Source organism: Lampetra fluviatilis, chromosome 1 (genome assembly GCF_964198595.1).
Source record: "Lampetra fluviatilis chromosome 1, kcLamFluv1.1, whole genome shotgun sequence".
NCBI lineage: Eukaryota > Metazoa > Chordata > Hyperoartia > Petromyzontiformes > Petromyzontidae > Lampetra > Lampetra fluviatilis.
This window is the reverse complement of record NC_136275.1, coordinates 33714954-33935870: the sequence shown is the minus strand read 5'-3', so window position 1 is coordinate 33935870 and position 220917 is coordinate 33714954. Positions and strand designations below refer to the sequence as shown.

The window sequence follows — 220917 nt, the reverse complement described above, 5'->3', positions numbered from 1 at the left end:
GTTTATTAAACACCGCACCGAAAGAACCAAAGAGTATGGATCCTTGCAGTCACGAAAATTTATTATAAGGTTAAGTCGACCTAGAAGGAGGCGCGGGATAGGTTCTGAAATAGCGCGCTGCTGATGTGAGCCGTCATCGGGAATCGAACTTAGGTGGCCGGATTGGTAACCACTGCGCCACCGCTCCCCACGAGTAGATGAGTCTTACAAAGACAAACAACAAATCCCCCGTATAGCCTGGACAGACTGTCGGGGCAAGTGCTGTTAGCGAGCACCTATGAAGGCCGGCACTGTGGCACACGAGGGGGTGGGTGGCCAGCACCAAGTCCGCGCCGGCGGTGATGTCCACACACAGCACCAGGTACTCATTTGAGGCTGAGTCTCTCTAGGAGAGGCCCAAGACCGGTTCAGATAATCGTCACCGGTGTTGATAATCGCGAGCGAGATTCGAACTCCAGACCACGGGTTCGTATCGCAGCGCGCTGACCGCTACACTGCTGCTCCCCACACACACTCAGCCAGACACAAAGATATACATACAGTACTCAGAGACAGACACACACTCTTACAAGATATACACTCACAGCCATTCATATACATACCAAACTATATATTCGCAGACATACACAAACAAATATAAACGCATACACACATACAAAGAGACATACTCAGAGACGCTCACACATAGAAAAAAAAATATAAGCTCTTCCACATACTCAACAGTCACACACAGCAACACTACTCACAAGTCCATTCACCCGCAATGGCATTGCTTTGCTCTGAGCACGTATAATGCCCGTGTCTCTGCTCTTGCGTGCAGTTAGTTCACTTAGTACCCGAGCTGAACACAAAAAGTGTTCTTTTTGTAGCATGGAATGCTCACACGTCCAGCACACACACACACACACTTGTATACCCTACCCTGCCCATTGGTGTGGACATCACTGGGTTTCAAATGCAGCAGCGTCTATGTGGTCATGCCTCAATATAAGCTATCAAGGTACCGTCTCATTTAAATCATTGCACGTCAGTCAGACAATCCGCTTATCAACTCCTGGAATGCGTTCAAAGGGAGTCAACCGCTGACGACTCGCTGCACTGCAATTAAACTTGTTATTTTATTACCCTGTTATTTCCTCGTGTGAGTAGCATATTCCCCATGTCATTTATCACTCCTACTGACCAGTGTGGTGAAGTATGATCACATATCACCCCTCCCCACCCCTTCCAATGGTAGTGCAGCCTAAAGCTCAAATCAAGTCCTTAGTCGCTTGCAATCAGGGAATTCATATCAGCCGGATGGGTCTGTTCGGGTCGGTGATCCCTAAACTATTCCCGCACCCGGCACACCACTTCCAGAGCACATCTCGATATGACTGTGGCCACCCGGCATGTGCCACCGACCAAAGTCTAGCTGCGACCTGGACAAATAATGCTGTGACGACTTCAAGTCATGCTGACAACTGTGGCGGGATTGCTTCATTTGCAGGCGCTGCGAGGATTATTGCGTCACCGGATTGTGAGCGATATCTGCTGGATTTTTTTTTTGGGGGGGGGGGGGTGGACGCGTGTCCTTCAATGATTCATGCCTCAATATTTGCACCCGGACGTTCTTTAATTGTAAGCGCCCCTGCCTTGCGTGCCTTCCTGCACGTGCTGCCGCAGTGGCGCATTCAAGTCCAACGGTGCGGAACACCCAGCTCTGTGGGGCTGGACGTGTCACGGCTGTTTCACAACAGACATGCTCCAGGGACAGCGGTGGGGAAACATGCGGACCGAGGGCCAGGGTCGGCCAAAGGCTTCATTTCATACGGCCTGAGGCCAACATGAGGTCTTCTACTTCGAACCGGCCAGCAAATGATATCAATCCGTCATTGAAAACATCTTAGCCGCACGAACGGGGAACTAGAGGGGGCGGGGGGTCATTTTCGACCCGCTAACAACAAAGTGTTTAATTTTCGATTTAAAGCTTTCGTGACTGCAGGGATTAATCTTCTTGGATCTTTCGGTAAAGTCACGTAGAAGGGAAATAATAAAATAATACAAATAAAACATAATAAAATTATTCTCACGACGTTTCGGCCACAACGCAAGCAGCCGTCCTCAGGTGAAGAACAGGTCTGTCGGAAAGACAGCGTCTGAATGAACACCACCAGGCTTGGCAGCGTATATTTATTATGTTTTATTTTTATTATTTTATTATTTCCCTTCTACGTGTCTTTACCGAAAGAACCAAGAAGAGTGTTTAATGTGTACTCTTAGGTTTTTTTTCGTTTAAGTCACGTAGGTAAAAATAAAAATAAATAATACAATCTTTGAAATAATAATAATAGTAGAAATAAAATAAAAAAAATCACGACGTTTCGGAGGCAACACAAGCTTCCTTCATCAGGTGTAAAAAAGGCACAGCAAAATAACTGTAGTGCATGGGAGTTATTTGTGATGGGGCATTACTATATAGGGTAAGAGGAGGGTGGGAGGAGCCAGTCACTCACGTCACTGCAAGGGTCTCTTTGTTCTCGGTGGACGCGCACGTTCTGTCTTTGCGTTATCATTGGATAGCAGATGCTGCCGCAGTGTAACGATGGTTACGCACACTGCACCTGCAATCAAAATGTTCGGGTTCAATTTTCTTGCGCAGCAGCAAAAGGACATCAAGAAGGGGGTGGGGTGGGGGGTGAACACAAACTGAAATAGAGGAATGGGAATAAAATGTGAGAAAGCGGGGGTAGAGAAAGAATCGTGAGTACAGGCACGCACAGAGACACACGCATTGAGACACGGACACATTGACAAAGATCCCCCGTATAGCCTTTAACCTTTGAAAGCCGGCACGGCACACGAGGGGGTGGGTGGCCAACACCACCCCCCAGTCGCTTTTGTCTAATGTTTACACACCACAGGACCGGTTCAAATACACACCACTATTAGCGGTCGTGAACAGGAATTGAACTCAGATGTTCGGGTTCGTAGCGCAGTGCGCTTACCACACTACCGCCCAACACAGATACACGAAATCCCTGCACCGCTGCTCCCCAATATACAAAGACAAATATCCCCCCGATAGCCTTAACAGACTGTTGGGAAAGTGTTGTTAGGGAGCACGATGGTTGTGAGTGGTCAGCACCACACCCAGCCGCCTTTGTCTCCCCAGTGGCGATGTTTACAAACCGCAAATTCGCCACAATGTGGCGGTGACGTCACCACGGTGCTTGTGCCTGGCTAGGTGTACTTCGAGACCATGTGAAGCGGTGACGGTTCGCTGACAGGAGGCCACTGGACAGACTCAGGTGCCATAGGTTGACTTACTGAGATGACTGGCAGATGCACCACCTGTGCCCCCCTACTGTGCCAGCTTGCTGAATTTTAATCGCCCGGCACCACGCTCGTTGTTGTGAGCGTCGCTTCTCTGCCCCCCGCTGTTGTGGGAGGGTGACTGCCTCCAACTACCCAGGAAGGTTCTTCACGAGCCCGCCGGAGGACCTCACCGATAGGAATGTGTCCAGATATTTCAAGGATTTGTCAGCTCCTAACACAATCCAGCCTGGTTAAGCCAGGATGGATAATAGGCAGGCAAGCCTGAATGTTTCAAACTGTCGCAGATGTTCCATAAGAAGGGTCCACCTTCGCAAGCAAAGAGAAGGAAGGGCATTACTGTGGCCGAGAAGGCCCAGAGCTTAGTGTGGAGCGACAGACCAGGTAGCTTCCACACAGCATCACGCAGCTGATGAAAAGATAATGCCGCTCGGCTGATTCGGAGTGAGCCATCTGCTGCCAAAGCGGAGTTGGCCATAAGCACACTGCCCAGGTACGGAAACTTCTCCACTCTCTCCACAACTGCCCCACCCACCACTCGTGGGGTAGTTGAGGGGGTGGAATATTTGATTATGCAAAAATTCCCAGGCAGGGGTGCTTAGTTTTGGTGGGGCTGATAGCGAGAGCCCATCACTTAGTGGCACGCTCCAGGTTCAGTAGCAGAACCTCCAACTCCATCTCAGAGTGTGTAGCAACCACCAGATCATCAGCGTGCATTATACAATAGGGAGCCATCCCTTGACCGAAAACGGGCATCGATCAGCCTTCCATTGTATATGTACCAGATAGGAATTCCTCTGGTACAACCATGGAACGCTTATCGAACTACGTGGCCGAAGATGATGTTAAATAATGTGGGAGCCAGAGGACACCCCTGTCGCACACTATACATAGACACCGGCAGAAACTCACACGAAACAGTTTCGTAGAAATATATGTTCAAGTTTGCTTTCAATTGTAATAACATTCGTATTCTACAATTATGTGACTTGTATTAATCATTCACACCACAAGTGAAGGTCAAAAGGCCCTGGCGACCAATGCTGGTACATCCTATAGGGCTATTACTGAAGGCGGCCCAGAATCAGACTACATCCGTAAGAACAGGTTGGAGCGCTTTTGGAAAGCTGAACTTACAATTGAAAGGGGAAAAAACCCAAATACTCGTTAATAACCCCGCATTAATGTGTTTTGACAATTGTGTTGTGTAATGAACGAATGTGTTGAGTTATTTTTGTTTACATCTTCGGCGCTTGTGTACCACGACCAAGGCAGCAGGATCGCCAAATAATTTGAAGAATGAAAAGCAACAGATCAGCGTGCCTCAAGAAGACAGCTGTCGACCAACACGGCACATCGTTTTGCATGTCATTTGCGTAAATCGCAAATCACTTTCTCACGCGCGCCATTCGATTCGTTGTTATTACGAGCGGATGAATGGAGATCTAAAGCGATGCATCTGTAAATGAGAGCCGACACAAGATTGCAGGGGTCTCGTCCTTTAATCATTTTCTTCCATCCACACCTGTCCCCAGCCGTCCCAATATCGTTCCCGCCAAAGGCCCCCTCTTCCCGCCCGTTCTCTCCTTATATCTCCTCGATCACCCCTCCCACTAACCCCCCTATTGGTGGGAATCCTTCCCCTGACACCCCTACACATCAATGCATCATCGTCCCAAAGCCTCGTATTGATCACAGACACAGATGCTACGTTAACCAGCAGAGGGCAACAGCGCACAGTGGAAGGGAGACCGGGCAGGTGCTATTTATATTCTTAGGTTTGGTCGGTAAAGTCACGTAGGTAAAAAATCTAAATTAATAAAAGTAAAATAAAAATCACGACGTTTCGGAGGCAACACAAGCTTCCGTCTTCTGTGTTGCCTCCGAAACGTCGTGATTTTTATTTTATTTTTATTTTACTTTTATTAATTTTTATTTTTTACCTACGTGACTTTACCGAAAAACCTAAGAATATGAATACTTGCAGTCACGAAAGCTTCAAATCTAGGTGCTATTTAACACATTCCTGCGGAGGGAGCTGATAGGAACGTTGGATTGCTCGGTCAATGGCCAGGGTCAACGGCGGCGTGGTGTATTCCGAAAATATGCCCGACTGTGAGGGCGGGCACAAGCCGGCGTGAGTAGGTTAAACGTTGAGTTTTATAAGGGCACCACGGGGTGACCAGCCCCTCCCCACCCAGCCCCACCCCTCCCACCCCCCACCCAGCCCCACCCTCCCCACCCAGTCCCTTCCCACCCTCCCCTCCCCACCCAGCCCCACCCTCCCCACCCAGCCCCTCCCCACCCTCCCCACCCAGCCCCTCCCCACCCTCCCCACCCAGCCCCTCCCTCCCCACCCAGCCCCTCCCTGCACGACGGACGGACACAATAATCCCCTGTGGGCTGGTGTAACCAGGAGGTTCCTACCAGTAAGATTACGCTTGTTTTTGCGCAGGAAAGCCCGGATATCAGAGCTCTTCTTCAAGAGGGTCCTGCCAAAAATGTCGCAGGAGGGAACGAGGTTGCAACTGCAAAATTCTCTTTTTTTTCGGCCCTCCTGCCCCTCCTGCATTCACTTTTCCCCAACAACAGATGCAAAATGCCTCAGCCAGGATCATATCTTAACCTCCCCCACGAATCCCACACTTCTGCACCACTTTCTCAACTCCACTGGCTCCCTGCCTACTATCGCTGTCTGTTTAAAGTGCCTTACTCTCGTCCACAAATTCCTCCATGGTCCTGTTCCCACCTTATCTTGCTTCTCTCATATCTCACTACGATGTCCCGTTCCGTCATCTACCCTCCCAGTCTCTACCGTGCCTGTCGGTGCCTCCCCTCGACCTGTTCCCAGTCTCGCTTTCGTTCGTTTTTGCTCCCCTTCACTGTAATGAACTCTCACTGGCACATGCAACAATCATCTTCGCTAACACAACCTGCTTCCTTCTTAATTTGGGAGCTTTCGTGACTGCAGGAATTATTCTTTGGTTCTTTTCGGTTAAGTCACGTCTAAAAATAAAATAATAAATCAAAATAAAACAACACATTACGACGTTTCGATTGCAACACAAGCAATCATCATCAGGCATAAAAGAAATAGCAACAAAAATGTCTAGTTAGATTTTTGTTGCTATTTCTTTTATGCCTGATGATGATTGCTTGTGTTGCAATCGAAACGTCGTAATGTGTTGTTTTATTTTGATTTATTATTTTATTTTTAGACGTGACTTAACCGAAAAGAACCAAAGAACAACCTGCTTCCGTGCCCCCATCTCTTCTCCAGTAGCCCATCCTGCTGCTACTCCCTGACCCCAGCTACGACCAGACATTCCTCAACCCCTACCACTAACCCGATCACTACCCCTCAACCACTACCCCCAAAATAATTAACCATTACCCCTGTCACTACCCCAACCTCTATTACTCCCCCTACCCTCCTTAACCACTACCACATGTTCTCCTGTCGCAATAACTACACCACCACTTTTAATAATCCCACTCTTGATATGAACCACTATCATCTTATGTACAATTGTTGTAAAGCGTCTTGGATTAAGGCGCTAGATAAATGTATATCAGATGCGTAATTCCAAATGAGTAATTTGTATTTTGATTGAAAGCTTTCGTGACTGCAGGGATTCATATTCTTGGTTCTTTCGGTATAGTCACGTAGAAGGGAAACAATAAAATAATAAAAATATAAAACAAGAAAAAATATAAAACACAAGCAATCGTCATCAGTGGTTTTCACACCTGATGATGATTGCTTGTGTTGCAGTCGAAACGTCGTGAGAATTTTATTGTTTTATATTTTTAATATTTTATTGTTTCCCTTCTACGTGACTTTACCGAAAAAAACAAGAATGAGTAATGTGTACGTAATGTTTTGGCCAATGCCAGTTACATCACGTGGGAACTTATGATTTTCAAGTCTCCCCCCCCCCAACCCATTCGTCAATAACAGTGCCCTGAAATGAAAAGTACGTGATGGTTTGGGAAAATGGTCATTCTTCATAGCAGAAACGCTACGATGAAAAGCCATTCCCAATAAACAACGCCTTCTATATTTGTATTCCTTAAAGTGCAGTGCTATTGTTCAATTGTGTTATGTTCATTCGTGCCTCGCTGTCAAAAAATAATCACAATTATTTTCGTTGCTTAATTTTGAAAGATACAAGCAGATTCACGGCACCACGCACAACTGCCTGTGTAGAGAAGCTCCCGACGGGTGCACTCGGAGACGGAGGTAAGTTAAGGGCTTTCGCCAGGGTTTATTAAAGCTGTTACAATATTACACAGCAGGGTCCACAACTCCCAGGGGCTAGGGGTCCTACTCTGGGTCCGGGTCCCTGCCGGCTAGCTCCAGTCTCTCTCTCTCGTGTCGGATCGTGGACTCTGCCGACTCCACCGAGCGGAGAGAGAAGCACCTCTACGGCTACCACCGGCTTCTCCCCAGACTCACCACTCGATCCCTCTCTCTACCCCTGGTTCCCTCTTCACCCTGCTTACTCTACCCGTTCCCACAGTGACCCCGCTTACGTCACGGGGTATCCCTTAAGTACCCTAGGAGACGTGACGTCATCGCACTGAAAGGCACACCTGACGTCACGTCCCCATTTTACTCCTCTACACCTGCACACAAACTCGTGCTGGTCAGGGCCCATGAGTAATATACCGTACACACACGACACATCGACGAGCCAGTTGACAACACTTAATTAACTTGACTGTTTATTCGCCAAACATTTGGCGTCATCTCAAAAAATAATGTAAAATATTACTGTAATAAAGCCTTATCTTGTAATTAAAGAACGTACCAAACCGTATTCATTCTTAAAACATTGTAATGAGTTTTTAAAGCTTAAACATAAAAAACCCACGAAACCGTTTGTGTGAAACTTACAGGGATGTACAGTAAATATACAAGTTATGTCAGAGATAATTATTGACTGGCATGAAGAAACGCTTTCTGAACAATAACAACACAGCTTAATGCTGCCCATGTACATCCTCTAAAGATCAGATGTTCGAATTCTGTAATCCTTGTGCACGCACAACCAGCACAGACATTAAATATAAGGCTGTTGTTTTAAGTTTTTGATATACCTTTCATCAGTGAAAGTTATCTACTGTAAGTTGACGATGTATCTAACACCACTGTAAATGTTTTGGGTTTATTTCCTCATGATGAAAACTAAATATCAAATGAGGTGTGAAACCTCTTCCAAACAACATTTGTGAAAAATGTAAAGTACTCGGTAGGCAGAGTATGACCCGTATTTCTACGAGTGTAAAAATCAGATATATATTTTATGCAATGACAGGGTTTCAAAATACGAAATCTACACCCAATAAAACAAGACTTTGTAGCAGCAGTTTTCTTTCACCGGTAGTATGTACACTTGTTGTAATGAGCATGCCTCCTCTTACAAAAAAAAACACCACATAAATGTTTAATTATTGAATTGCAAGACCCAGATAGATGCAGTTTATTCCATTTTTATTACAGGCATTTATTTACTACTCTGCAATGACATTCATCCCATATTAGCCGATGCATTTATTTTAAAAGGCTGTTTGAGTATTTTAATCTCAGCAAGAAAGTTAATTTAGCAATTTATTTAAGCCCAAATGGAAACTATCACTGCATAAAATGACACTCGCAGTCCATTTTATGCCTATGGGAAATTACATTGTGGTGAGTTTGCAGGCAGATGTAAAACATTTAACCTAATCCAACATCTCCTTAAAAAAAGACACGTTTGTTTAACAAGATGATTTTTTGTGTTAATATAAACTACAATATACAAACATGTAGGAACAGTCTCGGAATCAGTTTGCATTGCAGAAATACTTTTTAAGTTTATGTGCGCACTACCAAATCATACACATAAGGTTGTCCTGTTATACAAAATTCAACATGCCATTGTGATATTTTAATACATTGACAAAGTATTTCACACCACTGTCAGTGTTTGGCTGTGATGATCAAAACGCAATCAGGTTTACGTAGAGTTTTGCCGTTGTGTTCTCTCCTGATGTGTTTTGGGGATGTACCGCGTGTTGTTCAGCATGTCCGACGTTTCGCTCCACGTGCTGGGGTGTTTTAGGAACTCAATTTGAAGCACCTGGAGGGAAACGTCATTCATGTCAGGCCATACAAAATGTGAACTCCAACACACCTCGTTCAGAAGCTTGCATAAAGTTGGACTGTCAACTTCTACAGCCGCATGAACAAGATCTGTGGGAGAATTTGCAAGAGTGCATTTCTGCAAGCAAATATGGACAGTGAGGTAATCTTCAAGAGTATGTAATTGCAAGCCAGAGCTCAAATTATGTGAAAATATCCACAAATCACGAGGGATTATACCCACTGAGAAACGCATGCATTAAAATAGACCATCACGGTTTAATTTAATGCATTTTAATGTCTGAACTCACCGTGTTTTAGATATTAGCAAGTGGCCATTACGTTTTAATGCTAGTGCACTGCAGATTAAATCTTATTTGTGGGAACCAGCTAAAGATTAGTGGGTATATGAAGATGGTAACACAAAGTAATTTACCAGATAAGACAAAATTTTGCTTTACAACACAGAAGAAAAAAAGGCAAGAGTATGGTATCTATTTATTACATTCCAAGTGGGTGTTTATAAAGGGCCAAGTACTGTAAATACTTTTCAAAATTACATGTATTTTGTGCTACAGATAGTTTGCCAGAACTGGAGTATATTGTTGGAACTAAGACCAAATTAAGTGTTAATTTTGCCTTATATGCAAGGGGGGGTAAATATTATATATGCATTATGCTGATTCAACTAAAAAATTCAACATGACACTCAAAACCTACCAGCATGTGTATCCTGTCACAACACCGGCAGAGTTGGCTCGTATAAAAAAAAAAGTGGCACTACAATAACCGACTTTTGCCCACAGCGCTCCAAAGGATACCGTCATCAATATAAAGATTAGGGCAGAGTGTCTATATTGAAGAAACACAAATAATCCATCTGCCATTACAACCAAAGGCGAGTTTGATCAATGGCATGTGAAGCTCAGCCAAATGCTGAAATTAAAACTTACCAGAGAATTGCACACCACATTCTTGTAAATGGTTTAAATGTAATGCAGCATCGAGCGAGAATCAATTATTGTGTAAGTGCGAAACTGCGACTGACACTAAACCACCAAATTATTGACCTTTGAAAGCTATTTATTTGTATTGACAAGAGTAAAAAATACCACTTTGTAGCAAGTGTAACATAGCAGTTGGAAAAATATGACTTGCATTTAATATCAAAACAATCCTAACAATATATTTAATATGCAATGTTATACAAAAATTATTGAAAAATGTGTTTGGCTATGCATGCCTACAACAAAACAAATGGAGAGGCAGTGTAAACAGCAAAAAGTCAACAACCAACTCCTGACCGGTAGTTTGACATGGTACCGAACTGGCCACGTATTTCATATCTGCATGCAAAGCCAGTTTCATTCAGTCGTAACAAAAAAAGTCTTATTATTTTCAACAAGCAATTTTTTTTATAAGTCTTCTTCACCATGTTGGTGGTGTTTACATACATATATTTAAACGTATGCATGTTATATGTATTTCACATTCATGTTGAACACCGTTAAATAAATGTGAAATCTATTCAAACAATAAACCAAAACACAAACGAATGACTGTACAACTGTCAAACTGAACCGACATAAATGTCCATAAAACATTTCAGCTCGTGTTTGTATGCATACTATAAAAATGTGAAACAGTTTTACAAATACAAGTGTACATGAATAGTTACAAATAATAAATATTAAATTTTCCATAAATTTGGGTGTGAAAAACAGCCTCCCATTAAACGTCTTAGAAACACTGCAATGAACCAACCTGCTTGTTTGCCACCTTTGGACATGTAAATAAACGCATTACTCTCTCCAGCATTGCTTCATAATACATTGTTTGGGTCAGATGGTATGAATAACATGTGTTGTAAACCCTCCTCCACCCAACACGGTCAATTGATAGAGTTATCACGTGAACAAAAGTGCCAACGTATTACTGCTTCAGCACACCAATGTGTTGGAGAGCAATCTCACAACATTTAAGTGGGTGTGAAATTTTGCCGCCTGATGATGATGGTTTTAAGTATCAGCAAAAAGTCATATCCATTTAAATGTCTTGAGATTGCTATAAAACACCCCGGTGGCGCTGAAACAGTAATAATTAACATTTGTTCACGTGACAACTTTCTCAATTGGCGTTGACGGGTGGAGAACGATTTACAGCACATTTTAGTTATGAGATCGGACTCAAAATATGAATTTTGCATTATATCTGGTTGCGAAAGCCTACGCGCGTGAAATGTCTCCAGCCGAGTTTGCCATCTCAGAATCAAAGTTTGATTTAAATGGGAAGCATTAGTTGCCAAACAAACGCAGAACTTTTGTTGATATACAGTTTGTGATTGTCAAAGGACAAGATAAGTCTATGTAAAATGCAAATGCAACAACAAATAAATTGAGGACATAAATCTTATTTATATATTAATGGGATAAATTATACATTGTAATGTTTGCCAGTTGACCTATATTGTTCGGTGTATAGAATACACAGTGACGTCAACATGCAGGTATGAAAACAGACATTGTTGCAATGAAACTAAATTAAACTCTGGGTGTCGTAAAAAAACTAGTTTGGAAATCTAAGTGGTCGGTTCACTCCCCAGAGCCAATTTGTATGAATTGACAGTCGAGTACTGTGGTTGCCTCAATCTTAAGTATTTTGTTCAAAACTAATATTGTGTGACAATTTATAACTTAAACCTCAAACCATCATATTAACAACTTTAACATTTATCAAAACAAAACACTGTTGCAATGTAATTGAAAAATATAATCTTGATTCATAAAAAAATATCGTGTTGGACTATCATCTGGTCGAATTAGGCCAAAAATGTATTTATGTGAAATATCATTTGGGACCATGCAGAGGCCCGTGCCTACTAATGGTCATCATTGATGAGACTAAGTTGGTGTAATGGAGACGAAATGAATGGTAAAATTTAAGTAAACCGACATTCTGACAGTAATAAAGCAAGTGTGCTGGTTTGTAAAGACAATTACATAAGCAAAAATCAAGTGCCATCTGTTGACTGTGCAACAGCTGCACTTGTCAAACCCTAAACCCCCTATACTTATAATGATGCCTTGTGTTAACATGGCTGTGTGGGTCAGTAGGTTGAACCGATGCCAGTGTCAAGGCACTGTGCTAAACACTGTTGAATTCTTCTAAGGTATGAGGATGGGCGACTCAATATAGAAAAACTTCTCGTGATAAGAAGAGAGCTTGATGTTCTCAGCGTGGACACCAGCACATGTTTTCACACGAGAGGAACTTCACATAGCAATGTTGGCAAAAGCGATATCCCAAACGTTATGTCCGAATCAATATCAAATGGGGATTAAAGCGACTGAAAAAGTAATGGTTGTACACAAAAAACCCAAATAAAAACAGTTTGTGATAAGATAAAAAATATATTTACCGAATTAACCACCGAAATGCACAAAGAAAAGGAAGTTGTCTCGAGTCGTGAAAGTGTCGCTTTCGGGGTAATTCTTAAATGTGTCGTGAGGCACTGATGGCAATCGGGATTCCCAATTGACTTAACTACATCGCTGTGTGCCTTGGTACCAATTACACATTTGGGTTATAAACATGAGCAATCTGAAATGTATTACAAATTTTGTAATTATTTTCTGTTCGACTTTAAATTGTCACTTTCCACTTGTTCCTTGTGAAAACTTGGAATTAAAATTCCACACGTCCTAAACCGTCACACCTATATCTATTGCTGCAAGCAAATTGTACGAGTGTTGTAAAATAATCTCCGCAAGTGCACTCAAATTTACATGACACAGGCTGGAGTATGATGAAAATGGGACCAAAACTAAGTGAACAATTATATCCTGCTATAAAAAAATGCATATATATTAGTCAAGCAAGCTTCCTATACAATTGATCAACATGCTATTGCCATTTCATTTGCTCTGCTCACTATGCCTAAACTTTGTAATAAAGTGCACATTAGTTTACATAACAAAGGGACAAAGTGTGCTTCAAGAAAGGGACTAACAAAACCTGTTTGCAGCGTACTTGGCTAAACCACTAAACTGAAAATGCTTCAAAACCAAACACAAAGGGCAGTGTTATTGATTCTGAGCACAACCCCCCAAATTAGTATTAATTTAAGTTAAAGTGCAAGACAGATGGTTACCACATCTGTAGAACTAATGATACCTTATAATACAATGGGGGAACATATTCATGTTTGTTGGAGGTACTGAGAGAGGTATGTGACATAATAAACTCACAGACTCGATGACGTTGTAAATAAAGCCTTTTTATATTGGTTGTCGGCACCTGAGGATTACAGAAGAATGTTGGTAACTTGAATCTTTAAGGGGCTGCCGCAGGCGCCAACACAGATGGAGTCAGGAGATTCCAAAAAACCAGAGTCAAGTATTGATCTTCCACGGGACCTATCAAAAGCTGCTCTCAACGTGAGGGCATTTGGTGGGATGGAAAGCCATTTAAGATTAATGTAAATTTGGCCAACAGTTGAAAGTGTACTTTTTAATTAAGTGCCAGGGATTTAACAACAACAACAGGTTAAAGAGATTGTTTAACTTTTAGCAATCGCCTCAAAATGTGTTATCTCCTACACAGAACCACGACTTTCATTCTCCCATAGAACGAACTCTGTCTACTCAAGACATCAGCTCAGAGAACAATATAAATGATAAAATGTTGCCAACATTTTACCCATATATACAAATTCATACATGTGGACACAAACAGAACAATAAGTGCCATAGCACAGTAATAAATAGGTATGCACAAATGAACCTGGAAACTTCCAAGTCACCACTTAGCGATGAAAACTCATATCCTGCAAGTCCAAGCGGTCATCAGCACAGTGGCAGTCAAGACGTACAATTCCCAGTGTTGCGTCCCCAACTAGTTTTACAACTCGTAAGACACCCATTTCCCATCATCTTCTTTCCTCAGTGTCCAACTCTGGTCATTCAGAATAGACCACAGACTATAGGACTCAATTCACAAAACACAAAGGAGGCATCACAGCGATAAACTCCGCTACTCCTGAAGTGGTTGTCTAGCTCGGGCCAGCTTGGTATAGAATTGTATTTGTTGCACTAGTTCCTTAGCTTCTTTTCTCTAGCCTTCTTCATTGAGATCATTCATAAGGATCTCTGGATTGAAATTGCAGATATAACAGGAGTTCAGCTTCATTCACCAGTGAACCAACATGAGTGGTCAGGTGGTGGATGGATCACTGGAGGTAAGAATGGGATATATACACTCGCATATTTGTTAAATGGTTAAGGCACTAACTGTTGCTGTCTTCCGTCTCAGAGTATGAATTTGTATATTATATAATTTTGACACACTATTTGTTCCGTAGGATTTTACTGATAGTGTGTGAGAGCAGCAGCATTTCATTATATGGGAGTGCAAGTGCCATTCAGACAGTAAAAACATCACTGCAGATAGCCTGGTCATAGCCAGGGTGGCACAAGAATATCTATAATGTATGTGATAAAGATCATGCTCGGGAAGACTCAGAAGAAGTTGCTTTGAGACAACGAAGGAGAAAATTAAGGTCAGTGTCAGCATGGAGTAGGTACTTGACAGAACATTTCAGAAACAATGGACAAGAGTTGTCACGACCCCAACTAATGCGCCAAGGGATACCCAGAAACGTTCACATCAATAACAAGTTTGATGACAAAAATCTCAAACAGCCACCAGTGGGATGCACAATACTTAAATGAAATATGAATGTCATAGGCGACGATTCTGAGCATCCAATTACGGCATCACGCACCTGGTGATTGTAATCCCAACATATTTATAGCATCGTTCACTTTTCACTTAGCACCGTGTATACCTTTTCCCCCCATCTTCAAATATCTGTATACATTCATACTGAGAACCAAAAGCCCTGAATATGTCAGGGAAGCAAGTTTCTCATTGAATCCTGGACGACCACGACCTGGTGTAGCATTTCATACGAGCACAAGCTTGGTTGCAATGTTTTCAACATGTGCAGTGTAACTTTCATTGACATGGCACAGATACTGGGGTCAATCATAACATTCGACGGATTTGGCCACTTTGTTAAGTCAAAGAGAACAGTCAACAAACTTCCACTACACAAGAAACATTCATTTTAACCAGGTAAATTCTTACTGGAAATCATCACCTCCTGTGACCTGGTATTCATTGTTACGTGAATATTTCCCACAACTATTTACAGCTAGTTTTCAAATTATTTAAATCTATGCTTACACCAGCACAGTGGCCTTCTTTTGCAAACAATGTCACAGCATGGCCTAATTTTTCACATGCCGCAAAATATTATATTTTTCACTTTTCATCATAACATGTGCTTGGGCAACTTCTATAATTAACAAAAGGCAGTTCAAACCAAACAATCTAGTGCACTGAATTCTACCAAACACATGTTGAAACAAAAAAATTAAAATCACATTAAGCAGCACGGTTCCCTCCGCTGAACACCTTTTGCAGAGAAATAACGTGATGCTAGCCATGTGACAGGACAACTTTATGGGTTGAGTGGCCGTGTTTTTGTTTTGTCCTCTGTAGGAGGCGACTACCGCTGCAGGAAGCTACCTGTTCAGAATACTCACACCTACGTACGCAGGCGCCGACATTGAAAAATTAAAAACATCAACGATTTTTTTTAATCCAACCTGGTCTATTGCACAGGTAATTAAAAGTGCCACACAGCCATTAAATTAGGCGAAACAAATTTTGCCATGCACACGTGGGGGAAAATCCTACACTGGGAGCCAGTTGTTAATGAAATGTATATTCAATTCAGCGGATGCAATCAACTTGTGATAGGAGAAAAATATATTATCATGCTAGTTGTATTCTTCTTGATGCTGTATGCAGTGTGAATTATTTTGTCTGACCAAATCATCCAGAATTCGGCTGATTTAGTGATTTGTTGGGTCATTCAGATCTCAAACTAATCAGCGTTGAGCCTGGATAGTGCTTGGATGAGCGACCACCATGCACGCTAGGTTATCATAGGCAGCTGGGGGGCTGTGCTACATGGTGTTCAGCATAGTTGTACTGTAATTCTATGCAGCAAAATAAGTTGTACTGTAATTCTATGTTCCTATGTCCATGCTCTCCGCCATCAACTCACACCGATCAGCATGGTGATGTATGGTCATGAAACCCCCATGAGCCAATTTCTAAAAGGCTTGTTCTCATCCTGCAGTTTACTGAGAAAAGACCTGTCCATGCCCTTCGTTATACGTGCTTCTTTAACACATTTTTCGCTCACTTAAAGCCTGGTGCTGTGACCTATTGGCATGAGGTATGCACAAATAATTATTATAACTCGGGTATATTTGTCCCCCCCTCCCCCACCAAGTATCCATCAATTTGCACCATTTCACAAGTGTGAAGAGATAGGAAACAGTCTAGGCGATTGTGTTGCCTGGTGCAGCGTGATTGTTCCGAAATGCCCATGTTCGGAGGCACAGGGGGCATTTTTAAAAGCTCCTAGGTCCCCCGTTAAACAGCAACCACATACAAGGACCCTGAGCACAATGTAACATGTTGGAAGTTGAAAAGTAATGCAAACAAATACATATTATTTGCACAACCTTTGGTAAGTGTAGCGATGAATCCTGCAGTTTCAGGGGATATGACGATTGTAAAAAGATAATAAGTCACGATAACAAAGACTTTTAAATTAGTTGAATCAGGTGCTTCTAGTCTGCACCAATTAAAAATGCCATTGGCCAAAATGAAATGGAAAAATCAGTGCCATACATGGCTGTCTCCCGAGCACCTACAGTGGTGTTTTGAACGACACCACTCAAGGTAATCAAAGCAAGTCAAGTCAGCTGTGCAGTGCGGTAGAGGGGGAATCGAAGTGACTTGCACAAGCTGCTTGTGCATGACATTGACATCCTCAACTAAACATAGACATATAACTTTGGAAATAATACAATGCATTTGTATAAACATACGGAAAAATCATTATAGTGTCGAGTTGTTAGGAACATTGCTCTTTCCACCTTACGAAAGATAACCGATTTTAAACCGAGTATAACACTGGAGTTTATATAAAAACAATTTAAACTTTGTCAATATAGACAACTCCCTTTTAAGGGAGGTTTACAACATTCTTGTAACACTGCATCCTATCAAAAGATTAAAAAAAAAATTGTTTTAGAGTTTACATGCCTTAACATTCATGCTACTGAAAAGTGACAAAACCTTTACAAATATCATCCAAAAAACACTCAAAACTTGTATCAAAAGCTCCAATAACATTTCCCCTCCACATGCCATTTGTAAAGCCCTCATGCTCTGACCCTGTGCTGTAGTTGCTCAAACGAGCATAATCTATTATGTATCAGTACCAACTGCTGCCAACGAGGGGCGAAGATCAGGCATGCCATTTCCTATCCTGTAGAGAAGCCGTGACCACCCACCTACCTGGGCACAACGCTTAAGCCAAATAAGGCCAAACCTGTCCCGTCCTCGGCTCGAAAGGGGCTTCTTGCAATGCCACTGCACAGCCCACCAGCCATGAGCAATGGGCGCGCCTCCTCCGTCTTCATACGCGCCGCCTCTTGCCGTCATGCAGGGGGCTTCCCTCATCCGAGCTGCTGCCCGAGTGAGCGAATGGATCGCCCCTTTTGGGGCGACTGCCCGGAGCTGCTCGGTGCCCACTCTTGCGCTGCGCCGCTCGGCGGTTCTCCTCCTTGTCCATCTCGAGCATGCGGGGCCTGCGAGAGGCACGGCGACGCTGAGTGAACCACGTGAGAGCAGAGCGACCGCACACATCTACAAGCAAACACGTGCTGCAGATCCAAGGGGCTTGCAGGGTACAAATTTCGCCACACGCTACTGTGGGCATCTTCAGGAGTTCAAGTGAGGAATCTCACCTCAACCTTCAATGTTGTCTGAATGGTTCCAATTAGCCTGCTGGCCCCAGGATTCCCATAATTGGATAGTGACTGGCTAGTCACTACCGCTATTCTGCTTGGTTCTTTGTCCTTCCAATTCCTGATGATGCAAAAGCTTCAGAGAATCAACGCTCAATATGCGGCCTCATCTGGAAGACCACACTTGCATTACAAGTGGCTCTAAAAACCTATGTGCTAATTGTAACCTTAAACGTGCTCTAACCTCCTGAAACGGAAGCACGTGTGGTCGCATCTGAGTGCAGGGCTGCCAAAATGTTTTTGGACGCCTAGAAAAGGATGCAAAGTGAGACTCCCTCTTAGGCCCCCTTGGCCGTTTCTGAAGCGGCCTTTGGATCTGAGGCCCAAGGCAAACTGCCCATCTGCTCCTTTTTTCTCCAGCCCAGACTGTATGCAAGCATAACTCTATAAAGGAGCAACTAGAAGACGATTAATATTAGCCTCCCTTCACCTCCTTTACCAGAAATACCCACGATAGACATTCTGGGGCCTCCAAGACTATCACTCGGTGACGGTGAGGCTGCCAAAGGCCAAAACCTCGCCGATCATCCAATTGCGCCTGGCACGTCTGCTGAGGAATCACTTTTCCGAGCACGGTACCCTGCATGTCATGGTTTGAATCTAGTCAAGGGGCATGTCTCTCACATAGGTTCTGTCAGATGTAGCACAATGCTATATACAACGCATAACTAGACGAGGAGAGGCCAAGGACAGTTAATCTACAAATTGCATAACGCGCACATGGATAATCAGGGTAACTGCAAATTAAATTATGTGTCCATCGTATGAGTAACAGAAAACAAGTTAATTGTGCATAAAATTAATTGTGCATGCGTGCCGACGTACTGCAGGAATGAACTCAACTATTTAAACTAAATTAATTTTATTTTACCAGGTAAGGCCCACTGATATATATAGCTGTTTTTCAGAAGTGACCTTGCCACATATGATATCTCAAGGAAGTGGTTTATCATGTGAACATTTATAGCAGTCAAATCATCTCAAAACATGTGGATTTTAAATGTGGATGGAAAAACCGGAAGAACTGGAGAAAAATCCACACAACCAGGGAAAACATGCAAACTCCAAATATACAGGCATCAGGGTCAGGATAGAACCCATGACCTCCTGCATACCAGGCGAGGGAGTTAACACCTTGCCACTGCGGCAAGGGTCTAAGGTTTCATTTCCAGTTCTGCACGCACTATGGGTTGACATTTTTTGGAGACATCTTTGAAAATCCGACTCATGGATTGCCATTGCATGTCTGTAGCTTCCACTGAGTTTATATTCTGTATAATGTACCACAGCAGCGAAGCCAAGCTGTGTACGGTAGCATCTGGTTAGTTGGCCGTACAGAAGTGTGCAGTGTTATATCTGGGCATTATTACATGCGAAGATTACGCAAGTTATTGCTGCAGATGAAAACTGCAAGTAGTTACCAGTGTGCCTCATGTGGCGCCGCTTTCCGACGCGATGTCTTGCGCTTGCGGGGCTCAGCCTGGTGATGGGGGTGGCGTGTGTGGGGTTGCTGGGCTGGCAGTGGGTGTGCGGGATGGTTGGCCAGGGAGTCCATCCGTGGCGCATCATCCCTAGTTCTGGGAGGCAACATGCACGAACAAAAAGATTGCACAAGGCGTAAAAAAGTAGACAAAAATACAATAGCACATAACTACCTGGTGGTTTTTGACATGTCCAGTTATTAGGTCAAAGGTAATTTTACAAAGCCTCAGAGATGAAGCTTGCAGAACCACCTGAGTAAATGTTGTGGGGTAAGATTTATTGTGCACAATGAATAAAATCTTGTTTTGACTAATTATAGTACATAGGATACCCGCAAAGTGTGTCAGAACTAAGTTGATTCACAGATTGCAGTACATAGGTAAGTACTACCCCTAGTAGGGACTTTAGATATACATTTTAGACCAGTTAAAGCATCAGAACAACTGGGCACAAACTGTATTTCATGAGCAAGAATATTTCATTACTGCACTCGGAAAGCATTTTCATTTAAATGAAGACATGGCTCAAACCGATGAAAGTGAAGGAAATCATTATCAAACACGATCTATCAACTGCTGGATGAAGGCTTGCAAAAGTTGTTGCCAACCCTCAATTCATCTAGCTCCAAAATAGGAGCTCATCTCATGAGCATCTCGTGCCTGTATCCCCATTTGTCCATCACTCCATTGTTAGTCTCGATCATCATCCCTTCAGGTGACAGTGTCCTACCCAAGCCCACTTTCTTAAGTCAATGATAGCTCTAATTTGCATTTGTTCTCCGACTGATGTGTTCCTCTTCACGTCACTCAGTCTAATGCCACACATCCACTTCTCCATACTCCCTTGCACACTTTTTAGCTTTTGTTCCATTTTCTATGCAGTGTACATGTTTATGATCCCTACGTCATAAGTCAGGTCATATGCCATCGTTATTATAATATCGAATGCAAATTAGAATGAATCCATGCAGAAATGTGCAAAGAAAGCGTCAAAGGTGGATCTCCAGATAATTGTAAGTAAAACAAAGTTACGTGCAACAAGTTTGCTAAGCAAATTAAAAAAGTGTTAGGACAACTGTTAAAACACATGAGTATATGTATGCATATATACCTCCAGCAATTAGTGATGTAAGAGGGATCAAATTGCTGAAATGAGGTGAGCAGAAGCGGATTTGGAGTGCTTTTGTAAAACTAAATTTTATAAATCAAAAACAAAACACCAAAGTGCTTATAAAGTTTTAAATCGGTGAAAATATCCGATGATATGTACAAAAAAAGACCTCTTATGTACAACCTTTTCGTCAATCCACAACCAACCCCATGGTCCACTTTCTCAAATTACCTCAGCTACAGAAGCTTTGCGCAAGACTGGTATTAATGGTGTTACGGCTGAGATAATCAAAACACAGAGTTCTGGCCAAATAAGAATACCAAAGAAGATGGGCGAGTCCAACACAGAGACCTGGGGGATGTTCAACAAGGAAATTGGACCGCACCAACTGTGTTCATCTCGCACTCACCGCACACATGGGTGTTGGCTATACACGTGTATCTATAATAAACAGTGAATAACAATGGCTCCTTCAAGGCGTCTTGGCGTGGGTGGCGGGGACATGGTGGGGAAAACTTAATACATTTGAAGCGTTGTGTTTTCAATGGTCATGAGATCTGATGAAACCGGACCATGTGACAATGAGGAAGCAATTGTTATCCTGTATATTTAATTAAAAAAAATATTTAAATCGTTAAAGAAACACATCTTGCAGAAGTTTTTTTTAAGAGTTATTTTTACAAGGTATCTGGGCACATTTGGCCTAGATGCAGGCAAAAACTATTTTGAAAATGTCATCACTTACAGCGTATGAATATGCATCCAATTGTTTGTTCGGTGTACTACAGTGATGGGTGCCACAATGTAATGAAAACTGTGCAGAAGGAAAAAAGGAGTAATCAAGCAAATTCAGTCGGCTTGTGTCATGTTTCTCCGAGGCTCTCCGGCGTAGTTATTCTATGCGTTCAGCAAACCTGACCTTGCCCACCAGCAGATTCTCAGACATTTGTTGCACATTTCAAACATCCACTCACTTGCGCAAGATAATGACAGCTCTCCTCTGCTTGATGTCTTGAGGACGTATGCAGTGCGTGATTTCATCCGCAGCATACCCACTGAAACGAGATAAGGCACAGAGAGCCCACATATAAGCCTCTCCCCTCCCCAAGGCCGGTTAAAAGCTGTCCAATTTTGTCTCTCACTGTCTACAGTCCTATACAGTACATGTGAAAATGGTGAACTACGTTTAATTTATGCATCCTGTCGATTCAGTGAACCTTTGCACTGCTATGAAACCTCAACAAGCCTGCCACACAGGTACTGCAATGTGTTACCACAACTTTGCACCAAATGGCGGCTGCTGCTGCTTATGCACGGAAGGGAAAATGAATGCACGAATTAAATCACTAAAGGTAGATGAGTATGTAATGATGGGAAAGCTCAGTGAAATTTACTCTCCTATTCAAAACAACGAGAGACTATTTTGCAGGGTCCTTTCCTTGCGTTTAAAGCACAAGGGTTTGCCATATTAAAAGTGCATTTAAATTAAGCACAAGGTTTTACCATATTAAGAGTGAAATAGTATTTTACATGACAGTTAATTAGTTACGCAAATAAAGTCTTAAATACCACAGACATGCAGGATATTTTTAATACATTGAAGGGTGGATTTCTAAAATGACTACCACACAATGTTCGACTTTACTGAGTGACAGGAGTTTAACATCCACTTTAGAGCAGACGGCAAGCACCCCATGACAAATTTTTCACACTAATTACCAAATGAGAATGTGAATTAAAATCATTACCTCCACAGAAATAGACTCCGTGACAAGAGCAATTACACATTTACTTCCCGGACAGCCTAATGGAATCATGAAAAGCAACCTCACTTATTGGTTGTTGGCATTTATGGCTTAACCTGCTGTTCTCTGAATAAACAAATTCCAAAGAAGCTGTATGCCACCAAAAAAAACCACTGGCTTTTGGCAAGCATGAGCAGGGATTTTTTTTATGCGTTTTCATTTACAGCCGGCAAACTTGTCAATTCAGGTCAATTCATCAAGAACAAATTGCAATACTGCAACTCATTGTTGGTGTTCGTCGATTACTCGGGGACATAAAAAATTAACCCGTAAAAACAAAGTTTTTCACTATAAATCCTTTATATGCGTGGCAGCTAGAGTCCTCTCGTCCTCTGGCTTGAGATGGCTGCCACCTATGGGTCAGATGATTGTCTGCCAGTATTAAGCAATTGGTAATTAAATAATAATTTTTTTTCCCTAAATAGTGTCAAATTTTGGATTTTTTTCACGAAAATGTATTGTCTCGCACAACGAGTCTGTGTGCAAAATGTCAGCTCGATTGGATCACGGAAAGTGGGTTAAAAAACGACCGAAAGATTTGCACGGTCCTAAGCAAGCAAGCAAGCGAACTTAATATAAAGGATTTAAAAAATGACGGCTGTTCCAACACCTGCCACGCTCATCATGACATGGCTTTACATTTTGACATTTGCGTGGATGCCCTTAATGGGTCGTATTCCCTTGCAGACCCCAAGTAGTCTTCTTCTGCTCATGTGGACCCATCACCAAAACGACAACTATTTCAAACGAAAAAAAGACTCCCCCCACCCCACCCTTACTAGCAGGAGCAGTTCGTTCATTAGGGCCGTTGGGGGGAGCCGCCCCACCAAGCAGCTGGAGATGAGAAATAATTTTTCTAATAAAAAATACTTTGCTATAGTTTTGTTGTTTAATTTTTGTTTTCATATATATGCTTCTTTTAACGTGAATTGCCTAACGAAGATAACATTTTAAGTTGTTCATATCAGAAACCGCTGCAACACCAGTCTGATATGTGCCTTGGGGAGGTCTCGGGGCGGCTGTGAAGGTGTCCGAGTGAGAGATTTCCCTTCGTTCATTGCGATCGTATTTTAGCCACGCGGTTGAGACCCATTGAGGCGGCGAAAAGGCGCCCATGGCTGTACTGACGATGTCACAACGCTAGGTTGCACTGTGCAAATATAGCAGGTCACGGGCCTCCACGTGGGTGGGTGTACGACGGCATGTGACCGCTATTGTACAGGACACGGTGTCTTGGTTGCCTTGGCTAATTTGTTGAGTCGTGTCAGCTGATATTTAATTGTTCTTTAGGCTTTTGGCAGTGTGTGTAGTGTGGACTTGAGGGTCTTGAGGACAGTATTTGAGTGCTGTTTTGTTTCGTATAGTTTATAAATGCCTACCGTTGGTAGATAAGGGTTCTATCACTTTCACGGGAAGGCCAATAACATGACTCACAACAGCCCTACCGACGTCACGAGCTCCCACTGCTTACTAAGACATCCCAGACAACTGGGACCGCAGATTTCTTGACTAAATATTCCAGTCCAGCAAAATTATTGTTAGTTTCTCCTGCAGGGAGGTACTTACATATCGATTTCAGTGTATGTATATACCTCATGTTGCCTGTTCAATACTGTGGTTCAGCCCAATGCACCTAAAACCACCTTATGATCCCTATCACTCCTCTTAGCAAGAACTCCAAAATGTCCCACCTATCCCTAACTATACCAGAAATGTGTATTTACAACTCACACCAACTGTCCATGAGAGAAGACAAACACTAATCCTCAACATCTTAGCAGTTTTAAGCATGGTGAGTGAGGCGTGACGCAAATGTGCAGGCCAAACACACCACATTAGCGGAAACTTAAACAAACGGTAGTAAGTAACATACTTTATACATCACATGATGTAAATGGGCTACATTCGGTCTTTGTGGAAATGTAGTTTTGGAAAGAAAATTGATGAACTGGGGCACCCTATCCTAGAATACGCCCAGTATTGAGGGCCCTGTATACCATTTAGTTACAGGAAATGTTACAAACTGACAACAGCAAACACATGGGTACATTCAATTCACACGTCTAGCATGCAGGCCACTTTGGCAATCTCTTGCATAAAAAAGTGTCCAATGACGGAAATCAATATTACGAACTGACCACAATGAAATCCGGCCACTTTGCTTGCTTACATTTTTTTCTCATGTATTTATAAATTTGTATCAATATTTGAATGACACTACATATGTCAAGCGACTAAACCCCATCCTTGCTCGCTTTCCGTCCATTAACATCACATCACCAACAGCCGCAGACATCTCTGGAATATGCTTCTCTTAAGAAACCACGTTGTGCAGGGTGGTTCACTATCTCAGGAAATGTGTGCAGTATTGACACATTTAAGCATGCAATTATGGGGCAGATTAAAGTGACTTTACTCATGTTGCGCTGCCATGTGTAAAGCTATGAACTTGCTACACACAATAACTGGGTCTAATCTGTGATTGACCAGGATTTAAATAGAGTGTATACAATCTCACCAGTGCTGGCTCTGCATTAGCTCCGACCCATTCAGGATGGCCTTAATCGGTGGATTACCTTTGAAACGTTGGTAAAAGCATAATGCTTGCCCCTTCCAATGTTTAAACTAAAATATTATCTGCTTTGCAGACACACCACTGAGGCATTGCATGCACACAGCTTGCTATCCTTGGTGCATCAAGACGTCCTCTTTCACCATTGGAACCTCATTTGCCAGTGGCAAAATATGATAGTTGGTTTTTTACCCTTTTATCTGGCAACAAAAAAACAATTATCATATTTTGCAACGGTCAAATGAGGTTCCAATGGTGTAAATGCTTACCCCTGAGCTCTCATACTCTGATGGTGCATTGTCTTTGAGTTGTGCGCCTTTTGGCGTCATCTGGTCCAACACCATGTGAGAGACGAGGCTCAAAGGAAAGCTGTCTCGGGTATGGACCAATCAACTTCAAGGACAGTGCATACATTATCAGTTGTGTTTTTTGTTTGCATTCCGACAGCAGGTTTTGTGGTCAATGCAAACATGACTCCTCGTAAAAAAGGTGTCAGTTTTGTTGCCAGATAAAAGGGTAAAAAAAACAATTATCACGTCCTCTTTCAGCATAAGTTGGAATTACAGCGTGAACACAATAACAGTCTGTCGAGGTGGCATTGTGGTCAAAGCATCATCCTACAACACCCCCCCCCGCCCAGGTCCCGCACTCGCCTGAGCACGGTGATACAGCCGCGGGCCACGGGCACGGACAGCACGGGCTTGGACACGCGTATCGGCTTGAAGCGAAACTTGCAGCCGAAGCAGAGCGCCGAGTCGCTAAAGAAAGACACCGACACGATGGGCCGCTCGAAGATGTGAATGGGGTCCACGTGCGACACGATGCACCCGCCGGGCAGGTAATCGTTGATGACGGCCGAGTTGACGAAGCCCGCGGGCAACACGCCGCGTCGCTCCAGGGGCGCGATCACGAGGTCCCGTACCCAGCGAGGGATCTCGTCCACCGAGCCCCGAGGCAGCAGCCGCTCCTGACCGGGGCCACGGCGTTCGAGCTGCGCGCCGTACGAGTAGCCCTCGCCGAAGAAGTACTTGACGCGCAGAGGCGCGCGGTCCACGGTGCCGGTGCGGAGCGCGCCAGCCTCGCCGCGTCGCACCACCTCATCGATGCGGCCCTCGATGCGCGCCACCTCGGCGGCGGAGAAGGCGATCACCTGCCGCACGCCCGTACGCACGAGTTTGGCTATCTCGTCGTCGCCGTCCTCGTCGTCGTCCATCGACACGTCCACGGCCTTGCACTCCTCCTCCTGCTCCGCGTCGTGCTCGATCACCTCCTTCTCCATCTTCACCGCAGGCTCATCCTCCTGCTGCTGCTGCTTGTCCGCGCCGCGCGGTGCCTCTCGAGCCCGGGCCGCCGCCACCGCCGTCGTCGCCGTCGTCACCGCCGCCGCCGCAGCAGCAGCAGTAGGAGCCTCCTTCTCGTCGCGGCCGTGCTTGAGGCCGCGCTCGCCCAGCTCTGTGGCGGCTGTCTCGTGCTGTTTGTTACGCTGCTGCTGCTCGTGCTGCTCGTCAGTCTCGTCGCGCTCGCCCCTGTGCTGTTGTTGCTGCTGCTGCTGTTGTTGTTGTTGCTGTTTGTGACGGAGTTTGTCGCGAAGGTCCCCGAACACGCGCGCCTCCGCCGCCATCGTTCCCGCGTGCTGCGTCCTCCCCCCCCTTGCCCCGCCCCGACGCCTCTTTACATTTCCCACAGCGCTCGCGCGTCCCATTGGCCAAGCCATTGGACGAGCGCCTCCACGTGCCGGCGGCGCAGGAGCCAATCACGGGCCGCGCACCGTCCATGCGATCTACGAAATACAACCGACGGGCGGGGTTTATTTGGGCTCCTCCCACGTTTGCACGTTTCGCGCATTCTCATTGGTCCGCCAGCGCGCACGTGGGCTCGCGCGCAGCCAATCGCGGCGGCGCGAGATTGCGGTAAGTCGTTCCGCAGCGTTTACCGTGGCAGCGAAGCGTGGCGATTCGATTCCGATTGGGTTATTGGGGAAAACTCGATTCTAGACCCAACAGCGGAAGGAATCGAACACCGACCGATTAATGACCAATTTCGATTCCCTCCCCCTCAACTTGTGCCACGGAACGATTCGACTCCAACTAGCACGATGTCGTGTCCATTATCGATTCCCAGTTTTCTTAAATTACATGTCGTCACTAACAGTTACAACAACAATAAACCATCGTGAAACGTATTTTTCGCAGTGTTTGTGAGGGCTGTGTTTATTATTTTCGTCCGGTTGGGGTCTATCCGATTTTTTGTTTCTTTTTTGAGTGTGGCCGTATCTGAACGTGACTTGAACTCTGAACCCCGTCACGGCTCTGGAGGCGATCGGGTTTTCCCACTTTAGAAGCCGAGCCGTGCCGCTGACGTCACACGCAACGCATAATTTTAGCCCTGCTTGGCCCCGAGCCAGGATCACATTGTCATGTGAGGCCAGCCGTAGCACGTTTTCATAGCTGTCAACCTAGGATCAGATTGTTCTGAGGCCAGAGTAGCACGTTTTCAAAGCTGTCAACCCAGGATCAGATTGTCTTGTGAGGCCAGAGTAGCGTGTTTTCATATCTGTCAACCCAGGATCACATTGTCATGTGAGGCCAACGTAGCACGGTTTCATAGTTGTCAACCCAGGATCAGATTGTCATGTGAGGCCAACGTAGCACGGTTTCATAGCTGTCAACCCAGAATCAGATGTTTTGTGAGGCCAACGTAGCACGGTTTCATAGCTGTCAACCCAGAATCAGATTGTTCTGTGAGGCCAACGTAGCACGGTTTCATAGCTGTCAACCCAGGATCACATTGTCATGTGAGGCCAACGTAGCACGGTTTCATAGCTGTCAACCCAAGATCACATTGTCATGTGAGGCCAACGTAGCACGATTTCAAAGCTGTCAACCCAGGATCAGATTGTCATGTGAGGCCAACGTAGCACGGTTTCATAGCTGTCAACCCAGGATCACATTGTCATGTGAGGCCAACGTAGCACGGTTTCATAGCTATCAACCCAGGATCAGATTGTCATGTGAGGCCAGAGTAGCACGTTTTCATAGCTGTCAACCCATATGGTTTACCCGTATTCTTGTACAGGAAAATGTAGGTTTCAGGTCTATGCGGTGTACAGCTGTTTCAATACGGGCAAAAACAATAGCCTATTTGTGTTTCTCCCTTGTGGTGGGACTTTGTAGGATGAACGTTGATATCTATAAGGGCACGGGGTGACCAATAAGGTCTGAATTGGTCTGTGTTAAGGTAGGAACTAATAAGGGGTTGAGTGGTTCTGGCTCAGCACGGTAATTGGCCAGTGGAAACCACCCGTACCATGAGGGCCCCGTGCTGGCTCGGCTCGTATAACAATGTCGTGTAGGTCATGCGTCGTGCCTAAACAGCACAACGCACACAATGATGCAATTAGTCTGCACAAGCAGACGATGCAGATCACATCATCACAGCAGACGACAGATACCAACCGAGCACTATCCAGGCTCAAACTGCTTAGCTTTCTGAAATGGGATGCATTTAGTCATTGTCGTGCTGTACAGTCGTGTATATTAATTCTGAACACGCATCATTTACTTTGTATATGTACTGTATATTGTAAATAATTCCCAATTTATTGTTTTATTATTTTTTGTTTTCTGACTTTACCGAAAGAACCAAGAATATGAATAAAAACTACAAGTAATGCTCTTTTGAACGCAATTGGTTTGAGAGAGTCGGCCCCTTAACACAAATAATTTTAGAGTAAAACAAATATATGTGATGTTTAGGTTAAATGTAGGGCGACTTGCTTGATTGTAACAGTAGGACATTTGGCAGTTATGAATTTAACAGCCACTTCGCCGCCTGCAATCTCGCTCCACCATGTGGACTTGTGTGTTGCTGAAATCGAGGCACACCATGTGTGGATTTGATCACGTTCTGAGGCCACCAAACGCTTGCTAAAAATGCAGCAGCTGCCGTTTTCACAGATACACGTTTATTTTCATATAAGGGAGAACAGCCTGAGATGTAACTGCACATACAGCAGAACCTCATTACAACACGAAGCATAAACGTGGTTAATGGGAATTACCAGCTGATATAAACTACAGTAGTTCAGTCACTATACTGTGCTTGATCAGCTAATTAAATACAGTGTTGTTAAAAATACAATTTAAGACAGTTTTTACTAAATACAGTTAAACACCGCTAACATTACATTAAGCTGTTTTTGGCCTCTTCCTTCTTTTTTCTCTACTCGTGTGCCACACACAATGCAACATTGTAACAGTGGTGATGTCATTGCAAAAGAAACGAATGAATAGCATTCTAGTCATACTACATTTCCATACATTCTTAGCCAACTAAAGTTAGCTATACCTGCATCCTGCAGCTTATTAATAATATTGTATTGTTTTCATGGACATATTTACATAAAAAATAACTTCCGATAATAAAAACTCTAAAAAAACACACACACCTCCGACGAGTGTATGAAATAAAATAATTGTTATTTAAAACTTTATTTTAGTGAGGTTCCACTGTATACAAAAAAACTATACATGTCTAGTGACTGTGGCTGAAAGGTGACGTGTTTATTACTCATGTTAACTGCACCTACACTACGAAATACATGACAGTATCGTGTAATGTGAATTTTAAAACCCCGTCTACCTGTAAATATATTATACAATATTAATATTATATTATTCATGAATATTACTAACTTATTGCACTCACGGTTACAGGACTGTACTTTAATAGTTGCTGATACAGTATATTTATTTGTTGCCTATAAGCTGCATGCATTCTTAAGTCGCTAAAAAGTAATGTCAATCAAGTAAAAAATGTAAAAACGCAAGTTTACATATTTACTCCGCATGCTAGTGTACATCTTTATTCTATATTGTAAACACATGCAGCAAAATGCATTCCGTGAATTCGTGTTATTAAATACAGCGTCATCCATGCAAACTGCATCTCACAACGCTATGCAATCCGCAAACACGAACGGTGCATATATATTGAGATGTTTTCAACCAATTAACGAGTGTTTATATATATATCCTATGGGATCTGTGTGGGGAATATAAAATCCCATTTAGTTGCCAATCATGACAGCCACATTCCTAGGAACAGTCACACAAAGACGGTCTCACACAATGCACACAACCAATATAAATTATCAGGTCATGTGGCTACATTTGTGCCTAAACGCATGTTTACCTTCTTCATGCTATCATTTTTTTAATATTTTAAAGCTGCATTTTGCAACCTTTGAATCTGTTTAAATTAACGACTACCTGTAGAAGTTCTAAATAATGTATTTGGCATGCCACGAAACATGCTCATAACTGTCTGCCAGCAAACTAGTCTCGGTGCATATTGCTTGCTATGTAGCAGATAAACATTTTCATCAAGCACAAATATAGCCCAATTTCCATTCAGCACACGCAACCATTTAACACATATGTTTACAGGGCTGAACGTAAACCAATCCAAGTGTTGTTTTCTGGGTTGAGCTGCATTTCTTCTCTCAAGCGTTCACCCACATTGCAGCGGGCACCTTCAGCTCCTGAAGGGCCAACAATGGGCACCCCCTTGATCAATTGAGTAAAGAGCTTCTTTCACTTGACTTAGTCGGCAAATGCCACTCTAAAAGGGTCTCTTGCATTTAGTGACAAATCTCAAAGCTCTCGTCAACCAGTCCATCTTTGTTGAGAAAATAAATGGCGCATTGGGATCTAGGAATTTGCCTTACAAATGAAAATTATTGTCATTATTACATGTAACCCAATCCGGAAAACCACACTTGAATGTACTAATCACTGTTCAATTATAACTTTTAAACACATTTGAAAACAAAGACAAGACTCAGTATAAATACAATATATTATGCTCACCATTCATTGCAGATTCCTGGCAGCTAGAAAAAAGATGTATTCAAGGCACAACATAAAGTATTCGAGTACACTCAAATGTCTCAGATGTGAAGAGTTTGTTGCAATAAATCATGGGAAAAACCCCAATACCTTCTAGCTGACAGCTAGGTAAGGCCGTAAGGATGCTGTATAAATCCTGTAAATACGCTTTGGTTAGTTTTACAAGGTAACACAGATATTTCCTCATATCCCATAATGACAGAATTATTTTAATAGATGAAATATAGCAAAGAGCTGTTTACTTTATGAATATAGCAAGTAAATGTAAATGATATTTGCATGAAATCATGAAAATGCATTTATGTTAAAACAGATCTTCACACTAGTCATTCCCTTTGTAGTGAAAAAAATATCCAAGGTTTGCACAACAAAGCATGCAACACACTTTCATACTTTACTTTAAGCTTGACGTTCATAGTATACAGGCAAAATGGCATAGCCATGAAAATTAAGTGACACTCAGTGACACAGCATCCACAAGTTGGTGAAGGCATGGCACAGTCGTCTGCAGCAATCAAAACCTATTATACAGGGCATGCTGGAAATAGCAGCCTACATCAGGTGGCTGGATAGCCGTTTGGTCAGCATGCATGCCACTGAGACAGTTTACATGGATTAAGTTTCGATTTAAAGCTTTCGTGACTGCAGGGATTCATCTTCTTGGTTCTTTCGGTAAAGTCACGTAGAAGGGAAGTAATAAAATAATAAAAATAAAACATAATAAAACAATTCTCACGACGTTTCGGCCACAACGCAAGCAGCCGTCCTCAGGAGAATTGTTTTATTATGTTTTATTTGTATTATTTTATTACTTCCCTTCTACGTGACTTTACCGAAAGAACCAAGAAGATGGATTAAGTTATCATCTTGTGGGGAATTACAGTAAAGAACTAAATTACCAAAGCACGTATCTACTACACAGAGGACGATAATATGATAAAAGGTCACCGACAGTAAGCCATTTTGTTCCAGTATGAAAGCATTTCTTTCAATATGTGTTAAATTAATAACTTTTCAGATATAAAACAGTAATTCAGGAAAGCCTTGGAAATTATTGTATTGAAAGACAATGAATCAGCAAAATTAGAATCATAAAGAGGTTGTATATTGTGTATTTCAAGAAGCGAATGAACTAGTCACTGAGCGAGACCATGGCCATATTTCGAATTGGCCCACTCATCGGCCCCAAACCAGATTTTCTGAAATTAAATACATTTATGTTTCCATGGAGGTGAACATCATTGTGGTGTTTTAAACGCATAATGGGAATTATGCATTCAGCATTTAATTCCTGTGGGATTGTTTAAGATAACTATCAACGACTGTTTTGATTAAACGGGCAGCAGATTCCCACAGCAATTATTGAATGTAGGACTAATTAAGAGCTTTAGAAATTATGTTCTCTGATTAAACCGACAAACGCATTCCCTGCTGCATAGCCTACCATTTAACAGTCCTAATACACCACTAATATAACATTTAAAAGACGACATTGTGAACCTCGAACCCCAGAGGAAGTCAACATGGTTTTAAATGAGCAAGCGTATTAAATACTTGCACCATTGTAACAAGGCTTGATTTGAATATTATACAATTTACAAGTGCACTGAGTTAGGGGATTAGTCATGGAAACTGTGAAAGTAATTTTTGTTTAAAATCTTAAAAACTCTTTAAAATCTTTATACTCTGACCTTATTCAAATTATCTGCTGACAAAATTGCTTCAAATTCTAGTATTCTGCCCATACAAGTTGATGTAGTTTTATTATGGCAATCTAAAATCCTGATTTAAAGCTTTTGTGACTGCAGGAAGACGATTGCTTGTGTTGCGATCGAAACGTCGCGATCTATTATTTTCTATTTACGTGACTTGAACGAAAGACCCAAAGAGTATAATCTAAAATCCTGTTGCATTACCTTATATCATTTGTGCACGCATCCAATTTACACCACTCTTGGTCAATGACAGGGTACTAGAATGACACAAGTTTTCGCAAAATAAACACATATCATAGACCAAGGGTCAAGTGCCAACCCTACTTGTGATTAATACATATTATCGGCATCAAGGCATGAGGCCCAGCAATGCCACTGCAAGGCACATAACTCCCCAATCACAGCTCTGTGCTGAATGTTATGGTGGAATAGCCCTGGAAGAGACAAAGTATATTTACTGTACTTTCCTTCGCTACAACTTTCGTGCTTCAATAGACCCCCTTACCAGCACCCACTGGATATTTAAGTAGACAAATTGTGTGCTTCCTGTCTGTATACCTATGTCTATATTTAAGTTGGGTCATACCAAATTGAGTGCAACTTCAAATGTACATGATGGTTAAAGTGCACAGCTATAACTGACCAGGCTGATGTTCATCAAACTCACGATATATATGCGCCAATCTGGTCTGATTGCACCTAAAAAGCTCAGGGTTCTAACAGAATATCTCAGTGATGCAGACTCTATACACGATAAGGCCATAGCATAAGCTGAGACAACCAGCCATTACATTATCAATTTCAATGTAGTTGAAAGGTGACTTTGAGGTTCCACTAACAGTTCTTTGTGGGAAACACCAACACAACCTATACATCTGGAAATTCACCAGCATTAATTCAAGCAGTCCTGACTCTCCTGATAAAACACTGAATGTTGAATCCGGTCCGCCATTTGTATGTACTGAACAATGCTGCTGCAATTTTGCACTCCCAGAAATCTGTTGGATTGAAGGGTTGTATTAGATATACTTTTATTTTTAATTAGAAGAGACAGATAATAAGAAGGATAAATATTGTCTGCGTATATCTATTTTGTTCCTTATATTTTCCATAATGATGCGAATGGTTATTTTGGGCTAGAATGCTCATAGTTGCAGTAATGTGCCAGGGTTGTGAATTCTCAGGCCGAGTTTACATCATCTGAGGGTATCCAGACTAAACCAGACGGGTAACCAGACGGGTAACCAAACCACCCCGGCCAGCATAACCTCCCATCTACAAAGTCAGCAGTCCAAAGAATGCTGTGCACAGGTAGTGATGCATGGGTGGCATTGTAAGTCCAAATGAGTACTTGGATGATTATTTTATTTTTGGTGTTTCATTACTCATTTTATTATACCGCACAGTATATTTTGTAATTATTTTATTGTGTCGGTTGGTTTTATTTTATACGATTTTGTTATACGTTATCGTATTTGTGGTGTGTTGTCTAATTATGTTCGTCACGTGTTGGATGACTCCCACACCAATAACACCAGCAGCAGCCCCAGAGTTCTCTGCAGCTGCCATTTTCTTTTCCTTTCATCAGCCGCCCAAACTCCCACCTCAGCCTGCCCCACGTGGTCGTCTCACATCACAGACCTCGCCAGCCAATTAAGGGTCTCTGTCCTCCGATTCGAGTGCACAGGCGACTGCTCGCATGGCCTGGTGGCATTGCTAAGCAGGTGTGAGTCTCCGTGGTTGTTCCGGATGCAAGTGAGTAGTGTGAAGGCAGCTTTAGAGAATGGTGATGTCACTGGGCGGGAGGCTGTGTCGCTTCTCCCGAGCAGCAAGGAGGATCTCCTGGTGCATGGCGATCACCCGGCACAGCTCCATGCCCTACACGGTGACAACAAAGACAAAGATCGCTCGTATAGCTGAAACAAACTGTTGGGGCTGGCATGACGCACAAGGTAGTGATGTGGCCAACACCAGTACTGATGCTCACACACTGCCACGGACACTCTTTTAATGCTGAGTCACCCTCGGGGAGGCCCAGGACTGAAGCAGATATCGCCACAGAGATGTTAACCGTGGGCAGGATATGAACTCGGTTGGCCAGGTTCTCAGCATGGCAGACTAACCACTATGCTACTGCTTCCCTACAGCAACAACACCACCATCAACATGCACAGCATTGATGAGAGCAGCATATGCCATTCACCAGCAAGGGTCTCAAAACATTACACTGCCTTTACAAGCCAACGTGTTCACTGTATGCTTTTTTATACGAGACAGATTATTTTTATTCCCCGAATAAAACCAAATAATGGCAATTAATTGAATCGTGGAGTAGGTGAATGATTACATTGCCAATGGAGAAGTAGAGTGCATCGTTGCATATCTGTCACATATCCGCCCTGAACAATTAACCGCCCCCACCCAGTACATGACTTGTGCATGCCGTACCTGTAATAGATGTCTTTCATTTTCATACACAGTAATGTGTTAATACCATATGCGGTTACTGCAAAAATCCGGTAATGCATTTTCCATAAAATGTGCTTTATTTTGTATTAATGTGTGAATGATATAACTGTAATTTTCAATTGATGTTCACATATCCGACCTTTACACATATTCACCTCAATCTCAGTCAGTCCCCAGCGAGTTTGATAGGTGAAGTTCTACTGTGTATAAATGTTACATTACATTTAATTTTACTTTCCCAGGAAAGTCTCACTGAGTATCATGACTCTTTTGATGAGGGTCCTGTTATAACTGCTATGCAGGAGGAAAATTGTAATTGAGAAGTTTGCAGGTAGTTTTTTTCCCCTTTAAATATTGCACAATTGGAACCATGACAACAGGACACAATGGCATACTCTTGCGAATGGCGTCACGGGATCTCTAACGTTCACCACGAAGCGGACGATGGGTATTATTACGGCTAATCCACACACAGTATTAATTAGGGTGGCCACTAGATTCGGACTGTGAACCTCTGTGACAAGCGGCAAATGTGCTATTGCTAGGCTATGTCACCACCCATAGATTACGCACAATGACGCGTGTGCACTGTTGATGCTGCTGGTGGCGGGATCGCTCCCTGCCGTGTGCCCTGTGTACCTGCTGCAGCTGCAGCTGCATGATGCGTTGCGACATGAGGTTGCCCAGCATGATCTCCACGTAGGGGATGGTCTCGCCCTGTGTGGGACGCTGCGTGCGCGTCGACTGCACCTCCTGCATGGGGAAGCTCACCAGCACCTCCTGCAGGATAGGGAACACGAGGTCTGGCGTTACCGCAGCGCATGGGCAGGGGAGTGAATTATCGTACTTTTTTTTCAACAGCACAATCAAAGCTGCACCAGGGGGTTTGCTGAGTCGGCCCGGCGCAACTCAGGCAGGCGCCAGGTTGTTTATCCACTGCACAAGCTGAGCCACATTGCCCATGTCACGGGCAATGAACAAGTCGAGATGTGTGTAGATGACATGTGACACCAGGTCCTCACAGTGTACTGATTAACATCACATGCAATTAACGCATCATTAGCCCTACTCTGTTGCTGATTAGCCCCAAGCCAGATTCATTTAACTTGTGAATCCCACACATTTTGGTTCTAATATAGCACGGCAAATAGCCAGTGGAAAACCATCTGTGCCTTGAAGGTGCTGCCCTGGCTTGGCTCGGATATGCCAGTGGAAAGGGGTATATATGCCTCAGAACAGCTCAGGTTATTGCGTTATCATGAATGGTAAAATATTCAATGGCTGGTGAAAGCAGCCGATTGTAAATCCACTGCTGTATAAAAGCCTCCCTCCGCTGTGTGAGTCGTAGGCGCCATTTGACTATACTTTGCCACACTGGTAAGAGTGGGTTGTCAATTGTAAAAGTGGGCTAAATCCCAGTTCCGAAAAAATAGTCCAATGCATTCCCATAGATTAAAAGTCAACAAAGTGTATTCCCATCGAACCTGTAGCATTGCCGAGCTGGTCAAAACAGCTTTTACAACTTGGCCCAGGCAAATTTCCAATCATACCTATGCTTGGACAAATTCCAGAAGCATGGAAGCTGAGATGAATGTAATTTCAATTCACTCTCATTCACCTTTCCTAGAAACGGTCTGACATCCCCTGTTTTGGTGGCTCTAGGCTGTACAGGCTATGAGAAAAAAAGTGGCAGCCCTGACCCAGACCCATTAACTTGGCGCTTAAAGTTGAGATCAAACATATCAAGGCTTGATAATTGTTTTTTTACCCTTTTATCTGGCAACAAAACTCACACCTTTTTTTACAAGGAGTCATGTTTGCATAGACCACAATACCTGCAGTCATAATGCAAACAAAAAACATAACTCTGATAATGTATCCACTGTCCTTGAAGTTGATTGGTCCACACCCGAGACAGCTTTCCTTAGAGCCTAGCCTCACATCGTTTTGGACCAGATGACGCCAAAAGGCGTTATGTTTTTTTTTAGCATTATGACTGCAGGTTTTGTGGTCTATGCAAACATGACTCCTTGTAAAAAAGGTGTCAGTTTTGTTGCCAGATAAAAGGGTAAAAAAACAATTATCATATTTTTCCTTCTGGCAAATGAGGTTCCAATGGTGTAAATATCAAGGCTTCTCATGATGCTACTGGATCCTACTGAACTCAGACTCGCACGCGGAAATACGAACTCTTGAAAGACTGGGACTAGGAAGCCCTGTGTCTAGCCCTGGCTTTGGTGCGCCCTTTACGTGAGTGATGCTGTTGAGGAAGCTCAGCCCCTGCTGGTTAACGGCCAAGATGCACGGGGTGGTGATGGCCGTGTTGCTGCTGCTCTGGACGAAGAAGAATGCCGACCCGAAGAGAGGGAGGGCACTTGCCAGTCCTGCATGCGGTGCATGGAAAACGGACACATGCGTCACTCATCCGTGGCGAAGCACCAATAAAGGGTTTGCGTCATTTACTTTGCCAAAATCAGTACAGCATTTTCTACATACATACATACATTCTACAAAAGCGTTTCCAGACTCGAATGTAACCGTAATACATATTGTGGTGTGTACACATCAGCACTGGAGATATACAGACATTTAAGCGTGGTGCTGGCCATACCATCTCCTTTACACCATGCCAGCCTTAATAGGTGCTCGCTATGTCTATGTGTGAGTTTGTTCGTGTGAGTCAGCATCCAAAAGTTTGTGTCTGCGTGAGCACCATTTGGTGTGTAGAAGTACCTGTGTGTGTGTGTGCGCGAATGTGCGAGTCAGTGTGCAGGGTTATGCGTGTGCACCCTTGCATCCGTGTGTAAGTTCATATGCAGGAGCATGTGCAGTGTGTGTACGTGCGCTCATGCACAAGTGTATGTGTGAGTTGGGGTGCAGAGGCACTTATGTATGTGCGAGTCAGTGTGCAAGGTTATGCGTGTACTCGTGTGCGCATGAGTTTGTGCAGCAGCAGCACCTGCGAGTGTGCGAGTGTGCATATGCGAGCGTGTATGCTCATGTCCACATTCAAGCGCGCTGCTCACCCATGAACTGCGCTCGAGCTTGATGTGCAGACAACGCCTGCACCTGTGCCGAGTGCTGCAGCACCACACCAAGCCATGACTGAGGCCGCTGCATTCGCAGCACCTGAGCCGGGATGTATTCCCCGACCTCACGCCTGCACCCCGCAGAACAGACACCGAGTTAACGCTACCGTGGCATGCCACCCTGTGATGCAAACATGGAAATCTCTTGTATCTCTTTCACACTGTCGAACTCAGCCGCACCGGACGAGGTACCAAGACATCCTGACGCATCTCTGGAGGCGCCAAGTTATTTTTCAACTGCAGAAGCCTGAGCTGAGCTGTGCCACTGATGTAACACAATTATTCGGTCAAAGAAAAAAACAGGCAGTCTTTGTATATCAACATTATGCAGCTCACATGATGTGCGCTGAAACCAACCTAACCTGGCCCATTCCAATTAACCAGAGGTCGCAAACGGGTTTTGATTCCTTACCCGTACCCGGCCGCACCAGGGTCGCAAACGGGTACCCGTACCCGTACCCTACACCCGTACCTGGCAGGGTACGGGTATCGGGTACCTGATTGCGACCTCTGGGATGAAGCCATGTTGCAGGCGCGGGTGGGTTGATTCTAGGTATTTGAATTGTGAGAAGAGACAAGACGTTGGGAAATGAGTGACAAACAGTTACTCACCAGTGACTCACGGCCTACCCGTACCCGTACCCGGCCGCACCAGGGTCGCAAACGGGTACCCGTACCCGGCCGGGTACGGGTAGCCGGGTATCGGGTAGGGTACGGGTATCGGGTACCCGGTTGCGACCTCTGCAATGAACCCAACCCTGGGCCAGCCCAGCCACTCCCAGTGCGCCTGGCACTGGCTACTCACTGCGTGGGCTGGTAGTCGCTGCCTTTGATGCGGTGCTGCAGGGCCGCCAGCTTGGCCACCTGCTGCGTGAGCTGATCGTCGATGCGGCCCGCGGTCAGCACCAGGAACAGACCATTCATGTACTCGGGCAGGATCTGTCAACGTTAGCGGTCGGAGGAGACAGAGCATCTCTCAGAGGGAATGGTTTGTATCGGTCATCATCATTATCATTGTTTACGGCAAAAGGCCATGCCTCCCACCTCAGATTGCCACCTCTGCGGTACAAAAACACCAGGACGAACCATGGGAAGAGCATCTCAGAAGATCAGAAGAAGGGAGCACTACATATTATTGTATGATAATTGGTTTTTTACCCTTTTATCTGCCAACAAAACTGACACCTTTTTTACGAGGAGTCATGTTTGCATAGACCACAATACCTGCAGTCATAATGCAAAAAAAAACATAACTCTGATAATGTATGCACTGTCCTTGAAGTTGATTGGTCCACACCCGAGACAGCTCTCCTTAGAGCCGAGTCTCACATGGGTTGGACCAGATGACGCCAAAAGGCGCACAACTCAAAGACAATGCACCATCAGAGTATGAGAGCTCGGGGTAAGCATTGGGAATATTATTGTAATTCTTATGCAATTAACAAAAACATTGTCAAGACAGCTACCTCAAACAGAGGAATCAATACTGAAAAAACGAGCACAGGTGACAACCCTACCTCCTACCACCAGGCAGCCTCCCATGCTGCGATGTGCACACACTCGGTTGTCGGGATGACAGCGAAGCCCACCTGGTTGAAGTGCATGCTGATGTAGAGCTCATTGTCGAACTTCAGCGGCCGCACCCACACGATGCGGCGGAACCAGAACCGGTGCATTTCGTCCACCTTCTCGGCCTCGGACGAAACATCCAGGATGTATTCCTTCTTCTGGAGAGGTCGCACCGACTCCCCTGCACACAGTGCAGCCATTAGAACTCTGCTGCTGCTACAGCAGACACAAAGGCAGGGATTCTCAAACTCCAATTCGTGTGGCTCACCATGGTACGTCTTTCCAAGGGGGTGGTTTATGTTTTTTCATGACAGTATAACGAATATTCCCTCTGTGATTCTAGATGTGTTAAAAAAATGTCCAAAACGTTGTTGCAAATGAGACCATGGTTATGAATTTAAATAAAATTGGAGATTGAGATTTCACATGTGGTGTCAACATGAGCTCCCCTGCACGCCTTTTCTAATGTGAAGGCCTCGTGGCGTAATGGATAAAGGCACTGACCTCCTAAGCCAGGGATTGTGGGTCCAAGTGCCACCTGGGGTAGAGCAATTTCAGTGATTGTACATACTCTTTGGTTCTTTCGGTAAAGTCACGTAGGTGTAAAATAAAATAAATCACGACGTTTCGATCGCAACACAAGCGGTCGTCCTCAGGCGGAAAAAATATAATCCAGCAGTGGAACTGCTGATCATACATGTTCATTTAATGAGAGATGGTTTCTGATTTTGTTTTCAAATAAATGCAGACATACATTTAATATGCAGTGCAACTATGTTAAATTACTTAAACAAATCTATAACTATTTTTCAAAGAACGTAGTGCCGACTCACTCGCCACTACGCCCAGGTTACTCCTCTTCATATGCAGCACTTTGTGAATTCCGTCTATTGATTTGCTGTATAACGATGACTGTACTTAGCTCTCTTTAACAATGATGGCCATCTCTACATCGTGATAGGAAGCCCTTTCTGCAAGCCATGCCCAGCAGATGATGCCGATGACATCTCCCATTCCAGTACCACGTATTAAACAAAATTAATGCTAAATACAGTCCTGTTTTAGAATATAGAAACATAGCTTTATGAAACATCACGGCACCCTGACTAACATGGGTGTACAATACGGTATTTCATCCCAATTATCGAATTAGCATATGTTCCAATTTTTTTTATTTAAAAAAACGCTAATTCTGGTCTAGAAATAAATTTGTTCCGAATTCGTGATGGTGTGGCGCAAAAAAATTTAGAGGTATTAAATTTGAATAAATACATATCCGAAACGGCAAAAAAACTAAAACCGGCAAAAAATTCCAATAATCCCATGTTTTACAAATATTTAATCCGAAATGTATTGCCGATATACCGTGTGGCTGATGGGATGTGAAAAACAAATGTAATATTGTCGACTTATATAATTAGTTATTAAATCCTTTATATTAAGTTCACTTGCTTGCATGCTTGCGCGCTTACGACCGTGCAAATCTTTCGGTCGTTTTTTAACCCACTTCCCGTGATCCAATCGAGCTGACATTTTGCACACAGACTCGTTGTGCGTGACAATTTATTTTCGTGAAAAATTTTTTCCAAAATTTTCCACTTTTTAGGAAAAAAAAATTTCATATTTAATTTAAAATACCAATGTGATAAAAATGAAACTCTTACTCAAGAAAAACAGAAATGAATAATAAAATAAAACCGATGCCACGCATATAAAGGATTTATAGTGAAAAACTTTGTTTTTACGGGTTAATTTTTTTTATATTATCCATAGCGACATTGATGTGCCCTGTTGTGAATGATAATGGCCCATAGGTGGCATCATTCTCCACGGTATCGACGCCACATTCGTAGTGGAGATGATGCCCCCTAGGGGCTCGGGGCTATTTTCAGGTGGCACAAAGACATTCAGAGATCGCATCGTTCGCTTCACGCAGCCTCTCGCAAAAATCGACGCACCAAACTCGGCAGGTGGAAATGTCGCTGACAAAATAAGAATTTGGCTTTGGGTAGTATTTGGAACGCGTTGTGAGCTGCAGTAAAAAGGTGTGTGTTATAGACGCTGTCACAGTTTTAAGATACGAGGCTCTTCAAGACATTTCACATTTGTGTTGAAAACAATGCGATGTGAACGAGAAAATGCGCACAAGTTGAAATGCCACGAAATCACGATGTTGCTAACGTCCACGTGGTATGTATATAAGGCCCACTGAACGAACTCCTTGCATGTGCAGCCCCAGTGGCCTAATGGATAAGGCACTGGCCTCCTAAGCCAGGGATTGTGGGTTCGAGTCCCACCTGGGGTAATGGATATTTTTATTTAATAATTTCTTTTTAAAACAACATTTTATGTTACAGATGACTTAAATGTCATATTGTACAAAATATAAAAAGTTGTCGATGTTCTAAATCTATTTGGAGAACATTTCAGGTGATTTAGTTTGCATTGGTTGTGGGCGGCCAATACTGACACCTAGCGCTTGGCTTTAGCAACTACAGGACAATTTTACACTAAGATCCTGCTCCACCATGGTAATTGCATGCGCTACATCCGCGGGAATGTTTGAGAGAACTGATTGCAAATGCTCTATGATAAAAAAAAATTCACAATACTATATAAATTTTCACGATATTACGATATCAATTTTGTGTAACTTTGTAATAATCGATTACACGGAAGAAAAACCCGCCACAATTACATGGGCACAACACTCATCTCTCAGCTTCTTCAGGTATCTGAAGGCATCTAAAAAAGCTGCTATCTTAGCATTTCGAAGTCCACGGCAATTTCCGATTCCACTACCTGACGAATTTCATTGCAGTTTGAGTGATATGTCGAATATGCCACCAGTTATGAGCTTTATTACTAATATAAAAAAATATATGTCTTTGTAAACGTGACAATCTTGTCAGATGGTTGACAGATAATGACAATACTTTCACCATTAAAACACGAAGTGGTCTTACCCAAAAACTAATACGGATCATCTCACATAATTTCTCAGCCCACCTATGAGCATGAGTAAATTCAGCACTATTTCAATCCTGTGTGAGGTAGCATTGATCACTAACCCTGAGGGGAGGAAAGGCTGATAATCGGGAAACATTGTGGTATATATTTTTCTCAAATTGACCTTGTTATTTGGTCTGCGGGGCTGGCACCGTGAACCTCTGTAACAACTATCAAATGGTCAACTGGCTCGGCCATAATCTGCTAACCTCCTGATGACATCACTAAAACAAATATCACTTTGATCAGAAAAATATATCTTCTAAACTGTAGTTACAACTTCTAGATTTGAAGCTTTCATGACTGCAAGGATTCATATTCTTAGGTTTTTTCGGTAAAGTCACGTAGGTAAAAAATTAAAATTAATAAAAGTAAAATAAAATTAAAAATAAAATTAAAATCACGACGTTTCGGAGGCAACACAAGCTTCCATCTTCAGGTGGAACCGTCACAGCACGCTTGCTGTATCAAGTAAAAAAAAAGCGTGCTGTGACGGTTCCACCTGAAGAAGGAAGCTTGTGTTGCCTCCGAAACGTCGTGATTTTTACTTTATTTTACTTTTATTAATTTAATTTTTTTACCTACGTGACTTTACCGAAAAAACCTAAGAATATGTAGTTACAACCTTTGAAACAGTATAAATTGGCAAAGGCCCTAACTCGGCTCCGTTTATGCCTCAAGAAGATGGGATAGGACCCAGTCTCACTCACCTCTGTTGGTGACAAGGAAGATGGCAAACTCCTCCTGGGCCTCCTGCCTGTGGAGCCCCATCTCCTGGCAGATCTCCTCAATCACATCCTGCACAGTCTGCACATGCAAAATCGTCATACGACCCATCAACAGGGAGGAGATGCAGTGTGATTTTCAGTGTAACGGGATCAGAATGAATGTGTTTTTCCTTACAATCATGTGTAGCCCCAGTGGCCTAATGGATAAGGCACTGGCCTCCTAAGCCAGGGATTGTGGGTTCGAGTCCCACCTGGGGTTGCTGAGAAAAAGCTGTTCATTTTGAAACATCAAGATGTCAAGTTTACGAATCTGATAATGAAAAGCCAAAATGGCGCTGTGCCTATAGAAGAGAGTTTAAAATCAGTCGACGTTGGTGACAATTATCAACATTTATGAAACAGACAGGACGAAAGGGGGAAATACATATCAATTTTAATAATTATTGTCAGGTTTTGATTGAAAGCTTTCGTGACTGCAGGGATTCATATTCTTGGTTCTTTCGGTAAAAGTCACGTAGAAGGGAGATAATAAAATAATATAAATTTGTATTGTTTTATATTTATATTATTTTATTATCTCCCTTCTACGTGACTTTACCGAAAGAACCAAGAATATTGTCAGGTTATTTAAGAAGTCTTTACATAAGCCAGGTTTTCATCATGCAGCATATAGCCCCCGTGGCTTAATGGATAAGCCACTGGCATGCGAAGCCAGGGATTGTGATTGTGAGTGTGAGTCCCACCTGCGGTAGCTGAGAAAAAACTGTTCATTTCGAAACATCAAGATGTCAAATTTCCAACGATAATGATGATGAAAAGCCAATATTACACTGTACCTATAGAAGACAGTTGTTAACAGTGTACTTTGGTAACAATGATAAAGCAGAGGGGACGAAAGGGGAAATACATATCCATTTTAACAATTATTGTCAGGTTGTTTAATAAGTCTGTACATCAGCCAAGTTTTCATCATTTATATATAGCCCCAGTGGCCTAATGGAAAAGGCACTGGCCTCCTAAGCCAGTGACTGTGGGTTTGAGCCCTACCTGGGGTAACTGAGCAACGAATGTACATTTTGTAAGGTGAAGATTTATTCAATATGTGGTTATTGCACTAACTTCATGATTCTAATCATGTAAAACATCATTCCACTGTGCCTTCACAAGAGAAATTTAAATTAGTGTACTTTGGTGACAATTAGCAACATTGATAAAGCAGAGGACGAAAGGGGAAATGCATACCCATTTTAATAATTATTGTCAGGTTGTTTGAGAAGTCTGTACATAAGCCAGGTTTTCATCATGCTACATGTAGCCCCAGTGGCCTAAAGGATGAGACACTGGCCTCCTAAGCCAGGGAGTGTGGGTTCGAGTCCCACCTGGGGTTGCTGAGAAAAAGCTTTTCATTTTGTAAAATAAAGATGTCAAGTTTACGAATCTTATAATGAAAAGCCAAAATGGCGCTGTGCCTATAGAAGAGAGTTTTAAAACAGTGTTCAATTATACTCTTTGGTTCTTTCGGTAAAGTCACGTCGGTATAGTGTCCATCATCAGATGATGATGATGGATGCTTGTGTTGATAATAGACGCTTCTGTTGCGCCCGAAACGTCGTGATTTATTTTATTTTATACCTACGTGAATTTACCGAAAGAACCAAAGAGTATGGATTCCTGAAGTCACGAAAGCTTCAAATCAAGAGAGTTGTAAAGAGTGTACTTTGGTGACAATTATCAACATTGATAAAGCAGAGAATAAAAGGGGAAAATACATATCAATTTATATTATTATTGCGAGTTTATTTAAGAAGTCTGTACATGAGCCATATTTTCATCATGCTACATGTAGCCCCAGTGGCCTAATGGATAAGGCACTGGCCTCCTAAGCCAGGGATTGTGGGTTCGAGTCCCATCTTAATTTTTGGAGCTTTCGTGACTGCAGGAATTATTCTTTGGTTCTTTCGGTTAAGTCACGTCTAAAGATAAAATAATAAATTAAAATAATAGCGACGTTTCGATTGCAACACAAGCAATCATCATCAGGCATAAGAGAAATAGCAACAAAAATCTAACTAGAAAACTATAGACAGACATACAAGCAGACAGACATCACAAGGACACACATTTTATAATATCAAAATGTCAAGTTTATGAATCTGACGATGAGAAGCGAAGGTGGTATTGTACCTATAGAAGAGAGTTTGAAATCAGTGTACTTTGGTGACAGTTATCAACATTGATAAAGCAGAGGGGACGAAAGGGGGAAATACATATCCATTTTAAAAATTATTGACATGCTGTTTAAGAAGTCTGTACATAAGCCAGATTATCATCATGTTACTTGTAGCCCCAGTGGCCTAATGGATAAGGCACTGGCCTCCTAAGCCAGGGATTGTGGGTTCGAGTCCCACCTGGGGTAACTGAGCAGGTAAGGTGCATTTTGTATTTTCCCCTTTTGTCCTCTATACTTTATAAATGTTGTGCATTTTGTAAGGTGAATATTTATTCAACATGTGGTCATTGCACTAGGTTTATGAATCTGAGAATGTAAAACATCATGCCACTGTGCCTTTAGAAGATAGTTTTTAAATCAGTGGACGTTGGTGACAATTATCAACATTGATAAAGCAGAGGACGAAAGGGGAAAATACATATCCATTTTGATAATTATTGTGAGTTCATTGAAAATGTCTGCACATGAGCAAGATTTTCATCACACAGCATATAGCCCCAGTGGCCTAATGGATAAGGCACTGGCCTCCTAAGCCAGGGATTGTGGTTTCGAGTCCCACCTGGGGCAGATGAATAGGAAATGCTGATCTTTTTTTTTACGTAAATATTCTTTCAACACGTGGTCATTACACGAACTTAACAAATCTGATAATGAAAAGCGTAATTTCACTGTGACGACACAAGAGCGCTTGAAATCAGTGCCCTGTGGTGACAATTATCAACCTAAAAAAGGGGAAGAGGAGTAACGATTTACATCATGATTGTGAGTTCATTTAAGAAGTCTGCACATGCGCAAGGTTTACATCGTGCTACATGTAGCCCCAGTGGCCTAATGGATAAGGCACTGGCCTCCTAAGCCAGGGATTGTGGGTTCGAGTCCCACCTGGGGTAGCTGAGAAAAAGCTGTTCATTTTGTAACATCAAGATGTCAAGTTTACGAATCTGATAATGAACATCCAAAATGGCACTGTGCCAAAATAAGATAGTTTTAAATCAGTGGACGTTGGTGCCAATTCCTTCGGAGTGGGCAGGTAGGAACTTGGTTGGAGACAGCGCATTCGTGCACGACAGACAAATATGCACGACAGACAAATATGCACGACAGACAAATAATCCCTGGTGGGCTTTGTGGAACCTGTTGTTCCTACCTGTATTATGCATTGTCATATAATACTCCGTAAAGTGTTTTTTTATGGGGAGGGAGGGTTAATTTATATGCTTCATGTTAACCTAGAAATGCATTAATTTATTTGATCTTTTACAAGGAATACGTTCGCTTTTTTGAACAGACGGAATCACCTTAAGGCTGGGAATTTTGAAAGAAACACGAGGCAAAAAGATCCGCTTTATTATTTTCAAGGCTTCCATTTTATGAATGGAGCCACCCTCCCCAAGTTCCATTTTGTGAATGAAACATCGCCCGTCTCCTCATTGGCCCGAGTCGCGGCGGTGCCCCCCCCCCCACCACGAACCCCCCCCCCCCTCTACCAACCCCAACCCACCGCTCCCATTGGTCGGCGCTCCCGAGCCAATGGGAGGGCTCTGGTGGGGCGGGGCCATGCACGACAGACAGACAAATAATCCCTGGTGGGCCGTGTGGAACTGTTGGTTCTACCTGTATCAACATTTATAAAGTATAGAGGACAAAAGGGGAAAATACATATTCATTTTTATAATTATTGTCCGGTTGTTTAAGAAATCTGTACATAAGCCAAATTTTCATTGTGCAACATGTAGCCTCAGTGGCCTAATAGATAAGGTACTGGCCTCCTAAGCCAGGGATTGTGAATTCGAGTCCCACCTGGGGTGGCTGAGATAGAGTTGCTCTTTTTATAACATCAAGATGTCAAGTGTATGAATCTGACAATGAGAAGCGAATGTGGCACTGTGCCTGCAGAAGAGAGTTTTAAAAAACACATTCCTGCGGAGGGAGCTGATAGGAACGTTGGGTTGCTCGGTCAATGGCCAGGGTCAACGGCGGCGTGGTGTATTCCGCAAATATGCCCGACTGTGAGGGCGGGCACAAGCCGGCTTGAGTAGGTTAAACGTTGAGTTTTATAAGGGCACCACGGGGTGACCAGCTCCACCCCTCCCGCCCCTCCCCACCCACCCTCCCTCCCCACCCTCCCCTCCCCTCCCCACCCAGCCCCTCCCCAGCCCCTCCATCCCCACCCAGCCCCTCCTTGCACGACGGACGGACAGACACAATAATCCCCTGTGGGCTGGTGTAACCAGGAGGTTCCTACCAGTATCAATATTGATAAAGCAGAGGATGAAACTGGAAAAAATGTATCCATTTGTATAATAATTGTGAGTATATTTAATAAGTCTGTACATGAGCAAGATTTTCATCACGCAGCATGTAGCCCCAGTGGCCTAATGGATAAGGCACTGGCACTCCTAAGCCAGGGAGCGTGGGTGTGAGTCTCACCTGGGGTAGCTGAGCAGCTAATGTGCATTTTGTAAGGTGAATATTTATACCACATGTGGTCAATCCACTAAGTTTACGAATCTGATAATGGAAAACATCATGCCACTGTGCCTTCAGAAGAGAGTTTTAAATCAGAATACTTTGGTGACAATTATCAACATTGATAAAGCGGAGGGGATGAAAGGGGAAAATACATATCCATTTTTAAAATTATTGACATGCTGTTTAAGAATTCTGTACATAAGCCAGATTTTTATCATGCTAAATGTAGCCCCAGTGGCCTAATGGATAAGGCACTGGCCTCCTAAGCCAGGGATTGTGGGTTCGAGTCCCACCTGGGGTAGCTGAGAAAAAGCTGTTCATTTTGTAAAATAAAGATGTAAAGTTTACGAATCTGATACAGGCAGGAACAACAGTTCCACACTGCCCACAAGGGATTATTTGTCTGTCTGTCTGCCGTCCATAGCCATGCCCTCGATTTGGTGAATTGCCCGATGATGCTGGATGCAATTACCAGCGAAACGTCGTACTCAAAAATTGTGAATGTTGTGGTTTCACGCTTCAACACACTGGTTGGCTAAAGCAGTAAATTATTTGTCTTTTGTCAACGTGACACTTTTTTGCTGATTGGCCGTGTCGGGTGGTGGAGGGTTACGACACATTTATAAATAACGCGATCTAACCCAAAAACGTTGATTATGAAAAATGATTATTATTATTATTATTATGACTGATGCAATGTACACTGTGGCACACCTTTGGGATGAGTGGACATTTAAACACCTTCCCTTGTAGGAGTCATTTATCATTTTTCACTAAATTCATGTGCACCAACCACTGCAATGCACTCTGCATTTTAGCACAAATCTCAATATTGTTTTTCTTCTACAAAACAAAATGTTATTTGACAAGACGATGATCACAGTTCAAGTTTTGATCTTAACTAGACAACTTTCTAATCTCTTTACCTTACCACATCCTCTGATTCAAGTGTGTAATTGTGAAAAGTGCGACTCACTCTTTACCCATAACACAAACCAGAGTCAAACAAGCTTGAATACATGTACTAATCAATGTTAATATTATGGGATTTTTTGAATAAACATCGATGACTTGGTTGCAGTCCATAAAATGCTTTACACTTGAGACCCTGATTTTTCTTTTAGCTTAGGTCAGAGCTACGATTTCATCCCAGGATCTCAGCATAGATGCCTTCGTGTTGTGCTTTGGTTATAATATGTATGTATTGCTGCGCCAATGAACATGTCTTTGGCTATCACTCATTAGGGAAGTTTTTTTCCCACCTTCAACGATATTTACGCCGTGATGAACTAACATATTAAAAGCAACGCAAGTGAGAGTGAACAACTTCTGTTTATGCCCTTTAGTTCTTAAGTTATTAAATACAGTGATCTTCCTAGTCATTACGTTATTAAAGCCAGGTTGTATTCTTTAGTTAATAAGCTATCATATCCAGACTATTCCTTAGTTATTACTTCATTCTAGCCATAATGCATTCCTTAAACCAACGGCAATTAATGAAACCGGTACCTGCTTACACAAATGCTGCTGGTTAATATTGGTCTGAAAAGCCAATCGGCCGATAAGCCCCAAACATTGTATTTATATGTGGAGATAGGGAACTATTTTTTATGTGGATGATGTAGAATTGTGAGACTCCAATCACCGATAGACTGGTAGCGAGGAGGTGGCAGTACAACACGTGGGATAGTCGTGTGGACCTATGAGTGTCATTCCCTTTCGTGTGCACATCTCCCCCAGCTACTCTGGTTTATTTCCACGCACAAAACGCTTTTTAAAATTGAATAATCAGACATCCCAATGCATTGCAAATTCACAGATATTTTGTTCATCCACTTCTGGATGAGGGCCCCCCTACGCCGTACATGTTGCGGGAGACAATTAACTGCTAGGTGTGGAATGCTGAAGGCGGTGAACATAGACATTGGAGCATAACAGGCCAGTATAACAATGTATTTTTAAATCCTTTATATTAAGTTCACTTGCTTGCTTGCTTGCGCGCTTACGACCGTGCAAATCTTTCGGTCGTTTTTTAACCCACTTCCCGTGATCCAATCGAGCTGACATTTTGCACACAGACTCGTTGTGCGTGACAATTTATTTTCGTGAAATTTTTTTTCCAAAATTTAGGAAAAAATTAATTATATTTAATTACCAATTGCTTAATGGTGGCAGGCAATCATCTGACCCATAGGTGGCAGCCATCTCAAGCCAGAGGACGAGAGGACTCTAGCCGCCACGCATATAAAGGATTTATGGTGAAAACCTTTGTTTTTACGGGTTAATTTTTCTGCACTGCCTTCTACTGCCCACCACGTAAACATGGCAGTAGCCTACAAAAACCCCATATGCCCATCCACACACAGATCAATACTTCCATAATAGAGATCAATACTGTTTCGCTTCTGAGATCTACTGAGATTAGGTGAATTTCAGGTGACTGGTCAGTGAGGCTTTCCTGGATAGATAAATAAATGATATCACAAATGTTATCTCTATAATGGGGGTATCTCATGCTGTAGTTGTGTGTGTTCTTGTTGCTCCTGTTTCCCCATGGTGATGGTGCCACACACTCACCGAATTGGTCTTGATTTTCACGTGGCGCTCAATGGCTCCTGGGAGGAGGATGAGCTGCCGCTTGGAGTTTCTCCCGGCCTGAACACATACACACATACAGGGTGAGGCGTGGCAGCGACTGGGTGCCACCACCACACCATGCAAGGCACCAAGACAGGACAAATATCATAAACAAAACCATGCATTGTTGAGAGCATTATGGGTACAAATCATATTTTAGCAAAACTCCATTCTGTCTCCACATTTCAATAAAATATGTGTTAGGATAGCAGCCTATTAGCTTCCCAGACTAATACAATTCGACAGCATTTGATTGAGCAAGCAAACTGGACAGTAGGTCGATGATGGGAATAAAAAAGAATTGTATTTATTTGTGGAGAATGAGAATGAATGTAGATCAAGTCATTAAGGAGTATCTCTATCAGCTGGGATCAGTGGAGACACTACATGCTTATTTTTTGTATACGTTCACATTATTAACAAATATATTTTCCCCAACTTGATCTTCATGGTGATATTAGTGTCATGTCAAGAGACAAATAATCTATTCAAATATTCTGCAGAGCAGAGAGCCCAACGAGGCCAATATTACATCAGTACTTCTAAGATCCTTTCAAGTGAACTCTGGTCCACACGCTTTCCCACTCACCCTGCTAGTGAGAGTAACATTCATTGCCTGGCAGTAATACCGATATTTTAACATCACACGTGAGCAATTTTTCCAAGCAATGTGCAAAATCAACTTTAATCATTACATATATATCGTAATTGGTGAACATGCTGAGCCCATCCACGCACTACACTTGAAAATCTTAATTATCACACGCACCGACGCCGAATTGAGCCCAAGCTCCCAGCTGTGCCAACTCAGTGCTCTGATCTCTGATCCATCTGGCAAGCTCAGTTTGCATGCTCTTTCATTAATCATAACCATTAATGCACAGAAATACGTGTTTTTTTTCTTAATCTGCATCTGCCTTTTGACATAATAGTTGTACATCATATCGTGGCATGCCAAGGAAGTCACATGAAAGACCATTCATTGCCTGATATTCTTCAAAGGTATACCTAACACAACCAGTCTATTCAGTTCAGTGGCGTAGCATGTTTGGCATGAGACCTGGTGCAAGAATGACATGAAATGGGGCCCCCTGTCAAATTCCCCCCCCCCCCCCCATCATAGCCCAGTGTCTTGGGCACCTCCAAGCCGTGCGCGACAGTGCAGTTGCACGCCCTGCACAATTGATAGCTACGCGATTGCTTGCATCAGCTGTGCAAGTGAGTGGTTTGCTCCCTTACTCAATCATTCACTCACTCACTCACTCGCACGCTGCACGCCCTTCTTCTTGTGTGTGCAAGGGTGTCTGATCGTTACCACCAAGGCCTTGAGCTCCATGCTGGACGGCAGGTGAGTGCGCCCGCCCATCTGCAGCGTGCGCCGCAGGTGCTGCTCGCACACTCGCGCCATCCCTGCCGAGACAGCAGCAATGCATACACGGTGCGCACGTGAGGCCAGGTCGGAGGGGAAGCCACCACTCTAAAGGCAACATGCATACCTGGTTTTCCACTGTAAAACAGAGCTGTACTGGGAACGTGCCAAGCCAACTTAGCATGACTCATGAGGCACCAGATTGTTCTTCGACCACGGATGCTGAGCCATGCCACGGAATATCAGGTGATATGCGTAGATGATACCGTGTCCTCATAGCGTACTGATCTACCGAGCACATCAATAGCCCCACCCCTGGACCTGCATGGCCCAGAGCCAGTTTCAGATGCCTTGAGAGGCCAGCGTCTCATGGTTTGGTTCCGGCTCGTTACAGCAAATAGGCAGTGGAATATCACCTGTAACGTGAGGGTCCTGTGCTGGCTCAGTTTTGGTGTGCCAGGGGAAAATGGGTAATAATTGTTGCCATACACAAACAGAGACAGTTTAACACATAGGTTTTCGTGAACAATATTATCCATAAAAGAGGTTTTTGGGTTAGATCGCGTAAATTTAAATGTCGCGTTAAACCCGCCACCACCCGCCACATTTATATTTATGCGATTTAATCTAAAAACCTCTATTATGGACAACGAGAGACAGTTACCATACCACCAGACTACTCACCGGGAAACACTAAACAATTATCTTGACCTATGGGAGGAAACCAGAGGACCCAGATGAAACCCATGCACAACAGAGAGAGAACATTCACCCCACACAGACAGGTGCCCGAGTTGGGAATTGAACCAAAGCCCTCTTTTCTGTGGTGTGGCCTGAGTGTTACCACTGCTTCACCCTGCGACCCAATATTAACCAACATACCCACTATTGTAAAACTACCATTGACTACATTTTGAATAGTAACTTAGCTATGGTTATCTAAGTCTTCCATGATAAAGAGATCATGTTTTGAATGGGCTATTTTCTGGTTAAATATAGAATACCTAATCAGCTAATAACATGAACTGGAGGCAGTGATATCAACACATGGAAAGCTTCCTCCAATTGTAGATTGTACACTGTGATGTTTCTGACAATAATATATACATATTTGATGATGATTTCATTGTGATGCTTGCAATGATGTTTTTAGCAGGAATACATTTATTGTATCCATATTAAACCAAATTCGTCAATGATGAAAAAAAATGTTATAATAATTTAAAGTACAAACGCCAATTGATAGTACGCAGGTCAACTGGCCTGTCACCACAAATATAAGGAAGAAAGTTACAGAAGAATGCCCTTTTCATTGTAAGCATGATAACATTATCATTAGACTGCACTGACTGGCGAAGACAACCATGTACACATTAACGGCGATAATGATTGTTAAAGTTAAGTGACCGAGCCGGTTTGCTCCTCTCGCTGCATTCACCCTGGAAGCTGGCCTTGCTGTCGTTGGCCACCTCGCGGAGGTAACGCAGCAAGTACGGCTTCAGGTTGTCGGAGCACTTGCTGTACGCCGTCACAATGTACAGCAGCCTCCAGCCCCGATGGCAGCTGTCCCTGCACACGGACCAGAGGGGAAGAGCGAAGCAATGTTAAAACCGATACGAATATGTCACAGAGGTCGCAACCGGGTAACCGATACCCGTACCCTACCCGATACCCGGCTACCCGTACCCACCCGTACCCAGCCGGGTACGGGTAGCCGTTTGCGACCCTGGTGCGGCCGGGTACAGGTACGGGTACGGGTAGGCCGTGAGTCACTGGTGAGTAACCGTTTGTCACTCATTTCGGGTAGGGTACGGGTACGGGTAGGGTACGGGTACCCATTTGCGACCCTGGTGCGGCCGGGTACGGGTACGGGTAAGGAATCAAAACCCGTTTGCGACCTCTGATATGTCAGCATGGAAGGTGCTCCGGTGGGTGGCGACGTGGCCAAGCGGGTTGAACATTTGGGGCTTGTTTCAGAGGTAAGACAGTTCGAGACTGGCAGCCGTGCCGGTAAATACTACAGGTAACATTCCGTAAGCCATTTCGAGATGTCGTCGCAGACACTTTACATTGTGTTCATGCCCTTTGGGGAAGCTTGCCGGGCAATGCATTTTAATCTCCCAAACATGGATATATTTAAACGGAACAATTTTCAGTGTAAACAGATACGTTAATTTATTAGCCAATCCTGCTATCAGGTACATTGTAAAATATGCTTAAATCAGACATGCCAGGATAATGTAACTTATACACCAGGACTGTTTGCATGAAACACCGTAAGTTGAACTTTCTGCTTATTCTGACAATAAAATGGTGCAAGGTAAGAGAGAAATCACCAAACATGGTTAAAGCAGTTAGCCACAGATGCCTTTATACAAAACGTTGCATTGTGGTAGAAATATTTGGCTTTTATTCGCCGATGAAAGATGATAATGTCGTCATGTTATGGTGTCACGTACGGCTTGGGACTCTTGTTGCTGGTGATCTGCTTCACGATGTGGCAGTAAATCTCATCGCGCATCTCCGGCTGATTCTCACTGAACTGGAAACATACGGCACAGCACAGGGCTTGATATCACCAGACCAGGCCCTCATTTGAGCCTCAAACAAGACAGCTACGGCCTGTAGATTTGGTGAGATCACCATGGCTTCGGCTTATGAAAAGGCAAACACATATGACGTCACACACTGCTAAAACTGTACATTTGTATTTTATTTATACCAGCTGTCCTCAAAAACACTGGCTAGCTAGCCCCATTGGTCAGGTCTGAAGTTCAAGCGAATTTTCCAGTGACCAACCAAACAATTCATGTACATTTGTGTGACATAGTTTCAGGATAATTGTGAGCATTGTGCTTGCAATCACAAGAGCATACGTTAAAATCCACATCACATTTAATTCAGTTCATTATCACGAAATGGGTAAAGTACAAACGACTTATTAAGATGCACCACTCAGAAGATTTCAAATATTTTTGCCTGAGACAAACTGCTCCCTGACATAGGAATATGGAATGGATACCACAGTTACAGGATTGATAATGTTTGATAGAGCAAATGCTTGAAAGGCATTGGCTGACTGTATGTAAGACTGTAGATAAGTGTTAAAATACAACTAAGGTAGATTGGGATGGAAGAAATTTACCAAAATGGTGGAGGATATGGTGACCATAAATCCCACTTTATTAAAAAACTAACCTGCTCCTGATGGCCTCAAATGAAAATGGTTAAATTTCAAATTAAAGCTTTCGTGACTGCAGGGATTCATATTCTTGGTTCTTTCGGGAAAGTCACGCAGAATGGAAATAATAAAATAATATTATTTATCGGTAAAGTCACGTAGAAGGGAAATAATAAAATAAAATAATTTTTATTTTTATAAATAATAAAATAAAATAAATTTTATTTTTATTTTATTTTATTATTTCCCTTCTACGTGACTTTACCGAAAGAACCAAGAATATGAAAAGGGTTAAGTTGAACAAAACAATACTTCCACAACCAAGAGGAATGATCACAGCACTTGGAAAGGATAATGAAGACCAGAAACCCATGGCATGTCCAACACCTTAAAACCATCTTGTTTAATTCACTCAATAAATTTGTATAAATCATTGTCAATTTGGTTCTTGCCAAGAGAGCTGCTATCACCGTGTGACACTTTGCTCACTGGATGCTGTGAAAACGCCAAGCTCATCTGCGTCATGCATCTCACCTTGAGTAGGGAGAAGACACTGTCCACCTCCCCCTGGCCCTTCAGTGGGTAGTCACCCATGAACTTCATCACAGCTGGGGTGGAAATGAGTGGAGAATGAGACACAGACACACATTTATCATTACCACAGTTTGGCACCATAAACATGAGTTGGCCATATGGAACATGGGGGTTTCCTCATCTTGTAAGTCTTATTCATAATTTTATAATTGTAAATTTAGGCCAAACCCACTCCACAATATTCACAGGGAAAAAAGGGGTTCCAATAACTTGTGTGTGTGCTCTGTATGTCATTAGGTGCATATGCATAGTTATCCAGATCTCCACGACAAAATGGATAATTTTTCTCAATTTTAAATAAACGTCTGTGACTAAACTACAAATTCTTGCGTCTTTCGGTGAAGTCACGTAAATCGAAAACATCTAAAATGTAAATAAACGAAAAATAAAAGATAAACAAATATATAATAAAAATAATAAATAGAAAAAAATAAAAGCAAAAAACCCACGACGTTTCGATCGCAACACAAGCGGTCTTCATCAGGCGGAGAGAAAAAAGGGGGCAAGCCTCCAGATGTATCTGCTTATGAGGGTTCCAAAGTGAGTGGGTGGGGGGGGAAGAGCTGCCCAAGCAACACGAGCTTCAGGAGCAACACAAAGGGGGTGGAGGTGAGCTTGTGCAGCGCAAACAGCGTGGGCGGGGCAGCTAGTCAGACAATGGGGGGGAGGAATGTGGCAGAGACAGGGGGAGAGAGAGGGGGTGGGGCAGAGATGAGGGGGGGGGTAGAGATGGGAGGGGGGGAATTGCACCTCGCTACACCCATCCACACTGCTGACGGTAGAGGTTGACAAGGAAACACAAATTGAAGTCATGACCCAAAGTGGTTGATGGCATCTTTCCAATTTCATCTGAGACGACGGTTTTAAACTCAGCAATCACTGCGCATCCCTTTCACGCGCCCACTCCCTTTGGAACCCTTATAAGCAGCTACATTTGGAGTCTTGCCCCCTCTTTTCTCTCTGCCTGATGAAGACCGCTTGTGTTGCAATCGAAACGTCGTGGGTTTTTTGCTTTTATTATTTTTTTATATTTTAAAATTTTAATCTTATTATTTTTCATTTTATTATCATTTTTTATTTTTTTGTTTTCTATTTACGTGACTTTACCGAAATAACCAACAATATGAATTCCTGCAGTCACAAAAGTTGTAAGTCTAAACTTAACTACAGGTATGTGGTAGGAAGTTCACCTACCAAGGAAGGCCTCCACAGCCAGCTTGTTGAACTTGGGGTCTTGTGAGTGAATCAGGGACTCCTGGATGGGAGACTGGACACAGATAGAAGACACAGATCACTATGACCCTATACTAGCATTCACATGAATATGACTGTGCTCAAAGCCAGCTTCTTTCCTGCAGCTGCAACTCGGCTTCAACCCAACGCAATGACAAAACCTCAGCTTTATATAATGTTTACTCCTTATGCACAACACAGTGATTCTGACACGTTAATAAAGCCAATGTACCCATCACCGTGCAGTCCGACCTCAAGAGAAGCCTAAATATGATTGAGCCCCATGCTGGGATTGGTGAAAATGAAGATGCCAAGTTGCTAAGATTGGCAATGGATTCTCATTATGGGGAATCTTCCCACGTAAGTGTCCAACATTGCATTGATGCCTTGGAGGCAATTCATGGATGTGGTCCGGTCATTCGCACGAGATCCTGGCCTGACTTTCACAATTTGGTTTCCAGTTGATGGGGACGGTTGTCGGCCAGAGAAGGCATGACCTTGTTTAAGAAGCCTCCAGCGTGCCTCATTGTGGAGTCGATGCGGTTTGTAGGGAGGGCAAACCAATGATCGCCACTTTTTAACATTTATTTGGTGGCTAAACCCAGCTGCTGTTAATATACTGTGGACACTTTCTGCTGGGGTTTGTAAGGTAATGTGAGTTTTAACCAATCCCACTTTTTAACGACCATAATATGATATGTTAATAAATACGTGCATTTCAAACTGCTTCTACTTTTAAATAGTGACTTGGATCAAATTAGTAAAACCTGCTGAAGGCATCTCGATTTGAAGTTGTTTGATTGGAGGGGACCTTGTGAATCGATGATGGTCGCCTTACCTTGGTGTACTTGACCATCTCGGAGGGATCCGTGGGAGCCTTTTCTTTCCGCAGTTTTCCACGCGCTCCATTTCTGTGAGCGAATCACAATGTGGCATGTATTTTTTAAGAGTTTGTGTATGACAAAAATAAGTGGAAATCAATAAAACTGCATTGTCAATCAATGCCACATCGAACCAATTAGCATGGCTGATCAAGCTCTGACATGCACATTCAAGGATAAAACAAGACAAAGGATAATCGGACAATATATCTCCTCCATATATCTGTCTCTCCATATGACAAGACCATTCTTTTTTACACTTCCTGTCAACAAAATGGCCTTCTGGGAATACGTAATTTCAGCAGCATTGGTTCAATATAGGAAAACTCTGGACCAATTTCGACATACAGTGCCTCCGCAGAGTCAGGCTTGCTTGAACAAATGTCCGTGATGTTAATATATGGGTCCTAGTTTAATGAAAATTATATAATTCATAACACAATATAATCATAACCAATAAAATTAATGGCTATGTTGTCCAAGGAAGATGTTAAGTCTAAACCAGATGACACAAACAACGCTGTTGTGTTTGAGAATATGATTAAATAACTTTGTGTTCATCTGCAAATGTCAAGTAATGCAGACTAAAGTAAAAAAACACACGAAAAGATAATTCAGTACTTTCTTACAAATCAGAAAAACAGATTCACAACGTTAATGACAGTACTCTCTTGTTTTTTTTTGCACAGTTGCTAATCACAGGCCCCAAATGTCCAAAACGCAGGTGTCCAATGAAATACAGGACTAATGAAGGAGGAATAGATAAGCGTTAATATGTTTGTTGAACAAAGCACGGTTGGGAAAAAAAACTTGGAAAAAAGTTTAGAAGAACTTGATCTTCTAAAACAGTGTGGATGAGATAAAAGAGTCTGGTAGACCAGGTCCTCAACAAGGGTGGAGGAATCAACGAATGACATTCACAGGAACAGTGACCATGGTAGTAGTGGTCTCAACTCAAAGGTCCATTGTTGCAGGAACTGCACTTACTTCTGCTCATGCACGTGTGCATAAAATTGCAAATGCAGTGAACGCAATGTGAAAATGTGGCTTTGGCACTAGCTGCGCCTTGTGTGCACATGCAGCCACGGTGCCATGAGACTGTGTTTTGGAGGTGAGCTTAACCCACACCCACGGAAGCCAACCCAGCCCTACAAGGCCAGTGGTCATCGAGACTGGGCGACGCACTTACTGGTTTGCCTGTGCCTCTCGGAAGAACTTCTTGGCGAAATCGAGCATCGTGTAGCCTCCGTCTTCCGAGGCAACGCTCATGCAGTCATCCAGGCTGTCCGTGTACTCGCTGGCCACTGACGATGTCTGTGCACGTAAAAAATATACCAATTGTTTAGCAATTCATTCTCTGAGCGTTAAGTATTTGCCGGCATCAGTTTGTCGAACAGAGAACTCTCCGTGCTCGTCACGTCAATTTGTCCCACCCAACAAATATATAGTGGCGTGATAAAACTCGGACAACCCAAAACATATCTGAGAGCCACACAGTTCAACTGTGAAAATATACGCAGTATTCATTAATACCGATCACTAATTAGTGCGCAGAATTTAGGCGCACGCCAGTAATCCAGAAACGTGCAGACGGGTTAGTGGACGATGCAGAGATGGAGCCGTTTTGTATTTAACACACCCACCTGCATGACAATATTATGGGGTCTAGGTGGGGATAAAGTGTGGGTACTGCTACCACTTCCAACACGTCTGGCCAGCCTGGAAGAGTAGGCCAACATACCAGATAGAGGAGCTCTATAGATATCTATCTAGTGTAAGCCCTTCCACCAACAGTGGCTTGAGCAAATTATTGCAGGGCTGGACCTTTACCTTACCACCCACTTAGCACCATAGTTTTCTGCCGAGATGGTGTGTGCGTGTGTGAACTTGTGAGTGTCCAGACCTCAGTTCCACGGTCGAGATCGGCCACGTTGCTCCCGGCAGCACTAAGCGCGCCTGTAGGCCGGTCAGACAGATGCTCGTATTCCGGTGGAGCAGCCGGTGTCACGTACTCAGCAGGGAAGAGCCCCGAGCGCCCATTCCTCATGCCAAAGCGCCAGCCTGGATGCCCCGCCACCGGCGAAACGAACGCACACGCAGCGTCAGCAGGAACCATCCGACCTATGACAAGGCGCTGGCGCTAGCTTGGGCTGCTGTGGGTTTAGCATCCAACACATTGTGCAGACAAATGAGTCATCACAATCGGGAACGCCACAGCTAATAATGAGAAGGAAAATATCTCCGGTAGTTTTCTTTGTTATCAAAGCGGTAGCTGGTTTATTTACACATAGACATGGATTCAGTGGATGGTGTATTAATAATGGGAGAGAATGAATGGCTGGTTTGTTAACAATGGCAGGTGGCAACCACTCCAAGTTATTCTTTGGTTCTTTTCGGTTAAGTCACGTCTAAAAATAATAAATTAGACGTGACTTAACCGAAAAGAACCAAAGAATAATTCCTGCAGTCACGAAAGCTCCTAAATTAAGATTGAACCACTCCAAGGTTTGTCTGATTCTAGATTTGAAGCTTTCGTGACTGCAAGGATTCATATTCTTAGGTAAAACATCACAATTAATTTTGATGTTTTACCTACGTGACTTTACCGAAAAAACCTAAGAATATGTTTGTCTGATTGGTTTGTAACTGGCCGAATCAAGCACACCCTGATTAGCTTCTTCGACTTACTGTGACCGTACAGTTTGTTTTCAGGCTACTCATTCTACCTATTCTCTACGAGTTTTCGAAAGAGCCTTTGGAATCACAATAGGGAAGTTGATATCCTGGCAACTGGCAGGCTCTGCCAAAGAGTATAGACATCACGTAACATCTTCTTTTTCCAGATTAACATCGAATAACTAGACCAGCAACACGGGCAGTGAGTCACTGCTTGCATTGCGAGTGGGAGAGTAGGGTGCACGGGGCTTGAAGATTTGGATAAATCTCAAAAGACAACGAAAAAGATAGTTCACAATGCCTTCATAAGGTAGAGACAAAAGCCTCATGCTCACGGTGCAAGTCAGATGGTGAGGAAGGCCGAGACAAGTGTAATCGGTGACCATAAATCAAATCATTAGTCAATTTGATGTTGGCGCAATTATTATAGCGCAAGGTTACAATGAAGACGCTGTGTTTCACCGACAATTATAGTCTGCAGTGGATTTACAATAGGTGCAATGTTGTTACGTGGCTTTACCAAATTCATTTAATTTGTGGTTAATTATTTTCAAATTTGAATCAGAACGCAAGCACACGGCCATTGTTTCGTGAATAACGATATAAAATCTCTTTAATGTTTACTGTTAAGTGAATCAAGCAACACGTGTTCTTCTTTCAAACAGCCGCAGTGTTAACCAGGGCGGCCGCTGGGCTCGAACCACGAACCTCTGCAACATGCGACAAATGCGCTGAGGAAGTGCAGTGAAATCTCCCAGATTGTGTATCATTGACTGCTAATCGAACTATTGGAACCTTTTTAATTTTACAATCGTAGACATTAAAAAAAATCGATAACCGTGTATGATAAAAATAAATCCCGAGCTAGAGATGTTAATTTACTGATTCATGTACCCCAGGAAGACAAAAAATAAAACCTGGTGAGTGAAACCTATAAGCTCATACATCCTCTTATCTGTGTCAAATTTACGACCACAGTTATTGATATAATTACTGTGGTGTATTTGTACATGACCAAATCATCCAGAATGTGCCCAATCTTGTCAGATCTTGTAAATTAAGCAGATTGTAGCCAGAATAGAGCTCGGATGGGTGGTTGAATGTCAAGCAGGTGACACCATTTCATGAACCTCAAACCCCACCTCAAGATTATAGGATGACTAGTGTGTGCCTCCAAAGCTGGTGCAATTATATATATATACAGTATATAGAGCCCTATTGTTAATTCCTTGGTGGATGAGGCCTGCCCACAATATATATATGTTGAACTTCTTTCATAGCGTACGTAGCCAACTGCGCTAATTGGAGGTGCAGGGAAAGGACAACAAACTAAGCACAAAGAGCAGTTCGCAGGAAATGAGTTTTCAATCTAGACCTAGATTTGGGTCGTAGGGATAATTTGGCCATATTTCTCCATGCTGGTCAGTGCAGGTTGATGAAGGCAGAGAACATAGATGTGGGGACATAGCAGTACAGTACAATGAGGTATATTGCTGTATTATCCTCTGATGCGAACCATTTAGTAAAATTGTACTTTTTATTTTAGCATAAATAGTTCCTATGGGACAGCCAACTATGTTTTCTGTAGAAATACACAAAGGTTCAAAAAGATCATTGCATTATGTGAAATGGTCCGTCTACAAACGACGTGAAATTTTCCATAGAACTCCAATTCATGTGGAACCACAGATGCCCACAACCTCCTGACTATGCTCCCCTCTTCCCTAAGAAAGCTTCCTCTTTTCACCTCATAGGCTCTGGGCAATGTTTGTTGCCACCTATTAAAACCAGAAAAGATCACGTAACAGCAGTGGAGCAAGTACCACACATGCCCAGCCACATTCGTCTCCCCAGTGGTCAGTGGCCAAAGCCAGGGCCAGGCTTAGAGACCAAGTGCCTCTGTTTTTTTAATAATTAGGGCGAGAATTGAACTTGGGTTGCTACTCTGCCACTGTAAATTCCACACCACCACCTCAGACTGGCCCATACACACCTACAAACACAGCATATGACTGCACATGTGTGTTAGGGTGTGGGTCAGTGGGAGTCTGTGTGGGGAGCAGCATCACAGAGTTTCACAATTGTTCACAAAGACCAACAAAACAAAGATTGCACTTCAAATTCATGCAGAAAATCATGCTCCAGGAATGGCCAGGGAAGAAAAAAACACAAGGACAGCAACAATAATGACAACAGGATGGAAAACTGTAGGAGGGAACGTCATTGGGTGAGGGGGAGGGAAGGGGGAGGGAAGAGGGAGGGATCTTTCGCATCAGCCAAACCCTGCACACAACACCACCAGCACTCCCATGCCCCCCGCCTCCTCCCCGCCTTCTAACCCACCGAAGTCAGGGGCGTTTCGCTTACATCCCTCCAGCAAAACCACCCTTTTCCTGACAAGGCAGCCGTACCAGACGCCTGCAAGGCAAGGCAGCGGCATGGTGGAAGGCTCAGTAGGTGGGGTCAAAGTACGGGGATCAGGAAGGAATGGTAGAGATTGGTGGCCGTGTAGCTCAGTGGTGGAAAATATCTACGCTATGCTCCTGAACCAGATCTCAAAAAATATGTTTTATTGAACCCCCAGGTTATTCCCTTTCTCCAAAAGGTGACAGGTTAACAAGACAGGCATTGCAGTGGCACCCAGAGGTCGTTGACCAAGAGGAAGACACTATAAGAAATGACCTTGGAGGTCAAGTGTCTACCTTGCCAGATTTGTAAGATTAAGCAGAACAAAACCACTTGTTTTTCAACATTAAACTGTCCACATGTTTTTGTGAAGCACTTACTTGTTATATGGATAACTTGTAATTGACATTTCTCAAAAGCTATCGCTGCTTACTTTGTTGTCTTGCGGAAGAGAATGTTATAGTTGCATGCCATTGATTAGAAAAAAATATCATCTGTGAGCCACATGGACAGACATTGCATATGCTATCTGTAGTCTATATATATAGATGTTCCACAGTTGTAAAATACCCATCGGGATCTGCATTGATGTACAAGCCTGTGCTTGCTAACAAGAGTAAAAACGCAATGACCAACTGTTCAATTGCTTGTGCAAGGCAGCTTATAATCGCCTGTGTGACAACTGACACACACACTGTGCCACTCGCCAGAAAAGTGGACGGAGGAAAGGGAGTGGTGGGGATGGGGCTGGGGTATCAAGGGGTGATTGAGGATCAAAAAAACATCATTCATCTCCAGTTCCCTTAAGCAGCGTCTCCTCTCACAGGATTCAGCTGAACAGAAGATAAATATTGACACACACACACACATTAATAAACAGAGAAAACGGACATACGAAGGTCCACAAAACGTTTAGAGAGCACCAACTTAACAGTGGTTCTGACGGCTCGTAAGATTTCTCGTGAATTTATTAATACCCGATGTCATTCCTCTGCCATTTACTCGGAGTTACGAGTGCTATATCATAGCTTGTTTTGTACTCCAATATATGAGCAGCATGTTAGGAGCCTGTTGTCAGCATGTGACAGACGATCTCTATAATTCCTCCTGTTTAATCGCAGACCTCCATGGATTTGAGGATGGCCATGGAGCAAAATCGTTCTGCAGTGTGAGATAATCTCATCTTATCTTCAAGGAATTCATATAGCGCCTTAATTAAGGCGCTTTACAAAAAATAAATCACAATTTTACATATGAATGTAATGGTGGGGATGAGGTGAATGAAATAGATGAGAGGAAGAAATGGGCAAATTTGCTTTGCGTCAATTCGGTGAAAGCGAAATTGATGATAGTAAACGATGATGAATGGAGTGATAGGTTTTTACCCTTTCAACTGGTACAAAAACTGACACCTTTATACAAGGCATCATGTTTGCAATAACCACAACACAAGCAGTCAAAATGCAAACAAAAAGAAACAACTCTTATAATGATAATGATATGCACTGTCCTTGAAGTAGTGCATATCGTTAGCAGAGTTGTTTCTTTTTGTTCGCATTTTGACTGCTTGTGTTGTGGTTATTGCCAACATGATGCCTTGTATAAAGGTGTCAGTTTTTGTACCAGTTGAAAGGGTAAAAACCTATCACTATATTTTGCCACTGGAAAAGGAGGTCTCATAGTGATGATGAATGGATTTAATGAATGGGGAATGAGTAAAAGCCATATGAGAATATGAGGAGTAAAAAGTAACGGTGGCGTTTATAAGGGGGGGATTAAGGGGTCGTGAGGTGAGCTAGGAAAATAAGTGAGTCTTGGGTGCGGAGCGGAAACTAGTGAACGTAGGTGACTGTTTAATGTGGAGGGGAAGTTTGTTCCAGTTAAGGGTGGCGAGAAGAGAAAAAAGAACACAAAACATAGATTGAGCACAAGGAGAAGGAGGAACAGAGAGAGACGGCAAAGATTGAGAACGAATTGGAAAGTGAAGGACGTCTCTGGGCACCTGGCTGAGTCACAATGCGCATCGTTACCCTGTGTGGCTTGCTTGATGCACGTGCAGAGATAGATCTGCTGCTGTGCAGCAGTATGTGCATCCTATTCTTGGGTTTTCTCGGTAAAGTCACGTAGGTAAAAAATTCAAACTAAAATTAATAAAAGTAAAATAAAAATCACGACGTTTCGGAGGCAACACAAGCTTCCGTCTTCAGGCGGAACCGTCACAGCACGATTGCTGCATCAAGTGAGATCAATTCTGTGACGGTTCCACCTGAAGACGGAAGCTTGTGTTGCCTCCAAAACGTCGTGATTTTTATTTTACTTTAATTAATTTTAGTTTGAAATTTTTACCTACGTGACTTTACCGAAAAAACACAAGAATATGAATGCTTGCAGTCACGAAAGCTTCGAATCTAGAATTATGTGCATCCTGTATTCTGAAGCATACGTGCACTATGTGCAAGGTGGAGTAAGCTCATGCAATCGCAGAGTGACATGCATGGTGTAAGAAGAATAGATATGCACTTGCATATCCGTGCAAGAGCACCTCTGTTACTAATATTGGCAATTAAAATCAATCTTAGACATGATCATGCAACTATGTACACACATTCATGGAGTGTAACACTGAATGGGCATTTACAATAATGCACATAACCGCACACTGGGCTGTCTTCATCCTAAAGGTTATCTTCAAAAAAATCTGCTGACGACCCAAAGGACCGCTTAGTTCCTCTAAAACCCCTCCCGTAGCCTCCGACTAAAAACTCCATTTCCTAAAACTTTGGTAAAGAGGACTACCCGGTTGCTGCTTCCTGTTTCTGGGACACCCTTGTCGCTCAGCTAGAGCTTGGTTCCCTTCCTTAACTCCACCCCTCTTTACTTCCCCATTAAACCAAAAAATTAACCCGTAAAAACAACGTTTTTCACTATAAATCCTTTATATGCGTTGCATCGGTTTTATTTTATTATTCATTTCTGTTTTTCTTGAGTAAGAGTTTCATTTTTATCACATTGGTATTTTTAATTAAATATGAAAAAAAAAATCCTAAAAAGTGGAAAATTTAGGAAAAAAAATTTCACGAAAATAAATTGTCACGCACAACGAGTCTGTGTGCAAAATGTCAGCTCGATTGGATCACGGGAAGTGGGTTAAAAAACGACCTAAAGATTTGCACGGTCGTAAGCGCGCAAGCAAGCAAGCAAGTGAACTTAATATAAAGGATTCAAAAACCACAGCATACTTGCAGCTGTACCTAACTTCTTCTTGGCGGCTCTTCCCCCCACAAATTTGCACTGTAATTTTTTTTAATTTGCACGTGTCTACATCACCATTGCACAAAAATATTGAGTTTCTTTGCACTTGTGCCTGATATTTTCTACTGTATTTTACTTGAGCATGTTTGTTTTTCGAACATTAAATATTTCGCTTGTTAGCTGCGCAACATTCCTTAAGGAGAATGTAATTGTCCTCTGCAATAATGATGGGTTTTTTGTTGTTGCCGTCCTCACGCACCACGGATCTCCCTTGTAAAATCGCCGTGCAATTGGCTAAACGGGATCATTCGTTTTTTTTAACAACATTTATTTAACAAATAAAATTAAACACGCATGTGATGTGACTTAAATGTAACCTGCAAACTGCTATATGTCCATGAAGATTAACACACACATCATCTCTCACAAGAACAGCTATACTGAATATGCATAGCACGTGAAGACAAGCCCAAGCATAAATACAAACACAATTTGAATGGTCTGACACTGAAGAATACGTAGACTTGTCAGCAAAAAAAGGCAGACAACCCAGCAGAAAATCACGAGAGTTACAGATAAATAACAGAGGCAAATCAAAACTATGAACATTTCGAACACAATACTGCAGACGCAAGACAAACAGATTTTGCAATTCGTCAGCAACACAAGCAAACAAAAAAACACAGAGACGACACAAAAAAAACATTGTGCTGACAAGCAAGCTGAGCATGCTGGACTACAAGAGGGCCAGACGTAGACCCAGACAGACCGACAGAACGCGCCGACCCTCACCTGGCTCCAACCCGTCCAGGGGCAGCAGCTTGATGAGGTCTCCCTTGTGGAAACTGAGGAGGCTCCGGTCCTCCGTGGAGTAGCTCCTCACCGCGACCACGTAGTTCGAGTCCTGTGCAGTACAGCGACATCGGTTTTCGCAGTTGTGCTTTACGGCTCTTGTGATTTCTGATTTCTGATTGTGTTTTCGGGTTTTATTGCATTTCTGAGGATTTTCTCCTGGGAGCTTCTCAGTGTTTGCAGAAGCTCCCCTGCACGCTGGACATGGTGCCGAACAACATGCGGTACAACAACAAAACACATTTAAGGGTTCTGCAGTACAACTGGTATTTATAAAGCATCCTCGATACACCGCATCTCAAGGCACCATACAACCGGGCCACTCCAACAGCAAAAATCAGAATCAACAATGAAGCATGTCTGAATGTGCCCGACACTGAATCAACACGCATTCCTAGCAATGCCAGGCTGATATTAAGATTGACACGATCATTGTGAACCAGACAATTTGTGATCATCATTGTGTTTGTAAATGGACAGCGCTTTTGTGAATCTACTGCTGGATGAGGGTCTCCCCACGCCATGCATGACGTGGGGGTTATTCCGATTATACTTCAACACACTGGTTAGTACATATTAGTGAAGGTGGGGAGCACAAGTACAGTACAACAATAAAAAAATGTATGCACTGCCCTTTGCTGCACACCACGTAACCCTGCAGATCTATGATAACCTATTTTGTACAAAGTGGTTACCCTTCCATACACTATCCAGACACAAATCCTGCTAAGCTTCTGAGATCCGTATGTATGTTGAACTTCTTTCGTACCATACGTAGCCAAACGTGTAAATCGGAGGTGCAATTATTGTGGAAGTGTAATGGGCTGATCCCATTACACTTCCACAATAATTGCATATTCCGGGTAATTTGATCACGTATAAGACTTTTTTGATAAACCATTTTGGGTCTTAATTGATTGCGTTCACGCTTACGGTGACTTTCAGACCGCATTCCATTTCTTCTCCCCCCTCCTCTTTTCCCGAACATAGATGGACTCGTCCATCTGGCCAACTGCCAAATCGCTGTCCGTGGTGCTGACGTTAAGAAAAAAACCGCCACTTTTTTCAAATTTTCTTGCTGTGGATTTCACACCTGATGATGATTGCTTGTGTTACAGTCGAAACATCGTGAGAATTTTTATAGTTTAATATTTTGTTATTTTATTATTTCCCTTCTACGTGGCTTTACCGAAAGAACCAAGAATAAGAACACGTGTAAGACGTTTGTTAAAATGCTAGTACATGGTAGCAGGTGGTGCCCAACTTTCTATCAGCCACTCGGAGAGTGAGGAGTGCTGCACCTTCTTGAGCTCGGTGATGAAGTGGTCGACCATGGCCTTGACGTGGGCCGCCTTGGGAGAGAAGAGAAGCAGCTTGTCGCGGGACAGCATGAACTCCAGCGTCTTTGCGTCCAGCAGCGTCACAAACAGCACGTCCGCATAGCTGCACGGGGTACCGGTACTCATTAAAGCTCCAGGCACGGCTCTTACAACAGGTGCTCGCTCACTGATATTGCTGACAATCAAAACAATCACTTCCTTAAATATGATCAAATTAACATTATCACGTTGGATGCTGTTTAACTTGCTAAGGAAAATGTAATTTATGTATATTCTTTTGCACCGTACGTAGCCAACCGTGCTAATCAGAGGTGCGGGGAAAGGACGACTAAACACAAAAAGCAGTTCTAAAGAAATGATTTTGCTAAGATGGGCCAATGCCTGAAATGTCCCCTATTATATATTAGATTTTTTTTAAGGCAATGTCATAGCGTTGAGTTTTGTTAGTTTAAGTGGCCATTAGCTCTCCGATGTGTTTTAAGGTTGTGCCGCTTGTTGTTCTACATCATGTCCGACGTTTCGCCCCATGTGCTTCATCATGCCGAACAGCACACGGCACAACGTGAAAGCACAACGGGAGGGTTGCGCAGCGCAATCGCTCAAGCCTGCGCAGTTGTGAAGTGTTCACTATTCATTGACGCCAATCACTGATCACCTGTAGCTGTGCAGCACACGCAGCTGCGGCGGATCGGAGGGTCGCGCTCGGTGCGGCGCCAGCAACTTCACCCCCTTGTGGGAGACGCCCAGCATCTGTACCTCAGTGCCCGCGCTGCCCTGCACCCCAACACGTACAGACGAAGATTGTCCAGGCTCGCAGTTGAGCCTTAGAGACTGAACTGATAAAGAGGTTTCGATTTAAACTTTTCGTGACTGCAAGGATTCATATTCTTGGTTCTTTCGGTAAAGTCACGTAGAAGGGAAATAATCAATAATAAAAATTAAAAATAACAAAAGGCGCTCTCCTCCTCTCACCCAGCTTAAAATACGCTGCCAAGCTTAGCAGTGTCCATTACGACGCTATCTTTCCGACAGCTCTGTTTCTTCACCTGAGGACGACTGCTTGCGTTGTGGCCGAAACGTCGTGAGAATTTTATTTTATTATGTGAAATTTGTATTATTTTATTATTTCCCTTCTACGTGACTTTACCGAAAGAACCAAGAATAAGATAAAGAGGTGTTCGCGTGTGCCTATCAAGGTTGGCACCGCAAGCGGGCGGGCAAAGTGGCCAGCATCACACATGTCCGCATGTCTGTGTGTCCCCACCCTGGTGCTGCTGTTTACTCACTACACCAGGTACTCATTTAAGGCCGAGTCAATATAAATGACCAGAGCTCGTTCAGATATTCATCACTGATGTTGATAGTATTTGGGCATCGAAATGGGAACACTGGGGTTCAGAGTACAATGCGCTAACCACTACACTACCACTCCCTACAGTGGCAAAGAAAGTGTCACACGCGCACCGTCGCAGGGAAGAGACGAGCGAAGTACGTGGCCCAGTTGTCCCTCGCAGCCATGATGACCCTCTTCTTCAGCAGCTCATCAGCGGAACTGGCATCCGGACCCACACGGCAGTCCGCTACCAAACGGACGCATTCCCAATCAGCAAACTGCGTTACTAACCAAACTCTGGAGGGCAATGGTGTGTGTGGCCTCAGATTAATGGGATTTAAATGGCAAGGTGATGTAACTGGGAGCGTGCTCACTGCAATAGGCAATGATCACACTGAGTCCTGCATATGAGGCAAGGTAGCACAGCAGCCCATGGCAAAGGATGTGGACTCCTATTGTAACCCGGTAATTTGAGTACACACAACACACAGATTGACACTGCTGTACACAAACTGAATAGGCCCGAATCACGTGGGGTTTTTGCCTCATCCATCACTTATTTGGAACAAAAAAACATCCCCATTCCACATTACACATTTCAAAGGACCCACTAGTCAACCCACAATTACACAATTGTCCGAGGTGACCAGGGTTATGGTGGAGATCATCATGAGGAAAAGTTCTGCAATCACATGTATATTGATCGAATAATCACTATTTTTTTTTATAAATACAAGAAAATACACCAGCTATGCACAGGACAAATGTGCAACAAAGCAAAGATCAAGATCAAAATAGTCATAAACATTTACAATGTCAATCATTATAATAAAAATATTAGTCTAATACAAACCAGAAGCCAATTCTTCTGACATCTGCAAATTCAGACCGCTGTGTTAGCACTACCAGAAATTTGAAGCTACGTAATATTTCTGTTAATAAATAAATAAAAACATACACCACGATTAGTGACCCATTATTGCTGTCAGAATGCCCGCCATCAAAACACGCCACACAATGTATTTACCCCTAGCCGATTCAGTGCACCACACAATCCTAACTCTCCAATTTACCGACGAATGTGTGGGAGACTTACCCAGCATGCTCTTCATCTTCTCGCGCTCGCCCGGAGTGATGCGCAAGCACGTCGCGGAGAACGTGTCGTGGACAACCTGGCCACGTACACAGCACGATACACTATCAGCTCAGCCTTTGTAATTGTGTATGAGCATCAACTTCACAAACCTCACAGCGGCATTCAGGGGGGCTTCCTATTACTTAAATAAAAATTAAAGCATCTCTGAATTATCTTTGAAAGAGAACCGTTCTGGTGGTGGTGGGGGGGAGGGGGTGGTGTCCACACCTGTTTGAAGAGGAGATTCACCACCATGGGGTTGTTGAGGCTCTCCTTGGGATAGAACACCTGTAGAACCACAGTGGAGGTGACATTCATTAAAGTGTCGAAAGGGGTAATGCAAAGCCATTACCTACAGCGTAGAGAATAATAAATAAATACAAATCACGAACATATTGGGATATAATTATTGCGGCCAAAAGAAAAAAACTGTAGTCGTTAATCGTTACATTATTACGTGCTTAATGAGCACGCACATGGAAAACGCCTTTTAAAAACCCGCACCTTTAATTATGGTCGTGAACTTTGATTTTTGTTATTTCAGAAATATTTCGTCAGGAGCAATGACAAACACAATATGACGACATCATGCCACACGACTGCATGGTAACATGCCTGTGAGAAAGAGAGACCCCTGAGCACAAACGGCAACAACAACAACAAAAATCAACAAACGTGTCAACAACACTGCCTTAAAAGGACAAATATAGTGCAGATGGTGGGACACATGCCTCCTTGCGAAGGAGGATTTTCCAGGGCACTTTGCTGTAGATGTACGTGTGGTCGGTGGGCAGCTGGTGCAGCTGAGTCTCCACTCGCTCCTCCTCAGGCTCAATGGGACACAATCCTGAATCTTCTTCTAGCACAGGTAGAGATGCAATCCCCATTCAAGGCATTAATGACTTCTAGATTTAAAGCTTTCGTGACTGCAAGGATTCATATTCTTAGGTTTTTTCGGTAAAGTCACGTAGGTAAAACATTAAAATTAATAAAAGTAAAATAAAATAAAAATCACGACGTTTCAAAGGCAACACAAGCTTCCGTCTTCAGGTGGAACCGTCACAGCCACGACAGCTGTGATGGCTGTGACGGTTCCACCTGAAGACGGAAGCTTGTGTTGCCTCCGAAACGTCGTGATTTTATTTTATTTTACTTTTATTAATTTTAATGTTTTACCTACGTGACTTTACCGAAAAAACCTAAGAATATTAATGACTTCATCACGTAGGTGTCCACTGTTGTGCTGTACAGCTCTCTGATTTGTTTTATGGTTGTACTACGTGTTGCTCCTGTTGTCGTTCCTGAAGGAGCTTCCCCACATGTGGAGTGAAACGTCGGACATAATGCCAAACACCACACGATATGACCCGAAAACAAATCATATTAGTTTTACTGTTTGGTGCGGTAAGCTCAGCGCATGAAAAACTATTCACCCGAAAAGTTAAGAAAAAACTGCCATGATTTATTTACCATGATAAACGTTCATAAATCACGTGAAAGGGCTATTACAATTAACTTTAGATCACATAGCACAGTTTTACCAGGTAGGGATGGGATCTAAACCATTTGAAGAGTTAAATTATTGCAGCTGAAAATCAAAGCAAAATAGGCATCAAAAACGTTGCGTATTGAAACAGATGTAAATAATAATTTAGATCCCTTTATCAATCTACTGCTGAATGAAGGCCTCCCAATGCTGCCATGTTTTGACCACGCTATTCAGTTTGGGTTTGTGAAATGGGAGGGTGGCCAGGACTGGTTAAATTACACTGGTCAACAAAAAAAAATCATTTTTTTCTGGCCTGGATTTTTGCAGCTGTTTTAGACTCATTTTAGGGTGCTGATTCCAAATCTGATCTCAGATTTGCTCTATCACATATCATTTTTATGCAATCAGCATACCCCATTTTCTTTGATTTTACCCGAAATTAACTCTGTCACTTATGATTGCAAGTTGCTGCGAGTCAGTGACTGCTTTAGTGTCAAAATATGGTGCTGTATTTTTAAAATAGTGTGTTTATAATATCATTTTATGTAGATATCCACATTTATTTAATATTTTTCTTCTGCAATTTTAATTGAAAATGCAATATTTGATATCTCAAAAACCTGATGTGATAGACAAAAACTGATTTGGAATCAGCACCCCAAAATTACCTTAAATCCGTTGGAATACCTTGTGCCAGAAAAAGCGTGTTGACCAGTGTTATCAATAGCCACTGATGTTGGCCTTGTGCTGGAAATAAAACTCTTGTCGCCAGATTCAAAGAGCTCTGAACTACCGACTGTGCCACCACTGCACCCAAACAATTAATAGTTAAAGCAATAAGAAACCCCGATAGAGCAAGCTTTAACATATGGTAACCATTTTCCGGCAATATTTTCAGAGGTAGATTCATGAACCTGTTATGAACTGTACAATATGTTCCACAACCGCTATCTTTGCATGCCTGTAAAACCCTTATCAGTGCCTACCTCATTACAGACCAATTCAGACCTTATTGGTCACCCTTATAAATCTCAACGTTCATCCTACAAAGTCCCATCATAAGGGAGAAACACAAACGAATAGACACATTTTTGTTGTCCGTATTGGAACGGCCTTATGGGCCGGAAAACTCAATTTCCCTACACAAGAATACGGGGTAAACCGTATGGGTTGACAGGTATGTCTTTGGTTTAGAGTCACCAAAAGATGTGGGCACTGCTGATGCTTGTTTACGCAAGAGGATATTTTAATCCACCCCCTCCCCGTGCCAAGCTCAAAAATATTAATAATGACGATGGTCCCTTTGTTCTCCACTTTCTGGATTGATATCCCACGTGCTGAGCTGGCATAATTCTGTAAAATAATCATTGACATGCAGATAATGACAACATATCAACATGTCAAGAGTAAGTAAACACCATGGAACATCACTGTGTTAGTTACATCCATAATGAAGCACTACACTAATCCACTATTGGCTTCAAAGCAGATTTTTTTTTTAAGGCCAAGCACACAACTGCAGCGATGAGAAAGTTTTCAAACTCTAGGCAAACATGTCACCATGATCTACAGATGGAAAATGGCAAGTAGCTGACAGAGTAGGCATGTTGTACGTAGAAGTTGTAAAATTGTGAAGCTGACTAGGTTGTACCCAGTGACTCCTAGCACCCCCATCTCCTTTACCTTCCCCCAGCCAATGCTATGGCTTGTGGATCCAGAACTTCTTTGGCGTGGGTTTGGGGGCATGTTTTAGATGTGTTTAGGCATGGGGGTTGTTTGAGCCAACGTGACCACACTGGTCATTGTTGCTGAAGGGAACTGCATTTGGCTGTCCTCTTAGTGAGCATCTCACTGATATGGATTCCCCATTCCCTTCTTTACCATACCATGGTAAAGAAGCTCACCATGGTAATGGTAAAGAAGGCTGCTCACGTAATAACATTGCCAACACCGAGTATTTGTGCCGTTTTGTGATGGTGGTGAAATTAGGTAAAACTAAACATATATAATTTGTATTTATTTTATGGCATTATTGTTACTGTTCTTTAAAAAATATGCAAACACTTCCCATTATCAAAACTGGGAGAAAGTTGGTCTCGGCAATAATTGGTATTGAGTGGCTGAGGGAAAAGGAAGTTACTAATTTGCGAGGCTGCTCGTATAACCACACATCTGCACAATCACAGATGCCGTTAAGTTTGGCCCAGTCTCAATTTTAAATTAAAACACAACATGTTTCAACATACATTACAGAATGTGCAACACATACGATCGGTCTCTATACACTGTGCATTGTGCATTTTGAGAGGAAAAGGCTGAAATGATGTCAAGACAACAACACTAGGGGAGAGCACATATGCCTCTGCACACATTAAGAACCCTCCACCAGAAAGTGCAGACAATGGACGATGAGTTTAACACGTAGGCATTCGCGACCAATATCATCCATAATAGAGGTTTTTGGGTTAAATCGCGTAAATATATAAATGTGTCGTTAAAACCCGCCACCACCCGACACAGCCAACTAGTAAGGGTTATTATGTAAACAGAACGTGCCAATTCGTCACTAGTACAGCACACCGGTGTGTTGGTGAGCCAAGCCACAACATTTACAATCTGAGTACGACGTTTCGCCAGTAATTAAATCTAAGGGCTCGCATAATGCACATGCATAATGTACGCTGCCTCAGTAATCCCCCCCACATTGTGCAAGAGCGCAGAAGCGTGGTCACCACATCTACGCCTCTATATTAGGAACGAAACAGGTAGACTTCTCCACAAATCTGGCTGTCGCCTGATGAAGCTGGTTGTAATTACTGGCGAAACGTCGTACTCAGATTGTAATGTTGTGGCTTGGCTCTCCAACACACCAGTGTGCTGTGCTAGTGACGAATTGGCCACGTTCTGTTTACGTGACAACCCTTACTAGTTGGTTGTGTCGGGTGGTGGCGGGTTTTAACGACACATTTATATATTTACGCGATCTAACCCACAAAACCTCTATTACGAATGAACGATGAATGGGCCAGATTGAGAGTCCAGCTTTGGAAGATACAGTCATCTACAAAGGACAATGGTGAGTGCTTAGCACATGCCCTTCCAGGATGGTGCACTCCATTCCAAAGCCAAAGTGCATCATCTCATTAATTAGCACTCATGTCTGCATCATGTTGTGATGAGTTTATAAGGACTGGAAAAGGCAGCATTGATTCCTTTCCAAAGCTGGAGTCTGGGTGCCATCTGATAGCAGGTTACCTCCGTTGATAATGGTCTCAGTTCCAAACCTCACAGAGACGCCGCGCTTTGCTGAGCATGCAAAGGCAATGGAGCGAAACACCGTGGAGTTATCGAAAACAAATTATCAGATAAATTCACGAAAGTAAAAAAGGAACCCGTAAAATAAACCTGTAACTTTAAACACTTTTTTTCAAAATTAACCAATGTTGCGCTTTTCATGTTACATGTATTTATACAAACAAGAAATATTAACAAGGTTTTATTTTTCAAGTATAAAAGTAAAATGACATACACAGTAACATTAATATTGTTGATAATACTTCTGTATTGCTATAATAATTACAGAGGCACAATGACTATTCAATTTCGAGTAACTCACCTGCTAGCGATGGTTTCAGGTTTTATAATGGCTCCAAGTAAGGGCCACTGAATGAGGATTTCAGCAATGAACCACATCTCAGGACTTGATAAGGTTTTAATGAGTCACTCACTTATTGATTGTTATAATTAATCTCATTATGCTTGTTTACCCAGGAACGCCTGACTGAGACTTATGACTCTTATTCAGGAGGGTATAGAGAGTCTGTTGTTGTTTAATCAAACAAACAAAACATGGCCCATGCGAATCAGTATCGCCGAATGAGAACATCAACTTAATCATGGTTATCATAAGAAAGATAATTCAGGATTAGGATGATGTTCTCAGTAGGCGATACTGATTCGCACGGACCTTGCTTTTTGTTTAAATCAACAGACTCTGTGTATCATGGGACCTTTTTTTACGAGTATCAATGTATGAAAAATAAGAATAGTTGTTATTTTTTCTTCCAATAAAACAGCTGTTAAGATGTTCAAACCTCAAATAGAAACCTTTTGCAAGATAAGCCACCCCAAGATATAAATGTTCTGATAGTGCCTTATCTTTGTACTTTTTGCCGGTTGGCATTCTCTAGTCTGACACTGGTGAGACTAGGCCATAAAAAGGGCTGTCTCTAGTGTCGTTAAATCAGTTTCAAAGACAATGCATATATTATTCGAACATGTTTGTTTGTATGTTCACCACAAGTACTTGTGGTTAATGCAGACTTGATTCCTCTAAAAAGGTTTCTATTCGGTGTTTTAACATCTTAATACCTGTTTTGTTGCCAGAAAGGGTCAAACCTATTCTTATTTTTCATACAGACTCTGTGTACTTTGGGGGATGCAGTTACAAGCCTTCTGACAAAAAAACGTTCTCCCATGCATCTTACTGCCATTGCAGATTTGTTCTCGGCAGAACTTAAATTAGTGCACAGGAATTCACGGCCATGCGTGTAGGCGATTAGTGCAGAAAAGCACATGCGTGCTCAATAGGGCATGCTGGGTTGTACGTCACACATGTCGTGTGCAGGACCTGGGGCTTCTTACACCATCGTATCCCAATGTCGCCAGCCACAAATAATTTCTGTCCTCTGACTACAAATTTTAGCATCGTTGAAGAACAGCGGATAACAAGAATGTAATTTCCCAACAATGATTGTAGATATGAGTGTGGGTTTACAAATTGATGGAAGTAAAAAAATTATAAGCTGGGTGTGCATAATAATAATAGAAACAAAAACCAAGACACACGGAGAATTCAGAGGGCCTGCCTCACTTTTCATGGAGCGTCGAGAGTCGCTGAAGGGCGGGGGAGGAGGCTTAAAGGCCGGTGGGTCTTCTCGTGAGCCCAAGGCCGCCCTCGCTTCTGCGATCTGTGACCTCTTCCGCTGCAGAGCATGACCACATCCCTACAAAGACAAAGATCCCCCGTATAGCCTTAACGGACTGTAGGGGCAAGTGCTGTTAGCGAGCATCTATGAAGGCCGGAACGGTACACGAACGAGGGTGTGGGTGGCCAGCACCACGCCCGACCGCCTTTGTCTCCCCAGTGGCGATGTTTACACACCGCACCAGGTACTAATTTAAGGCTGAGTCGACCTAGGGGAGGCCCAGGACTGGTTCAGATAATCGTCACTGGTCTTAGCCGTGAGCGGGAATCGAACCCGGGTCGCCAGGTTCATAGCGCAGCGCGCTAACCGCTACACTACCGATCCCTACATACACACAACCACACACGACCACACACGGCCACTCAACTACACACAACCACAAAACACACCCAACCACACGCAACCACTCAACCACACAATCACAAACCACAAAATCACACACAACCATGAACACAAACACGCACAACAACAGCCATGCACTACTAAGTGGCAGTAATGCCTCCATAGTGCTTGTATCAGGCTGGATGCACAGGTGTTATGGCTTAACTGACTGAGATGACTGGGCGATGCACCACCTGTGTTCCGCACTGTGCCAACTTGCTGTACTCTACTCGTTGTTAAGAGCATTGCCCCTCCACCCTCCTCTGTTGCTGGAGGGCGGCTGGCTCCAACTGCCCAGTAGCATCCTTCATGAACCTCCTCCACAGACATTGCTGGCAACAGTCGTGATCCACTCACCCCAAGGTTCTCCTGCACCACAACAGTCCATCTCTTCTCTAGACCATACTGCCCCTTTTATCCAGCCAAACAGAAGCTGCTTGGGGATGCGGTGGCTGAGGCAGATTCCATTTCCTTCGCAACGTGTGACTGCTACTCATTCTTCCACTGCCAAATCTGCTTCCGAATCTCCTGAGTGGAAACTGGCGTAAGCCTCCTCATTCTTGGGCATAGGATATCACAGATAGTGAGAATGGGACTACTATTGTCTTTCAGCTAGCTGGAACACCTCCTTTATCAGACAAGGTTTTTGTGGAGATCTGGACCAGATACCCAGTGCAGTCCTAGCAACCGCATGAACCACAGTCTTGAAACTTGCCCATTTACCTTCAGAATTAAATGGGGGAAAATGCAAACTCCAGCTTGAAGCGATGATCAAATTCTCCCTTGCTACCTTTGTTTTTGCTACTCTAACAATAAAGGCCTTGGCCCGAAGCACTGGTAATGTTTTCCTAATATGCATATATTAATCGGTGAAACTGGCACAATATAGCACACGATGCTGCCCATACATTATTAATACTGGTAGGAACCACCTGGTTCCACCAGTCCACAGGGGATTATTGTGTCCGTCCGTCCTGCATCCAAAAATGGGAGGGGTGGGGCTGGGTGGAGAGGGTGGGGAGGGGCTGGGTGGGGAGGGGAGAATACCACACACACAACTGGGGCTGTGTGCCTGTAATCAACGTCTAAATGGTGAGTGGATGTTGCTCACATGAATGTCTGGTGCTCGAGGCTTCATCTGTAGGATCGCCATGGCCTCCATATGTGGATCGGGCTTCTTCACAAATGCCTTTCCCGTCCCTCTGCTGCTCCAGAAAAAAATGCATGTGCACAAAAGTGACTTTGAATTGAACGAGTGGACATTTAGAAAGGCGAAAAAAACAATGTAGCTAACTTTCGATTTAAAGCTTTCGTGACTGCAGGGATTCATCTTCTTGGTTCTTTCGGTAAAGTCACGTAGAATGGAAATAATAAAATAATAAAAATAAAACATAATAAAATAATTCTCACGACGTTTCGGCCACAACGCAAGCAGCCGTCCTCAGGTGAAGAACAGGTCTGTCGAGAAGACAGAGTCTGATTGACACACCCCAGGCTTGGAGCGTCTATTTAAGCTGGGATGGAGGGGGAAGAGCGCCTTGACAAAAGAATTCGCATATCAAGAGGAAGTCTTTTATTATTTATTTTATTACTTTATTATGTTTTATTATTTCCATTCTACGTGACTATACCGAAAGAACCAAGAAAATGTAGCTAACGTATCTGTGGAAAAAGTCTGCGCTCCAACCCTCCATTGTAAGATCAAGAATATGCCTGACTGCCTGTATGCAATACATATTCCCACTGTTCATTTACAGATTCTTTCAGATGCAGTCAGATTTACATGCTCTGCAAATGCAAATTGTAATTGTAGAGTTTGCAGCTCAAACTAATGTTAATGAGCTTCACGTTTATTCCACCACTCGGGTCTAACACACTGTGTCATATCATCCAAATGGTTTTCAACCACCACAGCACAATATAAAACACTTAGTATTCTGCATCTTTCCTCAAACTGTTTGACTTTGGAATTGTCTTCCATCTTCTATGTTCCGAAGATGTTCAAAACTTGCTCAATTAAAACAACCTATTATCCCATATGTTACACTTTCAAGAGTGTTGTTGTGCATTGCTGGCCTTTGGGCCTATGCTCAGCAATCAAGATATGATAAAAAAACGTGCAGAGAATCCTCAAGCAGAAATAAACAGCCGGACACCCTAGTTTCCTGTCATGTGCAAAATTACTCAGAAAGTAGTTGTCCCAACACCCCAGGCAGCTGCCAAGCAGCTATTTAGCTAAGCAGGTACCTACCCAGTAAACGTGCATTGTCGGGCCAACATTGGCATGCGTTTGGAACCGTTGGCCCAACGTTCCATTTTTACCGAGTAGCTAGCATTGAAGGGTTCGGGTTAGGGGAACATACCGCGCGAGGCCGGCCTGTGGCTCAGCGGGCGGCGCGAGCGTGGTGGCTGGCTGAGTGTGGAACTCCTTGATGATGTTGCGGATGTTTTGTGTTGGCTCGGGCCGGTAGTCGCGGCTCAGCTGCAGGGGCCGCATTCGCCCCTCCCACTCTCCGTCTGCCGCAACAAACGCACAGGAGTCCTGATATTGGTAACCATTGCATTGTGTAATGTACGACTCTTTGTCAAGCCATCACTAGAACACATTCCTGCGGAGGGAGCTGGTAGGAACGTTGGGTTGCTCGGTCAATGGCCAGGTTCAACGGCGGCGTGGTGTATTCCGCAAATATTGCCGACTGTGAGGCGGGCACAAGCCGGCGTGAGTAGGTTAAACGTTGAGTTTTATAAGGGCACCACGGGGTGACCAGCCCCTCCCCACCCAGCCCCACCCCTCCCACCCGCCACCCATCCCCACCCAGCCCCTTCCCACCTTCCCCACCCAGCCCTCCATACCCTCCCCACCCTCCCCTCTCCACCCAGCCCCACCCCTCCGATTTTTGGATGCACGACGGATGGATACAATAATCCCCTATGGGCTGGTGGAACCAGGTGGTTCCTACCAGTATAATGGTCTCTCCATGCCGTATCAGTTGTTTGATCATACTTCACCACGCTGGGCAGTGTGGGATGAAGAGGAGATCCAAGCACAGGTTTAGATATCACTTGCCACTGATGTTTGCTGTGGTCAGGAATCTAAATACTCGACACATTACTAATGAATGATTTACTAAAGTATTTACCATATAGTGTCATTGTAATCATCAATTTAAACGTGCTGCTTTAGCTGTGGGTTTTACTGTGTCTCTCACTCTTTAAGAGGGGATCAGAGCTACCTTAATACGTGGTTTTGAATCCTATTGGAGGTTATCTACCTGATGAAATAAAATGCATTTACACCAGCGGCTGTGAGGATAGTTTTACTCTGGGAAGATCCAAATTCTACATCAGTCCATGCTGAGCAACAGACATGTCATGTCATGGAGAGTACCCTGAGTGGTTAATCAGATCTCACTCACATTGTAGACACAGACACAAATGCCTTGAGGCTATGGCACAATTTGTAACAAACTCTGAATTACTCTGATATTATTACATACCATCCTGATGCGGGTAGCTTGATTGCTGAAAAAAATACCACACCATATAAGTTAATTTCTGTCCTTTCTTTTAGTTTTCACACACCTATTTGAAATTCACATCCTCTGTTTATATTACATACATGTATACTATGCAACGCAGTTACAGTACATATAGGAAGCGTACTCCATTTGCTTGACATATTACTATAAATAATATGTATTTATAATCGGTTAAGTGAGAATAATTATACGTCTGTTATTTCCCCAAACAATGTAAGTGGGAAAATTCCCACCCATTAACAATAGATCATCGTCTCTCAGATGCGCCGCACTGAGTTTCATGCAGCATCGCTGAATTCCAATTGGTAACCACCTGCACTGGTCACCGGAACTTGAGTGTCTCTCAACTGGGAGACACAAACAGCTGGCGCCCCGCACTGACCTCGGCAACTCCAGCTGCTGCGTTGTTGCCATCGCCTGCTGCCGCGGGGCTGGAGGTCGCAGCATTGGGCTCGGAGCCCGGCTTGTGTTGGTACATCATTTGGAGAGCCATCTGCTGGGCCTGCGGGCGTTGGGGACATGGCGTATGTCACACAATTCTAATGCGATTGTGTTTTGTTTTTGTTGTGCGCTCATATGACCCAGTGGGCCCCGCTTCGGTGTTTAGGTCTAATAGGGTGAAACGCAACCTCAGCGAGCCTGGTAGTTACACCGTTCGTACATAATTATAATCGAGGAAAGGAGATTGAGGTGGCTGAGCGGCACACGTGGCTTCCCCCTTTCCAGAGCACCAGAGGTGAAGTCAAGAGTATGCAAAGGCACAGCGAGAATTTCATCCGAGTAATGTTATTGTTTGCAGTATGCCTGATATACATAGTCATGCAATGTTACAATTATATATGCAAACATATAACCATTTTCCAAATAATGTTGGGCGACAGGGTGGAGCAGTGGTAACAATTGTGCCTTATAGCAAGAAGATCCTGGGCCCGATTTCCTTTGCAGTGGTGCTCATCTTCCATTTACAGCTTGCAGCCCGTGGCGAAAATTCCACATTCCTGGGGTGGGGGGTTAGTTTATCGTTTGCATAGCCATTGTTGACTTTACCACAAGGTATTTAAGTGGTAAAACATCCTGAAAATGAATACACCTCCAATGCTGCCTTTGGGTTGTGTATGTCACCTGCTTAACCACACTTCCCCGAGACAATGGCGCACACAATGAGAGGAGTGTGCCCAACGCCGCTCGCTCGGTGAAGCGCACGGCAGGTGTGTAGCCTGTCTTGTTAGCGGCGTCGCATGCACTGACCAGCAGGTAGGCTTGCTGTTGCAGTAGGGCTTGCTGTTGGGCCATTACGTCAGGAGACATCACCATGGCTGAGGGCGACAACGAAGCAATAAGCGATGCATTGTGAAAAGAATCTGAGCGCCAGCGCAGAATTTGGCCCAAAGGTCCTTACAGCTTGATGCGTCATCTACATCTCTGCATTTCGTGAAGTTTCATCTGCATAATTGCTCTAGAGGAGTTCTACACCCCTAGCTGCCACTGCTATTCAGTGGCCTAAAATAAAATGTTTCGCTCCGGATGATCGCTGCAAAGTATGACCTGTGTTTTGATTTAGTGTGCTGATCTTAAAGGTACATTGAAAATGTTTGATACTCCGACTGATGCTCCTGCTGTTGTGGAGTGACTCATGCAGCCAGCTATGGCTGCAGGGTTTGGAAGTACATGTTGTTTATGTCGTTTATTGTGAAAATTCGGTCACAGTTCCTGTGATCACTGTTTCATTGCTTTTATGGCTTTATTTTGGTGATTTCAAAAACTTTTTTGGATTGGCCATGTTTGTTTGTTGTAGTACAGAGTTAGAATGATGGCCTTAATCTAAGTTTTCTTGTGGTTGTTGTTGTTTGACTTGCATCCCACTGAGATTTGTGCACACAGCGTTCGTTTACGGTGCTTTTTCTGCAATATTTTGCTGTCTTTTCTTGGATTTTCTGTTTGCACATCGTCACTTTAAGATGTTTTCTTGTTCATGATTTAGTTTTTTGTTTGTTGTGGTTGCACCCAATTCAAGAGCTGAATGGCTCACAGGGCTATACCTAATAAAACAAAACTTGAACTTGATCTCAAGTTTCTAGATTGCAATTTAAGTACTCACAGTGAATACATATCTGACTAACATTATTCAGTGTAACGTCCAATATAATGTCCAATATAATGATAATTCCACCAAGGTCTAAAATCCTTGACTCAATGTCAACAGTAAACAAGGACAGACCCTTGGTGTCAATACATCTGTAATTGCAGCCATTGATGTATGTATTATGAATGACAAACCGATCAGTTGATTCGACGAAGGAAATGTGGGCAGCTTCAATGGTTGATGAAGTGGTGGTTGGTGAATGAATGGTTCTAATGTATGGGTCTTACCCTGTATGCCGGGTAGGGAGACCATCTCCCCTGGCATCACCTGCACTACAGAGCCAGCTGCAGGAGACATCGTCAGCACAACAACACCCATCAATTTTAAGAGACTGCTCAAGAAGAACCACGGGCACCTCCTCTCATAACCTGGCCACGTTGGGACCGTGTCACAAAACCCGAAATACTTTCTAGGAAACCCAAGGGTGAGAGGCCCCATGATAATAATATTTTCAACTTGTAATGCGCTGCACAGTATTCAATCACTCTCGAAGAGAGAATAACACAGAGGCACGAACAACGACAAACAAGCAGGAATGTATTTGCACATACCTGCACGTGTACGTGTGAGCACACATGTTTGTGTGTGTGTGTGTGGCTGCGCGACAAATTCAACGACCTGAGTTCAATTCCCGCTCACGGCCAACACCAGTGACGATTATCTGAACCGGTCCTGGGCCTCCCCTAGGTCGACAAATGAGTACCTGGTGCGGTGTGTAAACATCGCCACGAGGGAGACAAAGGCGGCTGGGCGTGGTGCTGGCCAACCACCCCATCGTGTGCCATGTCAGCTTTCACAGGTGCTCGCTAACACCACTTGCCGCAACAGTCTGTTAAGGCTATACGGGGGATATTTGGCTTTGTTTGTGTCTGCACATACCGGGTGTCTGCTGGGGTGGTGGTCCTGCTGCCTGTGGGTTGGGCTGGCTGCTGGCACCTGGACCGACCCTGCCGCCTCCCTTGAGCTGCCGGCTGAGCGCCGCCGCGCGTTCCATGTCCTGCGAGTGGCACGGGGCACGATCAACACAGTCCCTGCGGTCGCCATTTGCCATCACCATGTCATATTACTTGTGTGCTTCCCATGCAGTAAATGTCGAGGTGCCCCGTGGCAGGGGATCCGCGGTGGCAGCTGTCCCTGTGTGGCACAAGGCGGAATGCAGCATCGGCCTGCAAGTGGATAAGAGTCTGCTAGTAGGGGTCGATGCTGCCATGTGTCGTGTTTGAGAGTAATTTATCTAATTTTGACCATAACACCTCACACACGGCTTACTCTTTTCGAATAACATCGTGGGATCTTTAACGTCTACTGTAAAGCAGGCAACATGTGTTTATGGTTTATACACTTGCAGTATTTAACCAGGGCAGCCGCTGGGGCTTGAATCTCTAACCTCGGCAACAAGTGACAATTGCGATACCCCGAGCCATGCAATGCTGAAGCTTAATTTTAAGACCACACATTATTCAAGAGGAGCTTTTGTCTATAACATAGGCTTAATAGCCTACACCTTTCTTCTAGATTTGAAGCTTTCGTGACTGCAAGGATTCATATTCTTAGGTTTTTTCGGTAAAGTCACGTAGGTAAAACATCAAAATTAATAAAAATAAAATAAAATAAAAATCACGACGTTTCGGAGGCAACACAAGTCTCCGACGGTCCCACCTGATGACGGAGACTTGTGTTGCCTCCGAAACGTCGTGATTTTTATTTTATTTTAATTAATTTTGATGTTTTACCTACGTGACTTTACCGAAAAAACCTAAGAATATGAAGCCTACACCTTGTTGTCACAACTAGAAATCCATTGTTCTAAAATCAAAAGACTGAATGGCTATATTTTTAAACAGCTAACCTCCGTCATGGATTTATTTCTTGATCTACCAGTGAGACTATGAAGTGAATGACACAGTCACGTACAGGGCAAGAGGTGTCCAGGTGGCAGTACAGTACAAAGGTACAGTAAGTTACATTTTGACTTAAAACTATCGTCACTGCAGGAATTCATATTCATTGGTTCTTTCGGTAAAGCCACGTAGATATACTTTTTTGCCCTATTTTTTCCCCCTCCACATTTAGGAACATATGTTTAGAGTATTTGGCTGCTATAAATTTCCACATAATAAGCCACTTCGTTGAGCTATCATTTGTGGCCAGGTCGCTTCTGAAATTTAGCTATATAATATTTCAGTAGGCCTTACCTGTTTAAAAAAAAACCCCATACTTTTCTTCAGAGTCAATAGGATATCTATAACTTGCATATGTTCTATAAGCTATGTGTTCATCTTTCTGTTTCTCAGGATGAATCTAAATAGGCACCTGCCAATTAACTATTTGCGGAGTCAGTGGAAATCCCCTCGTCTATGATGCTTTCGTTATATATTTAGAACTTCGCACCACTTACCGCTGCGCCAAATGACAGCACGGGGTCAAAGAGGCTGTCCAGGTACTGGTCCATAGTCTTCTGGGAACGCTGGTCACTGTTTGTCTCGGATTCTGGATAGAAGAAGGAATAGAAATTATGAGAGTCTGGGGTTTGACAGCCACCATCGAGCCATTGATTAATAAGTTGATAGTTTGATTTCAGAATGTGTTCTCCCCTGTATCGTGGATGTTATCAAATCCCTTGTGATGTCATGGCAAGAGTTGGCCCACTCAGAACAACTTTCATAGGCTCAAATACCAAATGCTAAATTACAATATTTACATGTCCATAATGTGCACGAAACAACTGTCCCATCACGAATATAATGTATCGGGTGCCCCATGTAAAATAACAATAAGAACAACTGTTAAATAAATCTACATTTCCTTTGGCGAATTTTCTCAATTTGTTAAATGGGGCAAAACACCACAACACAATGACACACCCTTCAATGAATGACAACAAAGAGTTATTGTCTATTTATAACATGCTTTGCTAATTCCCCACAGTGATTATTTATAAGGCAGCTTCACCCCATCCACTCATTATGCTTCATACAAACTCAACCAGTGGCTATGTGCAGACCGTGAGGCTGCCCAGACAAATGACCTCGCCTCCAATACCAGCGAGCGAAGCCCGAGGCATATAAAAATAAACAGCTTCGCAGCGATTCGACAAATTGTGATCTGGCGGTCGTGATTTGATTCAAGAAAGGCTAGTTCTTTGTTTAGTTTTTACCATCTCATTTGTATTTCTTCTCATTTCTGCCATCTCATCTATTAAATGTTGTCTGCTTCATTGTCCTAAATGTACTATAAGCATAATACGTGTATATGTGTATAAACCGGGAATCCATAATTCTTACGCAATTTGATGCGTCTATCTTCAGCAAAAAAATGGATGTTTAATTGATAAATCGATGCATCATCACATGCCTAACCAGGCCCCATTGGCATCAGTGACCCAGTAGGAGTTGGGAGAGAGCTCACCGGGTGAGTAGGGGCGGGAGAAATATCCATCCGAGTCTGAGAGGCTGGCAGGAGGGTGTGGGGGCGCCTTGGCACGAGGTGGGAAGGGCATGTCCTCGTCGGTCTCGTAGGCACTGCCACCCGACCTGCCGCGGAAACACCACGCCACACGGACGCACGCACATGCACCCATGTCCAACACAGCCTTGCTCTCACATTGCGTCACGTTGTGTCTATTTTTCTTCTATTCGTTCACCTGAACGTAACATTAACGTATAATAATATCCATGGATCGTAAACACTGTTATCTCTTGTAGTAGGTTTTTACCCTTTAAACTGGTACAAAACTGACACCTTTAAACAAGGCATCATGTTTGCAATAACCGCAACACAAGCAGTCAAAATGCAAACAAAAAGAAACAACTTTGATAATGGTAATGATATGCACTATCCTTGAAGTTGATTGGTCCACACCCGAGACAGCTTTCCTTAGAGCCTAGTCTCCATTGGTGTTGGACCAGATGACGCCAAAAGGCGTACAACTGCTTGTGTTGTGGTTATTGCAAACATGATGCCTTGTATAAAGGTGTCAGTTTTGTACCGGTTTAAAGGGTAAAAACCTACTACTATATTTTGCCACAGGTAAAGGAGGTCTCATGGTGTAACTGTGATCTCTTCTTCTATGTTCAATTCCAAGCATGCATAATCCAATCAGTCTTAGTTTGTCTTTTACTGTACGAATTATAAAGTATATTGTTATAGAGAATATTATATGATTATTGTAGACAAAATTTGTATTTTTTACAATCTATTATTATTCATATAAAATCAGATATAAACTGTGCCAGAACAGATTGACTGACCCATTCTGATCGATTCCAAGAAATCGTGAATCATATTGCTTGATTCAGAATCAAATTTTCAAATACAATCCGGGCCACACGATCGTGAAAAATAAAACATGAACCGCAGACCCTTGAAAAGGCACTATTGGTTATTGTTCTTGGTAAGGCTGGCAATGCTGTGGCAATTGAAGGCCAGAAACCTGTGTGCCCATAGAAGATGAGTGACACTCTGGGGTCCACGGTGGGAGGGGGGCGTGGAAGATGGGGGAGGGGGGGGGGATTGGCTCGTACGAGTCCTTGCCGTGACCGCTGTTGTGCTGGGGTGGCAGGAAGCTGCACGTCTGTGTTGGGAAGGAGGGCGGCAGCTCCAGGTGAGAGACGAGGTCGAGCACGTGCTCGTGACCCGGCAGCTCGTTCGTTCGTGCACCCTGCTGCAGGCTCACCGACCAACCCCGGCAGCTCTCGCTCGCGCCCCTAAAACATTCGCGCGAGCAATTAAGAACGTTGAATGTTTGGACTCGCGGCTTTTGGCGAGCCATCAAACAAAGACGGTTACTGCCTCGCGCGCTTTCAGATGCGCTTCTCTGGAGCGATGTACTCTAAAAAATTTAAACGAAAAGTTATCCCTTTAGAACTGCATTTCGTGTTTAGTTTCTTGTCCTTCCCCTGCACCTCCGATTAACACAGTTGGCTCCATAAGATGTGAAAGAGGTTCAACATACATACATATAGACATACATATGGATGAGGACCTCCCAATAACACAACGTGGAGACGCACCTGCGCTGCAGGATGGAGGCTCCGAGCTGCTCCCCGGTCGTCCACGACTCCACAGGGCACAGCAGCGTCTCACCTGATGGAGGACAGCGAGGGAAGAGGTTCCCAGGAGGAGATGAAAGATATTCTATTGTTTATACATGCTTACACCTGCCAGGGTAAAACGCCTGAGATGTTATTATACTATATTCTTGGTTCTTTCGGTAAAGTCACGTAGAAGGAAAATAATAAAATAATACAAATTAAACCTAATAAGATAAAATTCTCACGACGTTTCGGCCACAACGCAAGCAGCCGTCCTCAGGTGAAGAACAGGGCAGTGATCTGTTATTATACTCCTGACTGAGCATTGGCAATAATCGAGGTGGTCAGGTGTTTTCAGTCCATGCAGGAAACATGGAGGTTTAGCAGTGAGTGAGGAATTCTGTAGGTGACAGGAGGTATAAGAGTGGGCATACTGTAGTTTAAGTTTATTTTATTTGTTACACAGATGATCCCTCTTCTTGGTTCTTTCGGTAAAGTCACGCATAATGTAAACAATAAAATAATAAAAATAAAACATAATAAAATAATTCTCACGTTTCAGGGAGAATCTGTAGATCACTGCAGGTAGCAAAATGAGTGAGGATGCTGTAGATCACTGGAGATTTGTACCGTTGTAGCAGGCAACCTCGAGGGCCATGGCGGCGTGGTTCTTTGCGGCCACCCACTCGAGCAGGCAGGGCGGGAAGGTGCGTGATGCTCCGGGCTCCACGGAGTTCGCGGACATTCCCTGCAGCAACTTGTGCTGGCACGTGGCGCGATATCCGTTATACGCGTGGTCCGACACGTACCTACACAAATAAAGATCCCCCACGTGACCTCCATCCATTACCCACTCAAGCAATCACACGCTCAGACGCACGTACTCTGATGTGCACTTACATTCTTACACAAAGACAAAGAACCCCAGTGTAGCCTGCGTAGGCTGTTGGGGAAAGTGTTGTTAACAAGCCACCTATGAAGGGTATCGCTGCACATGACGGGGTGGTGTGGCCAACACCACACCCGACGAACTTTGTCTTCCCAGTGCCGATAATTATAAGCTGCACCAAGTACTTATTTTGGGCTGAATCGACCTCGGGGAGGCCCAGGACCGCTTCATAAATTCCACCAATTCTCATTCCACTCATAGATCAATTGCTCGAGTTGAATTGGAGGGAGGTTAGAGGGGACCAGTTTTGATATCACTTACCACTCATGTTTACAGTGCCTGGGAATTTGACTCAGATTTGTCAGGAACACCACCGCTATGTATGTATGTTGAGCTTCTTTTTCACCATACATAGCCAACCGTACAGGATTTAAGCATCATGTCCAAATATGTACATTTATCAATACAGATTTTACACACCCGTTAGCAGCTGCACACAGAGACAATTGCACGCGTGCAACTCACTTGAGCAGGTATTTCTCAAGTCGGGGCGAGGGCGAGAAGGAGCTGAGGCAGGCGGCCATGAGCAGCCACCCTTGCTCTTCCTCCCTGGGTTGCTCGTTGTGCCACGTCTGATTGGCCAATTGGCACAACAGCTCGTCCCGCAGACGCACGCACGCCAGGCCCCTCTGCACCACGTAGCAGCCGAAGAGGAACTCGTGCAGGGAGTCCAGGTCAGAGCTGCCCATGAACCTCATCACCTGAGCGAGGAGGAAAAACACACGCAGAAGAGCGGAGGTGCCGCACGTCTCTAAGACAATGTTTGTGCAACCCAGGGACACACTCCTCAGAATACAGCCTTCAGAGTCCTCTTCTCTGGAAGTAATGACATGGACACTGCCGTGTAAGATCATCGCGGTTGTGCTGCGTGTTGTTTCGTTCGGCATGATGTCTGACGTTTCACTCCCAGCACGGAACAACTTAAAAACCCATTGGAGGGCAATAACACGACTACATCTTAGCTGAATTTTAAAAGTGTGCTATTTGTATACTGTTTGAAGGGCACAAGGGTAATTAACTGTCACCCCACGTTCAAGGCAGTTATCGCCATTTATAATTCATATAGCGCACACACACCTGTGCAACAGGTCTTGAGACGCTGAAGGGCTTTAGCTTTCAAACCCCACCCATTGGTAACAGACAAATCCAAAACACACCTCACAATAACATAGAATACATAACATTAAAGTATTTTACTCAAGAAAGCGGTACCACAGGATTAGCTTTCATAAATAATGGAAAATTAAGTTATTCAGTAAGCCAGTTTAATCTGGTAACTATATACGCTGTACTGAGCAATGAAAGATGTCAGTCCATCCATCTGATGCATCTTCTTTTCATCAATCTATTTAGGGATGGACACACGGGTTGCACGCTCTAGAATCTTCAAGTGAAGGAAGTTTGAGGTGGAGGGTATGGTAGACATGTAGAAGATATCACCATAAATACAGTGCTAATATAGTCAAATACCATCTACCCATAAAATCTATGTCATCCACGAAAATGGCAGGAGATTAATCCGACAGCACTGTAAAATCTTCTTGGTTCTTTCGGTAAAGTCACGTAGAATGGAAATAATAAAATTAAAACATAATAAAATAATTCTCACGACGTTTCGGCCACAACGAAAGCAGCCGTCCTCAGGTGGAGAACAGGTCTGTCGAGGAGACAGAGTCTGAATGACAAGCCCCAGGCTTGGAGCGACTATTTAAGCTGGGATGGGGGGGCGAAGAGCGCCTTGACAAAATAATTTGCATATCAAGAGGAATTTAGCATATTTATGGGAAATGCAGATATGCGATGAGTACTACTTGTGAAATGCGTCGTGAGAATTATTTTATTATGTTTAATTTTTATTATTTTATTATTTCCATTCTACGTGACTTTACCGAAAGAACCAAGAAGATGAATCCCTGCAGTCACGAAAGCTTTAAATCGAAAGCACTGTAAAAGTGTTGTTTGTATGTTGAACTACGTAGTCAATCGTGGTAATCGTCTCTATTCAGCAAATGGCCTGCTGGCACCATCAGTGACGTGAACTCTCACCAGCTTGAGGAGCTCCACAGCCTCGGATCTCAAGTCCTCCTCCAGCAGGGTGATGGGTGAGCGCGGGGACGACGTCAGCACGCCGAACTGCTGATCCTGACGAACGGCATCGCGGCCAAGTTCATTGATTCAACATTAAGAAATATCACACGGGCATCTTGGATTCAAAGCCAGAACGCAAGTCACCCTTGAAAAAGAGCAAATGTTTACTGTGTATCAATAGGTTTATTTAATCTCCTGGTTAAATACGAGGGGTGGTGGGTCAACGTCTGACAACGGGCATTAACCCCCGTCAGCCGCGTTGTCGGCTCTTCCCGGGAAGGTGCCTGGAGAGACGTGCGCTGCATGAACGCGTGAACTGTTAATCAGAGCAGGTTCGCGTCGCAAAGCTGCCCTTGCCTTGAAGTGAATCCTGGCGAACTTGGAGAAGGGGAAGTTGTTGACGTCGAGCGGAAGAGTGGGCTGCAGGGTCTGGCTGATGGGCGGCTGGCAGGTGATGACCACGTGGCCATCGTGCACGTGCTGCAATTCTGGAGGGTGCGCACGCACGCAATCACGCACACAAATGCTATTTCACTGTATAAAGTGTCTAAATACGAGAGTGACAAAGACTCGCAGACTGTTGGATTTGCTGTTACTTTGTGAGCGCCTATTAAGACCTATTAAGATAGGCAATGGCAAACAGAAGGGTGGTCTGGGCAGCATTGTGCCTCATCGCATTACTTTTTCCAGCGCTAAAGCTGACAATAAAACACCTGATATCAATTGTAGGCTTAAGTCTACCCACATCAAATTGCCTCCAGTTGGCATGGTCAGGAATCAAACCTGGATCACTGGGGTTTTAGCAAAGACAAAGATCTCCCGTAGGTTCTAGATTTGAAGCTTTCGTGACTGCAAGGATTCATACTCTTAGTTTTTTCGGTAAAGTCACGTAGGTAAAAAAATGAAATTAAAATTAATAAAAATAAAATAATAAAAACAGACTGCATCGCTCGAGCTGTTAGCGAGCACCAATGAAGGCCGGCACAGCTCACGAGGAGGTAGGTTGCCAACACCACACCCGGCCGCCTTTGTCTCCCTCGTGGTGATGTTTACATACCACACCAGATACTCTACAAAGCAAGCCACGATCTTGTTGCACTTTGTTACTGAGCCACTCGCCGTGTGCTCGTATGCTTTGCACAATGGGCTGAGTAAAAAAATGGGCCCTTTGACACAACTCACCGCGACTGGCCTGCAGAATGGCCGCAAGCTCGGCTGGTATCTCCAGTTGAGACACATTGACACCCTCTCTCCTGGGCCCTGCCTGAAGCGGATAGCAGGAATTATCAGCCAGGTTATCACAAGCCGCACAAACACATAACCACAGTAAGGGCAATTATGGTTTAGCACGTACATGTTCGCAGTAACTCATAATCCAAATGGCGTTTTCCAGGTTAGGTCACGAGTTGAGCATTTTTTTCTTTCAAGCTTTTGCCACAAACTACTTTATGTACCTTTAGGAGTCGAAGTGAAGACTCACACACATTTAGTGAATGTGCAACACAAAATTGTTATGAAATGGTCATTTTTTTATTTTGCCTCAGTACCGTTATTGTCCACTATGCAACAGTTTGGCCAAGACACTGCATGGTGATGAACAGGTAAAAGTTGATGATCTGTTACAAATTGGGTTCGCAATTTGTAAAAGATCAGAGACATTGAATGATTCTCTGACCGATATGTTGTTAATGTGGAACCCACCTTTCAAGATTTACAAATTGGGTTCGCAATTTGTAAGAGATCAGAGACACTGAATGATCTTCTGACCGATACCTTGTTAATGTGGAACCCACCTTCCAAGATTTACAAATTGGGTTCGCAATTTGTAAGAGATCAGAGACACTGAATGATTCTCTGACCGATATCTTGTTAATGTGGAACCCACCTTCCAAGATTTACAAATTGGGTTCGCAATTTGTAAGACATCAGAGACATTGAATGATTCTCTGACCGATATCTTGTTAATGTAGAACCCACCTTCCAAGATTTACAAATTGGGTTTGCAATTTGTAAGACATCAGAGACACTGAATGATCCTCTGACCGATATCTTGTTAATGTGGAACCCACCTTTCAAGATTTACAAATTGGGTTCGCAATTTGTAAGAGATCAGAGACACTGAATGATCTTCTGACCGATACCTTGTTAATGTGGAACCCACCTTCAAAGATTTACAAATTGGGTTCGCAATTTGTAAGAGATCAGAGACATTGAATGATTCTCTGACCGATATCTTGTTAATGTAGAACCCACCTTCCAAGATTTACAAATTGAGTTCGCAATTTGTAAGACATCAGAGACAGTGAATGATTCTCTGACCGATATCTTGTTAATGTGGAACCCACCTTCCAAGATTTACAAATTGGGTTCGCAATTTGTAAGAGATCAGAGACACTGAATGATTCTCTGACCGATACCTTGTTAATGTGGAACCCACCTTCCAAGATTTACAAATTGGGTTCGCAATTTGTAAGAGATCAGAGACATTGAATGATTCTCTGACCGATATCTTGTTAATGTGGAACCCACCTTCCAAGATTTACAGATTGGGTTCGCAATTTGTAAGACATCAGAGACACTGAATGATTCTCTGACCGATATCTTGTTAATGTGGAACCCACCTTCCAAGATTTACCCTCCATCTCTGCACGTCTCCGATCGTCGTCCCTTGCCTGTAGAGGACAAAATGCAAAAAGAATGAGTTACTGAGATTAAGCAACATTTTATGAAAAACAAATGTTTAAAATACGTGTATATTACATTGTTCCAGTAAATATTATGGCGCCATTTCATGTCGTGTTTTTACAGGAAAGTCGAATTTCGAAGACCGAGGTTAGGACCAGGTTCACAGGCTTCATAACATAGTGAGGCTCCCACGATGAAATCTACAACCTCAGTGTGTCACTCCACGGAGGGTAACTCTTGCATGGACTTGTACTTAATGTTAACAAAACTAGTCGAGAAGCATTTTATCTCATACAACCACAGTTCACATGAAATCCTAGCCTCAAGCAACATTTTCATTTACGACCATAAAGACAACTGACTAAAAGAAAGTAACAAATAATAATAACATGGGTGATAGTTATAAGTTTTTCACAAGTTCTCTGGTATTCAGAGCACTACTTTCTTCCCATGGAGTGGCTGTTTCCCAATATGGAGATAAGCAGTTTCGAGCTGGCCACGTGACTCAGAGGCCAGAGCAAAGGGGTAGCAACCGCTGAGGTCCATGGTTCAAATCCAGGCAGCAGTGTGCGCTTAAACTGGGTCCTCAAGGGTATAGAGTTCATGGTTTCAGCCTGGTCATCAATCAATGTACAACATCAAAAATACAGTCACATTCAATCCGACGATTAAAATGCCAGCTTGACTGTCATGCGACGAAACCTCACTCATATGCGCGGTTGGCGACGTACAGTGCGAAAGAAGTTCAACATCCATACGGAGCGAGAGGTGCTGCTGTCGACAGAGTGTGGGCCAGAGGCCACTTGAAGGTGTCTCGGTAATACTGTATCCACTTCCGTGGGTCGTTGTCCAACACAAAGGGTTGCATACTACTTTGCGAGAGATCCAAATGGTAATCGAGATAAAATTGAGGGAAATTTGCTGAAGTGAAAAAAATGTGGAATTCCCACCACTGCTTCGGGGTATTCAATGAGATGGATAGATATTGTTCTGTGCTTGTGTGAACAGGGACATTTGTTTGTGCATTGAATTTCAACATTTTTGTATTACCACTGGGTAAGAGCACAACTAAAGTCAATGATGGTGATGTATTCTTATTATTACTATGGTTTTTTTTTTACCCAGGAAAGCCTCACTGAGTTTCAAGACTTTTCAGGAGGGTTCTGCAAAGTTTTCACAGTTGAGGGCGATGAGTCTAATCTCAATGGAGTAATGTGTCGGTCTCTGTTTTATATTCATATTATTTTATTATTTCCCTTCTACGTGACTTTACCGAAAGAACCAAGAATATGAATCCCTGCAGTCACGAAAGCTTTAAATCCAAATAAAACACTTGGACGCTTTGCCAATGCCAGTTCCATTTCATTGGAACTGGCATTGGCAAAGCTACGGGAGGAAACCGGAGAAAATGGAGGAGACCTGTGCCAAACAAGAAAACGGACAAACTCCACACAGAAATGCACCCAAGTTGGGAATCAAACCTAACCCCTTCTTGCTGTGAGGCACAAGTGTTACCACGTCGCCACCCTTCCGCCCAACAGCCCTACCTACAGCTTTCACCACCCTATAGAAGAATTCATTCGCAATGACTATCGACTGTACAGTGGCATGCAAAACGATTAGAGACCATTACATTTTTCTGGGTTATTTTTGTAATTATTTAACCACTCCCAGACATGCAACCCTTTTAAAAATCTAGAGAAAAACCCATAAGGCTAAACATAATGTTATTACAGTATTGTCCTTTTCTTTTAGTTTGGCAGAAGAGGCCAAACTGCCTCATCTTAGAACATTTGAAGTCAGCAATAAACAAATGCGTTTATAGTGTTTTTTTAGAACGTGACAGCACTATCAATATAGCGGATTGGATATTTATCCCAGCTTAGTTTACCCAAGTGCATCACACATATTATGGTTTGTGTGGTCAAACTGTGCATTGCATGTTGCTAGACTGATCAATAGATGTACTTTACTTCAATAAATCAGGTGATAATTACTAAGATTCAAGAGCTCTTTCTTAAGAGGCAATAGCTACACCGAAAATGTACCTTGAGGCCAAAGTGTATTGCTGTACAGAGCTGGCGTAACCTCATTCCATCTCGCCATAATGCCACCAAATTAAGCGCAAAATGTTGATAGCAGCATCAGTAACCAGATATCTCAAGCATATCAGGGGACGTCATGTTTAAGCAATGGCTTAACAGTGGCAACAGTATGTGTTCCAGTCTCATGAGCATTAGATTAACAGATGATGTATGTAACACCACCTCCTCCAGTCTCCATTGTAACAGGCAACTTAAACCACTGTCCACGTTGCTCCATTTGCCTCACGTGCACACGTTTTAGTCGCGTTAAGTCAAGTATTTTATATAATTAAAAAAATTACCCTTGTTTAATGAATGTCTCTTTTCCATCGAACAGATTCCACGCCAAATGCTATTTTTTACGTGAAGACTTTTTTTCCAGTTGGGACCCTAATACAGTAGCTGGTTTAAGTCAGATTTACTGAAAAAGCAACAGTCCATTTGTGTATAAGTCACTGGTAACTGGACAAAGACCATAGCCGCACGACTATTCACGACTTGCTTTAATCGTGGGTCTCGGCCCAGGAATGGGTATTAGCCACTTGATCCACCCTGCCACGAGGTTGGTTTATTTCATTCCCATTGAACAAGCTGAACTCCGACATGGCCAGAACAAGATGCATGTCATTGTGTTGAGCAACAACTGCATGATAATTGTTGACCCAAATCTCGTTACGTACTACGATATTTGCATTTCTGTAATAAAATCAAATGCTACCAACTGCCCATTTCGTTTTATATTTTCTTAGACTTGTTTACTCGATAAAACCTCACGTTTTTGCTAATTGTAATCCCAATTGAGTTATTTGCAGGAATATTTTCAGCATTGGGATGTTTTCCCTATACTAGTTATAATGTATGTGTTTTTTAAAGATATGGGAGTAAACCAGAGACTCTCATGCAGAACAGGGAGAGCAAACAAACCGGACACAAAAAGGCGCACGAAATAGGAATTGAAACCAGGGACCACTTACTGTCATGCTTAAGCCTTATCAATGTTCATCGTGTAGGTTTTTACATCCATATTGTGAAGGAAAACTTGCAGCTGCTAAACGTGGCTAGTGTCACTGAGGTCATTGTTAGAAACGTACGAGCAATGGCCAAGACCGAAAAATGTTCTTTGCTACGTATGACAATCATTGCACGAATAAAATGTTCCATGTAGTGAAACATCAGTCTATTCGCACATCGACTATTCAACTTAAGCAATGCTTTCTTTTTTCATAAAATTTTCAAAACACAAGAGTAAAACTACACATCCCCTTGTAGCATATTTGTCATTCACAACACTCTGTATGCATTTCTTTGTTGCATTGCTGTGGTGTAATAGTTAGTACACTGGGGTTACCATACAGAGGTCGCCCACCTCATCCAAGATGTCTGGTCAGTGTGGAAGAGTAGGCCAAGTACCCTCTACGGGGGGCTCTCTTGGGCTTTCTCTAACAGAGGCTCTTCCACTGCCAGTGATGTGAACAAAACAATTGCGGTGCTGCAGATTTATACTTAGACTCTACGCTATTAGAGTACTGCATATACAGCATATAAGTCCAAGTTCATTTAATTGGTATAGCCCTGTGAGCCATTGGGCTCTTGAATCGGGTGCAACCGCAACAAACAAAAAACAAAAATATGAACAAAAAACATCTTAAAGTGAGTACTGTTTACAGGATATGTATAGCAAATACATAAACATGTGCCACATGTCCTGATGTCCAGGTTTGACCCTGACATTGCAGTAACTGTCGCCTGTGCTCAGGTGGCAGGATTTGATTTGTACTGAGATCAGGTAGTATATTGAAATTGGATACTGCAGTCTTGATAGACCTAAGCTGATTGAGATCTTTTTCGAGGATTGGTCTTCGGAAAAGATAGAAACTTTCATATGCTATGCATTCATCATTGTTATCAGTCACTGAATTTAATATTTTGTCTTTAGTGCTGCGTTAGCGTTTATTAGCCAAAACAATTATGTAAATCAACTGCTTAATTTACCATGGCCATGTTGAGCCATCATAATGTGTTGAATGCCAACTCATATACTGTTTTATACGTACTAACATGTTGGACCTTGGGATCATGTGTTTGCGAGTGAGATATGGTACACAGTTGCATATCCTGGATATGTGAAAAGATTGGATACGTGAACATCTGCAGATGTTTGAAGCAAACTGCTTCGATTGTGGGACCGATGCTGTAGAAGTGACTGGTGAGCATCTACAGGAAATGACATGCACAAGTGCTGCACTGGGTGTGGGCGGTTAATTGGTCAAAGCGGGTAAGTGGCGGTCCGATATGTGGCAATGCCCTCCGTAAAGATGGTGACAAAAGTGCAGAGGCGATATGTGGAAGGCAAGCAAGCAGCCTCTAACACAACAAATGCATGCGAGGTTATAAGGAACACATGAGGCTGGAGATATTTCTTTAAGACTCTCACAACCCAAGACAACTTAACCGAATTTGCAACAAATAACCTAAGAAATGCGGTTCATGTACATCAGTCTGTAAATGCCTGCGATGCCTGCACTCGTGAATGATAACACGAGTGGAATATTCTTGCATGGAAGATTTGTACGAGGATTACTGCGAAACAACATACACAAGAGGCAAGTCCCTAAAGACGAAAATGTTTAACGCACACACACACGTGCAAGCCCAGACATGTGCTTACACTCCACTTTTTTTTTACTTCATTCTACCGATCCCACACTAAGCGTGCGGCAAATGTATTCAAGTACAAATCAAACGGAGACTCACCGATGGTCTTATTCTAGAGTATGGCCTTGGAGTAATTTCCCATGCGATGTTGCGAACATTTTCATGCTCCTCTTTCAGTTCCCGATGGCCAACGTCGTTTCACGTCTCCGGCTGTTTCCGAAGGGTCTGAGGTCCTTGATGATGATGATGGAGCGCACGCACGGGAGCGTTGTTGCGATATGCTACCCACTCCACACGTGTCAACGTCTTACACTGCCTCCACCGCTGCCCACTTAAGAATGTGGTCGCCCTGTGTGACGGTACGTCATCGTCGCACCCACATGCTTGTCATGTGCATGGGTTGGGTGTGTGTCACTCTGCCGACCGAAACATTTGCTGCGTGAGCCCCATCACCCGCAGGGCTCAATTTAAAACGAGAAGGGAAATTGCGAACCGTTTGTGCGCCGGAGTTAAGTTAAAAATACAGGTGTGTTATAGTCGACGAAGGCAAACTTCAGCAAATATACACCCTTTAACGTCACGTGTAAACAGCTCTATATATCGTGTAACCGTGTGTCTTTATAAACCGCACTGTTGCATAATTTACAGTTTATTTGAAGTTAAAAAGCCTGAGAACAACAGGCGCAAAGATGATGACAGACTATTTACAGTCCAGCTGCTCACAAAGATCCCCCATCAAGGCTGACAGGCGATTCACATGCAGGAGAAGATACAGCACCGCACTATACAATCCGTGACCTTAGTTAAATTCCTAGCTGCTGCTAACATCATTGTTGTCTGTCCTGAGCCCTCCCCTGCTTCCACTGAGCCTTGAATGGCTGCCTGGTGCTGTGTGTACATTAGCACGGCTGCCAAGTTTAAATACAGCACTTTGGAAACAAGGGGTTTGTGGGTATTGATGGATTGGGGGTTGGTGGACCATCAAATGCACAGCAGCGTCATAATTGTCAAAATCATCATCATCATCATCTTCTTCATGATCATGATCGGTGGGGCAAGCGTGCTGATTTCGGCACACACAGCCCTGATTTTCCCAGGCGTCTTGAGAGGCTTCCAGAGTTCTTTACAGAGTGGGGCTCCACCCACATTACCCAGAGAATTTGACCAAATACTCATACGTGAATTTGGTGGAATTTTGATCTACGGGCAGGATTCCGCGAAAACGCTAAACCACATTACAGAGTCTGGTGTTATGCTTTGCACTGCCGGTAATCGGTAGACTTGTGCATCAGGTGTGGCTTGGCAGCACCTTGTATAACTTAAAACCTTCACATGTCCGCACCTACAGTTAGCACAGTTGGCTATTTATCGTGCGAAAGAAGTTCAACATACATACAGACATGTCTCATCTTATGCTGTAAATGACACTCAAATCAATTGGACAGTGTTATTCGCATCAAAATACGCATCCATCTTAATAAAAAGTATTACTGCATAGAATACTTTAAACATGGCTACATTTGTTTGAACTGAAATATTATTGAGTCCGCATGAACACGAAGGGCAATTGCCCTCTGAAATTCAAATATCCCACGTCTCCAATGGAATGAGCAATCCGCCGGAAACGTCGTTATTATTAGCGCTATGTTTACATTTGCTCAGGTAACAAGAGCTGGCCAAATAAATCTGTACACGTGTTCCCTTTTGGTAGATCCAATCTAAAATTACCTCGATTAGCTCCAGGTGCAATGGGGAACACTGACAATCTGTCCTCGTACATTTCAATCAAAGTGCAGCTCTGGGAGTGGCCCACAGGTAGGGTGTGCCTTGAAAATCAATCAGTTCTGTAACAGTGTGAACGCTCTTTGGTTCTTTCGGTAAAGTCACGTATAAAGATAAAATAATAAATTAAATACTAGCATACGACGTTTCGATTGCAACACAAGCAATCATCATCAGGTATAAATGAAATAGCAACACAAATCTAACCAGAAAACTATAGACAGACATATATATAAGCAGACAGATATCACCAAGATACATAGAAAGAGAGCAACACATAGGCACACAGAGAGAGAACGTCTCTGTCACGAGGCCTTAAATAGAGAGAGGGGGCGGAGGCGGAGAGAGGGAGGGGGTTAGAGAAAAAATTAGCATGTCAATGGGTAGGACGACTGTGTGCCTATGTGTTGCTCTCTCTCTATGTATCTTGGTGATATCTGTCTGCTTATATGTCTGTCTATAGTTTTCTGGTTAGATTTTTGTTGCTATTTCATTTATACCTGATGATGATTGCTTGTGTTGCAATCGAAACGTCGTATGCTATTATTTAATGTATTCTTTTATCTTTACCGAAAGAACCAAAGAGTAATTCCTGCAGTCACGAAAGCTCCAAAATTAAGAGTGTGAACGCTGTGTCACATGGAACTAACTGAGAGAGAGAGACTGCAACAGCTAGATGAACATTTGCATTTTAAAATGTAATACAATCGGTGCCCTTCTCATTCATCTGAGGCTTGCCATAAAGAATGAGATATTTTTAAACAGAGCGACAAGAGACAAATATGCTATGGTGTACAGTATCTTCTCTTTCCAGAAGTTACTGTTTAAAGGAAACATTTATTTTAATAAATAGTACTGCACTGATCAGCATGGTGTTGTATGATCAAACAGCCCTCACAGACTCTTTGGTTCGTTCGGTAAAGTCACGTAGGTATAAAATAAAATAAATTAAATCACGACGTTTCAGGCGCAACACAAGCATCCGTAATCAGGTCTGGCGGAGATATTGGTTCTGCCGTGTTTCAGATCTGACACTGTCTTGTTACAGCAGCCCTTTTACCCACTTCAGCAATTGTTTCTTGCTGTGGTTGTCCCACCTGATGACGGACGCTTGTGTTGCACCCGAAACGTCGTGATTTAATTTATTTTATTTTATACCTACGTGACTTTACCGAAGGAACCAAAGAGTATGGATCCCTGTAGTCACGAAAACTTCAAATCTAGCCCTCACAGACTAGGTAGGCCTTCATCTAGCAGTGGATTGATAAAGAGACAATAATGATAATTCGTTTAACTATACTTGTATTTGGTAGTGGGCATTGACTGTTTTTGTGTCATACTCTTTGAAAACGAAGCTATAAAAATGAGTTATCAAATATCTGATGTAATATTTAAATTCAATACCCTCAAAAGCCTCAAGATGCAAACTTTTGTAGGGCTAGGATCAATTATTTTAAAGATAAAAAAAATTTGGCCCACAAATATTGTGGCACAGCTCAACTTCTGCAATGGAAAACAACCTGCACCTCCTTACACACGACAGCCTTGCCTGGCACAGCCTCAGTACTGCTTGAATGCGCCAATGGAATAGTGGGTATTATGAAACTGGATTAAACATTGTTTATAAAAGTAACACACTCAGCTTACTTAATTATTATTGTATGATTTTAACCATAATTACTTATATAAAACACGTGGTTATTTTATTCGTAGGCCGGCCAGATGCCTTTTCTTGCCTAGACTTTCTAGGCCGTCACTCAGATGAGAGGATAGCATAGGAAAGGCCTCCCAGTTTATACTTAATTATACACATACATGGGCCCTGGTTAAGTTTATTGGCCCAGTTATATGTGACTTTATTCCAAAACAGAAGCAAAGAAATTGCTATAACATGACATGTTGTGCAAGATTTAAAATGCAACCAATTTTGGCCATTTCACTTCAACATTCCACACTTTACATGCCGAGGAAGGCACAATGGGCCCAGATGACCTTTACTGAAATGAACTCATCACCTCAGAGTCATGAGTATGCTGTTTCTCTTCCAAAGAGCTCTCTCTTCAAACCAAGTAAACCGAAACGTAAATAAAGATGTCTGCATGAAGTAACGCAGCTTACAATGAAACCTAGAACTTAACCATGATACTTGTGGCCTTAAGAATGCAGGCATTGAAATGTCAATTGTGCCCTAGGGTGCATGTAAAATAACACTGTAACAACACATTCACAAAGTTAATGTTTCCACTTGAGGTGTGGGTGCAAATGCCCAACAATCAATTGTGGTCAAGTCACCCAACTGTATAAAATTGTCCAAACAACATTTTGTTATAAGAGGAAATTATATCCTCGAACATTGTCAAAAGGAAAAAAAACATACTTAACATTTGTCCTGAGATGTTCTCTCAGTAACAATACCATCACATATAGAAAATGCAAACAGCTGTACAAAGTGAAGATAGAGTTTCGATTTAAAGCTTTCGTGACTGCAGGGATTCATCTTCTTGGTTCTTTCGGTAAAGTCACGTAGAAGGGAAATAATAAAATAATAGAAATAAAACATAATAAAATAAAATTCTCACGACGTTTCGGCCACAACGCAAGCAGCCGTCCTCAGGTGAAGAACAGGGCTGTCGGAAAGACAGCGTCCGAATGAACACCAACATGAGACCTGGGGAAATGTCCTCAAGCCAGCCTCGAGGCCAAGAAATCGTCTCAATGACCCAAGACTGCACAACATGCAGCTTTACAGAAATATTGCTGTAAACATATTTTAACGTGCATATCTAACGTAGAGGTAGGCCCGTGAAATTACTTGCTCAAGCCAATGCTGGTGGAAGGGCCTCCACTCGAGGTATCAACTGTGATGAAGCCATTTATACTGCTGGGTGGCCAGAGGCGGAGAGATATAACTTGAGCCACTGTTTCAACTGCCGTTGCCGGGAGGTTGAACCAGCAATAGCTGAATTGCAAGTTTGGTGTCCTAACCATAACACCGTAGTGGCATCCCTGTCTATAGTATGCATTTATACTGGTAGGAACCTCCTGGTTACACCAGCCCACAGGGGATTATTGTGTCCGTCGTGCAGGGAGGGGCTGGGTGGGGAGGGAGGGGCTGGGCGGGGAGGGGAGGGTGGGGAGGGGCTGGGTGGGGAGGGTGGGGCTGGGTGGGGAGGGGCTGGGTGGGGAGGGTGGGGAGGGGCTGGGTGGGGAGGGTGGGGAGGGGCTGGGTGGGGAGGGTGGGGAGGGGCTGGGTGGGGAGGGGAGGGTGGGGAGGGGCTGGGTGGGGAGGGTGGGGAGGGGCTGGATGGGGAGGGGCTGGTCACCCCGTGGTGCCCTTATAAAACTCAACGTTTAACCTACTCACGCCTGCTTGTGCCCGCCCTCACAGTCGGGCATATTTGCGGAATACACCACGCCGCCTTTGACCCTGGCCATTGACCGAGCAACCAAACGTTCCTACCAGCTCCCTCCGCAAGAATGTGTTAACTTTCATTTTGATAACTGAATTATTTATATTTAGACACGATTTAAGTATGTTACAGAAGTGAGTAGCATCAACACACACACTTCCTCCCATTGTCTACTTTCCCAAGCTCTTATAACCTTGCTCAATACAATAAACGTGCTTACTCTTAGCTCTTACAACTCTAATCGTGCTGTCGGTTGCTGGCTGCTTGACGTGTTGGGCCTTTAGGCCTGTGCTTAAAAAAATGCAATATCGCGACATGGGTAATATGGCTATCCAAACAAGAGGAATGTGTTCAAGCAGGAATTTATATTAATCTTATCGAAAATATGTTTTTTTCGCGACGTGAACCACTGGGTAAATAGTAGGTGTGTAATGATCGTTAGTTAATCGATTACATCGATACTTACACTGACCATGCTTGCTTCGCATGATGCACGTACGAATTGAATAGAATTACAATTCATGCAAATTATGAGCGAATGTAAAATTCAATGAGAGGCCGTTTCCCCGCTCTAAAAATGAATCGGACTCCAATGCTGCGGATAGCCTGAGATGTCATGCGATGACCCTTTGGGATGGTGCGACCGCCACCCAATACTGTTGTAAGTTATCGGATCTCCATTAAAAATGCATAAGGAGACGGCTTGATTAAGACCCTGCAGTGTGTCTTTAAGTATACTTAGCTGAGTAACATTGGGATGTGAGGACCAAAAAACTTCTGGTAGAATATATTAACTGACAAAGTCAACGTGTTTAAAGGTCAAAAACAGACGTTACTTGCTAGATTGTTACTCATGTTTACAAAATGTTCCGTTTTTAGTTAAGGTATAAATACAGTATTTCACCGTTGTGCAGTCAAAATTATTTAAATCGATGAGAATTACATTGTGTGTTTACCGCACTATACACGGCTGTCCAAATTAAATTTCACATGAATGGAAACCCATCTGCCAGCAATGTTATGCCATGACATCACAGTCATTGTCAGGGTCTTGTGTGTGGATTCCTCAAGCATTATGCATTGTCAGTGCTATATAAAGCAACTACAGTACATGAAATATTCACTGTTGCCCACCACCAATAGGTGACTAAAATGATAGATTCACACATTACACTATTACGTGCAATACTGCATTGGTATCACCGTTATTATTAGTAGTTGTGCACAAGCACAAAGAATAAATGAATAAACTTTACACATTACGGTTGCCTACATACGGTGCGAAAGACGTTCAAAATACATATAATAACATTGTGTCCTTAACATAAATAAATAATACGATTGCCGATGTTTCATGCCACAGCCCTTCTTCATAGCGCATACATTTATTAATGACGGGTCTCTTTGAGCGATGCCTCTGGAAGGCTGTGGGGAAAGGTGGGCACATATGAGAAGTCGGAAGCGAGCCTGGGCTACCCTTAGCCTAAAGTAAATACAGAGTGTAATATGTAAACCAAACCCCTGTGGAGATTAGGAGGCCAGCATGGTTATAAGTTAACCTCCTTTGTGTGCGTTTGGGCCTTGACAGGTGCTCGCGAACAACAATTGTTCCCAAAACCTATGAGGCTATGTCGGGGATCTTTGTATTCATAAAAAAATGCATTGTTCTGGCAAAGAGATGCTATTCTTAAGTTAGGTAACTTGACACAATATTCTAGAGGTCATCACGGTCGATGCCAATACCACCATACCTGGCCTCTGCTTCTTTCCTTCTTAAAAATCCCTTAACTGGTGCACAGTCGACGCCCTTTGCACAGCTTCAGGGCTTTGGCCTGGTCTCTGACCTCAGATGCCACTTCAATGGCCGTCTCAGTAACACGTCCTCTCACATCATATCTCATCCATCACAACCTGCTCTGCCTGGTTAATTCTACAATGCTTGCAGGTCACATTGTGTAATCTGAAGATTATATTTGTCATTGTGTTGCTAAAATCCAGCTGTCAACATGACAAACAATAGTCCTGACTCAAAAGACACTCATCTCAAAGGGCTATAAATGTTATTACTATACAGTGTTTTCCTTGTCATCACCACACATCACCAAAAGATAACTTTGCATTTTCGCACGGCCATTTTGTGTGGCATTATACTCTGTCATGCGTCTTATTCGTAGAACCAATGAAGATCAACTATTAGAGATTCACACCTAAGCGATATAGTCATTCAATTGCTTAGTCAGAGAGTTGGTAAATTTCAGACATGCTGCCTCCATTATTATATTGGGGGCAGTGCGAAGTCACGTGGTACATGGTTTGGAGTTCGGAGCAGCAGTTGTAAGCAGGAAAGTGTTAATTTTTTTACTCGGTTATGCTGAAAGGCGCACAACTCGGAGCGCACAACGTGGTGGAGGTTAATCCACAGAGAACCCAGCAGCGGAGTGCTCTCACCGTGAAGTGTGTGCACACATTCACACGATTGCTTCCTGACCTTCAGGTAACGTCTCCGGCAGAGGAACATGAGAACCGTGGCTCGTAGGCGGATGAAGCCCTCGCGGATCATCTTGTAGCGGTACCTGGCAGTAAGGGAAAATGGCTTATTGACCGCAGGGGATACCGTGCATACATACACAAATGTAACCCTCAGAACTGTCTCAACACTTAAGTGGGGTTCTGTTCGGACGGGAGAAGAATAACAATAACCAGGGATCGAGATAGACAGAGACATGGAGAGAGAAATGGTGAGAAAGATACTGCCATGTAGAAAGATACTGCTATTTTCTCAATAAAATTAAACAAATTAGGGCACGCGCACACACACCCCACAGATTATGAAACCCACCACCAACTTTTATTAAAATTTCAGGAAGACAATGCACCTTAATCCGGATTGAAACAATAGCTGCGACGTTTGCTGCACCTCACCTGGCCTGGTAGCCGCGGATGTGCGCCTGCAGGAGGATCACCTTGGACCTCATGCGGTGGTAACGCCTGCGCGCCACAAAGCCACGCACGTAGCGCTGCATGGTGACCGCCGCCCAGTGCAGCACGCGTTCGCGCCTGCTCTCCAGTGCCTGGTGCAGCTTCTCTTTGAGGAAGACCTGCGTGCACCCACACGCACACGCGCACACGCGCACGCGCGCACGCAGTCCAAGGCCGGCACTCAGAAAATAAAAGGAAACGGTGCAGCCCGGAAATTTCTTCCTCGCGCGACTACTAACGGAAGGGCCTCCGCTTCAGGGAGCTCGAGAGAGGCCCTCTTAAACTACTCTTCCATTCGGTTTAGATGTCATGGAACTGGGGAGGGAATACCCACACTTTACCGCACCACACACGACCCGCCGATCGACTGTGGTGCACCCATTTACTGTATTCTGCTAAGTGTACAGATATGGGGGATTTAAAATACTGTCCATTGTTTCCACTGCTGTGCTGGGAGATCGACATGGTGGCCTCTGGGTTGCAAGTCCAGCGAGCTGACTATTACACCAGCTGTTCCCATGTACATAGGTACACAGGATATCTGTCCCAGGCTATCTGACGTGAGTTTTCACGCTTTGTTCATAAGAAGTTCGTATGAGAAAGCAGTATGTTCTGGGGAGTCCTCATTGTGCCCACTGGGGTACGACTGTCATAAATGCTCTACATTAACAAAGTGTTGTTCCAAAAACTCCTGTAGACAAAACTCATCTAAGCAGGAACTAAGAAGAACACACACCCCCAACTCTATACATACTATTACTGCACCATACAATTGCACAGTGAGGCATCTGTGCAGCCTCAACAATAAGCCAAAACATCTTCAATCACTCTTCCTCAACACAACCCCCATACTCAAACACTCAGCCACAGTTTCAAAACTAACTAACACTAACGGATCAATGTTGATTTCGTAACAAAATCAAATATTATCGAATTGTTTTTGGGTTGCATCTCCCTTTCACAACAAGAAAAATATACCTCTGAACTAAAAAATATGAGCAATGTTCAATGTGGCCCATGTAGGCCATGGCATAGGACACAATGAACAGTTATTGTGAACCATGCCACAGAATATTTCATGTCCACATTTCAAGAGACACTTTTGTTAAGCATCTATGCAAGAATGATGGACAGATGTGAGAATTAAACGAGTGGCCACGGTGGTTTCCCTTTCACGCAATGAGGTACAAGAGATGCGTTCCTCTCCACGCACCCGGTTGATGCCTATTTGGTAGGGCTCATCCATGTGCTTCTTGATGCTGATTTTGCTGAGGATGGTGACACAGCCCTCCCGGCCGGACACGACAGCCTCCTTCCTGCCCACCAGCATCTTGTACCTGCCCAACGCCAAGCGCGCGCACACACCACGGTGAGAACCCTGTCAGAGGAGCGCACTGGGCATGGTTATTGCTGCTGGGGTGGCATACTCTTAGGTTTTTTTCGGTAAAGTCACGTAGGTAAAAAATAAAAATAAAAGTTATAAAAAGTAATAATGGAAATAAAATAAAATAATAAATCACGACGTTTCGGAGGCAACACAAGTCTCCGTCATCAGGTGGGACCGTCACAGCTAAAATTACTGCATCAAGTGCTGGGGTGGCATTCAGGTTAAAGCGTGTGAACAGTCTAATGCTTCGCCTACTTGCCTCAGGCTGAAACATGCACACGACTCCCATCGTTTATATCGAGTGCTCTTGGTAATAACGTATGGTATCACAGCAGCATTTGTTTAAGAAGCCTGCTGATGCGACCCAGTACGTTAAAACCGAGCTAGAGTTTGGTCGCTCAAACAAATTCTGCTTGACAATATGTGTCTGGAAAGGATTAAAACATTTTTTTTTTGGAAATACAGGATGAAGTTACGCTAATGTCATTTTTTATTGTATTGTGTGATCCAGAGAAAGTCGCTGCTTTGCTTTACGTGTTCATGCTAATAACAAGTGGGATTTCAATCGTGTTAACGTTTACTGAAATAGTCGTTAATGTTGACTTAAGTAGTCAGCTCTTGATTAATTACACAAATTGGGGAGAGACCCTAGCAAGAAAATTAACTATTTTGGTGAATGAAACGTCAGCAAAATTGATATAGAGTACATATAAAATTGGGAAGATTTAATGACGTGCTTATAGGGGTATCAAGGAGTATGCAGATCAGGTGGTTAGAGTAGGGAGATGTACGTATGCTGAACTTCGTTCGCACTATCCAGTATGTACCAAACCGTGCTAATCAAAGGTGCATTCGATGAGCGGTAACAGTTTCACAACATTGTCAGTTATCTCTGGATCCAGTCACCTACTGTGCATGGGCATTTTTCACAGTTCCAGTTACACGATAACACCTTTAAGGTTTATTTAGAATAGAAACACAATAGATTCTCAAAACTGTGCAAAGGTATTGACAGGAGGGAGGGCAGAAGAAAAGAACAAAACTACAATGCAGTAACCATGACAACAAAACAGAGGATAGATATAAAACCATCTTCTCGGTTCTTTTGGTAAAGTCACGTAGAAGGGAAATAATAAAATAATAAAAATAAAACATAATAAAATACAATTCTCACGACGTTTCGGCCACAACACAAGCAGCCGTCCTCAGGTGAAGATGCTGTCTTTCCGACAGACCTGTTCTTCACCTGAGGACGGCTGCTTGCGTTGTGGCCGAAACGTCGTGAGAATTATTTTATTATGTTTTATTTTTATTATTTTATTATTTCCCTTCTACGTGACTTTACCGAAAGAACCAAGAAGATGAATCCCTGCTGCAGTCACGAAACCTTTAAATCGAGATATAAAACCAGTCATACGTGAAGGAAATAAAGACATGCTTAAGTCTCGACTTGAACACGGGGAGCAAATTATCTGTAGAGGCAGCCAAGAGTTTAGGCAATGTGGGCGCCAGAGAAGAAGTTGTGATGTCTCATTGGGAAGAGTTTGACTGCAGTGGAGAGAGAAAGGTAGGGAGGGTGCGGCAATATGGGATGCGATTGTAGGTAGGGACTTCATCCATATTTGGTCAACTGCACCGGTTAATCAAGTCTCTACAAAAAAACAAGAATTTAAACTTTCCACCGAAAATTGTTGAGTACAACACAGCCGGCAAGACATTTGAAAGGACCAACAAGTGATCTGTGGAGCGGCTGTCGAGTGTTAATCAAGTCTCTACAAAAAAACAAGAATTTAAACTTTCCACCGAAAATTGTTGAGTACAACACAGCCGGCAAGACATTTGAAAGGACCGACAAGTGATCTGTGGAGCGGTTGTCGAGTGTTAATCAAGTCTCTACAAAAAAACAAGAATTTAAACTTTCCACCGAAAATTGTTGAGTACAACACAGCTGGCAAGACATTTGAAAGGACCGACAAGTGATCTGTGGAGCGGTTGTCGAGTGTTAATCAAGTCTCTACAAAAAAACAAGAATTTAAACTTTCCACCGAAAATTGTTGAGTACAACACAGCCGGCAAGACATTTGAAAGGACCGACAAGTGATCTGTGGAGCGGTTGTCGAGTGTTAATCAAGTCTCTACAAAAAAACAAGAATTTAAACTTTCCACCGAAAATTGTTGAGTACAACACAGCCGGCAAGACATTTGAAAGGACCGACAAGTGATCTGTGGAGTGGTTGTCGAGCGTGTGGGCAAGAGAAGGCACCGGGCGGTGAAGGTGTGGAACGCCACCCTGACCGGGTAGCCCTCCTTGCGGATGCGAATGGTCTCCAGGATGCCCAGGTACAGCAGCTGAGCCCCGACCACCTCGGCGTCAAACAGACCGGGCTCCTGGGCAGTGGAGAGGCATGCAGGAAGAGAGGTGGATCACCCAAGGGTGAATGCGGGGGGTGGGGGGAGGAAGGCGGGCAACCAGAGGAGAAAAGTGAGTGTGACAAAGAGAGATGGAGTTCTTTCGGTAAAGTCACGTAGGTGAAAATAATAATATAATAAAATAACAAATTAAAAAGTTAAAACACCTAAATTATTTTCACCTACGTGACTTTACCGAAATAACCAAAGAGTATGGATCCTTGCAGTCACGAAAACTTCAAATCTAAAAAGAGATGGAGTTGACTGGTATTAAGAAGAGGTGTGGTTGTAAGGACAGGGAAAAGAGATGCACATTCATTGGAGAAGGATTGCGGGTTATGAAAGGTTGATATGTAAGGTTCAAATATGTGGTGGAAAAAAATGTGATGTTATGTGGTGATTCATCAATTACATTTTATTTCACAGCCCATGAACAATACACTGCTGGATAAAGGATTGCCGATGAAAGTTTCAGTCATTAGGGTTGTTTTATCATAATTCACCATGCTAGTCCATACCAGCTGGTGGAATGGTGGGGGATCCTTGACTGGTTCAATTTCCACTTGCCACTGATGCTAGCCATGGTTGGCAATATAATTGTTTCCAAGCTCATAGCAGAGTGTGTGAACCACCATGCAGTTCATAATGGGAGCACCACCAAAATGCACGGTTCAAGTCTCACCACTAACAAGACATCTCAAGTGGTATCTTACCTTTCTATGGTTTGGCTTTATACAACGCACAAAAAATGGGTTGCACCTGTGGGCAAAAACACAATTATTTTTTATTTTGTCAATTCCGTATAATTAACCTGTTTTTTTTTTTTACTAAATATAAGCCATGACCTGCTTTTACAAAACTAACTTCACAAGGCCTGTAGAGTCCACTTAAGTGTAAACTAATATATAAGGTATAAATACAAACTGTGGATATGTTACGGCACCGTGTCTTACGACAGCTGAACTTGCACATTCTGCGACTAATTAGTATTAGAACATTAAACTGAAATTAACAATACAGGACAACAAACCTTGTAACCATACAGAAAATGTTGATATTAACAAAAATGTATTTAATTTAAATGTTGAAAATAACACAAATGTTGACATACACCGTAAGTACTGCCCAATGATAAAAAAACGGTCATGGGTATTAGTCATAGGGTACATAATAGTTTGTTTTGGTTAGAACGCATAAATATATAAATGTGTCGTTAAACCCGCCACCACCCGAAACAGCCAACAAGTAAGGGTTGTCACGTAAACAGAACATGCCAATTCGTCACTAGTACAGCACACCGGTGTGGTGGAGAGCCAAGCCACAACATTTACAATCTGAGTATAACATTTCGCTAGTAATTACAACTAGCTTCATCAGACAACAGCCAGATTTGTGGAGCAGTCCACCCGTTTCGTTCCTCATATAGAGGCGCAGATGTGGTGACCACGCTTCTGCGCTCTCCTTGCGCAAAGTGAGTGGGGGGGGTTAATGAGTCAACGTACATGATACATATGCATTATGCGAGCCCATTGATCTTGTTCCTTCTATCCATTGTGAGTACTAAAATAGCCCTACCAACGGTAATCCGTATTTAAGTATGGTGGCCTGTATAGAAACGCATTTAAACAATGTTTTATGTATTATTTATACTCTTTGGTTCTTTCGGTATTATTTGATGATTCGCTTCCATGCAGCACTAAATCGGAAGCTATCCAAATGGTGAAAATGATTTTTGTTTCTTTCAATTTCAATAGATTATCTAATTAGCCTTGGCCAGTAGTAACTAGTTTTGCACAGAACTTCAACATTATCAAAATAAATTGAGTGTCCTTGTTGGCACGCGTGTTCTGCGACTGCTTAAAAGTTGTATTTGGGAATATTTAATATTTATTTGGTGTTCTTTTAGTCTCGTGCTGATCATTCGTCCTGTTTGCCCAACATAACATTTACCACAAGTGCAATTAGTCCAGTACACACCTTCGGTTGATAGCTTCAGTAATGCATCTTTAGTACCAGATATTAATTTGTGTATTTTATGTACCATGTTAAATCTGACTCGGATGTTTTGTTTTTCCAAACATCTGGATAGTTTATCAAATACTCCTGTAATGTACGGTATTTTATTAGCTTTAAGTACTTGGGCAGTTTCAATACTCGTGTTATTTGATTTGGTTGTGGCATTCAATGCCCTGTTGATTTGTGCATCATTGTAACCATTCTATTGCAGCGCTTCTTTAACATGTTTCATTTCACTTCTCAGACTGTCACCATCTGACACTTTATCCAGATGAATGAGCGTCTTGTGCGGGGTGATGGTGTGACTTTGCATTCAGATAGGCGTCAGTGTACGTTTTCTTTTGGTAAACTGCTGTGTATTATTTTACCATTTCGACCCCGTCTGAGCAGAATATCCAAAAATGGTAGAGTTCTGTCAGCTTCCACTTCCATGGTGAACTGGATGGATGGGTTTTGCGAGTTGAGGTGATTTATAAATTCGTTAAGTGTATCTTTGCCGTGTGGCCAGACCACCAATGTGTCATCCACATATCTAAACTAAGCAGAGGGTTTTAGTGTGCTTGAAGCTATTGCTTTTGTTTCAAAATCTTTTTAAAAAATTACACGATCTAACCCAAATAACCTCTATTAGGGACGTGTTAAACAGTCATAGGGTTGCCACCTCTAAAATAAAAAAAAACTCCATACATAATGGGAAGAAAAATATCTCACAATCGTGAAAGAGGGGAGAAATACAAGTAAATGTATTGCTGTGAGATGTCCTTTAATATGCAACTCATAAAAACCCTGGCATTTTTTACGTCCTGCGAAGACCTATATTTCTTGGAACGACTACCTCAAATAGAGGATAATCCTGTGAATACCAAAGCAGGTGGCAATACTAGTCTGCGGTAGTGTCAGGGGTCAGCATTGATTGAGGGTCGTACTTTTCCATCTTCTCTATGAGCTCCATGAGCGACTGCTGGAACTTGGCGGCCACCGTTGGGGCCTGGTATCTGCGGCCCAGGCTGCAGTTCTTGCCCATGCGGCCCTGTGCCACTGACTGGTGCTGCCGGAACTGATCGGACATGAGCTGTTCGGGACACAGGCCAAGATACACAGCAGAGCATGGGAGAGACGTGCAGCAGATGCTAATTGTACCACAACACTCGTATGCATGTACAAGTATATGAAAGAGCAATCATCATTTATTACTGTCAGTGACATTACCATGGCACTTGTACCATGTTTATGGGCGCTTTGACACTATGTGGAATGGCTTGGAGTAGGAGGCCATGGTGCAAATCAAGGCGGCTGCAAGGTAAACGACGAGGGTGACTAGCAAACAGCCAACTTGCTGTTTTTACATACTTCTGTGTCATCACGTAAACACATCCTCTGCACAAATTACTGGCATTGATAGAACTGATTGTATTCAAACTTCATTTGAAGCTTTCGTGACTGCAGGAATTACTCTTTGGTTCTTTCGGTAAAGTCACGTAGAAAGAAAATAAATTAAATAATAGAGTACGACGTTTCGATTGCAACACAGGCAATCGTCATCAGGTAGAACTAAATTTGAGAGAGAGACAAAACACAGACACGGAGACACACAGACAGATACACAAGCAGTGAGAGACAACACAGAGACACACAGAGACCCAATGCCTCTGCATCGAGGCCTTAAATAGAGAGAGAGGGGGGGGCGCAGAGAGATAGGTGGGTCTGTTGTGTTGCATTGCATTACATTTCCCAAACATTTTCTAAGTTTGTTTTCTTAAACGGCCTATTTCTCTCTCAAAATTTTACCAGGCTCTCATACACACATCTCACTGTGTGTCTCTGTTTGTCAAATTTCACACTTAACTTGTAATTATAGCAATCTTTGGAGATCGTAATCAACCAGGCTATGTGTTAACTGTGTGTTAGCCGACTCTCCGTGTTGCATTACATTACATTTGCTAAAGATTTGCTAAATTTTGTTTTCTAAAATTATTTCTCTCTCTAAAATTTACCAGGCTCTCATAGGGCCATTCAATCTTCTTTCCCTCGGTCGCTACGGGTTGGATTCATTGACATGCTAATTTCTCTACTCCTTACTGCCATAATAAAGGGTTTTTGGTTAGATCGCGTAAATATATGAATGTGTCGTTAAAACCCGCCACCACCCAACACAGCCAACTAGTAAGAGTTGTCACATAAACAGAACATTCCAATTCGTCACTAGTACAGCACACCAGTGTGTTGTGGCTTGGTTCTCCAACACACCGGTGTGCTGTACAAGTGATGAATTGGCCACGTTCTGTTTACGTGACAACCCTTACTCGTTGGCTGTGTCAGGTGGTGGCGGGTTTTAACAACACATTTATATATTTACGCGTTCTAACCCAAAAACCTCTATCATGGATGATATTGGTCGCGAAAGCCTACGTGTTAAACTTACACTTACTGCGATAAGCACAGGCACCACATCGTACCTTGCACTTGCTGTGAATGAGCAGCTCCAACACCTCCTGTCGCACTTGGTCAAAGTTTTTATCCAAAAATTTGTGCACCTGGAAATAAAGAATGAGAGAGGAGACAATTACAGAGTCTTGGAAAGAGTTCAATCATTCATTGGTCCCCTCTCTAATTCTGATCCAGGAGAGAACCTAGCAAGATAGAATACATTTTAAAATAAAACTGAGTTATGCAGATGTCACCATCATCATTAGCCCATGGGTAATACCTACTATAATCACCCAGGAATGTCTATCCTTAACGCTCGTGACGTCACTCCACATCGAACAGCCCCCTTCATTAATATTCATGAGCAGGTGACGTCCTCGCAATGGACACCCCCCCATTATAATTACCTACTATAATGAGCCAAGAATGTGTGTATGCAACGCTCGTGACGTCACTCCACGTCGACCAGCCCCCCTCATTAATAATCATGAACAAGTTACGTCCTCCACATGGACAACCCCCCCCCCTTCATAATAATTAGCGGGTGACGTCACTCCACATGGGGGGCCAAGGCGCCTCCTCCCCCTCCTCGGCGTCAACTCACAACCCTCACTACAAAGGCAGAACCCTCACATCACGTGATCTCCGTAACGCTGTTGAGACATCAAAGTAAAAAGGACATCGTGATGAACAAGGGATTATAACCTTCAAATGAAATAGGTCTGTGTCACCGCGCCCTTACAAATTGCACACGCATTGATGCAATCAATATCACGTCGCGGTCTGCTTTTCGCTTGCAAGTTTCAGATTTACTGCAATACACCCGTCCTTGTACGGGCAAAAGACGAGTATTTTAATAAGGGGCTTAGCTAGTAACACTGGTAGACAGTAGCCTAATGCATTAGTAAAGTCAAGTCGAAGCATCCTCCTATGCAAATCAGTTGATTAATCAAGCTATGGAATGGAACTTATCCCTGTTGGTGGATCCCCATTAATTTCAATACCAGGTTATGAATGTTTTTTAATATGACACTAACTCAATTTGCAATTATATGGATGTAATCAGCAACACATCTTGATGGCCTACAATTTTCGATGCGATTGATGATCAGTACAGAAGCACCATGCTTTATTTCAATGTTTATATTTATTTGGACAAAGAGCTTTTTTATTACCATCACGCAGTTCCCAATACTATGCCACTACAGCTGTGTCCAAGTTTTCGATTGACAGATAAACATGTTATCTCATTCTGCTTGTAGATGCTGATAAAGGTTATGATTACTGAATAATGAATGGCGAAGACTATGCGGTGCAGTCAATAACAATGGGGGTGATCGTACGGCTAGTAGATCTGTTAAAATCGCTTGTTGACAAGCATAGTTCACGCTTTACATACAATCAGTTCTGTAGCTAAAAAAGAACTATTGTGCCAAGGACATTGCCACAAGGATTCCCCAGGCAACCCTTTGTGAATGCTACCTGGTACGTGACCTTGCCGGCGTAGTGCTTAATCGTGAACTCAGGCAGGGGCATCTTGGGCTTGGAGTAGAGAGGGTTGTTGCCGTGGTGGTAGTGACATTTTTGAAGGAAGGTCTGGTCCGTGGCCTAAGAAATACAGAGTACAAGGTGGCAAAACCATCACCAGCTGGTAAAAACGAGACGCCAGACAAGGGTAGGAGTGGTCAGATGATTGAGGGCAGCAACGGTCAGGGAAGAAGAACGGGGAAGAAGCACAGGAAGATGAAAGAGCAGGAGAAAGCTGGGCAAGGCAAATGGTAAAACGTGCAACAGGAGGAGCCAGCTGGAGAATGAGAAGTGTCAGGAGGAGGACGACAATGAGATGTGTCACGAGAATGAGAAAGGGAAAATGAGCAAAAGAAAGGAACAAGAGAAAGCAGAGAGATCCAACCAACATGAATCACAATGGAGGAGATAAATGATCCCCTCCACTCACATTGTTGATGCCGGGAAGCTGCACTTGAGACCCCCATTTAATCATGGGCAGCTACCTGGATTCGAAGCCAGAATCTCAGCAGCACCAGCAAAGCACTCGGAGACCTCTCAGTCACCTGGCTACCTTGCAGCATCTGACCCCTTAAAACAGGGGTGGGGAACGTCCGGCCCGCGGGCCGTATGAGGCCCGCGAAATCTTTTAGTCTGGCCCTGCCAAGGCAACCGCAGGCGGGACTCGAAATCCAATAAATCTAGGAGCAAACCAGGAAAAAAAGTTGCTAGTAGCAACATCATCAATACCAGTTAACATCACACGCCTCGCCAAAGAGAAGCAGTTCCAGCCATCACATTAGGGGTGAGTTAATTAAATGTTTGACCAAATATAACAGGCAAATTTTTAAGTTGATAATTTTGTATGGCCCGCGAATGATGTTAAAAATATCCAAATGGCCCTTGGCAGAAAAAAGGTTCCCCAACCCCTGCCTTAAAATAATGCTGCTGGTGTGTTCACAGTCACCCACTGTTATGAAGGACATTCATCTGCTAACAAGGCAATGTACTGCAAACAGCATTGCCATTGATGCAATCTTTTTTAATCTTCCAACCAAAGCATGCAGGATACAGGGGCGGGAGAGGAATGAGTGGAGTGAGTGAGCGAGCGAGCGAGAAAAGGCGCCGGCAGCGAGGGAGGCGGAGACCTGCGGAAACGCGCTCTGGTCATCCAGGATGCGCATGATGCCGTACGGCTTCTGGGAGATGAGGTCCAGGCACGCCTGGTTGTCGTTGAAGGTGATGTGCTTCCAGCTGATGCGCTCCCGATCGTACACCTCCTGCGCCGCACATGGCATGGAAACGCTTTTCAGGGAAACTGTGTCAGATCCGGCTGGGGACCGATTTAGGCAGAGAGATAAACTTGTATTTGGAAGTCATCTCCTTGGTTCTTTCGGTAAAGTCACGTAGAATGGAAATAATAAAATAATGAAAATTAAACATCTTATTTTATTATTTCCATTCTACATGACTTTACCGAAAGAACCAAGAAGATGAATCCCTGCAGTCACGAAAGCTTTAAATCGAAATTGTATTTGGAAGGTCAAAAGTTCAAAATCCAGTCAGGGGTCTATCCATTACACTTTCCCTTTTGTGGTCAAGATATAAGGCAGTGTTATTAAATAAATGATTCACCTGCACTGCAATACCTGTGATGCTCTTCTATAAATAAAAGTGAAATTATATTTTTAAATGTTATAAATCATCAACACTCATACACCATGATTTAAAAAATGGCAATCTATAACTCTCCTAGTCTATAAAGCACCGTGTTATATCATGGGATGGCTCCAAAAAATGACATCATCTCAATAAGCTTCTCAAACCCAGAACTAGCCGGTGCTCCTTGATGTTCTGTAAGGTGGCACTGTAAAGCAAGGCTCGCCAAACCTGATCCTGTGGGCTCAGCAGTGCTCTGACATGAACCTTATGAGCCCCATGAGCCATCTGGCTGTCTTGTGCTCACTCAGATCCTAGGTGAGTCTCTGTGTCCTCCTGTGTCTACACGTGTCTCTCAAAGGATCTTCTGATCCACCCATAAATGATCTGTGCCATTGTCCATCTGATGCCATAATTTTTATTGGACCTCCAACCTCCAATTCATCACTCAACCCCTACACCGATTGGACAAAGCCCTTTCCGTCAAACAGAATCTCTAGAGGCCCCCTCATTTGTCTTCCATACCCTTTCAAACAAGATATCCAAATTTCGATTTAAAGCTTTCGTGACTGCAGGGATTCATATTCTTGGTTCTTTCTGTAAAGTCAGGTAGAAGGAAAATAATAAAAGAATAAAAATGTAACAATAAAATTCTCACGACGTTTCGATTGCAACACAAGCAATCATCATCAGGTGTGAAAACCACAGCAAGAAATTTTGAAAAAATAAATGTTTGAAAAAAAAATTCTTGCTGTGGTTTTCACACCTGATGATGATTACTTGTGTTGCAATCGAAACGTCGTGAGAATTTTATTGTTCAATTTTTATTATTTTATTATTTCCCTTCTACGTGACTTTACCGAAAGAACCAAGAATAAGATCTACAAAGCCAGAGGCTCCTAACCCTATTATTAGTCTTACTTTCTATGACTCTGCCAGCACCTTTTATTCCCACCAACATTTGTATTTTCTGATGCTGTAATGCGGATCACTGCTGCTCTGAATAACAGTTGCTGGATTTTGAATTTGGGCTCACCAGCCACAGAAGCGGGAGTGACATAGCCCTTGTATGGGGGGTAGCGAGGGTTGGGGTTAGAGATAGGTTTACGGTTAGGGGTACTGATTAGCTGCAGCGCTGTTTGTCATGAGCAGTGTTTCCCACAATAGCAGCAATGCACAGTCATATAGTAACCCCCAGTGCGTGACACAAAGAGACACGGATGACAGACTGACAGAGAGACCGATATAGTCAGACAGGCAGATAGAAAGGCAGTCTTGAACTCTTGACGTCTCCTCCACGCACCTGCTCTTGTCTGAAGATGATGCGATTGAAGAAGTATTGCAGGTACTCGTTAGCATAATTAATGCACAGCTGCTCAAAGCTATTCATAGCCAGATCCTGAAAAATATAACAAATAACATTTTAAATAGTTATTTTGCAATGTAAACAGAGATCCCAATTATATCCTGAGCAGACCTGTGAGATAAATTCCATTAATAATAATAATACAATTTGTCCTGTGATAGCCTGTTACAGGATTCTCGAGAATATTTTTAAAAGTGTACTGCTGACATTATTATTTGGACAGAACATTTAAAGTCTGGAGAAAACCCCTATACAGCCATACCTCGGTATACGACCGCTTTGGAATACGTCGAATTTGGTATACGTCGTGTTTTGACGAGAGAAAAAATATCTTGGGATACGTCTTGCTTGGGATACGACGCGCTTGCTAAAACTTGCATGGTCGGGATGAGTCACCGCGTACCCGCGTAGACCCCGTTCACGACTGAAACAAGGCGCCGCTCCTCAGTCTGCCTGTAGATCTCGTTCAGTGCACAACCCTTGCTATAACTCTCGGTGGATTTTCACGTGTTTATTGTCATTTTAACTCCTCTCAGCAAGGTAAAGTGATGTTAAATTGTATTTTTATTAATTTTTTTATTTATTTATGCATTTATTTTAATTTATGTAGGCATTTTAGTAATAAGTGTCTAAATTATTTCATACAACCCCATTCATGTGTAATATGCCATATTAAATATCATTTCTTATACTTTTGAACGGATTATTTCCTTTCCCTTTGTTTCTTATGGGAAAAATTCGTTTGGTACACGGCATTTTCGGTATAAGTCCTACCTTCTGGAACGAATTAACGACGTATACCGAGGTACCACTGTACTGGAGAAATACTGCCTGTTCAGCAACATACTTTCTGTGATGCCTTTTACAAGCACCTGGTTGTCTTAACATTCATCAACACAAGTCCAGTAAATTAGAGGAAGGTTTGTGGATCACGCATTGATGAATCCAACAACGCTGATGAACACATTGATGAATCCACAAAGTGTGAGAAATAGACCAATAGCAGGAAGTAGGTTAATGACAGGAATTTCTTCATTGTAATACTTTAAGTTTTCTCTGGGTACCTTAGGGTCCTCCAACATAATAAACACGACAATAACAACAACATCATGGGACCTCCTTTGCCAGTACCAAAATATGAGAATAGGTTTTCTCCTTTTTTCTGGCAACAAAACAGGTGTTAAGATGTTAAAACACAAAACTGAAACCTTTTACAAGGAATCATGTCTGCATTAACCACAATACTTGTGATCACAATGCAAACAAAACACACACTCTGATAATAAATGTATTGTCTCTAACATCTTAACACCTCTTCTTGGTTCTTTCGGTAAAGTCACGTAGAATGGAAATAATAAAATAATAAAAATAAAACATAATAAAATAATTGTCACGACGTTTCGGCCACAACGCAAGCAGCCGTCCTCAGGTGAAGAACAGGCTGTCTTTCCGACAGACGTCCTCAGGTGAAGAACAGGCTGTCTTTCCGACAGACCTGTTCTTCACCTGAGGACGGCTGCTTGCGTTGTGGCCGAAACGTCGTGAGAATTATTTAATTATGTTTTATTTTTATTATTTTATTATTTCCCTTCTACGTGACTTTACCGAAAGAACCAAGAAGATGAATTCCTGCAGTCACGAAAGCTTTAAATCGAAATCTTAACACCTGTTTTGATGCCAGAAAAAGGGGAAAACCTATTATCAATTACAACAACAACAAAAACAGCAAATGGTCTAATACCCCGAAGCAGGGCCCTGATGAAAATTAGTTATAAGATTCAATGATGGCTTCTTAGGCGAAACAAAACAATGCATAAGAGCAGTGAAGAGGACGGCTGGCAGGGAAAGACAGTGGCCAGATGCTCTCATGCTGAAACCCGACCTCAAAGCCGTAAATGTCGAGCACGGCGATGGACTTGGCATCCTGCCTGGGGGCCACCAGCAGGTTGATGTGGCTGATGAGCCAGACAAAGAGCTGTGCATACAGGATCTTGGCAATGGCATCTCTGTGAAGGGCAGCGGGGAGCAACGGAGAAGTGTTTTTTTTTATCTTGCGCATACCGCTCATCGTAATCACCGTGAAAAAAAGAAAACATGGTTGTAGAATCAAACGCAGTAATACTTCTGAATATAATGTACGTGCGAAAGAGTCTAGCCTGAAAAAGAGGATTCAAATCTGAACTTGTGTCGGAGATTATGGTTGGGTTAGTTTATGCAATGGGATCAACCAAAGTAAATTCACCTTATCAGCTGTTAGCTCAGCTCCATCCTGTTTGAAGGAAATACTTGGGAAAATATTCTTGCATAAGAACATGTATATTTGTTTCTAATTCCATACCTGTCAACCTATACGGTTTACCCGTATTCTTGTGCAGGTAAATTGAGTTTACATTATATTTAAATGTGAGGTATTGCCAGCTCAATGGTTAAAGCCTTAATTACGGTAACAAACTTGGGTTCAAACGCTCGTCGCTTTACAAACAAAAAAATGTCCCCATGATTATAACACTCCATGGTGTGAGCTCCTCGCACACAACTTCCGCACCACACGAGTTTAGGTACCTGGCGTCAATCGCACTTTCCACAGACAATGGCGTGTATATCTTCTCCCGCATGGCCTCCTGCAGTTACACACACCCACACTGTTACCAGTGAGCACCTATTAAGGTTAGTACAGCAGACAATATGATGGTGTGGTTGGAGCAACACAGCATTAGCCACCGTTGACAAAAACATTCCAAACAGACCCCCTTCTATAAAGGCTACAAATTGTTTTTGATAGTTAGTTCTACTCAGACCTGAAGCTCTCAGTCACAACTACGATCATGACATCGGTATGACTCTTCGTCTGCAATATCACCGCGTGTGTGCCATCGTGCCTGACCCCACGCTCACCGTGACCTTGTAGGTGATGGCCTTTTGAAGGCCCTCCTGGGAGATCTGCAGAAGCTCGGAGACTGACTGGAGCTCACGCACACTCACCACCGATGCCACCTCCTGCCCATCGACCTGCGTCATGTACACCAGAATGCCATCCCATCAGCAAAGCACAACCCACATCACAAGTGGAGACGAAATTATTTGAGGTCAGTTCATGCGCTGGAGCGAGATGAATTGTGCCAACACAGGACCGTATTGGAAGACAGTGGGATAGAGAGAACTTCATCCAGTAATGGAGAGACCATGCTTTATTGTTTAATATATATTTCCCTTTAATGGCAGCCCTCCCCCCACCTTGCTAAGCAGACAACCTGGTCACTGGACTCACCTCGTGACAAGCGAAGCAGACGTTACCCAGGTGCAGGATGGAGGAGAGCACCTTGAAGATGGTGGCCTGATCATCAGTGCTGAACGTCAGGATCTCCAGGGCACTCAGCAGTCTTCGGAAGTCCTCCCCATCATGCTTGCCTGGGATCTCACAATTACCACCCTGCAGGACCACCAAACGTCATTTGTCTGTTTGGTCACCTACTAAAAATATATAGGTTCATATTCACCTGCAATTGCTGAATATATGTTATCCGCACCTCCAATTAGCACGGTTGGCTACGTGTGGTGCGAAATAACTTTAACATACATATGTAGAGGAGTAAAATGGGGATGTGACGTAGTGAGTGCCATCCAGTGCGATGATGTCACAGAACGTGACGTCATGCGTGCTGGGCGACTCGATGACGTCATGTCTCCTCTAGTACTTAAGGGGGACCAAGTGACGAAAGCGGGGTCACTGTGGGAACGGGTAAGAGTAGAAGGGTGAAGAGGGAACCAGGGGTAGAGGGATCGAGGAGTGAGTCTGGAGAGAAGCCGGTGGTAGCCGATAGAGGTGCAACTTTCTCCGGTCGGTGGAGTTGGCAGAGTCCCCGATTCGACACGAGAGAGAGCTAGCCGGGCTGGGACCAGGACTCAGTGTAGGACCCCTTGTGTTAAGTTGCAACATCTTTAATAAACCTTTGGCGTAAGCCCTTAACCTTCACGTCATCTCCGAGTCGTCGTCGACTAGTCCTCAACACGTACATTGCCTGTAAAACGTTACACTTCCCATACCCTGAAGAGCTCAGCTTGCCTGGCTGACTCAGAGCATGGAAATGGCCACGAAGAATGTAAATGACCCACCATTGGCACTGAGAACCCTTGGCACTCATCTCTATGGGAGGGTCTGACACAGTGGTTGAAATTACATTCTAATGGCAGGGTCGAGTCACATCACAGGACCACCATTGCTACTGCTGATGATGTGACGATGATGCTGCTGCTGAGTTCCCTCCATCAAATGTCGATCATCTCTGCTCACTTTTATTAATAGTTAATGTGATATTAGTGTGTCTATGTGTGTGTAATTATGTCTGAGGAGCAGTGGTGTGTCAGCGCTCTGCGATACAAATCCGGCAACCCGAATTCGATTCCTGCTCACGGCCAACACCCGTGACAATTATCTGAACTGGTCCTGGGCCTCCCCTAGCTCGACTCAGCCCCAAATGAGTACCTAGTGTCACGTGTAAAACTAAACAATTTACTAAATTATTTTTATTTGACCAGGTAAGGCCCACTAGGGAGACAAAGGCGGCCAGACGGGATGCTGGCCACCCACTCCCTCGTGTACCGTGCCAGCTTTCATCGGTGCTTGCTAACAGCACTTGCCCAAGAAGTATGTTAATGTTATATGGGGGATCTTTATCTTTGTATGTATATATATGTGAGTAGCAGTTCCATAGCCATTTGAGCTACGAACCTGAAAACCTAAGTTCAATCTCCCAGCTGCGGCTAACATCAGTGCAAGAGTACCTGTTACAGGGTAATGTATGTAGTTCATAATATTTATGTTTAAGATGAGTAGATCATTAATGTTCACGAATTTGTTCATGTTCTTGATCCACACGTAGCCCAGCCCCACCGGTCTCCAATAGCAAAGCTGCCCTTACTGGAGTCCAGGATGAGGTTCTGTGTAAATGGTTGAAGAAGCCTCTTGCTTGCAACCCCACTCACCTGGTTGAGGTAGTAGTAGGTCTCAGGGTCTTGCAAGTAGTACCTCTGCCTCTGTTGCGATGGCAATCCTGCCAGCAGCTCGTAGAATATGTGGTAGTTCCTTTCATTTTTGGCCTAGAGAATGAGTAGAGGTCATATAGGTCACATTAATAATAATAATAAGACAGATCTTTACCTCAGAGAGTTTTGTCTTAAGCATTTAGATGTAGTTAACGGCACAGTCCTGCTTAGGATGTATGGTCAATGACGATACCACTTGGACATCTACTTGAGATCTGTGAAAGTTACTGGACATCTATGAAAAAGAGCTTCATAGCTCATCAGATTCCTCCTGGATAAATAAGGATTCTCCGAAATTTCACTCCTCGTCCTGGGAGCTTCTTCAGGAACTGAATGAAGAATTTAAGAGAGGAAACTCACAGCACGTGGAGTGAAACATTGGACATCGTGCCTTAAAGCTTCGTGACTGCAGGAATTCATATTCGTTGGGTCTTTCGGTAAAGTCACGTAAATTGGTTCAAAGAAAATAACAAAAAACTACGACGTTTCGATCGTTTGAGTTGTGATCGCTTGAGTTGTTATCGAAACGTCGTAGCTTTTGGTTCTTTTTTGTAATTTTCTTTGAACCTATTTACGTGACTTCACAGAAAGACCCAAAGAATTGGACATCGTGACAAACAACACACGGTACAACCGGAAAACACACCGAAGAGCTGTACAGGACAATCTTGATTTGAAGCTTTCGTGACTGCAGGAATCCATATTCTTTGGTTCTTTCGGTAAAGTCACGTAGGTCGAAATAAAATATACCAAATCACGACGTTTCGATCGCAACCCAAGCAATCTTCATCAGGTGGGGACGACCACAGCCGACTTCAGCATGTTCTTGCTGCGGTTGTTCCACCTGATGAGGATTGCTTGTGTTGCGATCGAAACGTCGTGATGTGTTTTATTTTATTTTTACCTACGTGACTTTACCGAAAGAACCAACGAGTATTTCTGTACAGCATAATTGCAAATAAACCGACGCAGCGGTAGAATTAGAAAACACATAACACTTAAATTCCACACAGATGCTCTTGTAAAATCATACTTATTATATTGTCTCAAAGAGGCAACGTGTTGCTCCAGCAGACAGATGTCTAATGCGCAGTAATTGCAGGAACCAGCACCGCTACTTTCAAGACACTGCTTTGGTGAAGTGCACAGACACTACTGACGTAATACCTTCACTACAAAATGACTCTTCTACACAATTTTGTAGTCGTTAGTGATATGGGTTCATACATTATTTGGTAATGCTACGTTGGCAGTGGTGTACAAGCAACATTAACAACAAAAAACCTCACCGCACTCGTCAATAAAACTGTCGCCTTAATAGGAAAAATAAATGATATGCGACGTATCACAGCACCTCGCATTTATATGCAATTACAAACGGGAAAAGTCACCAGGTAAATTTTCACATCACACACAAAGCTAACTAGGTTAAATTAAACATCGTTCTAGATTTGAAGCTTTCGTGACTGCAAGGATTCATACTCTTAGGTTTTTTTCGGTAAAGTCACGTAGGTAAAAATAATAAAATTTTAATAATAAAAGTAATAATAAAAATAAAATAATAAATCACGACGTTTCGGAGGCAACACAAGTCTCCGTCATCAGGTGGGACCATCACAGCCAGATTTACTGTGTCAAGTGAGGCATCGTTCTTATTTACGATGAGGCATCGTTCTTATTTACGATGGTGACAAATACCCCTGTCTCTCACATGGGCCTGGCTGTTAGAAGGACTCTGTCTCGGGGCTGTAAGCAGCTGGGATAGAAGGGCAGTGTGCCAATGCAGCAGCGCTTCCAGCTTCACGTGCATACAGACGCGCTTGAATAATGTGATCATCTTAAGTATAGTATGTATGAGATGTATTTTAGCGTAATCGTTCTAGCATTACCTGAAAGACAATTCTTGACTTCTCGAGTAAATACTGAGAAGTTATGGCACCATTGATCACCCCACTGAAACAAAAGATCACGTGAAGATTAGCGAGTCACAAGAGGGGCAGGGCTGGATTCTCATCGGTTTCCACGCACGATGAAACAATAAGCGATGACAATACCCGTGCAAATGATTTTACACGCGAATCTAATTTTAGGAGAGAAAATAAAAACAATACTTTTGGCATGGCTGGTAGGTCTCCTGTTTAGTTTGCTTGCCACTAAAACAAGCAGCGGTTTGGTAGAACGAACCCTTGCCTCCACTTGCTTATTATGGCGGTCATTCTCATCATACCTGATCTCCGATGTGTTTTTCGTGGTGCACCACATGTTGTTTGGCATGCTGTACGGTTAAATCTTGACTTAAAGCTTTCGTGACTGCAGGAATTCCTATTCTTAAGGACTTTCGTTAAAGTCACGTAGATAGGTTGGAATTAATAATAAAAGAAACAAAAAACTACGACGTTTCGATCACAACACAAGCGATCGTCATCAGGATCGTCATCAGGCTGACGATCGCTTGTGTTGTGATCGAAACGTCGTAGTTTTTGGTTTATTTTATTATTCATTTGATCCCATCTACGTGACTTTCCAGAAAGACCCAAGGAATATGCTGTACGGTGTTTCACTCCCAGTAGCAACTGAATAAGCTCCCAGCACATGGAGAGAAACATCGGACATCATACCGAAGAACACGTGATACAACCCGAAAACACATCGGAGATCTGTACAACCATCGCAGGTAGCATGCTACAAGATGTAACGTGAGCCGTAAGGACCATACATATTTAAATGCATCATGAAGTGTTTGCTAAGGAATCTGCTGAGGATATGAGCTGGATGTGTTTAGATGAAACAACTTTTTTAAAACACTATGTCTTGCCTTGTTCTCCAATGCTTATCTCAATTGTGTCATTGGCATCATGAGATGAAGGATACATTCAGAACTCTAGCTGGGCAGCGCATCGCCCCGTGTTGCAGAATGGTTCATGGAATATTTCACAGAACTGCTTCTGAAATGTATTCAAGTGACTCATTTTCCACAATAGGGGTAGCACTTCCTCACCCACCCTGCTACAGAGATAATTATTTGTTACATTTTCAGCGCTGGAATGTATCCATGTTAAGTGCAAAAACAAATTTAACTGTGAAGTGTTTTTGTTACATTAGTCGCTAGGCTGAGGCTATCAACTCACTCCACTTGAGAAACCTGATTAAGTATGGATGGCTGTCCTGATTTGAACCCAGAATCTCTGTGGTATCAGCTCAGCACTCTGACTTATGAGCCAAGTGGCCGCTTGAAGATGAGATGTTTTAGGGATAATATTTCTAAGAACTGTCACCGATCATATCATGAGGGCCTATACAGACATCCAGCATAGAAACAAGCCTGCTCAGAGAGAGACCCCAGATTTACACACTTACTCAGTTCCAAGACCAGTACCAGCAAACATGAAATAATGAATACTGAGACATTTCCAACTTATTCTTACAAAATGTCCCTATAATGGATAGACTCTCTATTCGCTTGAAATAATGTTCTCACAAATTACCATCCAAAACAGACCATGCAACATATTACGACGCAATGTCCGATCCAAAAACCCAAAAGGAGACATCACAGCGATACACTCCGCTGAGCCTGCACGCGGTTATCTGGCTTGTCCACCTGAATGCGAAATTGTAATTGTTGCTCAACATGTATATCAGCCATACGAAAGAAGAAGACCCACAAAACTCCAAAGCTCTGAAACCGCAAGTGCTAGGCCGTGTCACAGTAACACGGCCTAGCATGGCTCCCACCAACCCGAATCTCACTCGAGCCGGAGATATTCTTCTGATGATTCTCATGCTGGAAATCCCCGCGTGCATGCCGTGCATCTTCTACTGTCTTGACATCATGAGATTTTGAGCTTAACTGATGGTCTGTTTATTCCCATTATAAAACACTGTTATTTCAAGCTTTGTTAGTGGGTAGTTATTTAAAGTTAATTGTAATTTTTTTTTCTTCAAGGAAGCACAGATTGATGTTATTTTCTGAATTTTGGTGCCACGTATATTAGTGGTAGACCATGTATAGTTTAGAGATTACTTTTGATTTACACGCATAAATTATATATAGTTGTGACAGCATAAGTACAATCGAGCTGTGCGTGACAATGCATTGTTAATCTTGTACTGCCTGCAAATACAATTACAAGAGAGTAACACGCTGATAACAGGAGAACTGTATCATTCTGAGTTCTCACTCTTCCATGAAGAGCTGGATGTATTTGCCGAAGCGACTGGAGTTGTCATTGCGCATGGTTTTGGCGTTTCCAAATGACTCCAGCAGAGGAGTTGCCTCCAAGATCTGTGAACGTACAAAAGGCAGAGAGCGCCAGCAAGCAAGATGCACTTTTTTTTTAATCCAGTCACAAGGAACACATAGATTAGAGATCATATGCAGGTAAATTACATCATACAAACTGTTGGGGAAAGTAAGTGGGCTTGGAAAGGCACGTCGTAAGAATGGACGATGGTCACGAGTAACGACGGAGAGGTAGCCAAGCAATGAACCGTTCGAGAGCACATCCACAGACAAGGTTTGAGTGACACAATCAGCCGTGTGCAGGTGCTGGTTTGGTTGCTGCATAGCAGCCTTTTGAGATATGGCAATGGCATGGGAAGGCATGAATTCAGCAATGGATTCATCATGGCTGATGATGATGGTATGCAATCAGTCGTGTGAAGGTGCTGGGTTGGTTGCTGCATAGCAGGCTTTTGAGATATGGCGATGGCATGGGAAGGCATGAATTCAGCAATGGATTCATCATGGCTGATGATGATGGTATGCAATCAGTCGTGTGAAGGTGCTGGGTTGGTTGCTGCATAGCAGGCTTTTGAGATATGGCGATGGCATGGGAAGGCATGAATTCAGCAGTGGATTGATCATGGACGATGATGGTGGTGGTATATTGTCTGACACCAGCTGCACCTGCTGGGTGATGTTGTCCTTGCGAGTGTGGTTCAGCGCCGCCACGTAGCGCAGAACCAGCTTGGTGGCCTCCGTCTTGCCCGAGCCGCTTTCTCCGCTGGCGCCCGGATTCACGCGCCGGAACACGATGTTACACTTTAATAACATTGGTCAACAAAAAAAAAATTCTGGCCTAGACTTTTGCAGCTGTTTTAGACTAATTTCAGGGTGCTGATTCCAAATCTGATCTCAGATTTGCTCTATCACATCATTTTTATGCTATCGGCATACCCCATTTTCATTGATTTTACCTGAAATTAACTCTGTCACTTATGATTGCAAGTTGTTGCGAGTCAGTGACTGCTTTAGTGTTAAAATATGGTGCTGTATTTTTAGGATAGTGTGTTTATAATATAATTTTATGTAGATATCCACATTTATTTAATATTTTTCTTCTGCAGTTTTTATTGAAAATGCAATATTTGATATCTAAAAAACCTGATGTGATAGACAAAAACTGATTTGGAATCAGCACCCCAAAATTACCTTAAATCCGTTGGAATACCTTATGCCAGAAAAAGTTTGTTGACCAGTGTAATAATAGTAATAGTCTAGCGCATTTTTATAATTGCACAATTGTTATCATGCGAGGACATCATGAAGGCGCTCATGTTTCACGGACAGAGTCTGCAGTCGTTTCACAGTAGGGAGTGATGTTTAGCTATGTGTAATCCCAAATTGAGTAATTTGGAGGTAATTTTTTCATATTTGCCAAATTTAAACTATGACGCTGGAACACAGTGGCCTGAATTTTTCGAATGACATCATGGGATCTTTTAGAATCCACTGTCAAGCAGATGGTCCGTATTTGATGGTTAATACACCTGCAGTAATAACCAGGGTGGCCTGCAGGAATCAACCCACTTGCCATATTCAAAGCCTTTTGCAACATGCTGCAAACACACTCCCTACTGGGCTATGTGACCGCCCCAGCACGGTTTCGCTGCATTTGTTGGGGTAAAGGTGCTCTGGACAGATGTGTTTGTCAATCTATGGGCCAGATGATACACCATCACAAAAAAGGAAATACAACTGATGTAAAAATAACTAATCCAGAGAAGGGTTTGTCAGACTAACAAGGCCGTCAGCAACCAGTGGTGGTTTCACCCTAAAATGTAAAGAACCCAACCGGAGATAGATAAGTCTGGAAGTTAATTGTCTAAATCTAGATAATAAGATATGTTATCTGTGGTCTATTCATGTGTATCATGTCAAGGGGGGGGGGAGTTAACATCAACTTTATAGAAACCACTGTGGTTTGGCAATTTCACACAGAATTTACTGGGTAGAAGCTAACTATCACAATGATGTGTTTGGAAGAATTCTGCATTTGTAGGGATCGGTATTAGTGTAGACGAAGAAACGGGGATGAAAAGACAACCATCAAAGATATTGTGAACGTTTTCGAACACCAACTTTATGTTATAATCACGGTATTTATGAAATGCATGAGCCATGCAGAGTATTTGAAATTAAAAAAGTCAATCCAATTCAGAAAAAATGATGAAAGCTGACATGCAGTGTGAGTTGAGCTTTCAACGCAAGGTTCACGTAAAGCTGTACTGCAGTGGGACTTTTGTGTTTAATACATGAGCACACCGACCTTATTAAAATGCACTGATTTTCTTTGGCATCAATCATCTTCATGTAGGCTGCATTTGCAATAGAAAAGAGGTGGCTGGAGAGAAAAAAACAGGAATCGTATTACCAGCATTAACATAGTAAACCTATGTGAAAAGGGGACACTGCATTTACATGATTCTAGATTTGAAGTTGTTGTGACTGCAAGGATTCATACTCTTTGGGTTTTTTCGGTAAAGTCACGTAGGTAAAAAATAAAATAAATTGAATCACGACGTTTCGGGTGCAACACAAGCGCCCTTCTTCAGGTGGGGACAACTTAGAGAAAGTACACCGCTTAAGTGGTGTGACACTCTTAAGTGTGTGTCACACCGCTTAAGTGTGTGTCACACTCTTAAGTGTGTGGACACATTTAAGAGTGTGACACCTGAAGAAGGATGCTTGTGTTGCGCCCGAAACGTTGTGATTTAATTTATTTTAATTTCTTACCTACGTGACTTTACCGAAAAAACCAAAGAGTATAAATTTACATGCTTGAGTAATATAAATGTTAAAATTATAATGTGTTTGTCTAAACGTGCATGTAAGGAGTAGCTGAGTGTGGTGTTTGCCAAACCACCCCTTATGCGTTTTTCCAGCCTTAATAGGTGCTCGTTAACAGCACCTGTGCTTTCAGTCCATATGGCTAAAGGGAGACTCCTTTCCGTGTCTGGTTTTGCTTGACCGTGTACTTACCCAACTTTAAAACAAGGCTGAAAATATATTATGCACAGGTCATTGACTAATCTGACATGACACAATCATTTGATATGTCTTTCATACAGATCTCGAGGCATGATGAATTAAATAAAAAATACCATTCATATTGTTTTTGGTCTTTATTGGCCAACCTTTTTAATTTCCAAAAATAAATGTAGATGTTTATCGGTGGGATACAAATGAAGACCATTTATACCTGTGGCAGTTTTTTTTAAGGTGGACTGAGATCAAAATGAAAAGGTACATCGCCTTGTTCCTCCCTGTTATTGAAGTGAGAAAAAAAAATTGACCACTCTATATGTTAAGTGAAGTGACTAAGGATTTGCATTTATAGGCCACTTTAAATAAATGCCTTAGCTACTCAAAGCACCTTAAATCACATCTCATCTCAAGCTTGAGTGCCCTGCTGCAGTCTCACCAAGGGGACCCCGGTGGCAGCCGTCACTGTGAGCCACGAGGTTCATGCAACACCGGCCAGATTGTGGGCCTCAGTCTACCAGTAGGAGGCAATGTTGCTATCCGGCTTCCCAATTAAGTATTTGTTAGTAATCTATCAATAATTTGTCAAATTTTTACAGATAATTCTTGCGAAAAGTTGAAAGGCTTCCCAATTAAGTATTTGTGAGTAATCTATCTAACTTGTCAAATTTTGACAGATAATGCTTGCGAAAAGTTGAAAGGTTTCCCAATTAAGTATTTGTTTGTAATCTATCTAATTTGTCAAATTTTGACAGATAATGCTTGTGAAAAGTTGAAAGGCTTCCCAATTAAGTATTTGTGAGTAATCTATCTAATTTGTCAAATTTTGACAGGTAATGCTTGCGAAAAGTTGAAAGGTTCCCCAATTAAGTATTTGTGAGTAATCTATCTAACTTGTAAAATGTTGATAGATAATGCTTGCGAAAAGTTTAAAGGCTTCCCAATGAAGTATTTGTGAGTAATCTATCTATAATTTGTCAAATTTTGACAGATAATTCTTGCGAAAAGTTGAAAGGCTTCCCAATTAAGTATTTGTGAGTAATCTATCTAACTTGTCAAATTTTGACAGATAATGCTTGCGAAAAGTTTAAAGGCTTCCCAATTAAGTATTTGTGAGTAATCTATCTAAATTTTCGATTTAAAGCTTTTGTGACTGCAGGGATTCATCTTCGTGGTTCTTTCGGTTTCAAACCCCCCGCCCACCTCCTACGCATTTCACAAGTAGTGACTAATCCCATATCTGCATTTCCCATAAATATGCTACATTCCTCTTGATATGCAAATTCCTTTGTCAAGGCGCTCTTATCCCACCAACCCAGCTTAAATATACGCTCCAAGCTTGGTGGTGTTTCATTCTTCACCTGAGGACGGCTGCTTGCGTTGTGGCCAAAACGTCGTGAGAATTATTTTATAATGTTTTATTTTTTATTATTTCATTATTTCATTATTTTCCTTCTACGTGACTTTACCGAAAGAACCACGAAGATAATCTATTTAACTTGTCAAATTTTGACAGATAATGCTTGCGAAAAGTTGAAAGGCAGGCACTAAATTTAAGAACGCCATTACAAGGTACGGAGCCTGGGCATGCGATTCTCACGGCGGATTCTCCCCCATCGCCTTTCCCTCGTACAGCAGCACCACCTCCGAGCTGTAGATGTCGTACATACGGTACGGGTTCAGGGACAGCAGGATGCTCCCAATGTACGTCTGTGGAGGAGGTAAAACGCGCGGGTTACGAGGCTCGTGTCAACAGGCTCATGCTCAGCACCGCTGGGCAATCACCCACGGTGTGACCTGCGGTGACCAATCTCCATCCACCGGATCACGTAGCTACTCCACTGTCCGCTTTTATCGTTTGCTGGCAGCATTTCAGATATTAATTAGGCTACTCCAGAAACCTTCCGCGGGTTCACCCACCAATCTCGACATGAATATATATGAACAACTTCTCACCATGCGTAGAAAGAGCACATTTGTCAATGTGCCAGTTTGCACAGGTTTGACGAAACACCAATCAACATAAATGATAATAATTCCTGTGGCAAAATTGCCAAAACTGCCATCTACTATATATAAATTGATATTCCCACTCAAATACTACACGGTTGTGGCATAATAGATAGTTTGAAATATAACATCAAAACAAATTTAATTAAAACTATTAATCATGATGGCTACCCAAATTTGCCCTCAAACAAAACATGAGTTATCCCCTGGTTACGTGTTCCCCTGGTTAAATACTGTACAGGTTCAAACTTGATTTGAAGCTTTCGTGACTGCAGAAATCCATACTCTTTGGTTCTTTTGGTAAAGTCATGTAGGTAGAAAATAAAATAAATGAATAGCAGACCAAGCTTTTCCACCTGATGACGGACACTTGTGTTGCGCCCGAAACGTCGTGATTTATTTTATTTTATACCTACGTGACTTTACCGAAAGAACCAAAGAGTACACCACATGTTATTTACTGATTGCCTCCTACATAATAAATTAAAGTTTAAATAGTAGAGCATTACGTCAATTTACAACAATAAGAAAAGTCTCATAATCCTACATTGAAGTAATTTGTAACATTAATTGTACTGTATTGGCCCAATTAAAGCACTGATGAATGTGTTGCTTCTTGTGCGTTTTTTTTTGGCAAAAATGTGCGGCTGTCTCCATTACCGAGAATGGGGCAAATAGCCAAAGTGACGAGTGTAATAACAGCAGCACGCAAGCGATGGTGGAACATGCCTGCCTGTAATCCAGCACTTTGCAGGTGAGGTATGTGGTACATTAGGAATGGATCACTCTTTTAAGTATGTCCTTGTGCAGCAAGGGAGTAAAGTGTGGTTCTGTGAAGGTCCTGATGTGCTGTGCAGTGCATCAATGTGTAGTGGTGGTGTTGACGCGCGCCGACAGTGATAGATCACGGGGCGGCGCGGGGTGCGTGGTTGTGCGCGCTGACACAAGGTGGGAAATAGGATCGTGGGCAGCGCGCAGTGATTGGTCAACTGGGGTGGGTGCTCTCAGCGACGTCCGCATGAAGGACTATAAAGGGGGACGCGCGGGAGCACTCGGGGAGTTGATAACCAGTTGAAGATCGAAGACGGAGTTGAAGAGGTAGGGCCCTGAGACCCCTAGTCCCGCTGTCCTTGTAAGGGCCGGGACCCTGTGTGGCTCGGAGGCGAGACTGTGGGACCCGTGGTCTGACGTCCATGTGGGACGAGGCTGTGGGACCCAGAGTCGAGACGGACACCCCAGCCGGGTGGGTTCCGAGAAGCTACGGGGCGTAAGAGCCCGTGTGGGTGTAGCCAGGGGAACCCCGTGGGTTAAGGCTGCAGTTAGCCACCCGTGTAATATAAGTTGGTGTTAATAAAGAGTGTGCTACCCGTAAGGTCGTCTCCCGCCAAGTTACTACATTACAAATGCATGTGTGTACAGCAGCAGGTGATGACTGAGTCGGACCTGTAGGTGGCTGGCAGGGTTAATGAATAACCGCACGTGTAAACCAGCCACATGGTTAATGGCGTCTCGGAAGAGTTGCTGCGTGTAACTTGCGCTGTTGCATTTTACAGAGTGACGGTGCGGTTCTTCACAAAATGAATATTAACTACAATAAATAAATGTGCTTGCCCTCGATTTGGAGCACCTGCCCACGTCCTTCATTTCGAGTGTGCAACAGGTAGATGGATCACGCAGACATCATCGTGGTTACGAGATACCTACCTTCCTGCAGAGCGATGTGATGTATTTGTAGAACCAAGAACGGCAAGTAGGATGCTGACCTACAGCAGCTGTGAAGCTTTTGTGCGCTATTCCCCTCGTAGGCACACATCATTTGTTTGGACGTAAATATTTATATTCCATAAAATCAGAAAAGACAATTATTACGTGCAAAACAGACAATATGATTATCATGGACCTCATATTGCACGATTTATCATAGTATTATCACAACGTGGCTATCCTAGTTTATTCTGGGTGCTACAGTTTCCTCCTATAGACAAAATGCTCATTTGAGAAAACCCCTCCTGAGAAATTCTTGAAACTCAGTGGGAAAAATACGTATTTTGATTTATGATCAAATACCCCGACCTTTCATCCACTGACTGCTTTTCCAGAAATCCATAACTCCTAAACCTTTGGACCTATTAAAATATTGACCCCTCCAACTCACCCAATAGCCTCTTGACATTGAGCTTTCAGACCCACAGAGCTCTAACCTATAACACCAATTTGAACCCCCCCCCCCCCCAATAAATAAATGAAAATGCATAGAAAATCAGCAGAAAAGTAATGGAGATGATTTCATTGTAAATATTCAAAAGCACTCACATAGATGCGCTCGCTGTCGTACCGTTTCTTGAGGTTCAACAGGATCGCTCCTTCGTGCAGGTCGCTGCATCACACACGGAAGTCGTCGGTTGTTCACAAGGATGAGCTACTCCAGTTATTGATTACAGCTCCTGTGTCTGTTATATGTTTTATTAATTGCTCGTGTCGTGTCGTGCCAACGGCCGAGAGAAGACAATCTAAGTTTACTTCCCATTTGGTGTTGACTTATTGATTACACCTGGCATTGGTAATACGGAGGTGTGTTTTACTTCTCTCCTTATTTGACCATGAAAGTCTAGGTGATCAGCTTTAAATAGAGTTTAGTAATCAGCCAATGAGTCTAGCTTCAGGGTAGAAGCAACCTGGACAATTGGATGCTTTGATTTTGGGCCCCAACCTATCGAATTCCCTGGGTTTCATTTCTTTAGACAATGTCTCCTCTAACTTAGCCACTATTTATTACTCTTACTGCATGGCTGAATTAGTCCCGTGCTGAGCCCCCTTTTAACCAACACTCTGCCTCCTGCCACACCCATCCCCACCAACCCATCTTGCTCAGAATTCTGCCTTCATCTTGCCTACCAAAGCCAAAATATGGCATCAACAATGTCTCTACAAACACCGATAATGGCTTGGTTCTGCCTAATATGTCTAAAATGTCATCTGGTACATAAGTCATGGAAATGTAATGCGTTGTAATGCATTTGCCAGTGCTTATTACATGCGAACGTTGCACATTTACATTCTAGGCTGCCTCTGTAATTGTGCGGTCCAATCCATGTGTGCTCACCATGCCTTTGTGCCACCCTAAACAAACCCCAGGTCTGACAAGCACAGGCCCCTACCCCTCTCTCTCTCCACTCTCGCACAGATGACCCAAGCCAAAGAGATCACTTACACAGGTTAGGAAATTTAGGCAAGAGACCATGACCCACTAAAGCCTATCAAGACTGAAAAAAAAGCAATTGTTAGGGCACGAATTGCTCTTAAACATTGTCTACATTGTTTTGCCTTTTCTGGATCATCATCACACACATCATCAAACAGAGCATCATCAGCATCCCTTACTCCAGCTGGGTGAGATCCTCTATTCCCACCTCCCCACCCGGATCCCGTGCTCGCAGGGTGCCTGGGTCCATGATGGAGTAAAGCTGGGGGCAGAAACAGGGGCACACACACAAAGACAAATCCAGCATATGACCGGCAAGAGCGTGGCTCATTGAGCAGTGCAGATTCACAAAGAGATGGACCACCAGAAGGGGATCTACAGCAACAATGAATGGTACAAACACACAATTGACTTACAGTGGATTTACTTTTGGGTATATACTATAGCCATCTTATACATATGAAGCAGGGTGGAAACCAGACAAAACCTTCATTTTGTGGGACATCCTAATTTGGACATGACAACATTTTCCAGTGAACACAGTGCCCAAAGATCAAAACCCACCAAGGCAGAGCAGATAACACATTCCTGCGGAGGGAGCTGGAAGGAACGTTGGGTTGCTCGGTCAATGGCCAGGGTCAACGGCGGCGTGGTGTATTCCGCAAATATGCCCGACTGTGAGGGCGGGCACAAGCCGGCGTGAGTAGGTTAAACGTTGAGTTTTATAAGGGCACCAGGGGGTGACCAGCCCCTCCCCACCCAGCCCCACCCCACCCAGCCCCTCCCTGTACGACGGACGGACGGACACAATAATCCCCTGTGGGCTGGTGTAACCAGGAGGTTCCTACCAGTAAAAAAAAAATGCTATTTTTATTTAGCTTAACACAGTGGTGGGAATTATACATTGGTCATACGAGTAACGTCCTTTCAGACTTCTGTGTTGTTTAGAAATATATTGGTGAAAATTAACTCTATTATACACCATCCCCCAATCCACCAACCCCCGTAATGCTCCGCTAAATCATGCCTCCAAAGCGCACACAACACCAGGCAACCCGAATCACCCTAGGGGAGGCACAGAACAGGAGCTTCTGATGTTTTCAGGTCACAACATTTATAGCACAGTGAGCAAACCACTGCAACCACTACTCCTCACAAAAACAAAGATCCCCCATATAAATTTTGATTTAAAGATTTCGGGACTGCAGGGATTCATATTATTGGTTCTTTCGGTAAAGTCACGTAGAAGGGAAAAAATAAAATAACTTTACCGAAAGAACCAAGAATATGAATCCCCCATATAGCCTGTAACATATTGTTGGGGCAAATGCTGTTAGCGAGCACCACTCCTCACATGCACACACACACAAAGGCATTGGTTTAGCATGTACAACTCTGTCAATCCACTGAAGGATGAAGGCTTCCCTGTGCCCTGTCAGCCATACAGATTACTTTGACCTTGCTTCACCACATTGGTCAGTGCAGGTTGAAGAAGAGAGAGGCCCAAGACTGGATTAGATATCTCTTGCCACCCATGTATGCGATGGCTGGCAATCAAACTCAGGTAGACGGATTCATAGGGGCCGTCCATAAATGACGTCACGCGATTTTAGACGATTTTTGACTCCCCCCCCCCCTTCGTCACACGGCGTAACAAAAAGTCAGATCCTCCCTCAAATATGACGTCACAAAGCTCTGCCCCCCCCCCCCCAAAATAAAACATGCTTCAAATCGCTTTAAACTATTGTCATTGTAGTGCGTATTTAATGTGGCGCTGCACTCTGATGTTGTAAAAGAAAACATGTATTAAAAATTCTAGATTTGAAACTTTCGTGACTGCAAGGATTCATACTCTTAGGTTTTTTCGGTAAAGTCACGTGGGTGACTTTACCGAAAAAAACCTAAGAGTATGTATTAAAAAGTCTACTTAATTAAGTAGAACGTGTTGTCTATATTCATTTAAAGTTGCGCATTTTGATGTGACGTCACATTTCTCAAACCCCCCCCCCCCTCGTCAAACATCGTCACAAATGTCTGACCCCCCCCTAGGTGCGTGACGTCGTTTATGGACGGCCCCATAGTGCAATGTGCTGACCACTATGCCACCGCTCCAAATCCTGCATTTGTATACACATACAAAACTTCCAACACTCACTCAGACCCTTTAACAGGTAACAGCACTAAGGAAGTAAATGCCAAGTATGATGATCGTGCTTTGTGTGTTGCTGGTAATGTGGCATGGAGCAGTCTACCCGTTGACATTAGACTCGCATCAACACTAGAGTATTTCATGAGACAATTAAATACACGCATGTTTACCATCTCTCTTGTGTCATTTTGTATACCACCCTTAAGGTGTAGTTGTCGTGGTATGGTGCCAACCAACTCATCATCATACCCACCACTTATCTGACCATGAACGCCTTTTGGCGTAATCTGGTCCAATACCAATGGAGACTAGGCTCTAAGAAAAGCTGTCTCGGTTGTGGACCAATCAACTTCAAGGACAGTGCATATCATTATCAGAGTTGTTTCTTTTTGTTTGTATTTTGACTGCTTGTGTTGTGGTTATTGCAAACATGATCCCTTGTGATAATTGGGTTTTTACCCTTCTATCTGGCAACAAAACTGACACCTTTTGTTTTACAAGGAGTCATGTTTGCATAGACCACAATACCTGCAGTCATAATTTACTAGCAAATGAGGTTCCAATGATGATCCCTTGTATAAAGGTGTCAGTTTTGTACCAGTTGAAATGGTAAAAACCTATTACTATGGCCATGAAGACTTCGCTGTAGGAATGATCTGTCACTTCAATTCCAATTGGTAACAATACACTGCTGAGTCTGTCGTTTGAGAGCCCCGTCTGGAGGCATGTCACTTCTGGCTGGGTGTCATTGCATGACCGCAAAAGAGATGCCGCTTTGGCATGAGGCCCAGCCAGATGCTTATTGCGTGACACTCGCGTTAGGACCACCTCGGCGTTACATCACATCACAGCCTTGTTCAGGGCATCATGCATGGCTCCCTCAATTATTCAGCATTGACAAGCAGGCCCTATTTTATGGACGAAATGTAATCCGCGGGCCACCGTATTACGGCAAAGCAGGGAAACATGCAACACGGCGAACCCTGCCCTACTCCCCCACCAACCGTGCATCACACTCACACACAAAACGAGCTGTGCAGGCAAACAAAAATTAACTCGTAAAAACAAAGTTTTTCACTATAAATCCTTTATATGCGTGGCAGCTAGAGTCCTCTCGTCCTCTGGCTTAAGATGGCTGCCACCTATGGGTCAGATGAATGGCTGCCACCATTAAGCAATTGGTAATTAAATATTATTTATTTTTTCCTAAAAAGTGTAAAGTTTTGGGAAAAAAATGTCACGAAAATACATTGTCACGCACAACGAGTCTGTGTGCAAAATGTCAGCTCGATTGGATCACGGGAAGTGGGTTAAAAAACGACCGAAAAATTTGCACGGTCATAAGCAAGCAAGTGAACTTAATATAAAGGATTTAAAAACAGATTGATCGTTATTCGTAAATGTTTTAAAGGGGAAATGCCTCGCTTTGAAAGTGTTTATCAAAAATATTGAGTCCTGCACGTTAAAACCTGTGCCGTATTTTAAAAATGGAGGCATCATTTAGAACAACCGTTCCAGGATGTGAATCAGAGCCTACTTGTTACTCGCAGAGTATGGCAGTACTACTATACATCTAAATATGTTTTGTCCATCCTGCTATTGGGCTTTTCATACCAATATTATCCAGCAATGTGTAGTTTGTAGCTGCTATCTAAATTAATCGGTAATTCATGTAAATTGCAATTACACTTCCATCAAAATAAATTGAGCAAATGTGACCAACTGACAGCAGCAGTGATGATAGACAACTGTGAACCGGTTTCATCCTAATTGTCAATTACTCCATCACTGCTGCTGTTAAGAAAGTGGTCTGAGGCAGCAGAAGTTGCTTAAATTTACTGAAACGTCACCTTATATATATTTACCCTTCTGAGGCAACGTTATTGGCGAATAAATTGAGGTTTGTGTGCATTGTGTTTGTGCACCTCTGCTAACACAGCATCACCAAACAATAAAAAAACCCATATCAAGAATGACGACAAAACTGTGTAGAACAGTAATTTTGCATTAATAGCCTGATGTCAGAAGTGCTGGTGCACCTCTGTAAAGCAGTGTCTCAGATGTCGAGGTTTGTGCAAACATGCAGTTTCTTTTGATTTAAAGCTTTCGTGACTGCAGGGATTCATATTCTTGGTTCTTTCGGTAAAGTCACGTAGAAGAGAAATAATAAAATAATAGAAATATAAAACAACAAAAAACTATTAAAACAATATTATTTTATTATTTCCCTTCTACGTGACTTTACCGATAGAACCAAGAATATGCAGTTTCTTGTTATTTGTTCTCCAAGCCTCAGTAGAGATACAAGAGATATAAACGCACCATTATACCTGCTCGATATTTTAGAAGTTACAAGGCAGCGTTCGTTAACGGCAATGGTGTCCTGGTGTTTTTGGCATCCGTTTCTGTACCACTGCCAACACAGTCCCTGGACCACAAAAATATAGGTGAGCGATGTATTCAGAAGAAAGGTAGAAGAGAGAGAGATGTTTTCAAAGAGAGAAGACAGCGAAGAGACGTGTATTTTAGAATGGACTTATGACCAAGACAGGGTTAAAGTTCAATGCAAAATCCAACTACCTCATCAGAGAAGTAGTCCTTCTCTGTGTGCTTCTCTCTCTCCTGGGTAACTCGTCTTCGGCGGCTGGAGGGCCGCTGGATACTCGCCGAGTACGAAGGCTTGCGGTCACGATACACGGTCCACTTAGCCAGGTTATCCGACGTGTTACCCGGCAGCCCCGTGTCCCCATAGTTGCTGTAGCGATCGTCGCCGCTGCCGCTTGCCGGAGCCCGAGCCCAGTGTGTGTGCACGTCCGCACTGATGAGTTCCTGCTGCATTCGGCCACTTTGTCGGGTCCGGTTCGCTCGGGGCATCGCGAAAGAATTCCCGCCACCCCTCGCGTTAAAGCCATCATCGTCCTCCTCCTCCTCAGCGTCATCTCCCTCGCTCCAGCTCTCAACCCATCCGCCGTCTTCATCCTCCTCTCTGAAGCGCTCCATCCTAGAGCTCGTGTGATAGCCACTGTGCTTACTTTGCCCTGGACGGGAGCTCCCTGGGTGAGGCCTTCTCCTTTCTCTTTCACGCTGCGATGTGCCGTATTGCTCCATATCGATCCTCTGTCTTGCAGAGGACACCGATCTGTAACTTCCCTGATGGTGGTGGTGGTACCTCATTCGCTCATCTTCCTCAAAGTCGTCATATGGGTACTCATCATCGAGGTGTTTAGGCATTGTTGAGTGTGACCTGCGGCTACCCGACCTTGTTCTCCTATTGTCCTCCTTGAGATACTCGCCTTGGTCCTGGGAGTAGACGCTTCGCATCATAGAACTCAATACAAACTTCCCAGAATTAGATCTAGATCCACTATCAGGCGCCAAATGTCTACCACTGTCCCTGTGCTTACGTCCAGACCCCAGACACTTCACTCCAGCATAGTTTCTCATCTCTGCCCAGGGCAGGGGGCCCTCGAGCTGTGCCTTGGCTGACTTCTTCCTGAAAATCCCAATTGTTTTAGAAACCTTACCGAGATTCATTTTGCCTTTTTTCTTCGTTGAAACTCTCTTGGTCATTGCTCCCAAAAACTGGCCCATTACAGAGGTTCTATTCATGACCCAGCTCTTCAGCTTACCCTTCTTTGTGCTTGGCTTCTTGCCAATCACCAACATCTGCGCTGTCTTGGCTCTTTTGGCGAATTTGCCAAATTTCTTGTCCGGAGGTTTCTGTGTCTCAGCTGCCGGTTTATTGGAGTTTATAACCATTTTCTGGGCTGTTCTTGTCTGCCGGACTAGCCTACTTAGCCTGCCAAACATCCCAGATCTTTTCTTTTTTTGCTTTAAGGAAGATGTCAACTTCTGTGCAGCTCTGGTTTTCCGTGCAAACAAGCCAAACTTTCCAGAAGTTTTGGTTTTAACTTTATTTGCCTCTCTGCCTTTTGGTGTAGCAAAAGCAAGTTTGGCAGCCTTCGCTTTGGCGGCAAACTGACCTGCAGTTTTTTTCTTTTGACCTGGTTTTGCCGCAGATTCCAAGTTCACTGCTAATCTGGCCTTTGACGCAAATGCACGGTGAGCTGTTGCACCAACCTTCGTTTCCTCCTCATCCTGATCTCTGTTTTTTCCATTGCTCTCCTCTTCGTTGTCATCCTCGCTCTCATCTTCACTGTCATCTTCCGTATTGTCATCTGGGTGCCCTGCCGGCGGCCTCCTGCGCCCTAAGCTGATCAGAAATCTGAACGTCCTCATGATGGGGTTGACCCAGCCGGATCTCTTGACAACCTTGCCTTTGACATTCTTGGTAAACTGCATGCCCACAATGGCCTTGGAGGCACCTTTGAGATTACGCGCTGGAGCCCTTTCACTCTTTGAAGGTGGCTCATTGTCGTCATCATCCTCATCATCATCCGAAGAAGAGGACTCGCTGCTGCTATTGCTGCCTATGTCCTTGTTGGAGACACCCTGTAGTTTCTCTTCCTGCTCACTCCCTTCCCTCTCGCTGTCCTCACTTTCGCTCTGCACAGACTCAACTTTATTTAACTTTGTGGGTACATTTTTACCTCCCCTCCTAACATCACTTCTCACATTTTTTCCATTCCCCACCTCACTGTTGCCCCCTCGGCCTTTGTTAGGTCTACCAACCTCTGCTTTCCCATCTCTTTTGTCATCTCTTTTAAGAGGCTTTCCTTTGTCACCTTTCTTTGCGGGAGGGTCGGCACGGCTTTTGGTGGCCTCTTTTACGGGAGCTGTATCCGCTTTTCCTTTATTGCGGGGTTCTCTGCCCTTCTTTTCTGGAGGTCCCTTGCCATCGCCTTTCACTTCTGGTTTTCCGGGAACTTTGCTTTCTGCTTTTTTCTTTTCCTTCGCATTGCTTTCCTTTTGTCTCTCCTTGGCCTCATCTGTCGGCTTCCCCTTGGCCCTGCCGGCCTCCTGGGAGTCAGCTGCCTGCTTGTTTCCTCTCCGTTTCGCATCAGCCTTCTTGGCCGGCATGGTGTTTATGCCTCCAACTCAACTTGAGCCAATTAAATATTAAGGAACATGTGTATTTTAAGTACGCCCAGCTATTCAGGTGACCGCAGATGCATTGTTCCTACTTTAGTGTCTATTCCCTTAGTTATCCTGAAAGCCCAAGCGTGGCCCATTAATCTTCAAATGAGACACACGTGAAATATACAAAACTATTTGAATTTTAAATTAAACACTCACATTTCTCATATATGTACAGTGTATGAGCCTGTTAAGAATAAACACAGTATATAATGTGCACAATTATTTGCTAAAACCCCCAAAAAATGTATTTCATAGATGAGTATGCGTACATTAATGTTTATGAAAAGTCTGACTCACTTTTGTTACACATAGTGACTTTAAAAACTGTTGTTACACGACATCCTACTGCAGCTGCGAAATAACTAAACCTTGACATGAGTCTACCGTTCAAGTAAAAACAAAACAGGTGTGTCTTTCAGACACCGCAAATCCAAAAACGCAATTGTTTTAAGACCTACTGTACACGTCGATGATTTCCTCATCCAGCTTTTGCATTTCTCTTGCAAATTCCATGATGTATTTTATTCTGGTCCCACGTTGTCACACGGCACTAATTACAATCCATCTGAGTTTCACAAGGTTGATTTCAGCTGATAGAAAAAAAAATACAGCGAAACACGCACGCAATTTTCTTCCAAATGCCGCATTAGAAATAAATGAAAGCAAAATCCATGCTGCTGCTGCTGCTGAAAATTTGAGCTGAGATCGGTAAATCGTCAATTTTTTTCGTCGTATCTTCCTTTCCTCTCGCTTGCTGCAACTCGCTGGGTGCCCTGAAACCGCTCTTCTGCCACCGCTCTGCGGACGAGCGAGGCCCTCGCCCCCTCCTCGCGCCGTGTGGTGCGCAACTTCCTGTAACTTTAGTCGGGATTCATCCCCGCCCGTGAATAATGCAGCTCCGCAAAGCAGCGGAGTGTGCATCGGCCGGCACAAAGAGCGCGGCAGGGATGTGTCACACAAACAAATTATCTTAATGAACGATCAATCAGGCTTCATCTCCTTTTTTTTTTCGCCGTGTGCTCGTTGCGGAGGTTTCGATACGAGAGAGGGATCTCTGCGCTGTTTTTTTTTTGTTTTACACGGATTGACACGGACGTGGGTAGTAGTCTCATGCGGCGAGTCCTGGTGAAATCGCGTGTGAAGATAATTTTTTTGCAAAGCGGCCCTTATTCAAAGCAGAAGAAGAAGGTCTATTATTGTAACTTATCTATCATAGCATGTTGCAATGTGATGCTTGGAAAATACTTTTAATTCAGAGAGAAAACAAAATGGAAAACTATTTTCAACAAAGGTCACTGGTTTGGTTCTATCCCTTGGCTTGGTAAGTTGCAGCAAGGGGAAAGTTTCTTAAATCCTCCCGCCTCCATCCACCCAGCACAATAACTGGTACCACAATTAGTTAATCGGCAGGCCGCCTGTGGTGGGGTAAAGTGTGGGTACTGCCATCTCTTCCGAGCTGTTTGATCCGTGTGTAAGAGCAGCCTCAATACCCACGGAGCCCCCCGCTCGTGAGCTCATTCTGCCCACAGTGGCATGAGCAAGCAATTGGAGGGCTGCACTTTGACTTTTTATAAATGTTCGTCAGAAGATGTTTGGCAATAAATGTTCATTCGAGGCTACTAATAATATATGAGTAAAAAACATTATTTTATAATAAAAAGACTGAATTATTAGGGGTACATCAAATAGGACTTTTTACTCTTGTGTCAAATATATTTTGGAATCCCGCGATCCAACTGCGACGCTGGATAATATTTTTTTTACATATTTATTCAATAAACTAGCAAGTGACAACTGTAGGGAAACACAAACAGACACAAACAGCCACGGAGAAATTGGGAGAGAGCAGAAGACAGATGTAGTAATACAAAAAGAGACCGTAAGGGAAACAAAACAACGATCGAATGTAAAAAATAAATGTGTTTTAACAGCGTGTGAATCTGCAAAAAAAAACGCATAATGGTAACCATTTATAGAAGCTGCAAAATGTTGAATAAGCAAAATCAATGACAACTAAAATCCATCAAAGCCAGAAAACCACCAACAATGGCTTTCTACAATTAAATATAAGTGGGAAATCTGAAAAAAAAATCCAAGCATATACACTGTCTGCACAGGCGTATACAACACTATCATTTTAAATAATTAATTTTCATCTAATAACGCAAGAAAACACCTCTCACAAATGAATCTTGATACTCGGTGATTCTTTACTGGGTAACATTTATAATAAGTAAAATAAACAATAAAAGAGCGTAATTAATTTCTCTATACTGTAGGGGTTATACTCAATGTAAGTTTCAGTTTCATTTATTTGGTATAGCCCTGTGAGCCATTCGGCTCTTGAATCGGGTGCAACCGCAACAAACAAAAAACATGAACAAGAAAACATCTTAAAATGACTATGCGTAAAGGCTTGCTTAAAATGTTTTAATTCTTTGAAACTTTCCTCCACCACAATTGTAAATTACCACACCATGTGAGCAAGCACACATCAGAGACACTAAGAAGATCTGACAAACTGCTCTCCATAATAGAGTTTTTTGGGTTCGATCGCGTAAATATAAATGTGTCGTTAAATCCGCCACCACCCTACACAGCCAATTAGGAGTAAGGTTTGTCACGTAAATAAAACATGCCAATTAGTTACTAATACACTACACGAGTGTGTTGGAGAGTAAACCTACAACATTACAATGTTGTAAATGTTGTGGGTTTACTCTCCAACACACTGGTGTGCTGTACTAGTAACAAATTGGCATGTTTTGTTTACTGGACAAACCTTACAAATTGGCTGTGTAGGGTGGTGGCGGGTTTAACGACACATTTCTATTTACGCGATCTAACCTAAACCCCTCTATTATGGATTAGATAACTTATGGACTGGATAATATTGGTCGCGAAAGCCTTCGTGTTTAACTGACATTGCTTTTGCTACATTACGCGTGACAATTAGTGCAATGCTGCACTATAATTCAGTGCAAGCCCACTCCTGAGACTATGTAATTAATGTAGTTTCATGCATTCATGAAATTCCACGAATGGGTGGAAATTCCAAATTAGGGTGGAATGGGCTGCCATGCCTAATCAACGCTCACCACACAACTCATGCCGTGAGGGAGTGATGAACACACATTTGTTCAATGATGAAAAGTTTATGCCATCCTCTGTTCTACCCTAACCCTCCTTACTTTGAGCAATTGTGTAACTGCAGCATTGGTAGCAGCAGAAACGCTGTTTTATGTGGAATCAGTCTGACATGATATGGAAACATGGAATCTGTACTACTTTGTGAGAAAATGACCACCACTCAGCAAAAAGGTAATTCAGGACAAATGTGTCATCTGCAAATTAAATTAGAAAACATTCAATAACACACCATACACGGTACTGCTATTCTCATTGTTTAGCAGCTGCAAGGTTTACAACTGTTTTTTTAATAACCAACAGTCTGAATTCCAAAGCTACCTGGGAGTAACATCTTATCAAGCTATCACCAAGTACCTTCTGACAGATTCGTTCACATGAAGAGGCCTCTGTGTACAAATAATACATTTTTTACAAATAAAGCAGGCATTCTGCAAACTGAATAATTGCTACCCCTGTGTATATGTTATACAAGTAAATCTAAAGAGAAAAATACAATAATTATTTACAGAACTACCATAAATCTTTATATATTTAAGCCTTGTTCAAAGAAAACACAAGCCAATGAAAGTAATATAGTGCAACGAAACTTGCTCAAAATGATGACTCATTTCCTACAATAGCGCATTCTACGTCATCCTATACAAATGTCTAAATGCACATGAAGATGTTTTAAAGATGGCTCTTCAGATCTGAATGGTACATGAATAATAAATAGTGGGAACTTCGGTGTCGTGTTGTCAGTGGCGAGTCACTGGTCGTGTTTAAACAAAACAATAATTGTCAGAACAGGTTGTTATAAACACGAACTCCACACACATGGGGAAGGACTAAGTGTCTAATCGGTCATTTCATTGGTCATTCTTGCATATTGCCATATTTGATCAATGACATACATGCTATAAGAAATCATTGCAGTATGGTATATACATTATAATTACTCTTTCGAACAGATGTTTTCTTTGCACGCTAAGACTATTGATTGTCACTTGCTTGAAGATTCTATATCTTAATTTCATACCAATGCTTCCTGTTGTCGGACGATTTGCAGATAGTGGCACATCATACAAACACGCAAAATGTACGTGATGCTTCATAGAACAAATTAATCCTATTTTCTGCCATTACATGAGGTGCAAGCGTACATGGGGAGGTAGTGTGCATTGTGCAGAATGTCATAGTTGCACAGTACATTCTCTGTGAACTTGTGTTCTTTCAGTTTCAACTTTGTGCATCGGTTTTCATGGGGTATTGTAAAATACCATGTTTTTGCAATGACCATAGCCTCTGTTAATCATATAGCGAATACTTGTCCAGCATTTTTGTGCCATTAATAAAAGCTTGGCGCTGAATTTTTCCTGCCATTGATTACTGATAAATATTCGAACATTACGATTATAATGTTTCAAATGGCCGTCTCTCCCAGATGCAATTGCTAAAGAGAGGAGTTTTCCTCTCGAGTATAAAGTATATTTTATGTGCACGCATGTATTATTCACAAAGTAGGTTATTCAGTTTCAATGTCATAGCTCAAATTTCAAATTTGAAAATGACCTGCAATTATTAATTTATAAAATTAAATATCCCTTCTAGGGGCTGAACATCTTTACAAATGAGGCTCTGTAACATCTAAGTTACGAAAGATAGTGGAAATTACTCGGTGGACATGGCAATCAAATCATGTGAAAAATGGCCAAAGGGAAAATACAATGTTACTATAGATTCCAGCCAATGAAAACTCGGAAAGGACTGCGAAATGATTCCAATTGTTTTCATCTAATTGCTGCTTTAACCCATGATTATTTCTAGGATGGTACAAGTGCATACAGCACTCAAAGAGGTATGCAATTAAATGTTTACTACAGCTCTGCGTTTGTTAAAGTAATAGGACAAAAGTGCATGCCATTTTATTAAACTTCAACCACACTAAGCCACCTTCTCAAGCGCATCTGAATCTCTTTGAGATGTTAAATATTGATGGACCTTCTCGTAAGCTGCTAATTCGGGCAAAAAAAAAACAAGCAGGTAAGGAAGAAGGAGACCCATGCATATTTAACAACTAAGTGCACACAACTACGTGTGTCTACGTAACCTCTCTATGAAGACCAATAAGCGGGTGGTCCTGCAACCTCACACTCATTGAAAAAAAAAATAACGTAACACACACCTGCCTGACGCGAGGTGTGTGTTAACCATATCCCAGCAATCGTGACCTATGACTCCAAGCTATCACCCGGACAGAGTGGAAACAATATGGCCACTGTCACCTAAGCAATCTTGTGACCAGTATGAAGAAACTTTTCAATTACATTTTCGTTTCTCATAAGCATAAAAAAAACTAACTCTCACGTGTGTCGGCTGCCTCCAAGCATGCATTCATAAACATTCTTTATTGTGCCTGATGAACAGAATAACTCTGCTCCACCTAACCAAATGTCAAAATAAGTTACTCGATTAAAAGTATATAAACACTTGAAATGCACTTATATTTTGCCTGGACTGTTGTGTACAAAAGTTTTGTGAATTCTAACAATAATGTGTTGTGAGGACATTCAAACATGTGCATTCACTAACCTTCCTTGACAAAATTCGTTCAATCACAAAGGATTGTTATGAATTGGTAACCTCTGTCCCGTGTTGTCCTGCTGAATATTCAATGTGTGGAAAGAAACACCTGCATTTGCATAACCATGCTGCACTCAAGGCAGCCCTTCCACAGATTTCTACCCTTGCTGGATCACTTCCAGCTTCAGGTTTTTGTTGCCTTCCTTTGATCTCAATGTAGTCACAGGGCATTTATGTTGCATCGCTGAAGCCTGACTTGGACTCAAGGCACCTACATTTGCAATTGTTAGCAGTGCTGGATTAAGGTAACCTGAGGTCCCAGGTCCAGAGCAATTCAGGAGAAAAAAAAACTGGTTTTGTTCACAACAGTTGCCTTTTTGCTTTTGTGCAGTACTGAAGTGGTGCTGACACTTGACTTCACAACTTGAATTGGTCGGTGCGAAGGGACATTTTTTGGGGGGGTAGAGGCCCATTGGCAGGTGTTGGAAAAGTCCAGCACCAGTCCAAAATAATAATTGTCAGAGAGTGTAGCAGGATTTTTAAAAATAACCTGAAAATGGGGAAACATTTCGATTTAAAGCTTTCGTGACTGCATGGATTCATCTTCTTGGTTCTTTCGATAAAGTCACGTAGAAGGGAAATAATAAAAGAAAAAAAATTAAACATAATAAAATACAATTCTCACGCAAGCAGCCGTCCTCAGGTGAAGAACAGGGCTGTTGGAAAGACATTTACATTTTTAATTAGCGCAAAGTCCATTTCATATGACTTTTATGCAAGAGCAGATAGATGGTGCATCTGTTGTACCACCAAAACCATGAAATAAATATTACTTACAAGAGATGTGTGTGCGTATGCATAGTGTGCCATGACTGGCATCATTTCCCGCAACAAAACAACATACATTGCAAAATAAATAATTAGTTTAGGTGGTTAGCCAAACGAAAAGTATCAATCGACTTTTCAATGAACAAGCCAACAAGATCGATTTGCAAAATTCTAACTTGCATTTGTTCAACAATATAAACTTCCAGCGATTTTTGTCTCAATACTCATCAGCCAGCTGTATACAAATAAATCATTTCATGTGAACTAGATGTTTACTTTATGTAGAGAAAACTCGTCTTTTAGTATGAAGAATATATCAATTAATCAATTCATGGGTTAAAATATATTCTTACACTTATAATATCTGCAGCAATCATGCACGTAATTATGTTTTGTTGGATGTATGCACATCATTGACAAGTGTAATTTGTTACATGCTTCAAAAATATTGCGTGTTTTTTGTGACTACAGGACGTATACAGAGCGTTGTCCTGTGTAGATTAAAAAAATAATGAGCATGTGTTGGCAGCGGTGCCACATGTCATAAAGAGTGCCTAATAACATAACAAATACGCAGTGTAGGTGGCTGACATTACAGGCAATGGCTAAAAGAGAGCCTTTGGGTGAAATATCAGTCCACTATATATGTTTCTATTTTAATTCATTGTTCGTAACAAATCATTGTTTTCATATTTCATGTTTCAGAGTACTATGTAACTTTATATTAAAACCTCATTAGAATAAGATGCGAATTTATCACCAATCACTACTGGACATATGTGAAAAAGAGCTCTATCGCTCATCTGATTCCTCCAGCATGAATACAGATTCATATTCTAAATCTACATTAACAAATAAGTACATTATTTACAGGTAAATTTAAATTTAAACAATATCTCAAATATAGACCCTACTCTTAACATCCTAGTTGTGTAAATAATAACTGAACTTTTTTTGTTTGAAATTTCATACAACTGGTTGTCCAAAAGAGATTGTCCCCTTAAAATGTTGATGAGATTTGATGTAAGGCATGTTGAGATGCGGAGGCATTCAAGTACCCCATGAATGCAAAGATCAATATTGTCATATATACTGTATATACGACGGACAAATGAGACATTCTCTGATTCTCTATGTTATTGTCTATTTTTATCAGTTCCAGGTAAAAACTATCTATTTTCCTTAAACTATGTTTGATCATGATGTAGTGTTATTTTCTAATTGCTTATGCCTCAAAAGTATAGAAAATGGCTATTATTACCCACAAACTTTTATTTTGTAACCAGGACTTTATGTGAAGGAATGACACAAATGCACACCACGTTTTCTCATTGAAAATAGGTACATTTCAAAATATCACAGTCCTGGTCACAAAAGCAAAGTTTGTGGGGGATAATAGCCATTTTCTGTACTTTTGAGGCATAAGAAATTAGGAAATAACACTTACTGCCCAGGAACAAAAAAATTGTTACACAGTGGAACATCAGAGAAGCACTGATTCCACTTGTCAGTTTTTTCTATCTGAGTTTGTATGGAATTTCCTTTAGTGTACTGCTTCATTCAGGAATGTAGACTCTGGCACAGGCCAACTCTCGATATCAGATCTTCAAAAATTAGGTTTTTTTTTTTACAAAGGGATAGTTTGTGCTGTCACAGATGACTGAATGTGACCAGGAAAATTGCTAAAATTGACAATCTCGTTAAACCTCACATATGTCACTGTATGCTGTTGGTAGAGTAACGGGATCAACAAGGAAGATAAGGAATTGACAAATTGTTAAAAAGTGTATTCTGCTTCAAAATTAGTTTTAAAGAGATATCAGACCAATCCGCAGTATATTTCATGAAGCTACAATGTCTCTTTGCATTCTTCTTAGCAAGCATCTAAAGCAGGGTTTGCACTATTTCCACTATTTCAAGACATTTACTCTCCAGGAACCCCAACCGTTTTAGTGCAATGTGGGGGTTCTTTTGACATGTACCCTTAGATTCGTTTCTTACCCACAGTCTGGGAAACCGTCGTCGTATATACACGACGGTGTACGCAAAGTCGCAATCGCAAGTTAGTGACCCCACTGTTTCTAAAACGGAACACTTTTGTGCCTCACATTAATTAAAACAGGTGACGCGCCACAAAAGCCACACGCGGGCCTCCTCCGAGTGAGTGTCTCGGCTTTGCCGATGTTTAATTTATGAGATTGGGGGGTGGGTGGGTGGGGTGGAGTAGTTATCGCACGGACCCGATATCATCGGCCACCGGCTCATGTGTCGCCAAAGAAAGGAGATGCTATGCTTGGACACAGCCTGACAAAACACGACGTGGGACCGGCGTGGCTTTTAGCGAGATGAGTGCCGCGCACGTGCCGAGCTGTCCCCGTGTGCGCGCGCGTCTCTGTCTGCCGTGCAGTGGCGACACCACGTGCCCTCGGCGTACGAAGAGCACGGTTTTTGTGTCGGGGGGGGCGGGAGGCAGGGCGGTCAGCTGTGCGACGCAGATCGCGTTTGTCGTCTCAAGTTGGCTCCACTGAGAAAGGGTGGAGATTCTAGTTTCTTTAACTCAGGGTTTAATGTGAGAAGCAGCACAATACCTCGCCCGACCTGCATCTATCTCTCTGTAGGATCGCGATGAGATAGGGGCCGGTGTTGGTTGGTGGATAGTCATCAGCTGAAGAATAAGCATTATCGTTAATATTGTCATCATACTCTTTGGTTCTTTCGGTAAAGTCACGTAGGTATAAAAATACCAAGAATATTATACCTTACGTGACTTTACCGAAAGAACCAAAGAGTACGGATTCCTACAGTCACGAAAGCTTCAAATCAAGATTGTCATCATCTTCATGACCACTGTTCTCCTCATTCATCATTTATCAGTATCATCACCATAATGATTACCATTATTGCTGCCATCAACATAATTACAATTATCATCATTCTTATCACTGTCATCGTTATCATCGTCATCATAATTATAAGGGCTATAGTGCAGTAATGTGGTAGCTTTTATGGTGAGATTAATTAGAAAAGGCACCTTTAACGAGAGAAAGCAACACATAATCTAATCTATAAGGGGACACACCTGTAGTACGGAGCTTTGAAGGTGGGGTTGGTGGACCTCAGAGAGATTATCCACAGTGCCTGAGACAACCATCTGGCAGGGCTGAGGTGGCCAGTTAATGACAAGCAGTTTGTCGACCTGTCTGTACAGATCTTTAAGTTTTGCCTTCTCGTTTGCATGGATGTATATCCAGTTCTTCCAACAAATGAAAACGATTGACAAAGGTGATGCACACTATCATTAGCAGGATCCTCGTGACAGTCTTGAGATTGAGTGACGCTGTCTTTTGGTAGTTTTTTACAGTTATTAAATGTGTGGTGTTGAAATGTCACGGTATTTTTGTCTCCATATGTTCTATAATTATGACAAAATAAAACAACCTGAGGGTTAGTCTATGGCATATGGACACATGTGTATTCAAATACAAAAGGTTATGAAAAAGTAAAAAAAAATCCCTTACACTTATAGTGGAATACAGTTTTTTTTATACACGTACACGTATTTTAGAGCTTTATTGCTAATTACTATACATCTCTAACATCCTTTCAAAATCAGGGTTCATTTAGTAATCCCTTGTCCATAATAACCGTGCGTATCACTTATATAAATTGTGTTTTGAAATTTTATTTAGGATCGAAAACAGATCATGAATAAAAGGTGGCGCAAAACTTAGTTTACCAAGGTAAAGTGTAACTTATCATTTCATGTATATCTTGGTAAACTAACTTATTTGGGCGCTAACCCTGCATTGTTACTCTGGGACCCTGCTTTTATGGGATTCAGCCTGATGCACGCTTTGTAAACTGTTTTCTCAGTGGTAGGCGTTTAATGAGCTTACCCAGCCACGGACAGATCGGCCAAAGGGCTTTCGGGTTACCTTGTTGTCGAGGAGATTTCTCACAACTGTGGGACGGTTCCCGGTCGACGCTTTGTGCACCACGCCTGGTGCCAACAGTCCGTCATCAAACTCAAACCACACGGGCGCCCCCTGTGGATGGTACAAGGACAGCATCACTGCGCGTAAATACAAGGATGCCAAATTCTAGATTTGAAGTTTTCGTGACTGCAAGGATCCATGTTCTTTGGTTCTTTCGGTAAATGTCACGTAGGTGAAAATAATAATAAAATAATAAAAATGTGAAAACAACAAAATTATTTTCGATTTAAAGCTTTCGTGACTGCAGGGATTCATCTTCTTGATTCTTTCGGTAAAGTCACGTAGAAGGGAAATCATAAAATAATAAAAATAAAATTATTCTCACGACGTTTCGGCCACAACGCAAGCATAATTATTTTATTATGTTTTATTAAGTTTATTATTTCATTATTTCCCTTCTACGTGACTTTACCGAAAGAACCAAGAAGATAAATTATTTTCTTTTATTATTATTTTCACCCACGTGACTTTACCGAAAGAACCAAAGAGTAAGGATGCCAAACTCAACTGTAGGCGGCAATCCATTCAGCAGAGAGATTACGACGTCGATTAGTTTAACACAAATGAACATGAACAGAAAGGCAATCTAGCAGTACGGCACTTTAGACAATGGTGCAAGTTTCCTAAGTCTTCCCGGCTTCTGCCAGGTGTGCTGGGTGAAAGTGAAGGTCGTCCCACCCTATCCAAGACGTCTGGCCAGCGTGGAAGATTTGGGTGAAATACCACATTGGGGAAATTCTGTAGAGCTCCCTCTGGTCAAGGCCTTTCTGCCAGCAGTGGTAAGAGAAAGTCATTTGAAGGCTGCACCTTTATCTGTGTGAAAACTATAACTATGTTACGATTAGTTATTGAATAAAAAGGCCAAAAATTAAAGTTTTTATTTCACAGGTATCATTTTACTTTGTATTACTTTATTATTGGTCTTAAGTTCCAAACATATTTTAATGTAATACAGTATTTGTGAACCCATAAGACAACATTCTATTCTTGGAAATTTGCGAATGTTATAGAATATTTATGTTGTTCCTGCCATCTCCGGAGAAAGGGACAATTTATATCCCACTGGGACATCTTGGAGTGCATAATCTGGAAGAGTGCCCGTCCCCCCGCATTAATACATTTGTTTACAATGTATCTCGAATGACACTGCAGTAATAGTAACATTACAGTCTAGACACTATGCAGAACGTACCCTGGTAAACTCATACACAGCAGTCATATTGAGGCACACGTTTTATCACCAAATTACTGCTGGGGCCTGATTCTTGTGCATCTCAATCATTAAAGGAAGCAAGCACACTTATAGCTCTCTCATGTGTTTTCGGCGAGTACAGCGTGAAGTTGGCATGATGTCTGATATTTCTACCCACGTGCTAGAAGCTTCTTACTGAACTGAACAAACTGAAGAAGCTCTCAGCATGTGGTGTGGGTTGTACCGCATGTTCAGTTCCTAAAGAAGCTCCTAGAATGTTGAATGAAACATCAGACATAATGCCAAACACGGCACATCCCAAAATAAACATCAGAAAGCTATAGAGCACAACCGCGAAAACCTACGTACAATTGTGTCAGACTTACGGCCTCCTCGCGTTCATGCGATAATGATGGTTATTAACAAAATGCTTTGGTAGATTAAATGTGCTCATGATTATTCCTTAATGGGTTGATTATTATTGTGTGTGCAGCTCTATGCAAAGTTACTGCAGATAGTTTAACACGTAGGCTTTCGCGACCAATATTATTCATAATCAACGTTTTTGGGTTAGATCGCGTTATTTATAAATGTGTCGTAACCCTCCACCACCCGATTGGCCGTGTCGGGTGGTGGAGGGTTACGACACATTTATCAATAACGCGATCTAACCCAAAAACGTTGATTATGAATTACTGCAGATACGTTGCCAAATATTTTTGTTACCAAATATTTAGTGATTCTTCTGCTCTATGGTGAGACATGGAAAGGGCACCTGGTTCGTGTCCTTGCTCCAGGCATACAGTATTCCAGAAAGCAAATAGCTCTATTTGTAGACCATAAATCTCCCTCCACCAGGTATAACCAAGAGTGGTAATTTTATCATTATTATTTTCCAGTGTATTCAATTACATAAGCAATTGTAAATCGGATGACACACGGTTACATTGCTGAATATGCATGCAACCTTGGGGGTAAGAGGCACTTCTAGATAACTCTGCCATGGCCACAGTGCGCGACTGAAATTATGCATCGCTTTTCAAATACAGTCATTATCAGTCGTAATCAATCCACTGATCAACGAAGGCTTCCCCAAGTCATTGCCATCTGTCATGGAGGTCCATCGTTAAGCGATTAGTCGTTAACGGGGGTGATCGTTAAGAGGCATTCGACTGCAAATGGAACGGAATGGAAGCATACCATTTTGATCTCTACCCTAAACCATATCATCGCATATTATGTTCACACTTTTAACAGACAGTATGGGCCTTTGTGCTAAAACATGCTCTGACAACTTGTTACAGGAACCTGAACCTAAACAGCTGGGACCTTGTCAGAGTCTCAGTTTGACTTTAAACTCCACATCACATAGCAGTGGGAAAGCTGTAAGGCTGTGTGGTTGTAGGTGTCCTGAAGACCTGTTGCCTACCATCACAATGTGCCCACTGTTACTGATAATACACCCTATGCAGGCAGCACGTTTGACATCAATACATGCAACATATCTGCACAGGACATGGTGTATTGAGAAATATGTGTACTAGGGCAATTTGATCTCCAGCAATATTTGCTTTGCTTTCAATGTAAATAGTTGTTCGCAAGAATTACTCCCGTGGTCACATTACAGTTGGTGTGGATACCACATTGTTTCAAATGAAAATAACACTTGCATTGTCAATTCCCAAAATAAGCTTTTACATTGAATGAGCCCAGTGAGACGGCTGAGATCAAGAGACAATTCTGTGTGATAGGAGGTGGCTCTGACAAGGCCAATACAAGGAACAAACAACAATAGTATTATGCCTGAGTAAACCCTTCCACGTTTTCAGTAAGCCAGGCATATCAGGAACAACTAATCTGTTTGCACATGGACAGCTTTTGACCACATATCAAGCATGATCCACAACCCACTCGTGTACCACAATAGTCATAATAGGAGCTCAGTAGTCATAATAGGAACTAAATGCTTGCACCACACGCTCCCTCTAGAATGCTTGCTGAGATATTTTTTCCTCTTATTGGTGGTCCTATGCATCCACCTATCCGCAGCCTCAATCACGTCAAGTGTGGGAGCATAGGCGCAACACCACAAGTTTCAAGTTTCATTTATTAGGTATAGCCAGGCCTCCTAAAACTGTAGATTCGCTATAAATAGCGCCACATATCTACAAACTAAGCCTGGCGGTGTCTACAAACTAAGCTAGTCTGTATAGTTTGTAGATATGCACAGTTTTAGGAGGCCTGACGTACACGGCAACAATCAAGAACGAGATGCGCTTCGAGCTCGCCATGGACCACGTCGGTGTCGGCATGTCGTTCCGTCAAACGGCTGCTGCCATCGATCATGCCAGGATCCGCACCAACACGCCGAAGCTGCAGGGCATGAACGACCTCATCGTCGCACAGTCAGTCCGTGTTCTGGTGGCCGTCGGGCTGCAGATGATCGCCAGGATAATCGACGATCCATCGGTGTGGGCCTTCTCTCTGGCTGGCGACGGCAGTACTCACCGCGGCCAGTCGTTCTTCGACCTGCGCACCCGCGTTTGTTACCGCGGCTTCCTCGTCAATCTGCACCTGGTCGCGATCCCTATGTTCGAGCGTCACACTGCTCAGAACATCTTCCGCATGCTCGTCAAGTTCCTCGACGCGCTGTACCCCAACTGGCGCGCCAAGCTGATCGGCTTTTCATCGGACGGCGAGAATACGATGACTGGGCATCATGGGGGGCTGGTGACGCTCATTGTGAAGGAGGCCGAGAACGACGTCATTCGAATCTGGTGTCCGCCTCATCAGATCGATATTGTGGTCAAGAAATCCGCCGAGTGCGTCTTCGATGGCAGCTGGGTGAAGATCGTGTACGACTTTTCGGTGTACCTCCGCGCCCAAAACAACCTGATCATCAAGATGAAGGTCAAGTGCCACAGGAAGGCTAACCGATGGGCCAATCTCGGGAACGTGCTCAAGTTCTACAAGCAGTACCGCCGAGCATTGATCGAGTACACTACTGAGAACAACCCCGCGAAGCGGCCCACCGCCGATTGGTGGGTTCTTACCTACGCGCTCGCGCCCGCCATCGACGCCATCAACGTCACTATCGTCCAGCTCCAGAGCCAGTCGCTGCTCATCGCGCAGCAGGAGGAGGAGCATATTCAGTCGCTTATCGGGTCGCTCACCGTTTTGTTCAGTGTTGAGATTGTTGATGGCATCAACAATCATGATGAGGCGTACGTGTCGTATCATGATCAGTCGATGCGCATCGCGTCTGCCGCGATCATTGCCCACATTGAGGAGCAGGGATCGTTTGCGCAAGAGAGCTACGAGGGTCTCAATGAGGTCGACAAGACAAGGATCGTCAAGGAGATCTCGATATATGCGATGACGCTGATCGCGGGTCTCAACGACGTCAAAGCAGAGCGTAACGACGCCAATCGAGCTCTCGACCAGGATGCGGCGCCCGTGATGCCCGCTCAGCTCGTGAAGATGCGTCCTGGTGTGTTCGTGAAGGACGTGCTGGCAGTGCGTCGCGTGCATGTTACGAAATTCTGGTCAGCTGTGAAGGTCGACATGGTCGAGGAGGAGCATCGCCAACTGGTCAAGCTCTACAAGGAGGACACGATCATTCACAACGCCATCAACAAGCACACCAACACGACGACATTCAACGACGCGTGGGATGTGCTGCCGAGTGGTTTCGACAACCTCCGCGCTTTCAGCGGCGGGTTGGCATCGGTGCTCGCCAACACGACGGCGGTCGAGTCGGACTTCTCGATACTCAAGTGGGAACTCGACGAGTTCCGCAGTTCTATGATGCATCTGTCCCTTGAGGGCATCTTCCAGACAAAGCAGCGTCGCCTCCTGGTGTCGTTGCTTCGTTAGCGAGCGTAAATCAATGAAACAATGGGGCTCTATAGATGATCTACATTTATTCTACAAACTAATCCTGGCGGTGTCTACAAACTAAGCTAGTCTGTATAGTTTGTAGATATGCACAGTTTTAGGAGGCCTGGGTATAGCCCTGTGAGCCATGCGGCTCTTGAGTCGGGTGCAACCGCAACAAACAAAATATGAACAGAGAACATCTTAAAGTGACGACGCGCAACAGAAACATCCTGGATAAACCAACAAATATTCCAGAAGAAAAAAACACCGTATTACAACGCTGTGTGAAAAAATCCCAGTGTGATGCAAGTCAAACAATAACAACCATAAGACAATTTAGATTAAAGTTATCAAGCCAACTTCCGCAAGAAAAATGGCTTAACCATATGTTTTCGAAATTACCAAAATAAAGCTATAAAAACAATGTAACAACAGTAATCATAGGAACTGTGATTCAAATTTAACAGTAAACGATATACATAACATGTACGACCAAACTTGCAGCCACCCTCCAGCGCCAACCCCTAGGGTCCCTCTTGGGGAAAAAAACCCAAAAGAGTGCACCTCCTAAGGGGCTCCTCGAGGCAAAGCCCCCAAGCAGGCTCCCTCCTTGGGGGTCCCTTCTGGCAAAACTCTCAAGTGAGCCCCATTCCTAGGGGCCCCTCATGCAAAGCCCCCAAGCAAGCCCCCTTTCCCAGGGGTCCTTCCTGGCAAAGCCTCCGTAAGAGCGCGCTTTCAATCTGCAAGTCTCAACAGGAGTGGTCGATTAACCCCTCGGCCTCCCAGTCCACCCACGAGGTTCTCCAGCTCAGAGAAACTGGTGGACAGTCGGCCAAGGGGAAGCGTGGAGCCACATGCCCAAAGTGTCGAATTTGGCATTATCATATGATGCAGGTAACAAAACCCACCTTTCGATTTAAAGCTTTCGTGACTCCAGGGCTTCATATTCTTGGTTCTTTCGGTAAAGTCACGAAGAAGGGAAATAATAAAATAATAAAAATAAAACAATCAAATTCTCACGACGTTTCGATTGCAACACAAGCAATCATCATCAGGTGTGAAAACCACAGCAAGAAAAATACCTGATGATGATTGCTTGTGTTGCAATCGAAACGCCGTGATAATTGTATTGTTTTATTTTTATTATTTTATTATTTCCCTCCTACGTGACTTTACCGAAAGAGCCAAGAATATAAAACCCACCGTGGCTTCGTCCAGCAGCCAATGATTAGACACAAAGCCTTCTCATTGGTATCTAAAGATACCTGCTAACAACTGCTTCAGTCGTGTCCCCAATGATCCCCTGAGCACAAGTAGCTTTAACACACAGAGCTTCGCCCTTTTACTAAGATGACAGAAATGATAACCACTGTGATTAAGTTAATCCAATACCCCATAGACCAATCCCAGTTGTCTTGACACTATGATTCTGAACTCTGGATAAAGCTATTCAGGTAAGTGAACGTTTCCGAGACCTCGACATTTTCGCCATACTATCTCTGGACGTTCACAAAACAATATCCAATTCATAACATGGAAGAGACATGTGCGTGCACACACACATGCACATGGACCACACATGCAAAGTCAAACAAATACAAACAATCTCCCATATCGTCATACGGATTGTTGGGGCAAGTGCTTTTTGCGAGCACCTATTAAAGCTGGCCCCAGCACACGGGAGGTGGACAGTGCCACACCCCTATCTCTTCCTCTTTTCATCACCTATTTCAAATCTGCTCATTTGCAAAACTATTTATAGACAGACCACCTGTGCAGGAAATGCAGTGTCGGATTGTACTGTGTACAGATGGCTTTAGCCCACCACCATTCATCGACCTCCCTTCAAGGATGCATGATTGTGGGGAAATGTCATACTATTGGTGGCTACGCTCTCTGTAGTGTAGCCGACATTTCTCACTTGGTAAATGAAAGAAGATGTTGTACCACAACTTGTTGTCATGAATCTTTAAGTAGTAGTTTAGCCAAAAGAGAGCACCTTCCGCACCGTACGTAGGGAACCGTGCTAATCGGAGATGCGAGGAAGGAATTTCCAACTAAACACAACATTAGTCGAATGTTTTCGTATGGCCAAGGAATAACAGGAGAAATATTTATGAATTTGTATTTTCACGAGCTGAGAACCTGTTGCTATGCAACGGGAAATAAGACAGCTGTAATTGTCATGCTCATATCACAATATTCCTGTACTTATCATATTGAATTAGTGGTTTTACTTTAAAAGGTAAAAGTGCAACCTACAGTTACTTGCTTATATCACTGTTGGAGGAAGGGCCTTCACTCGAGGGACTTCTATAGAACAGCGGTCCCCAACCTTTTTGGCACCAGGGACCAGTTTCGTGGAAAAAAAAAATTCACGGACCGGGGGGTGGGGGTTCATTGGATCTTTCGCCCTTTTCAATTAAGCTCTCCAGAGACGTTTGTTTCTTACTAATTTTGGCTAGGGGTTAGAGCTTATGGGCTTACCAACACTGTGACCGAGACAAGCAGTGTGGGAAAGAGGCGCGGACGGACGTGGTCAATAAAATCATGAGCGGGCCACGTACGGACTCACCGCTCACCTTCTGCTGTGCGGCCCGGTTCCTAACAGGCCGCGGACCGGTGCCGCTCCACGGCCCGGGGGTTGGGGACCCCTGCTCTAGAGGGTGTTTTGGCCTCCTGTTCTACACTGGCCAGATGTCTTGAATCAGGTGGGAGCACCCACACTATAACCTACCCCACCAAATATGACCTGGCAATCGGACAACTGTGGTTGTACCCAAGTAAATAATATGTTGAAAATCCTCTGACAATTTTCAAGAGCGTACCCTTACCCAAAACACCTTTTTAGAAATTACCTATTCTTAAGTTGAAAAATATTTATAACTGTACCTATGTAACAACCATTATATAGCATTATTATAAAAAAAAATCGTCCAAATATGCCTCAAGAATTAACTCTCCAATTACATTTCCTATTTACATAGTACAGGGTGATCCACATAGATAAATCATGGGGGAAACAACATTTGTTTAAAGCCACGACACATATCCCACCGATCTTAATACAGTTTTTGTTATATTTTAACTCTCCTCGGTAAAACATTAAGCAATCACTTTTACAATTCAGTTACTTGCTGAGTAGAAAGTGCTGTTAGTGGGTCATTAGAAACCAGCAGGGTATCTATAAATCCACCGTCCTATTTTGTGAACACAAATAAAATATGTCTCTCGGCTCAGATGAGCAAATGGTGTGCTCATCCCGACTGTCAACTCTAAAGCCATTGTCAGAGATTACAACCTAACTATGATGGAGGTCAGTCTCTCACAAGGACAACATACAGAATGTCATCTGCTTCTATATATATATAAAATGGAAATTTTTGATTATGTGTGTCTGTTCAAAATGTTTAGCGTACTTCCCGATATGCAACAAAACTTGAAATTTGCCATGTGAGTACTTTCCAGACTGTACACCATACAAAAATTATAGAAATAGACTTTGGTATATTTTTTTTGGGGGGGGAGGCGCAATAATGCATTTATTTTGCACGGCAAGTGAGCTGTGACGTCACATCTGTCATGGGACCCGTATGCGGAAGCGTAACGCAGTGTGCCTACTCATGTCACCCCCTCCCCCAACCCTCCGCGAGTAAAGTGCCATACAAATGTGTTGCAGGTCTAAGGCGTTCTTCGCGCAGCATTGCTGCTTTATTGTTTCAGTCTTTTACTGCGGTACGCACCCTGAAAGTTGTGTGTCTGCAGCAAAGCGCGTGTATGTGTACCTATGGACACGCGTGTGTGTGGGGGAGCGGTGGTGTAGTGGTTAGCGTGCTGTGCTACGAACCCAGCGAACCGAGTTCGATTCTCGCTCACGGCCACCTGGGCCTCCCCTAGGTCGACTCAGCCTCAAACGAGTAACTGATGTGGTGTGTGAACCTCGCCACTGGGGAGACAAAGGCGGCCGGGCGTGGTGAATCCAAGTCCCGGGCGAAGCCGGGTAGTAAAGCTAGTACAGTATAAATGACAGGAGCATGGTGCAGTATTGGACAGTGTTCACTAAAAAATACTCGAAATAGAAGCTCACATTACCCATTGCACAAGGCTTAAATTCAGCTTGTATGCGCAAGTAAACACACCGTTCAGGCTTTTATAACTGACGATTTGCATAGAGGACGGTCACTAATGGATGCTGTTGTAGGCATACAATAAGTATGTTTTATGTAATCATTACAAATATCTACAGTGTATTTGCCAAGATCATGCATTACACTATGGTTGGGGGACGTTTTCCATCAACATTTAAACAAATGTAGCTCTTATCTACACCTATCTCATTGCCCCATGATTATTTCTCATCGGTATCTCTCTTCTCTCATCTCGTCTACCTTTTGTCTCATTCTGTCACCTCACTACAATTCTCTATGCAGCGGTTTATAATATGAACAACTTAAAATGTTATCTTCATTAGGCAATTCACGTTTAAAAAAAAAAAATTTAACGCAACAAAACATTTATAGAAAAGTAATTTTTTTTATTACAAAAATAATTTCTCATCACCAGCTGCTTGGTGGGACGGCGCCCCAACGCCCCTAGTGGACGAACCGCGCCTGTTATAGTCTCTCTCTCTTCCGTCATCTCACTTGGAATTTATGAATTTGAAGGGTTGTGGGTGGGCAACCAAAAATAGTTTCTGTTTAGAACTCCAATGGGCCAGCACCACCACTGAATGCAGGGGCATCGGGACAATTTTGAAGCTATTTTCATTGGGTGGCCATTCAATAAAGGATCTCATGTTGGGGTACCAGTGGGTGGGTGTGAAGGCTTATTAGTTAAAGGGGTACTGCTTATGACCTCCCTCTCTGTCTAAAAGTTGATGGAAAATGGCCCTCAACCATGGTGTAATGCATGATCTCGGCAAATACACTGTATATATTTGCAATGATAGCATTAAACATACTTGCTGAGAGAATGAGACAGAGAAATCAACACAATGGAAATTTTCAGTGTTAAAAAAACACGAACTAAAATACATGTAAATGGGCAGTCACCACAATATTTCTCAAAACACGGATCGTAGCTTGTCATCTAATGGATCGTGCTTCAAACATGTGCTGCGAATGACATTTTTAAGTGTTCTTATGCTGAGTTTCAACAGAGCCGTCCCTACAAAGCATGTGTGCATGGGTGCTGTTATTGTCAAATAACACAGTAAACCCACGACATGGCACTTAGCAATGATGCTGTGTACATACACAAGCTATTTCTTTCGAACATGTAAAGCAATAATACCACTCCACAGCTCACACTGTGAACACTAACGCAGTGTACTGTGGTCCAATGTGGCAGATGAGGCAGCACAGGCAGGGGTTGAGACCTGTCCTGTTTTCCCAAGACATTCTATATTTAAGGTAACAAAATAAGCAGACAATATTTCTCCTTCATATACCTGTCTCTCGACATTCAAAATCATATTTGTTTGTTACACAAACCATCAGCCGCATGCCCTTCTGGGAATGCATAATTTTGGCAGTATCGTTTGAATGCAAACGCAACTCTGGACCGGCTTTGACATTGTGTCGCATCAGCAGTATGGCTTGCTTGAATCAAATGTGGTGAAGTGCCGTCCGTAGGCAAAGAGATCCGCTATTAACAATGAGTAGTTTCCTGGGAAACCTGCAAGTCTTCCCAGCACATTAAAAGTCCCGATTTTTGCCAGTTGTGCAATAACTCACGCGATAACACACCTGCTTTAGAAAGTGCATATACAAGTCGTGATCCCCTATTCTGGTAGTGCGAGATATTATTCTCCTGATTAAATGATCCAGGAGTTTTATAACTCCGAGGTGGCAACCCTACGAAACACAGAGTACCTGCTGGAGAGAGTCGAGAGGACCTTGCCTTGGCCTGGCTTGTCGCCGCTGCTGCTGCTGAAGTTGAGACGTGTGCGCTGTTACCGTGGCTGTACAGCAAGACTCTGCTGCTACTTAATACCTTACACGCTTGTTGAACCAGCTGCCCGAGGTGCGCTTACAGTCAACAATAAATGGGCCTTTTGTATAACTGCTCCGTGTTGAAATATCCAATCTGAGTACACCACCACCCCCCTGATAGGTGTTCAAATGTTAGATTGCCAAGGCACGTTCACAATTACAATACGTTCCGTATGTATGTGTTATATCCACTATGTAAACTGCAGTTTACTAATAATGTTTAGCAATAACAAAAATACATTGAGAATGAGATAAGTAAAAAAAAACTCAATACAATGGTTATAATTCAGTGACTATGTGACAATTGAACACATTATGAAATATAATTTATATAAGAGGTGGACTGTGTTGGAAGATTAAAATAAAACGTGTTTGTTTGCCTACCTTTAATGTCCCATTCTAATTGTTACATTTACATTAAACTAACGCAATAAAGGTGTACTCTTTTGGTAATACAGAACATGTATACTTTTGGTTACTCTATATTCACCTTTGACCAAATGACACAGTGTTCCAGATGTCGTCACATCTCGAAAGCTAAGCAGGTTTGAGTTGGGATAGTGCTTAGGTGAACACCATCGCATATAAGATGCTTTCATGGGTAGCTGTGGGTCCACGTGGTGGGTAAGAGAGAGCAGTGCAGCAAAATCAATTCTTGCTCTGTACTTCTATACTCCCACATATGATCTTCACCTACCCGCAATGATGAGCGTGGTAAAGTATGGTCAAATAACGCCCATCACCCACTTGGCGTAGGGAGGCCCTTGTCCAGCAGTTTAATGACAACAAATACCATACATGTACACCGTATAATTGTGTTGTTATTATGTACTGTAAAGCCTTTGTCTATCTTTCCTGGGTGATATAAATAAATAGCCTATTAGTTTCCTCAAAAAATATAATGCTGTGACATTAGTCACGTTACATAAAATAGCACAACTTGGGAAAAGTGCCATTCTCCATTAAAAAAATTGTTGCCATTGTGAAGTTTTCACCTTTCGCTTTTTTTCACAGTAAAATAATGTTATATGCACGCATTCATCAATGTCCATGGTGAATATACCAGTACTCTCTTTGAAAATCACAACCTCGAAAGGGTGATGCATTCAACAAATTTGGCAATCTCAGAAAGTGTGATCTTTTGGTTGGATTCCTCTTTTTGAATATTGATTATATCCTGTAGCGATAAAAAATAGTCGTGTATCAAATTGGGTGCGACTGTCATCCATCTGGACCCCGAGCCATCATCCCTTCTAGCGATGCGTTCTGCCTAGGCCTCGGCAAGGTAAGGTAATTTAGCCTTTTACCGGGTAAAAGGGTAAAGGTGTCGACATGCCAAGGGGTAAGGTAAAGGGTACAGGGTAAATGTAGCATGGAAGAATTACCCGGTAGGGTAAAGGTAGCGCGAAGTATTACCCGGTAAATACCCTGTTTACCGCTCACTAAAAGCTCCGTGGGGCAGTCCGTGGCCTCCATTTAAAATTGAAATCATCGAGAGTATTCTATATGAACAAAGCGCTCTACCTAGCATTTACCGTTATAAACCTTTTTCATGTGTAGTAGTACCCCAGTAATTACCCTGTAATCGGTTTATTTGTATGGGGTAAGGGTAAAAGGTAGGGTAAAGGTAGGCTCGTTGTTTTGACCTTACCTTGCCGAGGCCTAGTTCTGCCCAAGCGCAGTAAACATTGTGTTTTAAGGAAAGTGTTTTAAGAAGGGAACATGCCCGAGAAGACATCCACTGCAAAGATGGAGTAATGCATTCAGCTGATGTGCAGACGCTAGGTGAATTGTTTCATTACAGAACTGTGAGAGATGGCGATGGTTTCCACAGCCTTCATCCAGAAATTAATTAATTTAGGTTTATGATGATGATGATTTAATAGTGGTGTGCAATTAGTCTGGTTAGGATCGTATTCAATACGATTTTTACAAAAAAATAATCTGCAATTGGATTAGATGGTGGGATCAACAAGCCATGGCTCAGGATATTGTTTGATCAACATGAGGTCACAACCTGATTAGATGGTATCAGAATGTATTTTGCTGTTTATTTTAAAAGTAGCAAAGTTCTACGTCAGCAGTCCTCCTGCTGTGTTTGTTTCACACCTGATGACGGTTGCTTGTGTTGCGATCGAAACGTCGTGATCTATTATATTTTTTGTACCTACGTGACTTTACCGAAAGAACCAAAGAGTAAAGTTATAACAATTAATATTTAAATTTATGGGTTAAAACGTGATTATATTTTTTTACGTGGAGAGCCAGACACTGTATGTATATATATTTACGTAATACCCATAATCCTCCATGTGAGGGAACGGTGACCCAGTGGTTCGCGCACTGCCTTATGGATATAGTTACCTGAAAATTCCCGGCCCTAGCTAACATAAGTCGCGAATGATATCTGAACTCGTCCAGGGCCCCCTCCACCAATCCACACTGATCAACGTGGTAAAGTATGGTCAAACAATCTCGAACGTGACGTGGAGATCTCTTCATCCAATAATATAATAGATCATAAAGGGCTTTCAATTATTATATGCTTATGTTTAATACTCCATTATCTATATAAATAAAGAGCATCTGTATGTCTCAAAAAACAAGGTAAGAACTAAAAATTGGTACATAGATAGCTTTTACGACACGACAGGAAAAGTCTGAAAATCCGATTTTTTTTATTTTAAGGCCTCCGAATCTCTAATTTAAGTGTCCCATGAACATGTTTGTGCGTGTCCTTCAGAAACTGTTCAAAATATAAGATTGTGGTTTGTTTCCTTTGATCGAGAGAGATCCATTGTTCTATCTTTTTTAGTTTTTTAGATATTTCCGATTCCAGGAGTTTTTTGCGAAAAAGTACGCATTTAATGATGTTCAAATCTGAATAATTCGAAAACGGTAAAAGATAGGAGCTTCCCCTCATAGTGTTAAGTTTATATATTTTTGGCGTCCTCTGGGTCTAACACCGTTTTGAGACGAGGCTCAAAAGAAAGCTGTCTCTGGTGTGGACCAATCAGTTTCAAAAACAATGCATCTATTATCAGAGTATGTTTTTTGTTTGCATTCTGACCACTAGTATTGTAGTTAATGCAGACATGATTCCTTGTAAAGGTTACAGATTGGTGTTTTAACATCTCAACACCTGTTTTGTTGCCAGTAAAAAGGGGAAAACCTACTCTCATATTTTGGTAGTGGAAAAGGAGGTCCCATGATGTTATATATTTTTGTTCTTTCTAATAAAAAAAGAACGGAATATTTAAATTGAGCGTTTTCTGGAGGGTCCCTCTTCAAATATATGAAATTGACAAAAATTTGGCGATAACTAATCAAACTTTTAAATGTATATATATTTTTTAACTGTTTTCCTGGCGAAGGCAGGCTTTTATGAACTAGTGAGATATAATGAGTTTTGCACAATGTTTATGTGTTGCCTTGAATAGGCCCACAGTGTAGTTGGAGTGTTGTCTTGGTATAGTCTGGAGCTGTTTTTGTTTTTCTGCCTTGCACAACAGTGCATTTGGTGTTGATAAATCGACAGGAATCCATATACCTATGCAATTTTTACTTATTATTTGTAATCTTATATTTTTTTCTATCTGCGTGGCTTTACCGAAACACCCAAATAACACAAATAATATATTTTTTACTTATATACTTTATTTACTTTTATTTATATTTCGTGACTTGCTTAGCGTACCTATACAGTACTTTGCAATCATATTAGTTTTTGTATTGTTTGATGTTTTTACTTTCTGACCCATCCCTACTGGGACATCTGTAAAAAATAACTTCTTAGCTCGTCGGATGCTTCCAGTCTATATAAATATTCTGATTCTAAATATATTACTCACAATCCTCAATGATACCACATAAAGAGAGTGTGTATAATCGTAGTGTATATTTAAATATAAAGTGTATATGTACAACGTAATATAGTTAGTGGACCATATGTCCATGCATAATACGGTAATATACAACTGTATGTAACTAAAATAAAGGAAAATATTTCATGCTCACATTCTTGTGTAAAATGGCAAACAAGAAAAAACACTTTGGAGGTTTTCGAGAAATATTGAAAGGCTTAAGGATAAAGAATAGCCCTTGTTAATGTGGGTTTTCTGAGTCATTGCTCCAAATATTCTTTTATTTACGAATGATGACGTAGTACGTACATAAAGGGCTGTCAGAAACTTAACAGTTCTAGTAACTGGATATGGCTTTGGTAAACATTAGCAGCACACAGTATTTCTTTCAGTCTTTCTGTGCCGAATTGTGTGTTTAGTCAGCAGATAAGTATACATATTTATGTGAGCACTATGAGGCGTGTACCATCAAAAATTCACGAGGTCATCATCTGGAATTGCACGGTCCGTGACCCATCAGATCCGCTATGACACTGCGACAAACGGAATTTGTTCTGATTGAAAATAGGATTGTAACAATTCATCGCGTACGATTATGTCCGATGTAGTCTTTTTCTATTTGATAATAATTTATTTTATGTGCAGAGAAAACATTAAAACCTTATAAAGTACATTTGAGACAAGTCATTTGTGAAGGTTTAAAATGAACATATAAAAAAAACATTTTAAAAAATGTTAATAATTAAAATAGTACTAACAATACAATAAATGACAGTAAACAAAATTTTATATAGATTGTAGAAAATTTACTTTTTTACGTAAATAACAATGTATACCACGTGGTAAACTTAACCTAAAATGCAAACATGTAATGATGAACACCCTGATGATAAATCATTTGTATTGATTTGTCATCACGAGCCAATTTAGGAATATATTATTTCTTGTATATTTTTACTGTCAGTTTTGATCTGTCTTTATGATGCATTAACATAAACAATTTGCAAAGATCACAACTACTGTAAGTGATTTATTTTTCACTCTCGAATCAAATTGCGGTGTGCACAATCCAATTAATCGGCTCTTGTGTTAATTAATCGATTCAAACAAGCCTTTTGCCAAGTGAGGATCACGTGAGCTGCACAGCGTACATAGCCCCTCCATAGTCGTCTTCGAGTCTCAATTGTGCAGAACCTTCAATGCGGGGGCGGTTTCTTCATTAGGGCGATTGGGCGACGCACCACCAATTTCATTCAACCACAGAGTCACGCTAGCCGTCACTGTGCCTCTGGATATAGTCCAATCAGCGTCATGCTACGTTATGTGGAGTACCGCCTCTTTTTGGGCGATTTCCCTCCAGCTGAGAATCGCCCCGAGTGGTCCCATAGACTTACATTCAAAGATGTTCTTTTTCGAACGGGGGCGCTGCAATGCATTCTCTATGGCTTCCGGGAGGGCTCGCCCTAACGTGCTTACGTCATCATACGTGCTTACGTCATCATACGTAATAACGTTTCATCCAACAATTTAATTTGTCGCCACCTAGTGGAATCTTTAATAAAAGAAACTTGAGTGGTTTGTTTTAATAGTGAGTATAGAAACAAACAAGATGTATTGTAAGAGTCACTTTATTTTTCATTAATATTAAAGAAGTGAAGTTGCCTTTACATGCTTAAGCTGTTAATTTATCCATTGCATGGGTGGACCTTATCCTTATCAATCATCCAGACATTTGCCCCCCCTGAAAGATTTTGCAGGAGCCGCCACTGCTTGAATGTGAACCATTGCTCTTCAAAGGTTTGTAATTACTGCATTGTATGTGCATTGTATGAATGACTTTGTTCACTTGTGAACCTCTACCATTAGGCTATTATTGTATTAATCTGTTCGCGTATTATCAGTCTCCAGTATTATTGTCGTCTGCCTATGACCAAATCACACGGATTGCACCACTGGCAGAGCCAGTGGGGTGGGTGGCATGTGCTCCCCTAATGATCCGATCGAAATCCTAATTTCGATAGGATCATTGGGGTTTATTAGTAATGAATCGGCATTTTGCGACCCCCGCTGCCACTGTGTAGCATATTATTACGTGCCAGGGCTCTATGAGATGATAGGACAATAGTCTGAGTCCATAATTGGCAATAAGTAACGGCAAAGCAGTTATACGTAACTCACAGAATTGTGCGCAGTTGCGTATACAGTACACGACTTCCCTGAAGGCATTCAACTTCAGCGAGCGCGATGCCGATCACGCACGGTTCGAATTCGACCCTCGATCGATGGCTGCGCCATCCCCGCAAGGGACAAGTCCTTACAAACAACTCCTATCATTTTTCATTGCTGGAGGGGTTGCCCCCTCTACCTGAAAATCCTGGCTCCGCAAATGGATTGCACCCGATCCTGTCGGACCTTGCAAGTTACTTGAAGCTGGATCATGCTTGGATGGGTGACTACCATGCTAACAACAGATATGAGAGGCAAGGTGTGAGCAGTAGTCAGCGGTGCAGAAAAATAAATCATTGTTATGCACTACCCCCATCTTCACCACCCACACTGACCAGTATGGTGATATTACTTGGGCGAGTTGGGCATCTATCAGACAATTCCATTCACTAAAATTGTTGTGGATATATACCAAATTTCGATTTAAAGCTTTCGTGACTGCAGGGATTCATCTTCTTGGTTCTTTCGGTAAAGTCACGTATTTTATTACTTCCCTTCTACGTGACTTTACCGAAAGAACCAAGAAGATATATACCAATATTAAGGTTTGGCAAATGACCTTGGCACAAATTATATCAGATGTTCATTCGAGTCCACTTCACAGGAGATGGCATCATGATAGGAATTTCTCATCTTTTACAAAAATATGAATTCCTGCAAAACTGTTCCCATGGGCACTTAAAAAAGCGGCTAGCAGCAACGAGGTATGTAAGAGTACGTATGGTAGGTGAGAGTTAACAAATTTGTTAAATTAAGTGCAGTTATGCGAGCCTGAAAAAAACAGACGGAGCACCAAAGGAGAGCCGTACGAGAAAAGAAAGGTGGGAAAAAATGTTCCGTCCTTCTTAAGCGAGACAGAGTGAAGTTGACCAAATATGTATAAAGCATTGTAGTAATCTGGAGACTCAAGGCGTATGGTTTATCAGAGCAATAACTGTGATAGCAGCAGTGAAAAATAGAAGAATGTTGATGGGAGAAGAATGCTTGTAATGAATCAATCGCACAAGTTATTAATATCATTGTCCGTGGATTACAATAAACAAACATTTATCGTGGTGTAAATATACAATTTTGATGTCAAGCAAGGAAGTTGTTTGACCATACTTCACCAGTAGATGCAACAATCTGGCCAGTATGGATTGTTGAATGGGGGGGGGGGTGACCAGAACCAGTTTGGATGCCACTCGCCATTGATGTCAGCCGTGACCAGGAAATAAAGACAGGCCACCGGGTTGAACGTGCAGCCTACTAACCACTGCATCCTGCTAACATACACGAAAACAAAAGTGGCCTCTCAAATGGGGACACCTGATTGCGTTAATTACCGAGGTGTGATGTGTTTGCTGAGATACCATATGTGTATAACTCTACACGATGAGAGCAGGTTACGTAAAGCGTGCCCAGCGAAACACAATACAATCTAAAAGCAGCAGCAGCAGCAGGCATGCGTGCAACCACACGATAAGAATTCAATGGACAATGCAGTAAAGCAATACCACAGAGGTCTACTGCAACACAAATATGCCATCGTTGTGGTCAAATTAAACAAGGCTCCGTCCATAAATGACGTCACGCGATTTTGAACGATTTTTGACCCCCCCCCCCCCTCGTCACACGGCGTCACAAAAAGTCAGACCCCCCCTCAAATATGACGTCACAAAGCTCTGACCCCCCCCCCCCCCCCCAAAAAAAAAAGAAAACATGCTTCAAATCGCTTTAAACTATTTTCATTGCTGTGCGTATTTAATGTGCCGCTGCACTTTGATGTTGTAGGAGAAAACATTTATTAAAAGGTCGATTTAATTAAGTAGAACGTGTTGTCTATATTTATTTAAAGTTGCGCATTTTGATGTGACGTCACATTTCTCAACCCCCCCCCCACCTCGTCACACATCGTCACAAATGTCTGACCCCCCCCCCCCCCCTAGGTGCGTGACGTCATTTATGGACGGCCCCCAATGTGTATACAAAATGAAGGAAGAATTTATATTTCTCAAATCACTGTACTGTATTTCCATCCTTACCGACAACCCCAAAGTACTGCAACGTAACGAATTCAGGTGCTATGCTTGTCACGTGGTGTATTATTGAACATGACGAAGTACAATCAGATTACAATCACATGATAAAGTACAATCACATGATAAAGTACAATCACATGATGAAGTACAATCCGTGCAGTTTGAGTGATCCTGGACCAAGTGTTCTTCACTACTTTTAAGAAGGGGGTCACTTTCGCCGATAAGACATCATCAGTGTGAGGGCCGCCACGCCATTTGAAACCATTAGGGTTTGACAGCACAACGATGGGAGGTGTTTTCACATGTTGTGTATTGTCAGGGGTCGCACTAAAGGCCACTAGGAGCTGCCCGTGGCCCGCGGCCTTGCAATGAAGAACAATGCCCTCGACACAATGTTGCCACCCCTTACTGCCCCAACATATGCCATGGTCTCAAGCCTACTTGGACCGTGAAACTAAAATTCTAATTGAAGCACTGCAAAAGGTGTATGCTGTACTAAAATGCGCAAATTACTATAATGTGAAAATAAAAAATATGTTAAATATGTTATGGATTGTCCATGTTTTAGTAAATTCAAGTATAAATTATTGCACAAATGTAGAAACAATTTCTAAAGTACAGGATTATACTTCAAATTGGGAGGGGGAAAAAATTACCGAGTGGCAACGGCGCCTACCAGTGGTGGCTTCTGGTAATAAAAAATGCTGGTCTATAGAATTGAGCGGCATTGGGGCTGAGTTTGTCCGTGGAAATGCCCTCTAATTACTTTTCTCTTAATAAACAATACACAAATCACTGTAACGACCAAAATAATATTCGATAAAAACATGACCACAATCACCCTTAAAGGTCATCATCGTGATAATGAACAACGTGGAGTTGCTGAGCCTATGCACATACAGAGGAGATGTGACTGAAGCTTCTTACATGAATGACTACATCAGACTTATCAACCATGAATTCGTATCGATGTTATTAGATGACAACTCGAATGATACACCCAATCCAGATTACGCTAGCTCCTGATATCCATGTCAAAATGCAGCTTATGTAATAAATATAACCACGAGTTTATATTGGAAAAGAACAGGAATATCTTCCTCTTGTTCAATTTTTACACCTCCGATTCCAATCCACACATTTTCAGACAACCGAAGAGGCCGATGCATAGATATCAGCTCTGTGACAGAACAGGAGATATGTTCTATGGTATAAATGCAGTATGTTTGTTTTCTTTCATGCAACATTCAGTTATCACTTTCAAAGAAGTTGGACCAGTTCTCGGATCAAAATCAGCGGATCTATTTAAGAAATGTTTATACAGAAATGAAATATCTCAGTTGTGGCAGGATGCCCTATTATTCTTTGAAAAATGGAGACAATAGTGATTTGAAGGTGTAAAAATGTTCATATATCATCAAATATTATTTATCATCACGAGCAGTGCACACGTCCTTTGTATGTGACCGGCCGGTCAGCGATCTGGCCAGCCAGGCTTTTTTCTCTCTCATATAGTATGATTATAAATGTACTGTTTACTACGATTACTTTAGATCCTGTACCCTCTCATCACAATCGCATCCCTTAGAATCAAATAATAGTAAATGTATAGGCCACTGATTTTAAAATATATTATCTAACATTCTTCAATCATATTTTTAAAAATACAAAAATATTACATACCATTATGCCTAGATTTTCCTGACTATGAAAGGGCATTTGATTCAGCGGAAATTGATGCTGGCACAAAAGCTATCATAAACCAGGGTCGTAATAAAGACATACACCTTATCAAAGCCATTCATAAAGGTGGAGCATTTTTTTTACAAACTCTAATTTAGAGAAAAATATGTTAAATACATTTGATGTAAATATGCAGAGTTGTTTACAGCCTCATATGAACGCAAGTTATACATTTTATTTCCAACAGCATCCATACATGTCCGGCTAATATTGCTCTTCAACTGAATAACTACAACTTTCACACAGAATCTAAAAACTATAATATTATAATTACTGTAATACTTTTACACAGCACAAAATGCTTTTATTATGTCGACACATGCAGTACAAATAATAATCCCTCTACGTTGACAGGTTGGTAAGAAGACAGGTATTGAAGTAGGTTTAGAGTAGGTGGATCCACATTCAAATAAGGCATCTCTTTTAAAAGAAAACCCTAAATAAAACATCAAGAAGATAAACTGCCACGATGTTATAGGATATGAGTACCTTATACAAAAATTTATATATTTTTTCCAGCAGAATATTTTCATGAATTGTTCGCTGAATGTAACATCCATTCATGTACTTTTGCGTTGCACACTCCTTTTTGTGCAAGTCACAATTTACATAAGATACTGCATCACAATGCAAACTCATGTGACCATAAATACATTTACATTTCATTCATTGGGATGTGTCACTATTTCAATGACTCCATTTAAAACAGTTGCCTATGATAATGTCCCTCTGCATTCTCCCCTGATGCAGGCACACATACACTATCTAGTGAAATTCCTTACATCTGCCTTGCCTTATACGATGCGGCTTACCTTGCTCGCTTTCCGAGGCATGTGGCTCACGGCTTTTTTCATTGGAGTCCCAGTGCAGAGGCAATGTTCCACCACCTTCACATGGTACGACTGTGTACAACCTTTCGGGACGTAAGTTGACGGCCTACACAGTTTTGCAATGTAATGTTTTACAAGAAGCTTACTTTGTCAAGGCCCCGCACCAACAGATGTCAGTCAGAGATAAACGCGTTGCGGGTTTTGGCGTTGGCGTCGTCAAGTGTGACCTCGAAACCTGCTGCTGAGTGGCTACGAGAGGAGCACTCATAACTCCAGTTCAGCAGCTCACACTCCGCTCCACTTTTTTTTGTTATATATCATCCACTAACTGAGCTCCACAAAGACAAAGAAAACAAAATATCCACAAATAGCCTTAACAAGCCGCTGGGGCAAATGATGATCGTAAGCACATATGAAGGCTGTTATGGCGCACAAGGTGCGGTGTGTCCAGCACTACAACTGGCCGCCTGCGTCTCCCCATAGCTGATGTTTCCACATGGTACCAGCTATTCATTTAAGGCTGAGTCAACCTAGGGTAGGACAAAAATATATTCTCAGATATTCACCGCTGATATTGGTTGATGAGTGGAAATCGAACTCAAGCCGTTAGGTTCGTTGTGCAGCTCGCTATCCACTATACTATTACTGCTTCACAGGCCCGCACGCTCACAAACTGACTGCTGCATTGAGACTCAAAGACAAAAGATACCCATCCTATCCCAGCTAGAGTGATGTGGATACAACGTTGTCAAGTGCCCACTATTGTGCTGTACCATCATACAAGGGGTGGTGCAGACTAGCACCGTGCCAGACTCGGTTATATTTAAAATACAGCTCATGAGGCATTACACTTATTGTAGGCAGAGACATCCCGTGGAAATTTAGGGACAAATTCAGATCCGGATGGTTCACATAGAAATGGTTAAATTTCGATTTAAAGCTTTCGTGACTGCAGGGATTCATATTATTGGATCTTTCGGTAAAGTCACGTAGAATGGAAATAATTAAGTAATAAAAATAAAACATAATCTTATGTTTTATTTTTATTATTTTATCATTTCCTGGACCGAAAGATCCAAGAATATAGAAATGGTTGATTGATGTGCAGTATGCTAAATCCTTGCACCAGCACTCCCCATTTTGAGAAGATATTCTGGATAGTCCATTAGGGCTTGTACTGCTAATGAGAACTGATTAAAAGCACAGAAAGACACAAAAGGATGGTGAGGTCATGGCCAGTGGTAATGCTGATACACGAAAGACAATTGGTACTCGGTTTAAGCCGAATCACACAAGACAAGGTTCATGCCAATGCCTCTGGTAATGTGTGTTTGCCAAAAATCGAACTTGCTTTAATGTTAAAGGACTAGTAAAATATATAAACAACTACACCTCTCAACCATACGTGTACAAAATTGTGCTCTGTACCTAGTTGGCCACGTACACTAAAAAAGCCACGTAAATATCACTTGTTTGCATAAACAATAAACTATACCCCCACATGACAAACACATGAATATATACACACCACACTCGGCTGCTCTCACAAATCAAGAGCCTCTCCACACACTATCCACTTGATGAAATTCTCAGCAGTTAAGTTCGTGTACACTGCATCTTTTATGGACAGTTGACACCCACGAGTATTTAAAATAAATGCAACAAACTTTTTTACGATACTGCATAAACACCACTATGAGTGTGTTCTCACCAGTGTTAAACTTGTTAGCAAACCTAGCGAACAAAATATTTGACAATCGAAGTGTTATTTTCGTCAGCGTTGACTAAGATACAAGTCATCAAGCATGAGGACAACAACAACAACTACCCACCAACGACCAAGCGGGGCTGACTATGACGAGGTGAAATCAACTACGCTCAATGAAGTTGCAGATTAAGATAATCTATATTCTTGGTTCTTTTGGTAAAGTCACGTAGAAGGGAAACAATAAAATAATAAAAATATAAAACAATGAATTTCTGTTGCAGTCGAAACGTCGTGAGAATTTTATTGTTTTTTATTTTTATTATTTTATTGTTTCCCTTCTACGTGACTTTACAGAAAAGAACTACAGTGCATTGAGGTAGACCAAACATCACAAGTGGGTATATATATATTTACATTTGAATAGTTACCGAATTCACTAATTGGCTGACTTGATAATGTTGAAGGGGAGCACTTGCACGCAAGGAACATTATTTCATCACAAAGAGTTGACTATATTTGACTGCTTTCGTAGACTAGCTCATAAAATATCTCGATCAAATCCACGGATTAAGAGCAAACCTAAATGTAATCAATATTTTTCAATGAAAAATTGGTAATTAATGGCTTTGCTGAAGGTACTGGTCATTTTGTCACACGTGCAAACATAGAAAAAATATATTAAACATCCCAAGTGCAAATCTTCTTGAAAAAAGTTTTGACACTCATTTTGGCTGAATGTTGAAAAACTGTTATACAAGTTTGTGTATGTAATGCTTGGCTCAAGCAAGGATGCGTGCAAGTGTATTTTTGTTGGTCATCGGTGCAGAGAGTAAATCTGTCACACAAGCTGAAAAACCTTTCAGTGGGACAAAAGCCATGGGGAAAAGTCAACAGAGGCTGAATGCAGCAAAAACCCTTTTCACGAGACAGGACCCATATTTTAAGCCATATCTATGCTCCAGCACCTTTTTGTGTGCACACAAAGATGTCATTGTGAGTATCAGTGACATTTTTGCATATTTCCACATTTTTCAATAGGTTTGTGTGTTATTCAACACAATGGAGTACAAAATTGCTACAAAAAAAACCTGTCCATTATGTGTGGGGTATTACAGGACTGCACAATTGTTTACTAAATGAGGAAATTTGAACAAGGGATATAAGAACATAAGGGCAATAGGTCGAATGCCATTGGTGTCAATCAAAATCTGCCTTTATCCTGGAGAAACCCGATGAGCTATGAAGCTCTTTTTCACAGATGTCCAGAAGGGGCGAGTCAGAAAGTTACAGCAACAAACATTACAAAAAACGATTGGAGTGCAAAGTATAGGGCAGGAATGCAAGTCACTAAAATGAATACGTAAATGAGATAAACGTATAAGTAGACTAATTCCCACACTTAGGTAAGGCAGCAAAACAACATCAAGAACAGTCCCAGACCACACCAAGACAACATACAGTTCCTCAATAAAATTGCACATTAAAATGTAACTATCGATACACGGGTAAGGATGAAAATTAAAAACGAAGTTGTATCCAGCACTAATCTTCTGCTTCAGGATATGTTTTTAAGAAAAAATGTACGATGTTAAGGGAGAAAACAAGGCTGTTCCAAAACGTTGATGCTGCAATGGCAAAGGCTTTGTCACCTATTCCTATTCTTGTTCTTGAGATAGGTAAAAGGCAATTATATGGACGTCTTAGGTTTATTGGGTTCGACAGTGGGGTTAATGAATTAGCTAAGTATAGCTCAGATTTACAAATTAGGATTTTATGGATGAACAGGGCACAGTTGTAGATTTATTCTTGCATCAAGTGACGTGAGATTGGATTTTAAGTCGAGGTCATTAATGGTGGGTCCTGTATGGTACATCCAGTGCAAATTGAAGAGCAGAATGATAAAGCGGGTTTAGTCTGGTCGGTGATTCATGAGGAGCTGATCTGTAAGCAGTGTCACACTCGTCAGAAAGTGGTAAAATGATAGTTTAAACAATTTGCAGGCGCAAAAAAAAAAATTGCTTCTGTATAAAACCCTATATTTTATTAGATTTTCTTTGAGATGTGATCAATATTGGGTTGCAATGTAAGCTTGTAATCAATCAGTAAGCCCAAGTATTTAAAGCACTACATTTGTTCAACGATGTTGTTTCTGATATCCGTAATAGGTGAAGGGAATGAAACTGGATTTTTGTTTGAAGAGCATCAAATAAGGTACCGCAATGTGGTACATATCAGATATTCGACTGATAAGAACAGACACTACACTTGATCTTAGCCAAAATGCTGATAATTATGCTGGAAGATTGAACGAGCGACCTCTTGATTGCAAGTCCAGTGTGATATAATACAGTACGACAGCATGCGCAGCACACCTTAAAATTACAAAACACATATTTGGTGGTAGCCTTACCTAACCCAAGCGTGTGTAAAATTATATTTAAAAGTAACACTTCTCCCTCTGCCCACAGTGGGTATGGAGGGTGAGGGGGCAGGGTGGACGGAGTGGTAGGTGATGAGTCCACAAAACTCTGTGATTCGTGAAGCATTGGGATAGGAAATGAGACATGCTGGTATGGCCCAGGACTTTCTGGGCCAACCAGCTCACTTGCAAATGGCGATGGAAACATTGCATTGGTCTGGCTCAATTAAACTTGTTGAAACAATAGCTTTGGTCATATCTAAGGTTGGAGCCCATTATTTGGACCCAGGACCTCGGCCACACTGGTTCAGTACCTTCATACAAATATAATGTTAACATTATCCTTTACAAATTTCGATTTAAGGCTTTCGTGACTGCAGGGATTCATCTTCTTGGTTCTTTCGGTAAAGTCACGTAGAAGGGAAGTAATAAAATAATAATAATAAAACATAATAAAATAATTCTTACGACGTTTCGGCCACAACACAAGCAGGACGGTTGCTTGCGTTGTGGCCGAAACGTCGTAAGAATTATTTTATTATGTTTTATTTTTATTATTTTATTACTTCCCTTCTACGTGACTTTACCGAAAGAACCAAGAAGATTATCCTTGTCATGCACCCTGATATGAACAATCTTCATCTTCTTATATACCTGTAAGTGCCTCTGGGCCATATCTTACATACGTGCTTTAAAACATGTACGTGCAGCCCATTGCACGTGCATAAAGTGTCGCCACGTTGTCACATGCAGATGGCAGCATATGCACAGACGGCTAATGAGACACGTGAACCATCTGCCAGGTTTCACTCCTCTCTCATGTTACATCCGAAACTTACACTGGCTGCTACTGAAAGTTTTTCGCAGTCACAGTCTGAACAGCATTGTGCGACTTAATGGGACATACGTTCTGGCATATCCAATTTCCAAGCAGCTGTGGATATTTAATTGTTAACTGGTTGGCAAGCTTGTCGCATGGAGTAAACCTCAAGTTTCACCACTTCTGCCACTGGTTATGCTAAAAGTACGGCACCGGCTTTTGTCAAAATCCAAAATATAAACGTCCTCAGCAGCGCCACACTGATTCTTGAAGGCACTTGTGAGCCACTCAAAAGCTCCAGAACACTCAACAGCTTCTTGCTGACACTCCAGCCTGGCCTGAGAGGCCAGCCGGCATCCCGACCACACTCTTAATGCCGTACAAGGTCTGGCAAGAAAACAGCATGGGACTACAATACATTACTTAGAGATTACATAGCTTCATCGTGTATATAATTACTTATACAGTATTAATGTCACTGGTGTCCACCACTAATATAAAGCGATGATATTGGCTCGAACACAGGTGCCAGGTATATTGTTACATTGCAGGACCACGACAGATGGCAATGACATGGCATGAAGAGGACTTAATTCTGCAGTGGATTGATCATGGCTGACGATGATATTTCACTTCTGTATGTAACATAGCCAGGCTGTAACTCAGTGGATCTGAAGTTCTGTTTTGAGATTTCAAGTTTAGTTCCTGGCCCAGAACAACTTCGCTTCATCATCATCATCATCGTCATTATTTCTTCTATGACAGTACGATTACTTGCACTAATGTGCATGGCCAGCAATTAGTTGTCAAGACGTCCGCAATGACCGATCTTGCAGCATTCCATGTGGCTTGGGGCTCAGAGCCAAAGTCAATGCTGATGGAAACAGGTGGTGGCTTGGAAGAACATAGGGCAGGTTCTTTCTTCCTTAATTCCACGGTACATTCGAATAGCGGACCGAAGGACCAGATACATCGACGCCAGATCATTCCCCTGGTGGACCCGCACAGTTACAATGCCTGTCCTGTTTAATTCTTTGCTGCTCCAGTGCCAGTAAAATGAGCTCCACCTGATGAGGCCGTACAATGAGCTGTACGGACACCAAGAGTGGTTGTTCTGAAGACCCAGACAAAGGATTGAAGAGTTTCCACCACTGCTTCTAGGCCTCCAAAGGAGAAGAGCAATTCCCATTGCCCATTTGAGCAGAGAGACACTTTTGACATTTTTCACTCACGAAGTATACATAAAATATGTCCACTGTGTGTTGTCACAAGCCTACATTTAAAATGTACAAAAATACCGTTAACTGAAGTGCATCCATACTAATAACCACCCCATACTCAAGTTTTACACGAAAAAAAACAGATAATCTAAGAATGTCATCTTGTTTGGTTAAATGCCACACAATGAATTGAATTGGAACTGTGCTGGACAAGGTATAATGGCTGAAACACAGCCACCTGCTATAACAAAGCCTCAGCAGTCCACGCTGCAGGCGAGGCGGAGCGATGGAAAGCGGCGCTCATGCATACTGTAAGAGGGTTAGCCCGATACACGGCACTTTCACAGCCCACCACACATGCTTTCAACACAACCCAGCAGTTTCACTCAATCCTTTATGCCTCCCTGTTGGATTTCCAGCAAATCGCTGAGGCTTTCCCAAACATAAAAAACTGCCTACTAACGTGTGCAATAACTGTACGGCAGTGCTTCCCAACGTAGAGTCCGCGGACGACTGATGGTTCACAGGGCAGTAGCAAGTGGTCCTTGGAACTGTTGCAGATGCTGTGAGTGGAATTAATGTTGAAGAATGTTGTTGGAGCACGGTGGTCCGTGACGATTGTTCTGAGAGTTGACAGTAGTCTGTGGTGCACGGCAGTTCTTACCACAAACTTCCCAATGCCTGTTCGCTCTGCCATGGTGGCCTCTTTGTGGAGCTGCTCCTGCCGGTCACTTCATGTCAATGTTCTGGAAAAATGCTCCTGTGTGGGGCATCACAAACGAGAACACATTCAGAAATGCAACACAGGAAAACCGAGTCATCATCGAAAAGTCACACAATGCACCTTGCAGTAGATCCAGCTTCAGTTTTACTAAGATGTGCTGACAAAAATACCACTCGAAGTAGTTCTCTGAAATTTCTTCTAAGGTTTGCACCTCAAGGCCACTTGTGGTTTGGTATTAATGTAATCCAGGAACTTGAAGTCAATGGTAGCACATGGTGCAGAGGTTAAGTGCATTGGACACACGTGTGAAATAAAGTATAGTACTTGCAAGAGACAATACAACAAATTGCTCCTCAGTTTTGAGTGTTCTTCCATCGTATGGATGGGATTTTGTCCAGCTACTCCATTTATTGCCACATTAAAAAATCACAAATATATTATGTTTAAACATCCAAAGCAGGATCCCCTGAGGAACAGCCCTGAGCAATGTTGCAGTCTCTTAACAAATTTGTATTTGGTTTAAATGAGATGTATAACCTCTGCTGTTTGTGAGGAGTAAGCAGAATGAGTTCTTTCGTTTGAGACATTGCATATGATAAAGTTTCGAAATAACAGTCCTGAAATGGTTGAGAGGAATTACATACTGTATTCCTATGGCAGATACCAGTATATCCATGATTCAATTCCCGTCCTAGCACGTGGTACTAACTTTATTAATGCTGGAAGGATGATGGGCTAAGTTCCTGTTCAAATAAATTATTTTTGGTACAATATTAACACAGTAATTCTGACTCACTGTTAGAGACTCAGCGACTGACATTCATAATTGTGGTATTTAATTCAGCACTCTTGGCCTCGCTCTATTTCAGCCCAAGGCCAATTTGTGAAAGATACTGTGATAATTCATAATACAGGTTTTTGGGTTAAATCGCGTTATTTATAAATGTGTCGTAACCCTCCACCACCCGACACGGGCAAACAGTAAAACATGTGTCACGTTGACAAAGGACAAAATAATTCACTTCTTTAGCCCACCGGTGTGTTGAAGAGTGAATCAACATCATTTAAAACTTGAGTAGTACGACGTTTCGCTGGTAATTACATCCAGCTTAATCGGGCAATTTGCCAGAATGGTGAGGCTCTCATCTTGCGCGATCTGACCCAAAAACCTTTATGATTATTAATATTGGTCGCGAAAGCCAACGTGTTATACTGAAATAACTATATTATCATGTACATATCTACGAAAGACTCATGACATCCCCATGCTATTTCTCATTTCAGTATGAATATGTGAACTAATATCTATTTTTGCATCAATATTCTTCAAAGGTTTCAATGTAATCTCCAAACGTAAGTATATTTTCTGCAATATATTTGCTCTGAAGAAGGGCCATTTCCTGAAATGTTATATTATATTGTTTCCATTAAAAGGCATTGCAAATGTTTAACCTTGCGAGTTTCTCGCGCACAATTATGCAACACAAATCGCAATGGATGTGAGACACATGAGGGCGTTTTATGCTTATATCTATGACAGTACTGCAGTATTTCGATTTCAAGCTTTCGTGACTGCAGGGATTCATCTTCTTGGTTCTTTCGGTAAAGTCACGTAGACAGACCTGTTCTCCACCTGAAGACGGCTGCTTGCGTTGTGGCCGAAACGTCGTGAGAATTATTTTATTATATTTTTATTATTTTATTATGTTCCTTCTACGTGACTTTACCGAAAGAACCAAGAAGATGAGTACTGCAGTACTGTTGTTGAAATGACCGCACACTGTGCTACCCTGAAGCTAAACAGACTCCGTCGACTAACAGTTGAGCTCGCGTTGACGATCATTCTTCTGTGCAGTGAAACGTGACACTACGTGATATGCAGCGCTGTGTTCAGGATGATCAATGGCTTTGGGCCGCTTCAAGATGAAAACAAGGTGGGCGAGTGAGGCGGCCAGAATGGTGAGTTCAGAGTTTGCCGTGTGAATGCAAAATGAATGATGCATGAAGGCAAGTGGCAGACTCAGGTTTCAGGGTTATGTGGTTCTGTGACGATATTAACCCGCTTTAGGCGGTCACGGCGTAAAACGACCACTCAAACGCTTGAACTGAGGGGAGACGACACTGAGACACTTTTGTGGTTTCAGAGTCAGTTCCAAGAAACCAAGATAAGGGCAAATGCAAGGGCACACGGAAGGATTAACCTATGTTGCCTGTCTAACCAATCAGGAGTGGGGCAACTTGTGTTTTTTCCCTGACGGTGACTAGAGTACGGTGTTTTGACTGCCATACACAATTTAAGTTAATGATGAAATAAAATGGGAAAAAACGACACTTTAAAAGTCTGTGTTATTTATTTATTACACTCCCACAATACTGTCCACATCATAATATTATTCAATATAGGCTTTAGTAATACATTATGCGCCAATTACTCTACATTTCTCTATAACCCAGCTATGTTCTGGACATCTGAGCACAGAGGACAAATGATACAATAATTCTATAACTCCCCACAATAGTAGACACGCAAGCATACTTATAGACATGGAGATTCACAAATCCGTGTCTACATATCCACAGGTGGAAATTATTCTCAGTTTATTTTTTTACTTGAACACAGTACCTCCACCGGTACAGTGCCTCCTCGTAAATTATACTCCTTTGGTTCAGCCATCGACAAGAGAAAGACTCTCCAAAACCAAGCTATTAAACCCATGTCTTGTAACAAATAACGATTTTTGCTTTTTTCCATTGAATAGTCTTCCAGGCATTACGAAACCCAAAACTACTTTTGAAATGTTATATTATTAGTCTCTAAAATGGTACATCTGCAGCCAACATGTATCATTGCCAAGAAAACAAATGAACCTATACCTAATTATTTCCTGTCGACTTGTACGTTTTCACCAGGAATAGTAAAATATGGCTAAAAATTTACCTATTATAAGCTACATTTTATCTCAGTAAACCTTATTTTGGGCAACCTTGTATCTACATACACTCAATTCAATAACATTGTAGCATTCCGCATTAAGTTTCAACAACATATTATTTGAGTCTTGACTTAAAGCTGTCGTGACTGCAGGAATTAATATTCTTTGGGTTTTTCGGGAAAGTCACGTAGATAGGTTCAGAACCTATCTACGTGAATTATATTATTTGAGTATTTTCACCATCAATTTAATATTTAATAACTGAGAAATACATTTTAAATATAATTGAAAACAATAGTTAATTATTTATGTCAACCCCATCACTGGCAGCATTTGGCACATTCTCATACGAGCGAAGTCGGATTAAGCCTGGTTAGTTCTTGTGTGGGTGACCGCCTGGGTTTGCTTGTCAGGTGTGTGAGGCATGGGACTGTGATTTGGATAGAGGAAAGGGCTGTGTATTAGTCTTTACATCTTTGTATTGGCTTTGTCAGAGCCACCTCCTATCACACAGAATGGTCTCTTGATCTCAGCCGTCTCACTGGGCTCATTCAATGTAATAGCTTATTTTTGGAATTGACACTGCAAGTGTTATTTTCCTTTGAAACAATGTGGTGTCCACACCAACTGTAATGTGACCATGAGAGTAAGTATTGCGAACAACTATTTACATTGAAAGCAAAGCAAACATTGCTGGAGATCAAATTGCCCTAGTACACACATTTTTAAATACACCATGTCCTGTGCAGATATGTTGCATGTATTGATGTCAAACGTGCTGCCTGTTGTTGGCCAAACATCCCAAAATTATTGTTCGTTGTGCACTGTTATTCAGCCCTTTGGACGCAAGGGTTGGTGGTTTACATTCTCGTCTGGGAGTTGTTGAGGAGATGGGAGCACAGCGAACAGATATCTGAATGCATCATTGTGGACCTTTTGACAGTTATCAACATCTATGTGTGGGATTTTGTGATCCTGCCCTGGTGTAACCGTTAGTACACTGAACTTCTAGAGGTCGTCGGTTCGATCACCTAGCACGGCAGTTGAAACAATGGGCGAGTTTCTTAAACGCTTAGCCTGTGTCCACCCAGAAATATAATGCGTACACCAGTTAGTTGATCGGTAGGTCACGTGTGGTGTTGTAAAATGTGGATACTCCCACCTTTCTCAAAGGCATCTGGCGAGCGTGGAGACCTATGCCAAATTCTTTTGAGTGGGACTCTCTTGAGCTCCCTCGAAAGTGAAAATAGTACCTCTTGTCCGCAAAATGCACGCAACTCTATTTATCTGTAAAAATCTGAAAATAGGATAAATTTAGCCCCCGTCAGTGAACCCTTGCAGGTAACTCTTCTTTTCTTAAACAATCTGCGGGTAAAAGTAATATGCATACGTGGTGCAGTGTAAATTCGTGTCTGCAGGGATTCAAATAATTATTTCCCTTATACGTGACTTTACCGAAAGAACCAAGACTATGGTGCAGTGTAGTGATGTAACACATCGTAATCGTGGAGAGTGCCATACTTCGCAAATATGGTGGCATTATCGGTGACTATTTTGTCACTCCCCTTTGTAATAATTTTCTTCATATTCTTCATTGTCATCAAATGTCTATCCACTGCTGGATGAAGGCCTCCCCGCAGCATTGCCATTCATCGTCTTACGATGTCACAATCCCCACTCCCGAACATGAGCTCGTCTGCGTTGGTCATCCTCCCAAATGCATTCACTGTTTTTTACCTACCATTCAATCACCATTCTTATCCACTTACAGAGCAAATGACCACGTGCCCCACATGACAGGTGAGATGCACAGCAGGAAGCGAGTTTTTTTGTTATTACTTCTTGTTTACCCAGGATAGCCTCGCTCTGACAATTATTTTTCTGGAGGGTCCTGTTATATTTTCGCAGTCGGGGGCAATGTTGCTGTGTGTAATCCCAAATGAGTGGTTCGCAGGGGAATTATTCGAATTTGGCAGACAATGATTGGCCTACTCTCGCGAATGACGTGACAGAAACCAAAGTCCACTATGTAGCAGACAACGCATATTATTATTATGGGTATATTCAGTGATAACCAGGGCAGCTGCTGGATTTGAACCGTGAACCTCTGCAAAACGCGCCGAACATGCTTCCGCTAACCCATGCCACTGCCCCAAAATGGGTTGTGGATGACGCAGATTTCTAAAACTCGCAAAACTTGGTGGCTAGGAATTGGCAGTTCAGCCAAAAGTAACATGAACCCCTTTGTCTAAACCATTGAGATTTATCACTTTGTACGGTGCATGAATTTTGTCTGGTTTCCCGTTTCCTCGCACATGCAAAACACTAAAATGAAAGTGTACAAACAGTACAATGCACGGCTCTCCTGAGAAAGAGCTTCAGACCCCCAAAAAACCGTGTATAAAAATGTTAATCACACTACCACCAACAGTATCATCAAACACAGCATGATGATAAATCACATCATAAATTGCCATTGACAGCAGCAAAAAAACCAATGATCATCATTTTTAGATCTTTTTTCATTACTATCATCCTCTTATTCAGGTCCCGTAGAGATGTTACTTTTAGCACATGTCGCAACCAATTAATTCTGCGTGATCCCTCTGAATATTAAATAATTAATGTTCACCCCTTTGTCAATCCAACGCAGGATGAAGGGAACCCCTTTCACAGTGTCAATCATGGTCGCTGTTTGAATATATTTCACCGTTCTAGACAGCATGGGCTGGTGAAATCGAACGCAAGTGACCAGGCTCAGAACAGTGTGTAAACCACTGCACCACCACTCCACATAGACTCCTCTTTTCCACTATGAACCCGGTATCCTAAAGTTTATTCCCGGCCAAAGTTAACATCATTGGCGGGTGACATCTGAAACAGTACAGGACCCCCCCCCTCCACCAACCCGCATTGACCTGTGTAGTGAAGTATGGTCAAACATCCCCCCACGATCGACATGGCATGAGCAAGCCTTTATCCGGTATATACTAACAAAGTATGAAAGAAGTTAGCAAATGAAAACAGTAAATAGTGGGTTTACAAACTTAACCCGGCCTGTTGCTGAAAAAGAGTTTTTTGTGGATGTATCTGGGGCACCGAATATTATACCTTGCGGTTAGCAGGATCGCAGATAACAGATTCACCTTCATGTGATAACATTTTGAATGGTGGCCTTTCTAAACTGTCTCGTCTGTACATTTGTGCTCTCTGGTTTGTTTTGGAACATCTAATACTTTATACGTCTATTGTAAGGGGGTGTTAACGACATGTTTTTGTTTCGATGTGCGCACATGTAGTAGTGTTATACTCATGACTCAATCACCCGGAATGTACCCTATCCCATCAGATATGGGAAACTAAGCGGAGTTGAGCCTGGATATTCATTGGATGGGTGGCCACCATGCACCACAGTTCCTACGTTGTGGGCAGCAGAGGGCAATGCAGCAAAATAAATTCTTGTACAGCACTTTTAATTCTATGCTCTCCGCTTTCACCAACCAAACTGAATTGGTGAAATATGGGTTTTAAAAAAGCCACGACCCACACAGCAAGGGAGACCCTTATCCAAAAGTGGATTTACGAAAGGGCTGCAAACGTATACCCACAGGTGAGCTATGACAATAAAGTTAGTTACGTAAACCTAGAACATAGCAAGTACATGCGTATACAGCTGTATATTACACGAGCCTGGCTGTATTATGATAAACTCGTGTATAACGTTGTGGAGTCACAGGCTTTGTGCGTACAACACGTGCAACTGTGCCCCTTCACGTGACCACAGTCCGACATGGCACGCAATTTGCTCGACGCCACCCCTCATTCTTAGGCAAACACACTCACGCACAAATTACACACACAAATGACAAAATGAACACACAAACTATACCCTAACACAAATGTCACAGACCGTTTTGAAGTCCACCGCAGTCAAACGAACACTGCCCCAACTTGCACCCCACCACCGCACTGACGGGCACACTATTAAAAGGGGTGACACCCTCAAATTAGCAGACCCAGGCGCGTCAATTAGTACATCTCACGCTTCGACTGGCCCTGTGTCTTTGTAATGTAGACAATACTGTACTGGGTTTATATAGTTATATTACTTTGGTCGAAATGGTGACGTTTTATTCAAGTAGTAAGTGAGCTGCCCAAACCAAAGAGACAGATTTTCTTTTAATGTGTTCTTTAGAAAAGTACCCCTAAAAAAATGTCAATATTTATAATGCAATTAATTTTACAAAATGCATTTCAGACACGTTGGATTGGAAATACGAATTAATATGTATTCATAAAATTGGAGAAATTTTTCCTACGCACAGAGAAGTAGCAGGCAATGTAATGAAAGTAATGCCTATGGGTGTGCACAGTCCATGATAAAGTGGTAAAACAAAGGCTTATAGTGTGAGTGCACGTGAGAGTGTTTTAGTAAAGAGTAAAGGTACAGCACTGCAAATACTGCTCATTCCACTGTGGTCAGAAGGGCCTCCAACTAGCGATACAACTCCACGCTGGCCAGATGTATCTGAAGAGGTAGGAATACTCACACTTTACCCCACCACAACCACGCGCTGTGATGTTACCCATTACCGCTGCTGGGTGTTTGAAAGGAGGATTCAAGAAACTGCCTCCGTTGTTGACATTGCCGGGCCGGGAGATCGAATCGGACCGGTGACCCTCAGTATACTGATGATCTAGCGGTACTTTAACAACCACGACAGCGTCACAAACGAGGGTGTGATAATACAGAGGGGTAATGGAATAATAAAACAGGAATTGCGTGATAGTACACGAGGAACGCGTGATGGAGGGAATCATTAGTTCCCCAACCCATGGCACGATGCACGTTCTCCCACCTGCTGGGCGCTCATCCGTATACCTGTGTGCGCGAGCAGTCGCGGTTCCCATCGGACTCCCACCTGGGGCTCAGAAGCCTGGGTTCGATCTCTGGTCCCGGGCCCCGTTCTCGCCACTTACACGCAAACACCCGGCACCGACGGCTCTTCAACTCGCTTCACTCTGTGCGGTGCGCGGTCACCAAGAGCAACACGCCGGTGCTGCTAGAGATGCCCGCGGCAGCGTGAAATCCGCGGAAGCTCCTCTGCTATTGTCACGTTGCCTTCATAGAATGGGCTCTTGCTTAGGGTTACCAGATCTCCGGTTAAAAAAAAAAACACTAACAACAACAAAGCCAACGACATATTATGGGAGGAAGAATATCTCACAATGCCAGAAGAGGATAGAACGACATGGGCACGTGTGATGAGTGACTTCCGCGACAAGTCGTGTAGAGGGCACTTCTTACTTGATTTGGGGCTTTCGCAGGAATTACTCTTTGGTATTTTCGGTAAAGTCACGTTGAAAGAAAGATAAATGTAATAATAGCATACGACATTTCGATTGCAACACAAGCAATCGTCGTTAGGTACGAATGCATGCGAAAACAAACCTTGTAAACTTAGAAATATAATGCAATACAACACAGAGAGTCGGCTAACATAACAGTCAACACCCTACCTGGTTGATTACGTTCTTCCAAAGATTGCTAAATTTGGGAGAGAGACAAAACACAGACACGGAGACACATAGACAGACACATAAGCAGAGAGAGACAACACAGAGACACAGAGAGAGAGACACACACATAGGCACACAGAGAAACAGCGCCTCTGTATCGAGGCCTTAAATAGATAGAGAGGGGGGCAGAGAGATGGGGGGTGGAGAAATTAGCATGTCAATGAGAGATTTTGAGCTTTCGTGACTGCAGGAAATACTAGAGCGACAACACGAGGCCACACAGAGAGAGAGAAAACACACTTAATCAAACAATCTTGGTAAAATTTGGAAATGTAATGCAATGCAACACAGAGAGTCGGGGTACTTCTTCCTTATTCATATTCGGGCACAACACAGGCCAACCTTATCTTCTCACTCTGAGTACAACACTTAGATGTTAGCGTCTCAACTGGCTACACACACACGGCCGATCACTCGGCGGCGTGCCGAGGAGGGTGATGGAAGCCCGCAGGAGATCTTCCACGTGGCCGGACAATGGAGAGAGATGACGGCGAGCACGACGCAGTCCGGACCCAAGACTCCACACACGAACCGCGAGCCCTCGTCCGCCCCCGCTTGTATCTCCCCAGGCACGGCTAGGCTCCGCCTCTGGCCACGCCCTCCCGTGGAACCTTCGAGCAGGTTCCCGGAGCATCTCGGCCAACCCCACCCATTACCTTTGCCCCAGATACCTCTCCCTTTCAGATTGGATGTTGTTTTAGCGGTACCTGTAGCCAGTCCCTTTTCTAGCCAGTAGGTGTCACCATGTCACTACATTCCCCCCCCCCCCCGGAATAAAAAATATAGCCGTCCCGGCTAAAACCAAGATAACAGGTAAGTACACCCATGCAGGTTAGGTACGGCAATAAAAGAGCTATAAAAGCAGGACTCCAGTTGTTTTTCTTAAAAGGCAGAACAATCCGCAGGAACAATGCGCACCTAATTATGAGGGAACAAGTATAGAAAAGAGAACTATGCAAAAGGAACAAGATGGAGGGAAATAGAACGGAACTCAACAACCAACCACAACCTTTCCGCCATTCCCGAGCAATTCCCAAAATAATGAATCAACGGAATCACAAGCATTTGGACCGAGTTAGCGACCCCGGTCCGTCAACAGGGACGGTCTTCTGCTCCTGCTCGGGCAGTGTGCACACCACCGAAACAGCCGGAGATGCGGGTTGCAGCACAGGAGGCACAGGTGCAGCAGGCTCGGCGGCAACAGGCACCTCCCCACTCCCGGCGAAGCTTCGATGTCCGTCCATGGTCACAGGCTCGGATGCAGTGGGCGGCACGACACAATCCTTCTGACGCACGCCCTCGGAACGCACTATCTCTGGCTCGGACACACCAGACACCGGCAGACCAATTGTTAGAGACGGAGAGGCAATCCGCGGAGGAACAAACGGCTTCCACCGAGACGGATGGACAAACCAACGGCGACGACCCACCCGAATACGCACACACTGCTGCCGTTTGACCTCGACCACTTCCACGGGCCGTTGCCAGGGCTTTTGCAGCTTAGGGGATGTACCAACCGGCACCTGCGGGCAATGTAACCCTGCTCTGTCACCAATGGACCATGGTAGCACGTGATCCCGTTTCCTCGCATTATGTTCATTGTTCGCCTGTGCTTTGGCAGCGATAATAAAACACGAATCCTATAAAACTTCGCAACTTCCCCACCGACGTGGGGTTGGCCAAGTCCGAACACACGCTGTTTTTTTGGGGTCCGTTGCAATGCCCAATTTACTGACAATGTGACCGAGATACCGCACGGACTTTTGCAGGAGGTGACAATTTTGGGGCTTAAATTTTTGATTTGCCGCACGCATTTTGAGAAGGACAGCACGTAACCGATCAAGATGTTCTTCGAACGTACGGCTGAAGACGATAACATCGTCGTGGTATATCAAGCATGAGTCCCACTGCAGTCCAGCTAGGACCAACTCCATCAATCATTGGAACGTAGCCAGCATGGAGTGGAGCCCCATCGGAAGCTGATTAAATTCGAAAAGGCCCTGTATTACAATTCTAGAACGGACAACAGACGGAGCATCACATAAATTCCCATCTCTGTTTGCAGCACAAAGTTTGAAAGTGGATGACATCCTTCCTCGCTCTTCAAATCCTTATCGGTCGATTCCATATGACTTGTACTGTCCATCAATACAATCCGTGCTTAGCGATAGGATTGGCAAGAAATGTCAAATATACTTCACATCGTTAGTCATGCTGCGCAGTTACTCTGTATCAGAGGTCGCAACCGGGTACCCAATACCCGTACCCTACCCGATACCCGTACCCTACCCAATACCCGGCTACCCGTACCCGATCGGGTACAGGTACGGGTAGCCGTTTGCGACCCTGGTGTGGCCGGGTATGGGTATGGGTAAGGAATCATAACCCGTTTGCGACCTCTGCTCTGTATCACACAAGCAGGAATCAATTATTATTCCGCCCAAACGCATCAGGCCACAGAGAGTCGCTGCACGTCGGCAACGTGAACTAATGGTTGTAATCGCGAACGAAGAAAATGGAGAGAGTGCAGATTGGATAGACGAAGAAGAGCTTGATCTGAATGGAATATCCATTCCACAGGATGAAGAGATCCATACTCTCCCTATTTATTACATGAAGGAGCATTTTGCTTCTCCATGGGAGAATGGATATGCATAAATGTGTAATAAAAGACTCGACCACGGTATCTGGCTTGGTGTCCTTTATTCGGGTTCGTCTACTTTTCCCACACGGCTCTCTCCCTCTGAGACCCTCCGCTCGGCGCCGACGCTGCTGTCGCTCCCGTCGCCTCTAGCAGCCTCGCTGCTGATCCCCTCGTGTCGCTCCCGTAGCCTCTAGCAGCCTCGCTGCTGATCTCCTCGCGCAGCCTCCCCGGCTGCCCTCGCGGCAGCTCCACCACTGCTCTCCCTCTCTGAACAGTCCCACTGCTGCCTCTTCGTGCAGCCTCGCTGCTGCTCTCGCTGCAGCCTCGCCGCTGCTCCCTGGGTTTGTCACCGCTGGCCGACGGTGCCAATCCGCTCCCCGAGTGTGTGTGGCGATCTCGCCACTCCTCCCAGCCTTCGCCCTGCGTGGCCTCACCCTAGTCCAGTCTCCAACAACCTCCCCTCCTCTTCCGGTTTCTCCCCTTAAAGACCCGAACCCTTCTCCCACGTGACGTAACTCCTCTCCCCCGTGACGTCACATCCGGAAGGTCGTTTACGCCCGCATTACAAATGTAGTACATTTTTTGAATGATTGTTGATAAACATTTTAATTATATTAATTCTACCAGGGCTTTCAATTCTGTGGAATGAATATGTGATTGTTATAATTGCACTCTCCATTTTGCTTCGTTCTACTACAAAGTTTCAAGTATTTTTTTTTATAGTTATAATTACTTTTAATATTTGATAATTATAAGAGAATTTCAATATAATATTCTGAACATCTGCAGTTTTAGTTTTAGTTAGACGCTTTACAACGCCTTCTTTTTAAATCCTTTATATTAAGTTCGCTTGCTTGCTTGCTTGCTTGCGTGCTTGCTTGCTTGCGTGCTTGCTTGCTTGCTTACGACCGTGCAAATCTTTCGGTCGTTTTTTAACCCACTTCCCGTGATCCAATCGAGCTGACATTTTCCACACACACTCGTTGTGCGAGACAATTAATGTTCGTGAAAAGAAATTCCCAAAATTTTACACTTTTTAGGCAAAAAATTTTTATTTTACATATATTCAAATAGAACTCATTCATGGCTTTGGCTGAACGTCACAGTGTAAGAGCCCAGAGCGTAACCTCTCCACAGGCCGTGGCGGAGTAGCGCAGTTGGTAGCGCCCTCGCTTCCCATGCCAAAGGTCGCGGGATCGATCCCCGCGTCCTCCACAGGCGAATATATTTTTAAATCCTTTATATTAAGTTCGCTGCCACGCATATAAAGGATTTATAGTGAAAAACTTTGTTTTTACGGGTTTACTTGTTAATACATTTTTTCTCCTACATCAGAGTGCAGCGCCACATTAAAGAAGCACTGCAATGACAATAGTTTAAAGTGATTTGAAGTATGTTTTATTTTCAAAATGGAATTATGGTTTTGGGGGGGGGGCAGAGCTTTGTGACGTCATACTTGAGGGGGGTCTAACTTTTTGTGACGCCGTGTGACGAGAGGGGGAGGGGGGGTCAACGGCCCCATATCCTTTATTCAACACAATTTAGAGTATGTACCAATTTATCCTATTCACGGGAAAAGAGTATTCTTTTTAAACTAGCAGGAACCTGCAGAACTTCCACCGTAAAAGGATGGCGAATGTCCGTTTAATCATTTGTTTTAAACATTTTTATATTTATATATCTTAATTTTTTTACGTTTTCAGTTATTTTATTACTTTATATTCAAATGTATTTGCTTTAATCTTATTTTAGTCATTTTCTTTTTTCTGAATTCGTGTTTTTCACTCCGGACGTCATCACTCCCTCTCCTCCACGTCACCCGTACCACGTGACGTCACAAGCCCTCCACCCACCACGCCCTTGTCGCGTGACGTCAACCCCTCTCGCCAACTTGCCGTAATCTCGCGTGATGGGCATCACCAACCTCATGCTCCATTCCTTCATGACTTCATGTTTCTCACAAATAACTCTTATTCTTACCTCAATTCGCAGCTGGCTTTTTGGCTGACCATCGAACGAAGGCGGCCACGGCATCGCGCTCCTTCAGACGCGCTCCCTGCGGCCGTCTGGAACGCTCTTCCGATTTTAGGAAGCCACTCATGGCTATGCATGTTCAAGTCATCTACATTGAGAAATCATTTCTTTAGAACTGCTTTTTGTGTTCAGTTTGTTGTCGTTCCACGCACCTCCAATTTGCGCGGTTTTTAGTTACGCCTGTTGCAAGAAAGTTGATTTTGTCGAGTACTTAAACAAGATCGCGTCCCGTGGTTTTGAATTTAGTTATACACATATGCACTTTTTTACGACCATCACTCGGCAATGAAAAGTTTGTGGTGGACGACTTTATTTGCTTCCTCATCTACAGACGACGTGCTTTCGATTGATACCAAATGTGTACAAGTAGCTTGAAAATGTTATGATTTTTACGTTTGTTCAAAGGTCAAGCTACCCACAAACATTGGAATAAGATTATATATTGGGAGATTTATTGAGGTCAAGCAATCAAACACTCTTTGAAAAGCTGTTTTAAGCTATCAGATACAGTTTTTTGGGAGTTTTTCGCGTTTCGAATTGTGACAGCGTCAATGGCAAGAGATAGCTCATGCACACTGTTTGATAACTTGGGTATTTTACTTGTATTAGTAGAAATAATTTTGTTTTACAGCTGGTCGTCTTTCAGGTGAGTTGTAATTCTGTTGCAGGGGAAGCTGTTTTTAATGTTTTAAATATTGTTTTTTGAGGCACGATTCATGCATCTCAAAGAGTTGAATTCAATACTCTTTGGTTCTTTCGGTAAAGTCACGTAGGTATAAAATTGTATTTTATTTTATGGATTCCTGCAGTTATGAAAGCTTCAAATCAAGTTTAATTTAATCTCGTCAAATAAAGGATACAGAATCAACATGTGTACCGATTCCGTCTCATATTACATCCCCACCAAGCTTAATACATCATATATATGTTGTAAAAATACAGAACTTGTTTAAAGACTGAATGGAGGGCATCCTCATATGGTTTAATTATTACAATTGATGATTATAAGCTAAATTTGTTTCCATTTACCTTATCCCAATAATGTAATATATATTTAAAACACAAGCCATCATTTGTAAAATTAATCAAATTTGCAAGTCAATGCTAAAATAATACAACACATGTGTAATAACATTATGCTTAATGTGTAATAAGCGTGATAAAAATGATTAAAGTGACAAATGTGTAATTTGTAAGACAATTCAAGATATCGTGATAGGTTTTTACCCTTTCAACTGGTACAAAAACTGACACCTTTATACAAGGCATCATGTTTGCAATAACCACAACACAAGCAGTCAAAATGCAAACAAAAAGAAACAACTCTGATAATGATAATGATATGCACTGTCCTTGAGGTTGATTGTGCCACACCCGAGACAGCTTTTCTTAGAGCCTAGTCTCCATTGGTGTTGGACCAGATGACGCCAACTCAAAAACAGCGCACTATCAGAGTATTGAGAGCTCGGGTAAGCATTTACACTATGAGACGTTCTTTACCAGTGGCAAAATATAGTGATAGGTTTTTACCCTTTCAACTGGTACCAGTTGCTGGTACCAGTTGCTGGTACCAGTTGAAAGGGTAAAAACCTATCACTATATTTTGTGATAGGAGGTCTCATAGTACAATTCAAGATTTTAAGATGAATTACTTTACTCAGAAAGATGATCATACTGTTAAATACAACCATTTATTTGAATTGTAAGATATGTATTCTTCTTTTGAGCACAATACACACATGCAATAAAATACAGTACAGCATATAATAAGTATATGGTATTGACACATGCTACATGAGAACTTCCTCAGCACGTTGGCAGAATCTGAGCGGGATTTGCTCAATTTCCTTGTTGAATTTGAGCACCACTTTGTTGATTAAATTGACATACAGAATCTTTATAATTTGTAAGACACACTTAAATATTTCAAGATTAATTCATTAACTCAGAAAGTTGATCATGCTGTTTAAATACAACCATTTATTTGAATTGTAAGAGATGTATGCTTGGTTAGATTATAGATCTGTCCAGCTCTGGGAATAGCGATTCATGAGATGACCATGAAGTCGGGGCGTGCGTGGCAGTGAGCACAGTTTCAGTGTCTCACGTTGCTGACGGCAGCTAAATGAGTGAAAATTGTTAAATGCCCTTTGACATTCCGACTTGTGAATACTCTCACGCATCCAGGGTCAGCCTTGGGGGTGGGCCTGGGGTTGCCAATTTTCCCATTTCCGAAATATGAACAAACCCGTGTCGGTGTTGACTACTTGGTGGAATATTGTAAGATCATTTGGGTATACAGACAATATATTAACTCGTGATACACTATTGTGGAAGACCGTAAACAGTCCATCAGCCTGGTTTAGACCTTCCAGACTAATGAATAACGGTAGCATTTTGTATAAACAGGCAAACTAGACACGCTGAAACCAATTCCATTCGTCACACATCCAGTGTTGTGGTGTCCACCTTACACAGTGCCCACTTGCTTTGTCTACTCCACATTGCCATTGAACATGTTCCATGCTGATTTGCACGATGAAAATGTTACAAAAATACATACGTTTGATATATGGTCAGAGGCATCAAAAGGACACTTTGGAGCAGGTCATAAAAAGTAACAGACAGTATAGTTACAAAAAAACAGATGGTTGGTAATCTTAGGTCCACCGGCTCTATATTTATGAAAACTGGACGTATGAAATATTTTGCAGGGCCACAGAACCCCGGAGGCAAAGGGGAAATGTCTTATTCTTAGGTTTTTTCGGTAAAGTCACGTAGGTAAAAATTTAAAATTAATAAAAGTAAAATAAAAATAATAATATCCAGGACCTACCTTGGCTCCTCCCACCCTCAACTAGTATATATACAAGGACTTTTTCTTGGAATTTATCTTACTTGATACAGCTATCGTGCTGTGACGGTTCCACCTGAAGACGGAAGCTTGTGTTGCCTCCGAAACGTCGTGATTTTAATTTTAATTTAATTTTACATTTATTCATTTTACATTTTTTACCTACGCGACTTTACCGAAAAACCTAAGAATATGAATCCTTGCAGTCACGAAAGCTTCAAATCTAGAAAGGGAAATGTCTTCTATAACTCAGACCCGGATAACTGTTTCTCAATTAAGTGTGCGTGAAAGTACATACGCTTGTGAAAGGTGCTAGGTGTATCATGTGCGCAATTCTTGTGACTTCAAATCCATTGCATTTTGTAAAATACCAACATTAGGTCTATGTTTAAAAGCAAGTTAAGTTCGATATTTATTTGTCATGGTGTTGAAATCCAACTGTAAATTTGATTACTGATTGACATTGTAGATTCTTCTACTTCTGAAGCAGATGTGAATTATAATTACGGCACATTGGGATCTATGTCAATGATTATAGTTGTTAATCTTCCTGGTTGATATTACTGGAAATAATTAACACATACCAGTACATATTAATCATGAGAGGAGATCACTTTGGAGCGAGTTACCTTCACATATACGCAAAATATGGACAGACACACAATACATTTTGTATGAGAGCTCTATGACCGACGAAAGGTGATGGGTTAATACAGCTGGTGATGAAATCAGAAATAAATCCGCCCATAAAGCTATACAATGGTATATGTAACATATATGGTAGTTGTAACTCACTTTACCTATCTCAGAATACACCTGGATAACATGAGATATTACGTATTTAATTCTAATATTTAGAGTTGGGGGTTACTCCAGTAGAATTGTAAGTAAATTTTTAAAGTAATTTCCAGGTCGTTATACAATGCCTAAATATAGCAATTGTCAAGTTTTTTTTGTATTACCCATAATCGCATCACATAAATGGTTACCCGTTTGCTACACATAAACATTTGTCTGGCAATTAACGTCCAATATTTACCTGTTTAACTCAACAACGAAAGTAGCTACCATGATGTAATGGTTGGCAACTTGAGACTGACCATCCAGGGGTCACCAATTAGACACAATATCCTGGGTAATCAATTCTGAAAATTATCATGTGGCTGGCGTCACCAAATTGTCAGTATTCCCACGTCAAGTGAATAGTTTCGCCAAGCCACACAAACCAGTATGGTGCAGTATGATCACACATCTTCCCCCGTAAAGTCATGTGTTTCAGTTTGCTGTGTTGCATGATCATTGCTAATTGTGGAGCAAATTTTGCCAATAATGTGGCATGTTTAACTTGCCAATGTTTACTACCACATTTATTTTACTGTACATTTGTATTTAAGTGTATTTTTTTCAAATTCGTTTTGTTTTCGTCACAATATGCGCATGCAATTAAATACAATACAGCTTATAAATATATGGTATTGACACATGCTACATGAGTAATTTCTCAGCACGTTGGCAGAATCTGAGCGGGGTTTGCTCAATTTACGAGTTGAATTTGAGCACCACTTTATAGAAGACCCAGTAGAAGATATTGAGGATGAAGAAGGTGATGGGGAAAATGATGCGCGAAAAGTAGTCGATGCGATGTGCGCACCGCACGTACATCTTCTTCTTGTCCTCGGCTCCAGCCTGAGAAGATGCAATGAATGCGTTTAACACAAAAGCGAATGACAAAGGGAATAAACCAATTGTGACATTTATCTCGCAGACTCATTAGTCGGCTACAGCTTATTTACAGCCAAACACCTTAATTTAGCTGAACTCTGAATAGGCTGCTGGGACATGACACAGTACAGTTGCGGATCTGCAATTTCTTGGTCACACCACACGTTTTTTTTACCCATGAAGTGCATGTTCCCACCTTTGTACAGTTTTAAGGTTAGTGCTGCAACTCCTTAAATTGAAAAAAATTGTCAAACAAACCTCAGTGTACATAAATGTTGCTTGATAGTCCTTAGAAATTTGTCAATGTATTAAGTATTACTACTTGGTACATGCTCTTTAATCCACGCCTGGAATCATTTCAAAATCTGCATGAGGTCCTTGCTCCAGAAAGTTTCTAGTCACATTGACATTTTCTTACTCGGGAACCCAAAAAGTTGCTACATCTCGCAACAAAATTACTAAGTTGGCAACACTGCTTAAGATGCAGTTGCATTTTAATTGTGTTGATCCAGAAATATCCTCTATCCATTCACAAACCCCTAATCAGTTTAGGGGCGCCCTGAAAACATCTTAATTGTTTGCAGAAGCCGCTAATGATGACCATGTCTCAGGGTCGGTACACCCTCAATTACGAACCACCAAATACTGCGCATCGCACCTCTAATCCCACCTGACCACTTACAATCCCTAACCATCACGGCCCCTAGTCAACCAAAGTGCCACTCACTCACCTTCTCCTTGGGTGAGCTGTTCTCATCCACGAGCTTCACCGCATGTTTGCCCTGCCGAGCCATCACGTTTACGGCAGCGAACTCCAACAGCGCTGCAAACACAAACACTTGACACATGCCCATCCAGACGTCGATCGCCTTGATGTACGACACCTGCGTGCACACACGCACACAACAACAACAAATCCTTACAGACTGCTGGGGCTAATACCGTTATAACGTTACAAAGGGCTGAACTGAATTCTCAGGTGTAGTGAGTTTAGAGTCTCAACCGTATCAACAATGACTGCTGTGATAGTCATATGACTTTACCATACAACAGATATAAATACCGACAGATACACACCAATATATAAATACGCACCGCACCAAAGATTTATCTAATTGTATATTTGAAAAAAAAAAGTTTTGCTGGCTTCGTGGCTGGCTGGCTGGGTGGCGCGCAGGCGGGGAAGTGCGCAAGATCTGCGTGATGAGGTCACCCCTATCATGCCTCTCGTCCACCGTACAAATGCGGGGGCAATTCATTTTTTAAAATGTGTTTTATTCGATTGCTGATGTTTACACACTGCATTAGGTACTAATTTAAGGCTGAGTTGACCTAGGAGCAACTCAGGACCGCTTCAGATATTCGTCACTGATGTTGGCCGTGAATGGGACACCAGGTTTCTCGCACACGGCACCATCACTCCCATCCATATGCACAAGCATAATCACAACAACGGACCCATTGTTCACCGCTAGGGGGTAGCAATGTCGCTTGTACCAATCTAAGGGCACCCAGAAACCACGAGGAGGAACAGGGGCTGTCAACCCAGCTGCTTGGTTTGAGGCTGCACATTTTTAAATCCTTTATATTAAGTTCGCTTGCTTGCTTACGACCGTGCAAATCTTTCGGTCGTTTTTTAACCCACTTCCCGTGATCCAATCGAGCTGACATTTTCCACACAGACTCGTTGTGCGTGACAATTAATGTTCGTGAAATTTTTTTCCCAAAATGTTACACTTTTTAGGACAGAAATATTATATTTAATTACCAATTGCTTAATGGTGCAATGCAATCATCTGACCCATAGGTGGCAGCCATCTCAAGCCAAAGGACGAGATGACTCTAGCCGCCACGCATATAAAGGATTTATAGTGAAAAACTTTGTTTTTACGGGTTATACTTGTTAGGGACTAGGTGACTTAACCCGATTCATTCACGCTCAGATTACTGTGATACAGTCATGTGCAGTCGCTGTGACGCCAACACGGGCACGAAGAGCCTCCTCATTCAAGTGTTGTATATAATCGCCCCAAATCTTCCTGCCCCCAAGTATTCCCATGTCCCCCGTGTGTGTGTGCACATGTGTTCTGGGGAGCGGTAGTGTAGCGGTTAGCGCGCTGCGCTATGAACCTGGCCACCCAGGTTTGATTCCCGCTCACGGCCAACACCAGTGACAATTATCTGAACCGGTCCTGGGCCTCCCCTAAGTCGACTTAGCCTGAAATGAGTACCTGGTGCGGTGTGTAAACATCGTCACTGGGGAGACAAAGGCGGTCGGGCGTGGTGCTGGCCACCCACCCCCTCGTGTACCGTTCCGGCCTTTATAGGTGCTCGCTAACAGCACTTGCCCCTACAGTCTGTTAAGGTTATACGGGGGATCTTTGTCTGTGCCAATATTAATAGGTGCTCGCTAACAACACTTGCTACAGCAGTCTGTTGAACGTCATATGGGGAAAATGTGTTCGCGTATTTGCATGTGGGGGTGTTTATTTAAAATAACAATAAATTACAAATGGAAAGGCAAGTCAGTCAGTTAACGTTTTTTGGTTTGTTTGTTGTAGTACGGAGTTAAACTGATGGCTTTAATTTAAGTTGTCTTGTGGTTGTTGTTGTTTGACTTGCATCCCACTGGGATTTTTCCACACAGAGTTAGTGTACGGTACTTTTTCTGGAAGATTTTCTGCTGTTTTTTCCTGGATTTTTCTGTTTGGGCATAGTCACATAGTCACTTTAAGATGTTTTCTTGTTTATGTGTTTTTTTTGTTGTTGCGGTTGCACTCGATTCAAGAGCCGAATGGCTCACAGGACTACCAAATAAATAAAACTGAAACATATGACTTTACCGTACTACAGATACAAATTCCTACAGTTAAAACAAGGTAAACGTTTCTTAACCCCCCCCCCCACCTCTGACTACCCAGGAGTGTAAATGGGGGCACCACACACAGCTCATCGGCAGGTCGCGTATGGTGGGGTGATGTGTGGATAATTCCACCTCTGCCAAGACGAACGTTCAGTATGTAAATTGTGCTGAATACCCTCTGGAGGGGCTCGCTAGACCAGTGGCGGGCAACGTGTGGCCTGCGAGCCGCATGCAGCCCATGGAGTCCCTCATTGTGGCCTGTTTTAAGTGCATTTAGGGTGATGCGTGGAGTCATGATTAGTGCACATCCACGATTTGTAGCTTGCAGCCCAACTGTGGCCCACTAACTCGTCTAGGTTGCCCATCACTGCTCTCTCGACCTCCAAAAAGAGGCCCTTCCACCAGCAGTGGCACAATGTATGTATGTGTGTTGAACTTATTTCGCACTGTACATAGCCAACCGTGCTAATGGGAGGTGCGGCAGAAGCAAGCAGATGCAGGGTAACACCATCACCTGGTACATGTATTACTCCTTAAATTAAAGCCTGGCTTGATTGACCAGATCATTGGCGTTTTTTCAGATATATAAGCATCTATGAGCACAATGGATGAACTAACAGGACAGGCGTATAAACCACTGACATATGGAGCTAGAAAAATACTATCCGAGCACGACTGAAAAACATTTATCGCATAGAAAACCTGGAACGCAACTTTGTTGTTTTCATCAGCCTCTCGTTTTCTACGACTGGGTGATGGCATTACCCATTTTCTTCCATTCCTTTTTTCCTTCGTTGTCCAGGAATGGCCTCCAAATCCTTTGATTTAATTTCTCCCACTGCCTTTTTCTGCTTCTTTTGTCGATCGTCCAATGATTGACTGTAAATGTCAACGGATTCAACTCCACGAACCTTGGGAAGCTGCGAGTTGGCAGCCGAGCTCTGCGTGGTGATGGTGAGGATGGTGGTGATGCCTAGGCTAGCCCGGGCGGGCGCAGCGGACATGTCAATCCAGAATGAGAGCCAGGAGATGATGACAAGCAGCATGCTGGGAATGTAGAGCTGGATCAGGTTGTAGCCAATGTCACGTGAGAGGTCGAACGCCACCGAGATGCACGAAAACGGGCCTAGAGGGTAGACACAGAGTCGGGAACCGTCACTCACTGCGTGCTCCGGACAGACACCAGGGCCTCACACGCGACTGGCACCAGTACATTTCCCGCTGTCTGGCGGTACAATTTATTATATGATACAAGATCCAAGGTAATCGTATGGTCCATTGTGTAATATATCATTGTCTTCTGCAATTATCGTTGCTAATTCTAGATTTGAAGCTTTCGTGACTGCAAGGATTCATACTCTTAGGTTTTTTCGGTAAAGTCACGTAGGTAAAAAATAAAAATAAAATTAATAAAAGTAAAATAAAAATCACGACGTTTCGGATGCAACACAAGCTTTCGTCTTCAGGTGGAACACGGCACAGCACGATAGCTGTATCAAGTAACTCTTTACTTGATACAGCAATCGTGCTGTGGTACAGCAATCGTGCTGTGGTACAGCAATCGTGCTGTGACGTGTTCCACCTGAAGACGGAAGCTTGTGTTGCCTCCGAAACGTCGTGATTTTTTATTTTACTTTATTAATTTTTATCGTTGCTAGTTGTATATTTCATTTAATTTTTGATATTTATCTTCCCCAAAATACATTAATCTAACTCCATGCATTCAATATCAGTCTACGGCTGGGTATGACAACACTACAACAAATGCTGCTGGATAATATTGTTTCTAGAAAGTCAACAGACTAATGGATGAAACGTTTATTTCATTTACAGCTGAAGGTACAGTATGGAGTTCTGGTTTCATATGTTTGAATTATAATGCTCCGCTAAATACTTGATGGATCTATTGACCCAAAAATAAAACAAATGAAGCCTTAGCTCTACCTACTGCCTCTTAAAGATCCTCAGATTTAATTCGGTCTGTGGAAAAAAAGCCTTCTCGGTGGCTGCTCCCTCGTTTTTAAATCGCTACCGCATTCTATTTCGGAATCCAATCATTGCCGACCATGAGAAACCTCCGTTCACTCTTGAAACTTTAGTTCCTGTGGTAAATGATCGGCAGGGAACTCTAAGCCCAAGTTTGCATGGATCATACTTAAAAGTTCCCGGTTACTTATTGTGTTTACTTTTTTAAATTAATTTTTTTCCTCCCTTTATTTTTGTTTGTGAAAATATATATTTGTTACGTCTTCAACAGGTTCCCTATTCCCGTACCGTATACAGCACGTATCGATACTTGCTGTTTCTATCACGACCTTTAAACCCATGATTGTAACTAGGATCTGTACCGTACCGTCGCAGGACACCAATGCAATAAAGCCTAATAGCTCATTGGGGTATTCCTGCAGACATAAACATATATTCTAAAACACACAATGAGTTTATATGTAAAAGTAAATCAGCATTATTATCAGCAAGTAATGTTTTCACTGATCCTGCATTGTCATTTGACCACAGTTTAGCAATGGTCTACCCTACGTGACGTTATTTCAGCCAAGTACCAAGTAAAGGGTAGACATACGAGTTGTGATGTATTTACATTATAACTCAGGATGACACGTGCAGTTTTTTGTTGTGCCTCTTTCATATCAGTCCAATTGGGCTCACAGACTTTAGGCTTACCACTGTCATACGTCTTGCCGCAGTTGCCCAGGGTCCCCTTCTCCGACACGGTGAAGGTGGTGGTGGCCGTGCTCACGTTGAATATCACGGGATCCGTATCGTTCCACTGAAGGATGACGTCGTTCGTTGTGTAACCATCTGGGGCACAGAGCACACAGCATGCGTGTGATTATCGTTCATAAATGACGTCACGCAATTTTGGACGATTTTTGACCCCCCCCCCCTCGTCACACGGCGTCACAAAAAGTCAGACCCCCCCTCAAATATGACGTCACAAAGCTCTGCCCCCCCCCCCCCAAACTAAAACATGCTTCAAATCGCTTTAAACTCGCCTAAAGAACAGCCTGCCAGGGGATTTGAAGGCTTCGCAATCATTAAACAATTTAAGTGAAATCTGAAAATTTACTGAGAATAGGTTTCCCCCTCTTTTCTGGCAACAAAACAGGTGTTTATAATCCATAATAAATGTTTTTGGGCGTTAAGATGTTTAAAACACCAAACTGAAACCTTTTACAAGGAATCATGTCTGCATTAACCACATGTACTTGTGGTCAGAATGCAGAATGAAAAAAAAACTTACTTTTTTAAACTTGCTTTAACTTAAGATGATTTATATTGTTGTCTTTGTTATATGCCTTCGCTAGCAATTTATTACGATGCAATTTTGGTTTTTATGGAAATTGCTTTTACTATTGTTGTGATTTAGTCTTTTAACATTATTTCCTTTTACCTGTGTAGGGCTGGTACGGAGGGGCTGTATGTGTAGGGCTGTATGCATAGAATCACACGGGAAACAAGCACAGTGGGCGGGGCTCCGTGAGTGCACGGGGAGGTGCCCGCAACGACGTCCGCACCGGGCAGCCTGGGGGGTTGCCCGGAGTTGTGATCCTCCGGGGGGTATAAATGGGGATGAGCCGGAGAGCTCGGGGCTCAGTATTAGCTAAGGAGGGAAGACCGAAGATCGTCTAGCTAGAGCCCTGGACTCCCCTGGGACGCCGCCCTTGTCAGGGCCGCGCAGGACCGAGCCAGCGGCGTGGTCCCGTGAACCAGAGATAGTACTCTGGGACTCCGGGTACCGTAACCCGACTGACCAGTGTCGGGCCAGGAAGCCTCCCCTAGCCCGTTAGTGGAGGACTAGGAGGTAGGTCATGGGTAGCTAGCAGAGTATCCCCAGCTATCCGGGTGAGGGGGCCGATACCCCCTCTAGTATTGTATGTCCACAGTTGTGACTACTTGTACGGAATAAATACGTGTGCCTCACCAACGGTGTCCAAGAGTCATCAACGGTACTTCACCTGTACAGCACTTTGAATTGCATCTTTTGTACGAAATAATGCTATAGAAATAAAGACTTAATTGATTGATTGACCTCATGCTCTCGCAGCCAACCAAGCATCTTTATGATTCCCCGGCTTAACATACCGCTAGCAGCCATGGAACAGAGGATGAGGAACAATTGTAAGAATGACAATGAATCTACTATAATTAATTTAATTCCAGCCTGTGTCCTCAAAACGGAATGTCCCACCCACAATGTCAGGGCAAAAAAGAAACACCATCCAGGGGGGAGATGCCCTCTCGCTCTTACAGCTCTCCATGTTCATGTGACAGTGCTGTAGGTCCATGGGATAGTCACGCAGGATCATGGCACACTCCAGGACCATTGTCACCCTGTAATGAGCAGAAGAGACTTGTGAGATCCCAACCATGCAATAGTACAATGAGACATCGCTGTGTTGTTGAATGTTTGCGCAAAAATTATACAGTACTGTATATTATATATTTCTGTTAAACATTGCCTGTGAAATGCATAATGTTTCTCCTGAATACTCCCTCATGCATTCCCACAAATATCACAATTTGTACACTCCACCACCCCTTTCGCATATCCTCAATGCCTCTTATCTTACTCCCGTTCAGCTCCATCTCTGATTACAACAACGTCACTAATAGTGTCATTGGTTAATAGGGTACATTTCAATTTTACATTTATAACCTTTCTTCCGTGATCAATAGTGCTGGATTAATGCTGTTAAATTATACAAAAGTTACATAATTTGCACCGTAAAAGCTCAACGTTGTTATGGTAATGAATCGAGGTCACATTGTATATAGATGCGGTGATGAATAGTGATGGAAAGTGATATAAGTTGTTTAAAGTGCGTTTTAGTAGCTATAATGCTGTTATACCTTTGTATTACAGTACGTACTTGATTTAATTTAATCAATTGCAATTTAAAAGATTCACCTGATTTAAGCACGGTTGGCTACGTACGGTGTGAAAAAAGGTCAACATACATATAATTAATCATATTGCATATTAAAATAATTTGATTGCATAATATAATAATGAATTATTCCACGTGTTAAAATTACTTGCGTTTAATTTGGGGGATTTGATATATCTGTAAGAAAGGTTAACGTACATTCCTAGTTGCACATTAAGGGAAGGGGACGCATAATTTTGATTTGTGTTCTGGCGAGAAATCCCAAATTTATTGTGTTGACGTTAAATAGTGGGAGCATGCGTGGCACTGTGTGTGGTCAATCACTCTGTGTGTGGTCAATTACTGTGTGTGGTCAATCAGAGATGATTGGCGTTTGGTGGAGAGAGGAAGCACGCTCTTGGCGGCGTGGTGCAGACTGAGCCCAATGTGGATTTGCTGCTTGCGGGGACTCGTGGTTGAAGGGAGCGAATAAAAACTTCCGTTCCCGTGGAAATCATTAAAACTATATATTTTCTTCTCGATTTGAAGCTTTCGTGACTGCAAGGATTCATATTCTTAGGTTTTTTCGGTAAAGTCACGTAGGTAAAACATCAAAATTAATAAAAAATAAAATAAAAAATAAAAAAAATTCATTGGCTACCACATTCTGATGAGCTCCCCCCCCTCTCCTCCCCCTCAACTTGCTTTTAAGGGATTACATCTTGAATCATTGCCTCACTTGATGCAGCTAATCTGGCTGTGACGGTCCCACCTGATGACGGAGACTTGTGTTGCCTCCGCAACGTCGTGATTTTTATTTATTTTATTTTTATTAATTTTGATGTTTTACCTACGTGACTTTACCAAAAAAACCTAAGAATATATATATATTTTCTTATTTTTCCAGGCAAAGGTCCACTGAGCTATTAGCTCTTTTTCAGAAGCGACTTTGCCACAAATGATAGCTCAACCAAGTGGAGCTTCATGTGTATTCCCCTTCGCCATTCAGGGACATTTAGAATTATATAAAATAAATGTATGGCCACTGGACCCTGCCTCATCAGTCCAGAAGCGCTACACGAACGAACAGTCGCTAAAGACTATAAGGGATGTATTTGTGCATTGCACCTCATGGAGTGGAACACGTCCCCATTCTTGTAGAGCCGCAGCATCTTGTTGTCGGATGTGATGGCGTGGATGTTCGCTGTCTTTTCGTTCTCGATGAAAAGTACCGGCTTCCACAGCAGGTCATAGAAGTTGTTGCCGAGGTCAATGAATTCTTCCTTGAACGATGCACTTGCCATTAGATTTTGTATTTGGGGATCGTTCCAGCGAAGTTGAAGGAAAATTGATATATGGTAGTCCTGGTAGCAATCACGCCAGGGTCGAGAGGACAAAGCAACACAGTGTCAAGCAGACAGTCAGGAAGTCGCAGAAAAGTGGAGGTGATTAAAAATAAATCCAATGAAAAAAGAAAATGTTTCTCCAATGGGAGCACATGCAGGGGTTGTGGGTACAAAGAATGAAAATGACCTTTAACTTGTGTGTTTGCCCTTGTATGTGTATATGAGGAATGGGGTGCAGCAGGGGTTAGTGAACTGCATTACAACCTGGTGACTAAATTACATTCCTTGATACAGATAACATGGGTGGCAACTTGTATATGAACCTATCCTGTGCCTTATATCATTCTCCACTCCGTAGTTAATTGTCTCTCATCTATTGACAGTTGTTCTCATGACATGTCCCGCCGATTTCAACTTAATTTCATTTCAGTTCTAATTTAGTCCCCAATGCAGTATGTAAACATGAGCACTTGGGAGACAAAGGTGGCTGGTTTCGGTTCGGGCTTCACCACCCCCTCATGCATTTCTGGCCATAGCAGATGCTTACTCACTAGCAGCACTTGCACCAAGTGCATAGTTTATTCGACAGACAGTACGTTATTCACCTCAGCTTATTAACTGATATCAACTGGATGTCTACCATGACTTACAGCATATTTTTGGTGACAGTATCATGTCGCCATTACTTTGTGGAAAACAGTGGAGATTGTTTGATGTGTGTATGTGTCAGTGCTAATACCAACTTCAAGGGTAGAGTTCTGAAAGTGTTTTGGAAACTATGACAGCTTTGTTGCAGATTCTAAGTTAGATTAAATCAGTCTCCGGTCCATGATTCTGAGAAAATATCTGGGTCATTTGTTCTATTGCCTTGCCTTATAGGATGGAGACTAGCATGTTTCCAACGTGATGGTCTTAATTCCAATATAAATTGAACATTGACAGATGTGCCTTCATATTGGTCCCAGTTCAACATGAAAATATTGGCAGTGGCCCAAGGAGGCTGGAAAATCTCTTGACCTGAATGAGCCACTTTAAAAAAAAAACCTCAAGAAAACAAAACCCTGCTAGTTGATGCTCTCACCATGGATGTCTCCGTAACGGGGCCAAACCGTTTGATGATAATGCTGGCATTTACAACCACCGGAGGTCCTGCAAAAGGAAATGGGGAAAAATACGATGCTGCATTTACCATTTGAACAATTATTTAGGTCTCGGTTATGGTTGAACCACAAATAAATTAGAAGAGACTGTAATGTCGACAGTAGTTGTAAGTTGTCCAACCATTTGAATACACACATGTATTATCACAATCAGACATTATCTATCCACTGCTGGATGAAGGCTTCCCCCATGCCGTTGCCATCCCACATGATCCAACATTACTACAATCGATCTCACTCGTACACATGTAAATAACACATTGCTACATCTCGACAGCAGTCGTCCTCTTAGATGCATACACTCCATTGGCTGCCATTCTGTCGCTAATCTCATCCGTGAGTCCTCATTCCATCTCACGAAGAGTCCTGCCCAAGCCCATTGACTTATTTTACATGCCAATATGATGTCTCTCATTTGTGTTTTTTCCCTGATCCATGAGTTCCTTTTCCCTCTCTTAGTCTAATTGCAAACATTATTCTATCTATGCGTCTTTGTGCACTTTTCATGTCATCGTATACATACATGACCATTCATGTTTATGGGTGCTCTCGATAGAACATTTCCAGCCGAATAAAGTTCACAAGATATCGCAGTTAATACAAAATATATATATATCTTGGTGTTTGTAAAAGTTCTATTTTTTTATTTGGCATTCTTAACACTTTTATAACTTTTAATTAATTTTAAACTTTGTTGCATCCCATTTGTAATTTGCTATTTATTGAATTGTTATTGCTGAAGAAGAAAACATTTTAAAATGTACATTCGGTACATGACGATTTTAACCAATTTAGTTTATAAGTAAAATATAAATTAATAGTCCCCGAATTGAGCAATGACAGATCAGTTTTGGTGTATTGCATTATTTGCCAAATAAGACCCAAAAATTATGTTTTTCAAACCATTTGCCAAGAGTGTACGAATCCACAGTTAAATGTTTTTGCAAACTCCCATCAAAACCTGTGCAATCATTGCACTTGATAATCGTGGGCGAGCTTCATCCCAGTTATGAGCAACAACCTTTGCAAAGTTGTACTTTAAAACGTGTCAAACTATAAATAGGATGCAGTTCATAAACAACAACAAATAATATACAAGTAAGAACTGTCCAGGTGTTTTCATTTTCCTTCATCGCTGGTGGATCCCGGGCCCCACTGGCCCTGAAAGACCACCCGTCCCACTGGTCACAAACACATCCACATCCACAGAGAGCGAGCACCTCCCACGGTGGGCCGGATGCGCCGCTCGTATACACCGGATGTGCCCAGTTTGCTCAAGGAGTCGAAGAGTGCTGTGTTCCCAGTCGACACGGCGGCGACAGCACGGTTCGACCCCAGGCTGCCAGGGCACAGGGACACACGGAGGGGTAAAGCTGTGAAGCTGCTGCAAAGACCCGCATCGTGTTCATCCTTGATATGACATGATCCAGTGATTTTACATTGTTTCTCTAAATATTAGTCTCTGAGGAACCGAATAATAATTTGCTGTTTTCAACTTTGGCAAATTCATCTGCCTTCACTTGCTCCGTCTTCTCGAAAGGCCCATTTCCTGCTGAGATTGAAATGAAGGCTCATAAGACGTAAATTCATTCCTACAACTGACTGACAAGTTTGTTCTTAGTTGTGTGGTGGTTCAACACGCGCATATTCGGGAATGACTGCATGTCCGCGCTGGGTGGCCAGAAGAGGCGGTTGGTGAGCATCATTGGGGGGATGTAAGAGCAGCTAAGGTCAGGACGACCGTTGGGGTAATTCTGTTGGGGTAAACAAGGGGGGAGGTGGACCGGGATTGATAAGACCAGTATCCATCAATCATAGAGGGTCCTCTAGAGAATATTCTCGAAGGGGTCGCAAGGGATATAAAAGATGGAGAAAACGAGCCGGGAGGGGAGTTGATGAAGACAGAAGACTCGAGAAGCTGAAGCCGGACCCGCCAAGCTAGTTATGCTGAGAGTAGTCCTGTGTGGACCTGGGTAGGCTTGGATAGGGTCGCTAGGGGTAAGCGCAGTCCGTACGTCGGCACGCTTAACGCCGCGGCTGCTGTGGTGTCAACCCGCTGAAACAGCGAGACATGGCAGCCGGGAGAGGTGAAACAGGGAGAGTAAAGAATAGGATAGGGAAGGAGAGTGAAGAATAGAATAGGGAAGGAGAGTAGAGAATAGGATAGGGACGTGGCGAGTGAGGGAGCGAACGAGCGACGGGCGGCGAATCCTCGGCTTAGCTAACAAGTGTTATGTAACGAACTGTAATAAAGTGGCCCGGACACAAGACAAGAAATCGTCCGCCTTTATTTACAACACTAAAGTTATATTCTTGGTTTTTTCGGTAAAGCCATCCAGACTGTCACTCTGTGCCCAACCTTATGGAAGAGGTACGTGGATGACACTTTTGTCATCTGGCCACATGGCCGGCCTGCTCTAGACCAATTCCTCGACCACATCAATTCCATTCATCAGATTCACCATGGAAGTCTAAAAAGATGGCAAGCTACCTTTTTTTGGATGTCCTAATAAAAAAGAGACCCGATGGTTCAATGAGCCACTCTGTCTACAGAAAAGCTACCCATACGGATGCTTACTTGAAACCGGATTCCCACCACCATCCATCCCAGAAGAATTCCCTCATCAAGACTCTGCACCATAGAGCCCAATGCATCTCCGACCAGGAACACATTGCCAGTGAACTCAAGCACGTACACCAACCTCTTAAGGCTAATGGTTACTCCGACTACACAATCTGCAAAGCCGTCACTCCAACCATGAAGAAGGACCCTCTTGAGCCATTAAAAACCATAATCTTACCCTACATTGCGGGGATCACAAAAAAGATCTACAAAATCTTAAATAAACACAGGATCCAGGTCTGATTCAACACATTATATAAAATCCGTGATCTGGTTCTGTCTGTAAAAGATGTGATTCCGGACATACAGTACCCTGGCGTCTACAAACTGAGTTGCCTCTGTGGTAGTAGTTACATTAGAGAAACCAAACGACATGTCTCGGACCGCATCCATGAACACAAAGCAGACCTAAAACACGGTAGGACCAATACCTCGGCCGTGGCAGATCACTGTTATAATTCAGTGGGCTCAGGTGACATTGACTTCTCCGAGACAGAGGTTTTCTGCAAGCCATCTGGCTACCATGAGAGATTCGTTCATGAGGCTATCCACATATACAAACATGGAGACAATTTCATCGAGAAATTGGATTCTGGCTTAGCAATCATTGGAAGGATTTGATAAACCATTTCAGGTCTTAATGGATTGCGTTCACACTTACGGTGACTTTCAGACTGCATTCCATTCTCTTCCTCTCCCTCCTCTTTTCCGAACATAGATGGACTCGTCCATCTGAACACCTGCCAAATCGCTGTCCGTGGTGCGAACGTTAAGAAAATCAGCCACTTTTTAAATCCTTTATATTAAGTTCGCTTGCTTGCTTGCTTGCGTGCTTGCTTGCGTGCTTGCTTGCTTGCTTACGACCGTGCAAATCTTTCGGTCGTTTTTGAACCCACTTCCCGTGATCCAATCGAGCTGACATTTTCCACACAGACTCGTTGTGCGAGAATTAATGTTCGTGAAAAAAAATTCCCAAAATTTTACACTGTTTAGGGAAAACAAATTAAATATTTAATTACCAATTGCTTAATACTGGCAGACAATCATCTGACCCATAGGTGGCAGCCATCTCAAGCCAGAGGACGAGAAAACTCTAGCCGCCACGCATATAAAGGATTTATAGTGAAAAACTTTGTTTTTACGAGTTTACTTGTTAAATACTTTATATTAAGTTCGCTTGCTTGCTTGCTTGCGTGCTTGCTTGCTTGCTTACGACCGTGCAAATCTTTCGGTCGTTTTTTAACCCACTTCCCGTGATCCAATCGAGCTGACATTTTCCACACAGACTCGTTGTGCGTGACAATTAATTTTCATGAAAATTTTTTTCAAAAAATTTAAACTGTTTAGGGAAAATTTTTAAATATTTAATTACCAATTGCTTAATGCTGGCAGACAATCATCTGACCCATAGGTGGCAGCCATCTCAAGCCAGAGGACGAGAGGACTCTAGCCGCCACGCATATAAAGGATTTAGAGTGAAAAACTTTGTTTTTACGAGTTAATTTATTTCCAATTTTCTTGCTGTGGTTTTCACACCTGATGATGATTGCTTGTGTTGCAGTCGAAACGTCGTGAGAATTGTATTGTTTTATATATTTTTTATTTTATTGTTTCCCTTCTACGTGACTTTACCGAAAGAACCAAGAATATGAATCCCTGCAGTCATGAAAGCTTTAAATCAAAATTTAACACTACAGTTGCAAAGCCGACACCATGAATGCATCTGTCCTCTGTAGGTTTTCCTTTCCAGAAAGAGGTGTAGCCTCCATATTCTCTCAACTTACCTTCACCTCAGGCACCTCTTCTCACTCAGGACAGCGACTTTGATGTTACATCTTGCAGGATACCTGATGCCGATAGCAGTTCTTTTTTCTTGTCTTACATTATGTTTGTTATCCATCAGAGTGCGGACATTCCATGTTACACAAGTCACAGTTTTTTGTGGTTCCGATCACCGAGAGAGTGTTCCCACTGGACGAGGAAATCCAGCCGGGAGTGGGTGAGACAGCCTAGGTTTAGGGCACTTTTTCTATCCCCCATCCAGAGCAGGCTGAGCAGAGGGGACCCTAAAGGGAGAGGACCCCCTCGTATGTTCACGTCAGAAATATATCACTGGAGGCTTTTGTTCACGGATCACGTGAAAAATGTAATTCGCAAACGCGGTGAGCTGTTAGATCGCCATAAGAAGAAGTTGCGGAAAATAGATTATTGAGTCCATCTGTATGGAGCTTCCCCGTCTGCGTGTTTCTGTGGTTCTTGAGTTTCTTTCCCGCATGAAACCTACTATTTTTAAAGAGTCCCTGTTCACATTGAAGATTTCTTGGTAACACTACCTCTTCTACACTGTCTTCTTCAACATCGGTGGCAGGAGACATAACATCAGCAACAACAACTAGTGAAAGGAAATTATCAACACAATTATCATCATAATATTCAAAACATCGCATTATGATACAGCATTCACACTCTTGTAAATCATGTTATCACTCACTTTAACTGCTTTAAATTTTCTATTTATCTTTTATGTATTACGGCTTCTTACACTGCTCTCTTACCGATTGTTATTACTTTCTCTGGTGTATCTACTTACAATCTTTTATTTTGTTCATTTAATAATGGTTTTTTTGTTCAGCGGATTTGAGGGAATTCATTTGTGAAAGGCGTTATACACCCACTAAGATTGATTGAGTGATCTTTACTGAGCATATGTTTTCCTACTGCCATACATTTTGTTTTGGATATGGTTATGTGCCAGCGCCCATTTTGAATGCCTAAAATTACCAAAGCTAAAATTCTCCAGCCAGGGTTCTAGTTAACAAACATGCATCATTAGGAACATCTGTCCAGTCAAAAGTCCCAATTAATGTAGAAATTGTTTTCAAGCTTTTGCAGAATTCAGGTATTAGGTGAAGCTTCATTGCAATAATCAACAGCATCATTATCATCATCGATATCCTCATCTTTTGTGTCTTAATCATCACTGTGATTTTAATTTGCATTCATTACTTCATTATGCAACTTTTCAAACTGTTTTCAGCACCAAAGTTTCCTCTATATTTTGTTTAGTAACGTACACAAATTAGTAGATTAGAGGGAACAAGTGGACATACGAATGAACTTTTATTCATATTTTCTTAATTTAGTCAGAAAAGCCACACTGAGTCGTAGGACTTTTTCAGGAGGGTTACTTGCATTGAGTTTTTATATGAAGACGTTTTCAGCCAATAAATGTTGAGTGTTTATACAAAGGGCGCAATTAGTACCTGCCCTGTTATCTCGGTAAATGTGCCATCGTTCACCAAAAAGTGGTGGAATGGCAACCAAAAATCTATATGAATTGGACCCTTGTCTTTCAGATGCATATTATCCATTGTAATTCCTGTGCATGTTGCAGTGTCTACCCTATCCACCGTTTTAGTGAGCACGTAATCAAAAGTGGGTGACAATACACGCCTTCAAAAACGATTTCTTCATAACATTCTGATGCTTCTCAAGCTAACCAAACACAAGCTTGATTCCCCCATCATATAGGTTAAGCAATCAGTTTATTTTAACTGGAAAACCATTAAAATCTGGAACTTCCCTTAGCCATGCAATAAAATATATACTTTTGCTTAAAATATACAAACAACTCAAAAGTGTGGCCTTCCAAGGAACATATTCTTTGGGTCTTTCGGTAAAGTCACGTAGATAAGTTCAAAGAAAATAACAAAAAACTACACAACACAAGCAGTCGTCATCAGGAAAAGGGGACCGCTTTTCCTGATAATGACCGCTTGTGTTGCGATCGAAACGTCGTCGTTTTTTGTTATTTTGTTATTTTCTTTGAACCTATCTACGTAACTTTACTGAAAGACCCAAAGAATATTAATTCCTGCAGTCACGGAAGCATTAAGTCAAGATTCAAAGGAACAGTGCAATATTTGTGCAAATTATTCTTTGAGAGTAAGATGATATTATGTGACCATGTCATGATAAAAGGTAACGGTAGCAATGTGCTTATTCAAGTTTTTCAATTGTAATTGCTTGTATTCTTGCACTGCTTTTACATGAGCTACTTTGATTATTTGTTACAACTACTTTGTAGCATTTTTATACATGCCCTTGAACATCCCCCCTAATCCAGTAACGATATTTACCAGCAGAAGAAGCAGGCTACTGACACGATGCAGAGTGGAGTTGCTGCCATCTTGCGTACGATGATAAACCCGAGGCGAGAGCAGGTGAACGGGAAACCAACTACCGCACAGTCGATGAGCTTGGTCTGACGCCCAGACGTGCAAACCTTAAATACCCAGTGCATGTTTCCATATTAAGCGGGTCTAGAGGGAGGGGCTACTACTTGCTGAGATGACACGCAAGTCAGTCACTGAAGCTGGTGACTCGGGAGTGAAGTCACTCTTCACCTGCAGGGCACGACGACACCTGAGATCACGGAGCTCGCCAGACTGGTGTCTCCCCACGCCATGTTATTTCTCAAACAATGTTATTCACATTATCGTCATCAGCCGTGGTCTATCCGCTGCTGGATGAAGGCCTCACCGAGCCGCCGCCATCTCTCACAATAATGCCACGTGACAGTGTTGTTATTATGAGCACAGTGCTCATAAGAGACGCTCCACATCTCACACATAAGTGCCAATTAGCGTGTCCTATCCAGCGCCGAGGTATTTAAGTGGAGACCCTCCCTATTAGTAGCAGGCTACCAGCCGTATGCAAGAGGGTGAGAAGTTACTGCAACTGAAATTCACTTCCTCGAAACGAAAACATTAAAAGAAAAACCAAAAAGTGATGTTTCTATGTTATTGCAGCCATCAACATCAATGTTAAAATATCAATACATCAAAACACTGATGTTACTGATGTATATTTGGCCCTCCCTATTTAAATGCTTTTTTCTGAGTTATGTAATGTGTTAATAATTTACGGTAATTCCATTGGGCCCATGGCATACCGCATTGGCTAGTTTTTCACTAAGGCCTGAAATTATAGACTCATTGTATCTGTTCTTTGTGTCCCTGTGCAAATATCACTGTTCTGTATTGTTCTTGAGCAAACTGATTAAAAAGAACGCAAAATGAAACATGGACTGCACAGGTAACCTAAGATCCGACGTCAAACAGTGCAAGCGAGCGTTGCCTGCAGGTGTCAGATCTGATATCCGGCAAACAACTCCAGAAAGCCATCCCCTCCCTACAATGCTGTTGCATGTGTGAAGGGGTACGAAACGATGAGCAGAGAAAGCTGACAGAAAGTTGGCGAATTTTAGCACTGTACCCAGTTAACATACAACGTTGACCCAACGTTAGCACGTGTTTGGAACCGTTGGGCTAACATTGGTCCAACGTTCCATCTTTCCGAGGAAGGTGTATCTTCCCGTAACCCTGGCTTGTCAATTTTCAACAAGTGAGCCTGTCTTGTGGTCTCCTTGCAGTGAGCCTTTATTGCCTATGTCTTCAAAGGGCACTTCGTCTGGCACGTCTACTGTTGTGGCGTGGTCACAACTCCATACCTGATCATAACTTTTGTTGTGTCTGCATGTGTCCACATGTTTATTCAGTGAATTTTGCAATGCACTACGATCCCAGCAACCAAGGTTCACAGAACTCTTACATCTGAAGACACGAATGAGATTGGCTGGTACACTTGTGAAAGTGACACGGACCCAAGCTTAAAACAAAATAATCATAAGCGTAATTATGGACAATATAAGCGACAAAATTATCAAGCAGACAATATCCCAGTTAACATGGAAAGTTGGGCCACAGCGGTGGTCCAACGGTCCCAAACACATGTCAATGTTGGCCCAACATTGCATGTTTCCTGGGATATATCCTTCATATATCTGTCCCTCAACGTAAAAGAAAATAAAGTATATACATTTTTTATACTTCTCGTCACCCACAAGGCCTTCTGGCCATTTATATCAGTTACCAATGAGAAAGGAGTTAGTAATTAAAATAAGT

The 220917-nt window shown here is 42.7% G+C and overlaps 3 protein-coding genes, 7 non-coding genes and 1 pseudogene across 11 annotated transcripts; 7 read left to right on the top strand and 4 right to left on the bottom strand.

The window, feature by feature from the left end:
• Positions 1–13697: 13697 nt before the first annotated feature.
• On the bottom strand, positions 13698–27015 carry ALKBH5 (alkB homolog 5, RNA demethylase). Of its 2 annotated transcripts, XM_078861196.1 has the most exons (4): positions 26019–27015; positions 21963–22043; positions 19818–19973; positions 13698–18177 (listed from the first exon to the last, which is right to left on the bottom strand). In XM_078861196.1, exons 1-4 carry the CDS (start codon positions 26984–26986, stop codon positions 18006–18008), a joined length of 1377 nt encoding a protein of 458 aa, XP_078717322.1. In that variant the 5' UTR covers positions 26987–27015; the 3' UTR covers positions 13698–18005. The 2 variants fall into 2 exon arrangements, with proteins under 2 accessions (XP_078717322.1, XP_078717331.1); XM_078861205.1 differs by lacking the exon at positions 21963–22043.
• A 5126-nt stretch (positions 27016–32141) lies between these two features.
• Positions 32142–192335, bottom strand: MYO15A (myosin XVA). Its single transcript, XM_078861186.1, has 66 exons — positions 192119–192335; positions 184244–184339; positions 155606–155716; positions 138121–138203; positions 137053–137116; positions 134330–134439; positions 132014–132088; positions 130372–130468; positions 129644–129747; positions 127352–127415; positions 125403–125516; positions 123688–123849; positions 123315–123428; positions 122982–123040; positions 122302–122425; positions 120357–120452; positions 118543–118674; positions 117371–117496; positions 115918–115995; positions 114388–114533; positions 112159–112204; positions 111300–111424; positions 108863–108986; positions 107593–107768; positions 107159–107243; positions 94676–94726; positions 93237–93318; positions 92412–92542; positions 92013–92108; positions 90432–90667; positions 89648–89826; positions 88997–89069; positions 88508–88690; positions 87393–87517; positions 86383–86474; positions 84864–84981; positions 84212–84268; positions 83090–83157; positions 82224–82343; positions 81800–81824; positions 80666–80819; positions 79414–79507; positions 77807–77939; positions 72176–72303; positions 71673–71732; positions 71406–71481; positions 70441–70556; positions 69632–69750; positions 68938–69079; positions 67577–67688; positions 60354–60511; positions 59640–59764; positions 58408–58480; positions 57531–57603; positions 56277–56350; positions 55021–55103; positions 54000–54130; positions 52508–52602; positions 51133–51210; positions 43836–43932; positions 40137–40297; positions 39353–39486; positions 38485–38618; positions 37709–37842; positions 36098–36238; positions 32142–34867 (listed from the first exon to the last, which is right to left on the bottom strand). Exons 2-66 carry the CDS (start codon positions 184274–184276, stop codon positions 34766–34768), a joined length of 7011 nt encoding a protein of 2336 aa, XP_078717312.1. The 5' UTR covers positions 184277–184339; positions 192119–192335; the 3' UTR covers positions 32142–34765.
• Positions 42349–42421, top strand: TRNAR-CCU (transfer RNA arginine (anticodon CCU)). The gene has a single exon. It is a non-coding gene; the product is annotated as a tRNA-Arg (tRNA).
• TRNAR-CCU (transfer RNA arginine (anticodon CCU)) lies at positions 44040–44112 on the top strand. The gene has a single exon. It is a non-coding gene; the product is annotated as a tRNA-Arg (tRNA).
• On the top strand, positions 44836–44908 carry TRNAR-CCU (transfer RNA arginine (anticodon CCU)). The gene has a single exon. It is a non-coding gene; the product is annotated as a tRNA-Arg (tRNA).
• On the top strand, positions 46197–46269 carry TRNAR-CCU (transfer RNA arginine (anticodon CCU)). The gene has a single exon. It is a non-coding gene; the product is annotated as a tRNA-Arg (tRNA).
• On the top strand, positions 46578–46650 carry TRNAR-CCU (transfer RNA arginine (anticodon CCU)). The gene has a single exon. It is a non-coding gene; the product is annotated as a tRNA-Arg (tRNA).
• Positions 46901–46973, top strand: TRNAR-CCU (transfer RNA arginine (anticodon CCU)). The gene has a single exon. It is a non-coding gene; the product is annotated as a tRNA-Arg (tRNA).
• On the top strand, positions 48784–48856 carry TRNAR-CCU (transfer RNA arginine (anticodon CCU)). The gene has a single exon. It is a non-coding gene; the product is annotated as a tRNA-Arg (tRNA).
• On the bottom strand, positions 181281–181414 carry LOC144936919 (U2 spliceosomal RNA; annotated as a pseudogene).
• A 1536-nt stretch (positions 192336–193871) lies between the features above and the next one.
• Positions 193872–219140, bottom strand: LOC144943430 (glycine receptor subunit alpha-2-like). The gene is made up of 10 exons (XM_078871275.1): positions 219091–219140; positions 213549–213667; positions 212250–212317; positions 210951–211186; positions 209204–209286; positions 207616–207753; positions 205845–206059; positions 202802–202954; positions 201892–202034; positions 193872–194361 (listed from the first exon to the last, which is right to left on the bottom strand). The coding sequence occupies exons 1-10, from the start codon at positions 219138–219140 to the stop codon at positions 193872–193874; spliced, it is 1695 nt and encodes a 564-aa protein (XP_078727401.1).
• Between the last annotated feature and the right edge of the window lie 1777 nt (positions 219141–220917).

Bases quoted from the DNA above. Each gene is read 5' to 3' on its own strand.
- LOC144943430 (XM_078871275.1), bottom strand. From the start codon at position 219,140: ATGGCAGCAACTCCACTCTGCATCGTGTCAGTAGCCTGCTTCTTCTGC. The intron at 213,668-219,090 runs GTAAATATCGTT...GTGCCCTGGCAG, and splicing joins GTAGCCTGCTTCTTCTGCTG to CCTGGGGTCGAACCGTGCTG. The intron at 206,060-207,615 runs GTAAGCCTAAAG...TCTACCCTCTAG, and splicing joins CGGCAAGACGTATGACAGTG to GCCCGTTTTCGTGCATCTCG.
- ALKBH5 (XM_078861196.1), bottom strand. From the start codon at position 26,986: ATGGCGGCGGAGGCGCGCGTGTTCGGGGACCTTCGCGACAAACTCCGT. The intron at 22,044-26,018 runs GCGAGTGCGGGA...ATCTCGTTTCAG, and splicing joins GGCTGTATCACCGTGCTCAG to TGGGTATGCTGCGGATGAAA. The intron at 19,974-21,962 runs GTGAGTGGATGT...GTTGCCTCCCAG, and splicing joins GCTGTCATTATCTTGCGCAA to AACTAGGGATGATGCGCCAC.
- MYO15A (XM_078861186.1), bottom strand. From the start codon at position 184,276: ATGGCAGAGCGAACAGGCATTGGGAAGTTTGTG. The intron at 127,416-129,643 runs GTGAGAACTCAG...CTTTTGTTTCAG, and splicing joins ATCCAGCTCTTCATGGAAGA to TGGGGTGATCAATGGTGCCA. The intron at 84,269-84,863 runs GTATGTGCAGAC...TGTCTCCTGCAG, and splicing joins ACCACCCCAGCAGACACCCG to CTGGCTCTGTAGTGCAGGTG.